Source organism: Oncorhynchus nerka, linkage group LG13 (genome assembly GCF_034236695.1).
Source record: "Oncorhynchus nerka isolate Pitt River linkage group LG13, Oner_Uvic_2.0, whole genome shotgun sequence".
NCBI lineage: Eukaryota > Metazoa > Chordata > Actinopteri > Salmoniformes > Salmonidae > Oncorhynchus > Oncorhynchus nerka.
In genome coordinates, this window is record NC_088408.1 from 62119014 (window position 1) to 62366282 (window position 247269).

Genomic DNA, 247269 nt, shown 5'->3' on the forward strand with positions numbered 1-247269 from the left:
CACTATCATTTGTTTTTCAACAAGCCGTGTAAGGGCTACACCTCCAGGCTGTGTTAGGGCTATTTGACCAATAAGGAGAGTGATGGAGTGCCTGCATCAAATGACCCGGCCTCCACAATCACCCGACCTCAACCCAATTGAGACGGTTTAGGATGAGTTGGACCGCAGAGTGAAGGAAAAGCAGCCAACGAAGGCTGGAGCCAGGGATTTAAAACCCAACCCATGTCTCCGCACTATCACTTAACCAAACGACAGCACGATAAAGAAGCCAGTTCTTTCCATCACAGAGAGATTGTTAGCACTCAAAGTCACCGGATGAATATCATTAGGAGTGGGAGACATTAAGCTTTGTGAAACATCGTTAATGTTACTATAGGACATCCCTGCCAAACTCAGACCTGACGCGTGAGACTCCGGGATGGAGTCTCATTGGACACGGAGAGGCGCGGGGAGAGACGAGGCTGTCGCTTCAGCTGTTTGTCTGTCCCTTGCGAGGGAAGCGAGAAGGGCGAGACTGGGTGCCCCTAACGAGCAGGTCCCTGAAGGCCCGCCGATTACCCTAATTAAGCCGTGTCTGATTCAGTTTACTAGGCCCACACTGACACGCCCACTGCACATCACATCACCCCCCCCCCCCCAACATAGATACCCCGCACCTTCACACATGTACATACACATTCCGCCACAGACACACACCCTAGTTCCATTGCAACCCCCACCCTCCAATAGATACAGAACATACACTCGCCCCCTCACCCCCGCCGCCTCCCTAAAGCTCACACAAACACGCCCAACCCTGTTACTCCTCCCATGAAGCAACCCAACTCATTAGAGGTATTGATTTAATGCACCAGGCCTGTCGTTTTGTCTGAAGGACATCGTCACACACATAGCCTATGCAGTAGCCGTGAGGACACACACATACACACACACACATACAGCGTGCTCCTCTAGTCCGTCCTGTCGTCTGGCTGTCACAACCCCATGGCTGGGCCTGCTGCTCAGTCAGACAAGCCCTCTCTGGGCAGATCAAGTTTAGCCAGATTAGAGAACCCACGTCCAGCTGTCTACATCAGCAAAACACTGCCTCTGTGATCTTTTAACCCAATACGACCCTTTCTCTCTGTCTCCCTCTCTTTCGCTCTCTGTCATCACATCCTGTCTTTATTTGTGTTGGCTTTACAATAAGAATGTAATTTGGTGCTGGATGTTTGTCGACTGCTGTCAGAGAGGATTTTGCTGCTGAATTAGATGAAGTTAAGGGACTCCCAGAGATCAGTAGGGTTTTCTGTGCACGGCTGTGTAAGCCTTTTTTCCTCTTTCAAAAAGCATTGAAGAACACATACCGTTTTTCATGTAAAGAGAGAGAGATTGATGATCTAAACCTATTTCCCTGTTATGGTAAATAACAACGTTTGTGCATCTGTGTGTGTGCGTGTGTGTGTGTGTGTGCTTATGCATGTACCTGAGCATGTTTGTGTCAGTATGTGTGTGTTGGTGTATGCCTCATGCTTCCATCGAGACCCTGGGTCTCGACCCTGCCCTGTGCAACTGGGTACTGGACTTCCTGACGGGCCGCCCCCAGGTGGTGAGGGTAGGCAACAACATCTCCTCCCCGCTGATCCTCAACACGGGGGCCCCACAAGGGTGCGTTCTGAGCCCTCTCCTGTACTCCCTGTTCACCCACGACTGCGTGGCCACGCACGCCTCCAACTCAATCATCAAGTTTGCGGACGACACAACAGTGGTAGGCTTGATTACCAACAACGACGAGACGGCCTACAGGGAGGAGGTGAGGGCCCTCGGAGTGTGGTGTCAGGAAAATAACCTCACACTCAACGTCAACAAAACTAAGGAGATGATTGTGGACTTCAGGAAACAGCAGAGGGAACACCCCCCTATCCACATCGATGGATCAGTAGTGGAGAGGGTAGCAAGTTTCAAGTTCCTCGGCATACACATCACAGACAAACTGAATTGGTCCACTCACACCGACAGCGTCGTGAAGAAGGCGCAGCAGCGCCTCTTCAACCTCAGGAGGCTTAAGAAATTCGGCTTGTCACCAAAAGCACTCACAAACTTCTACAGATGCACAATCGAGAGCATCCTGGCGGGCTGTATCACCGCCTGGTACGGCAACTGCTCCGCCCTCAACCGTAAGGCTCTCCAGAGGGTAGTGAGGTCTGCACAACGCATCACCGGGGGCAAACTACCTGCCCTCCAGGACACCTACACCACCCGATGTTACAGGAAGGCCATAAAGATCATCAAGGACATCAACCACCCGAACCACTGCCTGTTCACCCCGCTATCATCCAGAAGGCGAGGTCAGTACAGGTGCATCAAAGCTGGGACCGAGAGACTGAAAAACAGCTTCTATCTCAAGGCCATCAGACTGTTAAACAGCCACCACTAACATTGAGTGGCTGCTGCCAACACACTGTCATTGACACTGACCCAACTCCAGCCACTTTAATAATGGGAATTGATGGGAAATGATGTAAATATATCACTAGCCACTTTAAACAATGCTACCTTATATAATGTTACTTACCCTACATTATTCATCTCATATGCATACGTATATACTGTACTCTAGATCATCGACTGCATCCTTATGTCACTAGCCACTTTAACTATGCCACTTTGTTTACTTTGTCTACATACTCATCTCATATGTATATACTGTACTCGATACCATCTACTGTATGCTGCTCTGTACCATCACTCATTCATATATCCTTATGTACATATTCCTTATCCCCTTACACTGTGTATAAGACAGTAGTTTTGGAATTGTTAGTTAGATTACTTGTTGGTTATCACTGCATTGTCGGAACTAGAAGCACAAGCATTTCGCTACACTCGCATTAACATCTGCTAACCATGTGTGTGACAAATAAAATTTGATTTGATTTGCCTAAAATAAAACGTTTTTCCCAACCCACAAACTGTAAATGTACCATAAATATCTAATTATCTCTGCTTGTTTCTGTTTACATAAGACCACTTCCCTGTTGGAGCCAGAATTAAAGAAGATTTTACAGGTTACTATCCTCAGGGACTGCCGAATGGGAATGAGCCTCCTGTCAAAAGCCAAAAAGGCTGCCGTCTGTGCTGGTGAATGAAACAGATCCCCCCTGTCAGGGAAGTGTGTGATGGCTGAGGGCTATTCTAGTAAATGGAGCGAATCCCCCTTGCTTAAACCTTTGTCACAGTACCCCTCCTTCATAGAGTTCTAATGGCACAACAAGCGCTCTAAAGGGGGATTAGAGGTGCTTATAGTACATGGGCGCTCAATAGACCTCCACTTTGCACCCCACCCCCCCTGTCGTTATCTGCCTGTATGTATAGCAGGTGAAGAGATGGGGGAGGAGGGAAGCTTATAGGCCCCACGCTCCCTCCTCAGAGAGGAGTGCAGAGCGACAGGTCTGTGTAGGTTGAGCCCATTGAAAAGACGACGACATGAACAAAACACAGCCCTATGTAAGGCAGCATATGCATTTCTCTGCTGGAAATGTATTTTGGTAGTTTGTTTTCTCTCTTACTGTGTTGTTATTTACCTCACATGACTAGTAGGCGTATCCAAGATGACATAACTTACTTTTCATGAGGCAGAACACGGCAGGCACACACACACACACACACACACACACACACACACACACACACACACGCCTCCCAGGCTTTCTCAGAAAGAATGTTTTGATTTTCAGCCTGAAGTGAGAGGGAGGGAATGTGGTGAGAGAAGCAGAGGAGGGAAGGAGAGAAAAAAAAGGTATGGACGAGTGGTCTGCACCCTCCAGTGCTGTTGAGAGAGAGACCTCCCACTGCGGGCGCCAGATTGGCAGGATATTCCCTGCAGAGGGGAGTGCCTCTACGGAGAGACACTCCTGCCACGGTTACCATTGTTGTGACTAATGTATGGATCTATATCTCCTTGTCCTGACACACTTAGTCACACTTAAATACAGTGCATTCGGGAAGTATTCATACCCCTTCTCCACATTTTGTTACATTACAGCCTTATTCTAAAATTGATTTTTTTTTAAACAACTCATCAATCTACACACAATACCCCATAAAGACACTCCAGAGTTCCTCTGTGGAGATGGGGGAACCTTCCAGAAGGACAACCATCTCTGCAGCACTCCACCAATCAGGCCTTTATGGTGGTGGCCAGACGGAAACCACTCCTCAGTAAAAGGCATATGACAGCCCGCTTGGAGTTTGCCAAAAGGCACCTAAAGGACTCTCAGACCATGAGAAACATGACATCATGGTCTCCAGGTCACCCTGAGCCTCCACACACATACAGTACTTCAGATAGAGAACGGCATCATGGCCTCCAGGTCACCCTGAGCCCGCACACACATACAGTACTTCAGATAGAGAACGGTATCATGGCCTCCAGGTCACCCTGAGCCCGCACACACATACAGTACTTCAGATAGAGAACGGCATCATGGCCTCCAGGTCACCCTGAGCCCGCACACACATACAGTACTTCAGATAGAGAACGGTATCATGGCCTCCAGGTCACCCGGAGCCCGCACACACATACAGTACTTCAGATAGAGAACGGCATCATGGCCTCCAGGTCACCCTGAGCCTCTACACACATACAGTACTTCAGATAGAGAACGACATCATGGCCTCCAGGTCACCCTGAGCCTGCACACACATACAGTACTTCAGATAGAGAACGGCATCATGGCCTCCAGGTCACCCTCATCCTCTACACACATACAGTACTTGCTCACACACAAACACAAAGAAAATGTATCATACAGTCACATGGCCTCCACGTCATTGACTTCCTCAAGTCATTACCATCTCCTGCTAAGAGTTATTAAATAGTCCCCCGCCATCCCAGCTGAGCCTCCTTGACATAACCTTAACCAAGGCTGTCGCATAAATAATAGAGAAATGAACCGGCAATGCAATCCAAAGCGGAGTAACTCCTTTTAATATAAAGGACATGGATCGGCACCGACGTGTATGTCCTAACACCTTTCGTAGTTCCTAAAGGGAAACCTAAAGATAGAATGTTCCCTTTGGGAAAGTTTTTCCTTTATTAATCAGAAGAATACATCTCAGCTTGGGATAGGAGGAAGAAGATGATGGTGAGGATGAGGGGGAAGAGGAGTAAAACAAAGCAGAAGACAGAGTACAGGATACAGTAGTGCAGTAGCTATAGCGTGTGGAAGACGTATCAGATCGGGAGAGGTATCCATGTCTCTTATTATTCTACAAACAAACATAAAGTCATCACCGGGAGAGGAAACACTCCAACACCTGATGCTCCGGCTCGTCCCTTACCTCCCAGCTTAGGTTACCCAGCAGGCCATTCTGCTGTCCGCGAGACAATAGCCGCGCAAAAAGACGACACCTCTTCCCCCTCTGGGTGTTCCGAGGCGCCAAAAAAAGAAGAAGCAACACTATTGTTTGCGGAGATTAAAACATGTCGCAGTCTCTACCTCCCTGTTCTTTCCCCGGTGGTAACTGGATCTGGCGAGAGATGAAAAACAGTCGGTGAACTCGCTCTCTCTCTTTCTGTTCATGTTTTTTTATTTTTATGAATGTGATTTCTTTTTATTTGTCCCGTTGACTTTTGTTTTGGGGTGTTATTGTGTCCGTGTGTCTCGCGACGGTACGCTTAGCGGCTTAGTGCCTTAGTAGCTTGGCTCAGGCTGAATGGGGTAGCCTGTCCTTTCCCTGCATGTCTATGTAATACAGGTATAAGGTTGGTGTTATGACCACCTCTGTGTCCCATCTCGATTGTTACTGTGTGAAAAGAAATAGCTTCAAGTTATAAAAGAATCACGGGTGTCCCTTCCTTGTGAACCTACACTGGGAAACCTTATGTGGACGATATCATGCTGTGGGGATGTTTTTCAGCTGCAGGGACTGGGAGACTAGTCAGGTTTGAGGGAAAGATGAACGCAGCAAAGTACAGAGAGATCCTTGATGAAAACCTGCTCCAGAGAGCTCAGGACCTCAGACTGGTGTGAAGGTTCACCTTCCAACAGGACAATGATCCTAAGCACACAGCCAAAACAACACAGGATTGGCTTCGGGGAAAAGTCTCAGAATGTCCTTGAGTGGCCCAGCCAGAGCCCGGACTTGAACCCGATCTAATATCTCGATAGAGACCTGAAAATATTTGTGCTGCAACACTCTCCATCCAACCTGACAAAGCTTGAGAGGATCTGCAGAGAAGAATTAACGCTGCTACAACGTAGTATCCCCAAATACAGGTGTGCCAAACTTGTAGCATCATACCCAAGAAGACTCGAGGCTGCAATCGCTGCTAAAGGTGCTTCAACAAAGTACTGAGTAAAGGGTGAAAATACTTATGTAAATGTGATATTTCGGTTCTAAAAATGTTTTTGCTTTGTCATTCTGGGATATTGTGTGTATATTGATGAAGGAAAAAAACAATTTAAGCAATTTTAGAATAAGGCTGTAACGTAACAAAATGTGGAAAAACTGAAGGTGTCTGAATACTTTCTGAATGCACTGTATAATACTAAAAGCATAACAACTGGTTATAAAGTGGCAGAATTGTCCTTAAATCAGCCCATCTCTATTTCACATCAGTTTCATCTGGGTCCACTGGCCCTGACTGCTGTCTCCTACAGAATCTAGATGTACAGATTCAGGCCTAGATTCAATCAGATCAAGCGTTAACCTTCGATAGCCGACTCCCACATAGCTGATGTTTTGGCGATGTTGGATGTATAACTGAGTTGGAGCTGTCAAATTGGTGAGCAACTATTCTTGACCATTGTCACAAAGCCACACCCGTAAAACTTGCGTTAGAAGTCGATAAAAAGAAAGTGTAGGCTATATAGAAATAATGATGCTCAAATTTAAAATGATTGAATAAATGAATGAGGATTTCTATCAGCCTAATCGAGGTGTAGATTAAGTCTCACATTCCAGTCTTTGAACTTGTAAACAAGGCTGCATGGGATTTCTCTTAGGGCGCTATTCAGTCTGTAACGCTGAAGAGTTCCAGATTCCGTTATAGAATGTTTAAAGGTCATTTCTGATTGAGCCGACATATTACCGGAAATGCAGTCTACGCCAAAGCGGGAACATTGCCTTTAAATTTCAATCACACTGTAAACATGAACTTCCGCGATGCGGATTGAATAGGAACCTTAATGCAACTTCCAGGAGCCGCTTGTGGATTTGACAGCTCTAACCCAGTTCCCACCCGACACTGCGGCTAAAGAGGATCTGATTGAATAGAGCCCCTAAAAATCCACAGACAGGACTGTCACAGGTGTGACTTATTTTCATGTTTAACCTATCTAACAGTCCTATTGGTTCATTTTTGTCTTCTAGGCAGCCGCCCACAGGAAGTGAATGCAGTCCGGAGGCATGGTGGAACCCAGGTTGTGGTGGCGGTCCTCTGCTCGGACGTTGCATGCATCAACTAATGGTTGCGTGCCATGTCATCGACAGTGCCGCCGGATTGATAACATGTGATGTGCATAAATACCTATCCAGGCGTTGTAAGATCTGGCATGTGTCAGCAACGCCTGGGCACAGGAAGGCATCCTTTTTCTGAGCATGCAGCGGCTTCGCTTGGTGAGAGGCAAATGGCGTTTGTGCTAAATGGAGATCTTGAAAAAATGGAAGCCTGCCCCCTGGGCTGCACCACTTCCTGTGCCACGTTTCTTTCATTTGAACTATGATGGTTTTTAAAGTTACAAATGTACCCACCATAAATTCATGCCCTATTAAAATATGTTGTTTGTTGAAAGTGTTGTCTTCGTCTACTTCAGTAAGCCTTCTCAATCCAGATCACTTTTCCACCTCGTGACAGGTCCGCCACAAACTTGAGGTACAGCATACAGAGAATGTGAGCACACCAGGGCAGATGATGGCCAATTAGAACGCTGCAACCACTGGTTGTATTTGTTTCCCATTCATCATGAACAAGATCACGGCTACTGTACACATCATTACAATGAGTGGGGGCTTGAGGTGCCTGGATAAACCTTTTATATCCCTCAAATTCAAATCTGGACCTCGGCAGACCTGGGACACCAGGTGGGTGCAATTAATTATCAGGTCAAATAGAAAACCAGTACTCCGGACCTCATATTGTAAAAAGGGCGGCAGGTAGCATAGCGGTTAGAGTTGGGCCAATAACAGAAAGGTCTCTAGTTCAAATCCCTGAGCTGACTAGGTGAAAAATCTGTTGATGTGCCCTTGAGGAAAGCACTTAACCCTAATTGCTCCAGGGTTGCTGTTGATAATGGCTGGCAGTGACCCCACTCTCTCTTTTTACCTTTATTTTACTATTTAAGTCAGTTAAGAACGAATTCTTATTTTCAAGGACAGCCTAGGAACAGTGGGTTAACTGCCATGTTCGGGGACAGAATGACAGATTTTTACCTTGTCAGCTCAGGGATTCGATCTAGCAACCTTTCGGTTACTAGTCCAACGCTCTAACCACTGGGCTACCTGCCACCCCACAATTCCAATTCACACGTGTAGAAAACACACTTGTGAAATAGTCAAAATATAAGCACCCACCAAATCATTATAAGACTTAAATACCCCTGCTTTATATAACACATTTTATGGACCCTGCTGTTGACTTTCGAAAGCGAGAAAAGATTCACATTGACCTTTTATGGTGTATTCATTTGAAAAAGTTACACTAATATAGTTATACTGAAATGAAGAGGGACCTGGACAAAACAATGTCTGCAAAGTGAGTAACAATAACTTGTTACCACACTATTACCAAGTTAGTATCGTGCTGTAACGTAAAGTGCTACCATTTTAAGAATGCAGAATGCCACCGTGGCTGTTACCTTATCTTGACGAACAATCACTGCACTCCTATGCGCTAATCAGTGGAACCCATGCACTCAGGAAACCTTGACTGTGTATAGAGCTGAGACAGCAGATACTGTGACTGTGAGAACCAGAATCACAATGGCTGATCGGGATGTAATAGGGTTGGAGCCTGCCTTGCAGAACAGAGGCAGGAGCCACAGCAGGGCTCAGATTCTCATTAGCTAAGGCCTGAGGAGTAACCCTAGCCGTGGGGATGGATAAATACTGTAGCAGCAGTGGTGTCTTCCCTTCCCTCTGAGTTGGCTCTCTTACCATGTGGATGACAGTGCATACAGTATGCAGCACAGATCACATGACTGTAGCGCCGATCTCAACATCATGTACATTCCGTTACTAGCCTCTCCAGCTAGGGTGATATCTCTTCTGGTGAGAGACAAGTGGTCCATGGAGGTCATCGAAGACAGACATTTCAGAATTGGGAGCATCACAGGATGGTCTAGTCCTACTGTTCACTGCTCACCCTCATTTTGGTAGCGCAGGCCTAGCCAGCGCTTTCTTCTTATTATATCTGACCATGTTCCATTTAAACTCTGCTACTTTACTGGAGGAATTTAAAGAGATTGATGCACAAAGTAAACAGCAGAATCGGTCCGACTTCCGCAACAACTAAGGGATGGATTCAATCGGTATCGCAGAAATATTGCGGAAGATCTGGGTTATACCTCGATTGAAAAATAAAGGCAATGTCCCTGCGTTCCATGGAGACTGGATTCACGGCAAATGCTGCATATGTCGGCTCAATGGGAAATGGCCTTTACATTTGAATGCATTTCAGAGACACGGACTGAATCCAGCCCTAAGAGCACAAAACGAAACTTCTTGGCTTTTGTTGACTTGCAGTTATCACGTTGCAGCAGAGGTGAACCTGTGCACACGCGCAAATACTCTGTGTGAGTCAGTGGAGGCTGGTGGGAGGAGCTATAGGAGGACGGGCTCATTGTAGTGGCTGGAATGCAAGAAATGGAACGGAGTGAAACGTGGTTAGATATTGTTCCATGAATTCCATTCCAGCCACTGCAATGAGCCCGTCCTCCTATAGCTCCTCCCACCAGCCTCCACTAGTGTGAGGTGCTTCTACACCTGCATTGCTTGCTGTTTGGGGTTTTAGGCTGGGTTTCTGTACAGCACTTTGAGATATCAGCTGATGTACGAAGGGCTATATAAATACATTTGATTTGAGTGCATCGTCGTGCATCGCGCTCACCTGCAATATCTTCGGTTCCTCCTGATGATTGCAGCAACATCATCACGCTGAGTTTCAGTTTAATCTTCAATTCACAACTTGGAATTGACCCATATTGGTTTCAATGAGTTGAAATCAGATTGTATCTGTCCAGTGTGCAGTAAGAACAGCTGAACATATGCATTCAAGTAGAATCCTAAATTCCATAGCCATTCCACTTGAACAGTAGTAATTTTCATAAATAATCTGTACTCCCTGACAACATAATCAGTAAACTGTTATTAGAGGCTGACTCTAATCTGCATGAATATCCCATTGAGAGACAAAATATAGCAGTGTGTCGGCGATAGCACCATACCTTCAAGTGTGCGACTCGTGATTCCACCAATGCACTTACGAAACAATACAAAAGGGAGACATGCTTGGTCTATGGTGATGTGTTCAGTACTGGGAGCTAGTACGTATAGTGAAGTACTACTGTAAAAAGTGATGGAAGCTGGTCTGTAGGGACAAATCCAATAAAGAGGGGCCTATAGAGTCCTTTCTGATGGGTGGAGATGTGACAAGCTGCCAGCTCATATGCTGTTGTGGTTGAGTCACTTCACTGTGGGTCGCGGGTCCCTCTCGCCCCCATCCCTGGCCTCACCCCACTTCGCTCACAGCCTCGTTTGAGCCATTAGGGCCATGGCAGAAGACGCCCCATGTTTCAACCCACTGCTCCACTCTCCCAAACCCCCACCCGCCTCTTCCCTCTGCTACTCCATCCCTTCACCCTCTCTGCGTCTTATAGACAACCTGCCATGACACGTTGGCTGAGGGTTAACTGCACCACGCCACGGTGTTTAGGGTGTGTTGTGAAAAGCCCTCCCTGACAATGTCATGATTACATGTCTGTCCATCAGCCAGCGCGGTAGCAGCTCCACGGCTCTACGAAGACACACCAGGAATTTGAAGGGGTTAGCTGCATTTGCACGAGTGATTGAACTGAAGTGATTCATCAGGAAACTCAGCCTCACATTGATAAAGCTCAAGGGAGTCGAATGAATAAGCGTCTGTGAGTCGTGTCTTTGTGTTGTGCAACTTTGATGTATCCGTTTCAGTTTCAATACTTCCCAGAGAATCTAATATTTGATCGTGTTATGCCCTTTTAGCTGGCAAGGAAACAACATTTCTTGGCTGGTAGGACTGTTTTGTCTGGACTTTCTGCCTGCTTACCAACAATGCAGAGGCAGACAAGTGTTGGGTTCCCCCCCATATCTGGTAAATAACACCTGTAGGAAATACAAGGATTACAACTGGTTTGAAACAGCCAAATTAGGCATTGTAATGCTCCAACAGTGTGGTAATCCTGCAGGAAACCTGAACACGGCACATGTAGTGATACCATCGCTCAAAGTTGAGTTTGAATTTAAAAGGGTCTTTTGTTTAGATGGTCATTCGCTTAGTTCTTGTTCTCAACACCTGTGTTTTTTTTCTTCGACAGCGAGAGCCCAACAGAATCAATGTGGGTTGAGAATGTCTATACCACCTGTGCTTTCTGAGAAATATCAATGCTGTAGCTAGAATGTGATGAGTGTTTTTCATGAAACAAGGGGAGCGGTATAGGAGGAGAGAGATGCAGGTTGACTTGGCGGAGGATTCACCCTTAGGGCAGATGTGCTAATGGGAGACGATGGGGTCTCTCTCTCTCGGAACACACACACACACACCAGAGCTATGGTTATCAAGAGGGCCCAGATGTAATGAGATTGTGATCCAAAGTGATATAGGGTGGATATATGGGAGGCGTGTGTGAGGAATTCATAATTGTGTCCCAAGATTTGGCATGGTGAAATGGTTAGCCTAAATCCCATTCAGTCACTGGATATAAATGGGTATGATATACCGGCGTTACGTTGATATTAAAGCTAGACTCGGCGAGGCGACGCCGCACGCGCGAAGTAACAGTGTCAATTTCCCCAACAACTAAGAATGTTGAAGCAGAGCTAAGCGCCGCAGCTGTTTTGGCCCCACAGCTACGTTGTAGCAGCGTGAAGCACACCCATGCACATCGCGCTCATCTAAACGGCATAGTCTACCTTTAATGTTATGCTTCCATATTTACAGTTTACAGGCATTGACTGTGATTTATTTTTAGACTGATGCCAAAGTAATGGTATTAAAAATGGGTAGGTTCAGGTAGATTTTTTTTTTTAAAGGATATGACATTACTACAGTGACAAGCAGACATACACGGCGGCACGTAGACATTTGGGTAGCAGCTTTATTTTTGTGCAAGTCTCTCAGCACGTGTCAGAGACGGGGGTGTGCTTTGCAACAAATGCTTTACATTAGAGTGGGCTTGGCTGCATTGGTCACAGTGACCATCGCTATTCATGCCAATTCATAACATGGCTGCTCTGGTTCTATGTCCCCATGGCTGTCCCCATCTGAAACTGCCTAGGCCCCGTGTCACACCTCCCTGACCCCTCATCCCTGTGACTATCTGTTATTTATCATTCAGCCATCACAATGAGAGATATGTTCATCAAAAGACAGACGGCGATTCGATCGGTGTGAGGCATTGGCTGAGTATTTGCGTTGCTTTCCCAGTAGATGCCTCTCGCCAGTCCAATGAACCGTTCGTAAACAAAAAGCAGGCACCACAATGTAAGTTGCTTCAGCAGGTGTATGTTTCAAGCCCACTAAAAAGTGATTCGATAAGGTGTGTAATTTTTTATGACTTTACACATAACAGAAACAAGTACTATCAGCAGGTAGTTGAAAAACAAGCAGCAGTAGTCTATGTAACATAAAAAAATAAGTGTTTTTCCCCCCTCCAGAATCCATAAAAACAATACCTGAATCCATAAAAAAAAAAAAAAAAGAATCCATCCAATCCTTGATAACTTGCCACCATGCATTATGTAAGGCTTTAGTTCCCTAATTGCGCTAACAAACCTAGACTAGATGACGCTGTGTAATGGTTTAAGCTATCTCTAATCAAAATCGTACTCGAGCTAGCAAATGTTGTACTATACAGCTCACTAGGCTTCTGCATGTCTTACAGTGTTAAACAGAGGTAGTAGGGATTGGTAAACGTCGCCACAGAACTAGTGCAATGGCAAACTGATAAGACATATAGAACCTTCATCGCTGGTTCATCCCTGGATAAGTATTACTGCTGGCTTAAGTTTTATTGGTGGCTTGGCATATATGAAAATGGCTCAGATGGTATGTCCTCCAATAACCCCTGAACAGCTTTCCCCTATATTGTTCTCCCTATCCCTTATGCTACTGATCCAATCCTCCAACTCCATACAACTACTCATCGGTGTCCTGGAAAAATCTCCAACCCCACAACCACCTTGTTAAACGACTCAACTGATCATCGACACCTCGAATAGCTTGATCAGACATGTTAGCACTGGGCAATTAAAAACTGCATGCACACAGTATTACTCTCAAAGACCAGGGGGTTGGGGACCACTGAGTGAGAGGGATTGTGTTGGCATGGATCATCGCTGGTTTGGATGGGGGGGTGCTAAAGCAGTTACATAAGGGATGGTTGAGCTGTTGGGGAAGAGCTTGGGCTGTTATTTCAGCTGTTCCCTGAGGGCCCCGGTATCCGTGGCCCTCCAGACGTGGAGGGCTGTACCGGCCGAGAGAACCAGGAAGAGGAGGAAGGCGGTGGGATAACCCACCCAGTCCACCAGACCCCCCGCCAGGGCACTGAACATCAGCTTCCCCAGTACCTCCAGGGTGGACAAGAAACTGTAGTGGGTGGCCTGTAGGGAGAAGAGGAGAGGGGAGAGAGGAGAGGGTTAAGTAGGGACGAGGGCAGAGAGAGAGAGAGAAAAAAAAAAAAACTGGACTCGGGTGACATTTCTGTCTCGGGTATGTGGTCATCGCTTGTCTTTTAACTGGTGTTTGCAAGAAAAATCAGTGGGGAGACAAACTCCCACAAAAAAAAGGAGGAGGGACAGGAGACAGAGAAAATGAAGGAAATACTACAGAAGAAGAAAGGAACCAAAAGAAGAATTGAAGAGGGAGCCAGAATGATAAAGCTTGAGATTTGTGTCTCCAATGTGTGGATGGAGGCCAGCTGGTGAGGGGTATCTGGTCCAGGCCTGCAGGCTCTTAGAGGGAGAGAGGAGAAAGAGAGAGAAATAGTGAGAGAAAGAGCAAGAGAGAGAGACAAGACCAACACAGATAACCTAACATCCCAAACTCTACCTCTCAGGCCCACTAACGCAGATTCGTGGGTCTCCACCCTCTACTGACACCTACACACGGTGTTTACGCCAACAGACATACAGACTTCAAGTGTGCCAATGTTGGTATTTCAAACCATTATTAGTATTTTCAAAAAGTGTAAAAAAAAGAAAGAATTTTAACCACTTTAAAAGTGGACATACAGCAACAATTGCAAAGCTTACTACATTAAATTACACAATTTAAAAAGCCCATTTCATTGAGAATGTCAGAAACTGGACTATCTTTAGCAACTTACTTGGAGATGGTGGTGATTGGGTCTAAATAGCTGTATGGTGTTTGGTAGTCTAGAGTTTAAGAGCATTGGGCCAGTAACCAAAAGGTTGATGGTTCGAATACCTAGCAGACTAGGTGAAAAATCTTGAGCAAGGCACTTAAACCCTAATTACTCCTGTAAGTCGCTCTGGATAAGAGTGTGTACTACAATATAAATTCAGTAAATTCAGTGTAATTTCTCCCAAAAGTCAGACTCTTTTCGCATACAAAGACAATTTTCTCAGATACATCTGCATTCACCACATTTAGTGTGGTTATCCTTAGATATATTCTCAGTAATTGTTGATATTTGGTCCATTTTTTATTCTAGATAACATTTTCTTTGACAAAATGCACTTCAGCATTAAACAGATAGAAAGATGAAAAAAGTATTTATGGACAGGTCAGGTCCTGGAGTGTTAACAGAATGAAACAAAAATATTTAGGCATACTTCATCCAGTGTCCAGATGTTTTTGCGCGATATGCAAATATGTGCATATTTAATGAGACATTGCCTCATTTGCATATCTTAATAAAATATTTCAGAAAAAATGCAAATACAAAAAAAGTATTGGTGTTTGTACATTCAACCGGTAAAAGTTGATTGTGATATCATTAAGGGTAAACAAGTACCCTACGAGTGTGGTGCCTGGCCTTAAACCACCTCCACAAACAAAACTATGCAAACTACTAACCACTTAACAAAATTGATTTATTTCAGCACAAAACACTAAAGCATCTGCTGTGGCATGCAGTGCTGGCTACGCCTAAATCCACATGATCAAAGTAAAAGGAACCTAACTCAATAAGAGGAGTAGGTTCCCGTGGAAAACATTGTTGAATGATTACGGTGAGCAGATGACTTAGATTATTAAAACTTTGTGCGGTGAAAAGGCCTTAGTTCGTTGTGCCTTTGACGCTGTGTAATATAGCTCCTGTGTGGCTATGAGAAACTTAGCCAGTTACCCGACTCGGACAAATGTCACTGGTGGCAAAATGGGCGAGCTGTAAAGGAGACATTTCCCAGGCATCTTTGCTGGGTCTCAGTAGAGTCCAGTGCTGGGTTGAACCGGGTTCACACAGCCGGAGCGCCTGTAGACCCGAGTTAAGTGAAGTGCTTTTATTCGAGCGAACTTGTTTAAGGGATTCCGTTTCTCTCTCCTGGGCCCTTGACAAGCACTCATGGTATCAGCTTTCCGTCACTGGATATGACCTTAAAATAACAGGCAGCTATATGTGTCATGAGAACATTTCAAATTAACCCCGGAGGTTATCGCCTGCCTTTATCATCAAGGATTTGTGATGAGCTTTGTTTCATTAGCTTTTTCTTCCTTAATTGCTCAGACACAGCCCTGTATCCTCCTTGGTGTAGCTTTCCTAGTCGCCGACTCCTTGGTAGAACCGAGGCAACTCATCACCTTCAGAATTGATTGAGTGATGTTTGAGAGGCTGCAAACGGATCACCTCCAGGCAGCGATGGCCCAGTTTGAGTGGGACAAAAAAAAAGTTATGTCAAAGAAGAGGGGGAGAGAGAGAGATGGAAAAAGGAGAGAATGAGAAAGACAGAAAAAGGGAGAGAGGGAGTGAAAAAGAAAAGGGCTTGTCACTCCCAGATGACAGGTGGGTGTTGTTGCTTTGAGGAGGGCTACCTGTCCTGCCTGTTGACACCACAGGATGTGACCTAACTCCATAGAAGGAGCACTTTAAAAAAGAGAACAGTGGGGAAAGCAGAGAGGGAACAGAACAGAGCAGGTTAGCCTGGTCTCTTTGTTGCGTTTGTTCACAGCCAGGAGTTTGTTTCGATGGCTTACATAACAGAGCACCCCTGTGGCCGCGACGGGGTTCGGACAAACCCTCGTCTTCTTAGGTAGAAGCCTTTCCTCCAAGCTGAGGTAAATGGCTGAGAGCTCCACTCTGTAAATGTGTGCATGACCTTCAAAATGTGGGGCACTAACAAAAATGTAAACAATGGAGCAAATGCATCCCTACGACATTTAAAAATTCCATGAGAATATCTTTATGTATTAAAACATGATGTCAAGCTGAATATAATTTGTTTCTCACACCTAGGACCTGACTTGGCCATGGGAAATGATGTTCTAGGTGTTACTTTTCTTTACATCTGAACGGTGTAGCTGGGAACAAACGCGTTACATTCATTTCTGGAACTTTTATGTATTTTCTTTAAAGATTCCACCTACGCCTCTGTGAAAATGTCGCCTTTCATCTAGACCAGCTTTGGCAAGGACTAAAGCATGAATATTCTATTGTTGTCCAACACCAAACTCGTCCTTGTCGTTATGAAAAAGTATAAACACAAAAACGACAGTCTAAGTCTGCTTGACATCGCAGCAGCCTGGTCCAAATAGCATAGCTACCTGCTCCATCTTTTCACCCCCCCCCCCCCCCCAAAAAAACTTGAGTTTAAAAATAGCAATCTACCAAGCAAGGCAACTAAAAATAGGCAGAGCAAACCTGTTTTGGTTATTTCTGGTACACTATATGACCAAAAGCATGTAGACACTTGCTTGTCGAACATCTCATTGCAAAATCATTGGCATTAATATGGAGTTGGTCCCCCCTTTGTTGCTATAACAGCCTCCACTCGTCTGGGAAGGCTTTCCACTAGATGTTGGAAAACTGCTGCGGGGACTTGCTTCTATATAGCCACAAGAACATTATGCTTGGTTCGCAGTCGGCGTTCCAATTCATCCGAAAGGTGTTTGATGGGGTGGAGGTCAGGGCTCTGTGCAGGCCAGTCAAGTTCTTCCACACCGATCTCGACCAACCATTTCTGTATGAACCTTGCACATGGGAGTATTGTCATGCTGAAACAAGAAAGGTCCTTCCCCAAACTGTTGCCACAAAGTTGTAAGCACAGAATCTTCGAGAATGTCATTGTATGCTGTAGCGTTAAGATTTTCCTTCACTGGAACTAAGGGGCCTAGCCAGAATCATGAAAAGCAGTCCCAGAGCATTATTCCTCCTCCACCAAACTTTACAGTTGGCACTACGCATTGGGGCAGATCTTGTTCTGTGGCATCCACCAGAACCCAGATTAGTCCATCAGACTGCCAGATGGTGAAGCGTGATTCATCACAAGAGAACGCATTTCCACTGCTCCAGAGTCCAATGGCGGCAAGCTTTACACCACTCCAGCGTCGCTTGGCATTGCGCATGGTGATCTTAGGCTTGTGTGCGGCTGCTCGGCCATGGAAACCCATTTCATGAAGCTCCCGCCGAACAGTTCTTGTGCTGACGTTGCTTCTCGAGACAGTTTGGAACTCTGTAGTGAGTGTTGCAACCGAGGACAGACGATTGTTACACGTGTTTCAGTACTCGGTGGACCCGTTCTGTGAGCTTGTGTGGCATATCACTTCGCAGCTGTACGGTTGTTGCTCCTAGATGTTTCCACTTCACAATAACAGCACTTACATTTGACCGGGGCAGCTCTAGCAGGGCAGAAATTTGACAAACTGACCTGTTGGAAAGGTAGCATCCTATTACGGTGCCACATTGAAAGTCACTGAGCTCTTCAGTAAGGCCATTCTAATGCCAATGTTTGTCTATGGAGATTTGTATGGCTGTGTGTTCAATTTTATATACCTGTCAGCAACGGGTGTGGCTGAAATAGCCATAGGATATCACCAGTGTCAACGGTTGGCTCCTATTTAAGTGAGAGTTTAACTGTCAAGTCCGCTTATTGGTGTGTGGTCAGCGACTTTTATAGAGAGATCGTCCCAAATGACACGTACCGGGGGGCCTCCCGGGTGGCAGAGTGGTTAAGGGCGCTGTACTGCAGCGCCAGCTGTGCCATCAGAGTCCCTGGGTTCGCGCCCATGCTCTGTCGTAACCGGCCGCGACCGGGAGGTCCGTGGGGCGATGCACAATTGGCCTAGCGTCGCTCGGGTTAGGGAGGGCTTGGTCGGTAGGGGTGTCCTTGTCTCATCGCGCACCAGCGACTCCTGTGGCGGGCTGGGCGCAGTGTGCGCTAGCCAAGGTGGCCAGGTGCACGGTGTTTGCTCCGACACATTGGTGCAGCTGGCTTCCGGGTTGGATGCGCGCTGTGTTAAGAAGCAGTGCGGCTTGGTTGGGTTGTGTATCGGAGGAAGCATGACTATCAACCTTCGTCTCTCCCGAGCCCGTACTGGAGTTGTAGCGATGAGACAAGATAGTAGCTACTACAACAATTGGATACCACGAAATTGGGGAGAAAAAGGGGTAAAAAAAACCACACAAAAAACAAAACAAATTACACGTACCGTTTGTGAAAGAAAAGGAAAAGTCCTGCGACCCCCAGCTAATATGACAGAAATCAGCATTACAAAACCAAAGATCTGTCTGTTTTAAGCTACGGAACTTGTGTCATCGTGCTGACTATAAACTTTTATACTAACATTACCAATCTGAGGTAAAAAGGATGTGGTTAAGACGTCAGCTTGTGTAATGTAGTAACACATACTGTCCACATGGAAAGCAGCGTCATTTACATTAATTAGACATGGCAAAATATTTCAATGTCTTAATTTAAGATCGTAAATGAAGCAAATTCACATTTGTTCACTGATCAAATATTTCTCACTAGTTTAACAATTGAGAGAAAAAAAAATACTCACAACTAAACCAGGCGCTCTAGACTAGGGCATCCATAGGATCTGTGCAGCAGCCAGAACCTTTGACGTCCCTACTACATGTTAAGCAACTTTCTATCTAGACAATGTTTTGGTTCGGATTAAATGGATTACATTGCGATTTTGTGCCACTGGTCTACACACAATACCGGACAATGTCAAAGTGTTTAGGCATTTCTTACAAATATATATATATAAAAAAAGCTGAAATGTCTTGAGTCAAGAAGTATTCAAATCCTTTGTTATGGCAATCCTAAATACATTCAGGAGAAAATTACAGTGCATTCGGGAAAGCATTCAGACCCGTTTACTTTTTTCACATTTTGTTACGTGACAGCCTTATTCTAAAATGGATTATTTTTAAAATTCACCCTTATGAATCTACACACAATACTCCATAATGACAAAGCAAAACCTGTTTAAGAAATATTTGTAAATGTACAACAAATATTAAATTTACATAAGTATTCAGACCCTTTACTCAGTACTTTGTTGAAGCATCTTTGGCAGTGATTAGTGCCTTGAGTCTTCTTGGGTATGACGCTACAAACGTGGCACACGTGTATTTCGGGAGTTTCTCCCATTCTTCTCTGCAGATCCTTTCAAGCTCTCTCAGGTTGGATGGGGAGCGTCGCTGCACAGCTATTTTAAGTCTCTCCAGAGATGTTTGATCGCGTTCAAGTCCAGGCTTTGGCTGGGCCACTCAAGGACATTCAGAGACATGTCCCAAAGCCACTCCTGCATTGTCTTGGTTCGGTGCTTTGGGTCGTTGTCCTGTTGGAAGGTTAACCTTCGCCCCAGTATGAGATCCTGAGCGCTCTGGAGCAGGTTTTCATCAAGGACCTCTGTACTTTGCTCCGTTCATCATTCCCTTGATCCTGACTAGTCTCCCAGTCCATGCTTCACTGTAAGGACGGTATTGGCCAGGTGATGAGCAGTGCATGGTTTCCTCCAGACGTGACGCTTGGCATTCAGTCCAAAGAGTTCAATCTTGGTTTCATCAGACCAGAGAATCTTGTTTCTCATGGTCTGAGAATCCTTTAGGTGCTCTTTGGCTAAATCCAAGCGGGCTGTCATGTGCCTTTTATTGAGGAGTGGCTTCTGTCTGGCCACCATACCATAAAGGCCTGATTGGTGGACTGCTACAGAGATGGTTGTCCTTCTGGAAGGTTTCTGGTCACCTCCCTGACCAAGGCCCTTCTGCCACGATTGCTCAGTTTGGCTGGGCAGCCAGCTCTAGGAAAAGTCTTGGTGGTTCCAAACTTCTTCCATTTAAGGATTATGGAAGCCACTGTGTTCTTGGGGACTTTCAATGCTGCAGACATGTTTTGTACCCTTCCCTAGATCTGTGCCATGATACAATCCTGTCTCAGAGAATTTCTTCGACCTCACAGCTTGGTTTTCGCTCTGACATGCACTGTCCACTGTGGGGCCTTACATAGACAGGTAGATGTCTTTCGAAATCATGTCCAATCAATTGAATTGACCACAGGTGGACTCCAATCCAATTGTAGAAACATCAAGGATGTTCAATGTCTCAAAGCAAAGGGTCTGAATACTTTAAAAAATAAGGTATCTGTTTTTAATACATTTGCTAACATCTCTAAAAACCTGTTTTCGCTTTGTTATTATGGGGTATTGTGTGTAGATTGATGAGGATTTTTTTTTATGTATTCCATTTTAGAAAAAGGCTGTAACGTAACAAAATGTGGAAGTCAAGGGGTCTGAATACTTTCCGAATGCACTGTGTCTGCTATGTCCCTCAGTCGAGCAATGAATTTCAAACACCGATTCAACCACAAAGACCAGGAAGATTTCCAATGCCTCACAAAGAAAGGCACCTATTGGTAGATGGGTAAAAATAAAAAGCAGACATTGAATATCCCTTTGAGCATGGTGAAGTTATTACACTTTGGATGGTGTCTCAATACACCCAGTCTCTACAAAGATGCAGGCGTCCTTCCTAACTCAGTTGCCAGAGAGGAAGGAAACCACTCCGGGATTTCATCATGAGGCCAATGGTAACTTTAATACAATTACAGAGTTTAATGTCTGTGATAGGAGAAAACTGAGGCTGGATCAACAACATTGTTGTTACTCCACAATACTAACCTAAATAACAGTGTGAAAAGAAGGAAGCCTGTACAGAATAAAAATATTCCAAAATATGCATCCCGTTTGCAATAAGGCACTAAAGTAAAACTGCAGAAAATGTGGCAACAAAATAAATTTTATGTCCTGAATACAAAGCATTATGTTTGGGGCAAATCCAACAGAACTAATCACCGAGTACAACTCTTCATATTTTCAAGCATGGTGGGGGCTGCATCATGTTATGGGTATGGTTGTCATCGGCAAGGATAAAAGGAAACCGCCAAGCACAGGCAAAAATCCTAGAGGAAAACCTGGTTCAGTTGGCTTTCCAACAGACACTGGAAGACAAAATTACCTTTCAACAGGACAATAACCCAAAACACAAGGCCAAATATACACTGGAGTTGCTTACCAAGATGACATTGAATGTTCCGGAGTGGCCTAGTTATAGTTTTGACTTAAAAATTGTCTTGAAAATCTATGGCAAGATATGAAAATGGCTGTCTAGCAGTGATCAACAACTAACTTGATGTGAAATTACTGTATTGTACAATCCAGGTTAGAAAATCTCTTTTAAGAGATTTACCCAGAAAGACTCACAGCTGTAATCGCTGCCAAAGGTAATTCTAACATGTTTTGACTCAGGGATGTGAATACTTATGTAAATGAGATATTTCTGTATTACATTTTCAATAAATTTGCAAAAAAACAAATAAAAACTTGTTTATACTTTGTCATGGGTTATTGTGTGTAGATTGAATAGATTATATATATATTTTTACCTATCCATTTTGAATTCAATCTAACAACAAACTGTGGAATAAGTCAAGGGGTATGATGAATACTTTCTGAAGGCACTGTAGGTACTGTATTGACAGGTGTGTAGAGAGTGGCTCTTACCTGTACACTCTCCTCCGCTCTCTGTGTGCAGTGCATCATGGTCGTGAAGGTGAGTGTGGTGATGAGGCCGCCCAGGAAGTGCTGAACGCTCAAACTCAACACAGCCATACCTGAGGGGCACAAACACAGCCTGAGAAACTTGACACGTCTCAATGTGAACACCGTAGCACAATGCTGCGAGCCATTACGGCACATCCGGTTCTACGTTAGCGCCATTTAAATCTCCCTTTTCGCTCAGAAATTGCTACTGGATGGATGGTGTGAGGAGAGCTCTGTGGCACAACGTGCATCAGAGGAGACTGATTTGTTGCTGAACAAAGGTAGAAGTGGGGGGGGGGCGTCTCCTCGCGTTCCCCCAATCAAGTCGTTCCCTCTCAGGAGAAGAGAGCAGAACACAGGCAACACAGAGCATCTCTCAGCTCCCACTGACGGTGAATTATTCACCAGAGATGTCGAGTTTTGCTGAATAAGACTTCTCCATTTCATAAGATTCAGAGAGCGAGACACCAAACTCAGCTCATCAGAGTGAGAGAAGGGGGCACTCATGTAATATTAAGAATTTTGCGGCAAAGGCCTCCACTTCGAGGTTTCCAGAGTGAACAGCTCAACAAAGGTTCAAACAGGTCATACAGACAGCTTCTGTTCTTCATTCAGCTTTCCTTCATTTGCATGAGATTAAAACGGAGAGAGCAGAGAGGGGGGGGATCTGAGATTTGTAGATCTACAAAGATATTCTAGTGTATCCTAGCAGTGAATGCCTTTCATTCTTTTTTGACAACAATAATTATTTGAACCCCTTTCTGCTTGGCTGGGGAGCACGCATGGCTTATGCAACATACTGAATGGACTTTGGGATGGCAGGTGGCCTAGTGGTTACCTGCTGACAAGGTAAAAATCTGTTGTTCTGCCCCCCACCATTTAACACCATAGTGCCCTCCAAGCTCGTCATCAAGCTCGAGACCCTGGTTCTCGACCCCGCCCTGTGCAACTGGGTACTGGACTTCCTGACGGGCCGCCCCCAGGTGGTGAGGGTAGGCAACAACATCTCCACCCCGCTGATCCTCAACACTGGGGCCCCACAAGGGTGCGTTCTGAGCCCTCTCCTGTACTCCCTGTTCACCCACGACTGCGTGGCCACGCACGCCTCCAACTCAATCATCAAGTTTGCGGACGACACAACAGTGGTAGGCTTGATTACCAACAACGACGAGACGGCCTACAGGGAGGAGGTGAGGGCCCTCGGAGTGTGGTGTCAGGAAAATAACCTCACACTCAACGTCAACAAAACTAAGGAGATGATTGTGGACTTCAGGAAACAGCAGAGGGAACACCCCCCTATCCACATCGATGGAACAGTAGTTGAGAGGGTAGTAAGTTTTAAGTTCCTCGGCGTACACATCACAGACAAACTGAATTGGTCCACCCACACAGACAGCATCGTGAAGAAGGCGCAGCAGCGCCTCTTCAACCTCAGGAGGCTGAAGAAATTCGGCTTGTCACCAAAAGCACTCACAAACTTCTACAGATGCACAATCGAGAGCATCCTGTCGGGCTGTATCACCGCCTGGTACGGCAACTGCTCCGCCCACAACCGTAAGGCTCTTCAGAGGGTAGTGAGGTCTGCACAACGCATCACCGGGGGCAAACTACCTGCCCTCCAGGACACCTACACCACCCGATCTCACAGGAAGGCCATAAAGATCATCAAGGACAGCAACCACCCGAGCCACTGCCTGTTCACCCCACTATCATCCAGAAGGCGAGGTCAGTACAGGTGCATCAAAGCTGGGACCGAGAGACTGAAAAACAGCTTCTATCTCAAGGCCATCAGACTGTTAAACAGCCACCACTAACATTGAGTGGCTGCTGCCAACACACTGACTCAACTCCAGCCACTTTAATAATGGGAATTGATGGGAAAGGATGTAAAATATATCACTAGCCACTTTACTACCTAATATAAATGTTTACATACCCTACATTATTCATCTCATATGTATACGTATATACTGTACTCTATATCATCTACTGCATCCTTATGTAATACATGTATCACTAGCCACTTTAACTATGCCACTTTGTTTACATACTCATCTCATATGTATATACTGCACTCAATACCATCTACTGTATCTTGCCTATGCCGCTCTGTACCATCACTCATTCATATATCTTTATGTACATATTCTTTATCCCCTTACACTTGTGTCTATAAGGTAGTAGTTTGGTAATTGTTAGCTAGATTACTTGTTGGTTATTACTGCATTGTCGGAACTAGAAGCACAAGCATTTCGCTACACTCGCACTAACATCTGCTAACCATGTGTATGTGACAAATACATTTTTATTTGATTTGAGCTCTGGAACACCATGCTGTTCCCCAATAGTCCGGCATTGTAAATAATAATCTGTTCTTAACTGACTTGCCTAGTTATAGAAAAGGTTAAATAAAAAAGAATATATTAAAAAAATGGAGTATCAAATGTTATGTATAGACCTAAATGTGGATGGTCGCACATGACACAACGTGTTATTTGTTTCGACAGGGGGACAGGGGGCATGGTGGCGTTAGAGGATGCAACCTGGACATCCATGAATCGACATATGCGAACGTGAGTAGATTACCTTGAAAACAACGGTCAGACATCTTGGACGCAGTCCCCAGTTCTGTATACCCCAGTGGGTTAGAAGTGCCGCAGTTGTGGACGCATGTATGGGTATCCGGTAAAGTCCACCCAGTGCAGCTTTCATGTCCAAAAGCGGATCGATCTGGGAGCCCTGTGGGTCTGTATATTCTGTGGGTCTAATATCTAATATGTATATTCTGTGGGTCTAATATTCATAGCTACCTGTATGAGTCAGTGAGGCTACATCGAGGTGCCTGCCTTCATTCATCCGTCCCACAGTCACCTGCTCCCACATCATAAAAGGAAAAAAAGATATCGAGCTACGGATGGACAAATAGATGTGGCTAAAGGGGGACTAGGGACGCGCGTGTAAGTCGAGATTAGTGGCTAAGGACAGGCTAGTTAGAGTCAATGATGTACTTGTATGTCCATGGTTAAGTGGGTGAACTGATGCCTATGCTGCCTAGTCAAGAGTGCGGTCGGGTCTTCTCTCACCTTTCATGAGTGGGGAGGGTTCCAACACAGTCAGGAGGGAGCTCTGGAACACCATGCTGACCGTCCGCATTACAAACACCCGCCTCATCAGAGAGCCAATACTGTGGAGACACACAAGACAAACGAGTCACACTCTTAAAAATAAAAAAGGTTCCAAAAAGGTTATTTGGATGTCCCCAAAGAGGAAACCTTTTTGTTTCCTGGTAAAAAAAATCATTTTTGGCTTTGTGTGTGGAAAGGGTTGTACATGGAACCAACAAGGGGTCTCCCTATGGGGACAGCTGGAGAACCCTATTATATTCTAGATTTTAAAAATTGTGCTGAGAGGAGACAAATGCAATTTGACACACACACACACGGATAAAGAATACTGTGAAGTATGTGCATGCTAACAAAAACAAACACAATATTTCCCCTCTACAGTTGCTCACACGAGTGAGCGCATGCACACACACGACGTGTCGCCAGACGCTAATCAATTCCCTGATAGTCTAAGAGCTTTGTCTCCCGGTGGGCATGGCTCATGTGGTAATCAATAACCTAAGGACCTCTCCAGCGTGGAAGTGAATTAATGACCATCAGGACACTCCCCCTCTTAGAGCAGTGTGCGTTGTGTGTGTGTGTCACCTAGGGATTACCACTGTGGCAATCATTCTCCAAAAAGGTCCCTGTCAATCAGACGAACCTGGCCCGTGTCACTGTCTGATATCTGAAATCTATACAACCCATCTGACATTGACCTTACCACAGCTTAGTTTGAACTCAGGCTAATGTGAGCATACAGTCGGTTTCATAAGAATTCACCCCCCTTGGATTACAAAGTGGGATTAAAATGGATTTAAATGGTCTTTTTTTTTTGTCTACAAAAATACTTTGTAACCAACATGTTGTAAAAATGTAGGTAAAATGAAACACTAATATAGTTTGATTAGATAAGTATTCACACCCCTGCGTCAATACAAGTTAGAATCACCTTTGGCAGTGATTACAGCTGTGAGTCTTCTTGGGTAAAGCCTCTAAGAGCTGTCCACACCTGGACTGTGCAATATTAGCCTATTATTATTTACAAAACTCAAGCTCTGTCAAGGTGTTGGGTGTCACGGCTAGAAAGTCACTTTCACGTCAAGCCATGGATCTTCAAGCAGATTTACGTCAAAACTGTAACTTGGCCACTCAGGAACATTCGTTATGTTATAGGTTATTGTCCTGCTGAAAGGTGTAATTCCTCTACCAATGTCTGATTAAAAGTAGGTTTTCCTTGAGGATCTTGCCTGTGCTTAGCGCCATCTTGGATTATTTTTGTCAAGCATATTTTTGTCTAGCATCTACCAATCACTATCCTTCTTCATGAGGCTTCGATATGCTCCCTGGTTTTTTTGTTTGCTGAATCTGTCCTGTATGTATGGGGGACAGAGGAAGGGGTAGTCATTAAAAATCATGTTATTTCACACAAAGTGAGTCCATGTAACTTATGTGATTAGTTAGGCAAAATGTTACTCCTGAACTAGTTTAGGCTTGCCTAAACAAAGGGTATGAATAATTATACTATATTACAGTTATTTCATTTTTATTAAATTTGTAAACGTTTGTAGAATTTTCCTTTTCACTTTGACATCATGGAGTATTTTGTGTAGATCAACGGGGGGAATAAAGCACAATTAAATACATTTCTATACCACTTCGTAACGGAACAAAATGTTAAAAAAGAAAGAAAAAAAGGGACAGACCTACAAACTATCCCAAAATGGTATATCAAATAGAATCTGTCTCCTTCTGTCCATTCTCAGTCTGTAAGCCTACAGGACCTACAGGGTCCTTCCAACCTGAAAAACAATCTGCTATCATTCACATGCTAAAGACATTCTTTCCCTTCGTTCATTATTCCCTCCCTTCTCAATGACACTCTTTGAAATCTGGCTCTCTGGGGAGTTGCCGTAGTGATGGGGCGAGAGAGGAGAACCTGCCTCGCCACTGACACCTCACACTGGCTAGGCCCCGATACCATATAGGCTCTCAGGTTGCCGATGGCGATCTGTGTAAGGGGGTCAGTCTCTGGCCACTCAAGCGTTTCTGATGGGGCTCAGGATAAGCGTCCAAATGAGCTTTTAGAGCATTGAAACGGCCTGGTGGATAGGCTTTGTGTAATGTGTGTGCGTGTGTATGCGTGTTGGGACATGGGGGGAGAGGGATGGGAATCACTCTGTGGGAATCTGGACTGAGTGTACAGTGTCAGGTGAACGCACCTCCGTGTGTGTGTGTGTGTGCGCGTGTTGGGACATGGGGGGAGAGGGATGGGAATCACTCTGTGGGAATCTGGACTGAGTGTACAGTGTCAGGTGAACGCACCTCCATGTGTGTGTGTGTGTGTGCGTGTTGGGACATGGGGGGAGAGGGATGGGAATCACTCTGTGGGAATCTGGACTGAGTGTACAGTGTCAGGTGAACGCACCTCCATGTGTGTGTGCGTGTTGGGACATGGGGGGGAGAGGGATGGGAATCACTCTGTGGGAATCTGGAATGAGTGTACAGTGTCAGGTGAACGCACCTCCGTGTGTGTGTGTGTGCGTGTTGGGACATGGGGAGGGATAGGGATCTGGGAATCAGGTGAACTCCGTGTGGGACATGGGAATCACTGGGGAATCTGAGTGTACAGTGTCAGGTGAACGCACCTCCGTGTGTGAAAATGTGACAATTCTGCCGGAGTCCTTTACAAGAAAGAAAGACCGAGGGAGAAAGACAGACAGAAAAGAAGTACCCTCAAAAATATGAGAGAACTTTGGTGAAAGAGATTTCAAACAAAAAGTATTTGGATTTATTTTACAGGTAGTAAAAGGTTAAAAAAAACTCAGAGCAAGCTGTGCAGACTTCTTAATACAAAGACAATATATTGGTATTCTCTTCATATAGGGCATATTTCAGATCGACGCTAATGGTAGTATTAAGCAATAAGGCCAGAGGAGGTGTGGTATAGGGCCAATATACCACAGCCAAGGGCTGTTCTTAGGCACGACGCGACGCGGACACTAATAACGTAATTAAAGGAAATGTTTTGTCATACCCGTGGTATACGATCTGAAACACCATGGCCTACAGCCAATCAAAATTCAGGACTCAAACCACCCAGTTGATAATTATCATTAACCCATCTAGCTTTGTGAGTGCTATAGATGGACATGGTGCCGTGTGATCCACGCTAAAGCCTTGTGTGGGAAAATACATACGCAATGTTATTTATAGATGATTGCATTACATCTCATGGGCCGAGGGCGGAAGCTATAAAGTGAAGCTATGGGCAGATGTATGGTCTTATGCAACGCAGGAGGAGTTAGGGTACTGTATGCGCTGTAATTTTTTATTTATTTTTTATTTCACCTTTATTTAACCAGGTAGGCTAGTTGAGAACAGGTTCTCATTTGCAACTGCGACCTGGCCAAGATAAAGCATAGCAGTGTGAACAGACAACACAGAGTTACACATGGAGTAAACAATTAACAAGTCAATAACACAGTAGAGAAAAAAAGGGGAGTCTATATACAATGTGTGCAAAAGGAATGAGGAGGTAGGCGAATAATTACAATATTGCAGATTAACACTGGAGTGATAAATGATCAGATGATCATGTACAGGTAGAGATATTGGTGTGCAAAAGAGCAGAAAAGTAAATAAATAAAAACTGTGGGGATGAGGTAGGTGAAAATGGGTGGGCTATTTACCAATAGATTATGTACAGCTGCAGCAATCGGTTAGCTGCTCAGATAGCTGACGTTTAAAGTTGGTGAGGGAGATAAAATTCTCCAACTTCAGCGATTTTTGCAATTCGTTCCAGTCACAGGCAGCAGAGTACTGGAACGAAAGGCGGCCGAATGAGGTGTTGGCTTTAGGGATGATCAATGAGATACACCTGCTGGAGCACGTGCTACGGATGGGTGTTGCCATCGTGACCAGTGAGCTGAGATAAGGCGGAGCTTTGCCTAGCATGGCCTTGTAGATGACCTGGAGCCAGTGGGTCTGGCGACGAATATGTAGCGAGGGCCAGCCGACTAGAGCATACAAGTCGCAGTGGTGGGTAGTATAAGGTGCTTTAGTGACAAAACGGATGGCACTGTGATAAACTGCATCCAGTTTGCTGAGAAGAGTGTTGGAAGCAATTTTGTAGATGACATCGCCGAAGTCGAGGATCGGTAGGATAGTCAGTTTTACTAGGGTAAGCTTGGCAGCGTGAGTGAAGGAGGCTTTGTTGCGGAATAGAAAGCCGACTCTTGATTTGATTTTCGATTGGAGATGTTTGATATGGGTCTGGAAGGAGAGTTTGCAGTCTAGCCAGACACCTAGGTACTTATAGGTGTCCACATATTCAAGGTCGGAACCATCCAGTGTGGTGATGCTAGTCGGGCATGCGGGTGCAGGCAGCGATCGGTTGAAAAGCATGCATTTGGTTTTACTAGCGTTTAAGAGCAGTTGGAGGCCACGGAAGGAGTGTTTGTATGGCATTGAAGCTCGATTGGAGGTTAGATAGCAGTGTCCAATGACGGGCCGAAAGTGTATAGAATGGTGTCGTCTGCGTAGAGGTGGATCAGGGAATCGCCCGCAGCAAGAGCAACATCATTGATATATACAGAGAAAAGAGTCGGCCCGAGAATGGTAATTGCTAAAACTGTAAGGTTAAGTAGCAATTGAAAGGAGTACTCAAAGCGCTACAGCTGAGGCACGGTAGTGATATTGTGTGTACAGTGATAACTGCTTAATGACTTCAGTCCGGCTTTGATGTGCAGGTGCTTTATTTCAAAACGCACACCACATGGCCAAAAGTATGTGGACGACCCTTCAAATTAGTGGATTTGGCTATTTCTGCCCTGCTAGAGATGCCCCGGTCAACTGTAAGTGCTGTTATTGTGAAGTGGAAATGTCTAGGAGCAGTAACAGCTCAGTTGCGAAGTGATAGGCCAAACAAGCTTACAGAACAAGACCACAGAGTACTGAGGCACGTAAAAATAGTCAGTCCTGGGTTGCAAACACTCACTCCCGAGTTCCAAACTGAGCTTTATGAAATTGGTTTCCATGGCAAAGCAGCAGCACAAAAGCCTAAGATCACCATGCACAATGCCAATTGTCGGCTGGAGTGGTGTAAAGCTTACCGCCATTGGACTTTGGAGCAATGTTCACTGGAGTGATGAATCACGCTTCACCATCTGGCAGTCTGAAGGACGAATCTAGGTTTGGCAGATGCCAGGAGAACGCTATCTGCCCCAATGCAGTGCCAACTGTAAAGTTTGGTGGAGGAGGTATATTGGTCTGGGTCTGTTTTTCATAGTTCAGGGGAGGCCCTTTAGTTCCAATGAAGGAAAATCTTAAAAACTACAGCATACAATGACATTCTAGACGATTCTGTGCTTCCAACTTTGTGGCAACAGTTTTGGGAAATCCCTTTCTTTTTTCAGCATGACAATGCCCCCGTGCACAAAGTGAGGTCTGTATAGAAATAGTTTGTTGAGATCAGTGTGGAAGAACTCTGGCCTGCACAGAGTCCTGACCTCAACCCCATCGGACACCTTTGAGATGAATTGGAACACCGACTGCGACCCAAGCTCGCAACATCAGTGCCCGACCTCACTAATGCTGTTGCGGCTGAATGGAAACAAGTCCCAGCAGCAATGTTCCAACATCTAGTAGAAAGCCTTCCCAGATGTAGAATGATAGTGAAGACATCACAACGATGAAATAACACATATGGAATAATGTAGTAACCAAAAAAAAGTGCTAAACATTTCAAAATATATCTTATTTTAGAGATTTTTTGCCTTGATGACAGCTTTGCACACTCTTGGCATTCTCTCAACCAGCTTCACCTGGAATGCTTCTCCAATAGTCTTGAAGGAGTTCCCACATATGCTGAGCACTTGTTGGCTGCTTTTCCTTCACTCCGCGATCCAACTCATCCCAAACCATCTCAAATGGGTTGAGGTCGGGTGATTGTGGAGGCAAGGTCATCTGATGCAGCACTCCATCATTCTCCTTCTTGGTCAAATAGCCCTTACACAGCCTGGAGGTGTGTTGAGTCATCGTCCTCTTGAAAAACAAATGATAGTCCCACTAAGAGCAAACCAGATGGGGTGGCGTATCGCTGCAGAATAATGTGGTAGCCATGCTGGTTAAGTGTGCCTTGAATACTAAATAAATCACTGACAGTGTCAAAAGCAAAACACCTTTCCTCCATGCTTCACAGTGGGAACCACACATCTGGAACCAAAAATCTCACATTTGGACTCATCAGAACAAAGGACAGATTTCCACCGGTCTAATGTCCATTTGCTTGTGTTTCTTGACCTAAGCAAGTCTCTTCTTATTATTGGTGTCCTTTAGTAGTGGTTTCTTTGCAGGAATTTGATCAGAATCCTGGAAAGCTTTGTAGTCTAGTCAGATCTGCTTGTGTGGAATCAGAACCTTAGGTCCTGCGGTATGTGGACTGCTATACAGGGCATTCTGCCTGATTCATGCAGTCTTCTCTGAATAGTTCATGTTGAAATGTGTTTGTTACTTGAACTCTGTGAAGCATTTATTTGGGCTGCAATTTCTGAGGTGCAGTTAACTCAAGGCAAATGGTTGCTACTTTGAGGAATCTAAAATATATTTTTGATTTATTTCATAGTTTTGATGTCTTCACTATTATTCTACAATGTAGATAAAATAAAATAAATAAATAATAATAAATCCTTGAATGAGTAGGTGTGTCCAAACTTGTGACTGAACTTCAGGCTATTGGGAGAAAAAAAAGATGAGGTCAAAGAGAGTTCAACTTACACTGAGTGACATTTTGCACAGTATAAAAAACAAAAATCTATGAGTTTTTGATCTATGATCTCTTTAAATAAAAAAATAAAAAAGACTATTTCTATTGACCTAAACAGAAGTTGTTGATTATTGGTGGATGGTTTTGCATTATCAGATGTAGAAGTTACAGGGCCTAGTGTTTCTGTTGGGGCCTGTCTCCTTACCTCTCTAAGAAATATTGGAGGCTACACAGCATCTCCCCATGCTGCTATCATACCACACATCTCACACTGGGGGGGCCACACACAGAGACAGAGAGACAGAGAGAGAAAGAGAGAGAGAGGGGCTACACAGCTCTGAGGGCTGTGTTCACTTCCATTAAAACACACATATACATCCCAGTGTGTGAAGTGGAGGTGATGTGATATCTGTGCCACAGAAAGGGATGCTTCTGAGACATGTGAAGCTGAAATGGGCACTGTAGATAACAGACAGATGATTTGAAAACAGCTGGTGAGTATTTCAAATGAGTTACAAAACAAGTCATGGAAGCAAGTGAGTTAGGTAAAGCTGAAATCAGAGTGTTGCCTCTGAACGCTACCTGAACTGGGAGAGCAGCAGGCCGCCGAGGGAGGAGCCACAGATGGAGAAGCCCATGGCGATCACGCCGTTCCAGAACCCCAGCTCGCGTGCTGTCATGTGATTGTCTAACAGGAAAAGAGGGAACATGGTCACCGCTCCCTGCTCACCTATGGGTGGAGAGAGAGAAAGAGAGAGAGGGGACACCAGTTAGAGTTAAGGTTAGACAAGCGAGAGGCTTGTCGCAAATCAGTTCATCTGTAATTCTATCTACAACACAGTCCTGTGTCAACTACAATGGATTAGCCATTGTAGGGGGAAAAAAACACAAACAAACATCTACAATCCACCTTCCTGTGACAGAGCTATTCAAACGATAAGAGGAAGAAGACAATGGTGTATTCCTTCTATGTGAATGTAAGACAACTCCAATGTTCTTGAACACGGTGACAGTGCACAAAGTAGTTAACCTGCTTAATAGACTGACTGGACACTGTTATAGTAGTGCTAATGTCTTTTCTAAATGAAACAGCACACACTATTCCTAGATAGTGTCAATAATAGATGTTCAACAGGAAAAATAATATCCTCTGCCATTTTTCTAAGGGGGGGGGGGGGGGACGACAGAAAAATGCAAAACTTCCTCACACAACACAAGTCTCAGTCACAAGAGCTCTCGGTTGAAATAAAAGTTTTGCCAGGCAGACAATTGTCTTTCTGTCGCTGTGTGGCGTCAAAGACGGGATAATGTACTGCCGAGCGACAGAGTAAAATATTCAGCAACACCGCCATTATTAATGGAGAGTGACTTCACAGAGACAGGAAGACTGAGCGCTGAGTGACAGCTCAGAGACTACTGTCAAAGAGACGACACACACAGCCACAACTTGGCCAGGAGAAAAACAAAAATAGACAGAGAGAGAGAGAGAGAGAGAGAGAGAGAGAGAGAGAGAGAGAAAGCCCTTCACATGAAATGGAGAAGGAAATCAAAGAGTTCAGAGAAGCTGCTGAAAACCTCCCGGCGTGCGGGAACGCTGCGACGACGCACGCGTAAACGTTCTGACAATGCCGTGTGACAGCCCAGCTAAATGCGTGTCAGGAGAATGAGTGGGATAAACAGAGGTTGCGATGATGACATATTCATCACATTCAGCATCTACATCTCCTGTGTCTGTCTCTACGAGGCAGATCTAAGATCAACAGCTATTCATCTACATCTCCTGTGTCTGTCTCTACGAGGCAGATCTAACATCAACAGCTATTCATCTACATCTCCTGTGTGTCTCTACGAGGCAGATCTAACATCAACAGCTATTCATCTACATCTCCTGTGTGTCTCTACGAGGCAGATCTAACATCAACAGCTATTCATCTACATCTCCTGTGTCTGTCTCTACGAGGCAGATCTAACATCAACAGCTATTCATCTACATCTCCTGTGTGTCTCTACGAGGCAGATCTAACATCAACAGCTATTCACCTCCACGCAGACGACACCATTCTGTATACTTCTGGCCCTTCCTTGGACACTGTGCTATCTAACCTCCAAACGAGCTTCAATGCCATACAACACTCCTTCCGTGGCCTCCAACTGCTCTTAAACGCTAGTAAAACCAAATGCATGCTTTTCAACCGTTCGCTGCCTGCACCCGCACGCCCGACTAGCATCACCACCCTGGATGGTGCCGACCTAGAATATGTGGACATCTATAAGTACCTAGGTGTCTGGCTAGACTGCAAACTCTTCTTCCAGACTCATATCAAACATCTCCAATCTAAAATCAAATCTAGAGTCGGCTTTCTATTCCGCAACAAAGCCTCCTTCACTCACGCCGCCAAACTTACCCTAGTAAAACTGACTATCCTACCGATCCTCGACTTCGGCGATGTCATCTACAAAATAGCTTCCAATACTCTACTCAGCAAACTGGATGCAGTTTATCACAGTGCCATCCATTTTGTTACTAAAGCACCTTATACCACCCACCACTGATGACCTGTATGCTCTAGTCAGCTGGTCCTCGCTACATATTCGTCGCCAGACCCACTGGCTACAGGTCATCTACAAGTCCATGCTAGGTAAAGCTCCGCCTTATCTCAGTTCACTGGTCACGATGGCAACACCCACCCGTAGCACGCGCTCCAGCAGGTGTATCTCACTGACCATCCCTAAAGCCAACACCTCATTTGGCCGCCTTTCCTTCCAGTTCTCTGCTGCCTGTGACTGGAACGAATTGCAAAAATCTCTCAAGTTGGAGACTTTTATCTCCCTCACCAACTTTAAACATATGCTATCTGAGCAGCTAACCGATCGCTGCAGCTGTACATAGTCCATCGGTAAATAGCCCACCCAATTTACCTACCTCATCCCCATACTGTTTTTATTTATTTACTTTTCTGCACTTTTTCACACCAATATCTCTACCTGCACATGACCATTTGATCATTTCACTCCAGTGTTAATTTGCTAAATTGTAATTATTCGCCTACCTCCTCATGCCTTTTGCACACAACGTATATAGACTCTTTTTAAAATTTTTCTACTGTGTTATTGACTTGTTTATTGTTTACTCCATGTGTAACTCTGTGTTGTTGTCTGTTCACACTGCTATGCTTTATCTTGGCCAGGTCGCAGTTGTAAATGAGAACTTGTTCTCAACTAGCCTACCTGGTTAAATAAATAAATAAATACATTTTTAAAAAAAAAATCTACATCTCCTATGTCTGTCTCTACGAGGCAGCTCTAACAACAACAGCTATTCATCTACATCTCCTATGTCTGTCTCTACGAGGCAGCTCTAACAACAACAGCTATTCATCTACATCTCCTGTGTCGGTCTCTCTAACAACAACAGCTATTCATCTACATCTCCTATGTCTGTCTCTACGAGGCAGCTCTAACAACAACAGCTATTCATCTACATCTCCTGTGTCGGTCTCTACGAGGCAGCTCTAACAACAACAGCTATTCATCTACATCTCCTATGTCTGTCTCTACGAGGCAGCTATTCATCTAATCTCAAGGCTAACAGCTATTCATCTACATCTCCTGTGTCTGTTCACGAGGCAGCTCTAACATCAACAGCTATTCATCTACATCTCCTGTGTCGGTCTCTACGAGGCAGCTCTAACAACAACAGCTATTCATCTACATCTCCTGTGTCGGTCTCTACGAGGCAGCTCTAACAACAACAGCTATTCATCTACATCTCCTGTCCTCTATGTCAACAACAGCTATTCATCTACATCTCCTGTGTCGGTCTCTACGAGGCAGCTCTAACAACAACAGCTATTCATCTACATCTCCTATGTCTGTCTCTACGAGGCAGCTCTAACAACAACAGCTATTCATCTACATCTCCTGTGTCGGTCTCTACGAGGCAGCTCTAACAACAACAGCTATTCATCTACATCTCCTGTGTCGGTCTCTACGAGGCAGCTCTAACAACAACAGCTATTCATCTACATCTCCTGTGTCTGTCTCTACGAGGCAGCTCTAACAACAACAGCTATTCATCTACATCTCCTGTGTCTGTCTCTACGAGGCAGCTCTAACAACAACAGCTATTCATCTACATCTCCTGTGTCTGTCTAACAACAACAGCTATTCATCTACATCTCCTGTGTCGGTCTCTAGAGGCAGCTCTAACAACAACAGCTATTCATCTACATCTCCTGTGTCTGTCTCTACGAGGCAGCTCTAACAACAACAGCTATTCATCTACATCTCCTGTGTCGGTCTCTACGAGGCAGCTCTAACAACAACAGCTATTCATCTACATCTCCTATGTCTGTCTCTACGAGGCAGATCTAACATCAACAGCTATTCATCTACATCTCCTATGTCTGTCTCTACGAGGCAGATCTAACATCAACAGCTATTCATCTACATCTCCTATGTCTGTCTCTACGAGGCAGATCTAACATCAACAGCTATTCATCTACTCTACTACTCACCATCATCAGTTTAAACCTGGGAAACGTTTTAACATCCAACGGTGTAGGTAGTTTGACCATTTGTAATTACGGCAAGACTTTACATAAATGGTCAGTCTGTGATTTCCACATCCATTTTTTGACTTGTAAAATGATTGATATACACCCATTGATTCCTGAAGAATATAACTTAACTCATGGGCTTAGTTCAATTGTCGTACCCCATCAGATCCCAAAATATAAGCTTGATTGACTTCTTTGTTTGTAGGCAATGTAGGTCTTCAACACTGTTTAGCCTCAAAATATGGTTCTAATTATAAATGTGGAGCTCATGGATGGTCAGTCCTTGTAATTCTATACATTTGAGAGCGACTACATTTCTCCAACCCCATCGCTCAGCTATTTAACAAAACACTGACGGGGTGAACGCTTTACTGTTAAATGGAACTGCAGATTATACCTGCAGGCTCTTGAAGGGCAATGGTTTAAAAACCCATTATAAGCACTATAAGCCTTTATAATGTCTAATAAACCACAGACTACTGTTGCAGTTCATACTTCCTACACCCATGTCTTGATTCTGTGGTTCGGTCTTCACAGTGTTCGGTGCTGAAAATCCATGCAGACAAACACAACAAGGCTGATTATTCATTTATATAAATACTCTCAAAGCAACAATTGTCATTTTCAGAGGATATTTCATTAGGCATCCACAAAGAAGAAACTAGTTGAGAGGGGGACAGACAGACAGACGGACGGACGGACGAGACCAGACAGACAGAGAGAAAGGGGGTAAGGGAGAGAAACGGACAAACAGAGAGAAGGGGGTAAGGGAGAGAAACGGACAAACAGAGAGAAGGGGAAACGGACAAACAGGGAGAGAAACGGACAAACAGAGAGAAGGGGTAAGGAAACGGAGAGAAAGAGAAACGGACAAACAGAGAGAAGGGGTAAGGGAGAAACGGAAAACAGAGAGAAGGGGTAAGGAGAGAAACGGAAAACAGAGAGAAGGGGTAAGGGAGAGAAACGGACAAACAGAGAGAAGGGGGTAAGGGAGAGAAACGGACAAACAGAGAGAAGGGGTAAGGGAGAGAAACGGACAAACAGAGAGAAGGGGTAAGGGAGAGAAACGGACAAACAGAGAGAAGGGGTAAGGGAGAGAAACAGAGAGAAGGGGTAAGGGAGAGAAACAAAACAGAGAGAAGGGGTAAGGGAGAGAAACAGACAAACAGAGAGAAGGGGTAAGGGAGAGAAACAGACAAACAGAGAGAAGGGGTAAGGGAGAGAAACAGACAAACAGAGAGAAGGGGTAAGGGAGAGAAACAGACAAACAGAGAGAAGGGGTAAGGGAGAGAAACAGACAAACAGAGAGAAGGGGTAAGGGAGAGAAAACAGACAAAAACAGAGAGAAGGGGTAAGGGAGAGAAACAGACAAACAGAGAGAAGGGGTAAGGGAGAGAAACAGACAAACAGAGAGAAGGGGTAAGGGAGAGAAACAGACAGAGAAGGGGTAAGGGAGAGAAACAGACAAACAGAGAGAAGGGGTGGTTTGAGAAAACAGACAAACAGAGAAAGGGGTAGAAATAAAGAGAAAAAAGAGAGAGATTCAAGCGAGAGAGGGTGAGGAATTTGGTGCAGGGGGGCGGGCAGAGGAGGGCTGACAGGTTGCTGATGGAAAATGAGAGGTGTTTGTGTGTGTACGAGCGAGCGAGAGGAGAGGAAACTGAGCTGCACTTCCTAACCTCCTGCCCAATGTATGACCATAGAGAGACATATTTCCCTCAGATTACACAGATCCACAAATAATTCGAAAACAAATCCAATTTTGATAAACTCCCACATCTACTGGGTGAAATTCCAGTGTGCCATCACAGCAGCAAGATTTGTGACCTGTTGCCACAAGAAAAGAGCAACCAGTGAAGAACAAACACCATTGTAAATACAACCCATATTTATGCTTATTTATTTTCCCTTGTTTACTTGAACCATTTGTACATTGTTACAACACACATATATATATATATATGACATTTGTAATGTCTTTATTGTTTTGAAACTTCTGTATGTGTAATGTTTACTGTTCATTTTTATTGTTTATTTCACTTTTGTATATTATCTTCCTCACATGCTTTGGCAATGTTAACACATGTTTCCCATGCAAATAAAGCCCCTTGATTTGAATTGAGAGAAGAGGAGGGGGATCAGCATGAGAGGGGGGGGTTGAAGGGTCAATGAGGACACAGAAGGATCACAGAGTGGTCACATGAAGCTCAGACAGAAGAGGCCAGGATCAGAGGGGATCACAGACACTTAGGAGAAAACAACAAGACACAACCCACCCTGGGGACACGATACAGATAGAACCAGTAAAACACTAAATCTACAGTACATAAACCATCCATAGGGAATAGAGACCCCACACACTCACATGACCAGCCCTACTGACACACTAACAGCTATCCCTACAGGTGTGCAGGGTGTCACAGAGTTTGTTGACCCCCTAAAGGACTAGGGTGAAGCATGGGAAAAATACTGTGTGTGTGGCTATTGACCAAGGGCAAAAGCAAGGCAACTTGAACCCCAACCCCCAGATGGGTCACTTTGTTACAATGCTCTTATGTTACCAACTACGTTTTACTCCCATAACCACATGAACTATAACCAAATGTTCCCTTTCATTTTCTTCAGCACGGGGCAAATTTCAGGTCTGCTGAAAGCAAACTTGAACTTCATGAAAATGTTGTGCCACTTCCCGGCATTTACTGTGAACACTGAGGCTGTACCCGCTTTAAGTTATACGTTTTAACAGTGGCCAAGTAGGCTATTTGATCATAATGTAGGCCGACCAGAGAGGCCTACCATAAAAAACAATAGAGAAAATGCATCCCATAACATTTTAACCTGGAAATAGCTGTTCTATCATTCAGCCTACAGTAGCAGCCAATGTGTGTTGTTCAATGTAGGACTACAATCTACTTAGGGCTTGACAATTGCCAGGTCGCAGTTGTAAATGAGAACTTGTTCTCAACTAGCCTACCTGGTTAACTAGTTGCTCCTACCCTCTACTTTTTTGAACATTTTGTTAAAAATCGCGCAACATTTCAGCGCCCTGCTACTCATGCCAGGAATATAGTACGTTCATATGGTTAGAATGTGTGTATAGGAAACCCTCGGACGTTTTTAAAACTGGTTAATTCACGACTGTGGCTATTACATAACGTGCGTTACATCGGAAAGCGCAGGAAAACCTGATCACAGAAAATGGAAATAAATATCCTTGCGCCACTTCCAGCAATTGTTAACAGTGAGCCGAATTAGATAAGACCGAGCATTCAACTCCCACAGCATCCCCATGCAGTCGAGTATCTTGTGAATTTAATCCTCTTTGATTCTTGGTTGAACCGAAAGAGGGGCACGACGTACCTCCGGTCTCCGCCCAGATCATTCCGGAAGAGCTCTCTCCTGAAATTTTTTCCAAGACGACAGCTAATGAATGTACATCGCCTACGGATGATTTTTATCGCTTATTAACGTTTACTAATACCTAAAGTAGCATTACAAACGTATTTCGAAGTGTTTTGTGAAAGTTTATCGTCTACTTTTGAATTTTAAAAATGACGTTACGTTGTGAAATCGCTGTTTTTTTCGTTTATCACACAGTCTACATATAACGATATCTTGGCTTTATATGGCCCGATTTAATCGAAATAAAGACCCAATAGTGTTTATGGGACATCTAGGAGTGCCAACAAAGAAGATGGTGAAAGGTAATGACTGTTTTCTATTTTATTGTGCGGTTTGTGTAACGCCGAAATGCTAATTATTTTGTTTACGTCCCCTGCTGTGCTTTTCTGTTGTAGTGTATTGGTGCATGCTATCAGATAATAGCTTCTCATGCTGTCGCCGAAAAGCATTTTAAAAATCTGACTTGTTGCCTGGATTCACAACGAGTGTAGCTTTAATTTGATACCCTGCATGTGTATTTTAATGAACTTTTGAGTTTTAACTAATACTATTATCATTTAGCGTAGCGCATTTGCATTTCCAGAGCTCTAGTTGGGACGCAAGCGTCCCAGGTAGAGGTAAGAGGTTAAATAAAAGGTCAATTTTTTTTTTTTTTTTTAAACAACAACCTGTTTATCCACTTATGTTTCAGACAAGGTGACTGGAAATGTGTTTGATGCAAAACATCACTTTACAAAATAAAATGCATTATTATTCCCGTACCATTGTTACAGAGAATCAGACAAATGACAAAGAAAAAACAGGTTTTTAGCATTTTTGCAAATGTATTAAATAGAAAAATTAAATATCACATTTACATAAGTATTCAGACCCTTGACTCAGTACTTTATTGAAGCACATTTGGCAGTGATTAAAGCCTCGGGTCTTCTTGGGTATGACGCTACAAGCCTGGCACACCTGTATTTGGGGAGTTTCTCCCATTCTTCTCTGCAGATCCTCTCAAGCGCTGTCAGGTTGGATGGGGATTGTTGTTGCACAGCTATTTTCAGATTGGATTCAAGCCCGGGCTCTGGCTGGGCCACTCAAGGACATTCAGAGACTTGTCTCGAAGTCACTCCTGCATTGTTTTGGCTGTGTGCTTATGGTTGTTGTCCTGTTGAAAGTTGAACCTTCGCCCCAGTGTGAGGTCCTGAGCGCTCTGGAGCAGGTTTTCATCAAAGATCTCTGTACTTTGCTTCATTCATCTTTCCCTCAATCCTGACTAGTCTCCCAGTCCCTGCCGCTGAAAAACATCCCCACAGCATGATGCTGCCACCACCATGCTTCACCGTAGGGATGGTGCCAGGTTTCCTCCAGATGTGACGCTTGGCATTCAGGCCAAAGAGTTCAATCCTGACCAGAAAATATTTTTCTCCATGGTCGGAGTACTTTAGGTGGAGTTTGGCAAACTCCAAGTGGGCTGTCATGTGCATTTTACTGAGGAGTGGCTTCCGTCGGGCCACTCTACAATTAAAAGGCCTGATTGGTGGAGTGCTGCAGAAATGGTTGTCGTTCTGGAAGGTTCTCCCATCTCCACAGAGGAACTCTGGAACTCTGTCAAAGTGACCAACAGGTTGTCGTCACCTCCCTGACCAGGCCCTTCTCCCGATTGCTCAGTTTGGCCGGGCGGCCAGCTCTAGGAATAGTCTTGGTGGTTCCAAACTTCTTCCCTTTAAGAATGGAGGAGGGCACTGTGTTCTTGGGGACCTTCAATACTGCAGAAATATTTTGGTATAATTCCCCAGATCTTTGCCTCGACCCAATCCTGTCTCGGAACTCCGTGGACAATTCCGTCGATCACCATGGCTTGGTTTTTACTCTGACATGCACTGTCAACTGTGGGACCTTATATAGACAGGTGTGTGCCTTTCCAAATCATGTTCAATCAATTGAATTTACCACAGGTGAACTCCAATCAAGTTGTAGAAACATCTCAAGGATGATCAAAGGAAACAGGATGCACTAAATTTCGAGTCTCACAGCAAAGGGTCTGAATACTTATGCAAATAAGGTATTGGTTTTTAATACATTTGCAAACATTTCTAAAAACCTGTTTTTGCTTTGTCATTATGGGGTATTGTTTTTTATATTTTTTATAAATCCATCTACACACGTCAATTTTAGAGTAAGGCTGCACGCAACAAAATGTGGAAAAAGTGAAGGGGTCTGAATACTTTCCAAATGCACTGTATATATTGCAATGGTTATTTGCATATAGGCTTACTTGAGCTCTGATTGGTTATGGCGCACAGGTCTGTGTAGAGTACGGGTCTGTCATGCCTGTCGATGCAATAGAACCCTACTCCAATGTCAAATTGGGTGTCAAATGAAAGCTAAGAGACTATATTTTTGAGAAATGAAGGCATATAATATATACATTTTTCAACCATTTTCATACCCAGAAATTAGGAATAAGCAACGGCTTTGATTTATGGTAAAACAGATGGAAAAGGGGTCTTGGACAACATCTACCAGAAAAAGTCATAAAAGGTATTATAAATACATAATAATGTTTAGAACCCCTGAGAACTAATATCAACACTTAGATTTAGTTTTGTAGAAATTATTTGCTTTTGGTAAGTTTAGTTAACATTGCCATGTGCCTTGTAATTCTGTTTAAAGACGTTTTTCCTATTTCTCTCCCTCATGAGGAGGAAGTATAATGAAAGTTCACAGAAGTAAAAGGTAAACCTACCGATGAGTTGTGTTTTTACTGATAACAAGTTTGTTTTTATGAAGTGATTCAAAAGTAATAATTCTTAATAAAAAATAAAAAAAACAGTAACGGAATTACTGCAATTGAATTGGCTACAATGGGACAGAGTAGTCACAAACCACAGTTGGGTCACCTGCTTACAGTCCTCCCTTCCACTGGCATACTGTTATGTTCAGCTCATTACCGGTTTCTTTTCGCTTTTTGTCATCTGGTGGTCAAAGCATGTCACCTCTCCCGGCTCTTACTGATACCATGACACCTACCACCCATCCTCTTTCCATTTCTTGTAACAAGCATCCTCACCCACTGAGTAGCGACTGACACGGACGGCCATGGACGTTGAAAAGTAGTTGACATTTGGTCAGTCCACCCTGGGGGACCAATCATAGACGTCGGTGTTTCACAAGTTTGGACAGCACAGTAATGTACAGTATTATACAATGGGTGGTTCTAATCCTGAATGCCGATGGGTAAAAACCGCATTCCAGCCGGTGTCTATTCCACAAGTTAATACCAGCTAAATCGATGACATTAAAAAGCCTATTTACTCGGTTTCATCTGACTGCGCAATCCATTGTCTCATCAGGCCAGGCAGGCACTTTATAAAATTGGTCTCCACTATAAAAAGCATCTAGACATTATCTCATTTCTTTTAGACTAACATTTGGTTTTCAACAGTGGAGATTTGTATAAACGTTGCTGTCGGTCTGTCCGACGTTTGCAACATGGTTTCAAAATTCTAGATGGATCTCCAGGTGTCCCATAGTAATGAATGTGTCGGGAGTCGGGACGAGACAGGCAGGCAGCTTTTCTCAGCCAGTCGAAATCATGAATCAGCGCAGCTAGTTTGCGGTCTTTCCAGCTTCCGTTTGATGCGATTGTGTTCGTTGTGTTGTTAGCAAGCTCCTCTTAACAAAAGTGTCCTAACGAGTAAACACATTTTCTATGCCGGGTGAAATCGTGCCTAACTAGCTCATTATTATGAATGTATCCAAATAAATGTCACTAGAAAACAGCTTAAACAAATGCAAATGTTGTTATTCTGTCTGCACTGTTTGACGTAACTGTAAGTTAGCCGTAGTTGGCTAGCTAGCAACCAAGGGATAAGAACATTGCCAGCCAGTGTGGCAATGGAACATTTAGAACAAACGACTGGGTCGCGTCCACAGATACAGAACAAAAAGAAAACGACAGGGTCGCGTCTGTGGCAAACGGACAAATGACCAGTAGGCTTAGGAAGCAACCCTAGATGTGTCGGGACTATACCTTGTGGAAGGATGAAATATATTTATTCATACTACCAAATAAACGTTAATTAAAATGTCAAGTCATTATTTGAACATGTTGGTAACCCGTTGTATAAAAGTGATAATAGCCTCCAAGCCGGTGTTTGGAGGAGATATTGGCAAGGTTTGCCGACCCGAGACAACACCATTGCCAATATATCCTCCAAACACCAGTTTCTCGGGCATTATCACTTAAGCAGAGCACAGTCGAGAACAGTACAGTACTAACAGTACAGTACTGCGCTGCGCAGGGGGGTAGTAGAGCACAGTAAATAAAAGTACTGTACAGTAGAGATCAGTACTGTACAGTAAGGCATTGAGAATACAACAATGTAGGGAAGGGAGTTTGAAATAATTTCACTATTCGAATAGTATCATGAATTTTTGTTGGATATCCGAAACGCATGTAGTTTGAAACGTATATTTTAACCTATTAACCTAAGCACTGCTGCGCGAGGGCTAGAGGCTGGCGCTCTATTGCTGCAGCTGCGGTGTGTGAGAGATGGGAGTGAGCAGACGGGGAGAGACGCCAAGGTAACTTGGCTACAGCCGAGAAGAGCTAACTTTTAGCAGCCACAATGTTGTTTATCATCCCAGTGCCCGTCTTGACTGGAGTAGCCTAGAGAAGCTAATTGAGGCCACATGCTGCGCTTTCTCTCAAACCCCCTCATATAAAACAGTCATTTTATTCCATCTTGCATTGCATTTAGTGAACTCTCACTCCACTTCCTACACAATGAGCCCATTTATCCCTTTGATTGGCCAACATAAGCAACAAGCTACACACATCCACTGGTTGGCTACTGATTTTTTTTTAAATGGGGCGCACTGTGCACGTCATAAAAACTACAATGAAGTTTTTTTATTAAATCAAATCATTTGAAATGTCATGGTATATCTTTGTGTGTAACAATGTCACATGGATGTTTTGATTTAGAAAAAGCCTTCGCAGTGTTAACAATAGGCCTATAATTGTTTTTTCTTGCAAAAATTAACTCGTAAGTATTGGAACACAAATGCCTGTTTGATATTCGACTAACCGTGCCCATCCCGTAGTATAATGTACTGTATTGTACTGTAAAGTACACATCTACTTTACTGTACTGAACTCCACTGTGATGTCCAAACTTGTGAAACACAGTAGTCTATGATGGTTTCAGATTTGATCTGGTCCGGACCAACCAAAAAGCCAGTGAGTATAATAATAGTCAAATATGCTAAATAAGGATATTGCCGAATTCTACCTTTGTGTACCTATTCAGGATACATCACCATGAAGAGAATGATATTCATAATTATGCATTTCTATAAAGTACAGATCAGTAAATCCACTTCACCTACTGCAGTTCAATAACCAAAACAAAAAAAATTCAAATTCGAAGTGTCATAGCTTTCTTTCTGCAGGCATTTTTAAATCTTAATTCAGAGCAGATGGATAACAGTTTTCTGGAAACATGGTCGCATAAACGGAGGGAGGCATTACCGTAATTCTGTAATCAAACATTGCATCTGCAAAGTTCTTACAGTAAATGTGTAAATTGTTCAATGTAATCTTTGTGCATAGAGTTGTATGGTTTGTTCAACTTTGAAATCAATGGTTTTTGTTTGGCAGCCCTACTAATGTACTGACCAATGATGTACAGTACCAGTCAAGTTTATTTTATTTTTACTATTTTCTACATTGTAGAATAATAATGAACACATCAAAACTATGAAATAACACACATGGAATCTATGTCCCTAGAATTTCTAAGCAAACAGCTGGAGGCATTGCTTTCACCTAGAGCTCCATTTTTATGGAATGGTCTGCCTAACCATGTGAGAGACGCAGACTCGGTCTCAACCTTTAAGTCTTTACTGAAGACTCATCTCTTCAGTGGATCATATGATTGAGTGTAGTCTGGCCCAGGAGTGTGAAGGTGAACGGAATGGCTCTGGAGCAACAAACTGCCGTTGCTGTCTCTGCCTGGCCAGTTCCCCTCTCTCCACTGGGATTCTCTGCCTCTAACACTATTACAGGGGCTGAGTCACTGGCTTACTGGTGCTCTTCCATGCCGTCCCTATGAGGGGTGCATCACTTGAGTGGGTTGAGTCACTGACGTGATCTTCCTGTCTGGGTTGGCGCCCCCCCCTCTTACAATCTCCACCCGGCACAGCCAGAAGAGGACTGGCCACCCCTCATTGCCTGGTTCCTCTCTCGGTTCCTTTCTAGATTTTGGCCTTTCTAGGGAGTTTTTCCTAGCCACAGTGCTTCTACACCTGCATTGCTTGCTATATGGGGTTTTAGGCTGGGTTTCTGTAGAGCACTTTGAGATAGCAGCTGATGTAAGAAGGGCTATATAAATAAATTTGATTTGATGTAGTAACCGAAAAAAAAGTGTTAAACAAATCTAAATATATTTTATATTTGAGATTCTTCAAAGTAGCCACCCTTTGCCTTGATGACAGCTTTGCACACTCTTGGCATTCTCTCAACCAGCTTCATGAGGTTGTCACCTAGAATGAATTTCAATTAACAGGTGTGCCTTGTTAAAAGTTAATTTGTGGAATTTCTTTCCTTCTTAATGCGTTTGAGCCAATCAGTTGTGTTGTGACAAGTTAGCGGTGGTATACAGAAGTTAGCCTTCTTTGGTAAAAGACCAAGTCCATATTATGGCAAGAACAGGTAAAATAAGCAAAGGGAAATGACAGTCCATCATTACTTTAAAACATGAAGGTCAGTCAATGTGGAAAATCTCAAGAACTTTCTTCAGGTGCAGTCGCAAAAACCATCAAGCGCTATGACGAAACTGGCTCTCATGAGGACTGCCACAGGAAAGGAAGACCCAGAGTTACCTCTGCTGCAGAGGATAACTTCATTAGAGTTAAATGCACCTAAGAAATTGCAGCCCAAATAAATGCTTCACAGGGTTCAAGTAACAAACACGTCTCAACATCAACTGTTGAGAGGAGAATGTGTGAATCAGGCCTTCACGGTCTAATTCCTGCAAAGAAACCACTACTAAATGACACCAATAAGAAGAGACTTGCTTAGGCAAAGAAACACGAGCAATGGACATTAGAGCGGTGGAAATCTGTCCTTGGTCTGATGAGACCAAATTTGTGATTTTTGGTTCCAACCACCGTGTCTTTGTGAGACGCAAAGTAGGTGAACAGATTATCTCCACGTGTGGTTCACACAGTGAAGCATGGAGGAGGTGGTGTGGGGGTGCTTTGCTCGTGACACTGTCTATGATATATTTAGAATTCAAGCAATATTTAACCAGCATGGCTACCACATCATTCTGCAGCGATAAGCCATCCCATCTGGTTTGCTCGTAGTGGGACTATCATTTGTTTTTCAACAGGACAATGACCCAACACACCTTCAGGCTGTGTAAGGGCTATTTGACCAAGAAGGAGATTGATGGAGTGCTGCATCAGATGACCTGGCCTCCACAATTGGTTACTACATGATTCTATGTGTTATTTCATAGTTTTGATGTCTTCACTATTATTCTACAATGTAGAAAATAGTAACAAAGAAAAACCCTTGAATGAGTAGGTGTGTCCAAACTTTTGACTGGTATTGTCAACAAGATGGGTTGACAAAGCAAGCGAACACTGAAAAGGCAATCCAGGGGAGCAGTGTTATGGACAACCAAACATGGCCACTGGTGGGTTTGCTTTACAAATAAAACCTCTGGGGGAACCACACCCACAGTATTGGAAAAGTAATGTTATACCATCCTAATACTGTCCTCTCTCTTTAGGCCTCTTTGCCTTTATCCACCCCTTTCTATGTATCTCTGGGCACCATGTGGTGGTTCTTCATTAATTCATCGCCCCCTCCAGCCTCCCTGCAGTCCTCTTTCTCTCTGGAAATTAAACCCCACACCCTGCACTACTCTCTCCCCCCACTTACCAACCTCAAACCCTCCTCTTGCCCCCTCATCACGCTCTGCCATCATCTCTCCTGTGTCACACAGGCGATCCTCCTAATCCAACCTACGGCTGTGTATGGCGGGGAGAGGACAGGACGGGGGCAGTCTCATCTAATCCCACCCCCCATCCCATCCACCCGGTCACTTCCCAGAGGAATCGCCCATGCTGTCTTCTCACAGACACACGCAAAAGACTGATTCCCTGACCTATCAATATTTTTAATTTGCTGTTTTTAATTTTGTTATACTCTTGTGAATTCTATGGTTTTTACTAGATTACTTGTAGCTTTTCATGTTGTTTGTCTGTAATTTTTGTAATGACTTGGTGCTGCCTATCTTGCCCAGGACGCTCTTGAAAAATAGATTTTAAATCCCAATGAGCCCTTCCTGGTTAAATAAAGAAAATGAAAAAAACACTCTCACCATCACTCACATCTCCTCATGCCATCCCAGCACCAGTCCTGCCTCCACACTACAACATCCATCCACAGAAAACTCACTGTGTTCATTAAGAGTGCGTGGGAGAGAGGGGTCTGAGAGGTGTGTGTGTGTTGGGCGGGGGGGGGCTTTCACTCCCAAATCTCACACATGTAGTTAGACACACAAACACACCCTTGCACATACATAATAACATCACGTTCACACGCATTGTCGAGTCTCACCCGACAGTCGCACACAAACGCAAACAGTCTGACCTTTCAGTCTGAATAGAAGAGCGAACAACTAAACTAATATGATGATTACTAGGGCTGTGACGATACCAATATGACAATATTTTTTCCATGCCAAAAAAAATTGAAATACGAAGCAGACCAATTGAACCTGCGTGATTTAAAATATGTGCTACAGCTTGTAAAATAAATACATGTGACAACATGTTTGTTTCCAACATTAGAGCTGTTCTCCTAAAGAAGTTAAATACGCTTTGTGTTTTGTTTCCTTGACACGATACTAACGAGTATTGCGATGATGGTATCATCCTGGGGCTAATGATGATGTTGACGATAATGGCGATGATTGCGATGGAGAAGGTGACAGTGGTGATAACGATGATATGAAACTGATGCTGATGAACCCTCATATGGATTAGTGTCATGGAGGGGTCCTGTCTAGGGTCTGCCTGGGCACATCTGATTACCATGCCAACCCTACCCCACTCTCGCTCTCTCAAACACACACACAGGAAAAACTAAAATTGCACACACAAGCAAATGTAAGCAAATGTAAAATAGCATGTTTATCCACCACCCACACAAACACCAGTGTGATGCTGCGTCTTCCATTTCATTTTCTGTGAGAAAAAAAAAGAGCCACAGACACAAAGACACTCCAGGCCTAATCCTTACATAATCTCCTTCTGTTACCAAACACCAAACTCTGTTTACCATAAATATTTGTATCTTGCAAATATGAACTACAAAACAACTGGTTTAAAAAGGACAACATTTCTAACATCTCACTAGGTCTAATACATACCTGTTGATTTGTACATAAATGCTATTCACACAGCTCAAAGTGTCATACTTTCTAAGAACAGGACTTTTAGTAGGTTCTGGAAATCCCTGGTTATAACCCCATTCCCTTCATTCATCAACAAGATGAGCAGGGCTCTCTAGTCTATGGTATGGAAACAGAGACATCTGGTGGTAAGAAATGAGACCACAGCTGAATGGAGAAAAGGCCTGAAGTCTTCCTTACCTCACAAAAGCGGCTATGGGACTGCGTAGTGTTCATTTAGGAACCCAAACTGTAGAAAACTGACTGAAACAGCGAGGGGATTACTTGGATTGGACCAATGTAAAACGCATAATTGTGTTCACCATTGCAAACCGTCTAAAAATGTGTTCTGTTGCCTGCCTTAGTAAATACTACACAGGAAGGGATTATCAGAGCTTGTCCAATAAGAAATGCTTGTTCTGTTTTCTATTGCAAAAGGCTTTGCGACGTAGTGCACTAATGAATACAACCCGGAAGGTTGTCATGTTCTCTCATAGAACTCAAACAGATACTGCCCGATCAATACGCTCCAATCCCCACTTACCTAGAGAATGAGTTGAGAATGTATTAAGTCATTTAAATGAAAAATGTCATCCTTAAATGGTATGAAACTTTGACTACACTATAGTTGGTAAAGCTTTTCAAAGTGGAGATAGATTATGACGTGACAGGACTATTCAACATAGATATAGTAAAACAATAAATTCAACATATAAAGTGTTGGTCCCATGTTTCATGAGCTGAAATAAAAGATTACAGAAATGTTCCATATGCACAAAAAGTTTCTCTCAAATGCTGTGCACAAATTTGTTTACATCCTTGTTAGTGAGCATCTCAAGAAGTGAGCATCCCTGATTAAGCAGCATGATCATTACACATGTGCACCTTGCGCTTGGGACAATAAAAAGCCACTAAAATGTTGTCACACAACATAATGTCACAGATGACATTGAGGGAGTGTGCAATTGGCATGCTGACAGCAGGAATGTTCACTAGAGCTGTTGCCAGAGAATTGAATGTTCACTTCTCTACCATAAACCGCCTCCAACATCGTTTTAGAGAATTTGGCAGGACGCACAACTGGCCTCGCAACTGCAGACCATGTGTAACCATACCAGCCTAGGACCTCCACATCCGGCTTCTTCATCTGCGGGATCGTCTGAGACGAGCCACCCGGACAGCTGATGAAACTGGGGGTTTGCACAACTGAAGAATTTCTGCACAAACTGTCAGAAACCGTCTCAGGGAAGCTCATATGCATGCCCGTCGTCCTCACCAGGCTCTTGACCTGACTGAAGTTCAGCGTCGTACCAGACTTCAGTGGGCTCACCTTCGATGGCCACTGGCACCCTGGAGAAGTGTGCTCTTCACGGATGATTCCCGGTTTCAACTGTACCGGGCAGATGGCGTGTGGGCGAGCGGTGTGCAGATATCAATGTGGTGAACAGAGTGCCCCATGGTAGTGGTGGGGTTATGGTATGGGTAGGCTTAAGTTACGGACAACGAATAAATTTGCATTTTATCGATGGCAATTTTAATGCACAGATATACCGTGACCTGATCCTGAGGCTCATTGTCGTGTCATTCATCCACCGCCATCACCTCATGTTTCAACATGATAATGCATGGTCCCATGTTACACGGATCTGTACACAATTCCTGGGGGCTGAACATGTCCCAGTTCTTTCATGGCCTGCATACTCACCAGACGTGTCACCAATTGATCATGTTCGGGATGCTCTGGATCGACATGTAAAAGTGCGAGTTCCAGTTCCTGCCAACATGCAGCAAATTCACACAGCCATTGAAGAGGAGCAGGACAACATTCTACAGGCCACAATCAACAGCCTGATCAACTCCATGCGAAGGAGATGTGTTGCGCTGCATGAGGCAAATGGTGGTCACACCAGATACTGACGGGTTCTCTCTCATCCACGCCCCTGCCTTTTTAGGCATCTTTATTCCCAGTCATGTGAAATCCAAAGATCAGGGCCTAATGAATTTATTTCAATTGACTGATTTCCTTATATGAACCGTAACTCAGTAAAATCATAAACATTTTTGCATGATGCGTTTATATTTTTGTTCAATGTAGATTTATCTCTGTGCTTTTCAACTCGGGCACCGCACATAAATGAGATGGTAGCCTAGATCTCTTGGACTACTACGAGAAAACATGTTTTGGCATACGGTCTAGTCATTTATGACATAGTGGGTTCTTATGTATGTAGTATCCTCACAGTGGATTAGGTTTAGTCTGTAAGCTGAGAGTAGAGGTTTAGTGTTAGGACTTTTAGCTACTTCTCCAGTTGGTACAATAGGCAAGTGTGCATGGCTGTCAGACAGACTAGCAGACTTACCCAGTTTGTATGTGAGAACATAGATTATGGTCCAGGGCGTCCCAGGTACTGACAGCAGCTTCCGCCACACCCTCCAGGGATGCACGGCGTCCGACTGGACACCCCTCCTCCCCTCTGCCTGGCCCCTCAACAGCTCATCATCCAGCACGGGGGCCCCCCACACAAACAGCGCCACACCGAAGTACACGAAGGCCAACAGCATGAACATAGGGCCCCACCCGACCACATCGATCACAGCCAGGAGCCCGCCCCCGGCAAACACCGAGCCGGCCTTGTAGCCCACCACCTGGGCCGTGTTGCCCAGGCCCAGCTCGCTACGGCCCTTCAGCAGTCCCACAGCGGCCCCGTCCACCGCGATGTCCTGAACCGACGCCAGGGCATTCATGGCCAGTAGTGTCCCCGCCACGCCCCAGATGTGGGCCTCTGGGGACAGGGTGGCGCTGGAGAGGCAGGTGAACGCCAGGCCAGAGACAGTAGCCACAAGCCAGAGCCGCTTGGTGCCCACACGGTCCACCAGAGGCGCCCAGAGGACTTTGAGCACCCAGGGGAAGTAGAGGATTTTGGTCAGGCCGATGCGTGTGAGGGAATGGCCCGCCCCGCGGAGGTAGACGGGGAGCAGCGAGGACTGGAGCCCATAGGGGATTCCCTGGACAAAGTACAGGAGGCCCAGGAAAACCAGCTTGTCATTCATGATTCAATGGGAACAGGACAGTTCTTCAAGTCATGACGATGGTCCGGCAGGAGCTGATCGAATGGGTCGATCAGGCTAGGAGAGATGGGGAAGAGAGAGGGGATCATTTCACTGATAAAAAGTTCACAAACATAAGCAAATGGGTGCCGGAGTCTGGTGTAGTGGTAGAACTGCTGACTCCAGACCACACATGCCACCTGGAAATGGGGTTACAAATCCCACCTCATTCCCTACTCTCTGTATCTCCTTCTCTACCTGTCACTATCCTTAAAAGAATACAAAAAATACATATTTATTTTTAAACATGAGCAAACGTAATTGAACTCGCAAGAAACATAGTTTGGGGTTTTATTATGCAAAGTGAAATAAACACATTGATTATTGCAGACTGATGCATCAGACAGCTGTCGAACGTTTGCTTTTTCACCAGCAGGAATGAACTTTAACTAGTTAATTTTCCTTTTGCACTAAATGTATGACATAATGGGATAATGTCTAGATACAACTTTACAGCCCAAACATGACATTTAGATAGAGCAAGCTAAAGGTAGTAGCAAGCTAATCTAACAATGTCTCGGTAAATAGGCTAGACATACCACTTACAAACAATACGCATGCATGGCCAATAATCAAGCTAACGCTGTGATACCAAATCCAATTCAGAACAAGTATCAGCGCGTGCCAATAGCTAGCAATTTCGGTCGTAATTTTTCAAATATTATAAAACGTTTGTCTCACTGCAATCTGTTTTCAACGTTGTGTTGTTACATACTGGAATAGGTGAATCTGTTAGACGAAGCCGATCAGCTTCCGCCCTGCCCTTGAAAAACTACTTCCGGGGCGTTTGGCTCTGTTGACATAAAATAGCCGCTCATTTGACTCCCAAACGGCTAGTAGTGCTTAAAAACTATGCAAAATATAACATTTCTACCGTAAAACCGAAAAGGTTGCCTACCACTATGTCCACTAGATCTTTTACATTAATACTCTCTTCTCACTATCTATTGCCCATGCAGTGCGGAATTACCTTCTTCAGAGAATGTTTTTTTTAATAACTTTACTTATCTCCAGATAATCATTGTATTGAGCTCAAAAAGCAGTAGCTGCAGTATACAAATCTGGGAGCGAAATTAAAGTTTTTTTCACAGATTCTTCTTCTTTGTAATATTGACGATTGCACAATTTAGTGTGCATTCCGACACCTACTGTGTGGGATGGAAACAGGATTCCCCAATATATATATAGAAAAAACGACCAAGCTACCAAAAACTAAATAAATAAAGTAAATCAAACAACTTTTCTGTTATAAAAAACTATAATAAAACAGATCTGATCACTACACATGCTCAAGGGGAACCTGTGAGGGCGGGTCTTCCGGCGGCAGTACCCCTTGTAAGTATTCACATGTAAAATCCTTAAGTCACAAACACTTTTCTGCCGCAGCCACAATGATGTCAATTGTCTTAGATTTATTTGAGACCTGTGCCGTACAATTTATAACTGTGGCAATGAACGCCACAAATCCACAGGATATCTTTTGACTGGGAGCAAACATTTACTACAGGGTGAGTCCACTACCATAACTTCACTAGTTTTCTCAATTATTTGAATCGCCTCCGCATGGGAGATTCGATTGACCACTCTTAACTTTTGCCACCTGAATCTCCTTCACTCTTACAGGGCACTCCAGGAACTCGGGATCATGATCGGCACCACAAATGCAACACTGTCGTCCTTCTACACACCGTTCAATATACTCTGTCCATCTGTACACACTTGAAACATGGCCAAATTATTGTAAATTCTTACACTGCAATAGTTTCGGGACAAAAGCTCTTCCAGCATATATTACATAACCAAGCTTCACATGCGTTGGTATTTGCTCTTTACCAAAAAACAACAGGACCCGACAGACTTTCTTATTTTTGCCCATTCACACAGCGGGGCACCAACCACACCAGGAATTCTATTCAGGGGTTCCATCGTCACCCCTGAGAGAACTCCTTTGACGGGTGCTCTACTCCAAAGTTCAAAACACAAGACTTATGTTGTCCAGATTCTTTTTAGGCTCACTGAAATCTTCCTCTGTTCTTCAGAAATACAATTAATCAAAATAAGACCACACCTGGTCACTCTGATAGACTCCACTTTTCCCATCGCATACTTCACCATTTTCGACACATAAAACAGGTCTCCCACATATGCATCCCAATAAGAAGTGATTCATTATCATTCATACACGTATCCTCCACTCCAATTTTATACTATTTCCTTTTTGTTCCAGTTTTCAATTACTGCTGTTGCCCATTCTGAACATTCGTCCTCACCAACTTTTTTCGACGCGCTGCTGGATTCGAACTCATCAGCCACTTCCGCCATCTTTCCCAAGCACCACCACAGTTGCGATTCGGCCACAACGCTTCTTCTTATATATTATTACGGCGGTCCGCAAACATTCGTTAGAGGTGCATGCCGCCACCTATTGTGTGGGCTGTGTCTACCTACTGTTCTGTAGTGTGAATTCATTACATTTTGTGACACAAAGAGGGAAAAGAAAAGAGGAGAAAATGCCCTCCTGCTCCTCTGTATCCATTACAACTAACCCTATTCCACCCATTACAACCTCAGATCCTCCTCTCCACCCTCTCCGGACAGGACACTATCGTTCAACTGCAGCTGCCACCACAACATCTATTTTCTGTGGTACAATTAATAACCATTGCTATGAATGTTAAGAAGTCAACCTTACCAAATCACAAGATTTTCCAATCACTCTCCTCAGCATACTGGTCCTCGTCCCAGCCTAAGAACCTTACATCCTGGAACACCTCTTAGGATCTCTCATCAAGCCCTTCCTGTCTCATGGTCCATCTTCCTCCGCACTGCTAAAGCTACTGCCTCACACTCTCTTCCACTGCATCTCCCGTCTGGGCATACGACACCTTCTGGGCTCCTGCCTGTGCCACTACTCTCCAGAACGATCCTGTCAACCTCAACCTGCCATTCTCTCACCATACACTTCTGATCTCCAACACGATGGGTACCCTTACAGTTAACAAACACAGCTTTTTCCAGGGATACTGCACATTCCTTTGTCTCATGCCCTCCTGCACACTTCTCACATTTAGGAATCTCCTTCCTACACACTGCTGCAACATGACCATAAGAGCTTGCTAAATGACTTAAATGTAAATGTAATGTACCTAAAACACTGCTGCAATGAGTTCGAGTTCGGGACAAAAGCTCTCAGACTCTGCATCAAAACTCAGCAGGACATAGTGGGCGTGTTCGAGCTGATCACTTTTGTCAAGTCAGTGACCATCATTGGTCACCACCTTTCAAAGTGTGTTGCATCATGGTGATAAAAATGGTCAGACTTGCGCCTAAATTACTTTATAAAAATCATGTGATCAAAGTTAATGAAGTTTTGACTGCAGTCGATTGCCAGTTTCAGCAGTTCCTCTTCAACAATTTCATCCTGCGGCCATCGCCTGCTTGCATTGTGGGAGGCTTTATTGTCAACCAATCATTAGGGTGTTTTTGTGTCAAACAGGAACTAACTTTGCTGTAATTCACGTAGGCCTATACAGTGGATATGTAAAAATGAAGTGATATTTGAGGCTCTCTCACCAAATGATTGTAAAATGTACACACTTATTTTGGCCACCCCTCAGAGCCTGGTTCCTCTCTATGTTTCTTCCTAGGTTCCTGCCTTTCTAGGGAGTTTTCCTAGCCTGCGCACTTCTACATCTGCATTGCTTGCTGTTTGGTGTTTTAGGCTGGGTTTCTGTACAAGCACTTTGTGACATCTGCTGATGTAAAAAGGGCTTTATAAATCAATTTGATTGATAGATTTTCAGTTTTTGATATTGAGGTTGGAGACATTTTTATTTCAACATTATAAAGAACTTTTATAAACAATGGCAACACTGGCATGTTGCACTGAGCCTTGCTGTTGGAAAACCACAAGTTTTCGCAGATGCACCTCCCCCGACTTCACTCAACTTTTGTCTACAGTCGGTTGCATTCGCCTTACCACTCAAACGAGCCCAGTGTCTTCTCTATTTCAGCAGGCTCTCCACCAGGTCTGTGTGGCACCAAACCATGGGTGTCACAGACACTGGGAATCTTCAATTTCAGATGATCCCTCTTAACACATAGTTCCACCCCAGTTATCACTCCTTTCAATGGCGCCCTGCTCCGAAGAGCAAAGCAAGTCACGTCTTGTCCCGAGGCGTGTGGTACGGAGCGCCCTGCCCCTATGGGCAGAAGACACACCAAAAAATCATCACAAGTCCACTTCGAGTGACTTTTACCGATTCAACAGTCCCCAACCTCTTCTCCACCCAACCTGACACCACATTTGGATTAGCCAGAAGGCAAGGGTCCATTCTCAATACTTTGTTATATACCCTTTTTTGGGAATGACAGAGGTCAAATGTTTTCTGTAAGTCTTCACACACACCGTTGCTGGTATTTTGGCCCATTCCTCCATGCAGATCTCCTCTAGAGCAGTGATGTTTTGGGGCTGTTGCTGGGCAACACAGACTTTCAACTTGAAAGGAACAATGCTGAACTGTAGTTAATGAACAGCATACACACGTAGATGTTCCTCTTGTCCAGATGTGTTACGGCTGTGTGAAAATCAATGTAAACGGTATATTCCATGGATCTGTTGGAGTGGGTCCAATGTGCCTGGCCTGCTGGCCTTAGTGTGGGCCATGACCAGCCTTCAAAGAGCTTCCTGATGACAGAGGTGAGCGCGACAGTAAAGTTATTGAAATTAGGCCTGCCTTACATATTATTTTTTAGAAGTCTGTTTGTTCCTCTTCCGGTCTTCAAAAAAAAAATGGCCTTACTATAGAGGAAGCAGCTATAGGATGGTCTTATTTTAATGGATAGAATAAGTGGAACGGCGTCAAACATGTGGTTTCCGTATGCTTGATACTGTTTCCTTTACTCTATTACATTGAGCCCATCCTCCAAACCCCCCCCAGCCTCTTCTGCTTTACATGCACTAACATCACATGACCATCTTAGCTACTGTAGATTTAATACAATTAAAGCCATTTACAAATCGAGAGCGAGATCCTTCATTTGTATTAATCACACATACCATGTCTGCCTGTGTTTCACAATGTGGTGAATTGAGCTCACGGCATAGTCTTAAATTGTTGATTCTCAAATTAAACCTTAAGCTATATGCTGCATTTTGAAAATAAACATGCAATGTTGCAGAGATTTAAAAATAGACACACAGATCAAGGCAGACAATTTGGAGCCACAAAACACTTTATTTGCACAAAGGACCAGTTATCCAGGGCACAACACCACTGCATATTCTTGCCACACAAATGGTGTCTGGTATATTGCACTATAGATCCTCAAGTCTGCTGAAGCTTGGCTAAATATTTGTCAATGCTGCTTACCATGTTTACTGTGCTCATTGCTGTTAGCAGGTAGAGAACAATGCATCATGACTGCCATTTCAGTTTTCATGAACCATAATATTTTGCATTTGGGAGTGGAACATTTATGTACATTATTCTCCATTGGCACTCATGCACTGTGGTAATTGGCTCCAGGTGAGATCTGAGAGAAAGTTAGTTGTCACTTCCACACAGGGCCAGTAGGATCTTCTCATAGTCTCCCTTGGTGTCATCCTAAGGAGGTAAGAGAGAGCACAGAGTTACTCTGCAAAATGTAAAGGTCAATCATGTTTAGACATGTCACACTATTATACAATTTTAGTTAAATTATTTTCAGATGCCATATTTCCCAAATGGTTTGTCTTTTGTCCAGATGCCGATTGGACCTAGTAATCAGAATGCCTTATACAATGTGATGCATTACTTAACTCGGAGGGGGTGGTGTCAGTTCCCCAGACCCCGATTAAGTCTAGTCCTGGATATAAAACATTCTCAATGGAGGATCTGTTTAATTACATTTTTAGTCCAGTACTATGCTTAATCTGGGAAAACAGTAACTTGTATTTTATTGACACTAAAGAAAGTAGAGGTTTGCTCACCAGAATTTCCTGGGAGAGGGTTTTCCCAAACGTCTTCTTGTACTCCTGTTTAATCCGGGCCAGGTCTACTTCAGACCTGCTCACCATGACCCGGGTCAGAATATTGGTCCTGGTTCCTTTACCCTGGGGTATGGCACAGACACACAAACTGAAGATGTATAACCGGATAGTGGAAGCTCCTTAGCCTGAATCCAGATCTGTTTGTGCTGTCTTGTACAGTATGTGCATAACCAGTGTTCTTGTGTAGAATGTCACATCTTAAAACAAGGTAGTGTTCCTTAAGTAGAAAAATGTACTAAACAGGGAGAAACTACCAGGATTTTTCCAACAAGAAATGCAAATTTTTGTTTTTAATATATGCATTTCTGTTACGTACCATAATGATCAGGACCCAGAGCAACCTCTCATCTGGTACATAAAACCTAACAATGTTTAACAGTTAACACACCTTCATTGCCAAGTTGAGCTTCTCAGCAAAGAAAGCAGGCTTGCTTCCAGCACACTTCACTGAAAGACAAAGGAAAAACAGTCAAGTGACAGCATCGACAAGGGCATTCTCCAAAACTGTCTCAAGGTAGGAACTTGCTTAAGGCCCCCAAAAGGCCAAGGCTGGACAAGAGGGATAGGTAGAGGAGATTCAATCAAATGTTAATTACACATGCTTTGTAAACAGGTGTAGACATAGTGAAATGCTTACTTACAGGCCCTTCCCAACGATGCAGAGAAAAATAGACAAGGAATAAAAACAATGAGTAACAATAACTTGGCTATATACACGGGGTACAAGGACTGCGGCGATGTGCAGTGGTATGAGGTAGATATGTACATACAAGTATGGGTAAAGTGACTCGGCAACAGGATAGATATGCCTCTAATGTCTATGTGAGGAGTCAGAAGAGTTTGTGCAAAAAGGGTCAATGCAGTTAACCAAATAGCTACCCCGGACTAACTATTTAGCAGTCTTGTGGCTTCGGGGTAGAAGCTGCAGAGGATCCGGTTGGTTCCAGACTTTGTGCATCAGTAACGCTTTCTGTGTGGTAGCAGAGAGAACAGTCTATGACTTGGGTGTCTGATGTCTTTAACAATTTGTAGAGCCTTCCTCTGACACAGCCTGGCATAGAGGTCCTGGATGGCAGGGACCTCTGCCTCAGTGATGTACTGGGCCGTACACACTACTCTGTGGCGCCTTGCGGTCAGATGCCAAGCAGTTGCCATACCAAGTCGTGATGCAGCCAGTCAAGACAGTCGATGGTACAGCTGTAGAACTTTGAGGATCTGAGGGCCCATGCCAAATCTTTTCAGCCTCCTAAGGGGGAAGAAGCGTTGTTGTGCCTTTTGACAACTGTTGGTGTGTGTGGACAATGACAATTCCTTAGCGACGTGGACATAACTTGAAGCTCTCAATCCGCTAAACTACAGCCCCGTTGATGTAGCTGGAGGCGTGCTCCGCCCTCTGTTTCCTGTAGTCCACAATCCGTTCCTTTGCCTTGCTGACGTTGAGGAGAGGTTGTCCTGGCATCACACTGCCAGGCCTCTAACCTCCCTATATGCTGTCTCATCATCGTAGGTGATCAGGCCTACCACAGTTGAGTTGTCAGCAAAGTTAACAATGGTGTTGGAGTCGTGAGCAGCCACGTAGTCGTGGGTGAACAGGGAGTACAGGAGGGAACTAAGCATGCATCCCTGAGGGGCCCCCGTGTTGAGGGTCAGTGTGGCGGATGTATCGTCTACCCTCACCACCTGGAGGCGGCCCTTCCGGAAGTCCAGGACCCAGTTGCAGAGGGAGGTGTTTAGTCCCAAGGTCCTGAGATTAGTGATGACCGTTGAGGGCACTATGGTGTTGAACACTGAGCTGTAGTCAATGAATAGCATTCTCACATAGGTGTTCCTTTTGTCCATGTGGGAAAGGGCAGTGTTAAGTTAAAAAAAGAAGGCATCATCTGTGGATCCTTTGGGGTGGTATGCAAATTGGAGTGGGTCCCAGGTGATGTGAGCCATGACCAGCCTTGCAAAGCATTTCATGGCTACAGATGCCATTTAGACAGGTTACCTTGGCATTCTTGGGCACAGTGACTATGTTGATCTGCTTGAAACATGTAGGCATTATAGACTGGGTCAGGGAGAGGTTGAAAATGTCAGCTAAGATACTTTCCAGCTGTTCCTATGGTCTTTTCTTAAGTCAGACATAGAGCTCCATTGTCCTCACAAAACAGAAGAGGAATGAAATGACAGGCATTTGCCATCAGTAATTGGATAATATGAATATGCCACTACATTTATATATATATATAAAAAAAAAGACGATTGTTTTAGTCTCAAGACTTATTTTGCTCAGTGGGGCCTTATTTGAATGAAGAAAATGGAGCCATGGTGTAATGTTACAGGACTAAGGCCTAGTGAAGGGTGTGATGCAGCAGAAGACATGGATTGAGGGTGATGTCCTCAAATAATCTGTGTATTGGAATATTACTAGGCTTGGACCTGGCTGTGTTCGCTCACCTACGGCAGTCAGACAGTTCTCAATGTCTCCCTTCAGTTCCAGGTCAATAGCCTTTGCCACATCCACCTTACTGTACTTGGTGTACCTCTCAAACGCTGAGAGAAAGAGAGTGGGAAAGGATTATGTACTTGAAATTATTATACAGTATCAACCATGTGTGTTTGTACATGCAGTGTATGAAAAAGGAAAAAAAACACATCTAGATTCTATTAGTATTTGTGATGTGTTAAAAAAAAAAAAAATGTTAATTTTGGTTATCATTGAAGTCCACACTCAGGTATTTGCAGTGAAAAGAATGAAGTGTCTAAAATAAATTCTGGACAAATGTGGTGCCTGACTTCAACGGAAGGGTGTCAGACTAATTTTGCGGGCTGCATTCGGTCTTCACTGAGGTTCGGAGGGCCACACTTAAAATGTACTATACATCTTCGCAGTAAAAATAAGGTCCTATGTCACTTCCAATGCTCCCTGACTGTTAAGCTTTCGTTTCAATGACTGTTAGTCCCGTTACTCTGGCCAGCTTACTATGAATGTAGGTCCATTATCATTTGTAGTTTTGATTTCGTTTGTCATTTAAAATGTTGACTGAATATATAAAATAACCCCCCCCACCCCTACCAAAGCACCCGCAGGCCGGATTGAATGTGCTCGTGGGCCACATGTTTGACACCCCTGGTCTAACTGATGACAGAAACAAATCACACTATAGGGCTACGACATAATGAACAGGTGGTGAGAAAATAAATAGTGTAAGCTTATTGGGCAATGTCTTCTTTACCAAATGTGTGTATACATGTGCAGTTTGTGTGTATATTCACCTTGGCGGAGCTGAGGAGCACTTCTGGTGGTCAGAATGTCAATGAAGACAGAGCAGTCTGTTCCCTTCCTCTTCTCTCCAGCCTCATACAGGGCCTAGACAGATACAGTAGGCACGGGCATCACACACACAGGGTTCGCATTACACATCGACTCTTTGCGGTGCCCAAACTTGATTCTGACACACATTCACTCTCTTCCTCTCCTCCATACCCTGGCATCACTGTCAGCAAGTTCCTGGTTCACCATGGTGTCCTCATTCCTAGTAGCCTACAGTAAGCGAGTGAGAGAGGGTGAGTGATGTTAATTGTGCCAAACTATTTAGCTTTAAACAAACTATAAACACACAAAGAATAAAACACCTTGCAGAGCGAGAGCAGAGCATTCCTGAAGTCTGCGCCTGTGTCAGATTTGATGTCATCCTCTAGCTCCTTTTTGTATTCTAGCAATGAAAATGCCATGATTGGTTAATTGTAAATATCACATACAGGACATTTACATAGACATATTTACATATTGCGGACACACCTCCCTTATAGACTTTCTTTATCTCTCTGATCTCCTTATTGGTCCTGGAGGCCAGAATCTCAACCAGAGTATCCTCGTCTGTGCCCAATCCCTGAGAGAGAAGTCGAGAGGGGAGGGGTGTGAACAGTCAACAAGGACAAAAGGGTCAGGTCACATCAGTCGTAAAGCTAAGAAAAGTTCAGGATCGGATAACACAAACAGAAAGTGCAGGGCAGTGTTAATTATGCCCCAAACACAACAAAACATGGAGGGACTACCTGCACTTGATCAATAATAGCTCATTTTCAGGTCTACCGCTATACCAGACACCTCACACACACTGCACATCATGAAATCTAAAGTACAGTAGATACTCGTCAGCACCGTCTCCTCACATATTAAAACAGTCCCACCAGTTGTAAAAGTCCCATCTTTTTGCCTCACAACAGTGTAATAATACATCAGAATGAGTCACTCTGGGCTGAATGTGAGGAAGTGGGTGGGTGTGTGTGACTAAGCAACAGACCAAGAATACTGAATGACGACATAGCATCTCCCTCTTTAGAACGGATTCATTACTCAGTGGTGTAAAGTACTTAAGTATTACTTTGAAGTACTTTTACTGAAGTCATTTTTTTGGGTATTTATATTTGACAACTTGAACTATTACTTCCCTAAATTCCTAAAGAAAAATATATTATTTTTCTAATCCATACATTTTCCCCTGACACCCAAAAGTACTCGTTACATTTTGAATGCTTAGCAGGGCAGGAAAATGGTCCAATTCACACACTTATCAACAGAACACTTGACCCTGGTCATCCCTACTGCCTTTGATCTGGCGGACTCACTAAACACAGGCTTCGTTTGTAAATTATGTCTGAATGTTGGAGTGTGCCCCTGGCTATCTGTAAATAAAAAAAGTGCCATCTGGTTTGATTAATAAAATTATTTATACTTAAATATATTTTAAACCAAATACTTTCACTCAAGTAGAATTTCACTGGGTGTCTTACTTGAGTCCTTTTCTATTGAGGTATCTTTACGGTTACTCAAGTTGAAAATTGGGTACTTTTCCCCACCACTGATTACTCTTTAAATATTTGTATTCTGTTACCGTCTCTAGGCTTACCCAAACAAGAGGGAATCTGCACAGTTGTTTGTAATCTAAGTAGTAGTATATTTAGAGTTAGTGAGTGACTAGCTGCGTGCACGTTTACCTTCATGGCCAGTTTGAGCTGTTGGGCGTCATATTGGGCTGGGGTCTTGAGCAGAGCCAGAACCACATCCTCCAGGTCTCCCTTTAGGGCCGACTTCAGGGCAGTCTCCAGAGGCTGCAGAGAGAGGGGTGACACTCTTCCACAGTCATACACAAGTGTGAGTGCTAGGCTGGAGTTTGCACAATTTTTATCATTCCATCGGTTCTAAAGTGCAAACTCCACCCACCCGCTGCATATCCTAAACCAAACTACTGTGTTGGTAAGTGTGTCACAGCTTACCTTGCCACTAGCCTTCTCATAGGTAGCTTTGATCTGCTGTCTCTGGGCGTTGCTCCTCCTCACCAGCACATCAATGATGGTGTTCTCATCCACACCTACATCACAAGATGGAGGACCTTGTTCAATAAGAAAGGCTGTTGCGCATGTTGCCTAATCCATGAGCCCTTTTTTTACTAACACAAAATCTCTGAATGGCCCCGGCCAAATGGTGAAGCAACCCTGACTACTCACCAGCAAGAAACAATGAAAACTGACCCGGACATGCTCACACTAGTGTTGTCATGAGTCAATTTTGTACTTTGCTACCAGGGTTAGTATCACGATATTCAATACAGAAACGATACTCATATGGCTCAGTTGGTAGAGCATGGCGCTTGTAACGCCAGGGTTGTGGGTTTGAAAACGTATGTCACTACTGTAAGTTCTTAGTTACAGAGGGCATGGCATACACATTTGTTAAGGCACATGAAAGTTCACATGTTCCAGAAGGCATTTCTGCCAAAAAAAAAAGATTGTTTTTGTTCAAATGGCTCTCCTGTAAGTAGGTACACGAGACATACACTTAGTGTCCTAACACGAGTCACATATTTCCAACTTAACAGAGTGAATGGGGTGATTAAGGAAATGTGTGTGATTGATATATATCAATGTGTAAGGTGCTGTTAAACAAATTCTGTGTTCATCTCAGCCAAAGCTGGAAATATCTAACAATGAATGATAGTGCTGCTGGAAATGTGTTTTTTAATTATAGTATTTATGTCTGCCACATGTGAATTGTTTTGTTTGTTGACTGAAAAACAAAAAAGGTAATAAAACTTTAAATTGAAAACAAAAAGTGCATGGAGAGACATTTTGTGGTACGGGGCCTAGCTAGGGGTGAAAGTAGATATGTAACACAGACATATAGAGTATGTCAATCTCACCTTTGGCCTTGATGGCCTTATCCAAGATGCCTACATCCCCATCGACACTGAAATGCGGGTCAGGAGTCACAGTGCCCTGATTGGGTAAGGTCTGAGAAATTCGAGAGAGAACACTTAGTTTCCATGCAGTGAATTAATGTACATCTTCACACAATACAGAACAATGATATAGAAGCAAAGAAATGAACAGCACATACCACATAGAGTATGTTAACAATCATACAAAGAATATGTTACTAACGGGGAAAGGCGCAGGAATTGTGCATTTTTCCCCCGGTTTCAACTGTTTCTGAAGGGAAGGGCTCCTAAATTCCTTTTATGAGTCACAAGTATGCTCCTCCCATTATTTTGCATCTCAGACTCTGACCCCCTTTCTTTATCTTTAACAGCCATCCCTTGGTCTCACTTCTCTGTCCTACCTCCCCGGTCCCCCTCCTTTCTATCCAGCTACAAATGTACAAACACTGCCTGGTAACTTTCCACACATGCATACCACAAGGGGGAAAGCTGATTTGGGAAGTTCCTTCTAGAAAGTGGAGCAGAACCTTACCGAGTCGTCGGGCAGGCCCAGATAGACTGTCTGCTGCAAGAAGGCTGCGATGAAGGACATGGTGGTACGAGTCTGAAGAAGGGACTAGGGGGATTCAATAATAACCACAGTATTTAATAACATCCTTTGTATTGAACACCAAGGCCTTTTGCATTTCTGAGTGTTAAATGGAGGGATGAAAGGCTCGGTTTCCAGAATATGCTACAGTACAAGACCAATTTGGTCAAATTAAATTTCAGTGGACTCATCCAACAACCTCGTACACTTTATGCCTCATTGAATCTGGTACAAAATAAAATATTTGGCTATGACTGCCACTTAGATAGGATAATCATTACATAGAGTAAAATTAAACATGTCTATAACATGTGGATATAATTCGTGTTTATGCACAAATTATGAATTTGTCACCGCAGAACAAATTGCCCCCATCTATTTCACAATGGTATGGCAAAAATCGTGTTATGACCACGCCTAGAATTAGAATCATGTAGAACTCGCCCAAAACTTTAACCGTTTCGTCATTTTTACTCAATTAGTTCAATGGTTTTCAAGACATAACAGGATCCCCTATATAAAAGTATTCTTCAAAAATAATGAAAAAGTCACTACTACGCCAGCCACGCACACACGCCTACCTAAACGACAAACAAACAAGGATGTAGGCTAAGTACAGTAAAGTTCCTTGACAACGTAGCCGTATTTAGAATGTAGGCTAGCGGGGAAGTTACTTTCCCAGTTTAACACGGTTCAAACAAATTACTGTTACCTGGGCTCGATGTCGCGGTGTTCAAGTTCCTGGAGTAGGTTAATCGAATCAAAAAATAGGATATTTTACCGGCTGCCCAAAGATAGGGACTGGAAAACTTTCTCAGACTGAGCTTGCAGAGGCGTTGTGAAGTTGCGCTCATGTATTTATACAGCCACACGATAAACCCCACCTAGCAATGTGCATCCCACAATTGCGCTTCACTGCCATGACTGGTACTATGGAAAAGTTTCCATGCAGTCCAATAAGGAAAATTGAAAATCCTGACACAATTTGGTTAAATGAAAACAGATGTGGAATGTTCAATTGCCCTCTTGAGTTGACGTTAACAAATTACATATTTAATATATACACTACAAATTGAGAGGTAAAAATAGATTTCTTAAACCACGTTTCCATTCCAGTTTTGTATGTGAGTAAATCAAAACAGCTCTGATGGAAACAGGAACTTAAGGTAAAATGTTAGAAATGTCGATAAATCATTTGTTTGTTCAACATGGTGGGATCTGTTTGTGTCAGTAAAATGAATTATGCGAGAAATGTCGGTGGAAAGTACTTGATGCGCAACTATAAATAATATCAAAATAAACTTGGAGTCACGAGATGATATGGTGTGTGGTCCTTCCACGAGGACTCGAGAAACTATGAAGTTTATTAGGCTACAAATGAAACAAGTTATGATGAACATTGGAGACTGCTGGTGGGAGGATAATAAATGGCTTGAATGCAGCAAATTGAATGGCATCCAACACGTGGAAATAATGTGTTTGATGTGTGTGATACCATTCCACTTATTCCGCTCAAGTCGTTACCATGAGCCCGTCATCCCCAATTAAGGTGCCACCAACCTCCTGGTGAAAGTGCAGAGTGATATTGATTCGCCTTTCTAATAAACATCAAGGATCTTATTCTGGTGACATGATGCTTGACTGCTGTTTGAGAAATACAAGTATTATCGCTCTTATCAATAATAATCCCATCATCTAGACTAGTCTACCCCATATGCACTACACAGGACGCACTGCAACTGCCTCTGCAATGCAGCAAGGCAAACCCAGCGTTCTATTGGAAATGTATGTACTTCGGGGCCCAGATTCACAAAACACTTCTTACGCAAAAATGTAAGAAGCTTCTTAAGAAAAAAATTAAGAAGTTCATAAAATGCTTCGTAAATCCAATTACTCAACAATATCTCAAGATGTAATGATTTTCTTCTCAAAAATCTTATTACAAATATTATTAAGATGTTTGTTGCCAGGCAAACGTTTTTGCTAGCTATCTAGCTAAACATGTTCAATTGCTTTCAATTGCTTTTTCTCTCACTGACCTGAGTTTAAAGACAACGGTTTAGCTGTCTTGGAATTAAGAACATTTCCAATAACTTTATTTTCAAGAATCTAATTTCTTCTTAATTTTTTGCTTAAGAAGAAACACAAGACATTTGCTTAACTTTCTTCTTTAGGAAAAATGGCAGTTAAGAAGACATTTCTTCTTAAAGAAGGTTTTGTGAATCTGGTCCCAGGTGTACTAAAATGAAATAACTACAAAGATTTTTTATAACTAAACCAAGATAGACCACAACCTGTCGTTTCCAATGGGAATAAATGAGTCATAGTGGGCAGAACAAGCAAGGAAGTGGGCATAGCCAAGCACGAACTAGCAAGATCCAATTGACGCGTTCTAGCGTGCATCCGCATATTTCCGTCAGGGAACGCCACCTCTGTGAAGTGCACGTGTGCAATAACTCCATTCGCCTTTGTACTCCTTCTAAACAACGTGCTTTTTAAAAGATTTTGCAACGGGTAAAGTCTACAAAACGTAGTCCAGTTTGTTGATAACTGTATTGAGATCAAATGTGTCATCAGTGAGAAAATCTGCAGAATGTCTGCCCAAATCCACTCCCACAGCTGGCCAGTAGGCTTCCTCTCACTACCATATTTGGTATATTTGGTAGTGAGTGGAAACGCAAAGTGGATGCTTCAAATTTATACATCCGGTGAAATAACTGTCTCATTGTTCTATCTGCGAAGCCAATGTTGGTGTGATCGAGGCGTTAGGCTATGAAAGTTTTGCCTCTGGGAGTGTAATTGAGCCAAAATGGGTTCCCTTAAAAGTGCAATATGCAGAAATCACTACACCATTTCCTGGTTGCTAACATAGTTTGTCTACTTTCCGTTTATTTGACAAAACAAGCAATATATAGTGTAAGTAATCATTGTCCCATCCAAACCACTGTGAAATATATTTTCAATAACCCAAAATATTGTATTTTCAGCTATTTAAAGCTGGTGTACAAAACTGAAAGTAAAAGACCCAAAAAACGAAACATAAGAATGGGAAGCATAGAAATTACACACATACAGTTGAACATATCTACTGCTTCTTAGACTTGCTTTCAATGAAAATGACATATCTATAACACACATTTCTATGTGAATTTGGTCAGATCGCCCAAAAAGATACATATTGCAGCTTTCAGAGGTCGAAACAGCAGCTGCCATAGAGAGAGAGAGAGAGACAAAAACAAAAACAGCAGGTTAGCACAAACTCCCCCTGACCTGTGGGAGCTGTTTCCGGATAGGTTGCTAGGAAGGTTGTTAGGGGGCCGGACATCTGCTCATCCTCTTGACCATACAGGTCACACAATACTTGCAGTCTCCCTCAAGCAGTGGTAGAAAGCAACATCTTTGTCTCTGCCCATCAACAACTGGACTCACTCATATCGTTGGACTTCTAGGATGGTGTGCGTGCCCAAAGTGAGTTGTGTGAAGTGTAGATTGTTCTTAACAGTTAGTTGTTACTAATGTTTTATGCTGCCTTGGTGTATAGCTGTATTGCAATATGTGCAGGTAGAAGAAGCGGGGGTCCTGGGCTACATGGTTACACGTGGTCTGCGGTTGTGAGGCCAGTTGGGCATACTGCCAAATTCTCTAGAACGACATTGCCTTATGGTAGAGAATTAAACATTCAATTCTATGGTAACAGCTCTGGTGGACATTCCTTCAGTCAGCATGTCAATTGCACGCTCCCTCAAATCTTGAGACATCTGCGGCATTGTGTTGTGTGACAAAACTGCACATTTTAGAGTTGCCTTTTATTGTCCTCAGCACAAGGTGTACCTGTGTAATGATAATGCTGTTTAATCAGCTAATTGATATGACACACCTGTCAAGTGGATGGATTATCTTGACAAAGGAGAAATGCTCACTAACAAAGATGTAAACAAATTTGTGCCCAACATTTGAGAGAAATAAGCTTTTTGTGCATATAGAACATTTCTGGGATCTTTTACTTCAGCTCATGAAACATGGGACCAACTGTCATGTCTAATCCCACTCCTCCCCTCCGACATTCGACGTCGCCGGTCAACTAACCACTGGTCCTGGCAACCCATATTTACACACACCTGGCAACCACCATTACGCATACCTGCGTCTCATCATCACTCACACCTGGACCTCATTACTCCCTGATTACTTACCCTTCTTATATCACTCTTTTATCATTAGTTTTCAGGTAGTATTGCACACTGTTTTCATGTCAGGTGCTGCTCTTGGTTTGGTCCATGTTATTGAACTCACTAACTGCGTCCTGATTACCTGTGTCTACGTTACAAAATACTACCTCACCAAATGGAATCAGCGGTTAAGTTACGCAGGACATCTCCCAGATGGTCAGCAAATAGAGACACTTACTTCTCCAACACCACGACCAGCTGGCACAACTGGGGATGGCTATGGAAGAGGTCCTCCGGGTTCTTTGACATTTCCAGAGGGGTGTCACCTCCAACCACCGGAGGATTCTCCACCACGGGTCGAGCCAGCACCCCAGCCTGTCCAATAGTCCGCCCATGTCAACGATGCCCGTTTGTCCCTCCCAAATATGACGGGTCTCCATCCAAATCACGTTGCTTCCTACTCCAGTGCTCCCTCTTTCACTCATCAGATGAGAGCCCACACCACTGAGAGGTCTAAGGTTGCCACGGTTATTTCCCTGCAGACCAGGTGAGTGTTGGAGTGGGCTACGGTTGTCTGGCGGATCTTGGTTCCTATGAGGGGTTCAGCGGGGTCTTCGACCATCCACCAGAGGGGGGTGAGCGCCTACGGCAGGAAGGCCAGACCACGGTGGCATAAGCACTCACCTTTCAGACAGTAGCAGCATGCAGCGGATGGAATGAACCGGCGCTCTGCACCCTATTCAGAAGAGGGTTGCGCGAAGAGGTCAAGCTGCAGTTGGCATGCTGAGATGACACTTTAACCTTCGACTCACTCAATCCAATGGTCATCCGTCTGGATAACCTTTGGGAGCCTCTCTCCCTCCTTGTTGACCATTCTGAATCCGAACCTGAACCCCATGGAGGTAGGGGCAACACCTCTCCGTGGCATCGCCAGAGACAGCTGGGGCTCTGTCCCTATTGCGGCCAGGAGGGTTACCGGTGTCAGTGGTGTCCGGTACGCCCTAACCTCCATGGTTAGGGCATCCACCGGTATGTTCCACTAGTGCAGAGGGGCGGCCACGTGACCTTCCATATCCCAGGGTTGGCATGAGTATTCCATTTTCATTGTTTTCTGCCAAACCCTTTACGGTTCCTATTTCGCTGGCTGTTGTATCTAGCTCTAGTGGAACTTCATCGACCAGGTCCTCGCCTCCTCCCTGAACTTAACCTCATACCCGTTCTCCTCTCCTTTTCCTATCCAAGCTCTGGACACAGAACCTTTGGGATTCAGCTCAGTGATACACATCACAGCACCCTCACGGTGGGACCTATGCACCAGAAAAGCCTTCCCTCCGCACCTGTACACAAGGTAATCCTTGATCTCCCGTGGCTCCAACATCACATGGTCAAGTAGGAAAATTACCGCTTGGTGATCAGGATGTCGGAGGACCTGCTTTTCCGTATCCTGTGGTTCCATGCCGGTTGAGAGCCCTGTGAGTGTCCACCAGCCAATCAATTGGTCCATATTTTTGGCCCTGTGTTGGGATGTGGACATCCGCCAGGCGCTGGCGTGAAACCCACTCCTGCCACCTGCCCTCCAGAGCGCAGCTATGTTCCCACAGGGGTGAGCGTTTGGCTGTTGGCCTGGGCACACACATCCCTCACCACTGGAGACACTATCATCCACACTATCAATCCCTTTCTGATAAATACTAGTGGCCCACTTTGGCGCAGGACGTAGCCCACTGGGCACAATCTGAACCTGAATTGACAATCCAAATCCCCCCGCAACAGTACAACTCCTTCCTGTACCTCAGCGTCCGTGGTCTCGTCAGTCCATTGACTTTGGTACTGATCTCCCCTCTTTTGATGGTTTTGCCATAATTTTGCTGATAGTGGACAGATTCTCTAAATCATGCTGTTTCATCCCTGTCTGGGCTCCCTACCGCTCTCCAGGTCACTGAGGCACTGTTCCAGCAGGTCTTCTGGCACTATGGCCTTCTGGAGGCCCACAATTCACATCACGGGTATGGAAAGGCTTCATGGAAAAGCTGGGGGTCACAGTCAGCCTCACCTCCAGGTACTGTCCTCAGTCGAACAGGCAGGTGGAGAGAGAACCTGGAGCTGGGGAGGTTCCTGAGGAGTCACTGCCAGGACCAGCAGGTGGAGTGGGCCTGTCATGCCAAATAGTGTCCCCTCTGCGCCACAATGGGATTCGATGAGTTCTAGCTTCTGTTGCTAGGGCTGTTGCGAGAACATTCTGACCGGATTACAAAATGAACCAAAGCGTCCATTGCTATGCTGGTTGCTTGGCTCTATTTCACTTCATAGCGCTCGTGAATGAAGGAGATTGCAGGCAGTTCTATTTCACCGCATAAACACTCGCGCAGTCCACGCAAAATTATTTCCTCAGACTTGCTCTCCATGGATGGTGTTTTTGATGGTGACAACCTGACTACCTGCTGCTTCAGAGGACTGGAAAGAGAACACACTTTCTTTACCATGTCTTTATATAATAATTTCATCTGTTTTTAGATTGACGTTACTAGCTACTGTACTTATTTACCTCAGCCTGCCTAGCCATTTACAGTGGCTGTTTTATTTATCTAACTCTAGCTAACTACTGTTATTGTAGCTTGCACTTCAATGGCATCCCTCAGATTTTTCTTGTATCTTTCCAAACAGGCGAAGTACTATGAAGAAACCACTGATCTCGACAACCATTCAGGGTAACGTTAAGCTTCTATTAGATAACTGGACGTATGTAGCTATGTACAACTATTTTCCATCTTGCTAGCTATACCTATTGTTCAGTGGAGGCTGCTGAGGGGAGGATGGCTCATAATAATGTCTGGAATGGTGTGAATGGTATCCAACACGTGGTTTCCATGTGGTTGATATCATTCAATTGACTCCATTCGAATCATTATTATAAGCCGTCCTCCCCCTCAGCAGCCTCGACTGATGTAGTTATGTCTGTCATATTGAGGTGTCTAGCTATAAGGTAAACCTGATTAATCAAATGGATGGGTGTAAACAATTATGGTAACTCCAAATTACCTTAACTAGGTGTCTTCGCTAGACAGACAGAGGGGAGGGGAGGTATCCCATCCACCGGAACCAGTGAGTTCAGATCACTCTGATTCTTTGTGCTCTGAGTCAGAGGGGGACCAGCTTGAGGTAAGCTACACCTTCCAAAAGTGTTAAAGTACATATCTCCCATTTCTAACACTGCACTAATCATCACATTTTCTCACAGTAAAGTGTAACCTGTGTGTTTGTTTGTCTCGGTCTCCTACCTGTTCCCTCTAAATTCTGCTCCTGTTCTCCAGGAGCTAGGGGTTCTGCCTAACACCCAGACCTGGATACACCTGATGTCCTCCATTACCAACTACATAACATCAGATACTGTTGTCATTATCTGTTAAGTTTTCTTGCTTGATCATAATGTGAGACCCAGATAAAAAAATAAAACGGATTTGCATATGAATGGAGTGGAGACTTACTTACTTCGTAGAGTAAGTGACTTTAATGTGTCACGCAGATTACACTTTTGTTTGCCAGTAACGTAGCGATGTTTAAGACATGGATTTCATGTTGTAATGTTAACAAGGTACCCAAAAGTAGTTTGAATTAATGTTTTCATTTGATTAGTTAAGCAACTTGTTCAAACAGTGAAATTGTGGTCGGAACTCTGCCTTGTTTGCATAGCGACGATGAAAAGGTCATTTAGGCGGTAATCTCAAACTCTAATCATTGGGTCATCACACCGTTGATACAGCCACGGACGCTAATAGTTTATAGAATCCCATTGTGACGCAGAGGACACTATTTGTCATGACAGGCCCGATTCCTTCCTTGGGTGGAGTATGCCCAGAATTAGTTGTGTCATTTCATCCACCGGGCTGACTACCTTCCAGTGTCTTCTGGGTTACCAGCCAGCCCTGGCCCCATGGACTCCAAGCCAGACCGAAGCGCCATCCGCCTCAGAAGGAGCAGGCGGTTCATCACAGCAGTGAGGTGTGTCGTGGATATTCTAATTCATAATGAGAGACATGAACCATTAACAATCAGATTCTTTATTCAAAAAGTATTAATAAGGGAGCAAGTCACCATACACACAGCAAGCTCAGAGATTCTGATTTGGAGCTTGCTTTATAAAGCCCAACCTTGTTACTTCTTAATCCACCACAACTGTCTCAATGTGTCGAACGAACTGATCTCTACTGGATGAGGTGGCCAAATATTCTGAGTCCTCTGTGTTCTCTTGTGAGTTAAGAATGGGTTGGTCTTAGAATAAAAGATTTTAAAATTTTATTTCACCTTTATTTAACCAGGTAGACAAGTTGAGAACAAGTTCTCATTTACAATTGCGACCTGGCAATAAGGATAAGGAGAGACTTTGTTCAGAACGGAGATGCCTCATTTCGAACATGCAAGTTTCAGAGTAGAGGGTGGGGTTAAGAACACGAGCTGTGCACAGCCGTAGTGGATTCGGTACAGAGTTCGGTGAAAACAGCAATTTACACAACCAGTGTACATAACTATCATTTAAAGTAATACCCCCCCCCACACACACACACACACACACACACACAGGCAGGCACCATGTTTGATCCTGGTGATCGCATCTGGCTCTCCACCAGGAACCTCCCACTCAGTCTTCCCTGTAAGAGGCGGATTCCTCTGTTTATGGGGCCATTCGGGGTCCTCCGGAGGGTCAACAACTAAACATACAGATTACAACTCCCCTCCAACTACCAGAGTTCACCCTCTTTTCACGTTTCCCTCTTAAGGCCAGTGGTTCCTGGTCTCCTGGCTGATGTCAGGGGGGGGGGTGGGGGGGTTGTTGTACACTATCACGTCTCCTCCCCTTTGACATCACCGGTCTACTAACTACTGATCCTGGCAACCCATCTTCACGCACACCTGCATCTCATCAGTCACAACTGGACCTCATTGCTCCCTGCTTATTTACCCTTCTAATAGCACTCTTTTGTTACTAGTTTTCAGGTAGTGTTGTTTGTTTCTGTGTCAGATGCTTCTCTTGTTTTGCATCATTCCAGGTTTATTGATATTAAACTCACTAACTGCACCTGCTTCCTGCGTCTACATTACACCTTATGTTGCGTTTTATATTTTTGTTCAGTATACATTCCCATACTCATCTTCCTTGTGTGTTTAAATAAAGTTCCTTTGTAACACTAAGGCTGCTTTATTCCCCTCTAACTGGGGGCGGTGTCAATTGGGCACAAACCAGTCAAATGCGTAGAGCATTTTACTTCACTCAGAAGTGTTTCCATACTTGAGGGGTGTGTCTATACACTACCGTTCAAAAGTTTGGGGTCGCTTAAATGTCCTTGTTTTCTTGGCCATTAAAATAACATCAATTTGATCAGAAATACAGTGTAGACATTGTTAATGTTGTGAATGACTAATGTCGCTGGAAACGGAAGATTTGATTTATTTATGGAATATCTAGAGGCCCATTATCAGCAACCATCCCTCCAGTGTTCCAATGGCACGTTGTGTTAGCTAATCCAAGTTTATCATGTTAAAAGGCTAATTGATCATTAGAAAACCCTTTTGCAATTATGTTAGCACAGCTGAAAACTGTTGTGGTTAATAAGCAATAAAACTGGCTGCCTTTAGACTAGTTGAGTATCTGGAGAATCAGCATTTGTAGGTTCGATTACAGGCTCAAAATGGCCAGAAACAAAGAACTTTCTTCTGAAACTCGTCAGTCTATTCTTGTTCTGAGAAATGAAGGCTATTCCATGCGAGAAATTGCCAAGAAACTGAAGATCTCGTACAACGCTGTGTACTACTCCCTTCACAGGACAGCGCAAACTGTCTCTATCCAGAATAGAAAGGAGAGGGAGGCCCTGGTGCACAACTGAGAAAGAGGACAAGTACATTAGTGTGTCTAATTTGAGAAACAGACGCCTCACAAGTCCTCAACTGGCAACTCCATTAAATAGTACACGCAAAACACCAGTCTCAATGTCAACAGTGAAGAGGTGACTCCGGGATGCTGGCCTTTTGTACTTTTTTTGTAACACTTTTGTAACTGCAGTGGCCTAGTGCAGGGCCACCGTGTCCCCCCCTGCCACCCCACAGTTTGGGAACCACTGGCCTAGTGCAGTCATTTTGTAGTTCAACTGTAGTTTATTTTGCAATTACTGCGCCCAAATTAACACTATTCATTTTTGTAAGGATAGGCAGATAACAAGGATTGCCCATGGTAATGTTATTTTTGAGTGTAGCATATTTGTTTGCTTTATAGATCAGTGAGATAGAACCTCCCTTTACACTGCTCTTGGCAGACCATAATTGAAAACACCTCACATTCTTGCGCATGATGAATGATGGGATTGCATTCGTTTATTAGGGCTGTCACAATTACGTATAACTGTGTAACAGACTGTTATGGATGAAAATAACCTTCATAACTGTTTATATTTTTAGCAAAAATATTTTGTGGAATGAACAGCTGACTTTTTGGGATGGTAGGGCAATCATGTGGTTGAGTCCTTTTCAGCAGTAACATGGACTCTTAATAACAACGTGATGAAACCACATAGTTTTTAAACCCAAAGGCGCAACATCGCGAGACTTCCGGGAACGCTTGCGAAACAGACTAAACCGTTTGAGAAGTCAATGAGAGAAGTGAAAGATTCTTCCTTAGTTGTTAATTTCCTCAAAATCTAGTCAATGTCTTAAGAGGCTGAACATGTTATTACTCACATCTTGTGAAAGTGACAAACAGTCACGTTTTCATTTTCGTCAAAAACAACTTCATATCAAAGGACTGCCTTTGATTTGAAGGCCTGCATACGCACAGTTCGCCACGAGATGACAGTTAGACCCGATAATGTGTTTCTACACGAGTTTAGCTAGCCATTGGTTCCCAAACTGTGGGGTCTAAGGGGAACTCAGTCCAGCTTTCAACTTACTCTTGAAAGCTGCAACAGTAGAATGCACAAGGTGCAATTTTGAAATGAGGTAGTGCATGATCAGTTTTCCTCTAGTCATGTCACTCATTGCAAACCTTAGAGCTATTTATAACTTGTCAGAAATGTCCAGATTAACTAGCCCATGCCAGCTAAGAATTTTTATCCCATATATTTTGTTGCAATGTTTGAGTCGCTCAAATAACACATGAATACACATTAGACATGGCAAAATGTATAGAATTGCAATAAAATTAGCTCAAAAACGGCAAAATGTTCTCTGCACCCCATGACAAAATGTGGAGAATTGCATGAAATAAGCTTTAAACCTACAACATTTTCTCTCCGCCAACAAGAGGGGTGTGAACAGTTGGTGTTACAGTGCTTGTGCCCATTGAAATAGATGTGCCACGCATGCAGGGAGGGCACGGGATGTTCCCCAATGCTGGAAGGGGGCCTGAGTGAAAAAGTTTGGGAACCCCTGAGCTAGCCAACATCGCCATGACATCGCCTATAAGTGCGATTAGGGATTTCTATTGGAGAAGCAATCTTCTGAACCTATCTTCATACTGTACTGTCTTTGATGAAACTGTTGCTCCCTGCTGAAACAAGCAAAAGAGTCTATGGTTCCCTAGGCAACGTCCCTCAAAATGCAGCAGCATCACACAAATAAATAGTATATTACATTTTTTATATAATTATTAACCTTTATTTAACTAGGCAAGTCAGCTAAGAACACATTTTTATTTACAATGACGACCTAGCAAAAGGCAAAAGGCCTTCTGCGGGGAGGAAAAAACACACATCAGGACAAGAGATATACCACAACACTACATAAAGAGAGCCCTAAGACAACAACATAGCATGGCAGCCACACATGACAACACAGCAGGGTAGCAACACAACATGACAACAACAAGATAGCAACACAACATGGTAGCAGCACAACATTGTAGCAGCACAAAACATGGCACAAACATTATTGGGCACAGACAACACAAAGGGCAAGAAGGTAGAGACAACAATACATGATGCGAAGCAGCCAAAACTGTCAGTTAGAGTGTCCATGATTGAGTCTTTGAATGAAGAGATGGAGATACAACTGTCCAGTTTGAGTGTTTGTTGCAGCTCGTTACAGTCACTAGCTGCAGAGACGAGCGACCCAGGGATGTGTATGCTTTGGGGACCTTTAACAGAATGTGACTGTCAGAACGGGTGTTGTATGTGGAGGATGAGGGCTGCAGTATATATCTCAAATAGAGGGGAGTGAGGCCTAAGAGGGTTTTGTAAATAAGCATCAACCAGTGGGTCTTGCGACGGGTATACAGAGATGACCAGTTTACAGAGGAGTATAGAGTGCAGTGACGTGTCCTATTGATAAGGGAATTATATGCTTAACTTCTTTGTGACTAGGGGGCAGTATTGAGTAGCTTGGATTAATAAGGTGCCCAGAGTAAACTGCCTGCTACTCAGCCATAAAAGCTAGAATATGCATATATAGATATATAAAACACTCTGAAGTTTCTAAAACTGTTTGAATGATGTCTGTGAGTATAACAGAACGAACACAGCGTGTTCTGACACAGCGGTTGTATTAAGGAGAAGTTTATCTAAAGTTCAATGTATAGTAGTTGTATCTTTTATCAATGTTTATTATGAGTATTTCTGTAAATTGATTGCCACCACCCAAGATTCTGTAACAAGATTGCCACCACCCAAGATTGCCACCAGCTTTAGAATAGGATGGGAGGCCAATAGTCTGTGTAACCAATAGAGAGTCAGAGTCCCGAGTGTGGGAACAAACATAGTCTGTCCCACGGTTGGGTGAACAAGAAAGTTCATAGTCAACAAAGCATGCAGGAGTCATGAGGCAAATAGCATAACGCTCAATAACGACTTGTGTGTGTGCTGGAGGCGAGCGAAAGCTCGGGAGAGAGGGGGGAGTGTGGCGAGGGTATCTGTACCAGACAGGGGGAGACAGGCCAGGGAAGACGACGAACAGATCACCAGGTTCAATCCAAGCAGCAGTGCAGCAGGCAACGGGAGTAGGTGTCACACCCACTTGGAAGAAACATTTTTCTGGAGGCAGACATATTGTAGAAAATGCCAGTGGATGGTCTCTGAACAGCCTTAGGGGGCTTCAAGGGCATCTGGATTTGTGTGGGGTATGCTGTGAAATTTTCCTGCCATTGTTGGGCTCAAAGTAGATTTGAACCTACTAACAACCTATTCATTTAGGCTGTGGAGCAAATCTACTATTTCCTTGTTGTGTAGTGCAAACTATTTTGTTTTGCTGGTGTTAAGATCGCGGGTCTCCCTCAACTCGGATACATTTTTCTTTCTCGCTATTTTCACTTCTTTACTTGAAGTATACCAAAGTAACCCTCTCTCTGGCTGGCCTGGGTTCTATCCTCAGCTTTCCCTCCGTGGAGTGTCTCGTCCAAGCTGCATCGACCCCCACACCGAATCTACTCACATGCGCACACACTCACATACAGACATACATACACATAGTCCCTCTCTCCCCTTACCTTTCCTTGGCCTCTATTTCTTACATCTCTCAGAGAAGATGACACTTTTTGTTGTATTGCTTTGTGCACTGACTTTACTGAACTCTGGAGAAAACTAACATTGTAGCTGGGTGAGTACATCTGACACTGTGCTCTCCCTGCGGGAATTCGCTCTTTTTCACTCGGTCCACTCTTACAAGGGCTGATGCATTTGTGGCATGATGTGAACAGTACGAACTTGTGTCACTACCAAAGTCTGTTGTCAGAAATGTATGGGGTTAGGATTTGGGCTAAATCAACTGATGCTGATGTACTTGTGTTTTCTGAAACCTGGCTCAGCAAGTCTGTTCTTGATAAGGATATTTGTATAAATGTGTATCGCACTGAATGAGTTAAGAAAGGTGGGGGTGTGGCTATATATGTAAAGTCTAAATTCCTTGTAAATGTGGCAAAGTCTGAAACTATTTGTAAACAGAATTTTTTGCTTTGAATCTTGAGGTTTCAAAGGGCCTCTCTATAACTGTGATTGGCTGTTATAGACCCCCCTCTGCTCTCTATAACTGTGATTGGCTGTTATAGACCCCCCTCTGCTCTCTATAACTGTGATTGGCTGTTATAGACCCCCCCCCCCCTCTCTGCATTTTCTTCTCTGATGCACCTTATGTCTAAACTTCTTTACGGTGAAATGGTCTTGATTCGTGATCTCAACTGGTGTTGGTTAAAGCCGGTGTCTGATGATTTTCAAATGTTTTGTCATTCTATGAATCTTACCCAGTTGATTAACTCACCCACTCGCCCAAATCTCAAATGTCCAGAGAAATGTACCCTGATTGATTTGATATTGACAAATGTTCCACATAAATACTCTGCGGTTGGTGTTGTTTGTAATGATTTAAGTGACCATTGTGCTGTTGTTGCTGTTAGAAATACTGAATTTCCTAAAACAAAACCACGCTTTATTCGTAAGAGAAACGTTAGGAGTTTTAATGAGCAGGCTTTCTTTCTTTCTTTTGTTGTTTTTATTTTATTTTGACTGCAGCAAGATTGAGTTTATTCCTGATGTGGAAACGGCCTGTAAGTTTTTTCATTATGTTGTTTTCCAAATAGTAAACAAACATGCCCCATTCCACAGGTTCAGCGTTAAAGGGCGGGATAATCTATGGATTTCTTCTGAGCTGTCTTGTATTATTCACAAACGTAATCTAGCCTGGGCTAAAGCAAAGAAAACATGTTCTGATGCTGATTGGCTACGAAACAAGTGTTCTTTTCTTCTCAGGAAGGCCAAGTCTGAATATTTTATGTCTGTTACCACTGATAACCTGAATGACCCTAGAACGTTTTGGAAGGCTATTAAGTCTATGTCTGGTAACAGTAATGTTAATGAATTATCATTGTGTATTGAAGGACTCAATATGACTGTATATGACAAAACTGAAACGCTGAATTGTTTCAATGAGCACTTGAAAAACTTGAAACTCTTGTTAGTGAACAGCTAAAAGAGTTTTTATATACTAACTTTAGTTTATCAATGTACCAATCGGGCTTCAGGAAGAAGCATAGCACAATTACAGCAGCCATGAAGGCTTTAAATGATATCACTGAAGCCCTTGACAGAAAACAGCACTGTGTCTCACTTTTTATTGATCTCTCTATGGCTTTTGATACAGTTGATCATGCTATACTGAGGCAGAGATTGTTAAGCGTAGGTCTTTCGGAGCATGCAGTTGCATGGTTTGCTAACTATCTGTCTATCTGTCTGCACTCAATTTGATGTGCTCATGTCTGTTAAATTGTCTGTCTGTAATGATGTGCCCCATGGCTCTGTACTTGGTCCCCTCTTATTCACTATTTATATAAATCATTTAGACAAAAATGTGCAAAATGCGCAACTTCATTTTTATTCCGATGATACTGTTATTTATTGTTGTGCCTCGTCTCTCACAAAAGCTTTACAGAACTGGCAAACTGCTGTTCAACATACCTTGTGTCAATTGAAGCTTATCCTCAATATTGACAAAACTAATGGTGTTTTCTAAAGCAAGAAAGAGACCTCTTTACCTTTCACCGATTACAACCTGTCAGGGCAATGAGATTTCAATCTCATATAAATATCTTGGAATTTTAATTGATGACAGCCTCTCTTTTAAACTGCATATTCAACAACTTACAACATTTTTTAAGCTGAAGTTGTTTTTCTTTTGAAGACAGAAAGAGGCTAGTATCAACTACATTTTTCTTTTTTACTAGACTATGGAGATATTTTATATATGAACATATATGTTTGAGATCAATTGACACCCTTTACCATGGAGCATTGAGATTTATTTTAAACTGCAAAACCCTTACGCACCACTGCACTTTATATACAAGGGTTGGCTGGCCTTCTCTAGGCTCAGTCACCGGTATACTTTTATTTACAAAGCCATTTTGGGTTTACTAGCATTTTTATTTGTGCATTTTTATTGTTCAGAAATGTGGTGGGTACTCTCTTCGTTCACAGGACTTTATCTTGCTAACTGTTCCACATGTCCAAACTGAATTTGGTAAAAGGGCTTTTATGTGCTCTGCGCCATCAGCTCTGAACACCTTACAAAATACTTTTAAACTGGAAGAACTTGATCTACCCCAGCCTACCTGGCCACAACTGTTATGTCATCTCAGGTCTATGGTGTATAGAAAACCAAACACGCCAGGTTATCTTTTCTGTATTATCCTTGACTATGTGAGTGTGGCAGAGTCAGGTTGGAGACCTGAGCCCACTCCCCGTGCTTACCGGGGCGAGCATGTGACTGAGCAGGCCCCCGTGCTATGGGGTGATGCGCACTGTGTCTCGGCCGAGCATTCACAGACCAGTGTGCCTGGTGCCAGCATCCCGCATTTGCCAGGTGGAAGCTGGCATCCAGCCAGAAAGGGTGGGGCCAGCTATGCGGTCGAGACCGCCAGTGCGCCTCCACGGCCCTGTGTATCCGGTGCCTCGTCCAAGGAAGAGGCTGCCTGTATGTCTCCCCAGCCTGGTGACTCCTGTGCCTGTTCCCAGAACCAGGTCTCTTGTGTCTCCCTCCAGCCCGGAGCTGCCGGAGTCTCCCGCCTGTCCGGCATCCGCTGCGAGGGTCCCAAGTCGTGAAGGCCCACCCGGACCCTCCCCTTTAAAGTCAGGTTTTGCAGCCGGAGTCTGCACCTTTGGGGGGGGGGGGGTACTGTCATGCCCTGGCCATAGAGGTTTTTACTCTCTATTTTGGTTAGGCCAGGGTGTGACTAGGGTGGGCATTCTATGTTCATTTTCTATGTCTTTGTTGTTTGGCCGGGTGTGGTCGTCAATCAGAGGCAACTGTCTATCGTTGTCTCTGAGAACAATACTTAGGTAGCCTTTTCCCACCTGAGTCTTGTGGGTAGTTAATTCCTGTTTTGTGTTTTGCACCTGACGGAGCTGTTTCGGTTGTTCTTTTGTTACTTGTTGTAGTTAGTGTTCAGTTTAATAAATAACATGAACACGTACCATGCTTTGGTCCTCACCTTCTTCCACTAACGGCCATTACAATGAGAGAGTGTCTACTCTGCCCAAAATCTATCTGCATGAAAATAAGCATTAAGCAGACCAAGAAGTTTATTTTATTGGGGACAATAAGATAAAACTTAATTGCTATTTTGATACGTAAGGCTTATTTTATCAAATATAAGTTTTATAATGCTTAGGTTTTATGAGTGTACTGATTTAGTTGTATGTACGGGATATCCATGGTATACTGTACATCGTCCAACGAAATGCTTACTTGCAGGTTCCTTCACAATGCAACAACAAGAAATAATTAAAGATAAGAATACAAAGAACGGCTGTAGAATAGTATAATACATTTTAGCATAGGCATAATACAGGAAGGCACAATTTATAGTCCAGTCTTTACACTTGTATTGGGGGCAAGTATGTAAATTGAGCAGTATAGAAGTCTGGTGGCAGCAGTGGTGGACAAAGTACTCAATTCTCATACTTGAATAAAAGTAAAGATACCATAATAGAAAATGACTCAAGTGAAAGTCATCCAATAAAATACTACTTGAGTAGAAGTCTAAAAGTTTGGTTTTAAAGACTTAAGTATTAAAAGTATAAATAGTTTCAAAATCCTTAGATGAAGCAAACCAGACGGCACAATTTTCTTATTTATTTACAAAATGTATGGTTAGGCAGGGTTAGACATTTAGACATGATGTTTAATGAGTCCGCCAGATCCGAGGCAGTAGGGATGACCAGGGTCAAGCGTTCTGTTGATAAGTGCATGAATTGGACCATTTTCCTGTGTTGCTAAGCATTATTTATTTAATTTAACTAGGCAAGTCAGTTAAGAACAAATTCTTATTTACAATGATGGCCTACCCCGGACAAACCTTAACCTGGACGAGGCTAGGCTAATTGTGCGCCGCGCTAAGGGACTCCCAATCATGGCCGGTTGTGATACAGCCTGGAATCGAACGAGGGTCTGTAGTGGCGCCTCTAGCACTGAGATGAAAGGAATACTTTTGGTGTCAGGGAAAATGTATGGAGTAAAAATTAAAACGAATGTAGTTCAGTAAAAGTCAAAAATATAAATAGTAAAGTTAAGTACAGATAGCCCCAAAAACGACTTAAGTACTTTTACTTAAGTAGTTCACACTACTGGGTAGCAGCAGTTGTGATGTGTGTGTAGCATGTATGTATGTCTGTGTGGGTGGGTGTGTGCATGATTGAGTGCATGTGCGCTAAGGTACGGAGAATCAGAGCAGGTGGTCAGTCCAGTTCAAGTGTTCAGCAGTCTGATGGCGTGTATAGACTGTTGGTTTCAGACCTCATGCTCCAATACTGTCTGCCCAAAGGTAAGGGAAAGAACAGCTTGTGTGTGGGGTCCTTGATGATGCTGTGTGCCTCCCTCAGGCACTGCTTCGAGTAGATGTACTGGATTGGTGGGAGTGTGGTCCCAGTGACGTACCTATGGCCGTGTGAATAGCGATGTAAATGGCATCTTCCGTGGATCTGTTGGAGCAGTAGGTAAATTGGAGTGGGACCAGTGTGCCTGGCATGCTGGCCTTGATGTGTGCCATGACCGGCCTTTTGAAGCACTTCATAATGACCAAGGTGAGCGCGACGGGCCGATAGACAAGTTTTGTTGAAATTTAAAGAAGGACAGAAGGACAGCTTTGTACCTTGTTAGCTCGAGGATTTGAACTTGCAACCTTTCGGTAACTAGTCCAATGCTCTAACCACCAGGCTACCCTGGACAGGTGCATTATTATGGATGGAATGGGATTAATGGAACGAAGTCAAACGTGGTTTCCATATGTTTGATACCATTTCCTTTATTCTATTACAGCCTTAACAATGAGCCCATCCTCCAATAGCTCCTGCCACCAGCCTCCTCTGCCTTATATGTAGCATAGCTGAAGTCTCACATGACCATCCTTCCAAATCCCGTCTAGCTACTGTAGATTTAACACAATGAAGTCCATTTAAAATTGAGGGCGAGATCCTTCATTTGTATTAATTACACATACCATGTCTGTCTGTGTTTTACAACTGAGTCTTTTGTGAATATATTTCATGACAGGTCTTAAGGGGTTCATTGTTGGAGGGTCATTCTCAAATTAGACCTCATGGGCTATAGGCAAACATGCAAACATGCAAACATGCAATGTTGGATAGAATAAAAAATGTACACACAGATCAATAAAGACAATTTGAAGCAACATAAAAAGCTTTATTTGCACGAAGGACCAGTTATCCAGGGCACAACACCACTGCATATTCTTGCCACACAAATGGTGTCTGGTATATTCCACTATAGATCCTCAAGTCTGCTGTAGCTTGGCTAAATATATGTCAATGTTGCTTACCATAATGAACATTTATGTACATTATTCTCCATTGGCACTCATGCACTGTGGTAATTGGCTCCAGGTGAGATCTGAGAGAAAGTTAGTTGTCACTTCCACACAGGGCTAGTAGGATCTTCTCATAGTCTCCCTTGGTGTCATCCTAAGGAGGTAAGAGAGAGCACAGAGTTACTCTGCAAAATGTAAAGGTCAATCATGTTTAGACATGTCACACCATTATACAATTTTAGTTAAATTATTTTCAGATGCCATATTTCCCAAATGGTTTGTCTTTTGTCCAGATGCCGATTGGACCTAGTAATCAGAATGCCTTCTACAATGTGATGCATTACTTAACTCGGAGGGGGTGGTGTCAGTTCCCCAGACCCCGATTAAGTCTAGTCCTGGATATAAAACATTCTCAATGGAGGATCTGTTTAATTACATTTTTAGTCCAGTACTATGCTTAATCTGGGAAAACAGTAACTTGTCTTTTATTGCCACTAAAGGCAGTGGAGATGTTTGCTCACCAGAATTTCCTGGGAGAGGGTTTTCCCAAACGTCTTCTTGTACTCCTGTTTAATCTGGGCCAGGTCGACTTCAGACCTGCTCACCATGACCCGGGTCAGAATATTGGTCCTGGTTCCTTTACCCTGGGGTATGGCACAGACACACAAACTGAAGATGTATAACCGGATAGTGGAAGCTCCTTAGCCTGAATCCAGATCTGTTTGTGCTGTCTTGTACAGTATGTGCATAACCAGTGTTCTTGTGTAGATTGTCACATCTTATAACAGGGTCATATTCATTAAGTAGAAAATGGACTGAAACAGGGAAGAACTACCAGGATTTGTCCAATAAGAAATGCAAATGTTCTTTTTTAAAATATCTTTGTTGTGTACCCTAATGATCAGGACCCAGAGCAACCTCTCATCTGGTACATAACATGTAACAATGTTTAACAGTTAACACACCTTCATTGCCAAGTTTAGCTTCTCAGCAAAGAAAACCGGCTTGCTTCCAGCACACTTCACTGAAAGACGGAAAAGAAAAACAGTCAGGTGACAGCATCGACAAGAAGGGGGGGGGGGGGGGAAGAGGGGATTCAATCAAATGTTATTTGTCACATGCTTTGTAAACAACATGTGTAGAACTAATAGTGAAATGCTTACTAACGGCTCTTCCCAATAACGCAGAGAGAGAAATTTAATGAAAAAGAACAGGAATAAATACATAATGAGTAACAATAACTTGGGTATATACACGGGGTACCAATACCAAGTCGATGTGCAGGGGTACTAGGTAGTCGAGGTAAATATGTACATATAGGCAACAGGATAGGTAATAAACAATAGCAGTGTAGGTGATGAGTCAAAAGAGTTAGTTCAAAAAGGGTCAATGCAGATAGTCCGGGTAGCTATTTCGCAGTTTTATGGCTTGAGGTTAGAAGCTGTAGAGGCTCCTGTTGGTTCCAGACTTGGCGCATTGGTACCGCTTTCCGTGTGAAACCAGAGAGAACAGTCTATGACTTGGGTGTCTGAAGTCTTTGACAATTTGTAGAGCCTTCCTCTGACAACTCTTTGTAAAGAGGTCCTGGATGGCAGGGACCTCGGGGCCCCAGTGATGTACTGGGCCGTACGAACTACTCTTTGTAGCTCCTGGAGGTTGGATGCCAAGCAGTTGCCACACCAAGTGGTGATGCAGCCAGTCAAGATATGGTGCAGCTTTAGAACTTTTTGAGGATCTGAGGGCCCATGCCAAATCTTTTCAGCCTTGTGAGGGGGAAGAGGTGTTGTCGTGCCTTCTTCACGATTGTGTTCATCTGTGTGGACCATTTGAATTCCTTAGTGATGTGGACACTGAGGAATTTAAGCTCTCAACCTGCCCCACTACAGCCCTGTTGATTTAGATGGGGGGCGTGCTCGGTCCTCCTGTCTCCTGTTGTCCACGATCAGTTCCTTTGTCTTGCTGATGTTAAGGGAGAGGTTGTTGTTCTGGCACCATACTGCCAGGTCCCTGACCTCCTCCCTATAGGCTGTTTCTTCATGTAGGTTATCGGGCCTACCAACGTCGTAAAGTCTGCAAAGTTAATGATGGTGTTGGAGTCGTGTGCGGTCATGTAGTCGTGGGTGAACAGGGAGTACATGAGGGAACTATGCATGCCCCCACGATGAGGGTGTGTTGCTGCCTACCCTCTCCACCTGGAGGTGGCCGGTCCGGAAGTTCAGGATCCAGGGTACTGAGCTTAGTGATGAGCTTGGTGTTGAATGCTGAGCTATAGCTGCTGAACAGCATTCTTGCATAGGTATTCCTCTTGTCCAGATGGGAGAGGGCAGTGTGGAGAGCAGTAGAGATTGAGTCATCTGTGGATCTGTTGGGGTGGTATGAGGATTTGAGTGGGTCTTGGGTGTCTGGGATGGTGGTGATGTGAGCCATGACCAGCCTTGCAAAGCATTTCATGGCTACAGATGCCGTTTAGACAGGTTACCTTGGTGTTCTTGGGCAGAGGGACTATGTTGGTCTGCTTGAAACATGCAGGTTTTACAGACTGGGTCAGGGAGAGGTTGAAAATGTCAGATAAGACACTTGCCAGCTGGTACCATGGTATTTTCTTAAATCAGACATAGTGCTCCATTGTCCTCACACAAAACAAAACGGCCATGAAATGATGAACAGGCATTTGCAATCAATAATTGGATAATATGAATATGCCTTGGGTAATGTGCCATCACATCTATTTATAAAAAAAAATGATGATTGTTTTAGTCTCGAGAGACTAATGTTATTTTGCTCAGTGTGGCCTTATTTGAATGAAGAAAATGGAGCCCATGATGTAATGTTACAGGACTAAGGCCTAGTGAAGGGTGTGATGCAGCAGAAGACATGGATTGAGGGTGATGCACAGATTATTTGAGGACATTGGAACATGTGTGCAACGTTACTAAGCTTGGTCCTGGCTGTGTTCGCTCACCTACGGCAGTCAGACAGTTCTCAATGTCTCCCTTCAGTTCCAGGTCAATAGCCTTTGCCACATCCACCTTACTGTACTTGGAGTACCTCTCAAACGCTGAGAGAAAGAGAGAGTGGGAAAGGATTATGTACTTAAAATGATTATACAGTATCAACAATGTGTATTTGCACATGCAGTGTATGAAAAAGGAAAAAGCCCCACACACACATCTAGATTCTATTAGTATTTGTGGTGCGTTGACCAAAAGTAACATTATATGATTAAAAAAGAAGGTCCACACTCAGGTATTTGCAGTGAAAAAATGTATGAAGTGTCTAAAATAAATTCTGGACAAATGTTGCTTCATTTTACATTACATTTAAGTCATTTAGCAGACGCTCTTAACCAGAGCGACTTACAAATTTGTGCATTCACCTTATGACATCCAGTGGAACAGTAGTGCATCTAAATCTTTTGAGGGGGGTGAGAGGGATTACTTTATCCTATCCTAGGTATTCCTTAAAGAGGTGGGGTTTCAGGTGTCTCCGGAAGGTGGTGATTGACTCCGCTGTCCTGGCGTCGTGAGGGAGTTTGTTCCACCATTGGGGGGCCAGAGCAGCGAACAGTTTTGACTGGGCTGAGCGGGAACTGTACTTCCTCAGTGGTAGGGAGGCGAGCAGGCCAGAGGTGGATGAACGCAGTGCCCTTGTTTGGGTGTAGGGCCTGATCAGAGCCTGGAGGTACTGAGGTGCCGTTCCCCTCACAGCTCCGTAGGCAAGCACCATGGTCTTGTAGCGGATGCGAGCTTCAACTGGAAGCCAGTGGAGAGAGCGGAGGAGCGGGGTGACGTGAGAGAACTTGGGAAGGTTGAACACCAGACGGGCTGCGGCGTTCTGGATGAGTTGTAGGGGTTTAATGGCACAGGCAGGAGCCCAGCCAACAGCGAGTTGCAGTAATCCAGACGGGAGATGACAAGTGCCTGGATTAGGACCTGCGCCGCTTCCTGTGTGAGGCAGGGTCGTACTCTGCGGATGTTGTAGAGTATGAACCTACAGGAACGGGCCACCGCCTTGATGTTATTTGAGAACGACAGGGTGTTGTCCAGGATCACGCCAAGGTTCTTAGCGCTCTGGGACGAGGACACAATGGAGTTGTCAACCGTGATGGCGAGATCATGGAACGGGCAGTCCTTCCCGGGAGGAAGAGCAGCTCCGTCTTGCCGAGGTTCAGCTTGAGGTGGTGATCCGTCATCCACACTGATATGTCTGCCAGACATGCAGAGATGCGATTCGCCACCTGGTCATCAGAAGGGGGAAAGGAGAAGATTAATTGTGTGTCATCTGCATAGCAATGATAGGAGAGACCATGTGAGGTTATGACAGAGCCAAGTGACTTGGTGTATAGCGAGAATAGGAGAGGGCCTAGAACAGAGCCCTGGGGGACACCAGTGGTGAGAGCACGTGGTGAGGAGACGGATTCTCGCCACGCCACCTGGTAGGAGCGACCTGTCAGGTAGGACGCAATCCAAGCGTGGGCCGCGCCGGAGATGCCCAACTCGGAGAGGGTGGAGAGGAGGATCTGATGGTTCACAGTATCGAAGGCAGCCGATAGGTCTAGAAGGATGAGAGCAGAGGAGAGAGAGTTAGCTTTAGCAGTGCGGAGCGCCTCCGTGATACAGAGAAGAGCAGTCTCAGTTGAATGACTAGTCTTGAAACCTGACTGATTTGGATCAAGAAGGTCATTCTGAGAGAGATAGCGGGAGAGCTGGCCAAGGACGGCACGTTCAAGGGTTTTGGAGAGAAAAGAAAGAAGGGATACTGGTCTGTAGTTGTTGACATCGGAGGGATCGAGTGTAGGTTTTTTCAGAAGGGGTGCAACTCTCGCTCTCTTGAAGACGGAAGGGACGTAGCCAGCGGTCAGGGATGAGTTGATGAGCGAGGTGAGGTAAGGAGAAGGTCTCCGGAAATGGTCTGGAGAAGAGAGGAGGGGATAGGGTCAAGCGGGCAGGTTGTTGGGCGGCCGGCCGTCACAAGACGCGAGATTTCATCTGGAGAGAGAGGGGAGAAAGAGGTCAGAGCACAGGGTAGGGCAGTGTGAGCAGAACCAGCGGTGTCGTTTGACTTCGCAAACGGATGTCGTCAACCTTCTTTTCAAAATGGTTGACGAAGTCATCTGCAGAGAGGGAGGAGGGGGGAGGGGGAGGGGGATTCAGGAGGGAGGAGAAGGTGGCAAAGAGCTTCCTAGGGTTAGAGGCAGATGCTTGGAATTTAGAGTGGTAGAAAGTGGCTTTAGCAGCAGCGACAGAAGAGGAAAATGTAGAGAGGAGGGAGTGAAAGGATGTCAGGTCCGCAGGGAGGCGAGTTTTCCTCCATTTCCGCTCGGCTGCCCGGAGCCCTGTTCTTCGACCGACTTCATCAAAATGTGCGGTCTTCAAATTTAATAAATGTCCTCGCAGTCCCCCAAAATATGGTCCTATCTATCACGTTTAGAATTTTCGATGCTCCCTGACTGTTATGCTTTTGTTTCAATGACTGTTAGTAAGCTGGACAGAGTGAAGGGACTATGAATGTAGGTCCATTATCATTGGTACACAGTTTCGAGTTGGTTTTAGTCATTTAAAATGTTGACTAAATATGTAAAATAACGCCCCCACCACCAAAGCACCCGCAGGCCGGATTGAATGTGCTCGTGGGCCGCATGTTTGACACCCCTGGTATAACTGATGACAAAAACAAATAGTGTAAGCTTATTGGGCAATGTCTTCTTTATCAAATGTGTGTATACATGTGCAGTTTGTGTGTATATTCACTTTGGCGGAGCTGAGGAGCACTTCTGGAGGTCAGAATGTCAATGAAGACAGAGCAGTCTGTTCCCTTCCTCTTCTCTCCAGCCTCATACAGGGCCTAGACAGATACAGTAGGCACGGGCATCACACACACTGGGTTCGCATTACACATCGACTCTTTGCGGTGCCCAACCTTGATTCTGACACACATTCAGTCTCTTCCTCCCCTCCATACCCTGGCATCACTGTCAGCAAGTTCCTGGTTCACCATGGTGTCCTCATTCCTAGTAGCCTACAGTATGCGAGTGAGAGAGAGGGGGAGTGTTAATTGTGCCAAACTATGTATCTTTAAACATGTTTAAACAAACTATAAATAAACACACCTTGCAGAGTGAGAGCAGAGCATTCCTGAAGTCTGCGCTTGTGTCAGATTTGATGTCATCCTCTAGCTCCTTTTTGTTTTCTAGCAAAGAAAATGCCATGATTATTGTTATGTTGGAAATATCACATACAGGACATTTGCATACATATTTACATATTGCTGACACACCTCCCTTATAGACTTTCTTTAACTCTCTGATCTCCGTATTGGTCCTGGAGGCCAGAATCTCAACCAGAGTATCCTCATCTGTGTCCAATCCCTGAGAGAGAAGTTGAGAGGGGAGGGGTGTGAACAGTCAACAAGGACAAAAGGGTCAGGTCACATCAGTCGTAAAGCTAAGAAAAGTCCAGGATCGGATAACGCAAACAGAAAGTGCAGGGCAATGTTAATTATGCCCCAAACACAACAAAACATGGAGGGACTACCTGCACTTGTTCAATAATAGCTCATTTTCAGGTCTACCGCTATACCAGACACCTCACACACACTGCACATCATGAAATCGAAAGTATAGTAGATACTCGTCAGCACCGTCTCCTCACATATTAAAACAGTCCCACCAGTTGTAAAAGTCCCACCTTTTGCCTCTATTCTGAGTTATAGTGAGTGACTAGCTGCGTGCACGTTTACATTCATGGCCTGTTTGAGCTGTTGGGCGTCATATTGGGCTGGGGTCTTGAGCAGAGCCAGAACCACATCCTCCAGGTCTCCCTTTAGGGCCGACTTCAGGGCAGTCTCCAGAGGCTGCAGAGAGAGGGGTGACACACTCTTCCACAGTCATACACAAGTGTGTGTGTGTGTGTGTTTGCACGTGTTGCATCATTCCATCGGTCCTAAAGTGCAAACTCCACCCACCCGCCGCCAGCCGCACATGCTAAACCAAACACAACTAGTGTGTTGGTAAGTGTGCATGTGTCACATCTTACCTTGCCTTTAGCCTTCTCATAGGTAGCTTTGATCTGCTGTCTCTGGGCGTTGCTCCTCCTCACCAGCACATCAATGATGGTGTTCTCATCCACACCTACATCACAAGATGGAGGGACTTGTTCAATAAGAAACACTGTTGCGTATTTTGCCTAATCCATGAGCCCTCATCCGTTTTTTTACTAATACGTGTGACCCCGGCCTTACGGTGAAGCAACCCTGACTACTCACCAGCAACAAACAATGAAAAAACTGACATGTTCACACGTGTTGTTAAACCAATACCAGGTTTAATATCATGATACTTGATACCGAAATGATACTCAATACCAAAACGATACTCAATACCACAGATAACCGTGTGGCTCCGTTGGAAGAGCATAGCAGTCGCTACGCCAGGGATGTGTGTTCTATTCCCACAGAAGACCAGAAAGGGGGAATAAAGTTTGAAAATGTGTGCAACGTTGAATAATAAATGGTAAAACTAAAATAACAGATAGAATATCTTCTGTATGCAACTTATTAAAGTAAATAACAGAAGAATATCTACAATGGTCTTTATTTTTTGATACACAGTGTTAATTTGCTCATCTAGTCCCATAATATTGGGTCAAATGACATTCGTGAGGCATATGATTCATTATAGCATAATCAATTAATGTATTAAACTAATAGTTTAGTTTAAAAATAGACATAAAAACACCGAAGCTCATTTCGAAAGCTTCTATATTGCAATAGTCTATTACACACCACAGAAATATAATGAATTTTACACAGCAAACTACGATTCCCAGAGTGCATTTCACCTCCCATGGTGCAATGCTCCGCCCAGGGCTGCTGGCTGTAGTAGTCTAAATATATTGCTGTCAAGTTATGAGTGCATTTCACATTACTTTTGGGTTGTAATCATATATTACAATGCTCACATGAATGCCATGCTGAATATATGTTTATGTTATTGTTACTCAAATGATTCCAATTTAGTTGCTAGTAGACTAACGTTACAATGTAAAAGTCATGTTTAATATAGTTTTTTTTATGTTGTTTTGGAACTAAACCTCCCTTGCACTGCAATGCTTTGTAAGACCTTTTTCTTAGTTGTTTCAGTAGGCTGGCCCTCATCTGCTCTATAAGCAAAGTCTTCCAATAGTTTGCTTCTGCAGACAGTTTTGTCAACAAACAGCAGGCGTGGAGGTATGATGTTTCTGTTATAAGTAGCCATGCTGTCAGCATTTTCTCTTTCCCCCTTGTTTTCTTCTCAAAAGTGGCTCACACTCTGTCAGCTGCATGCGCAAGTAGCCTGGTTAGCTACTGCCCCCTTGAGAAGTTTCAGACAAATTACAAGATGGACAATCCGTATATAACGTGAGACACATTTGACAGTACTGAAAGAAACAAACATTCTAGTACCAAACTAGTATCGAAAAAGTTGAGTGGTTTAAGGGGAAACATTTAAATGTCTTGGAATGGCCTAGTCAAAGCCCAGACCTCAATCCAATTGAGAATCTGTGGTATGACTTAAGGATTGCTGTACACCAGCGGAACCCATCCAAAATGAAGGAGCTGGAGCAGTTTTGCCTTGAAGAATGGGCATAAATCCCAGTGGCTAGAGGTGCCAAGCTTATAGAGACATACCCCAAGAGACTTGCAACTGTAATTGCTACAAAAGGTGTCTCTACAAAGTATTGACTTTGGGGGGTGAATAGTTATGCACGCTCAAGTTTTCTGTTTTTTTTTGTCTTATTTCTTGTTAGTTTCACAATATTTTATTTTATTTTGCATCATCAAAGTGGTAGGCATGTTGTGTAAATCAAATGACACAACCCCCCCCCTCCAATCAATTTTAATTCCAGGTTGTAATGCAACAAAATAGCAAAAATGCCAAGTGGGGTGAATACTTTCGCAAGCCACTGTAGTACGCAACCCAGACTTGCCAAAAGCCCTGAGTGATGTCAACTTTCATGTAGGAATCAGGTCCTTTTCAAACCTGTTTCATCAGAACACAACTACACTGAAATCCTTTCAAGAGGCTCTGCAGTGAATTCAATGTGACAAGATCAATTGCATATTGAAATTAGACACGTCATTTCCTCATTCACTTCCAAGGGGAGGTTTATAGTTCAGCTCAATGAAGTTGAGATCCTTCTTGCAACAGCACAGTCCATCAAAGGCTAAATCTCCCATATCTATAGGCTCTTATCTGAGAATGTGGGCTCCTCCTTTAATCCTTTGAAAATAATCTGGGAAAGGACCTTTGTCTGACTAACAGTGATGAATTATGGGTGGATGTTTGCGACAGGGTATACTGCTCCTCTCTAACATGAAAATTAAATAATCAAATTACACATTTTTGTACATATTATATTATACTCCAGTGAGACTCCATAGAATTAATACTTTAAAATACTTTAAATTTAAGAAAAAAAGTTTCCTGGTACGGGGACCTCCTGTCTACTTTCACCCGTAGCTATGTATCACACACATGTACTTTGTTGAGTACATGTGTGTGTGTGTATGTCAATCTCACCCTTGGCCTTGATGGCCTTATCCAAGATGAGTACATCCCTATCGACATTGAAATCTGGGTCAGGAGTCACAGTCCCCTGACTGGGTAAGGTCTGAGGAAGAGACAGAGAGAGAGAGAACACTTAGCTGCCATGCAGTTAATTCATGAATACCTTCACAAAATCCAGAACAATAGTATAGAAGCAAAGGAAGGAACAGCACATACAAAGAATATGATAACAGGAAGAAAGCAGGTTTCAACAGTTTCTGAAGGGAAGGGCTCCTACTCCTGAATTCCTTCTATGAGTCACAAGACTACCATTATTTTGTATCTCTTTCTTTATCCTCAACAGCCATCACTCTTCTCTGTCCTCCCTCCCCGTCCTGTCTATCCGGCTACGAATGTACAAACACCACCTGGTAAGTTTTTACACACATTTCAATATTTTTTTACATTTTGTATTTAACCTTTATTTAACTAGGCAAGTCAGTTAAGAACAAATTCTTATTTACGATTACGGCCTACACCAGCCAAACCCGGACGACAGCCTACACCAGCCAAACCCGGACGACAGCCTACACCAGCCAAACCCGGACGACAGTCTACACCAGCCAAACCCGGACGTCGCTGGGCCAATTGTGCCCTGCCCTATGGGACTCCCAATCACAGCCATTTCTGATACAGCCTGGATTCTAACAAGGGTGTCTGTAGTGACACCTCTAGCACTGAGATGCAGTGCCTTAGACCTCTGCACTACTCGGGAGCCCATGAAATACCACAAGAATGGAAAAAAAGAGCAGATTTGAGGCGTTCCCTCTAGAAAGTGGAACAGAACCCTACCGAGTCACCGGGCAGGCCCAGATAGAAGATCTGCTTGAAGAAGTCTGCGATGAAGGACATGGTGGCACGGGTCTGAAGAGAGAGGACAAGGGGGATTCAATAATAACCACAGTATTAATAACATCCTTTGTATTGAACACCAAGGCCTTTTGCATTTCTGAGTGTTAAATGGAGGGATGAAAGGCCCATTCTTTGTTTCCAGAATATGCTACAGTACAAGACCAGGGCACCATATTTGGTCAAATGACATTTTAGTAGACTCACCCCCAACACAACCTCATTCAATGTGGTTCAAAAATGTTGTTATTTTCCTATCACTGCCACTTACACAGGATAATCATCATTACATAGAGTACAATTAAACATGTCTAGAACAAGGGGATATGATTCCTGTTTTATGATGCTGCACAGATTATTTATTTATTTATTTAACTTGAACCGTTTCATCACTTTTGCTCAACTAGTTCACAACGGTTCTCAAGGCATGACAGGATCAGCTACATAAAAGAATTGATCAAAATAATAATGAAATGTCACTACCACGCCCAGTCACACACACATATGCTAAAGTTCCTTGGTAACTGGGCTGTATTTAGAATGTAGGCTATTCATACAGGGGGAAGTTTAGTTTCCCAGTTTAACAAGGTTCAAACTCCCGAAAAATAGAGAAATGAACAAATGACTGTTACCTAGGTTCGCCGGTGCTCAATTTCCAGGAGTAGGTTCAATGAAGGGAAACTTCTTCAGACTGAGTTTACAGGGGCATTGTGAAGTTGCGCTCATGTATTATATAGCTACCCAATAAATCCCACCTAGCAACCGTGCATCCCACACTTGCTCTATGCTACCATTTGATTGGCACTTGCCATTTGATTGGCACCCAGGGTGGTGAAAGTGCATGGTGATCTTGATGCTCGTTTCTAATAAATATCAAGGGTCTTATTCTGGTGACATGATGATCGATGCTTGACTGCCATTTGACAAATACAAATATTCTCGCTCTTATCAATAATAGTCTCATCATGTAGACTAGCCTACAGGCACAGCCTACCCCGTATGCACCACACAGAACGCACTGCAACTGCCTCTGCAATGCAATGCTATGAAAGCCAAGCAGTGTTGAAACTGCAGTAAAGTGCAGTAACTGCAATCGACTGTGAAATGTTGGAAACATGAATTGCAGGTTAACTGCAGCGTACTGCAGTTGAGCTGCAGTTATACTGCACTGTCACTGCAGTAACACTGAAAAAAGTTTTTGAAAAGTATTCCGACCCTTTCACTTTTTCAACATTTTGTTACCTTACAGCCTTATTCTAACATGGATTAAATTGTTTTCCCTCCAGATAATTCTACTAACAAAACACTATAATGACAAAGCAAAAACAGGTTTTTAGACATTTTAGTAAATGTATATAAAAAAAAAGAAGATATCACATTTACATTCATTAATATTCAGACCCTTTACTCAGTACTTTGTTGAAGCACCTTTGGCAGCGTTTACAGCCTCGAGTCTTCTTCGGTATGACGCTACAAGCTTGGCACACCTGTATTTGTGGATTTTCTCCCATTTTTCTCTGCAGATCCTCTCAAGCTCTGTCAGGTTGGATGGGGAGTGTCGCTGCATAGCTATTTTCAGGTCTCTTCAGAGATGTTCTGTAAGGGTTCAAGTCTAGGCTCTGGCTGGGTCACTCAAGGACATTCAGAGACTTGTCCCGAAGCCACTCCAGCGTTGTCTTGGCTGTGTGCCATTGCCCTGTTGGAAGGTGAACCATCGCCCTCGCTCTAGAGCAGGTTTTCATCAAGGATCTCTCTGTACTTTGCTCTGTTCATCTTTCCCTCGATCATGACTAGTCTCCTAGTCCCTGCCGCTAAAAAACATCCCCACAGCATGATGCTGCCACCACCATGCTTCACAGTAGGGATGGTGTCAGGTTTACTTCAGACATTTAAATAACGTTCCTGTGTGTTAACTCTTGGGCTGCTTTATTCCCCTCTAACCGGGGGCAATGTCGGTTGGTCATAAAACCAGTAAAATACGTAGAGCCAGGTCACTCTCTTTCAGAAATGTAGCCATTGTTACTTGAAGAATATAACCTAGAAATACTTCATGAGCTTAGTTCAACTGTCTTGCCTTTCAACAAACACTGTAAAGCTTTAGAACATGGTTAAACTATCATTTTGATTGATTTCATGGATGGTCAGGTCTTGCATTCATAGCTCTGTCTATGAATTTGAAAGTGGATACATTTATCCAGCCCCATCCTTCAGCTGTTTCCCAAAGAAGTGGCGGGGTGCCAGTTTTATTGTTGTTTGAATCCCAGATTCAAATCTTTTTAGATTGCCCCTTTAACGGAAAGAGATATTTTCAAAAAATGTCATTGGACAGAATATGGGGCACACCACCCCATGCCCATAAGCAAAAATTAACATTGTATTATTACTGCATCCTCACTTTTGTAACTGCAGTAGCCTAGTGCAGGGCCACCACGCCCCACCGAACAACGCATGCAAGCACCCACATATAAAGGGGGTTCTACAGTAACTAGTCATAAGTATAGTGATGATCCTTCTTGTAATTTGTAGTTGTTTGGATCCTTGGTGAGGAGTGTTGTGGAAATTCTATACATTAAAGGGAAAGCAAGAGAGACTGCAAGTTTCCTCAAACAACAAATTTCTTTATTAGTAAGATTTGCAAAAATGGAGCTGGTTAGCGGAGACCCAAAATGTTGCACAGCTAAGAGCCCCCGAACGAACACATTCAGACTCTGTCATTTATAGCCATCCTCAGTGTCTGTCTGATACATATGTCCTTATATGGTCACTTATGTTAGAGTTTCGCTAAGCATGTCATAGTCATCTCATACCTTGAGAAAACAGGAACTGTATCCCAGATAGGAACACTTGAAACGGGTCAGACAAGTCTGCAGAAACCAGTCGTCCCCCGCTATCTCACAGCTAAGATTAACAACAGAATCAGATTTATTCTCATATAAATCTTTAAGCATGCTATGTCAAAGTAATTTAGTATGCACAACATTTCTCCCATAGGAGGTACGTTAATATCGTAATAGACTAGAATAACTTTATTTTTCCACGCAAGGGAATTTCTTTTTGGAGATAGTGAGGTCATGACTGATGTTCACAAGATGGCGCTGACAGAGATGATCTCCTCGCTTCAGGACCTTAGGAAATATGCAGTTATTATTTTTTTTAAATGTATTATTTTATGTGTTATTTCTTACATGTTAGCACAGGATATCTCAAGTGTTATTACATACAGCCAGGAAGAACTTTTGGATATAAAAGCGATGACAACTTACCAACATTACGACCAGGAATACGTCTTTCCCGAAGTGGATCCTTTGTTCGGACCTCCACCCTGGACATGGGATCTTATCCCAGAGGCCGACCCAAAACAACACAGTTGCCACAGGAGAGACAGACAGAGCGGCCTACTGGTCAAACTCAGAAGGCGAGCACACCATCCACATATAGCATATTACTCTCCAATGTCCGATCTCTAGATAACAATGTGGACGAAATCAGAGCTTGAGTTGCCTTCCAGAGAGACATCAGAGATTGCAACATTCTCTGTTTCACGGTAACATGGCTCACTTGGGATACGTTGTCAAAGTCGGTACAGCCACCCGGTTTCTTCATGCATCGCGCCAACAGAAACAAACATCTCTCTCGTAAGAAGAAGGGCGGGGGTGTATGCCTTATGATTAACGACTCATGGTGTAATCACAACAATATACAGGAACTTAAGTCGTTTTGTTCACCTGACCTAGATGCCGACCGCAATATCTTCCAAGAGAATTCTCTTCGATTATAGTCACAGCCGTGTATATCCCCCCAAGCAGATACCTCTTCAGCCCTGAAAGCGTTTCACTGGACTCTATATAAACTGGAAACCATACATCCTGAGGCTGCATTTATTGTAGGCAGGGATTTTAACAAAGCTAATCTGAGAACGAGACTTCCTAAATTCTATCAGTATATTGAATGCGTGACACGGGCTGCTAGCATTCTGGATCATTGCTACTCTAACTTCCGCGATGCATACAAAGCCCTCCCCCGCCCTGCCTTCGGCAAATCTGACCACTCCATTTTGTTGCTCCCTGCCTATGGACAGAAACTAATACAGGAAACGCCCATGCTAAGGTTTGTCCAACACTGGTCGACCAATCGGATTCCATGCTTCAGGATTGTTTCAATCACGTGGACTGGGATATGTTCCGGATAGCCTCAGACAACAACATTGATGTATACGCTGACTCGGTGAGCGAGTTTATTAGCAAGTGCATCGGAGATGTCGTACCCACTGTGACTATTAAAACATTTTCTAACCATGGATTGATGGCAGCATTCACACAAAACTGAAAGCGTGAACCACCGCTTTCAATCATGGCAAGGTGACTGGAAACATGACCAAATGCAAACAGTGCAGCTATTCCCTCCGCAAGGCAATCAAACAAGCAAAGCATCAGTATAGAGACAAAGTAGAGTCGCAATTCAACGGCTCAAACACGAGACGTTTCTGGCATTGTCTACAGTCAATCATGGATTACAAAATGAAAACCAGCCCCGTCGCGGACATCGACGTCTTGCTTCCAGACAAATTAAACAACTTCTTTGCTCGCTTTGACGACAATACAGTGCCATTGACACTGCCCGGTACCAAAGCCTGTGGGCTCTCCTTCTCTGCGGCCAAAGTGAGTAAAACATTTAAACGTGTTAACCCTCGCAGGGCTACCGGCCCAGACGGCATCCCTAGCCACGTCCTCAGAGCATGCTCAGACCAGCTGGCTGGTATGTTTACGGATATATTCAATAAATCCCTATCCAAGTCTGTTGTCCCCACATGCTTCAAGATGGCCAGCATTGTTCCTGTTCCCAAGAAAGCTAAGGTAACTGAACTAAATGACTATCGCTCCATTGCACTCACTTCTATCATCATGAAGTGCTTTGAGAGACTAGTCAAGGAGCAAATCACCTGCACCCTACCTGATACCCTAGACCAGGGGTGTCAAACTCAAATACCCAGTGGGCCAAAATGTAAAACCTGAACAAAGTCACGGGCCAACATTGAACAAATTAACCTTTTAATATGGACCCAAACAAGTTTTGCTTTAACATTGAATATGGAACAAGCATCGCTTATTACCATACAATATATAATTTAATAGTGGAGACATGCAAAATCGAATTTCAAATGAAAAAACACATCAATGGCATTCATTTATTAAATAAATAAATAAATAAATAATAAATAAATAAACATTTAAATAAAAATTGTATGCCTCTTTTCTATTTGCAGCCTTCTGATTTAAATACCAAAATAAACTTTTTCCACTGGCTAATAATTTGACAAATAAAATGATAATAAATCAATCAACCATTCAAGCCCATGCCTTGTAGCAAGAAAAAGTGCATAAAGAAAACGTTAATTATTGCACACTGGTCTAATCTGATGTGCCCAAGCCAGATACCTGGCATCTCTTCTTGGATGCTAGTTCATCAATGTCTGGGCTCAAGCTCTGAGCTGAAGAAATCCTCAGTATCGAGCGAAGATGTTCATCAGTCAGACGTCTCCTGTGAGTTGTTTTGGTCATCTTAATCGAGGAGAAAAGTTGCTCGCATAGATAAGTGCTGCCGAACATGGAGAGCATCTGAGCAGCTTGGGTGCGGAGCTGAGGCATTGTGTCAGGGATGAACCGTGGAAACTGTGCGGCGCCCACAGCATCATACTTTGACTTCAGCGTGTCGTTGCACTGGAGTTCAATCAGCTCCATTTGGATGTTGGTTGGTGCATTTTCCACATCAACTGCGAAGGGATTACTAAGCAGTTCAAACTTGCATTTCTGGGCATCGAAGTCGGCAAATCGCCGGCTAAACTCAGCGGCGAGAACACTGAGTTTTTCAGCAAACTGTGCGCATGGGAACACGGCGGTAGAGATCTGCGCTTTTATGGATTGGCAGCAGGGAAAATGGCAAGGGTTTCCTTGCAGCATCTGATTCTCCCACAGGCACAGTTTAGTTTTGAAGGCCCTCACTGCAGCGTACATGTCTGTGATGATGCGCCCCCGCCCCCGCCCCTGAAGCTGCAGGTTCAGCGCATCGAGATGGCTCGAGATGTCACAGAGAAAGGCCAGCTCACACACTTTTGCTCCCGGAGCTCTGCTGTATCCTTCCCTTTGGTTTCCAGGAATTGACATATTTCCTCACGCAGCTCGAAACATCCGATCAGTACTTTTCCTCTGCTTAGCCATCTCACCTCTGTGTGATACGGCACGTCTGCGTATTCCGAACCACACTCCTCCAGAAAAGATTTAAACTGGCGGTGATTTAGACCTTTGGCTCTTATAAAGTTAACTACCTGTGTTACTGTGGTCATAACATGTTCCATCTTTAGGGCTTTGGCACACAGTGCTTCCTGATATATGATGCAGTGGTAAACAGTTAGCTCACCTGCACAGTTCTCTTCCCGCATCTTCTCCCGAACCATGCCCACCAGTCCACTCTTTTTACCGCACATCGCTGGCGCACCATCTGTCGTTAACCCAACGAGTTTATCCCACGGCAGCTTTATTTCAGTTACACATTTGGAAACCTCCTCAAAGATTTCCTTTCCTGTGGTTGTGCCATGCATTGATTTGAATCCTAATAGCTCCTCCGTAACACACAGATTTGAGTCCACTCCACGGATGAAGACTGACAGCTGAGCAGTATCAGATGCGTCGCAGCTCTCATCCACAGCGAGGAGAACGCAACAAAATCTTTTCCCTTTTCCATCAGCTGGTCATACAGATTGGTGGCAAGATCACATGTGCGATCAGCTACTGTGTTCCTGCTCAGGCTCACGTTTGAAAATGCTTGTTTTTTCTCTGGGCATACGAGGTCACAAACCTTCATCATGCACTTTTTCATGAACTCTCCCTCATTAAAGGGCCGGGCTGATTTTGCGATCTCTGCTGCCACTATATAACTAGCCTTTACAGCAGCCTCGCTTTGTGATGTGGCGTTTTTAAACATATTCTGTTGTGAAACCAAACTTCTTTTCATCTCCTCTACTTTCTGGCTCCTTTGAGTCATGTCCAGGTCCTTGTATTTGTCATGGTGTTTCGTTTCATAGTGTCGTCTAATGTTGTACTCCTTACTTACAGCCACGTTGACTCCACAAACAAGACAAACAGGTTTGTCTTTTACATATGTAAACAGATATTCTGCCTCCCACTTGTCCAGAAAGCTCCTGTTTTCTGCCTTTCTTTTCGCCATTTTTGGGAAGGGTTAGCTCGCTGACAGTTGTAGCGTCTATGTTGCTATGACTACTGTCACAGAGGAGAGAGCGTTTCTGGGTCCTGTCCTGATTGGCGCGCGAAAACAGCAGAGCATTATGGGATTCGTAGTATTAGTGGTGAATGCGCTGTATAATACCGGCGGGCCAGCTCTAGTAGTAATTTGGTATTGTCTCGCGGGCCAAATATAATTACCCCGCGGGCCAAATTTGGCCCACGGGCCAGAGTTTGACACCCATGCCCTAGACCCATTCCAATTTGCTTAATGCCCCAATAGGCAAACTACCTGCCCTCCAGGACACCTACAACCCCCGATGTCACAGGAAGGCCAAAAATATATTTTTTCATTTTATTTACCTTTATTCAACTAGGCAAGTCAGTTAAGAACAAATTCTTACTTTCCATTTTTATTTTCAAAGACGGATACAGCTCAGCCTTTTCTCAGTTTACTGGTCACGAAAACAACACCCACAAGTAGCACGCGCTCCAGCAGGAATATCTAACTGGTCATCCCCAAACACCTCCTTTGGCCGCCTTTCCTTCCAGTTCTCCGCTGCCAGTGACTAGAACGAATTGCAAAAATCGCTGAAGCTGGAGACTCATATTTCCCTCACTAACTTTAAACATCAGCTATCTGAGCAGCTAACCGATCGCTGCAGCTGTACATAGCACAGCTGTAAATAGCACACCCAATCTACCTACCTCATCCCCATATTGTTTTTATTTACTTTTTTTATTTACTTTTTTGCTCTTTTGCACACCAGTATTTCTACCTGCACATCACCATCTGCTCATCTATCACTCCAGTTTTACTTTGCTACTATGGCCTATTTATTGCCTTACCTCCTCACGCCATTTGCACACACTGTATATCGACTTTCTTTTTTTCCTATTGTGTTATTGACCTTACGCTTGTTTATTCCAAGTGTAATTCTGTGTTGTTTGTATCGCACTGCTTTGCTTTATCTTGGCCAGGTCGCAGTTGTGAATGAGAACTTGTTCTCAACTAGCCTACCTGGTTAAATAAAGGTGAAATAAAACAAAACAGCCTAGGAACTGTGGGTTAACCGCCTTGTTCAGGTGCTGAACAACAGATTGTTGCCTTGTCAGCTCAGGGATTCAATCTTGCAACCTTTCAGTTACTATTCCAATGCTCTAACCACTAGGCTACCTATCATCAAGAAAAACAACCACCCGAGCCACTGCCTGTTCACCCCGCTATCATCCAGAAGGTGAGGTCAGTACAGGTGCATCAAAGCTGTGACTGAGAGACTGAAAAACAGATTATTTCTCAAGGCCATCAGACTGTTAAATGCCATCACTAACATAGAGATGCTGCTGCCAACATACAGACTCAAATCTCTGGCCACTTTAATAGATGGACTGAATAAAGGTATCACTAGTCACTTTAAATATCCCCATTTTAACCATGTTTACATATCCTACATTACTCATCTCATATGTTTATACTGTTCTATACCATCTACTGGATCTTACCTATGCCGCATGGCCATCGCTCATCTATATATTTATATGTACATATTCTTATTCATCCCTTTACATTTGTGTGTATAAGGTAGTTGTTGTGAATTTGTTAGATTACTTGTGAGATATTACTGCATTGTCGGAACTACAAGCACAAGCACTTCCCTACACTCACATTAACATCTGCTAAACAAGTGACCAATACAACTTCGTAGACAGCAGGTGTAGATTAACAGGGAAAACTACTTACGGGTTATTTTCCAATAATGCAGAGTTAAAGCTAAGACACACAAAAAAAATGAAATAGTGAATAACAGGGAAAAATAACATGGGTACACTCGTGTTGTCTTTATGAGGACATTACTTTTGTACTAAACCTTGTGCTAAATCTTACTTTTGTACTAAAATATATATATTTTTCTCCCCAATTTTGTGATATCCAATTGAGTCTTCTCTCATCGCTGCAACTCCCGTACGGACTCAGGAGACGCAAAGGTCTAGAGCCATGCATCCCCAGAAACACAACCCAACCACACTGCTTCTTGACACAACACACATCCAACCCAGAAGCCAGCAGCACCAATGTGTCAGAGGAAACACCGTACACCTGGCAACCTGGTCAGCATGCACTGCACCTGGCCCACCACAGGATTCACTAGTGCGTGAGGAGACAAGGATATCCCTGCCGGCCAAACCCTCCCTATCCCGGACGACACTTGGCCAAATGTGCGTTGCCACATTGACCTCCCGGGTGCAGCCAGCTGCGACAGAGCCTGGGATCAAACCCAGAATCTCTGGTGGCACAGCTAGCACTGCGAAGCAGTGCCTTAGACCACTGCGCCACCCGGGAGGCCGAATAGCCATCTTTAAACCTGGGCATTGGGCTTGAGTTATCTTCTTTAACAAACTCATATAATATAGAAAAGTTTGTGCGCCTTAACTAGAGGCCTGTCCTGTTTTGTGTGTGTAGAATGACCCCATGATGTCTGGGCACTCAGCCAAGAATATGACAGAAACTGACTGGTTCCTCTTGATCCTAGACAGGGCAAAGTGTTATATTCTGCACACCGGAGATAGAGCTATTGTTCTGTTTTGGAGCCTTTTTCTGTGCGAAAGGTTCATGTTTTTATGTGTGTATGTGACCAGTACAACCATACATCATATGGGCTGACAGTCAGAGGCGCTTGCTTGCCCAACTTGGGGGAACTGTGGAGCTACGGTTAGAGGAAGTATGTCTGGTTCCTGTCATTCAGGCCCCTGTGGTCCTCACTCAGTTGCGACAGACTCACACACACAGACACATACATTGGGTCAAGTGTTTTGCAGATGCTTGCATGGGGTAGCTTGACTATATAAATGTTCCTGTACGTTCTGTACAGGAGGCTCTCACTCTATCTCACCTGCGGGAGTGGGGCGACACACCTCCTTCTTATAATTTTTTAATTTTTTAAATGACACCTTGATTGATTATTGATTTTGCCTCTCCTCATTATTAGTTAATGGTAGAATTTCCACCACACGTTCAACATGGGCAATAGTTAGCCAACGTTGGCTAATGTCAGCTAACATTTTTCCATTTGTTTTATGTTTGCCGCGACCGTTCACTAACGTTAGCTAACAGTTTGAGAAGATAGTGTGGGGTGAACGTACGTGTCTGTTTCGGGTCTAAACTGACGCTAAAAATAATCAAGTGGCCATGTAGAATTTCTACTATATTTAGTAGGAATTGCTAAGTCATTTTCAGTTCGAATATTGTCGCTAAAAAGCCACCGTAATCCTTACAAAAGTAGCTGTTTGACGATTCACCAATGTTCATTCAAATAGTTCAGCTGAAATTGTTACTCTGGCAACATGTCCGCTGCAGACCGAAGAAGCTTGTTGAACTCGCCACTGGTATTGTGATGCAATCATTTCCATGGTAATGAAGAATGAGAATTCAAATGATGTTAACTTACGGGGCTCATGCAATGGAATGTATTTTTTGTAATGTCATTTGAGCTGAATCAACAAATCACAGCACATATTTTAGTTCCTGCTTTGCTCCTATGGGTACACTCACAATGGCCACCTGTCCTCCCATTATGCCATCATTAACTTGAATGGGGATCCATGTTCTATTAATTATAGTTCTATGGCAGCACAAGCAGTCAGGAGAAAAGGAGGGCAGTACATGTACGGCATGTGCAGATTGAACATGTTGCTATTCAAACGGCTATTAAGGTGACCCCGGTCATTTTTCTGGTGGGTGATGTGGGTTAAGCACGTGGAGTAAAGAGTAGGATTCTGTGTTTTCACATGCAAAAGTGATTGATTTTGATACAAACGCTTTATCTGTCTTCCCAATGAATGTTCATTAAAAGGCCTCAAGATGGATGTACGGGTTATAACACATGCTTTGCTGGTGCAAACCCTTTGTGCCTTCTAATTCAGATTAGTCGGAGCATGGGTGGTTTCATAAATGTTTCCTGACCATGTGACCTGACCAGAAACACTTTGGGCCCTAGGTATAGCATGTACACTTGATTAATGGACATCTTACAGATGATGGCTTTAAAGTGATTCACTACCGATCATCTAACCTTCCTGTTAGTCTGGTTTCACTCTGTTTGTTTCTGCTCTGGACATATTCTGTTGTTTGGCATGACGACCACCACAACAACAACGACAAAGCTGGCTAAAGCAGAAAGCAAATGGCATCCAGGCTAGCTGAACATACTGCACAGCAGTTACTACGATCACTCTGTGTAAGGTCCCCCAATTATCCCACCACTACCTTTCTCATGCATCCTTGAATACGGGTGACCTACTGTACAATACACCCTCACCTCCACCTGAGAAGAGAAGGGTCACATTGGACAACGCTGATCATAGACCTTGGCCCGTGTTCATAAAGCATCTCAGACTGAGTAAGCTCTAGGATCAGTTTAGCCTTTTAGAGTACAATGAATAAGAATAGATGGACATGGGGGACCTGATCCTAGATCAGAACTCACTACTCTGAGGCACTTGTGAATACAAGCCCTGATCCAATCTAGACAATGGTGGTGATGTATGGGGTCTCATGGACTAGAGAGACAGCATCTAGTTGCAATCTCTATCTCACACACTGGAAACCCGATGAGTGTTTGGAGCTCTTCCTCCACAGCTAACAGGGCAAACTAATACCCAAGTGGCGAAACCCCATCTCTGAAGTTTAATATTTAAAGAGTGTTGAGAGTTTGGTTACCCTGAAAAGCAAGCAGCAATCCAGCTATTCCCTATCCGTACCTGGACAGCAGCAGGTCTCCGACATCGCTTTGCCACAGCAGGGATCGGATCTGAAAAAAGGTGCTCATTTATAATCAATCCAATATTTGATTTGATTGTTCTTTTTTTGGGGTGTGGGGAACATGTCATTGATAAGCTACACGTGTGAACGAATCTCATCCTGTAGTTGAGTGAGAGTGCAAGTTCAGATCAAAAAGGTTACTGTGTGTAGGTTATTGATAATAATGTTTGAAAATGTTCAATTCATAGTGTTACAAAGTGAATCAGTTCAAGGTCTAGACCAACCTCTGTGGAAAGTAGCTTAGGATAGCTGGTGAGATAGACGTGCACCTTCCAGAATGCTCTTTGTTTGATAAAGATGAGATGCTATTTCCGTTTTTTTTCTGCATAGACAAACAGTTAGTGTGAAATCCTGTTTTGCAAAGCACACACACACACACACACTTGGACAGCTGCAATGGTTATGAAGGCATGAGTGTCTCATGTGCCATCAAATGAGAAAGTCTTTATTTAAGAGTTCTGTGGTTTTGTCACTACTCTACTCTTGTCACCACTCTACATGTATCCCTGTTTTGCAGCTTTATGACCCGGTCCAAGCAGTCATACATGCACAAACACAAACACTCATCTCAGACATCATGTACGTGAGTTCCTCGGGAACTGAGAATGTGTCCCTGTCTCTTTCATTTCTGGGGAAGACGGTAGGGAGGCACTGCTCTGTTGCCCCTTCATCAAAACAACGTGAGTATGGCACCAACTCCCAAACACTGGTGCACGCACGCATGCACGAACAACGCATGCAAGCACGGACATACAACTAGATGCTGTCACCCTGGTAACTCTACTTGCAAATCATCATCTGCACATACATCACTCCAGTATTAATGCTAAATTGTAATTATTTCTCCTCTATGGCCTATTTATTCCGTACCTCCCTACTCTTCTACATTTGCACACTGCACATTGATTTTTCTTTTCTATTGTGTTATTGACTGTACGTTTGTTTATGTGTAACTCTGTGTTGTTGTTTTTGTCGCGCTGCTTTGCTTTATCTTGGCCAGGTCACTGTTGTAAATGAGAACTTGTTCTCAACTGGCCTACCTGGTTAAATAAATGTGAAATAAAATAAAATAAAAATATAGAGGAGGTTCTAACTAGTCATAAGTATAGTGAGGATCCTTCTTGTAATTTCTAGTTATTTGGATCCTTGGTGAGGAGTGTCGTGCAAATTCTACACATGAAAGGGAAAGCAAGAGAGGCTGCAAGTTTCCTCAAACAACAAAGTTCTTTATGAGTAAGATTTGCAAAAATTGAGCTGGTTAGCGGAGACCCAAACGGGTGCACAGCTAAGAGCCCCCGAACGAACACATTCAGACTCTGTCATTTATAGCCATCCTCAGTGTCTGTCTTTGCCAGATAACCTACAGCTGACAACGAGCCATATGTCCTTATATGGTCCCTTATGTTGGAGTTTCGCTAAGCGTGTCATAGTCATCTCATACCTTTAGAAAACAAGAACCGTATCCCAGATAGGAACACTTGAAGTCAACAGAAACCAGTTGTTTCGTGCTTTCTCAGGGCATAGCATACAGCTAAGATTAACAACAGAAAAAGATGTATGCCTATATAAATCTTTCAGCGTTCAATGTCAAAGTAATAGAGTATTCACAACATTTCTCCCATAGGAGGTACGTTAATACCTTAATAGAATAGAATAACTTTATTGTTCCCGTTTGGAGATAGTGAGGTCATGAGGAAGGATTCTAGGTATGACCCAAACTGTGAGGTGCTGGTTCGTGTGTGTCTGGGAAGCTCCTGGGTTCTTCTCAGAGGAATGTGTTGGGTGTAGACATGTGAAGACAGAAGAGGTTTAAATATTTCAGCTGCTTGGTTGGGTCCATTTACAGGCAGCAGAGCAATCAAATCAAATTGTATTTGTCACATGCTTCGTAGACAACAAGGTCTAGATTAACAGTGAAAAAATTACTTACGGGTCCTTTTCCAACAATGCAGTTAAAGTTAAAGTGAAGAGTACATTTTTTGTGTGCATGTTATTTGTATGTGGGCTTATGAGGTGTATGTGTGTGTGTGTTTAGGTCTGTGTTGGGTACCTGTGAAATTGCCTAAGTTTCAACAGCAAATGTTATTTTTCTGGAAAATAATATTCAAGCACAATTTTTCCCCCAACAAAACATTGATTTGGAATAATAGAGTTATTAAAACTTCTTAGGGCTAGGCCCCCTTTTTTTCTCCACTTCCTGCCTGATTGATGTGCCAAAGTAAACTACCTGTTGCTCAGGCCTTGAAGCCATGATATGCATATAATTGGTACAATTGGAAAGAAAACACTTTGACATTTGTAGAAATGTTAAAATAAGGTAGGAGAATATAACACAATAGATATGGAAGGAGGAAATCCAAAGATAAACCAACCAGATTTTTTTTGAGAGAGAGACCATCCTCTTAGAAATGCAAGAGAAAAGTCATTTGGAAATTAGCTCCCTGGATGCAATTCCTACGGCTTCCACAGGGTGTCAGCAGTCTATGTTCAAGGTTTCAGGCGTGTAACTTCAAAAACTAATAAGAAATAACAGTTTTAGTAAAAGGACAAAGTCTTGTAAATTTGTGTTTGCGCGCGCCATGAAGACATTACGCACCTGGTAAAATCGGTTTCGTATTGAACATAATTTCTTTCCGAAAGAAATATTATAGTTTGATGACATTTTAGTGTGTCGGAGGAGTAAACAGGAACTGATTCCTTTCTCTGCAAGTTGAACGAGTGGTTTACTCAAATCGATGGTGCCAACTCAACAGACTTTTTGGGATATAAAGAAGGATTTTATCTAACAAAACAACACTACAGGTTAAAGCTGGGACCCTTTGGATGACAAATCAAAGGAAGATTTAAGGGAATATTTATTAAGTAAGTGGATATTTAATCTGTATGTGTGAATGTATGAAACCTGTGCCGATTGGAAAATATTTTGATGTGGGGCGCCGTCCTCAAACAATCGCAGGGCATGTTTTTGCTGTAATAGCTACTGTAAAGCAGACAGGGCAGTTAGATTTACATGAATTTAAACCTTCAGCTGATATAAGACCCTTATATGTACCTAAATGTTTAAATTCCATAATATGTATGATTATTTATTTGAATTGCGCACCCTCCAGTTTCACTGGAAGTCGTCCCGCTAGCGGGACACCGATCCTTAATGAATAGGAAACCCACTTTCAAAGGCCTTTGGTTTAACAAGGGTATTCATTTTGTATTTGATTTGGTAGATAACACTGGGGAGTTTTTGCCGTTTGAGTTCATTAGTAAATTTCAGGTTAATATTACTCAGAGAATACATGAAGATTTGTAATGCAATTCCACATTCTTTATTTTAACTTATTAATAACACTTTGTTATATTATGAGGTTGTTCTCTCTTTTCTAAGTTTACAAAATAATGACTTGAAGCTTTTGGATAAAAAATGCAACAATAAGTGGATACGATTGGCAGTTAATGAAGTCATTTTTTGTGATTATAATTCAATATATTGCTATGGAAGTGACCAACCCATGCAATGGTCAAAAGCAACTACGTTTTTACCTTACTTGTCCAGTTATCCCAAAAGGTAAATAAACTAATTTTAAAATATGTTATTTGATCTACCCTGTTAATGATTTCTTGCACAAAAGATTACATTTTGACCAAATTCCTCGTGTTTTTTTCTCCTCCGATTCAGAATCAATAGAGCATTTTTTTTTTCATGCCGCCATTCTAGTGAACTATGGATTGAAATTCATGAATGGTTGTGTATAAAATCTCCAGAATTACCTATGTTTACTTTTGATGATGTTAAATGGCATTATAAGCTTATCCTTCTAATTCCGATCATAACTATTTCATTAACATTATTATTCTCTTGGCCAAATATTATATTCACAAATGTAAATGGGGTGGAAAAATTCCTTATTTTGTAGTTTTTTTCATTGAATTGTTACAATTTTATAAATTCCTCAAACTTGTCAAACTTAAAAAGGCGGAAAAATTATTAGAAGTCATGTCTCGGAATGTCTGTTAATGTCTCATTTCCTTGTCACATATTAATGTCCTGAATTATTATATATATATTTTTTTTTTTGGGGGGGGGATTCTATTATTATAATCCTTTTCTTGATGTGTAATATTCTTTATTATTGTTGCAATTAAAAAATGTCTGTGTCAGTGTAAGTATGTGTGAGTGTGTGCGTAGAGTCCAGTCTGTGTGAAAAGAGTCTGTCCAAGAGAGTTAGTGCAAAAAAAGTGTCACTGCAGGTAGTCCATTTAGTAATTTGATTAGCGACTGCAGTCTTGCCGGGAGCCGGGCCCGCAGTGATGTATTGGGCCGTAGGCACTACCCTCTCTAGTGCCTTGCGGTCGGATGCCAAGTAGTTGACATACCAAGCAGTGATGCAGCCAGTCAAGATGCTCTCGATGGTGCAGCTGTCAAACCTTTTGAGGAACTGAGGGCCAATGCAACATCTTTTCAGCCTCCTGAGGGGAAAGAGGCATTGTCGTGCCCTCTTCATGACTGTGTTGGTGTGTTTGGACCATGATCCTTTGTGATATGGACATAGAGGAACTTGAAGCTCTCGACCCGCTTCACTACAGCCCCATCCATTTCCTGTAGTCCACAATCAACTCCTTTGTCTTACTGACATTGAATCTGTCCGTCAGTGGCATTCCTCTGTTTGGACCAGAGCCATTGAGAGCCTGTGTGTGTAGTGTGTGTGCGTGCATGTGCGTGTGCTTGCAAGCGTGTGTTAGCCCGTGTGCATCTATTCCTATTCTCTAGTTTAGAAAACCTGTAGGCTGTCCTCACTGCCAGACAGGCTGATGTGCTCCAGCTGCCAGCTCCACCGTCTTCTGTCCTGATGTCCTGTTTAAATCAACTACCTTCTCTGTCTGCTTCATCCCAGTCATTAGGCATCTCTCTGTCCTCACATATCTTCTTCTTCCAGTCTCTATTCTCATAGTGACGTATATCCTGTGTTTTATTTTGCTCAGGCGCTTGGGAGACGACCACCCGGTCGCCATATCCTGAGGTGACAGTGAGGTCCTCGCGGGTGGACAACGCCCCCTTGGCAGTGTCAGTTCTGGAGGAGTTACCTGGGAGTGTCCCTGACCTGAGGGAGGAGGCCAAGCACCACCAGCCATGCCCGGTAGTACACAGCACACACCTGGACCAAGAGCTGGACACAGGTCAGCACAAGCAGAAACCCTGTCATGACACCATAAACCGGAAAACTTTAGCCATAACTGTGTCAGGAGAGTAAATATTGTTCCATATCCATTATAACGCTAAAGCCTAAATAACTTTAAACTTGAACAACAGTCTCCAACAATAACCATGAATCCTACCTAACCACAGGCCCTAAGACATGTAGGCCAAATGGACTATGATTAATCACAGAATGTAGCAAGCTTGTATACTGACTCTTAACCTTTCAGATAAATAATTATTTACCCTGATTCATAACATAATTTCTCTCCACAAAAAGGTGTTTCTGGGAAGAGAGTTACCGGTCATAACCATTCTTCTTCGGTGTAAAAGAGGCAGGAAGAGAGAAGGGGCGGGGATGAAAGACAGAATGAAGAAAGTATTCAAAGGCGACCATCTCAAGCAATGAACTGTGTTGCTGGTTCTTTAGCCATGTTGCTGATATCGTTTCCTAAATCATGATAATAACGAACTAACCTTTACATAAATACTGCATAGAAATAGAAAAAATATTGTGGAAAACATACACCGTTAAACATATATGTTCTGTAGAATACACCTTTAAACATATATGTTCTGTAATAACAAAACATAAGTGCATCTGTGTAACTATACAAAGTGTTAAACTATTATTATGAGAGCAACGTGGTCTCAGAGCATTTCATATTATTCTGTACGTAAATCCGAGACACTCCATTTAGTATGATATTTAAAGTATTTAAAGTATCTTATGGTGTTAATTTGTGGATGTCCATAATCCATTTCGTACAATATGTTACAAATTGCAATTTGTACATTTACATTTACATTTAAGTCATTTAGCAGACGCTCTTATCCAGAGCGACTTACAAATTGGTGCATTCACCTTATGACCTCCAGTGGAACAGTAGTGCATCTAAATCTTTTCAGGGGAGGGGGTGAGAGGGATTACTTTATCCTATCCTAGGTATTCCTTAAAGAGGTGGGGTTTCAGGTGTCTCCGGAAGGTGGTGATTGACTCCGCTGTCCTGGCGTCGTGAGGGAGTTTGTTCCACCATTGGGGGGCCAGAGCAGCGAACAGTTTTGACTGGGCTGAGCGGGAACTGTACTTCCTCAGTGGTAGGGAGGCGAGCAGGCCAGAGGTGGATGAACGCAGTGCCCTTGTTTGGGTGTAGGGCCTGATCAGAGCCTGGAGGTACTGAGGTGCCGTTCCCCTCAATTTGTACAATATGTTACGAATTTGCAATTGTATTACAAATTCCAATTTGTTGTGGCTAATGTTAGCTAGGTGGCTAGGTTGCTAACGCTAACTTTAAGGTTAGGGTTAAGGTTAGAAGTTAGGTTAAAGGGTTAAGGCTTGGGTTAGGGTTAGGAGAAGGGGAGTATTTGGGGTTAGTATTTGGGGAAGGGTTAGCCAACATGTTAAGTAGTTGCATAGTAGCTAAAAAGTAGTAAGTAGTTACAAAGCTGCTAATTAGCTAAAATGTTAAAGTTGTTTGTGATGACATTCGAACATACAACCTTTGGGCTGCTAGATGTTTGCGTTATCTGCCCACCCATCCACCCCGTGTTATACACCCACACATCCACCCTGACCAACCACCCTTCTTTAGTTTCTGCCCTAAGTAACCTTCTATCTTATGTAACAATACCAAACGTAACATATCATACTAATTTGAATGTCTCTGATTTACATTTAATATGTTACACCTAGTCTATGAGACCAGTCTGATCAGAAACATGTAAACCGTGTTTTAAACTAAATGAATAAAAGATAAACTTGACTTAAAACAATGTGTGTGTGTGTGTGTGTGTGTGTGTGTGTGTGTGTGTGTGTGTGTGTGTGTGTGTGTGTGTGTGTGTGTGTGTGTGTGTGTGTGTAAAAATATCCAGGCCAGCACAGTACAAATCAGTTCGGCCCTATGTTTGTTCGACCATGATAAAATTGCAGTTCTCAACAGACAAATATTGGCCATATATCTCTAACCTTCAGCCATGACCTCAATCTGAACCGCAACCATTTTTTACTTTTTAAGTGGTGGTTGAACACAAAGCATTGTGGTTGAAGAGGTGGGCTGCATTTCGACGCTGGATTGGAGCTGACCACAGAAAAGAGCCTGGAGGCGGGTCCGTGGAGCAAGGTGCTGTATACAGACAGGAGAGAAAGATGGGAGATTCAGATTTTTGTCTGGATGGCAGATAGTTCAAGCAGGGTGGTTGGTAAATAAATCAGATTGCCGAAAACATCGGACGCCGATTCGGGTCACGAAGCCTCAGCCTAAATAAAATGACTGAAACAGAAATTGTTTAATTGTTAAGCACAATATTTGCTGCTGAACTTCCTGCTTTTCCTTCCTTGCATGGGTACACTCAATATGGCAGCAGGTTCACCCATCACAGAATATGACTTGAATGGAAATGTCCATTGGAGTCACTCTATGTGGGAGTGGCAAAGGGAGCGTGTTAGTATTGGACAGAAGAGAGAGATTGGTATGTTTGGGCGATTCAGTGCAAAGATAATTAGGGAGCGTGTGGGTGGAACTTAAACTATGACATTATCTAGAATTGTTAGGAAAGGCTTGACTTAGGGTCAGGAAGAGGAAGAGAATGGGTACCCACTGGGCACAAACTGGTTAAATCAACGTTGTTTCCACATCATTTCAACAAAAAAATCAATGTGATGATGTTGAATCAATTTGGGAAACTGATTGGATTTGCAAAAAGTCATCAACTTAAAGGAATTCCGTGAATATTTGACTTTTTTCCACCCAGCTTTGAACCTAAATCTAATTAAATGGTTGTTTTGGCACTACTCCAACACTTTGGGTTTGAAATGATACAATGACTATAAGGTTTAAGTGCAGACTGCGAGCTTAAATTTGAGGGTATTTTCATCCATATCAGTTTAAAATGACAGCACTTTTTGTACATAGTCCCTACATTTTAAGGGACCAAAAGTATTGGGACAAATTCACTTGAATGTTTATTAAAGTAGTAGAAAGTTAAGTATTTGGTCCCATATTCATAGCACGCAATGATTACATTAAGCTTCTGACAACACAAATTTGTTGGATGCATTTTCTGTTTGTTTTTGTTTATTTTTCAAATTATTTTGTGCCCAATAGAAATGAATGGTAAATAATGTATTGTGTCACTTGGAGTCAGTTTTGTTGTAAATAAGAATAGAATATGTTTCTAAACACTTATAAATATATGTAGATGCTACCACGGTTACAGATAATCCTGAATGGATCGTGAATAATGATGAGTGAGAAAAATATATATTGTTATTGTAATAGCAATGTAATGGTGAGAGGTTAGCATGTCTTGGGGGTATGATATTTGTGTGTAACTTTTTCACGACTCATTATTCACGATTCATTCAGGTTTATCCGTAATCATGGTAGCATCTACATTCATGTGGAAATGTTTAGAAACGTCTTCTATTCTTAGTTACAATAAAAGTGACTCCAAAATGTAACAATACATTATTTACCAATCATTTGAATTTTTGTTAGATTGTGTGTGTTATCCTTACCTCCCGTAGGCATCTCTGAATCTCTGCCCTCAAATGAGAGAGGGAAGCACCAGGAGTTGAAAGTAGAGGGGGCCATCAAGCTCTACATCCCCTACGAGTCAGCTGAACTCTACATTACGCAGGTACACATCCATAAGTCCTACAAGATCTGGGAAAAATTCCAATTTCAAAGAGTATTTTAGCATAGTATACCGTGTCTTTAGAAAGTATTTTATACATTTTGTTGTGTTCCAGCCTGAATTTAAATGGATTCAATTAAGAATTTGGTTCACTGGCCTACACACAATACCCCATAATGTCGAAGGGGAATTATATTTTTACAAATGAATGAAAACTTAAAAGATTACATTTCTTGAGTCAATAAGAATTCAACCCCTGCCTCTTGTTATGGCAAGCCTAAATAAGTTCAGGAGTAAAAATGTGCAATAATAGTGTTTAACATGATTTTTGAAGGACTACTTCATCTGTAATAACAATGTACCTCACACATACAATCAATTATCTGCAAGATCCCTCGGTAGAGCAGTGAATTTCAAACACAGATTCAACCACAAAGACCAGGGAGGTTTTCCAATGACTCGCAAAGAAGGGCACCTACTGGTAGATGGGTAAAAAAAGAAGCAACATTTTAATATCCCGTTGAGCACGGGGAAGTTATTAATGACATTTTGAATGGTGTAACAATACACCCAGTCACTACAAACTTAGGTACCGGAGGGGAAGGAAACTGCTCAGGGATTTCACCATGAGGCCAATGGTGACTTTAAAACAGTTACATAGTTTAATGGCTGTGATAAGAGAACTGAAGATTGCAGTTACTCCACAATACTAACCTAAATGACAGAGTGAAAAGCTGGAAGCTTGCACAGAAAAAAGAATATGGAAAATAAATAAATATATATATATTTGCAACAAGGTGTACTGAGTACCATCCTTCATATTTTCAAGCATGGAGGCTGCATCATGTTATGGGTATGCTTGTCATTGGTAAGGATTAAATAGTTTTTTTTATAAAAAGAAAGGAAAATCCTGGAGGAAAACCTGGTTCAGTCTTCTTTCCAACAGACACTCAGCAGGACAATAACCTAAAACACATGGCCAAATATACACTGGATTTGCTTACCAAGACGACATTGAATGTTCCTGAGTGGCCTAGTTACAGTTTTCACTTAAATCTACTTGACAATCTATGGCAAGACTTGAAAATGGCTGGCTAGCAAGGATCAACGACCAACCTGACAGAGCTTGAATCATTTTTTGAAGACTAATGTGCAAATATTCTACAATCGGTGTGAGCAAAATTCTTAGAGACTTACCCAGAAAGACTCACAGCTGTAATCGCTGCCAAAGGTGATTCTAACATGTATTGACTCAGGAGTGTGAATACTTATGTCAATTAGTTATTTCTGTATTTCATTTTCAATACATTTGCAAAAATGTATAAAAACATGTTTTTCATTATGGGGTATTGTGTGCAGATGGGTGAGAGAAAAAACTATATTTAAGCCATTTTGAATTCAGTCTGTAAGACAGCAAAACGTGGAATAAGTCAAGAGGTATGAATGCTTTCTGAAGTGACTGTACGTTTATAATTTCTGTGAAGTCACATAGTACTCAATATGAAATGTACAGAGAAGGAATGGGTTAAGATAGTCAGACGTGTGACTAAGGGACAAACCCGATGTTGATCGTTGTGAAAAGAAGCACACAGTGAGCTCATTGTTAGAGATAATGTTGTGTTTTCCTCTTTACTCACATGTCTGCCGCTCCTTCTGCCTGGAATAGGCTTTATTGTGTGTGTCTGTGTGTGTGTGTGCGCATGCCTGTGCGTGTGTGTCTGTGCAGGATCAGAAGACCAGAGGCCTTTGATTTTTCAGTCTTGATCTCTATTTAATTGTTAGGCTATCACGCTGCTGTGCATTCTGTGTGTGTATAGTATATGAGACATTAACCTCTGTCATGGCATGTTATCAGCTGACTGACTGATGATCTTTTTAAGCAGTCACTGTGAATTTATTGTGTCAATATTAAGACGCCATTGCATCATTTCCTGTGGCAACAGATAGCTGAGGACATGCAGACTATGAAAAGTAGACATCTGGAGATGGTGCAAGAGCTAGAGGAAAACTTTCAGATCGCATCACGAGAGAACCAGGTGATCTGTGTGTGCGTGCGTGTGTGTATTGATCAGGTGTCACTACAAGTTAAATTCAACACTTATCTGTGCTAGTAGGAGAGGACAATACAGAAGATCCGATCTCACTACCAGAACAAGCTGAATGCACTGAAGAGAATCTTAGACCTTTACCAAGAGAAGGTAGAAAAGAAGAACACACACTGGGAGGAGAGAATCACAGTGAGTTCCCTCTTACCGACCAACCATCACCACCCCTCATCGGGGGACAACTTTGTCACTATGCTATATTCTATTTAGTTCAGTAGACCTTTATTGTCCCCAGAGGCCTTGTTGAGTGTAACATAACAATAAGTAAAAACATTTTTTTAAACATACAAAACATGAAACCATACCGTATGATACATTGGGTTTGCCTCTTCATCAACAAGAAATGGTGTGTTGACTCTAGCGTAGTGGAAGTCTCGCCCTTCTTGGAATGCCTGATGGTCAAATGCTGACACTTATACCCCCCGAGAGAGTTGTCAGCTGTTATCGTGACTGCTGTATACATTACAACTCAGGAAAAGAAAAATAAGAAGCTGGAACTTAATGATAGAGGAATTTTAGATTCCTCTATGCTTTAATAGCCAAAACCAATTTCACACTCGTTTCTATTCATTAATGAGGTGTAAGTTCATTAATTATGCATGAAGTAGATCGAGACCAGTCTTAAAAGCCAGGTAAAGAGCATTTAATTCCAGAGAGTACTGAATGCTTACACACATTTCCACAGGTTATAAACTGAAAATGACGTCAGCGCTTTCCAAACGTTCCGTTTCACACACAGAGGGCCCCTCTAACTTTCAAGCCTCCGCGTTATCAGCACGAAGTCAAGGCCAGTCAGCATAAATCAACATTCCCGACCATTTGGAGATGGCCCGTTCCCACCACCTGGAGATTTGTACAACTGAATGAACTAAGGAACAGACCTATTATTGTTACTAACTCCTGACTACATTATATACAATTGTGAAAGGGAGCAAGAGGGATAACTCACATGTACCGTACATTATAGCATTTGGACTAGTCAGTTTCTGATTGGAATGTATACATAATTAGTCATTTCAACCATATTTTCCTCTATCAGTCCTCCCTTTGATCAAATATTATACATTCAAATCTACAAAGTAAAAATATTATTATAAATGTTTACCCGACTTTTCACCCATCATTAATCAAATCTAACCTTAACTCCAACTGTTTTTAAACCTACATCAGAATCATAACTCCTCTTTCAGGATTTTTTTTTCTTTTTACAATCTTTATTAAAAAACAGTTTAATCATTGAAACAAATTACAATCTAATTCCCCTTCATCTCAACACTATTCTCATCAAACATAAATTCCCCACAAATGACAGATCCGGATTCGTCCACTTCCTCTGTAGACATGCCTTCAGTCCTCCACGGGTCAGAACCTGGAATCGGTAGTGTCATTGATCTCTCCAGAGTCCTGGAAACAATAACTTTCATACATACACGCAATCAACCACGTACGTACAAGACTAACACAGTCACACCGGTTAAGGTGGCCCATAACACCACATTTTTCCATAAATACTGTCTACCCAATTTAGTTCAGAGAAGTATCCACCCCAGAGTTTCTGCCAACCCGTGAGCCAGGGTGGTCAAACCAGCTGAGGCTTCGGGCACTGATTCGTCCGGAGCTGTGCTACCTGGGATGTAAGACATGGTCCTGATTACCACGCCCACTTCCTCCTTTTATCCTATGCAATTCTATTCTGTCAGGTCTTCCAGCTGGTTGCTTCAGTCTGTTCTACAAAACCTTTAATAACACCTTTGGTATTCCTGCTAAAGCGCTGTTGATTACCATAACTATAATTACACACCTCGTGGAACCCCAATGTTATCAATATATACTCTGTCGTCAAAAGACCCAGATGGAGCATCTCTTCTCTCTCGTTTTGGCTAACTTCATGTCTTGGTGTTGTATGAGTGTAAAAGGCATTCCTAACCCGTCCAATCAGTCAAACTCATTCCCCCGCACAACCACCAGATGGCGACACTGGCCCATTTTATTTAATTGAAATCCCCAGAGTTCAACCAGCCTGTCAATTCAGACATGGTCTCGTCAGTGGTCATTTTCTCTGTACCAACTTGGTTCCTGGGGATATAAATAGTGACAACTGTCATTATCTGGCATTCCTGCTTTCATGAACAGCTTTACCATACATGCCATTCCCTTAGGGGAATTAATTCGTTCAGTGGAAAAGGGATAGTTGTTAACTGGGGTTTAGCGTTCGCACAGACATAACATTCTTCTTTAGCCACTGATCTGGCCGTATTGAATCCATTCCAACCATAAGTTGGACTCCCAAACCCAGTCTCCACTTCTATAACTTCTTTGAGGTCTTTGGTCTGAACTATTCGTACCTTTATACAATACTTCCTCTGTTCAGGAACACAGTCCAAAACGCCAACCCTTACTATACTCCACCTGGTCCCAAATTGAGTGTATGGGTTTACGTAGCCATCCCTTTCAGTGTGAGCTATGACCTGTCCACGATCAATATGGTGATTTACACAAATACTTCCCATAGAGTCCCATGGTTCTAGACTGCCAAGGGGTGAATGACCCCAATTGATCTACACAAAATTCTACTGAGAGATCCTTGCCCAATTCCACCCTCACTTCCTTACTATTTTGTTTCAGTGACCTTCTGAGAATCTTAGGTAACATCCCATTTCCCTCATCTAGCACATGAGTCAAATTATCCTCTTTGGCACTTTCCGGGGGATCATGGTGAATCAGGAATATGGCCCCCACAATAAAACAGCTCAGGACGGTCAGTGCGCACGTGAAGCCCCACCCTCTCCCCGAGAACATATCAACAGCCAGAGGCCAAGTCATCACCTCACTTCTATGAACGCTCACAGCTGGGGAAAGGTCGGGTATAGGGAATCTTCAGAAGGAGTTTGACCCCCGTTCCATATGGGTCACGGTTCCTCTCCTAATCCTGTGATCGTCCGATAGTGCTAGTGTGACTTACCCTCCTACAATGTGTGACATGTACCCAGGTAGCTCTTTCGGCTAATCTCACAGCGAAGGCAGTCACCAGTAGTACTTGGAATGGTCCCTCCCACCGAGGCTGCTTCCAGTTTTTTTTTTTTCTTTAGTGATTGGATCCAGATCCAGTCTCCTGGTTGAATCTCGTGTGCCACCTCCCTCTGTAGTTCTCCTGCTGGGCATAAAACTTTTGACCATACAGGTTTGGTTAACCTCTTAAGTCGACCCTCTACTTTTTTGAACATTCTGTTAAAAATCGCGCAACATTTCAGCGCCCTGCTACTCATGCCAGGAATATAGTATATGCATTTGCTTAGTCTGTGTGGATAGAAAACACTCAGACGTTTAAAAAACTGGTTAAATCACTGCTGTGGCTTTACCAGAACAGTATTTACATCGAAAAGCACAGGAAAAACTGATCACTGAAAATGGGAAAATATATCCATGCGCTACTTGATCCCATTGATAAAGGTGAACCACAATTAATTGACTGAGGTTGCAGTACCTACAGCTTCCACACGGTGTCTAGAGTCTTGTCATTTCCCTTCGAGTTTTTTCTTGGTCAAACACATGCAGGACACCGTATCTCCTCCGGTCTAGGACCGGATATTTTCGTTGAGTTTCTAGCCGGACATTTTTCCAGACGGACAGCTAATGATCTTTACATCGCCTCCTGATGAATTTTATCGCTTATTAACGTTTACTAATACCTAAAATTGCATTACAAACGTATTTCGAAGTGTTTTGTGAAAGTTTATCGTCGACTTTTTGAATTTAAAAAAATGACGTTACGTTTTGAAACGATGTTTTTTTCGTTTATCACACAGTCTACATATAACGATATCTAGGCTTTATATGGACCGATTTAATCTAAATAAAGACCCAAATAGTGTTTATGGGACATCTAGGAGTGCCAACAAAGAAGATGGTGAAAGGTAATGAATGTTTTCTATTTTATTGTGCGGTTTGTGTAACGCCGAAATGCTAATTATTTTGTTTACGTCCCCTGTGGGTCTTTTGGGGTGTTGCATGCTATCAGATAATAGCTTCTCATGCTTTCGCCGAAAAGCATTTTAAAAATCTGACTTGTTGCCTGGATTCACAACGAGTGTAGCTTTAATTCGATACCCTGCATGTGTATTTTAATGAACTTTTGAGTTTTAACTAATACTATTAGCATTTAGCGTAGCGCATTTGCATTTCCAGAGCTCTAGTTGGGACGCAAGCGTCCCGAGTAGAAGCAACAGGTTAATAAAACAGTTTCTTATTCGTCAAACCAATTAACAAAAATGTGTTTTTATTAGTTAATTATCCCGTAGGTCACATCCTATTCTAGAACACTATTTACCCATCCGCCTTTTGTTACCTGGCTCTGCCCAGGTAACAACCTTGCCTTATTCTTATACAATGACTTAGATAAGATTTAGTGAATTATCCTTATGTCTGAAATTCCATTTAGGAGTGTCCCTTTCATTTTCCACATGTCCAACTCTCCCCTTCCAAAACTCTCCTCTCTTCTCTCCAACCTTCAAGGTCTCTGCAGTGCGGGGGAGGGCCCCTCTGCCTGCCTTTTCTCATGTTTTCCAAATTTGAACTACATGGGAACTACAAACCCATGGACCCTCTTTTAGAAAAAAAATTGTGTCTATGAGCGGCTTTTCTCCAAATTCCTTAATCAATCTATCTTAATCCTAACAATAATCCTAACTCCTCATAGATGTCCTATATTCCTGTTAAATATAATACTATTTAAAAACTTATAATCTAATAAATGCTAACCATATTAAAAATCCTTCCTACACTAACAAGCCCTCTCCTTGGGGACCCTCAGTATTCTATCTGACAATAACATGGATTTAATGTGTTGCCAAGTGTGGAATAAAACTTTAGTCCTGTAAAACAGAGTAAAGCAGAACAAAGCATTCTTATAACCCATCTGGTCCTCTCAGCTATTCTTATCCAGCACCAGGTGGGCACCATGCCACCCTTCACGACAGGGAGAACAAACATACATGGGTCATCCTCAGTCAGTCTTATCCTCCCCTCAAAGCATGCTTCACCTCAGCCTCTCCAACTGGAGCATCAAGCAAAGGCATCATGCCTGAAGCCTTCACCACATCTGTAACAGACTTCTTAAAACACGGTATGATGCAAGCAGCACATCACATCAATAACAAATAATACAAGAATTAGGGTCAGAAATCCAGTAACCACCATACCAGTATACTTACCAAACCAGTCTCCCAACCAGGTGGACAGTCAGACTCCTCTACCCCCGCCATGGTCCTCATCTCAGCAGATAGTGCATCAAGCCCATTTAAGGCCCTTAGATATACTACCATCTGGACTGGTGTTATAAGGGATATACGTACAACATTGTTCACTGAACATTTTGCAGACTCCCCCCTGACTAGCAAGAAGCATATTCTAAGCAAGTCCATTCTGTATAAGACAGCCACAAATTGTCCCTACCATCAAAACCAGTCTCCGTGCCTAATTGATCAATAGCTGAATAGTCTAACATTAATTACCTGAATGGGATTTTTAGCATAGTGGTGACAGGTTCGGTCCAGGGGTGATAGAGGAGTGTGTCTGGCCCCGGTCCGTCTGAGACCTCCGGTTTTGGCAGTACCTTAATAGAAAACACACCCACCGTGTCTGTCCCGGTCCTTTGTAGTCCGGGGGTGTAAGTGCCTGCATCAGAGAGCTTAATAGTTTTGATGGTTAGTAGGATTTCATCACCTTTACAAAGTTCAACAGTACTCCCAGGTTTCCCCCATATCATGGAAAACCTATCCACCTTTGTGGGATTCCCTATGCCATAAGGATATCCTCTTCTCCAGTCCCAGAACTGTCCCAAGTTGGTTATCATGTAATCCCCATACGGACACCCTCCCCCATTACACAGGTAATGTCCCCCGTCTTTTGACACTCCTGTACACGGGTGTTAAAATCAAACAAAAATACCTCAATTTCTTCCCTGCCCTGTTGGCTCAAAATATGTTATCTTCCCCTATTTATTCTCAATGATGAATATGACTTTCTCTCTGTTACAATACAAACTTCCTAATAGCCCATTCAAAAAAACCTCACAGCTAATGTTATAAGACAGAATCCTGAACCACTTTCTCATTTGCGGTTCAAACAGTAATTCTAAACCCTCAACCAAAACTGCTTCATTTCTAATGAATTTACCTTAACACTAGTAACTCAATATGACCCCATTCATTATACAAATGACTCTCTCCTGGGGCTGATCAGACCTCAGAAGCCAGTCATGATAAGGTCAAAAGGTCATACCATATTAGACATAAAGATCCCTTTTATCCTTACAATAGAAATAGTCACCTGTATAATTCAAACCCATAAAAAAACATCTCATAAGGTTCCATATGTGAGCGTGCCTCTTTAAAATCTCCTTGCACTAAAACAAATCGTTCTAACAGTTGTTTTATATATATATATAATGTGCAGACCTTTTTCAATTTGGTCGTTTAAAGCTGCTCTCTTCCCCAAAATTATAATCCCAGGAGGCCTCTAAAAGTGACACCACATCCCTAACTATCATTCACTAATGCTACCTCGAATCAGAAACTCAATAAGTGAACTATAACTAAAACCTAATGATAATTCCCCTTTGACTCAAATCAATAATCATAAGTTTTAAACATCGTCTACGGATATGTTTACTCAAATGACCATGCTACCTTTAGATACAATTCACCCGATAACATTATTATCCAATGCATTACTTTTTCTCTCTGCCGCAATGTCGTACATTTCACAGTGTAAGGAATCCGTAATTTAATCCCCGATATTTAATAAATATGCATTTGCATTCCCTCATGGCTCTTTTAATTTACTTACTTATGGGTAACTTTCATCCGTTCCGGAACAAAGAGTTCTACCTAAACCCGCCAGAACACACTGTTCAACTAAGTTAAATCAAACCCAAAAATTGACTATAACCAATAAACAAATAAACAAAACACTTTTATCTCAACTTCTGAAAGGTTACTCGAAGCCTCGATACACACACTAATAGCCATACAGTTTGCTCCGTTATTCCCAGTCTTCTGGTGACAAAAGTGTCGCGCTAGTGACGTCATCATCAAGCGCTCAATCTGCCAATTCGTAGCGACTTCAAATGAATTGTAAATAATTCATGTTCGATTAACCAAACCTAATTTTTCACATCTGTTCAAATCCTGAATTATAATTTACCACCCCAACCAACATCTCTAAATTCGCCAATTTTATAAAAGCTTTTCGATGGGCATAAATCATAATTGTCTCTTTGTTATCATTTAGAATCCATTTTGCTCTAAATACCTGTCTCGTCTTTGACTTAGTATTTTAATTACAACTCTATTCCCAATACGTTATTCACTTGTCTAATTACAACTCAGACCAGCATTAGCGAGTGCTCGCCTTAAAAATGCCTTGTCTCTGGGAACAGGGAAATCCCCTTAACCCAAACATTTACTCCTACAACGACACCCAATAATTCTTATGATCCCTTCACGTCATTCGTTTTAAATCTCTTGATGTTTCATGTAACTTATTTTTCTCTCTTTGAATTGTCGTCCCACAATATTTTTTCCCACTGTCATACACTCAAACCACTGTGATTAACGTGCACTGTCCCTTTAAGATAAGACTTTTCATTTGTTCCCCGCAACGAGAACGGAAATCAGATCATTTTATAATACGTTACTTTTTGTTCAAATTCACTGGTGTTACCTTAACCAAAGATCAATAATCAGAAAAACAATCACAACTTCTTACGATTAAACTATTCTTACCTAATTTATAGTCCAAAGCGTTGCACTATATAGCCCCATATATATAGACACAAATCTGCCCGCCTTTGTAAAATATATATTCCCTATTCAGATTGAGTTCCCCCCATTTAACTTTAGGTAACTCTCTCTCTTCTATGATACATCTATTTAATTAAGACTCCTATCTCAATACATTATTCCACCAGATCATTTTGGGCGAAATAGCGTTTTACATCGAAACTGTTTCGCCGTTATTTTTAATGACTTCTTTTATCAATTCTATCTAGAACACATAATATCCGTTCAGTTATATCTTTTGCAAACACCGGCGACCGTATTTTTCAGGCAAAACATGCAAATAGGTCAATTACGATCTAAAATCAATTTTAGTTAAACCCTCGGCCGGGAACCGAACCATGGATTCCCGTTGGCGAGACTGGTGCTCTCGCCACTATACTACCAGCGCTCTGAATTTGACCGAGACTCTCCGCAAATATACCCATTTTTACAGTTATCTGTTACTCCGACATCTAGACAACAGAAAATAACCCAAATTTAAACGCCCATATCTCTTTTATTGGAATCCTCATCTACTAAAGTCTGACATTAAGTCTCACCCGTATACAATACATTACTGTTCCTTTAAAAATAATCAGTATGTATTTTCCATCTCGGTCGGGTGCGTTTCTCATGATTTAAGTTTAGCTCTTTTATGGAAATCTTACCAATAGCTTTGACTTTTGAAACAAACATTAGGTCTAACCTTACAACCATAAGCCCAGGGTTTGTAAAGCCCTAGTATTTTCCGGTTGTGTCAGAGGGCTTTTAAAGAACGCTAATAATCGTTATCTCACGCCACTATTTGTTAAACTTCCCTCTCGCCTGGAACTGTCATGTCTAAAGAATGGCTTTTATCTAATTTCTTTAGATTTAAGTTTCCCTCTCCTCCTCATTTGGATATTTTCCGTAGTATTAGTTGAATCGGGACGGTGATCAATACTGCCACTATTCACATGACCAATCCAGTTATCTTGCGCTTGCCGTCTCTCTACGCCCAGTATTTGTACAAAATCACCATCCTCCCAGTACCTATTTAATATCCCTTCTTAATCTCGGGCTGGTGTGCCACTCATGACTAAGTTTTAGTTTATTTTCGGTAGTGCACATTACCACAGGTTATTTTCGAACCTGCTTCAGTGTATATCGGTTATACAAAACCCAGTGTATGATGGTCATACATACCCTGTGGGAATAGCAAGGCCCCCATTATTGATGATTTCTGAAAATTTCAGAACATCAATTAAAGAGCTCAAATCCCCCCAGAATCGAGAATAAAGGCTACTTTACCTGCTGCCGGCTTGGAAAACATTGTTCGTTTGAATCTAGTCACCCTCTCTGTCCTCTGTGATAATACGCAGGCCTGTTTCAATTTTAACCTCAATTCAGAGGTCAGGTCTTTAGTAAAACGAGTCAAAACTCGTCCGTGGACGATTTTCCAGCGTACTACCTACAGGCACAGAGAGAGATTTTTTAGATCCGGCTCTTCGAAGGACCAAATTGATAGAGGAATTTTAGATTCCTCTATGCTTTAATAGCCAAAACCAATTTCACACTCGTTTCTATTCATTAATGAGGTGTAAGTTCATTAATTATGCATGAAGTAGATCGAGACCAGTCTTAAAAGCCAGGTAAAGAGCATTTAATTCCAGAGAGTACTGAATGCTTACACACATTTCCACAGGTTATAAACTGAAAATGATGTCAGCGCTTTCCAAACGTTCCGTTTCACACACAGAGGGCCCCTCTAACTTTCAAGCCTCCGCGTTATCAGCACGAAGTCAAGGCCAGTCAGCATAAATCAACATTCCCGACCATTTGGAGATGGCCCGTTCCCACCACCTGGAGATTTGTACAACTGAATGAACTAAGGAACAGACCTATTATTGTTACTAACTCCTGACTACATTATATACAATTGTGAAAGGGAGCAAGAGGGATAACTCACATGTACCGTACATTATAGCATTTGGACTAGTCAGTTTCTGATTGGAATGTATACATAATTAGTCATTTCAACCATATTTTCCTCTATCACTTAACAAACTGTACGAGGCTATAAACAAACAGGAAAACTTGCACCCGGAGGCTGCTTTCCTTGTTGCCTTGCTAGTGATGATGGTAATATGTTCCGAGACTCCGCCGATAACATCAATGAGCTAACCACCTCCGCCGGCTTCCTTATGAAATGCATCGGCGACGTTGTCCCCACAGTGAAGGTTCACTGCTTCTCCAATCAAAAGCCCTGGATTAACACCGAAGTTGGCGCTAAGCTAAAGGACAGGGCTACCGCACACAGTGCTATCGCAGGTAACCCTTAGGCTACGGCTGAAGACAGGAACAAGTACAAGAAGTCCCGCAAAAGGACAATATAGGAATTAGGTGGAATCATATTACACAGGCTCTGACGCCTGCCACATGTGGCAGGGGCTGTTGTCCATTACGCGTTACAAAGAAAGACCCGGCCGTGATCTGCCCAACAATGCCTCTCTACCAGACCATCTCAATGTATTATATGCAAAACTTCGAACACCGCGAGGGCCCCCACTGACCCAGAGGACTGGTTGATCTCGTGCCGACGCGAGTAAGGTCTTTAATCAGATCAACACTCTCAAGGCCGCGGGGCCTAACGTTATTCCAGTGCTCGTTCTCAGACCATGCGCAGAACAGCTGGCAGGCAAATTCATGGTCATTTTCAACCTCTCCTTGTCCCAGTATGTAATCCCCACGTCTTAAGCTGACCACCATCATTCCTGTTCCAAAGAACTCTAAGGCTTCATGCCACCCTGGAGCACTCGCATCTGTAATCATGAAGTGCTTTGAAAGGCCAGTTATGGCACATGTTAACTCCATCTTCCCAGACACCCTACATTAGACCCACTCCAATTTGCATACCTCCCCAACAGATCCATAGACAACGTAATCTCAATTGCACTCCACTCTTGCCTCGCCCACCTAGATAAGAAGAATATCTATGTGAGAATGCTGTTCATTGACTACAGCTTAGCGTTCAACACCATTGTTCCCTCCAAGCTTTTCACCTAGCTTTGGACCCTGGGATTGAACACTTCCCTCTCCAACTCGATCCACGACCCCAGGAGGTGAGGGTAGGCAACATCACCTCTGCTACTCTGCCACTCAACACAGGGGCCTCACAGGGGTGTGTTCTTAGCCCCTCCTGTACTCCCTGTTCACCCACAACTTTGTGGCCCCACACGACTCCAACACCATCTTCAAGTTTGCTGACGACATGACTGTGGTAGGCCTGATCACCAGTGGTGATAAGACAGCCTACAGGGAGGAGGTCAGTGACCTGGCAGTGTGGTGCCAGGACAACAACCTCTCCCTCAACGTCAGTAAGACCAAGGAGAGCTTCAAATTGCTTGTTGTCCAAATCACTAAGGACTTGAAATGGTCCACGCACACAGTTGTGAAGAAGGCGCGACAGCCCATCACTGGGCCCGAACTCCCTGCCACCCAGGACCTTTATATCAGGTGGTGTGAAAGGAAGGCCCAGAAAATCATTAAAGACTCCAACCACCCAAGCCATAGAGTTTTCTCTCTGCTTCCGCATGGCAAGCGGTACTGGTGCATCAAGTCTGACACCAACAGGCTCCTGAACAGATTCTATCCCCAAGCCAATCAGACTGATATATAGCTAACAAAATGGCTACACAGACTATCTGCGTTGACCATTTAATTTGTGAATGTGATATTACCATATTACACTCAGTGGCGGTCGGTGAGGGAGGATTTTTTTTTCTTCATGATCATGGCCTTATTTCTATCACAGCATAACACCGAACAAAAACAACAAAATACCAAATGAAACGTGATGCTAAATAATAGTGCTAACAGGCAACTATCCATAGTCATGATCCCACAAAGCACAAAAGGGGAAATGGCTGCCTAATTATGATCCCCAATCAGAGACAACGATAAACAGCTGCCTGTGATTGGGAATCATACCAGGCCAACATAGATATATAATTTCCTAGATGACCCACCCTAGTCACACCCCGACCTAACCAGCATAGAGAATAACAGGCTCTCTATGGTCAGGGCGTGACAATATTGGATGACTGTCATTCACATTCCATTCACCCAGTTCAATGTAACAGTGATAGGTTTAGGCTACTACACTACAGGTCAAAAGTTTTAGAACGCCTACTCATTCAAGGGTTTTTCTTTATTTTTACACTTTTCAAAACTATGAAGTAACACACATGGAATCATGTAGTAACCAAAAAAGTGTTGGACAAATGAAAATATCATTTATATTTGAGATGTTTCAAAGTAGCCACCCATTGCCTTGATGACAGCTTTGCACTCTCTTGGCATTCTCTCAACCAGCTTCATGAAGTAGTCACCTGGAATGCATCTCAATAAACAGGTGTGCCTTCTTAAAAGTTAATTTGTGGAATTTATTTTCTTCTTAATGTGTTTGAGCCAATCAGTTATGTTGTGACAAGGTAGGGAGGTATACAGAGGATAGCCTTACTTGGTAAAAGACAAAGTCCATATTATGGCAAGAACAGCTCAAATAAGCAAAGAGAAACGACAGTCCATCATTTCTTGAAGACGTGAAGGTCAGTCAATAAGGAAAATGTCAAGAACTTTGAAGGTTTCTTCAAGTACAGTCGCAAAATCCAGTTCTGGATCCTTGCTTGACAACCATTTTCAAGTCGTGGCATAGATTTTCAAGTCGATATAAGTCAAAGCTGTAACTCGGCCACCCAGGAACATTCACAGTCTTCTTGGTAAGCAACTCCAGTGTACTGTAGATTTGGCCTTGTGTTTAAGGTTATTGTCCTGTGTCTGACGATGGATCAACAACATTGTAGTTACTCCACAATACTAACCTAATTGACAGAGTGAAAAGAAGGAAGCCTGTACAATATACAAAATGTGGGAAGAGCCCAAATTAAATGCACAGCCTGTTCATGTTGCAAATACGAAAAGGTAGTGCAACTAGGCAGAGTTGTTATGCATAATACAAGTAAAATAGATATCAAGAGAGCAGCAAAAGGTTAACCCAACGTAGCATTCACTCCATTTTTGGCCTTGGGGTTACATGACCCTTGTGCCCAAGAAGTACTCTGTACCGATGCCCCGAAGAGGGCAAGAGTTCAAATTCATACGTACAGTGGGTCAGATACATTTCCTTATCAAATATGGAGTAAATGTAAACGTTATGACATGATCCTCGTACAGTACAGAAAGGTGATCCTAGAGCAGTACCATGAACCTACACATCATAGTCAGAGGTTTTCCTCATCTCAGTTGTCTCACTAACCATCCCATGTATTCATTTGACATAAGTTCAAATCACAATGTCCATCGGGGTCGCAATTTCTGTCTCATATGTTTGTCCTCTTCCATTCAGAGTGTGAGCCGGCAGAATGAGAGGCTGCAGGGAGAGCAGATCGCGGAGAGGAGGAGGAGTAGAGAGGAGGCCCTGCACTGGCAGAGAGAGAAGGTCTGACCATACAGAGGCTAAAAGAGGTTCTGATTCTCTGCTTTGTTTGTGAGTCTCGTAGTGTGAGCCATGGTCACCCTCTTATGGCCACAGCGGCAACAGAGGCTCTGCTACAGCAGCATTAGCTATGCTACTTATTGTACAGTAATACACTGTTTCTGAACTGACATTGAATTGCATAGTGAAGACACATGACTTTTGTGACATGAAACAACATGAGAGGGCAGGGATTTTTCCTCTCTCGAAATGATAGTGGAGCTCAGACTGATGATACTTGTCTCTGCTTAGATAACCTCAACATGGTTCTTCTTCCCAACAGAATAAAATGATGGAGCTTTTCTCCACCAGACTAGACCTCCTCCACAGCCACCAGGCATCCAGTGAGTTGGTGTGCTTATGTTTGTGTACATGTGTGTGTTTCTGACTGTTATAAATGGTGTACAATGGTGAATAGCACTACAGGAGCTGCAGATGGCCAGGCAGGAGGTGGGGAAAGTCCAGGAGATTCTCAGGACATCCCCACAGGAGAAGGGGCATCAGGACGCCCCTCCTACTGATGCTGGTGACATATTAGAGAATGACAACGGTCCCGTCCAGCAAACTGAGGTGGGTGTAGGTGTGTTTTTGCCCCAAATCACTGAGACTGGGTCAGACTGCTTTCATTGCCATAATTGCTAAGGTAAAGATTGGGGGTTAGAGTAATCTTATCCTCGTTCTGTAATTAATGGCATTTTCAGCCATGAACATTGGTCAGTGTTGTGGGGTTGTGACAGTGAGCACTGAGCAGGGCTTTGCTGTCCATAGGGGTGCAGTGGCACAGAGCTGCCACTGGAGGGGGCCCAAGCTCGCCTGGAGGAGTTGAAGGAGAGTCTGTATAAAAGGGAGAGAGAGATTACTGAGCTCCTGGAGGCAGAGCAGACACCCATCCCACCTATCCCGGTGGCACAGCCCCCCTGTGCTGTCCTGCTCCGCATTGTCGTTGAGAAGGTGAGGTGTTTAAGTGTCTAATTGAAACACATTGGAACACTTTGGAACTAAATGCTGAGACACCTAAACGATGCCTCACTGCAGGGCCGGCCCTTGCCTTTTGGGAGCCCTAAGCGAAATTTGGTTATGTGGCCCCCCCACCTCGCGGGCAAAACATTTTAGAGTCAGAGAGAACATTTTAAAGTTTTAACGTAAATTTCCTGCAATTCTACACATTTTGCCATGGGGCAGAGAGAATATTTTCATACCAGGTCGGTCATTTGGCCATGATTAATACAAGTTTAGATAGCTGGCTAGACTAATTTACCAATCTGGACTAATTGAGTAACTGTCAGTGGCTGACATAGGAAAACTGCTGATGCAGAACCACATTTCGAAATTGCACTTTGTGTATTCTACTATTCTCACTCTTGACTGAGTAAAAAATGTGCTTATGCCCAGGGCCGGCCCTGCCTAACTGAAATTGTTCTATTATTACACAGCTATGACTCTAATGGTCAGTGAATCACACCGTTCAAACAGTAAAACAGACACATTATTGAAATAATTTGTCTTAGGCCCATGATATCTGTAGCGAAGTGATTGAGGCGAGGCTCCTTGTTGACCACATGTTCGAGGAGAACCATGTGGCCTTGGCCCAAGCAAGAGAAAAACTTGAACATATGTCACAGATGACCGCAGATGATAACAACAGCAAAGACGAGGTCAACTCTGCCCCAGAATGGTCAGTATACGAACTACAAAGCCAATTTCTTTCCCTTACTGTAGCTTCCTTTTCTGCCATATAACTGGAGGGTCCCTTCCTTCAGCTTTAGGTGGAATTTTACTTATTGAATCTTGGTCTGAGGGCATCTCTGCCTCGAATCCTAATTGATTAGGGAAAGGGTTGAGGCAAGGATTAGGGTTTAACCAAATATATAGACATGAAGGTAGGGTTAGGGGTTAGGTTTAGGTTTGAGGCTAGGGTTAGAGTTGAACCAGGATATGGACATGAAGCCAGGGGTTAGGGTTAGGTTTGAGGCTAGGGTTAGAGTTGAACCAGGATATGGACATGAAGCCAGGGGTTAGGGTTAGAGTTGAACCAGGATATGGACATGAAGCTAGGGGTTAGGGTTAGGTTTGAGGCTAGGGTTAGAGTTGAACCAGGATATGGGCTTGAAGCTAAGGGTTAGGGTAAGGAGTTAAATGTAGAAAATGTATGGGATTGGTTAGGTTCAGGATTGGGCTAAGGGTTGGGGTGAGTTTCGAACCAGCTGGCTTTTGTATGGAAGCACTGAAGAGACCATAGAGACCCTATTTTACATAGTGTCCTTTTGATATGGGTCAAACAAAATGATCACCCCTCTTGTTATTGAGTGAATAATGTTATGTACCACAGGTTGGACTCTTCCGATGAGTATGCTTCTAATGTGCTGTTGCTACAAGAGACACTGAGGGAATGTGAGATTACCCAGATGGCTCTGGACTGTATCAGAGTCGGGGCCAGGCCTTCTCTCTCTGGTAATGTAATGTTGTGTGTGTGTGTGCGGGCATGCGCGTTGCTGCTACTACGTATGTTTACCCATGTGTGTCTGTTTCTATTTGTGTGACTGAACATTGTAGTGGGATTGAGGGTCTAAATTGCATTAAATGTTGTATTTTCCTGGATATGTGTTGTGTAATCACGTGACATGTACAGTGGGTATCATGAGTATCCACCACCTTGGATTTCTTCACATTTTATTGTGTTCCAAAGTGTGATTAAAATGGATTACATTTAGCCTTGCCTAAACAAAGGGAGTGAATATGCAACAACTATATTATATTTATTGCATAAACAAATATAGGGAATTTTCTTTTCACTTTGACATTGAGTATTTCCAGTGTTATTGTCTATCAGTGGTTCCCTAACTTTTTATAGTCCCGTACCCCTTCAAACATTCAACCTCCAGCTGCGTACCCCTCTAGCACCAGGGTCAGCGCACTCTCAAATGTTGTTTTTGGCCATCATTGTTAGCCTGCTACACACACACACTATACGATACATTTATTAAACATAAAAATGAGTGTGAGTTTTTGTCACAACCCAGCTTGTGGTAAGTGACAAAGAGCTCTTATAAGACCAGGGCACAAATAATAATATAATAATAATCAATAATTTTGCTCTTTATTTAACCATCTTACATATAAAACCTTATTTGTTCATCAAAAATGGTGAATAACTCACCACAGGTTAATGAGAAGGGTGTGCTTGAAAGGATGCACATAACTCTGCAACGTTGGGTTGTATTGGAGAGAGTCTGAGTCTTAAATCATTTTCCACACACAGTCTGTGCCTGTATTTAGTTATCATGCTAGTGAGGGCCGAGAATCCACTCTCACATAGGTACGTGGTTGCAAAGGGAATCAGTGACTTAACAGCGCGATTTGCCAAGGCAGGATACTCTGAGGGCAGCACAATCCAGAAATCTGGCAGTGGCTTCTGATTAAATTCAATTTTCACAGAACCGCTTGTTGCAATTTCGATGAAGCTATCTTGTTCAGATATCGGTAAGTGGACTGGAGGCAGTTGTTTGTCATCCATTTTGGGAAATTTCGCACCCAACTCACTCATGTGCTTCGCTATATCACATTTGACATTATCTATAAGCTTGAGTTCATTTGCACACACAAAAATATACAATGATGGCAAGATCTGTGTGTTGTCCTTGTTAATGCAGACAGAGGAGAGCTCGAACTTCTTAATCATAGCCTCAATTGAACATAGTTGCCGAGAGTCATTCAGCCGAGAAAAAACATCACCCAGATAAGCCAGTCGTGTGAGAAACTCGTCATCATGTAAGCTGTTAGACAAGTGAAAATTATGGTCAGTAAAGAAAACTTTAAGTTCGTCTCACAATTTTTAAAAAGTGTCAATACTTTGCCCCTTGATAACCAGCGCACTTCTGTATGTTGTAAAAGCGTTACATGGTCTCTGCACATATCATTGCATAGTGTAGAAAATACACAAGAGTTCAGGGGCCTTGCTTTAACAAAGTTAACCATTTTCACTGTAGTGTCCAAAACATCTTTCAAGCTATCAGGCATTCCCTTGGCAGCAAGAGCCTCTCAGTGGATGCTGCAGTGTACCCAAGTGGCTACGGGAGCAACTGTTTGCATGCGCTTTACCACTCAAATATGTCTCCCTGTCGTGGCTTTTGCACCATCAGTACAGAGATACCAACATGAGCAGCAGTTACGTTTGGCTAGTGGAATTCCTGCGAGAGAGTAACAGTTAATGTGATTGGATGTTAGTTATTTGACTAGGCTACCTGTATTTGACATTGTGTTGTTATTTCCCTGAACACTAGATGGTTTAGTTTTATTTTTGGCAGTGAAACGAGGCAACTCAGGCGAGGAAATAACCTCACTCAAATTTATAGCCCCATTGGAAAATATAAATGGACTGTTTGAAAAAGAAGAAAAAAAATGTTTTGAAAATAAATGTTGAAAAAACAAATACATTTTTATTTGGCGTACCCTCGACGGCATCGCGTGTACCGTACCACAGTTTGGGAATACCTGGTCCAAATTAATGACAAAAAAATAATAAAAAATAAATAAATCCCACTTTACAATGCTTTTTTTTTTTTACTCAACGGGAGGGGAATACTTATGATACCCACTGTTAACTGCATATCTTTCATTAGTTTGATGCACTACAGCAGGGTTGGGGTCAATTTGAATAGAAGTCTGTCAATTCAGGAAGTAATCTGAAATTCCAACTCAATAAATAAAATAAAAAAGCCTTTTATTCTCAGTAGCTATGTTTCCATTAACTTGTCCAGTGATTTTTTTTGTTGACATTTAGAAAGTTTGCATCGAAAATATATTTGACAATTGCCTGCTATGGTGCGTTTCCATTTAACTATCTTGTGTCAATAAAAACAGCTGGATGTAATGACATCACACCTTAAAACCCACATTTTCCCACAAGTTTATAATATTTAGGCAAATTGCACATTAAATAATTGGCGACCGCCTGTATGCCCTCCCACCTATCTGTTTCATGTCTCAGGTAGCCTGTATGCCCTCCCACCTATCTGTTTCATGTCTCAGGTAGCCTGTATGCCCTCCCACCTATCTGCTTCATGTCTCAGGTAGCCTGTATGCCCTCCCACCTATCTGTTTCATGTCTCAGGTAGCCTGTATGCCCTCCCACCTATCTGTTTCATATCTCAGGTAGCCTGTATGCCCTCCCACCTATCTGTTTCATGTCTCAGGTAGCCTGTATGCCCTCCCACCTATCTGTTTCATGTCTCAGGTAGCCTGTATGCCCTCCCACCTATCTGTTTTATGTCTCAGGTAGCCTGTATGCCCTCCCACCTATCTGTTTCATGTCTCAGGTAGCCTGTATGCCCTCCCACCTATCTGTTTCATGTCTCAGGTAGCCTGTATGCCCTCCCACCTATCTGTTTCATGTCTCAGGTAGCCTGTATGCCCTCCCACCTATCTGTTTCATGTCTCAGGTAGCCTGTATGCCCTCCCACCTATCTGTTTCATGTCTCAGGTAGCCTGTATGCCCTCACACCTATATGTTTCATGTCTCAGGTAGCCTGTATGCCCTCCCACCTATATGTTTCATGTCTCAGGTAGCCTGTATGCCCTCCCACCTATATGTTTCATGTCTCAGGTAGCCTGTATGCCCTCCCACATATCTGTTTCATGTCTCAGGTAGCCTGTATGCCCTCCCACCTATCTGTTTCATGTCTCAGGTAGCATGTATGCCCTCCCACCTATCTGTTTCATGTCTCAGGTAGCCTGTATGCCCTCCCACCTATCTGTTTCATGTCTCAGGTAGCCCGCAAAAGCCAGCATGGATAGAATGCAGGAATTGACTCATATATGCCATATTCTAATAATTCTCATGTGCCAACATATCTTCACGGTCTGTGCCATGACAAAACTTGTAATTGGAGGGTGAAACTTGCATCCAGCCAAACTGAAAAGCAAGTCGAAGCAATTCAGCCATTCTTGAAAGTCAGGATGAGAATCCTGCAAAGAAACATTATAGTTGGAAAATAGATTTAGCAGGCAGTTGGCATTTAGAGTTAAATCTATATTTGCCACTTCCAGTACACGTCACAAAGAGTTTTGGGGTGACATTGCTTTTGTCGAATAAACCTGGATTAATGGAAACCTGCCTATAGACTTCTTCAAATCGACTTGACCCCAACCCTGCACCACAGTACCCATACTGTGCTTTCCTCTCCACTCTCTCAGACTGTGACACAACTCCAGAGCTGGATGAGATTTTGAGGAAAGGTGAGGGAGGGAAAAGTGTTGGCCAGCAACTTTTATTGCTGCAAGACCAGGTGAGATGTCCAAACAGGGACCTGGATGTGATGTGACTAACTAGCCTATAGCTAGCCAGCTAAGACATGAAGTATAATCTTCAGTGCGCACAATCAGCATTTCTCAATGCTAAGGGCCTTGACGGGACAACCATGTTTGTAGTTGATGTTTTCAGAGGGGTTCTCACCCACTCTACTCTTGGTTGTCTTACTGTTCATAGTCTCAGTTGTACTGTCTCTTCTATCCCCTGTTGGCAGCTGAAACAAGTGAGAGAGGAGAATAGGAAGGTCGTAGAGAACTACACTTCAGAGAGGACCATGAGAAAGAAGTACTACAACATGGTCGAGGACATGAAAGGTAGTTATCTATCTATGTAATTGACTAGGTTTGAATGCGGGTCTTCTGCATGCCACAAGACTATTTTAGCTGAGCTAGCATAGGTGCAAGTTCAGTACTGTACAGTTTGGGGTCAGTGGCGTCGCTTGACCTTTGCAGTGGTTTTGTCGTGTGGTGCAGGTAAAATTCGGGTGTTCTGCCGGATACGGCCCATGAGCCGCACCGAGGCAGCTCAGGGAGGGGCCATCGCCGTGGGGCGTCTGGACGATTACTCTGTTACCGTGGAAACCTCAAGGGGGCCGAGAGAGTTCCAGTTCGACCGGGTATTCAGTGGCGAGAGCTCCCAGGAAGATGTGTTCCAAGACACCAACAGGTGATGCTGCCAATCTTAACATCCTTTTATTGGCTCAAATGGTTCATTTCGATTTGATTTAGGAAGCCGAAATGTTCATGTCTAAACCAAAGGAAACAGGAAAGGAGGTATCTTCCCCTTTCAAAACTTCTGCCAAAGCCCATCCTTAGACCCTATTACCCCTATGTCAGATTCAATAGGTCTGTCACGAAATACAGTACAGAGCACTGTGATTGGTTTGGTGGAGGTGGGGGGGGACTGGAAATGTACTCAAAGGTCTTTTGTAAATGTAGAGTTTTGTGCTTATTGTACGCAACATTGTAACTAAACTAGGGTTGCAAAGGGAGGCTATATTACTGGAAACTTTCAAAGTTTACCAGTAAACTACCAGAATTTTTGCGAACAATTATTTATTCATTTTTCTTGCACGTCTTAGACAATTACAGTTTCAAGATATTAATATGTACAGTTCAATAGGGGGTAAATCGATCATAAATGATCTAGTAGCCCTTTTGAGTACTTACAGGTGTCTGTAATTATCTCTGGCACTCTCTCTGGCCTTTTTGCCTTTGTGCAGATTGCCATTTCTCATTTTCGATTAATTGAAAATGATACTTTGAAAAAGTATCTGTCTTTTTCAAGCAAGCATTGCAGAGCTGGCTACAATTTCAAATTCATCCCCCTGAAAATATAGAACACATATTATGGCTGAGCTCAAATGTGCTGGTTGATAAAATACCTGTATTTATGGGAAAGATTTTTGAAAAGGGTATTTTGTTCTTAAATTATTTTGTAAATTGTAATGGTAGAGTTATGTCCTTCATGGAGTTGAAGGACATAACTTGTACGGGAAGGTCTGCTCAATCCAAGAGTACAACGAATTGATTACAGCATTGCCCCAAAAATGGAGGAGGCGGGTGGCAGTGGGAGGAGGCAGGGAACTGGTCTGTCTGCCTAATATAAAGGATCAAAACTGGAGGAGGCAGGTGGCAGTGGGAGGAGGCAGGGAACTGGTCTGTCTGCCCAATATAAAGGATCAAAACTGGCGGAGGAATAAACATAGCATAAATAGGAAAGTTTACCAGTTTCATTTGAGGACCAGGATGTTGACAACTGTGCCATACAGATTGCAAAATAGTTGGGAAGAGATTTTTGATTTACCGATTGCATGGTACAGGGTGTATGAGTTGATATATAAAACAACCCAAGATTCAAGACTTCGTGCTTTTCAGCTAAAATTATTATATATAATTCTTGCCACCAACAAAATGTTGAATATTTGGGGTATAAAATCATCTAAGCTCTGCAGATTTTGTTGTGAGGATACAGAATCAATAGACCATTTATTTTGGTATTGCCCTCAGGTAGCCTGTTTCTGGTCTCAGGTTCAGGAATGGCTGAAAATGCATAGCATTGATCTAAAATTGACCCTCGAAATAGTACTGTTAGGAGATCTGGAGAGACCGGGTCAGTCAATTACTAATATAGTATAAAAGTATTTATCTTCAACACGCAATCTGTAGATTCTATTCGATTAGATAGATTCAAATTGTATGTTAAACATCATAGCATAGTGAAAGATATGCATTGCATAGAAACAGGAAGTGGGTGGCCAGCGGAGATAGATGGGATGGGCTGAGGGAAGCTGAGGGTTGGTATGTGGAATTGGAGACAAGCGGGTGTGGAGTTGCTGTGTGAGAGAGAGAATGATGGTCAAAAGATAAAATGAAAAAAGTCAAAATAAAACATAATAAAAGTACATTTGAATGACACTAACTGGCAGTGTTTTTACAACTAACACCAGTTTGCCTGAGGTTGATGCCGTGCAGGTGTTTGGACACATGCATATACACACACTCTCATTCCAATAAACACATACAAGAACACACACATACATGTAATAGTGCCAGACATGCACACAAACATATACAGTTGGCATTGCTGTTATGATTTCAGTTGTCCTTGATGTCCTTTGTTTTAAATGTATTTTAAAAAATGTTTGCATTGTTGTTTGCTGTTTTCTTTTGTCTTTTCCTTTTTGCTCTTTAGTGTCTTGATGCTGTATTGTTTGTCCTTCATGTTCTAATTCTTTAATGTTACCCCTTCCCCTTGTGTAATTTGTAATAAAAAATACATAAAATAAAAAATAAAAAATATTTTAAATGGTCAAGACGTTGGTTTCACCCTCGTTAGACCCAGGATCATATACCATGTGTTACAATGACATGCCTCAGGTTCCTGTAAAAACATTTCTGACCTCACAGTGTCTTTCAGAATCCCTGTTTGAACCAGTCTCTTTTCCAGGCTGATCCAGTCAGCCATCGACGGCTTCAACGTGTGTATCTTCGCGTACGGTCAGACAGGCTCCGGAAAGACCTTCACCATGGTGGGTGACAGAGACCAGAGAAGCCCAGGCATCATGCCTAGAGCGTTCAATGCCGTATTTGACATCCTCCAGGAGAATGCCACCAAGTTTGACTTCAAGGTGAGGGATGCAAAGACTTTCTGAGCGATGAGAAACAATTTCCTATTGTATACAGTGAGGGGGGAAAGTATTTGATCCCCTGCTGATTTTTGTACATTTGCCCACTGACAAAGAAATGATCAGTCTATAATTTTAATGGTAGGTTTATTTGAACAATGAGAGACAGAATAACAACAACAAAAATCCTGAAAAACGCATGTCAAAAATGTTATAAATTGATGTGCATTTTAATGAGGGAAATAAGTATTTGACCCCTCTGCAAAACATGACTTAGTACTTGGTGGCAAAACCCATGTTGGCAATCACAGAGGTCAGACGTTTCTTGTAGTTGGCCACCAGGTTTGCACACATCTCAGGAGGGATTTTGTCCCACTCCTCTTTGCAGATCTTCTCCAAGTCATTAAGGTTTCGAGGCTGACGTTTGGCAACTCGAACCTTCAGCTCCCTCCACAGATTTTCTATGGGATTAAGGTCTGGAGACTGCCTAGGCCACTCCAGGACCTTAATGTGCTTCTTCTTGAGCCAGACTTTGTTGCCTTGGCCATGTGTTTTGGATCATTGTCATGCTGGAATACCCATCCATTACCCATTTTCAATGCACTGGCTGAGGGAATGAGGTTCTCACCCAAGATCTGACGGTACATGGCCCTGTCCATCGTCCCTTTGATGCGGTGAAGTTGTCCTGTCCCCTTAACAGAAAAACACCCCCAAAGCATAATGTTTCCACCTCCATGTTTGACGGTGGGGATGGTTTTCTTGGGGTCATAGGCAGCATTCCTCCTCCTCCAAACACAGCGAGTTGAGTTGATGCCAAAGAGCTCCATTTTGGTCTCATCTGACGACAACACTTTCACCCAGTTGTCCTGAATCATTCAGATGTTCATTGGCAAACTTCAGACGGGCATGTATATGTGCTTTCTTGAGCAGGGGGACCTTACGGGCACTGCAGGATTTCAGTCCTTCACGGCGTAGTGTGTTACCAATTGTTCTCTTGGTGACTATGATCCCAGCTGCCTTGAGATCATTGACAAGATCCTCCCGTGTATTTCTGGGCTGATTCCTCACCGTTCTCATGATCATTGCAACTCCAAGAGGTGAGATCTTGCATGGAGCCCCAGGCTGAGGGAGATTGACAGTTCTTTTGTGTTTCTTCCATTTGCGAATAATCGCACCAACTGTTGTCACCTTCTCACCAAGCTGCTTGGCGATGGTCTTGTAGCCCATTCCAGCCTTGTGTAGGTCTACAATCTTGTACCTGACATCCTTGGAGAGCTCTTTGGTCTTGGCCATGGTGGATTGGAGTGTGCAATCTGATTGATGGACAGGTGTCTTTTATACAGGTAACAAACTGAGATTAGGAGCACTACCTTTAAGAGTGTGCCCCTAATCTCAGCTCATTACCTGTATAAAAGACAACTGGGATCCAGAAATCTTTCTGATTGAGAGGGGGGTCAAATACTTATTTCCCTCATTAAAATGCAAATCAATTTATAACATTTTTGACAAGCATTTTTCTGTTGTTGTTGTTATTCTGTCTCTCACTGTTCAAATAAATAAAAAAATAAATTATAGACTGATCATTTCTTTGTCCGTGGGCAAACGTACAAAATCAGCAGTGGATCAAATACTTTTTTCCCTCACTGTATCAGCAACAAGAAGCAAATATACTTCACAGTAAACATAAAATGACTCTCCTCCCCTCCATCCTGTCCTTTTTGCTCCTCTCATCTCTCCTTTCCTCTCATCTCTTCTCTGTGTTACTCTCTTTCTAGGTCTCGGTCTATATGTTGGAACTGTATAATGACCGGCTCCAGGACCTCTTTGTGAGCGGGGCCGAGGCCCAGAGCAGGCGGGTGGAGATTAAAAGGAACAGAAAGGGGCTTGTGTTTGCCCAGGGAGCAGAGACAAAGGAGGCCTCCAGCGCCGGGGAGCTCTTCGCCATGTTTCAGCAGGCTTGCGCCAACCGCCATAACGCAGCCACCAGTATGCCCAAACGCCCGCTCCCCATTTCAAAAGCACCCTGTTAAATGGTTTTGATTTATTGGTTTAGTCACAGTCAGATTGAGTGGATGGTAGGTACATCATTACAGAACTGGGCTCAGAGAGAGAGAGCTGCTAAGCAAGGCACATGTAAAGAGGAGATATTGAGGTCTTAACTGAATCACTGGCTCTTTCATTTACTTCAGGGGTTAACGTGACAACCATGATACCATACTTCACAATTCTACCTCATGTCATAATGCTGTTTCTCTGACAAAATATGATACAATCAGAAAATAGGAATAAAGTAAACCGGAAATAAATCTATATACAGACATTGAAAACAATTTTAGGTGTTGATTTAAAAAGGCTTACTACTTTTCCTCTGTGTGGTTGATGCAGAGATGAACTTGGAGAGCTCTCGTTCCCACCTGATCATTGGGATCATGGTGGAGAGCAGGAATCTGACCAATGGGAGTGTGAGCTTTGGGAAGTTGAGTCTGGTGGATCTGGCAGGGAGCGAGAGAGCAGCCAAGACTGGGGCAAAAGACGACCAGCTCAAGGTTATTAGGTTACCCTGTTAGAATTCAGGCATAAAGCTTTATATATTACAGTCATTTATGTGGGCGGGCTGTTTTACAACTAACAGTTAGCATTTTTTCCCATGGATATCATTGTTGAATAATCCTCCCTCTCGTTCTCTCTCTCTGTCAATTCAATTTGCTTTACTGGCATGACGTAACAATGTACATATTGCCAAAGCTTACTTTGGATATTTACAATATGAAAATAATAAGAATCAAAATTGTCAACGGGACAATAACCAAGGCTCTCCTGTCTCTTTCTCTAACCCTTCGTCTTTCTATAGGAGGCTAACTCCATTAACAAGTCTCTGAGTGCTCTGGGAGATGTGATCTCTGCCCTGTCCTCGGACTTGCCACATATCCCCTACAGGAACAGCAAGCTCACCCAGATCATGCAGGACTCGCTGGGCGGCAATGCCAAGACGCTCATGGTCGTTAACGTCTCGCCTTCTGACTGCAACCTGGATGAGACGCTCACCTCTCTTATGTGAGAGAGTTTTCCCATCAAACGTACCCCATAAAACACACAACTCAAACACCTAAACACCCGGCCCCCCCACCGACAAACACTTCTAACAAACTCTGCTATAAGAAGAGAAACTCATGTCCAATTGACCCATGCCTATAGTAAAAAGAAATGCTGAAATCACATCCCTACATCCTTACCAGGCTGGAGCTCCAGGAAATGGTTAAAACTGTAGTACTAAGCCCCCAAGATGCACCCTTGTGCCATTTCAGTTGCCCTTGCTTGGGTTGTTCTTGTTTGTGTGTAACGTACCATCTCTGTAACACGTATGTAAATCGTACCATATTTTAACACACACCATCTCTGTAACACGTATGTAAATCGTAGCATAATTTAACACACACCATCTCTGTAACACATACCATCTCTCCGTTTCATATTATTTATCCTCTAGTTATGCCACTCGAGTGAAGACCATAACCAACATTGCACAAAGAAACCTGGAGAGTAAAGAGATAGCCCAGCTCAAAGAGGTAAGGTTAATTTTCTTCACACTACCCGGCCTTTTTTGCAGAATGTAGATAAAACTCCTCTTCTTGAGGACGTGATGTCTGGGATATAAATTGACTAATGGCCCAAGACGACTAACATACAGAGCAATATATTGGCAAACTGAGGAACCTGAGGCATGCCATTGTAACACATGGGATATGATCCTGAGTCTAACGAGGGGGAAGCCAACGTCGACCATTAGACCAAGAGGAAATTCCCTCTTGGCCCAAGGGCCGACACGGATTTTGTGACCATGAGCAACCATGGCCGACTCATGTCCACTACACCATCACGCATGCACACACACACATCAGTTTTAATCTGACAATGAGGAATTCTCTGTCAAAACAAATGTACGGAGTACAAGCCCCACTCATGACCCTTCTCTCTCGTTTACTCCTTTCTTTCTCTATTTCTGGCAGGTGATCATGAAGTTGAGGTCAGGACAGTCAGTGGAGGATGAGGAGGTCTAATTCCAGGCTGTGGGAATTGGATCTACAGTGCTTTCAGAAAGTATTCATACCCCTTGACTTATTCCACATTTTGTTGTTACAGCCTGAGTTCAAAATTGATTAAATAGATTTTATTTTATCTCAGACATCTAGACACAATACCACATAATGACAAGGTAAAAACATGTTTTAAGAAATGTTTTGAAATGTATTGAAAATGAAATACAGAAATATCTCATTTCCATGAGTATTCACACTCCTGAGTCAATACATGCTCAAATCACCTTTGGCAGTGATTACAGCTGTGAGTCTTTCTGGGTAAGTCTCTAAGAGCTTTGCACATCTGGGTTGTACAATATTTGAACATTATTCTGTCAAGTTGGTTGTTGATCATTACTAGACAGCCATTTCAAATCAAATCAAAGATTATTTGTCACGTGCGCTGAATACATGTGTAGGTAGACCTTACAGTGAAATGCTTATTTACAGGCTCTAACGAATAGTGCGAAAAAGGTATGTGTGTGTGTTTAGGTAAGTAAAGAAATAAAACAACAGTAAAAAGACATTTGAAAATAAGAGTAGCAAGGCTATATACAGACACCGGTTAGTCAGGCTTATTGAGGTAGTATGTACATGTAGGTATAGTTAAAGTGGCTATGCATATATGATGAACAGAGAGTAGCAGTAGCATAAAAAGAGGGGTTGGCGGGTGGTGGGACACAATGCAGATAGCCCGGGTAGCCAATGTGCGGGAGCACTGGTTGGTCGGGCCAATTGAGGTAGTATGTACATTAATGTATAGTTAAAGTGACTATGCATATAAGATAAACAGAGAGTATCAGCAGCGTAAAAGAGGTGTTGGGTTGGGGGACACACACAGTGCAAATAGTCAGAGTAACCATTTGGTTACCTGTTCAGGAGTCTTATGGCTTGGGTGTAAAAACTGTTGAGAAGCCTTTTTGTCCTAGACTTGGCACTCCGGTACCGCTTGCCATGCGGTAGTAGAGAAAACAGTCTATGACTGGGGTGGCTGGGGCCTTTGACAATTTTTAGGGCCTTCCTCTGACATCGCCTGGTGTAGAGGTCCTTAATGGCAGGCAGCTTTGCCCCAGTGATGTACTGGGCCGTATGCACTACCCTCTGAAGGGCCTTGCGGTCGGAGACCGAGCAATTGCTGTACCAGGCAGTGATGCAACCGGTCAGGATGCTCTCGATGGTGCAGCTGTAGAACCTTTTGAGGATCTCAGGACCCATGCCAAATCTTTTTAGTTTCCTGAGGGGGAATAGGCTTTGTCGTGCCCTCTTCACGACTGTCTTGTTGATGTGGACACCAAAGAATTTGAAGCTCTCAACCTGCTCCACTACAGCCCTGTCGATGAGAATGGGGACGTGCTCGGTGCTCCTTTTCCTGTAGTCCACAATCATCTCCTCAGTCTTGGTTACATTGAGGGATAGGTTGTTTTTCTGGCACCACCCGGCCAGGTCTCTGACCTCCTCCCTACAGGCTGTCTCGTCGTTGTCGGTGATCAGGCCGAACACTGTTGTGTCGTCTGCAAACTTAATGATGGTGTTGGAGTCGTGCCTGGCCATGCAGTCGTGGGTGAACAGGGAGTACAGGAGGGGACTAAGCACGCACCCCTGGGGAGCTCCAGTGTTGAGGATCAGCGTGGCAGATGTGTTGCTACCTACCCTCACCACCTGGGGGCGGCCCGTCAGGAAGTCCAGGATCCAGTTGCAGAGGGGGGTGTTTAGTCCCAGGTTCCTTAGCTTAGTGATGAGCTTTGAGGGTACTATGGTTTTGAACGCTGAGCTGTAGTCAATGAATAGCATTCTCACATAGGTGTTCCTTTTGTCCAGGTGGGAAAGGGCAGTGTGGAGAGCAATAGAGATTGCATCATCTGTGGATCTGTTTGGGCGGTATGCAAATTGGAGTGGGTCTAGGGTTTCTGGGATAATGGTGTTGATGTGAGCCATTACCAGCCTTTCAAAGCACTTCATGGCTACGGACGTGAGTGCTACGGGTCTGTAATCATTAAGGCATGTTGCCTTTGCTTTCTTGGGCACAGGGACTATGGTGGTCTGCTTGAAGCATGTTGTTATTACAGACTCAGTCAGGGACATGATGAAAATGTCAGTGAAGACACCTGCCAGTTGGTCAGCACATGCCCGGAGCACACGTCCTGGTAATCCGTCTGGCCCCCACAGCCTTGTGTATGTTGACCTGTTTAAAGGTCTTACTCACATCGGCTACGGAGAGCGTGATCACAGTCGTTCAGAACTGCTCATGCATGCCTCAGTGTTGCTTGCCTCGTAAGCGAGCATAGAAGTGGTTTAGCTCATCTGGTAGGCTTGTGTCACTGGGCAGCTCGCGGCTGTGCTTCCCTTTGTAGTCTGTAATAGTTTGCAAGCCCTGCCACATCCAACGAGTGTCAGAGCGGGTGTAGTATGATTCAATCTTAGTCCTGTATCGATGCTTTGCCTGTTTGATGGTTCGTCGCAGGGCATAGCGTGATTTCTTGTAAGCTTCCGGGTTAGAGTCCTGCACCTTGAAAGCAGCAGCTCTACCCTTTAGCTCAGTGCGAATGTTGCCTGTAATCCATGGCTTCTGGTTGGGGTATGTACGTATAGTCACTGTGGGAACGAAATCCTCAATGCACTTATTGATAAAGCCAGTGATTGATGTGGTCTATTCCTCAATGTCATTGGAAGAATTCCAGAACATGTTCCAGTCTGTGATAGCAAAACAGTCCTGTAGTTCAGCATCTGCTTCATCTGACCATTTTTTAAATAAACCGAGTCACTGGTGTTTCCTGCTTTAATTTTTGCTTGTAAGCAGGAATCAGGAGGACAGAGTTGTGGTCGGATTTACCAAATGGAGGGCGAGGGAGAGCTTTGAACATGTCTCTGTGTGTGGAGTACAGGTGATCTAGAATTTTTTTCCCTCTGGTTACACATTTAACATGTTGATAGAGATTTGGTAGAACTGATTTAAGTTTCCCTGCATTAAGGTCTCTGGCCACTTTGCTCGCCACCTCTGGGTGAGTGGTTTCCTGTTTGCTTATTTCCTTATACAGCTGACTGAGTGTGGTCATAGTGCCAGCATCTGTTTGTGTTGGTAAATAAACAGCCATGAAAAGTATAGCTGAGAACTCTCTAGGCAAGTAGTGTGGCCTGTAATTTATCACAATATATTCTACTTCAGAGGAGCAAAATCTAGAGACTTCCTTAGATTTCGTGCACCAGCTGTTGTTTACAAATATGCACAGACCGACCCCCCTTGTCTTACCGGACGGGGTGTGCTGTTCTGTCCTGCCGGTGCAGCGTGCAGCTAGCTGAATATCCATGTCGTCATTCAGCCACGATTCCATGAAACATAGGATATTACAGTTTTTGATGTCCCGTTGGTAGGATATTCGTGATCGTACCTCGTCTAGTTTAACGTATTGACGTAACGGCAGCTTTCCCACTCGCCTTCCGCGGGTCCGGACGAGGCATCCGGCTCTTCATCCTCTGCGTCACTTCCTTCTGCTTATAATTGGGATGTCTGCCCTGTGGGGTGTTTGGAGAATATCGTGTGTCCCCTGCTTGTTTTTGTTGTTGTTGAAAAAATTGTTGTCTAATCCGAGGTGAGTGATCGCTGTCCTGATATCCAGAAGCTCTTTTCTGCCGTAAGATACGGTTGCAGAAACATTATGTACAAAATAATTTACAAATATCGTGAAAAACCCCCACCGAATATCACAATTGGTTAGGAGACCGTAAAACGGCGGCCATCTCCTCCGGCGACATCTTGATATTTTCAAGTCTTGCCATAGATTTTCAAGACGATTTAAGTCAAAACTGTAACTAGACCACTCAATAACATACAATGTCATCTTGGTAAGCAACTCCAGTGTATATTTGGTCTTGTGTTTTAGGTTATTGCCCTGCTGAAAGGTGTATTTGTTTCCCAGTGTCTGTTGGAAAGCAGACTGAACCAGGTTTTCCTCTAGGATTTTGCCTGTGCTTAGCTCTATTCGGTACATTTTTATCCTAAAACAACTTTCTTGCCAATGACAAGCAAACCTATAACATAATGCAGCCACCACCATACTTGAAAATATGAAGAGTGGTATATGAAGAGTGATGTGTTCTCTTGGATTTGCCCCAAACATAACCCTTTGTATTGAGGACATGCGGTTAATTTCTTTACCACCTTATTTTGCAGTTTTACTTTAGTGACTTATTGCAAACAAGATGTATGTTTTGGAATATTTGTTATTATGTACAGGTTTCATTCTTTTCACTCTGTTATTTAGGTTAGTATTGTGGAGTAATTACAATGTTGTTGATACATCCTCAATTTTCCCTATCACAGACATGAACCATTTTAAAGTCACCATTTGCCTCATAGTGAAATCCCTGAGCGGTTTCCTTCCTCTCCGGCAACTGAGTTAGGAAGGACAACTGTATCTTTGTAGTGACTGGGTGGATTGATACACCATCCACAGTGTAATTAATAACTTCACCATGTTTTTACATCCATCTATCAATAGGTGCCCTTCTTTGTGAGGCATTGGAAAACATCCCTGGTCTTTATGGTTGAATCTATGTTTGAAATTCACTGCTCGACTGAGGGACCTTACAGATATTTGTATATGTGGGGTACAGAGGTGAGGTTGTCATTAAAAAAACATATTAAACACTATTATTGCAAATCGAGGGAGTCCATGCAAATTATCATGTGACTTCTTAAGCAAATGTTTAGTCCCAAACTTATTTTGGCTTACCATAACAAAGGGGTTGAATACGTATTGACTCAAGACATTTCAGCTTTTCATATTTAATTCATTTGTTGAAAAACTGGCACCTTAACTGGCACTTTCTAAAAACTGTGTCATTACTGGTGAGGTTGATTCCACTTGTTTCCTTTTCAGCAATGTCTTACTTTTTCTGGTGTTAAATGTGTTGAATATACAGTACAGTGTGTCCCAGCAGGTGTCAATACAAAAAATATTTTAAATACAAATTCAGATCCAAAATGTGCTTCTCTGCTGTTGAGTGTGAGAAGGTAATTTTGTTCCCCTAGGTTATGAACAATTTTTATGCTTGTATTCTATCTTGATACAGTGTGATCTTAGAGTGGACTGGTCACTTTAGAGGTTATTCTATTTCTAAATTAATATTCTACTGGTGTTGTTGGTTTATTATTTTACCACTTTTTTATTTTATCACTATTATTTTATCATCATTTTTGGTTATTATTGGTCTTATTTTATTTCTCAAATAAATATAAATCTGTCGTGTCATCTGAGTTTAGCAGAGCTGGTACAAGAAAATATGACGATCAAGACTATGAGCCCGTTGGTGCTACGTGTTCTGTTTTCTTCTCCATTCTTCTCAGTCCTCTATATGTTGTTCTGCTCCGCTAATTATTTTAGAAGTGTTTAAAATATCACCATAGTTGTAAAGTATGTTCTCTGTTTCAAACTTTATTAATTGAGTCGGAGTTCTGGTAGTTTTAGAATGTTATCTGTACAACCTCAGTGAAATGTTCACTGTAATGTTGAGCACGAGCTACTAGTTCTCAGTGTCGTTTTTTTGCATTGTGCTAGGGTCAGTGCTATCCGGGATGTCCCTACCCTAAACCCTAACCTTAACCCCTACGTCCCAAGGATCCCAGATAGCACGGACCATTATGCTAGCTTTGTATCCTAGCTAGCATGTTAGTATTTCAACAATCGCTATTCTGTTATTTTATGTAAAAATAACTATGCATTGTGCTCTCACAAAGCGCTATTGCTTTACTCAGTCCCTTCAGGATTTTGCAACATTTTTTTATGATAGTTTCAGGCCATGATTGATTTTGCTGCAGCATAATTAAATTTTGCATGGCAATTTGCAATGATATTGTCCAATTTGTCGCGATAATTCACTGACGAGGAAAAAGGTTTGTTGACATGTTGCATGATTGAACCATTTTTGTGGTTAAAGCGCGGTTAAAATGTGCATTCCCTCACATTATGTGTGAGTTTGTTAATTTTGCTAAAAATGTTGCTATTCAGAATAGTGAAATCCTGGGGGGACTGTTTACTGTCCAACAGGCATGGATGCAGGTAGATAGACATTGAACTGAATACCTCTGTTCCTATAGCTAACTCTCTATGCATGTATGGTATCTTATTATGTGAGAATGAAACAAGTTTTTATAATTGTGTTTTTATTAGAATTATAATATGCTACTGTATGGTGTATCTAAATTGTGGAGCCATGTGCATTGTATATGCGTGTGATTCTGCTACACTCTTAGAAAAAAAGGTGCTATCTAGAACCTAAAACAGTTCTTCAGCTGCCCCCATAGGAGAACTCTTTCAAAAACCTTTTTTGGTTCCAGGTAGAACCCCTTTGGTTCCACGTAGCACCCTTTCTAGCATCCCGGATGCTTCATTGATGACGTTGATACGGGTGTTTTGCGGGTACTATTTAATGAAGCTGCCAGTTGAGGACTTGTGAGGCATCTGTTTCTCAAACGAGACACTCTAATGTACTTGTTCTCTTGCTCAGTTGTGCACCGGGGCCTCCCACTCCTTTCTATTCTGGTTAGAGAGTTTTCTCTGTTCTGTGAAGGGAGTAGGACACAGCGTTGTACGAGATCTTCAGTTTCTTGGCAATGTCTCGCATGGAATAGCCTTCATTTCTCAGAACAAGGGTAGACTAACAAGTTGAGGAAAGTTCTTTGTTTCTGGCCATTTTGAGCCTGTAATCAAACCCACAAATGCTGATGCTCCAGATACTCAACTAGTCTAAAGGCCCGTTTTATTGCTTATTTAATCAGACAACAGTTTTCAGCTGTGCTAACATAATTGTAAAAGTGGTTTCTAATGATCAAATGATTAGCCTTTTAAAATGATAAACTTGGCTTAGCTAACACAATGTGCCATTGGAACACAGGAGTGATGGTTGCTGATAATGGGCCTCTGTACGCCTATGTAGATATTCCATAAAATAATGTGTCTGTTCCCAGCTACAATAGTCATTTACAACATTAACAATGTCTACACTATATTTCTGATCAATTTGATGTTATTTTAATGGACACATTTATTTTATTATTTTCAAAAACAAGGACATTTCTAAGTGACCCAAAACTTTTGAATGGTAGTGTATGTATATATAATCATGAAACAAAACCCTCTGCCTTTCATTTTCCCAGAGACTTCTTTCTCCCTGTCTGCTTGAAAGACGGGGAACCCCGCTGGCTGAATGGATGAAGACAATATATCCGGAGAGGGCCATGATTCCGTAAAATAGAGTATGTTACATGGTATGCACGCCACCTGAGTCTGACTTGGACCCAATTTCTTCTTCCTCTTCTCCGGCGTCGGTGTTTTGGTGGAACACCCGGGATGAATAAAGCTGCCTCGGGAAGTTCAAAACAAAGTTTCTGTTCTTATTTCTGGTGAGTGAGCGCCGATCTAATGTCCAAAAGGTATTTTCGGCTATATGGCTCTAGTTTAGCACAGGGTTATCTTTAACATAACTGAATCTCACAGATACCTTTATAGCTATGGCTCCTCCCTATTATGTATTAGGGCTGGGCAGTATACTGTATTTGATGATATACCGGTATTGAGACACAGACTGGTTTGGGTTTTTACTTTACCTTCTATAACTGTATTTGAATGTTTGGTTTGTTAAATGTGATATGCCGTGTGTACCGTCCATTTTTATTGTTTACTCTGCTACTTGAGTCATCTCTCTCTCTCTCCATAACGCTTTCCACACAGACATAGCCCAGCCCCCTGTCACTCAAGGAGTGCATTTGTTATTGCTTGACCACTTTCAGCATTCAGTCCTCAAGGTCAATGCAACACAAGCAACAATCTTGATGACAACGATGCTGTTTTCACTGCTTCTTAATATAAATCAACTAGCGTTCTTTAATTACACTGTAATTCTGTGTTTCTTACATCTGTAAACCGCTAGTTTGTTTTTTCTTAGTAAGTTGGACATAAATCGTGACAAATGCTAAACCTAATAAATGTACTGAGTCAGAGCAAACGTAACTAGCTATACAGCCTGGTAATACCAGTGATGGTGTAGACCTAAATCAGCATGTTGTTTGTGCAACAGTAACTTCTACATAAAATAGGAATACACAAAGCATGAATAACACTTATCAACACTTTGGTTCCTACCCTGTCATAATAACTCCTCAATGGTATTTTAATTCATTGCCATGTCATGCCCACCATTATATTCTAACTATATAATTAGAAAAATCATTATATTTTCATGATTCCGTGTAACGTCCAGGGCACGTTCACAGAGCACGCGCAAAACAGCTAGCAGGCATACTCACGGTAATTGATCAAATCTCCTTGTCCCAGTCTGTAATTTCCACGTTTTAAAATGACTACCATCATTCCTGTCCCCAATATCTCCAAGGCTTCATGCCACAATGACTACCGCCTTGTAGCCCTCACTTCTGTAATCATGAAGTGCTTTGAGAGGCTGGTTATGGCGTCCAGTGCACGTTCACAGAGCACGCGCAAAACAGCTAGCAGGCATACTCACGGTAAATGATAAAATCTCCTTGTCCCAGTCTGTAATTTCCACGTTTTAAAATGACTACCATCATTCCTGTCCCCAATAACTCCAAGGCTTCATGCCACAATGACTACCGCCCTGTAGCCCTCACTTCTGTAATCATGAAGTGCTTTGAGAGGCTGGTTATGGCGCACATTAACTCCGCCATCCCAGCCCCCCTACACCCACCACAATTTGCCTACTGCCCTAACAGATCCATAGATGACGCAATCTCAATTGTTCTCCACACTGCCCTCACCCTCCTAGATAAGAGGAACACCTATGTGAGAATGCTGTTCAATGACTACAGCTCAGCGTTCAACACCATTGTCCCCTCCAAACTCGTCACCAAGCTTAGGACTCTGTGTCTGAACACCTCCCTCTGCAACTGGATCGTGGACTTCCTGATAGGCCAACCCCAGGTAGTGAGGGTAGGCAACATCACCTCTGCCACGATGACCCTCAACACAAGGGCCCCACAGTCCCCTCCTTGTACTCCCTGTTCATCCATGACTGCGTGGCCACGCATGACTCCATCACCATCGTCAAGTTTGCTGACGACACTAGGCCTGATGGTAGGCCTGATCACCGGTGACGATGAGTCAGCCTACAGGGAGTACTGGTTAGTAGTGGTTTCTTTGCAGCAATTCGACCATGAAGGCCTGATTCAAGCAGCCTCCTCTGAACAGTTGATGTTGAGATGTGTCTGTTACTTGAACTCTGTGATGCATTTATTTGAGCTGCAATTTCTGAGGCTGGTAACTCTAATGAACTTATCCTCTGCAGCAGAGGTAACTTTTCCTGTGGTAGTCCTCATGAGAACCAGTTTCATCATAACGCTTGAAGGTTTTTGCGACTGCACTTGAAGTTCTTGAAATGTTCATGTCTTAAAGTAATGATGGACTGTCATTTCTCTTTGCTTATTTGAGCTGTTCTTGCCATAATATGGACTTGGTCTTTTACCAAATAGGGATATCTTCTGTATACCACCCCTACCTTGTCAAAACACAACTGATTGGCTCAAATGCATTAAGGAAAGAAATTCACACACCTGTTAATTGAAATACATTCCATGTTACTACCTCATGAAGATAGTTTGAGAGAATTCCAAGAGTGTGCAAAGCTGTCATCAAGGCAAAGTGTGGCTACTTTGAATAATTTCAAATATAAAATATATTTTGATTTGTTTAAACTTTTTTGGTTACTACACGATTTCATGTGTTATTTCATAGTATTGATGTATTCACTATTATTCTACAAGAAAACAAGAAAAAATAAAGAAAAACCCTTGAATGAGTAGGTGTGTCCAAACTTTTAACTGGTACTGTACACTGAACAAAAATAGAAACAACATGTAAAGTGTTGGTCCCATGATTTTTATGAGCTGAAATAAAAGATCCCAGACATTTTACATACTCACAAAAACTGTATTTCTATCAAATGTTGTGCAGAAATTACTTGACATCCCAGGAGTATTTCTTCTTTGCTAAAATAATCCATCTGCAATCTCCATAGACAAACATTGGCAGTGGAATGGCCTTACTGAAGAGCTCAGTGACTTTCAACGTGGCACCGTCATAGGATGCCACCTTTCCAACAAGTCAGTTCATCAAATTTCAGCCCTGCTAGAGCTTCCCCGGTCAACTATAAGTGCTGTTATTGTGAAGTGGAAACGTCTAGGTAAGTGGTAGGCCACACAAGCTCATATAATGGGACCGCCGAGTGCTAATGCGCGTAGTGCGTAAAAATAGTCTGTCCTCGGTTGCAACTCTCACTAGCCAATTCCAAACGGCCTCTGGAAGCAACTTCAGCAAAATAACTGTTTGTCGGAAGCTTCATTAAATGGGTTTCCATGACTGAGCAGCCGCACACAAGCCTAAGATCACCATGCGCAATTCCAAGCATCGGCTGGAGTGGTGTAAAGCTCACTGCCATTGGACTGCCAGTGAAAACGCGTTCTCTGGAGTGATGAATCGCACTTCACCATCTGGCAGTCGGACGGACAAATCTGGGTTTGGCAGAAGCCAGGAGAACACTAGCTGCCCGAATGCATAGTGCCAAATGTAAAGTTTGATGGAGGAGGAATAATGGTCTGGGGCTGTTTTTCAGGGTTTGTGCCAGGCCCATTCCAATGAAGGGAAATCTTAACGCTATAGCATACAATGCCATTCTATACTATTCTGTGCTTCCAACTTTGTGGCAACAGTTTGAGGAAGGCGCTTTCTTGTTTCAGCATGACAATGCCCCGTGCACAAAGCATGGTCCATACAGAAATGGTTTGTCGAGATCAGTGTGGAAGAACTTAACTGGCCTGCGCAGAGCCCTGACCTCAACCCCATCGAACACCTTTGGGATGAATTGGAACTCCGACTGCGAGCAAGGCCTAATCAACCAACATCAGTGCACGACCTCACTAATGCTCTTGTGGCTGAATGGAAGGAAGTCCCTGCAGCAATGTTCCAACATCTAGTGGAAAGCCTACCCAGAGGAGGGGAGGCTGTTGTAGCAGGAAAGGGGGGACCAACTCCATATTAATGCCCATGATTTTGGAATGAGATGTTCGACAAGCAGGTGTCCAAATAATTTTGGCCATGTAGTGAAAATTGCAGATTATTACTATAGGTTCATGATGTTGTAAAAGTACTTTGTCTATTTCTACCTCGGCACCTACCTCCCCACTCACAGAATTACAGAAGATCCTGAGATAAATAACAATTACTGTTCAGATGGTAATACTCACCTGGATCAGACCGTCTGGAATAGACAGTATTGAAAGGAATGTGAGCTGGCCACTCCAGTCAATAGAACACAAATCAACTCACCATAGAATAGGTGGAGATAACAAAGTTGATCGGGTTGATAAATTATCGTCTGATTAGGTCAGGAAGTGTTTCTCATTAGAATGTTCAGCTAAATGACTCTTGCAGTATTGAAAAAGGACAGCTAGCTATTACACTTCCAATAAGTTGCAGTCTGCAATATTACTCTTGCATGTATGATGTATTGTTAGTCCAAGGTATGTACTGTATCTATCCAATAGACAGATACACATTATGTAGCTAAATAGATATGTTGTACTACCACACACAGCATACTGAACAAGTAATACCATATTGCAGGACTGCACCTTATTGCATAGTTGTTCTCATCCATTAATACGTTTTTAACAATTCACAAAGACAGCTAGCTAAACAGATACACATACAGTGCATTCGGAAAGTATTCAGATCTTGACTGCCAGCTTGCTGTAGATTTCCAAGCCGATTTAAGTCAAAACTGTAACTAGAACAAAATAAAACAAATACAAATAAAACTGAAATATTAAATTGACATGCGTTTTCAGACCCTTTAGGGGCAGCAGGTAGCCTGGCGGGTAGGAGCATTGGGCAAGTAACCGAAAGGTTGCTGGATCGAATCTCGAGCTGACAATGTAAAAATCTCTTGTTCTGCCCCTGAGCAAGGCACCTGCTGTACTTTGCTACTTTCATCTTTGCCTCGATCCTGACTAGTCTCCCAGTCCCTGCCGCTGAAAAACATCCCCACAGCATGATGCTGCCACCACCATGCTTCACCATAGGGATGGTGCCAGGCCAAAGACTTCAATATTGGTTTCATCAGACCAGAGAATCTTGTTTTTTTTTGTAAACTCTTAACATGCGCGTGCGCCATCGTGTATAAATGTATTTTGCCCCCCCACACCAAACGCGATCACGACACGCAGGTTAAAATATCTAAATAAACTCTGAACCAATGACATTAATTTGGGGACAGGTCAAAAAGCATTAAACATGTATGGTAATTTAGCTAGCTAGCTTGCACTTGCTAGCTAACATTAATTTGTCCTATTTAGCTAGCTTGCTGTTGCTAGCTAATTTGTCCTGGGATATAAACATTGAGTTGTTATTTTACCTGAAACGCACAAGGACCTCCACACATAAAACGGCCAAGCGAATCGTTTCTAGTCATTTCTCCTCCTTCCAGGCCTTTTCATCTTTGAACTTATATGGTGATCGCATCTAAACTTTCATTGTAATTACCACGGCAACCGGCAACAAAGTTCGTCTTTCAATCACCCACGTGGGTATAACCAATGAGGAGATGGTACGTGGTTATCTGCTTCTATAAACCAATGAGGAGATGACTTTCAGCGCGATCTGCGTCAGAAATAGGAACGACTTCTATTTTAGCCCTTGGCATCGCAGACGCTCGTTGGCGCGCGCGAGCAGTGTGGGTGCAATAATTGAATAACATGGATTTCTACATTTATTTTGCGACGCTCGTGCACGTGACGTGTCCGGTCTGGTCAGCATGTAAGAAGGCTGCCATGTGCTTTTTACTGAGGAGTGGCTTCCGTCTGGCCACTCTACCATAAATGCATGATTGGTGGAGTGCTGCAGAGATGGTTGTCCTTCTGGAAGTTTCTCCCATCTCCACAGAGAAACTCTAGAGCTCAGTCAGAGTGATCATCAAGTTCTTGGTCACCTCCCTGACCAAGGCCTTTCTCCCCTGATTGCTCAGTCTGGCCGAGCAACCAGCTCTAGGAAGATTCTTGGTGGTTCCAAACTTCTTCCATTTAAGAATGATGGAGGCAACTGTGTTCTTGGGGACCTTAAATGCTGCAGACATTTTCTGGTACCCTTCCCCAGATCTTTGCCTCAACACAATCCTGTCTCGGAGCTCTACGGACTATTCCTTCGACCTCATGGCTTTGTTTTTTGCTCTGACATGCACTGTCAACTGTGGGACCTTATATAGACAGGTTTGTGCCTTTCCAAATAATGTTTAATCAATTGAATTTACCACAGGTGGACTCCAATCAATTTGTATAAACATCTCAAGGATGATCAATGGAAACAGGTCACACGGTTCATTGGATCAGTCTAAAACTGTGCACATACACTGCTGCCATCTAGTGGCAAAAATCTAAATTGCAGCTAGGCTGGAATAGTACATTATGGCCTTTCTCTTGCATTTCAAAGATGATGGTACAAAAAAGTACATAAGAACGGTTGTTTTTTCCTTTGTATTATATTTGACCAGATCTATTGTGTTATATTCTTCTACATTCCTTTCACATTTCCACAAACTTCAATTTAATCCATTTTAAAATAAGGTTGTAACTTACCGTGTGGAAAAAGTTAAGGGGTCTGAACACTTTCCGAAGGCACTGTAAAAACATTTTTGACTGCACAGGGCCTTTAAGCATCCCTGTTCGAACCATTCTCTTTTCCAGGCTGATCCAGTCAGCCATTGACGGCTTCAAATCAAACCAAATCAAATGTTATTTGTCACATGCACCGAATACAATAGGTGTAGACCTTACAGTGAAATGCTTACTTACGAGCCCCTAAACGTGTGTATCTTTGCGTACGGTCAGACGGGCTCCGGAAAGACCTAAGGCTGTAACGTAACAAAATGTTGGAAAAAGTCAAGGGGTCTGAATACTTTCTGAATGCACTGTACCTCTCGAGCGTTTCTTTCTACACATCTTTTAACCGGCTGAAGCAATCCTCTCCTCGCATGACGATACGTTGTGTATTTCTCCATCTCTTTCTTTGCTCTTTTCTGTTCAGCCTCCATTGCTGCCACAAACAAAAATGAAAAGGACGGCACAAAATAGCCTAACTCTACCAGCACGTCTCCCTCCTCCATACTTAAAAATGCCAGTCACCAAAAATCACAACAATGTCACTGTCGAAACATTTGCAGTTTTTCCCACATATTAAACATAGTCTTGTCACCAGTTCCACGGCAAATTAAAAAACAACCAAGAACAAACAAGTCTAGTTCGTGCTGGTTGCAGTTCGGCCCAGCACGGTTTGGTTCCTCTCGTAGAAATGCACAAGTGAACAAAAACAGTCATATAAATAAAAGCTCAATGAAATAACTTCACCAATTTAAAAATGGGCAATGTTTTAAAAATAGTTACATAGCCTATATCTATATGGATATAACATGTTTACCTGTAGAATGGAATAGGTTGTAAGACGTGATTCATTTCATTTTGACAGTTCTACCACCTCAACATTGCCCATTTTTTAAACACAGTTAATATCAAGTTGTAGTAAAGTTCCGTTTCAGTCCACATGGGGGCCCTGTGTCACTGTCAGAAGAAGGTGCTTCAGTCAGAAAAACTTTCTCTCAACTCAGCAAGCTAGCCAGCCAATAGCTACCGAAGTGGCTACCAACCAAGCTAGCTACAGAAATGAAACCCATCAAAAACCCACACTCCCTGGAAATAAACACTTTTCCAAATATCATGACTTATATCAACATCCTTACCTTGCCCATTCAATAAATATACTATTAAATAACTCTGACTGACACCGAGTAGCATAAGGATGCTGAGCACTACCACTAGCTAGTTAGCTACCACCAACCCTGCACAAACCTGTGGCTAACTTTGCTATTGCTGCTGCACCTCGACTTTCTGGCTGTTCTGCCTTCTCCACCTCATTCACTGCGGACCGCTCATGCTCAGCTCAACCTGTTCACTTTCTTCCCTCTTTTTTCGGAAGATGTTCCAAATATCCATATTTGCTCTGTGCTATACTGAGCAGAGCGACAGGCGTTTTGCTGAATGATGATATTGACATCTAACCGTTGCTGTAGGGGTGGGGGGGCGTTCAAGGTACGTGAGCAGCCCACAGAGTTGTGATATCTTGACCAATTACAGCAGCTACTGCTTCACTCCAGGGGCTTCTTGCAGTGTCTTCTATTGGGTTTCTACTAGATAACACGGCCACAAAGTCAGATTGCACAGCCACAAAGGCTACAAGAATGAGCCTTTTGGTCTTAATTCAAGGTTAGGATTAGGCATAAGGTTAGCAGTGTGGTTAAGGTTAGGGTTAGGTTTAAAATCATACATTAAGAAGAGAAAGTGTAGAAATGGGTGGGTTTTAACCAGAATAATGACTTTATGGCTGTGTTAACTAGTGGCAACCCTATACTGGCTAGCGCAGTATATTGTATCAAATCAAATACAATTGTACTAGTCGCACACATATTTAGCAGATGTTATTGCAGATGTAGAGAAATTATTGTGTTCCTGGCTCCAACAGTGTAGTAGTATCTAACAATACAGAAATATACACACAAATCTAAACCTTAGAATGGAATTAATAAATATATAAATATATAAATGTGTGTGTGTGAGGGGATGTATAGACATTATGGACAGCATGTGGTTAGAATATGTAGCATATCTGAAGAATACGTGGATAGAATAGTGTATGTGCAAGAATAGTTGAATAGGATGGCCTTGACTAGAATACAGTATAAACATATGAAATGAATTAAACAGTATCTAAGTGTAGCCGATGTGAAATGGCTAGCTAGTTGGCAGTGGTGCGCGCTAGTGGCGTTTCAATTGGTGACGTCACTTGCTCTGAGACCTTGAAGTAGTGGTTCCCCTTGCCCTGCAAGGGCCGCAGCTTTTGTGGAGCGATGGGTAATGATGCTTCGAGGAAGTGTGCAGAGCGTCCCTGGTTCGCGCCCATGTCGGGCGAGGGGACGGACGTAAAGTCTATACTGTTACATAAACATTGGACGTAAAGTCTATACTGTTACATAAACATTATTAAAGTGACCAGTGTTCCATTTCTATGTACAGTACATAGGGCAGCAGCCTCTAAGGTGCAGGGATGAGTAGCCAGGTGGTAGCCGGCTAGTGACAGTGACTAAGTACAGGGCAGGGTACCGGGTGGAGGCCGGCTAGTGATGGCTATTTAACAGTCTGATGGCCTTGAGATAGAAGCTGTTTTTCAGTCTCTCAGTCCCAGCTTTGATGCACCTTGCCTTCTGGATGATAGCGGGGTGAACAGGCCATGGCTCGGGTGGCTGAGGTCCTTGATTATCTTCTTGGCCTCACTTTGACACCAGGTGCTGTAGATGTCCTGAATGGCAGGCAGTGTGCTCCCGGTGATCTGTTGAGCTGACCGCAACACCCTCTGGAGAGCTTTGCGGTTGCGGACGATGCAGTTGCTGTACCATGCGGTGATACAGCCCGACAGGATGCTCTCAATGGGGCATCTGTAAAAGTTTGTGAGGGTCTTATATTTTATTGTTTATTTTTGTCATAAAAATATGTCTGTAAAATATGTATTTTCTATTCTGCATAGCACAAGTGAATTGTGGTTATGGAAACTCAAATCAAAAAAAAAAAAAAAGTATTTTTATTATAATTATTTTACCATCTAAAGGTTCAGGGCTGGATCAAAAACATCCGGGGCTGAAGCCCCAGAAGCCCAGGCCTAACGATGCCACTGCCTGGGCTTGCTTTAAGGTTATGTCCTGGGCAGAGCCAAAACAGCCTTATGGCTAGCGGAACCCCTCGACAACATTCCGCTGAAAAGGCAGTGCGCGAAATTCAAAAAATATATTTTTTAAATATGTAACTTTCATACATTAACAAGTGCAATACACCAAATGAAAGATATACTTCTTGTTAATCTACCCATCGTGTCCGATTTCAAAAAGGCTTTACAGCGAAAGCACAACATATGATTATATTAGGTCAGAGCCTAGTCACAAAAACACACACAGCCATTTATCAGCCAAAGAGAGGAGTCACAAAAAGCAGAAATAGGGATAAAATGAATCACAAACCTTTGATGATCTTCATCAGATGACACTCATAGGACTTCATGTTACACAATACATGTATGTTTTGTTCGAAAAAGTGCATATTTATATCCAAAAATCTCAGTTTACATTGGCGTGTTACGTTCAGTAATGTTTTGCTTCCAAAACATCCGGTGATTTTGCAGAGAGCCACATCAATTTACAGAAATAGTGATCATAAACCTTAAAATAAGATACAAGTGTTATTCACAGAATTAGAAATATACTTATCCTTAATGCAACCGCTGTGTCAGATTTCAAAAAAACTTTACGGAAAAAAGCAAACCATGCAATAATCTGAGTATGGCGCTCAGACAACAAATCAAGCCATACAGATATCCGCCATGTTGGAGTCAACAGAAGTCAGAAATAGCATTATAAATATTCACTTACCTTTGATGATCTTCATCAGAATGCACTCCCAGGAATCCCAGTTCCACAATAAAAGTTTGATTTGTTCGATAAAGTTCATCTTTATGTCCAAATACCTCTTTTTGTTTGCGCGTTTAGCCCAGTAATCCAAATACTCAATGCGCTTAGTTCAGACGAAAAGTCAAACATTTCCGTTACAGTCCATAGAAACATGTCAAACGAAGTATAGAATCAATCTTTAGGATGTTTTTATCATAAATCTTCAATAATGTTCCAACCGGAGAATTCCTTTGTCTTCAGAAATTAAATGGAACTCAAGCTAACTCTCATGTGAACGCGCGTGACCAGCTCGTGGCACTTTGACAGACCACTGACTCAATCCCCTCTCAATCGCCCATCCTTTACAGTAGAAGCATCAAACGAGGCTCTAAATACTGTTAACATCTGGTGGAAGCCTTAGGAAGTGCAATATGACCCCATAGACACTGTATATTCGATAGGCCAAGAGTTGAAAAACTACACACCTCAGATTTCCCACCTCCTGGTTGGATTTTTCTCAGGTTTTCGCCTGCTATTTCTCCTGTTATACTCACAGACATCATTAAAACAGTTTTAGAAACGTCAGAGTGTTTTCTATCTAAATCTACTAACAATATGCATATATTAGCAGGCTGTTTACTCTGGGGATGCTTTTCATCCAAACATGAAAATGCTGCCCCCTATCCCAAACAGGTTTTAAGCTAGTGCTACAGTGCTTTAGGAGGAGAGCACTAGTGCTAACACAGCCTCTATCATTACAGTGTTTATCCCTGGTCAAAACATTGCCTGAAACAGTATAGTGTAAGAAGAACATGTGGCGACCTGTCATTCAAATGGTACCAAGAATATGCATATCCTTGCTTCAGGGCAGTTAGATTTGGGTATGTCATTTTAGGCAAAAAATTGAGAGGTTTTTAAGGATTAATTTTCCCTTGCCAAAGATAATTGTTTTAAGGGTGAGTCATAGAGCCCCTCAAACATTTCCATAGAGACAACCTGATTCACATCTCGTCAAAGAGATCGCATTTATTTTGGAGGATCACAAAATAGAACTTCTACATTCAAGAGAGGAAAAACAAATTGATTCAGAAAATAATAAAACACGTTTCTTTCAGTTACTTTTTTCTCAACTTGTTTCTATTACTTTCAAGCACGTCAAGCTAATTTACAGAGTAGGTAGCTTGTTAGCCAGCTAGCTTTGTAACCATGAATTATGCACCTTCCATTGTTTAGCTAAGTAGCTAGCTAGCTACTAGCTAGTTGGTGGATATTTTTGAATCCAGGGCAGAGGAAAGCAACAGTCACCTCCACAAATGCTGTTTACATTGATATCCATACTGAATGAAGCACTTAAGGGACTTCATGGGCACCCTTAACTTTTTCCACTTAATTTAAGGGGGAAATTTGCCCTAAAATGTTTTTTGCAACTTACTTAAGGGAAAGATAAGGCTCAAATAAACTTCAGATGTTTTATGCAACTGGGCCCTGGTACTCAGCACTCTCTTGTCCCTCTAATCACACTGACATCAATGCAAATGTAATCAAATCAAACACTTCATGAGAGCCCATGAGCTCATGTTGCACTACATTTCTATAGGCTATGCTATTAAAAATAGGAGGATCCCATCAGCTTACTATAGGCTAGGCCTACTATATTTATTTCTCAACTTTCCTAATATTAAGCACATTGCTTTGCTTTAAAACAGGATTATAGCCTACGTGTCTGGCATGAAAAATAACCGTGGGAAAAGCTTCCTCTATTCGCTATTTACTGTAAGTGGATAGACATGTATTTTGTTTCCCCTGCCCCTGTTCCGAGACAGGTGCATGATCATGGTCAATTCTAAATCAAAACAAATTTCACACATATATGATTTAGTATATGTAAAAACAAGATTAAATTAAGAATAGTCTAATGGGTGACAATATTAGTATTAGCCACTTGTGAATGATGCCCAGCTTGTGTGCAGTAAGGCAAGAAACAGTACATGCCTTTTTTAACCTGTTATGGCGAAAACACAACATATGTTTATGTTAGACCACCACCAAATCAAAGGAAAAACGCAGCCATTTTTTCCAGCCAAAGATAAAATCACAAAAGCGGGATTAGAGATAAAATGAATCACTAACCTTTTGAAAATCATATGTCATATGACATGTTACACAGTACAATTATGTTTTGTTCGATAACATGCATTTTTATATCCACAAATCTCGGTTTACATTGACGCCATGTTCAGAAATTCCTCCAAAATATCCGGAGGAATTATAGAAAGCTACGCCAGATAACAGAAATACTCATCATAAACTTTGACTAAAGATACATGTTCTACCTAAAATTAAAGATACACTGGTTCTTAATGCAACCGCTGTGTCAGATTTTTTTAAAACGTTACGGAAAAAGCCTAACATTGCAATAATCTGAGACGGCGCTCAGACGTAACAGTATTTCTCCGCCATGTTGGAGTCAACAGAAATACGAAATTACAACATAAATATTCCCTTACCTTTGATGATATTTCATCAGAATGTAGTGCAAGGAGTCCTAGTTCCAAAATAAATCGTTGTTTTGTTCCATAATGTCCAATACTCGTGTCCAAGTAGCTGCATTTGCTATCCCTTTCAGTTCACGTGCCCAGAAACTGACTGCTGGTCCAAGATAACTCGCACGAAAACTTCCAAAAGATATATTCCAGGTCGAATAAACTGGTCAAACTAAGTAGAGAATCAATCTTCAGGATGTTATTATCATATATATCCAATAACGTTCCAACCGGATCATACGTTTTCATCTGGAGCCAAATGGAACAGCGGTAGCACCCACAGAGAAATACGCCACAGGAAAATGGTATTCTGTAGGGACACTGACTATTTCCCCTCCCATTAGGTCAAAGTTCACAGCAAATGCTCCATTCCACTTTCTACTGAATGAGGACATCTAATGGAAGGCGTATGAAGTGCTTCCAGATCCATATCTTGTTGGGAAAGGAGGGGGCGATGACGTCAAAGTTGTCCCAACTTTCAGAATTTCACTTCTTGTTTGGAAGATTGCCTGCCCTATACTCACAAACATAATTCAAACAGTTTTAGAAACTTGTGTTGTGTTTTCTATCCAATAGTAATAATAATATGCATATATTAGCAATCTAGGACAGAGTTTGATGCAGTTCACTATGGGCACGCAATTCATCCAAAGTGAAAATACTGCCCCCTATCCTCAACAAGTTTTAATACTTTTTGAAATCATAGTCGCAAACCTCATGTAGCCTAGGCCTTAGGTCTATATGTTTTGATAAGGTTTGTATCACAACTAAAGTGGCCAAATAACTTCTCAAAATTAAGCACATTAATCCACTTTACAACCTGTGTAGAGCCTAACTGACATACGCGGCTCATGAGTTTCAAGTTTGGGGAAGATCATATTCACCACAAATGCACCTTTATAGTAAAGCATTACATGCATAACTGCATTCCCACTAATTGATTGCAATTTGGAACATTCACGCTTATAGCCTGCTAGCGTGTGCGCGTTTCCGCGCTTATAATGTGAAGAAATACCCTAATGGTTTTTCAGCATTTAAGCTAAACATTCTGATCTGTTGCATCAGCCTTATTGCTTTTAAAAGGTTATTTGATGCGAGTGGTTATTTGATGCGAGTGGCATCCCACAACTGTCCCAGAGTGTGTTTGGAATATTTATTTCTCGCACAGAAGGACAAGTTCACCAATAGAATAGGTCAACTTTTGTACTATGGGGGATAGTAGATTGACATAGGCTAGTGCTTCTGCTGTTTGTTAGTAATCATCTTGTTGACTGACGAAAAGTAAATGTGGACAGTTCTTTTAACATCTTGCTATGCGCAGTAGCATCCTCAATGTGGCTGTCTTCACTTGGCTGTCTTCACTCGTACTCTACTTCGGGGCTGAGAAGGACCCAATCACGTGACTGCATTGGCTAATAAGAATTGAGATATCTGAGAGAGCCATGTGAGTAAGAGGTGCTTCGGTGCACGGCTGCAGGGAGAGGGGAATTATAATTATTATACTTTGGCTGCAAAAGGCCTGGATTTTTAAGGGGATATTATGGCCACACAAGGGGGATGCCGCAGGAAATTCGAGGCCTGGTGAGAAATGTATGAAGTGCTTGTCAAATTGTGAATGAGAGGCTGATGAAGTGTGTGTAGTCTTCACAATAAAACAAAGCAGAGCTCATGCCTTTCATGCGGCTTAGAATGTATTAAAAATCAAAACACAGACCAACGTTTCTATCACAACTAAAGTTGCATAAATAACTCTAAATTAAGCATATAGGAGGACCTGTTTCTTTGTTAACACAGAAAAGCTGCATTCCCTCAGGAATTGTTCTATTTTATTCAGTTAGGTTCTGTTGTATTCTTAATACTATAAAATAATTTAAGAGAATGCTATGGAATTCTAAGCAAATCTTGTCAGCTTAATGAACTAGTTTAGCCCACAGCCATAATGGCATAGCCAGATCAGGGCCTAACATAAGGACAACTCAGAATATACTATTCTGTTCTTCTGAAAATAGACTACTTTTTCTTCATATCATGTTTCTTTAGACCTGTGTAAAATAACTAATGGATTTATTGTGATAGTGTGGGCTATATTAAATGGATTTATTAGACTTTTTCAAATGTAGATGTTCCAAAGTGGCTTGTAGACTATGCACGGAAATCAGGAGATGCTAAATGTGTTTATGTTAATAAGTTGTTCCGATGATTAAAAATCAGAGGGTGAACATATCTTGAAAGACTTTGGTTACAAGCAGGACTAATGCCGCGTTCACATGCTAGTTCACATGCTAGGAACTCTGAAACTCTGAGAATCTGACATTTCAGAGTTTCCTAGTTCCGATTAGCATGTGAGTGAGGCATAACGTAATGCCGACGTAATCTTTTAGGGAGAGGTAACCAATCATGTTTGCAATTGAGATCAACTGTGCAGGTGAATTTATTGCGTATTGATGGTTTAATATGACATCATATGGCGATAATCCAGTGCCATCTATGGTTGCAATAGGCCAATTGTTATTTGATTATATTCCAATGTAAACTGTAGGCTGTAAAGTCCATGGAGAACAAGAGCACCTCCTCCCAGCTGCCCACTGCACTGAGGCTAGGTAACACGGTCACCACTGATAAATCCATGATAATCGAACATTTCAATAAGCATTTCTCAACGGCTGGCCATGCCTTCCTTCTGGCTACTCCAATCCCGGGCCAACAGCGCCCCCCTCAAGCGGTCATACACCACGTTCAAAGGGGTGACACCCTACACCCAAACTGTTACAGACCTGCCTTGCCTATCTAAAGTCTTCGAAAGCCAAGTTAATAAACAGATCACTGACCATTTCGAATCCCACCGTACCTTCTCCGCTGTGCAATCCGGCTTCCGAGCCGGTCACAGGTGCACCTCAGCCACGTTCAAGGTACTAAACGATATCATAACCGCCATCAACAAAAGACAGTACTGTGCAGCCGTCTTCATCGACCTAGCCAAGTCTTTCAACTCTGTCAATCACCGTATTCTTATCGGCAGACTCAATTACTTTGCAGACAGAGTTCAGTGTGTCAAATCAGAGGGCATGTTGTCCGGACCTCTGGCAGTCTCTATGGGGGTACCACAGGGTTCAATTCTCGGGCCGACTCTTTTCTCTGTATATATCAAAGATTTCACTCTTGCTGCGGGCGATTCCCTGATCCACCTCTACGCAGGCGACACCATTCTGTATACTTCCGGCCCTTCCTTGGACACGGTGCTAACTAACCTCCAAACGAGCTTCAATGCCATACAACACTCATTCCGTGGCCTCCAACTGCTCTTAAACGCTAGTAAAACCAAATGCATGCTTTTCAACCATTTGCTGCCCGCACCCGCCCGCCTGCCTAGCATCACCACCCTGGACAGTTACGACCTAGGATATGTGGACAACTATAAATAGCTAGGTGTCTGGCTAGACTGTAAACTCTCCTTCCAGACTCATATTAAACATCTCCAATCAAAAATCTAATCTAGAATCGGCTTTCTATTTCGCAACAAAGCCTCCTTCACTCACGCCACCAAACTTACCCTAGTAAAAGTGACTATCCTACCGATCCTCGACTTCAGCGATGTCATCTGCAAATAGCTTCCAACACTCTACTCAGCAAACTGGATGCAGTCTATCAGAGTACCATCCGTTTTGTTACCAAATCACCTTATTCCACCCACCACTGCGACCTGTATGCTCTAGTCGGCTGGCACCTCGCTACATATTCGTCGCCAGACCCACTGACTCCAGGTCATCTATAAGTCTATGCTAGGTAAAGCTCCGCCTTATCTCAGTTCACTGGTCACGATAACAACACCCACCCGTAGCACACGTTCCAGCAGGTATATCTCACTGATCATCCCCAAAACCAACACCTCATTTGGCCGCCTTTCCTTCCAGTTCTCTGCTGCCAGTGACTGGAACGTATTGCAAAAATCGCTGAATAATTTTATTTCCCTCACCAACTTTAAACATCAACTATCTGAGCAGCTAACCGATCGCTGCAGCTGTACATGGTCCATCTGTAAATAGCCCACCCAATCTATCTACCTCATCCCCATACTGTTTTTATTTTCTTTACTTTTCTTCTCTTGTGCACACCAGTATCTCTACTTGTACATCATCATCTGTTCATTTATCACTCCAGTGTTAATCTGCTAAATTGTAATTATTCGCTCCTATGGCCTATTTATTGCCTACCTCCTCATGCCTTTTGCACACACTGCATATAGACTTTCTTTTTTCTACTGTGTCATTGACTTGTTTATTGTGTTATTGGCTCGTTTATTGTTTACTCCATGTGTAACTCTGTGTTGTTGTCTGTGTCACACTGTTTTGCTTTATCTTGGCCAGGTCGCAGTTGCAAATGAGAACTTGTTCTCAACTAGCCTACCTGGTTAAATAAAGGTGAAATTAAATAAATAAATAAAAGGCTACCCGTTAGCCTATCCATTGTCAGATAATAAAAGTTGTGAAAACCAGTAACAGGCTACTGTTTGTTTCCCTAGCTGAGTTGATGAGCTGATTTGGGCCATCAGTTGATTGACAGCTGATTGAACAGCTGATTTCACCATCCCCACTCCAGCAGTGCACGCCATCCCTGTCTCTTTAATCAGGCGACAATGACTGGATATTATCATTCAAGAATCTGACACTTTTCCGTACCCATGTGTTGTTACAATCCTCCCACTGCTAAATGGCATATTATTAGACATAGCCTATATCGTCATTATATTATACAAGCCTATTATTATTATTAAAATTATTTAGTGGGAAAGAGAGTGGAAAGAAGAGGAAGGTAAGTGGGCCTGATTCAAACCCATAACTACGCTGTTATATGTGTGCTGGGGTCAGCAGCTGTAACCGCTGTAGCACACAGGCAATGAGGCCAGCAATAATGAATTCTGCTTATTGCTTTCTTGAACATATAACAGGGTCCCCCTCCTTTTATTTAAATAAGATGTGTAGTGCTAAAGCAAAAACAAAAATGTGCACCACTTTGGGTCCCTACAGGACAAATTAATGAGTGTGGTGCCATGACTACAATGGTTCATGCCCAGGACGACACAAAACTGGGTATGGAACTGAACTGGCAGCTGGAAGGCTCCCATGTACCATCTCCTGACATTGTGTCCTTGAGCAAGGCACTTAAGCCCCTCAGAATTGCTCTCCACCTAGGGTTGCTGCACTGCAGGGTGTTGGGAAAAGCAGAAGACACATTTCCTTTCTAACCCATGAACAAAAAAGTATCTATTCTCTCCATGTTCTTGTCACAAGAGGACTCTTTCCATATCTCTACACCGACACCGCTGTTAACTATATTGCACCACTGTACAAGTATTCCTGGTATTCTACTACACTGCCATTACTGTATGTAGGGCTACTATTTAATTGTGCAATGTAAACTATCCTGTACTATGCCTATTTAAATATTCCACACTGTGAAAGACTTACTGTGCCTACTTTGAATATTATTGTGAATGACTTGTTTATGGTGAAATATCCTGATATTGTGAGATACTAATACGTCACATTATAACATGTTTACTTTGCCATCAAATGAGAGAGCTGAAATGAGAAGGCTAAAACAATACCTTTGAACTTGAGATGGGTTAAATGGAATTATAACTGAAATATGAACACTGACAGGCCTGTAACATCTCTCATGTAACCTTATATGAAATTAACTTCTGCAGAATTAAGTATTTCTTGCAGTACAATGATACACCAAATGTTATTTATTTGTCTCAGAAAAAGGAGTGGAGCAATATGGTAAGATGTATTTCTTTCAGTATGTCGGGCAAATGCAAATACTTCAGAGGACGTGGGCTACTTGGCCTGGAAGGTGGTGAAAAGCAGCAGGCTGTTGTAATGCGATATATTCGTTTCTCACAATATCACAATCTTTCACAATAAACAAGTAATTCACAATATACTAAAAGTATGCATTGTAATAGAGACATTGTTCTTCACAGTGTGAAATATTTAAGTAGGCATATGTGAGTGTCTTATTCAGTGATTAATCATTTTACATAACAGCTGACAGTATTTCAACCACGTAAAATATGCATCAGAAACATGGATTTTCACTGGTTTTAATCTGAAAATGATTGCAAGGGAAGAATATGTAGGCTACCCTGTTAGAGCCCATTTGTTTTCTCCCCGGGCCCATTGAGAGGAGTAACATTGAAAGAGAAAGCTTTACAGGTGTCAGCTAGATGATTGACACGTTAATTCTAGTATTATCATTCATTTGTCTTCTAAGTCAAGAAGTGATAGAGGAAAATATAGTTTAGATGATCAATTATGTATACATTAATGATTAGAACCCTTCTATGCTAATACTTATGTTATGATTTGAAAAGTATGGGTTCTTAATTGTACTGTTACTGAAAATGTAAGCAGAAATGAATTGTGTCTGTGTCTCCTGGGAAAGTTTGAGAAAAAGGGATAAGATCGTTTTTCAAACAGATAAGAATGTTTTGGTTGGATTCCATTAGGGGAGAGAAGTATATCCTTTAGACAGGTTGGAATGTAGATTTATGAGGGGAGTGAAACTATCTCCAAGACTGAATACTAAGCCATTGTAAGGCTGGGAGAGGGTGTGAAACTGATGACGTCATTTTATGTTCACTTTCTTTAAAATGTCATGTTCTTTGTATTTTGGGTCAGTACTCTCTCGTAATAAACGCTGTTACCTTTGGCTTTTAAGACTGGTCTCATTCTACTTCATGCATAATTAATGAACTTATAATTCATTAATGAATTAGAAATTAGTGCTAATTGATTTTGGCAATTAAAGAATAAAAGGAATTTAGAATTCCTCTATCAAGAAGTTATGAGGGAAGAGAAGCTGCAGGCCTAGTGTAGGCATATTTGACTAGACAAGATGACTAAAATAGCCTGTCAAATTTTGGAATTTATAAGCAGATAAATATAAAAATGTGGCTTCGGAGTACATTTTTTCCCTACGGCCCTGTGAAAACAAATTGTACTTTGCTGCTTGTAACATGCACTTGGCAGCTAGCTAGCCGGAGGTAGAGTGGGGCCATGCATTCTAAATTAGTTTGTTATTTTTGACCTTCCCAAAAAGGTCTATAGCTTAACTCAGCTGCCCCCTGGCGGCGATTCTAAATATGAAATATTTATTAAAATCCTTCTGCTAAAGGATAATTTTCCTCCGGTGGTGAAATGGGTCAAATTTAGATCCGACATCTGTAGACCTCCCTTTTTCTTCAATGGGGCGATCCTAATGGCTCAGTATTTTTTTTAACCACACTGTACCCCTCAAGTGTTTTCTGCCGCATTAGCCTTCTGATTCGCTTTGTGCCTTCCTGCTGTATTGGCCCAATCAGATCAGAGCTGCTTCTACACATGCTCACCCTAGTTTGTTATTCTTAATAACTCCAGAGTTTAATAGATACTATGAGCTCTGCTGACTAGAACTAAGTGAGAGACAAATGGGTTGATCAGAGAGCAGAGGGAACAGGCAGAGAAATTGGGTGAGCGTAGGGGGGTCGCGTTCCCTGGAGAGTATGGCAGCTATTTTGCTGATTAACAACCCTTATTTCACCCGCCCAAACGATCTCTCTGCTGTAACAGACATATTTGGAGTCTCCTATGACAGCACAGAGGCAAATTAATTATCCTATGGCTTTAACATTTAACAGGATTTATCATGGAGAAGATAGCATGGAGCCTGAACATGAAACCAGTTCAACTTTGAGTTGTTTCTTGAAGAATATTATTTATAGATGATACAGCTGTATTAAAGCTACAGTCTGGGTTTTGAAAAACAACAAAACGGCCACCCTGCCACTTGTTTTGGTAAACCAGGAACTGTAGTGATGCCTCTTGCACTGAGCTGCAGTGCCACTGCGCCACTCGTGAGCCCCAAAATGGCTTCACTGCTGTGACATCCGTGAATTATTCTCTAAACATATACTGGAAATCAGATACTCATCTTATTCAAACGTATTGTCATGGCTTTTCAGTTCTAGTTTTATCTAAAATATATATATATATTAAAATAGAACATCACATGATCCAAATTTTAATTTCTCAGACGTGTGTCTTCTGTCCTCTTAACCTCCCTGGAATAAGTCTGATAGATCCAAAGACTGTGTCTAATCGGTCTGTTGGAGAGACGGGAGAGCATTTGGTAAAAAGGCGATTCTACTCTATCTATGAGTAGCTCCGGAAACTACTTCAGATGGGGATTGGGGAGAGAAAGGGAGATAGAGAGATCTCTTTAAACCCCGGAGTTACAGATGAAGAGGAGGGGAAGAGTGAGACGGGTAGGAATGAACCCTGAGTGAACGCTGCGTGGTGCCTAAGGCTCTTATCTAAAACAACACTCCCCGTCTTCCTAAGCATTTAGTTGTGATTAATAACCAGATAGGGGTTTAAATAAAAGGCATTTCTAAACTCATTCCACTTGATGAAGGTAGAAGGACCAATCACCATCCCTAATAGTGAAAATAATACTGGGGATGACCCTGTACAATACTCTTTTCCAAATCTTGGAATGCATAGATATTCTTTCATTGTATTCAGATATCATGAAAGTACTTAAAGTTATATATAGAATAGGCTGATCTTAAACCACTAAAATAGCACATAACATGCTTCTAGGTAAATCTGGACAAATCCTTGGATATGGCTACTTACTGTGTATGGCTACTCACTGTGTATTGGCTCAACTCTGTCTTGACTCTGACAGCTTTGCATTACAGGGATAATGACGCCACTGCCACTGACGGTCAAAACCAGTTGGAGTAAAACGACAACCAACCAGTGATGACCACCATAAGAGAGTTGTGTTCATTAGGGCACACAATGGAAAATGTTTTGCAACTTGGAAACAGAAATTCGCATTTCTTATATTTTTATTTACTCCTTTTTCTCCCCAATTTCTTGGTATCAATTGGTAGTTACAGTCTTGTCTCATCGCTGCAAGTGAGACGCATACAGATAACACTCACGTGTCATGATCAACTTGATACGGATTGACGAAGACAAGTGTCCTTAGGAATGAAGTATGCATTGAGTGTGACATTTTCTGTGGTACTAAAGGGAGGAAAAGGAGGACAAAAGAGACCAACTGAGTGAACATTCCATTCCCAGAGCTAACACTTTGATCTGCACATACTTGCAGACAGGCACCATGCAGAAATATACATTACAAGTTGTTACTGTGAGTGTTATCAGAGCCTCACCCGTGTGGTATGGTGAAGAGGACGCAGGATACGTGATGGAACACCTTGTATATGAAGGCGTCGGGTAAAAGGCATCTTGGTCTTGTCCACAAACCGTGGGAGTCTGGCAGGGCCAATGTGGTCGCCTAAACCATACAAAGGCAACATACTAAATGTCTCGGGTGAAGACAACAAGATACTGTACCTGAAAGTGAAAATGCAGAGAAAAGGATCAGATACATTGCCAAGTCGATCAGAAAAAGTGAGACCCAAGAAGAAAGAAAGACTGTTGGATTATTGCCATCTATTCTGGAGTTCCCATCTTCAAATAAAGGGATGATTTGTGTGATTGTGATTCACGTACGGTGCAATACCCCTGTGTGTGATCCCCTTTGTGTCTGTCTGAGTAGACTGTCCAAATATCCAAAATCTCTCTCTCTCTCTCTCTCTCTCTCTCTCTCTCTCTCTCTCAATTCAATTCAATTCAAGGGCTTTATTGGCATGGGAAACATGTGTTAACATTGCCAAAGCAAGTGAGGTAGACAACATACAAAGTGAATATATAAGGTGAAAAACAACAAAAATGAACAGTAAACATTACACATACAGAAGTTTCAAAACAGTAAAGACATTACAAATGTCATATTATATATATATATATATATATATACAATGTACAAATAGTTAAAGGACACAAGATAAAATAAATAAGCATAAATATGGGTTGTATTTACAATGGTGTTTGTTCTTCACTGGTTGCCCTTTTCTCGTGGCAACAGGTCACAAATCTTGCTGCTGTGATGGCACACTGTGGAATTTCACCCAGTAGATATGGGAGTTTTTCAAAATTGGATTTGTTTTCGAATTCTTTGTGGATCTGTGTGATCTGGGGGAAATATGTATCTCTAATATGGTCATACATTGGGCAGGAGGTTAGGAAGTGCAGCTCAGTTTCCACCTCATTTTGTGGGCAGTGAGCACATAGCCTGTCTTCTCTTGAGAGCCATGTCTGCCTACGGCGGCCTTTCTCAATAGCAAGGCTATGCTCACTGAGTCTGTACATAGTCAAAGCTTTCCTTAATTTTGGGTCAGTCACAGTGGTCAGGTATTCTGCCGCTGTGTACTCTCTGTTTAGGGCCAAATAGCATTCTAGTTTGCTCTGTTTTTTTGTTAATTCTTTCCAATGTGTTAAGTAATTATCTTTTTGTTTTCTCATGATTTGGTTGGGTCTAATTGTGCTGTTGTCCTGGGGCTCTGTAGGGTGTGTTTGTGTTTGTGAACAGAGCCCCAGGACCAGCTTGCTTAGGGACTCTTCTCCAGGTTCATCTCTCTGTAGGTGATGGCTTTGTTATGGAAGGTTTGTGAATCGCTTCCTTTTAGGTGGTTGTAGAATTTAATGGCTCTTTTCTGGATTTTGATAATTAGTGGGTATCGGCCTAATTCTGCTCTGCATGCATTATTTGGTGTTTTACGTTGTACACAGAGGATATTTTTGCAGAATTCTGCGTGCAGAGTCTCAATTTGGTGTTTGTCCCATTTTGTGAAGTCTTGGTTGGTGAGCGGACCCCAGACCTCACAACCATAAAGGGCAATGGGCTCTATGACTGATTCAAGTATTTTTAGCCAAATCCTAATTGGTATGTTGAAATTTATGTTTCTTTTGATGGCATAGAATGCCCTTCTTGCCTTGTCTCTCAGATCGTTCACAGCTTTGTGGAAGTTACCTGTGGCACTGATGTTTAGGCCAAGGTATGTATAGTTTTTTGTGTGCTCTAGGGCAACAGTGTCTAGATGGAATTTGTATTTGTGGTCCTGGTGACTGGACCTTTTTTGGAACACCATTATTATGGTCTTACTGAGATTTACTGTCAAGGCCCAGGTCTGACAGAATCTGTGCATAAGATCTAGGTGCTGCTGTAGGCCCTCCTTGGTTGGTGACAGAAGCACCAGATCATCAGCAAACAGCAGACATTTGACTTCGGATTCTAGCAGGGGGAGGCCGGGTGCTGCAGACTTTTCTAGTGCCCGCGCCAATTCGTTGATATATATGTTGAAGAGGGTGGGGCTTAAGCTGCATCCCTGTCTAACCCCATGACCCTGTGTGAAGAAATGTGTGTGTTTTTTGCCAATTTTAATCTCTCTCTCTCTCTCTCTCTCTCTCTCTCTCTCTCTCTCTCTCTCTCTTCCTAGAACAGCTGAACTCCCATCCATTTTTTATAAAACAAAGGAATGATTCTTAGCAGGTAAAGTAGCAGGTAAAGCAGACACCCAAGCAGACGTACAAAGAGACAAGGTATGAGGAGACAATAAGACCATATAGCGCTATAAGGGCATAAGGTATTCAAGTTTTCTAGAAAGAGTGTTGTTCAGTCAGGGGGAGTGAGGAGGTGTTGTTCCTATACAGGAGGATCTCCTGGTGTGTTGCAAACCTGGATGTCAGGAAACTTGATGTGGTAAAAGAGGCTCCACTGCAAACCAGCTATGACGCTATCGAGTCCTGAAATGTAAAAGTGTACTAAAAACTGTAACATCAGTTACAATCCTCTTTATTACCATCCTCGTATCCATGGTATGATGAGCGCCAACTTAACGAGATTTCCGCAGTGCTGGTCTGTTCAAAGGCATTCTTTAACCAATCCCTGCCAGGCATAGAGATCCTCCAGAAGAAAAAATGAACTCATCTGGATTTGAGGGAGTTGGACAGCACTGCTGTGTCCTCATCCTCCTGCCTGCCGCTCCTCACAGAGTGCAACCAGAGCATCTGTGATGTCACGGATACAGTCCTGGAAACACACATATCATCAAAACGTTACTTAAAACACTTTACTTTACACTCTGCTTAATACCTGCAGCTATTAAGATTCAGATGAAATGCACAGGACGAGTCCTAACCTTGCCACGCCAGGTTATATCCGGGTCCTATATATTACATATATACATCCATTACATTTCCATATACACTCACAATCAAATGGAATCCTTTCAAAACTTTGGCACACGACCCACTAATCAAATGTACCTTCAAATTGTGAGAATGAGACTGTAAGTGAGAAATCTTCCAGAAAACATGTGAGCTTCCACCAGATTAATAATTCCTAATTAAAGAGTATGCGCGGGTGTTTTAGACACTGTGCACAAGAACAAACCCTCGTTCGTTATATATTAGTCTGGTCTGTCCTGTCCTAGAGTATAGGTCTCTTATACTGTAGCTTCGATTTCAGCTTCCAACTATTTCCATTTTTCACATATACAACCCGAAGAGGCAAAATCACAAGCAAAAATATGCTTTCCAAAAAGTAACCTTGCTTTTTCCACATGTACCTCTCCTCAAACTATCTCTCCCTCCCATCTCTTCCTTTCTTTTACCCCTGCGTTAAGTCCTTTACTCTCTGTGTATCCCCCCCAGCAAAATCTATCCCTCTGAAAAAAATCCCTCAATGGCTGACTGGTTTTCTGTGCCTCTGTACCAGCCTCTGATAGCACTGATCATATCTAATCTAACGGTTTACTAATCTACCAAGTTCAGCCTCAAAGTCACACATGTAAGCTGAGATGTCTCTCCAGGTTGAGATGTCTGCAAAAACTATCCTCGTCAATTAGTTTTTTTCACTGTATACACATGATAGATTATACACCTCTAGCCCATAGTTTCAATAGCATATCTATCAACTTTTCCAACCCCTGCCTCCAGCTGTAACAGTAGAATGGCTAAATCCCGTTGGATATGTTACCATACATAAATATTGCGATATATCATACTGTCTGTGTTCAGGGTCTGTTCATCCCCAAAAAGTTTATTTTAATATATAACAAGTATACTTAAATATACAAAATATTAAAATAATATACTTTAAATACGAGAGGTATTTTTGTAGTATATCATAAGTATACTATACATTTCATATCTTTACACTTCAACACACTTATTAAAGTTAACTTTATATTGATAGTTGTTTCAGTCTTTTAGTATACTATAAATATACTATCATCTACCTTTACTACACTTATTAAAAGTGTACTTTAAATTAATTGTTTTTCAGGCTTTAAGTTCACTATCATTAAATTATTGGGAGAAAACTGAGGATGGATCAACAACATTGTTGTGATAAAGTAATACTGCAAAAAAAAACTTTTGGGGCCTAAATACAAAGCTACAGTGCCTTGCGAAAGTATTCGGCCCTCTTGAACTTTGCGACCTTTTGCCACATTTCAGGCTTCAAACATAAAGATATAAAACTGTATTTTTTTGTGAAGAATCAACAACAAGTTGGACACAATCATGAAGTGGAACGACATTTATTGGATTTTTCAAACTTTTTTAACAAATCAAAAACTGAATAATTGGGCGTGCAAAATTATTCAGCCCCCTTAAGTTAATACTTTGTAGAGCCACCTTTTGCTGCGGTTACAGCTGTAAGTCGCTTGGGGTATGTCTCTATCAGTTTTGCACATCGAGAGACTGACATTTTTTCACATTCCTCCTTGCAAAACAGCTCGAGCTCAGTGAGGTTGGATGGAGTGCATTTGTGAACAGCAGTTTTCAGTTCTTTCCACCGATTCTCGATTGGATTCAGGTCTGGACTTTGACTTGGCCATTCTAACACATGGATATGTTTATTTTTGAACCATTCCATTGTAGATTTTGCTTTATGTTTAGGATCATTGTCTTGTTGGAAGACAAATCTCCGTCCCAGTCTCAGGTCTTTTGCAGACTCCATCAGGTTTTCTTCCAGAATGGTCCTGTATTTGGCTCCATCCATCTTCCCATCAATTTTAACCATCTTCCCTGTCCCTGCTGAAGAAAAGCAGGCCCAAACCATGATGCTGCCACCACCATGTTTGACAGTGGGGATGTTGTGTTCAGGGTGATGAGCTGTGTTGCTTTTACGCCAAACATAACGTTTTGCATTGTTGCCAAAAAGTTCAATTTTGGTTTCATCTGACCAGAGCACCTTCTTCCACATGTTTGGTGTGTCTCCCAGGTGGCTTGTGGCAAACTTTAAACAACACTTTTTATAGATATCTTTAAGAAATGGCTTTCTTCTTGCCACTCTTCCATAAAGGACAGATTTGTGCAATATACGACTGATTGTTGTCCTATGGACAGAGTCTCCCACCTCAGCTGTAGATCTCTGCAGTTCATTCAGAGTGATCATGGGCCTCTTGGCTGCATCTCTGATCAGTCTTCTCCTTGTATGAGCTGAAAGTTTAGAGGGACGGCCAGGTCTTGGTAGATTTGCAGTGGTCTGATACTCCTTCCATTTCAATATTATCGCTTGCACAGTGCTCCTTGGGATGTTTAAAGCTTGGGAAATCTTTTTGTATCCAAATCCGGCTTTAAACTTCTTCACAACAGTATCTCGGACCTGCCTGGTGTGTTCCTTGTTCTTCATGATGCTCTCTGCGCTTTTAACGGACCTCTGAGACTATCACAGTGCAGGTGCATTTATACGGAGACTTGATTACACACAGGTGGATTGTATTTATCATTAGTCATTTAGGTCAACATTGGATCATCCAGTGATCCTCACTGAACTTCTGGAGAGTTTGCTGCACTGAAAGTAAAGGGGCTGAATAATTTTGCACGCCCAATTTTTCAGTTTTTGATTTGTTAAAAAAGTTTGAAATATCCAATAAATGTCGTTCCACTTCATGATTGTGTCCCACTTGTTGTTGATTCTTCACAAAAAATACAGTTTTATATCTTTATGTTTGAAGCCTGAAATGTGGCAAAAGGTCACAAAGTTCAAGGGGGCCGAATCCTTTCGCAAGGCACTGTATATGTTTGGGGCAAATCCAACACAACACATCACTGAGTAACCGCCTCCTTATTTCAAGCATAGTGGTGGCTGCATTATGGTATGGGTATGCTTTTTTTCTGGGATAAAACGAAACTGGATGGAGTTAAGCACAGGCGAAATTCTAGAGGAAACCCTGCTTCAGACACTGGGAGAGGAATTCACCTTTCAGCAGGACAATAACCTAAAACACAAGGCCAAATCTACACTGGAGTTGCTTACCAAGAAGACAGACTGTTCCTGAGTGGCCAAGTTACAGTTTTGACTTAAATTTGCATGAAAATCTATGGTAAGATTTGAAAATTGATGTATAGCCATGAACACCAACATATTGACAGAGCTTGAATCATTAGGAAAAGAATAAAGGGATAATGTTTCATCATCCAGGTGTGTAAAACTCTTAGAGACTGTAAAGGTTTTCCTCCTCTTCGTCTGAAGAGGAGGTGTAGCAAGGATCGGACCAAGATGCGGCGTGGTAAGTGTCCATGGTTGTTTATTTAAAAACATGAACTGAACACTCAATGAATACAAAACAATAAACGTGAACAAAACCGAAACAGTACCGTGTGGCGAACAAACACAGACACGGAAACAATCACCCACAAACACACAGTGAAACCCAGGCTACCTAAGTATGATTCTCAATCAGAGACAACTAATGACACCTGCCTCTGATTGAGAACCATACTAGGCCGAAACATAGAAATTCCCAAAACCTAGAAAAACAAACATAGACAACCCACCCAACTCACGCCCTGACCATACTAAATAAATACAAAACAAAGGAAATTAAGGTCAGAACGTGACAGAGACTTTCCCAAAAAGACGCTGTAATTGCTGCCAACGGTGTTTCTAGCATATTGACTCATGGAGCTGAAAACTTATGCAACGACTATATTTTAGTTATTTCATTTCTATCAATCTTTTGAAAACAAATAAATATAAATCTTCCACTTTGACATGATAGCATTTTGTGTAGATTGTTGTCAAAAAATGACCAATTACAATTACAAATCCATTTTAATCTCACTTTGTAACAACAAAATGTGAATAAATCCAAGGGGTATGAGTACTTTTACAAGGCACTGTAGTTTCAGTGCCAATAATGAGTTTTGAAGTACTTTCTGAAATTCTGTTCAGAAAAGTGCAAAGTTGACAATGATAACGATTGTTTATTGCACAGTGGAGGAACATGCTTCCTGAGAGTATAGTTTTTCATATTACAAAAAAATATACTTAAGTATACTTTCAAAAAGTATATTTAGCTTAAATGTCCACAAAATATATTTCAAGTATACTTTCAAAAACGCATTAACACAGAAATGTGCATATCCCCCAGCATCCTTTTCTGTTGAAGTTTAGATTTATAATATGATATTGTTCCTCATATTTATCTCATTCAAATGTAACACATTACACATTTTATTTAAATGTTCATTTATTACCATTATGCGAACAACTAAAGTGTGAAATGGGAATGGTGCACAGTTCTCAAATGGGTTACAAAGCAGTTGTGTGCTCCAGCCACAGAGAGAAGATGCCTTGGTCAATCAAGGTAACCTTTACATGGCTAATTACAATAGCTAATGTGGTTAATGAGTAGCAGTGTATTTGTAAAAGTAAATTATAAATACAGTTTTTTGTAAAGAAAATACAGGAATTCTAATTCAAATACCATTTTGGTATATTTATAATTTATGAGAAATATAAATAAAATATCCTTAAGGTGTATTCAACGTATATTTGTTTTGCTCTTTATCTAATATACTAAAAATATACTTAAGTACAAAAAAGTGTCCCAATTTAGATATCTTTACATTTATATAATATACTTAAATGCCAATAAAAAAATAAATAAACTGGACATTAAATGTATTCAAAAGGGTCCAATTTAGATAATTTAAATATACTCATGAAGTGTGATTTAAGCATATTTACATTTTAAAAATTCCCCGCTTGGGATTAGGCATCAAACAGAAGAAAACTGACCGGAACAGGGAGTGACTATAGGGAGTGACCCAAAATGAAGCACTCGTGTTTTTTTTCTGTTTTAAACTATTTCTGTGGCGTGCTCTAATTTGTATGACCCAGGTGTGGTCCATACCTTTTCAAATGTCTACAGGTGCTCCTCGATGTTGTGTTCCACATTCTCTTGATGTGCTCGACCATCTTCCCTAGAGACGGGCTCGGCAGGTAGCGGAACATAGGAAAGAAGTCGGCCAGGATTCCTGCAGCGAAGATCCGCAACACCTCGTTGTTGATGTGCACAATAGTGAGGAACTCTGTGTCATTGTAGTCATTCCTCTTCCCGAAACACAGGGCACACACCACATTTGCCACCGACGTGACCAGCGGGACCACAGGGTCCAGAACTAACCCCTCGCTCCCCTCTGAGCGCTCCCAAATGACCTCCACCATACCAGCCTACTCGGCACACGTGCTCCTTTAGCAGACAGATGGTGCCAGGGTCCCGCGGCTCTGCCTGCAAGAAGGAGCGCAGGGTGTTCTTGCACAGCTTCCTGTGGAGCGCACAAGCAGCGCCGTACTCACTGAAGGTCATGCTGGTGCCATTGGCCCACGGCGGAGAAGGTGAAGAGGTCAGGGTGTCTGGCAAAAGCCTCCCCATGCCGTACCAGCGCCTGTTTAATGGTGGCATAGCCCTGCAGCACCACCACCACAAGGGAGCCCACATGCATTTGGAAGACATCTCCGTACTGCAGACGGAGACACGTCAGTGACAGGTGGATCTGGAACAGGTTACCCACCTTGGCAACGGGGTCGGCTCTGAAGGGCAGAGTGCCTTTTGGGGCCGCTCCCGCCTTCTCGCTTTCAGCCGCTGAGAGCCACTAGGAGCAGGGTGAGGGTACAGAGAGCCAAGGTGATTCCAGAGAAGGTTATACAGGAGCCATACTTTGGGAATATCCCAAACGTCAGCCTCATATTGCAGTCTCAGAGCGCCCCAAGCCAGGATACTGTATGTTACTCACCGGATTCCAGGAGTGGAAGTTCTCTAAAGTTGGAGACTGGTCTAATGAGTGCAGTTTGACCTCCAGCTAAGCAAATTGCCTCAGGGTCTGATGACTGGATACACTCTGCGAGAAGACAGGGACTAGGCAGGTCCAAGTACCATGAGAGGCAGTGACATATCATCCTGTTTTTAGCATAGACTGCAAACCTGCGGGCGGTCGATTGAACAGCTTCATAGAGCTTGATCTAGCATTCCATTTTCTTCTTGTTCTTTGCGTTGTTTTAACAGGTTGAGACATTATTGTGCGTGCTCAATATGCCTATCAGGTGCTAACTGTGTGGTCCACGGTAGCTTAATTCTCTCATCATTTTGTGTACAAGCCGCTGCAGACCGCACACATTTGGCAGTGGCCAAACATACACAATCATTGTAAATTCGTGTTTGGATTTCCTCACTCTAAAAATGTATGGACTGTCTGACAAACTGCAATCTAGCCTGCCCAACATGAAGAGAGAAAATAACATGATTAATCTAAACATCAAACTTTTGATATTTCATTTCATAACAATTTAATTCCAGAAAACAAAAAATGAATGTAATTTGACAAACTAATGAATATTTTATAGCACACCATGGAACAGAGGCCCCCCAGGTGTTAATGAAATTCATTAAGTCACATACTATACTACTGTACATGCCACAAGATGGCAGACTCAAAGTACGTATTGACCAGCACTTGCATTTCACCACTCCACACTAGCTTTCCCCTCGTTTGGCTGCTTGCAAGCTAGCAAGCATGTTAGGTACTGCTAGGTATCCCCAATCAATCCAGTAGGGTCTGGAAGCTATAGTGAGCTTTGATTGGTCAATAGCGCAGCAATGTCACAGTGTATTTGCATAAAGTTCTGCTTTCCCCAACTTTGGTCACGCCCTGTTCACGTCCCTCGCCCGTGCTCACGTCCCTCGCCAGTGCTCACGTCCCTCGCCTGTGCTCACATTGCCCAACAGTCCCCCTGCCCACTTCACTTCTTCCATTGTAAATGAATGCTTTCCCAAGTTTCATCGCCCATGTCGTCTTCAGTTAATATGGTCTGTAAGTCAGTGAGATTCAGCTGTGTAGTAGTAGGCAATGACAGAGCCAGTAGTTTCAACCACTGGTTGGTTTCGAGCCTACATGGCCCTAAGAGCTGGTCCAGCTCATGGTACTGATATGTACTTACTGACAACATGTAACTAATCCCGTGACACTGAGCAAGTGTGCAAAGTGAGTGTTGAAATCCATCGTTTTGGATTCAAAAAAAGATTTACACGCGATCTCTGCCAAAATTGCGTCAAGGGAGCCGCAGAACAACCCAGGAAGTTGAGCTTACATAGCTACCTGCTCCACTGGGGGTGTAGCAAAAGAGGAGATACTATAATGGCATTGCTGACCTGCAAAAAAAGACGGATCCTTACCTTAATCCTAACCTTAACCAAACCCTTAACCCTATCCCTATCCCTGACCCTTACCCGACACCCCTAACTGTGGAAAAGGTCCCTGTTGATTGACAATGTTCTGTGTGTTGTGTAATGCACAGGCACAGACACATGCATACAAACACATGATAACATACGCACGATACACACAGGTACACGTGGATTTTGTGTTGTAGATATGTGGCAGTAGAGTAGTGGCCTGGGGGCACACACTTAATCTGTTGTGAAATCTGTTGTAATGTGTAACTGCCTTAATTTGCTGAACCACAGGGAGAGTAGATGCTACCTTGGCAAATACAAATATCTATGCTATGCGTTTTGTTTATCATACCTGCTTTTCATTGCTCTTGTAAACGGTTGTTTCCTCCTTCAGAAGTAAAACAAGAGAAATTAAATATTAACTTAGCTGACGGATCTGTATAATGTCAACCTAAACAACAAGCTGAAAGACTAAATGGGTTCAAATGTCAAGAGTTACCATGAAAAGAGTGGGTCTGGGATCAAATGATTCAGTGACAGCAGCATATATGACCCTGGACTGAGTCTTGCAGCATAGAAACAACTTTACATTTTTGTAGGGGTCAATACATTTTTAGTTAGGGCAAATCAAGCCTTAAATGTTTGTGGAAAGTATAAACCTTAGAAGCCTTTTTAAACCTTGAATACACTCCGTTTCTATGTCCAGCTGTACAGGACATTTCCTGCAACAACAGGGTGATCAAATTAAGATCCTACATCTGTATGTTCCTCTGGTAAGTCTCAGGATCCTTGGAGTTGAAATATAATGTGTTGACCTTGAACCAAAGTTGTTGGTTAAGAAACAATAAGGAATTATCTTAGACGAACATACACTACCTTTCCAAAGATAAGGGTCAATTAGAAATGCCATTGTTTTGAAAGAAAAACACATTTTTTGTCCATTCAAATAACCTGAAATTGATCAGAAATACAGTGTAGACATTGTTAGTGTTGTAAATGACTATTGTAGCTGGAAACTGCTGATTTGTAATGGTATATCTACATACATATATCTAAGGACAGTTTTATTGCTTCTTTAATCAGACAACAGTTTTCAGCTGTGCTAACATAATTGCAAAAGGGTTTTTTAATGATCAATAACACAACGTGCCATTGGAACACAGGAGTGATGGTTGCTGATAATGGGCCTCTGTTCGCCTATGTAGATATTCCATTAAAAATCAGCCGTTTCCAGCTACAATAGTCATTTACAACATTAACAATGTCTACACTGTATTTCTGATCAATTTGATGTTATTTTAATGGACAAAAAAAATAGCTTTTCTTTCAAAAACAAGGACATTTATAAGTGACCCCAAACGGTAGTGTATATAATATCATACAAGGAAGCCAGCCTACACAAGATAATGCAAAGAGGAAGACTTGTACAGGATTGACTCTTTTCTATTTCTCTATGCTGCATGTTTACTTTATTTGTAACTCTGATTTGCCCTGCTTTCTCTATGTTTCTGGCGTCTGTGCAAATCCTCTCTCTCCATATCCCTCCATATCCCTCTCTTCCTCTCTCCAATGGGTCGTCGGTTCCACTCAGGCTCAATTGTGGGACACCCGGTGCTGTCAGGCTGCGACGCCTCCTTTGACCGACCTAGGCCCAGTCCCAGTCCCAGTCCAGGCTGAGTGATCCGGCAGTCCCGCCACTCCTCCTCCCTCCCGTCATTAGCACAGCCACTGGGGCAACACGTGTCATGGAACCATGGCGACAACCAACACAGACTAGACTCACTGGAGACACCACCAAGGAACCTCCCAGGACATTTACATTTACATTTAAGTCATTTAGCAGACGCTCTTATCCAGAGCGACTTACAAATTGGGACCTACCATACACACAGGCACGCACACACAAACACATACATTACAACACACAGCAAATACAGATGCACACATACTCACACACACATGCATGCCCGCATCACATACGTAGAGCTGATTAAATGTCTATTGGGTTGGGATGCGGTCATTAGTTGCAAATAGCACTGATGGGGCTTTTGTTCCTTCTTTCTGGCATACAGATGTTCAGTTTTATAAGACACCGTCGAGCCTAATTTCCTTGACAAGGATATCATCCTCATCCTCATCCTCATCGCCACTGCAATTGGCTCAAAGAATCAGCCTTCTAAGTGAGTCCAAAATGTGCTCTGAGTTTGCGACAAAGAGAAAAATGCATCAGCGTATGGCTCTTTTTCACGGCACATTACAACACTCCAAAACGCAGCTCCGCTGTGCTTTTCATTATTTAACTAGGGTTAATTACGAAGGTTATGTTGTCTAAGCCCAGGGGTCATTTTCAAAGGACTTTGCGTCTTTCCAGACAGGCTACACCAAAATAGAGCCGCACCAGACACAGTTATGCGATGGTATTGTTCCTGGGAGACAGCGGGCCAGCAGGGGGCCCTTATCAAAGCTAAAATCTTCCCAATTATTACGTTCACCGCCTCCAAATCGGGCGTGCAATATCCCAAAGTGGTGTAAAACTAGTCCCTTTTTTAAATTTCCCTTTCAGCAGAGATAAGTGGTTTGGACCAATGCAAAGGTGACGGGGAAAGACAAGAGGTGGCTCTCACATCAAAAAATGACATGCTGCATTTCACGGTCATGGAAGCTGAGCGGTATGCGTGCTTGCCTCGCAGCCAGTGTACAACAAGCGTGGTGTGTAAAGTGGAAAATAGGGATTGGTTCTGTTTGAACAGTGATTAAGCGTATGGGCCCAAAGGCGTGGGTCCCTGGTGGGTGCGACAGCTACGTGATTCTCTGTTGGTCCCAGTAAGAAGTGGGTATTTTTTTTTTTTTACCAGTGAGTGCAACTATATAAGAAGGGTGGTGGGTCTGCGTTGGGTACTTTTGCCTTTCTCAAATTTGGGGCTGCAGTGAAGAGAGTTGAAGACATGCCGGTGATTGGAGTTGAGAACGTTCAATCTGCAGGTGTACCATCTGCATGCACAGGTAAGATAGCCAAACTCAGGTCCATTGCGTCCAGTCATTTATTTGTTTCTCACAGTCTGCTAATGCCATACGTCACAAGTCAAGGTTAATTAAGTTATAATAACTGTACATTATTCTTGTGTAAATAACCTGTTTTTCTTGACATACCATAATTATGTTTGGTATAAAGTTTGGATTTAGAAACTATTTGGATTTCATTTTCAAATTAAACTAAAAATACTTTTCACATCAAGTGAAGACAGTAAAATAACTTTAACTTTTTTCTTCAGGAGTACATGAAAATGTTTACATTTTCTGTAAATGTGACTTTGATTTTATAAGAATGTCAGCTGATTACGAAAACGACTGCTGTGAAATATTATCCATGAAATATAATAGGCTAATACATTTTGAATTCTGTGTCTTTCTCAAGTAGTTACAATCAGTCACAATCAGAGTAATGTTCATGTAAACACAATGTCAATATGATGCATTGTTTCTAAAGTATTTTTTCCCATGTAAACTTTATGTTAAATGTAACTTAATTGTTAAATTGAACATGTTACACACATGACTAGCAATGAAATCCTGGGTCACTAAAATAGTCCAGTTTTATTGTCATAAAAAAATGTGGGTCACAAAAAAAACAGCTCTATCAACATATTTGCCAACTACTGTCCGACAAGAAACATTTGTCATTCGTGTCCAATAACTAAACAGTTCTGTGTTCATTAGGAGACACAACAGGTAGTCCCTCCCTGTTTCAGTCCATGTGATGCCAAAAGTGACACGATAATGATGGTTGAAAAAGTGGACCGAAAACCTTTTGCAATGGAAAACAAAAATCAGCATTTTATCCAGGTAGTTCCTCCATGTTTCATTCTGTTTTGCTTAATTTAGTGCCTAATAAACATGACCCTGCTGTCCTCAGGTTCCCTCTGTAGCCTAATGAGATGAGATCAGGGCTCTGGAGCCAGCACCGCCAGCCCCGACTTTATGGTGCCAGTCGCGACCTCTGACCCCTTAGTGTGAGGCAGTAGCAGATGCCAATATCTCATTTGGCACAATTTTCATATGGTATATTCTGTAGGAAAGACAATTATATAGGGATGACAACGTTTGCACACTTGCTCTTGCGAGTACTATGCGCGCTCACACGGGCACACACATTGCTTGTATTGCTTTTAGTAGATTTTACTGTGTTATTTTTACTTTCGTGTGTTGTGTTTCTCTTTTCGTAGTTTGGAAACTTGATTGGTCGGTTTGATTTACTTAAATGTCCACCAACCACATCTCTTTGATAGAACCCGTCACTGTGAAGTTCTCACAGGTTCTCACCATCCCTCCAATCAGGTTGAACAATGCAAATCACCCCCTTCCACAGGTTTGCCTATTGTCCAATCAGTGCCTCTCAATGAGAGGAAGGGGCAGGAGACGGTAGGTGGGATGGGAGAGGGGCATGTGTTCAGCCCAGTGTCATACAATTTCACCTTTCGCTGTCCCAGTAGGAAAACAGGGCAACATGAGCTCCGAGCCAGGAAACTGCCAGAACCACCAGGACCATGATCCGGACCACGGAGACGCCGGGCCAGACAAACAGACCATGCCCATGCCTGTCCCTAACCTGGAGGTCCAGTACACTAAGGTCAGCTGGAACAATCTTTATAGCTAATGTAGTATGTCATTATGTTTGTGTAGGTTATGTATTCTCTTTTGCTTTTTGTTTTAAGTGTTGAATTTTGTGGAGTACTAAAATCATCTATGCGTCATTAGTTTTAGGAGTATTTTGTAGTATATTGGGTGGTGAAAAAGTTTCCTACAGTGAATATCACACAGTATGTTGTGAAGTCCAGTCTTTTTCCAGATGTCCCCTCTCTAAATCTTCAGCTACAAAATGCCGTCTAAACATCTCCATGCGCTGATGCATTTTATTCATAATGGCATATTTCATTAATAGTTCTTCATGAATACTGTGTGTGTGCGTGTGTGCGTGTGTGCGTGCGTGCGTGCGTGCGTGTGTGTGTGTGTGTCTGTCTGTCTATTGGAGATGTAGTAGAATAAGTGTGGTATTTACATCCCTTTGGCAAGACGGTTCCCAGGAGCAGAGGAAGTCAGTAAACTGTTTACTGTGATCTTATCAGAAAGTTTATTACAGTAGAGTTACCACGATTTATTATTTTAATATATTGACTTACCAACAACACTCAGATGCATCTAATCAAGTGAAAGGATTTAATCAAAGGTTAATCTTCCTTATACATTAAACAGAGATCTGGTCAGGACAAAGCTATAAAACATGCTCTACTGAGGATAAAAATCTAACTCATTGTTATGGAGTCTGTTCCCTGAAATGGAAAACTATGCTCTCTGCCAGAGGCCCGTGGTCATGGATGACAGGAGGGAGGGCGTTCATTAGCCTGGTCCCAGATCTGTTTTCTCTATATAGCCAACTCCCATGGTCACTGTTTTGTTATGTTTTGGCATGTCAATTCCCATAGTTGGCAAGACAACGCAAACAGATATAGGATCAGGTTAGGAGTTCATTGACACAGGAGTGTTTGTGTGTAGTGTACAGTATACACTGAGTGTACAAAACATTAAGGACACCTGCTCTTTCCGTGACATTGGCTGACCAGGTGACTCCAGGTGAAAGCTATGAGCACTTACTTATGTCACTTGTTAAATCCACTTCAATCAGTGTAGATGACGGGGAGGAGAACAGCATAAAGAATGATTTTTAAGTGTGACATGGGTCGTGTATGCGTGCCATTCAGAGGGTGAAAGGGCAAAGGGGAGGTGCAACTCAATATTAGGAAGGTGTCCTTAATGTTTTGTACACTCAGTGTACAGCACCAGCTTGGGGTTTGTTGGGTCTGTGTGCAAAGCCTTTTCATTAGTGAGGTTTTTACTAACGTCATCTGTTTTGCTGTTGTGTCTTTCTGTGATTTGGGGAGATCAGATATTCATTGATAACGAGTGGCATGAGTCCTGCAGCGGACGGAAGATGCCAGTTCACAACCCTGCCACTGGAGAGCTGCTGTGTGAGGTAGAGGAGGCAGACACCGTGAGTGACATTGTCAATTAGTCAAACAATCAATCAATACATTTTTTTTGTGTGTGTGGTTCTTTGAGTTCGGTTGAGAAAGAGAGAGAGAGAGAGTAAGAGGGTGTGTGTTCGTGCGCTTGTGTCTGTTTGCGTGCCTGTGTGACTTTCGTAAGTGTGCCTGTCTGTGTGAATGTGTGTGCCTAACTTTCCTTTCGTACCCAGGAGGATGTGGACAAGGCGGTCCAGAGTGCTAGGGCAGCCTTCCAGCTGGGGTCTCCATGGCGATGCATGGATGCGTCCGACAGAGGGCTGCTGCTCAACAGGCTGGCTGACCTGGTGGAGAGGGATCGCCTCCGGCTGGCTGTGAGGAACACACACACACACAGTCTAACACTGCAAGTGCTCAACAACCATATGTCCCACATGTCCCATACCTGGGCTCAATATTTGTTATGCATTTGCTAGATGTTGCTGAGAAGTTCTGTTTAATGTATATGTACTCAGACGTTGGAGGCTCTTGACTCAGGGAAGATCTTCCTCATGGCGTACTTTGTGGATCTAATGGCCACTGTTAAAACCCTGCGTTATTATGGAGGATGGGCCGACAAGATACAAGGCAAAACCATTCCTGTAGGTGAGTTAATCCGCAATTTGACCATCTCCCAAATATGAGATCATATCCACCCGATTGACATGAATTTACTGTATATATATATATTGTATTAAATGATGTGTATCAACAATTGTATTTACATACCATACCAGTCAAAAGTTTGGACACACCAACTCATTCAAGGGTGTTTCTTTATTTTGACTATTTTCTACATTGTAGAATAATAGTGAAGACATCAAAACTATGAAATAACACATATGGAGTCATGTAATAACCAAACAAGTGTTAAACAAATCAAACTATATATTTTAGATTTTAGTTTCTTCAAAGTAGCCACCCTTTGCATTGATGACAGCTTTGCACACTTTTTTTGTTACTACATGATTCCATATGTGTTATTTCATGGTTTTAATGTTTTCACTATTATTCTACAGTGTACAAAATAGTAAAAATAAAGAAAAATCCTTTGAGTAGGTGTGTCCAAACCTTTGACTGGTACTGTAACAATTATGAAATAGTTTCAAAGGAATGAACAGCAGACTTACTGCCCAGATTCCTTTACATGTCATTGTCTTCAGATGGAGAGTATTTTACCTACACACGACACGAGCCCATAGGGGTGTGTGGACAAATCATTCCAGTAAGTAAATCCCCTTTGTGTGTGTGTGTGTGTGCGTGCGCGTGTGCGTGTGTGTGCGTGCGCGTGTGTGTGTGTGTGCATGCGTGTGTGCGTGCGTGCGTGTGTGCGCATGCACGTGTGTCCTCAGCTCTCATATAACCCATACCTTTACTCCTCTGAACGCAGTGGAATTTCCCTGTGATGATGTTTGCCTGGAAGATCGCTCCAGCTCTGTGCTGTGGGAACACTGTAATCATCAAACCAGCTGAACAGACACCACTAACAGCCCTGCACATGGCCTGCCTTATCAAAGAGGTAGACAACACACATGTGAACACGCACATCCACCTCTAATACTTGAGGTATTCTCACAACACATTAGCCGCACCCTCAAGATATGTTGTGCTCTACTCAACGACTATTACTCACCCTCAACCTCAAGGACGAAGTGTGTTTTTTCCCCCCGTTTTAATCTGGCCCCGCTCTTTACCCTTATGTGAAACCTTTGAAGTTACGCCTAACCCTAGAGGCTCCTGCGGTCATTGCAGTCATTGCCTGGACGAGCTCAGCCAGGTCCCCCATTATGTAAGTCCGTATTCGACGTCCATCCATGTCTGAGGACGTCGGGAGTTGACGTGGAAACAGGCCACTAGGGGCAACAGTGAGCTCTGTTATCTTCGAGTAGTTTTCGCCGTTATTGACGGGGATGGCGGATGGACATAAGCATCTGCCTCTGTTTCCAAAGGTTGCACGTTTCAATCAAATGATAGAAAGTTGTTTTTGATATCCCAAACCAAACCTTAAACCTCACCTTAACCATTCTGAGTTAATGCCTAACCTAAAACATTTCCAGTTCATGTCTGAACTTAACCCTAACCTTCAAAATAATGCCTAAACTTAACCTTAAACACTTTGAAATGTGACATTTGGAAGAACTTTGGAATTTGACGATTGAGAAACATGGATGAACATCTAATTCTGAAGTGAGACTATGAGAGCTGGTAGAACTAGCTAATGGCATAATGTTGTTGAGGCACGTCCATAATTAATGATTCCTAAATCAGACATTTAAAAAAATATAGACCTGAGTTAATAAAATCATGTTGTGTTTGTCTCTTTCATTCTGTGTGTGTGTGTGTGTGTGTGTGTGTGTGTGTGTGTGTGTGTGTGTGTGTGTGTGTGTGTGTGTGTGTGTGTGTGTGTGTGTGTGTGTGTGTGTGTGTGTGTGTGTGTGTGTGTGTGTGTGTCCAGGCTGGTTTTCCCCCGGGCGTGGTGAACGTGCTGCCAGGATACGGTCCAACAGCAGGCAGTGCCATTGCTCATCATATGGACATTGACAAAATAGCATTCACTGGATCAACTGCTGTACGTATTCACAGAATGACCCATTCACTTTCAATCATGACACACGTCACTGATCACCCAAACCTTAGTTCACAATATCCTTTCTGTTTGGTCCAGATTCTGACGTAATCTGCTATTTCCTAAACCAATAGCCCAGTGCCCTCCCCATTTGGTGTGAATGGTTGCCAGATAGGATGGGGGGTTTGGTATTAGTTATGTTGTAAATGTTTTCCTGTGGTGGTTTCCAGGTAGGGAAACTCATCCAGAAGGCTGCTGGTGACAGCAACCTGAAACGTGTCACTCTGGAGCTGGGTGGCAAGAACCCCAATATTGTCTTCGCAGACTGTGACTGTAAGTGTGAGTGTGTGCGTGTGTGTGTGTGTTTGTGCATACGTATGTTTGTCTGTGTGTGTTTATGTGTATATGTTTTTGGGATGCGTTGAGTTTGTGTCTGTGTATACAAGCAAGTGTTCATGAACATAACATGAGTGTGTATGTGTGTTGTAGTGGAGTATGCGGTGGAGCAGGCCCACAGTGGTCTCTTCTTCAACCAGGGTCAGTGCTGTCTGGCTGGCTCCAGGGTGTTTGTGGAGGACTCTATCTATGAGGAGTTTGTTTGTCGTAGCGCGGAAAAGGCCCGTAACAAGGTCCTGGGAAACCCACTGGTACCAGGAGTGGACCAGGGACCACAGGTAAGGTATTGTGGTAGAACACACTGTTATTCCTCAAATGGATAACAATAGCAGTACAGTCGAGTGAGTTCAGGACAGTCGAGTGAGTTTTAATATCAAAGTCGCAAGATGTGAGGCTTTCATATTAACACTTTTAGAATGACAGTCAAAGCTTGTGTGGTGAGGATTTGTCGGATGTTCTCATTGTTGGTGCAGATAGATCAGAAGCAGTTTGATAAGATCCTTGAGCTAATCGAGAGTGGGAAGAAGGAAGGGGCCACACTGGAGTGTGGGGGTGGGCCCTGGAACCGGAACAGCCTCTTCATCCAGCCCACTGTCTTCTCTAACGTCACTGACGACATGCGTATTGCCAGAGAAGAGGTAAACGCACACACAACATACTCTTTCTCGCACACACACACATACATACGTGCACGCATGAGAATGCACAAATGATCTGTCTCACTCTCTTTCTCTCCCCCTCCTCTCTTTCTCTCTCTTCTCTCGCTCAGATCTTTGGACCGGTGCAGCAGATCATGCGTTTCCGCACCGTGAATGAGGTCATTCAGAGGGCCAACGCCACCCATTACGGCCTGGCTGCCGGAGTTTTCACCAATGACATCGACAAAGCCCTCACCGTGTCCTCAGCTTTACAGGCCGGCATGGTGTGGTATGTATGGACACCTCCAAAAGCTTTTGACCATTTTGGGCAACATTTTCATCTGACAAAAGAGCACAGATCTGTGCAGATTCTGTAAACCTCATTATAATCTGGCAGCGTGATTTCATATGAAACACCTCTTCAACACTGTAGATTATAAAGACGTGATTAGTTACGGATTATTCAGTTTACTCAAATCTAGTTCAATAATCACATCCGTATAACGCACATTGTTGAAGGAATGTTTCGAATTAATTTACGCTGACAGATTTTGTATTTCAAAGGTATTTGAACTGGGCCTTTGATTTCCTCTTTATCATAGGGTGAACTGCTACAATGCCATGAGTACCCAATGTCCCTTCGGAGGGTTTAAGATGTCCGGGAATGGGAGAGAACTGTGAGTGATTCCAGATTTCCAGATTTCTAGAGTAAGACCAACATTCATTTATTCAATTAGTTTATCTTAGTTTCCTTATTGTTTGTACCATGTGTCTGGGTTTCAGAGGGGAGTATGCCCTCCAGAGTACACAGAGGTCAAGGCTGTAACTATCAAAATCTCCCAGAAGAACTCCTAAGATTTGCTGTACGGTACCATTCAAGTATTTCAGTAGGACTTCCACCGAAATTCTCTATGGACCGACTGGGAATTCTCAGCAACGACCCACAGACTATTGCATGCTATTAGACAAAACAGGGAGTCACTTCCTGTTTAAAACAGCTCTCACAGTGCTCAAGGTTGCCCAAAATTATCATCACCATTTAGACGGGACAGCACCTAATCCGAAACAAGTTTGCATGCACAATCGGTTAACTTTGTCATCAATTGGAATCATTGATTTATCATATAAACTGCACCCCACTGGTTAGTCTGGTCCAATTCGACAGAAAGACAATGTTGTTGGTATAATCTATCATTTGTACACTGTATGTGATCTATTTGAACAGTCCAGTAGTTTGAGATCCGTTGAAATGCTAATTGTGTGGTTTATAGTACATACTGTCTTGTCGTTGTCATTGCCAATGGATAGTGACGGTGTATTTCTGTAAATGTGTGTGTGTTTGCTTTTGTAAATCTCCCATAGGTAAGCATATAAAACCTGATTTATCTGGCATAGAGATTCGTAGACATATGTTGTAACTCTTGTATTTTATTGGTTGTAATAGCAAAAAGGTAGCTCTTTATACCTTCCAGGTTGGTGAAAACAGCCCAATAACACGGCATCCAACCCTTTTCTAACTAGCTAATGGTTTTGTATCTGGAAACAGAGATGGTAGTTTCTATGTAATAACGCTGAATCCGTGCAAGGAAAATGCCACATCACCCATTTCTCTTTAGTTCTACTATTATATACATTCAGCGTAAACGTGTCATGTGGCCTTATTTTGTGTAAAGTGACACCAAATTGCCGACCAATAGCTCAATAACTCGGTCTTTCAGCCGTCTTTTTCCTTTTTAGTTAAGTTAGAGCACGTCACCGAATGTCACTTGTCAAATCTTGTGCATATATTTTTTATCAATAAAAGAAACCTCTGATTATGAACTGGATTTGTTTTGTCACTTGAACACTTTAAGACACTTTACACTAAATAAGGCTACGTGACAATTTCATGGGGAATGGATTCAACAGTACAGAACTAAAGACGAACAGGTAATGTGGCATTTTCCAGCACTGATTCGGCGTTCTTACATAGAAGGTTCCATCTTCCGATTAACAAACCATGGGCTAATTGGGATGACAGGAAAGGATTGGGGGGGGAAACTACATTGGTAACTACTACTGTAGTTAAAACATAGTTATTAACCCGTTATTACCGAGTGTGAGTGTAAAGTGCTGGAACAAAAAAAAGTACTACAAATGCATATCTTACAAACTATTAACATACGATTTCAGACTGAAATGAGTAGAAGTTTAGATCTCTGCTGAGACAAATATAAATAAATAAACATTCCCTAAATTGGTCACAGAAAATCTCCTCATGTTGGGATTTTGCATGCTGTTATGTCATGATTGTGAGGGTGTTACAAATACTACCTACAGGCTTTAGATCTTTGGCCAGATTCCCAAACTTTTTCAGATGGAAAACAAGGAACTTTTCTTATTGGAGTTTTGGTCTGTTTTCTTACGTTTGGTACATAATGAACACAACCCTGCTCTTCCCCTGCTTGTCTACAGCCTGATTTGTCAGGGTGGTATTGACATCCTAACACCCTGGTTTTCACCTGTTTAGCGTCTAGAGGGAGGTGTCCCCCTCCCTCTGCCCCTCGCCGGCCCTGGGGGTGGTCCTCTGGCGTTTCCAGACGGCCCCCTTGGGCCTGGGGGATGGGTCACAGCTGCTTTGGGGTTTGGTGCAGCCAACGAAACATCCTTCTGAATATTAACCCCCTTGCCATTGGCTGCTGCTCCTGGACGTTTTGCCACTTTGGGAGATTTGCTTCCCTTCTCGCTCACTATTTCTGAAAAGGCGAAAAACGAAAAACAAAGTGGACGTGCATGTACACCTATATACATGTAGCTCTGCTGAGGGGTGATATTATGATACAATTCACTCCAAACAAACTGTTTCTTAAATTATGTTCATTAAGTGGGTCCACCGTTTTTGTGAATTCCCAAAAAACATCCAGCCACTAGGTGGCACTGAGTGGAGACGGTAGGTAGGTAGGTAGGTAGAGTAGGCTATGTGAACTGACCTGGTGGGGGCTTCTCCTCCGCAGCAGCAGGTGGGAGCAGAGAGCGGTTGGGCAGGAGGTCCTCCAGGTCCTGCATCACCTGGTTGGTGTTCTCCTTGTTGTTCCTCCTGTTCTTCTCCTCATCTCTAGCCTAACCACAACGCAGATAATACTGTTGCTGTTTCTGCAATCCCCATATCAGCATTGTGTGCATGCATTGACCAACACGTACTTAGTAGCATTACATTGTTTACAGTAAATCGTTTAAGGATTGAGAGACAGCAGTTTAGGTGATCATGCTCATTTACCATTTGCATCTTCTTCTTCAGTTCCAGGTTGGCATTTTGATAGTTTTTAGAGGTCGCATTCAGATAGTAGATGGCCAACCTGCCACAGGATCACAGAAAACTATTTAACCTGTTTTAAACATGGCATGTATTATGATGATTATGATATTTTACTATGACCATATCTGTGTTGCTGTAATGTGTGTGTGTGTGTGTGTGTGTGTGTGTGTGTGTGTGTGTGTGTGTGTGTGTGTGTGTGTGTGTGTGTGTGTGTGTGTGTGTGTGTGTGTGTGTGTGTGTGCATACACCATCAGCAGCACTGCTGGTAAGATCAGCCCAGGATTAGTTGCGTAGGTGAAGATATTCCCAATGAATGCTGGTAGGTCGTTCTCTATAGTCTCCATGACGACATGATACATTTGCTCCCTTCCGCTGGTAGACAAGAGATCAGCATTAGATGTGTGCCTAGTGTGTGTGTGTATGTGTGTCTGTGCGTGTGTATGAGAGACACCTGAAGGGGCCACAGTCGAAGGAGGGCGGCAGGGTCATTATGGTGTAAACCACAGGCAGAAGGCTGAGGAAGAGCACCAGGAGGAGGAGGCCCATGTAGAAGTTGTTAGATTTAGAGGCCTTGAAGACCCTCTCATGGGGAACGTTACAGCTCATCACTGCCCAGCACTGGTAATACATGGATGTGAGGAGACGCAGGACGTTCAACCCTACCAGGCCAGGGGCGTAGAATGCACCCATCCTGAAACAAACACAAATACAGAAATGTGACTCTTATCAACACAACTTACAGGGTTTGTGGAAATGTGTTGATGGTTTATGTGGTGTCTCATATTTACTCACCAAATCATTCCTTGATTGAATATTAATCCAAGCACGTTGCCGCTGATGTCAAATTCTCCATACGACGGCTAGAATCACATACAAAAAATATTGCAAATCGTGTTAAATAATGTAAACGTAATTCTATTCTCTCTCCCTCTTTCTCTCCCATAGTAATTAACTTAACAGGGAAGTGTCCTGTGTCACTACGTGAAGGATCACCTATCTTGCCGGATGTCACTGTGTGGTATCACTGTTAATTTTGTCAGCATTTTTTTTGTTTTAGTCTTAGTCATTTGACTAAAATAGCTTTTATTCTTAGTCCCATTTTAGCCCTTACATGCTTCGTAGTTTTAGTTTATCAGTCAATTAAAACTCTGGACTATTTTAGTCTTGTTTAAGTAAAATCTTACTTACTTTTTTTCCGTTAAATAATTCATATTTACCTCTAATTTCCTTCACGTGCACAAGGCCTTGTCCAACTAGGCATAATATCCCCTCATTTGCTGGCATTGCTGTTGTGGCAGATTTTAAACAACGCCAGCCATGATTTACTATACTGTATAGGCTACAAAGCCTTGGCTACAGGTTAAACAATTTAGGCCTACAGCTCTGATTTTCTCCCCATCATAACCTTGTGATGGGGGGGTAAATAACAGTGATTCCCTTAAAATGGGGAATCTAAGCTTTCCAACAATGCCAGAATTATTACTGTACTCCTCATATTCAGCAAATAACAGTAGCATTTCCTATAGCCGACCACGAGAGCGGCAACACAGATGAACACAAGCGCACATAGTAATTGAGCTTCTGATGTGATCAAAGCAAAAATAGCCTATATGAAAGTAAGAAAGAGTAAACATCATTTTTTTCTAGTTGAGGTTAGTTACAATCTGCATCCGTTCAAAAGCGAGACGAGTGACTGCCTGGTAGCTTTGTGTGTGGAGGAGAGCCAGGCAGATCAGCTCATGCAGCCCGCGCAACTGAAAGACCAATGAGAGGATTGTATTATATTCTGCAAAGGCATGGTTATGATTGGACAAAACAGATCAAAAGGAGCTTCACGTGCAATTGAATGTCCATTAGTCTCACATGGAAGTCCCGTCTCGTTACATTGTCATCAACTAAAATGAAAAGTCATTTGTAATAGTTGTATTTTTTTTCAGGGCATCTTGTCTCGTTATCGTCATTCGTTTTCATTATTTTCAGTTTTCAGGAAAAATAGGTTGTTGCTGAATATTTTCTGTCATAAGGTATCAAGTTTACTTGGAGGTATCAAGTTTACTTGGAACAAACACATAATGTACTCCCACTTGCAATAAGCAAAGAAAAACACTAGTATTGAGTATTTACATATGTGGTGTATAACCTTGAAACAAGGATATAATTACACACAAATGAAGGGGCCAACTGTGAAGAATGATGTATTGATATTGAGTAACTCTACCTTGTTACCATACTATTACCATGTTATTACCACTTTATCCCATATTGTAATGTAAAAGGAGGCAGGTAGCCTAGCTGGTTCAAATCCCCAAGCCAACTAGTTGAAAAATCGGTCGATATGCCCTTGAGCAAGGCACTGAACCCTAATTAAGTGTCTGCTAAATGACTAAAATGTAAAAAATGTAATGCTACTGTGGGATTCTGTGTTTTACATTATAGCCATTACCATATATATGATTAAATATTATCTGATGTTGGCTGTTTGAAGTATCTGCATTTGTGCACTTGAGCATCATCATGAGATTAAACAACTGCTTGCTACATCTACTTGCCTGTTTGTGTGTGTGACAAGAACTGAGTAACATGGTGTGACCTGCATGTTGCAAAACTGTAGATAACAGGCCAGCAGATGCTTTGTCCTTGTGTTTGTATGTGACAATATTGAGCACATGGTGTGACTTGCTGTATCTTACAAAGTTGTGGTTAATCAGGTACAGGGAGGGATGGTCATCACGAGGTTTAACTGAGATGGAAAAATACTGAACAACACAATAGCAGGAACTGAGCAACTGTTATAACTAGGGGGTGATACCAGAACAGTGAGAATCTATACATCGACAGAGGGTGGACTCCAAGAAGCGCCAAGAGGCGGGACCAGCCTGAGCGCCTGCGATAGGCTGAGCAAGTCTAAACCACGCTCAGCCTCTACTGTGATAGACATAGTTCCAACCCGTCTGTTGGCCTATCACAGTATATGAACAGCTGTTTTCTTACATCCTGTCAGTTCCCTGTTCTGCCCTGCGTGGTATTACAGTGAGCTCGTATATACGAAAGTTGTATTTGCCATTTATTGCTTAGCTAATACAATTACATAGAGTACAATCAGTGACTCAGTGTTATAACTTGTTCTGATACCAGATTCGAATTGACGCAACCCTAACACTACCAAAAACGATTACAATAAAATGGGAACACACACACACATACAGTGGTCTGTAATGCTTTGATAGCCTAGCACGTACAAATCCAGCCTCCAGGTCCCAGCACCAGCAGTAGTTGAGGAAACGCACGATCATGGCTCGCAGGAAGTCACCAATCAGGATGGTCATATACGTCACCTGGATGTCAGAGACGGTGAGCTTCACAAACTCCTAGAGATACAGCACAGAAAGAAGACTAAACAGGAAACACCCGGCAAGTCACAGACAGCCTCAGTCATATCACTGATGCACAATGAAGGGAACTTTTTCCTGCTCAGGCAGGTGGAGGAAAAACCAGGATAAAAAACTCAGTGACGAAGGGAAAACGGAGGAAGAACGCATGGAAGCCTCACTATGCCAACGGCGGTCTCCCAGCACGGCCCTCTGATGACATCAGCAGGGTGGATGTCTGGAGGGGGGATGTCAGTAGTGTTGTGGTAGGAGCTATAGTTGGAATAGTACTCATTCAGTCCCCAGATAGTGGCATTCCTAATAGACTTCTCCTTTTCCAACTGTACACATGTTAACACACAAAGACAGGTTCAGGTGAGTAAGTCAAATACACATGCATACAATATGTACTGAACACACCATCACACACACAGTGGCAGTTCTAGCTTGTATGGCTAGAACCGCCTGCCTAGCTCACAAACTAGAATCAGGGAGCCCACTCCGACAAGGTTAATTGACCCACAGTCCCACACGGTGACATGATATCATTGACGTGACGTGCAAATGAGCGCTAGAAAACCAATTGCGCAAGATGCCGCCCTGGGTGGGAGCCCATGTTGCCTATTCCTAAATCCGCCACTGCACACACACACATACATACATACAGGTGAATAAACACACACATATGCATTTGCAGGTACATGCCACTGACATACTGTCTGGTACCTTTGCGTTGACTTCGTCAAAAAGGGCGAACAGAAAGGTGTAGAGGTTCCCGAGGAACAGGGCGAAGATGCGGCCCAGTTGCCACTTGAGGGCGATACGAGGGTGGTACTCCTCCAGCTCAGCGATGGTCTCAAAGAGAGGGGGGCACACCAGCCCCAGCAGTGACATCACAAACTCCACCTGGAAGGTAACACACAACCAATCACCGGGATGAAGGCTAGAAAAACAATTTATTTGTAAAGAGATATTTGCATTCATTATCATTTTAAGCTTTAAATTCATTAACATTTATAACATAGCCTATATCATTTAATTTATAAAGTATGTATAACATTTATATAAACATGTATAATCATTTCAATGGCTTATTCATTAAAGTTATTAAGTGAAACCGAAGTGTGGTAATACTTTACAGGGTAAAACTTCATTTTAAGTGGTCCAGTGCTGGGAGCTAACCATCCATGTTCAGTGTTAACTAGCTAACATTAGGCTCTAACTAGAACAGCACACGGCTCTTACTACTTCCGGGTTGGAGCGAGCCGGTCGCATCCGCGCTTCGGTCTGCAGGTTGTATAACTTTTTCATTACATTTCATTACATTTCATTATAGTACAACGGTCTGATTTGTCTAATCTTAGCAATTTCTTCTTAGCTAGCTACATAGTCGTCGTTGTATCAAAGATAATTGCGTAATTATCGTATTTCGTCGTCTCCTATCTGCCCAACACGTTCACCGTCTACCGTAGCACTGTAGTAACTATCACACTCAACTGAAAGACTTGATTAGTGTAGTGTTAGCTAGCTACATAGTTGTCTTTGCTGTCTTCGTATCCAAGATAATTGTGTAGTTTAGAGTGTGGAGTCTTAGAGTGATAATTGCGTTATTATCGTATTTCGTCGTCCTCCTATCTGCCTAGCAGCTAGCCAGCTAGCATACGTTCACCGGCTACCGTAGCACTGTAGTAACTATCACACTCAACTGAACGACTTGATTAGTGTAGTATTAGCTAGCTACATAGTTGTCTTTGCTGTCTTCGTATCCAAGATAATTGTGTAGTTTAGAGTGTGTAGTCTTAGAGTGATTATCTTAATTCACCGAGGTTAGCTAGCCAGCTATTTTGTCGTCCTTAACGTAGGAGACACTCCTAGCTAGCCAATAGCCAGCCAACGTCTACTGAATAGAACTTTCGCATTCGGTCGCATTCCGCTTCGCTCCACAGGTAGTATCACATTTTCATTTCATTTCATTACAGTCCCAACGGTGTGATTTGTTTGATCGTAGCTAGCTACATAGCCGTCTTTGTTTCAAAGATAATTGTGTAGTCTAGAGCGATTTTCTAGGTTAGCTAGCCAGCTATTGTCGTTCTCCTAACGCAACGTAACGTAACCAACACTGCTAGCTAGCCAGCTAGCTACCGAAAAGCAGCATTGTAGAAACTTCACACTCAACGGTACGACTTGATTAGGGTAGTGTCAACAACGCAGCTAGCCTACCCCAGCAGTACTGTATCATTTTAATCATTTTAGTCAATTAGATTCTTGCTACGTAAGCTTAACTTTCGAGACGTGTAGTCCACTTGTCATTCCAATCTCCTCTGCATTAGCGTAGCCTCTTCTCTAGCCTGTCAACTATGTGTCTGTCTATCCCTGTTCTCTCCTCTCTGCACAGACCATACAAACGCTCCACACCGCATGGCCGCGGCCACCCTAATCTGGTGGTCCCAGCGCGCACGACCCACGTGGAGTTCCAGGTCTCCGGTAGCCTCTGGAACTGCCGATCTGCGGCCAACAAGGCAGAGTTCATCTCAGCCTATGCCTCCCTCCAGTCCCTCGACTTCTTGGCTCTGACGGAAACATGGATCACCACAGACAACACCGCTACTCCTACTGCTCTCTCTTCGTCCGCCCACGTGCTCTCGCACACCCCGAGAGCTTCTGGTCAGCGGGGTGGTGGCACCGGGATCCTCATCTCTCCCAAGTGGTCATTCTCTCTTTCTCCCCTTACCCATCTGTCTATCGCCTCCTTTGAATTCCATGCTGTCACAGTTACCAGCCCTTTCAAGCTTAACATCCTTATCATTTATCGCCCTCCAGGTTCCTCGGAGAGTTCATCAATGAGCTTGATGCCTTGATAAGCTCCTTTCCTGAGGACGGCTCACCTCTCACAGTTCTGGGCGACTTTAACCTCCCCATGTCTACCTTTGACTCATTCCTCTCTGCCTCCTTCTTTCCACTCCTCTCCTCTTTTGACCTCACCCTCCCACCTTCCCCCTACTCACAAGGCAGGCAATACGCTCGACCTCATCTTTACTAGATGCTGTTCCTCCACTAACCTCATTGCAACTCCCCTCCAAGTCTCCGACCACTACCTTGTATCCTTTTCCCTCTCGCTCTCATCCAACACTTCCCACACTGCCCCTACTCGGATGGTATCGCGCCGTCCCAACCTTCGCTCTCTCTCCCCCGCTACTCTCTCCTCTTCCATCCTATCATCTCTTCCCTCTGCTCAAACCTTCTCCAACCTATCTCCTGATTCTGCCTCCTCAACCCTCCTCTCCTCCCTTTCTGCATCCTTTGACTCTCTATGTCCCCTATCCTCCAGGCCGGCTCGGTCCTCCCCTCCCGCTCCGTGGCTCGACGACTCATTGCGAGCTCACAGAACAGGGCTCCGGGCAGCCGAGCGGAAATGGAGGAAAACTCGCCTCCCTGCGGACCTGGCATCCTTTCACTCCCTCCTCTCTACATTTTCCTCCTCTGTCTCTGCTGCTAAAGCCACTTTCTACCACTCTAAATTCCAAGCATCTGCCTCTAACCCTAGGAAGCTCTTTGCCACCTTCTCCTCCCTCTTGAATCCTCCTCCCCTCCCCCCTCCTCCCTCTCTGCAGATGACTTCGTCAACCATTTTGAAAAGAAGGTCGACGACATCCGATCCTCGTTTGCTAAGTCAAACGACACCGCTGGTTCTGCTCACACTGCCCTACCCTGTGCTCTGACCTCTTTCTCCCCTCTCTCTCCAGATGACATCTCGCGTCTTGTGACGGCCGGCCGCCCAACAACCTGCCCGCTTGACCCTATCCCCTCCTCTCTTCTCCAGACCATCTCCGGTGACCTTCTCCCTTACCTCACCTCGCTCATCAACTCATCCCTGACCGCTGGCTACGTCCCTCCCGTCTTCAAGAGAGCGAGAGTTGCACCCTTCTGAAAAAACCTACACTCGATCCCTCCGATGTCAACAACTACAGACCAGTATCCCTTCTTTCTTTTCTCTCCAAAACTCTTGAACGTGCCGTCCTTGGCCAGCTCTCCCGCTATCTCTCTCAGAATGACCTTCTTGATCCAAATCAGTCAGGTTTCAAGACTAGTCATTCAACTGAGACTGCTCTTCTCTGTATCACGGAGGCGCTCCGCACTGCTAAAGCTAACTCTCTCTCCTCTGCTCTCATCCTTCTAGACCTATCGGCTGCCTTCGATACTGTGAACCATCAGATCCTCCTCTCCGCCCTCTCCGAGTTGGGCATCTCCGGCGCGCCCACGCTTGGATTGCGTCCTACCTGACAGGTCGCTCCTACCAGGTGGCGTGGCGAGAATCCGTCTCCTCACCACGTGCTCTCACCACTGGTGTCCCCCAGGGCTCTGCTCTAGGCCCTCTCCTATTCTCGCTATACACCAAGTCACTTGGCTCTGTCATAACCTCACATGGTCTCTCCTATCATTGCTATGCAGACGACACACAATTAATCTTCTCCTTTCCCCCTTCTGACGACCAGGTGGCGAATCGCATCTCTGCATGTCTGGCAGACATATCAGTGTGGATGACGGATCATCACCTCAAGCTGAACCTCGGCAAGACGGAGCTGCTCTTCCTCCCGGGAAGGACTGCCCGTTCCATGATCTCGCCATCACGGTTGACAACTCCATTGTGTCCTCGTCCCAGAGCGCTAAGAACCTTGGCGTGATCCTGGACAACACCCTGTCGTTCTCAAATAACATCAAGGCGGTGGCCCGTTCCTGTAGGTTCATGCTCTACAACATCCGCAGAGTACGACCCTGCCTCACACAGGAAGCGGCGCAGGTCCTAATCCAGGCACTTGTCATCTCCCGTCTGGATTACTGCAACTCGCTGTTGGCTGGGCTCCCTGCCTGTGCCATTAAACCCCTACAACTCATCCAGAACGCCGCAGCCCGTCTGGTGTTCAACCTTCCCAAGTTCTCTCACGTCACCCCGCTCCTCCGCTCTCTCCACTGGCTTCCAGTTGAAGCTCGCATCCCCTACAAGACCATGGTGCTTGCCTACGGAGCTGTGAGGGGAACGGCACCTCAGTACCTCCAGGCTCTGATCAGGCCCTACACCCAAACAAGGGCACTGCGTTCATCCACCTCTGGCCTGCTCGCCTCCCTACCACTGAGGAAGTACAGTTCCCGCTCAGCCCAGTCAAAACTGTTCGCTGCTCTGGCCCCCCAATGGTGGAACAAACTCCCTCACGACGCCAGGACAGCGGAGTCAATCACCACCTTCCGGAGACACCTGAAACCCCACCTCTTTAAGGAATACCTAGGATAGGATAAAGTAATCCTTCTCACCCCCCCCCCCTTAAAAGACCTAGATGCACTATTGTAAAGTGGCTGTTCCACTGGATGTCATAAGGTGAAAGCACCAATTTGTAAGTCGCTCTGGATAAGAGCGTCTGCTAAATGACTTAAATGTAAATGTAATGTAAATGTCCTTATTTCAGTGTAATTACATATGTAATTTGAAATGCAATGACCCTTCACTAATCCCCGCCCAGAGTGCACTCACAGATAGGTAATTAGAGTCTATTGAGCCTCCAACTTTAGTAATCTCGATCATCTAGTACATCTGTCCACGAGAGATGTACAACCTTGTGACAGTTGTTACTGAATCGGATGCAGCTGAGAAGAAGCGAAACATTGAATTGGTAAATGTAGTGGAAACTTGCACATATGTAACAAGCACAGTAACAAGCATTTGTTGTTACAGGTCTGTAATTACAGACTCCATTTACCACCAGTTAAATGTTTTTATTAGAGTGTAACTTATTTATTACCATTTACTACAATACTTGTTATTGTAATTACACAAATTAAATCTAGAATCGGCTTCCTATTTCGCAACAAAGCATCCTTCACTCATGCTGCCAAACATACCCTCGTAAAACTGACTATCCTACCGATCCTTGACTTTGGCGATGTCATTTACAAAATAGCCTCCAGCACTCTATTCAGCAAATTGGATGCAGTCTATCACAGTGCCATGCGTTTTGTCACCAAAGCCCCATATACTTCCCACCACTGTGACCTGTATGCTCTCGTTGGCTGGCCCTCGCTTCATATTCGTCGCCAGACCCACTGGATCCAAGACATCTATAAGTCTTTGCTAGGTAAAGTCCCGCCATATCTCAGCTCACTGGTCACCATAGCAGCACCCACCTGTAGCACACGCACCAGCAGGTATATTTCAATGGTCACCCCCAAAGTCAATTCCTCCTTTGGCCGCCTTTCCTTCCAGTTCTCTGCTGCCAATGACTGGAACGAATTGCAAAAATCACTGAAGCTTGAGACGCATATCACCCTCTCTAACTTTAAGCACCAGCTTTCAGAGCAGCTCACAGATCACTGCACCTGTACATAGCCCATCTGTAAATAGCCCATCCGTAAATAGCCCATCCAACTACTTCCTCCCCATACTGTTCTTTTTTTTTCTCTTTTGCACCCCAGTATCTCTACTTGCACATTCATCTTCTGCACATCTATCACTCCGGTGTTTAATTGCTCAATTGTAATTATTTCGCCACTATGGCCTATTTATTGCCTTACCTCCCTTATCTTACCTCAATAGCACACACTGTATATATACTTTTCTATTGTGTTATTGACTGTATGTTAGTTTATTCCATGTGGAACTCTGTGTTGTTGTTTGTGCCGCACTGCTTTGCTTTATCTTGGCCAGGTTGCAGTTGTAAATGAGAACTTGTTCTCAACTGGCCTACCTGGTTAAATAAAGGCGAAATTAAAAATGTTAAAATAAAAATTACACTGTAATAAGGACCACATAAAATGAAGCGTTACCCTTTACGGTACGATATATTTTGAATCTTGTGTTCTGAAAAGTTTTTCATCTGTTCCCATAGTTGAACCCTTTTTGGTTCCAGGTAGAACCCTGGGGTTATTCAAAGGTTTCACATATGTGTTCTAAATAGCACTTTTTTTCTAATACTGAAGAAAACAGGACAAACACAAATGTACATTTCCAGCTCGCTGCATTTGATGAGATGAACCATAACACAGCATGTACAGTGCTTGCAAATGTATTCAGACAACTTGGATTTCTTCACATTTTACAGTGTTACAAAGTGGTATAAAAATGGATTGGAATTGTTTTGTCAACAATCTACACTAAATACACTAATGTCAGAGTGGAAGAAAAATTCCTGTGCTTAGCTCCACCGCGTTTTCTGAAAAACTCCTTTGTGTTTGCCAATGTCAAGTACACCCATACCATAATGCAGCCACCACCATACTTGAAAATAAGGAGGCAGTTACTCAGTGATGTGTTGTGTTGGATTTGCATTTATGCCAAAAAGTGTATTCCTTTGCTTTGATATTTTGCAGTATTACTTGAGTGCCTTTTGGAATATTTGTATTCTTCTTTTCACTCATTTAGGTCATTGTTGTGGAGTCACTACAATGTTGTTGATCCCATCCTCAGTTTTCTCCGATCACAGCCATTGAGCTCTGTATCTGTTTTAAAATCATCAATGTCCTCATGGTAGCATCCTTGAGCAATTTCATTCCTGTCCTGTCCTGCAGCTCAGTTCAGAAGAACGGCTGTATCTATGTTGTGTCTGGGTGGTTTAATACATCATCCACAGCATAATTATTCAATTGACCATGCTTAAAGAGATATTCAAGGTCTGATTTGTTATCGTTACCCATGGGGGCGACAGGGTAGCCTAGTGGTTAAATCTACCAATCACTGCCCTTCTTTATGAGGGTTTCAAAAAGCTCCCTGGTCTTTGTAGTTGAATCTGTGATTGAAATGCAATACTTGACTGAGGGACCTTACAGATGTTGTATGTATGGGGGACAGAGGAAAGGTTAGTCATTAAAAATCATGTCAACCACTATTATGTCACACAGAGTGAGTCCACGTAACTATCTGGATTTCTGCAAAAATTGGTCTTTAAAGTCACAACAAGAGACGAACACAGTCTGCTTAAACTAATAACACAGAAATGATTGTATTTTTTCAGGTCTATATTGAATGCATCATTTAAAGATTCGCAGTGTAGGTTGGAAAAAGTATGTGAACCCCTAGGCTAATGACTTCTCCAAAAGATAATTGGAGTCAAGAGCCAGTTAACCTGGAGTACAGTCATTGAGACGAGATTGGAGATGTTGGTTAGAGCTGCCCTGCCCTATAAAAAACACTCACAAAATGTGGGTTTGCTATTCAAAAGAAGCATTGCCGGATGTGAACCATGCCTCAAACAAAAGAGATCTCAGACGTGTTGACTTGCATAAAGCTGGAAAGGGTTACAAAAGTATCTCTAAAAGCCTTGATGTTCATCAGTTCACGGTAAGACAAATAGTCAATAAATGGAGAAAGTTCAATACTGCTGCTACTCTCCCTAGGAGTTGCTCTCCTGCAAAGATGACTGCAAGAGCACAGCGCAGAATGCTCAATGAGCTTAAGAAGAATCCTAGAGTGTCAGATAAAGACGTACAGAAATCTCTAGAACTTGCTAACATCTGTTGACGAGTCTACGATACATACAACGCTAAACAAGAATGGTGTTCATGGGAGGACACCACGGAACAAGCCACTGTTGTCCAAAAACTGAAGTTCGCCAAAGTGCATCTGGATGTTCCACAGCGATACTGGCAAAATATTCTGTGGACAGATGAAGCTACAGTTGAGTTGTTAGGAAGGAACACACAACACTATGTGTGGAGAAAAAAAGGCCCAGCACACCAACATCAAAACCTTATCCCAACTGTAAAGTATGGTGGAGGGATCATCATGGTTTGGAGCTGCTTTGCTGCCTCATGGCCTGGATAGCTTGCTTTCATTGACGGAAAAATGAATTCCCAAGTCTATCAAGATATTTTGCAGGAGTTTGTTAGGCTACCTGTCCGCCAATTGAAACGCAACAAAAGTTGGGTGATCCAACAGGACAACGACCCAAAACACAGAAGTAAATCAACACCGAATGGCTTCAACAGAAGAAAATACACCTTCTGGAGTGGTCCAGTCAGAGGCCTGACCTCAACCCGATTGAGATGCTGTGGCATGACCTCAAGAGAGTGGTTCACACCAGACATCCCAAGAATATTGAACTGAAACAGTTTTGTAAAGAATTGGAATGGTCCAAAATTCCTCCTGACCGTTGTGCAGGTCTGATCCACAACTACAGAAAACATTTGGTTGAGGTTCTTGCTGCCAAAGGAGTGTCAACCAGCTATTAAATCCAAGGGTTCACATACTTTTCCCACCCTGCAATGTGAATGTTTACACGGTGTATTCAATAAAGACATGATAATGTATAATTGTTTGTGTGTAATTAGTTTAATCAGACTGTGTTTGTCTATTGTTGTGACTTCGATGAAGATCAGATAAAATGTTATGTCCAATTTATGCAGAAGTCCAAGTAATTCCAAAGGGTTCACATACTTTTTCTTGCCACTGTATGTGATTTGTTAAGCCACATTTTGCTTCTGATTAATTTAGACTTGCCTAAACAAACAGGCTGAATACTTTTATACTTTTGCAAAGCACTGTATCTGATCAAAACAACTGTACCTGCCTCATTCTTTTCAAACCAGGAAAGCTCATCCTGATCTAGGTTGGCAAACTCCTGAGACCTCTTGACCACAAAATAGATGAGGAAGCCGCTGCCCCCCAGGCTGCAGAGGATTAAAAAGTTGGCTAGAACCCGCAGGAACCTTCGCAAGTGGATGTTCTCATCCTTCTGGTTCTCCTGTTCGTCTACTATGGATTCCTACCAAGAACAGTTCGGTCAGTGAGAAACACAGAGAATACTTTGGTTTGAAGATAGTAAGTGTGTAGGCTCATACGTGTAGTACCTTTTTACGTGCATATGATTCTTGGGAGATTGAAGATAAGAGCAGGAGAACGGATTTTTGCAGAACAATGTTATGGGGAGATTCCATGCCGGGACAGCCCAAAAATATTTTAGGTACCTCAGATTGTTCTGGCATTTTCACATATAAACTTCAATGCAGGAAGATGTTTGACAGAATTTTTACATTTGTATCAAGAGTCATATTTCAGAAAATAATGATAAAAGTATCCATTTTAGGCCCTTTTCAGACCTATACATGCCTCCTGTAAGACCCTATGATCTGTGATCCGTACATGATACAGACAACTTCGTGGTGCCATTGTTCTCCTTATAGTGTGCTCTAACATATGGAGTATGTCTAGATTCTGAAATACAATTATTCACATTCTAAAAAGGGCTTAAAATGCACACTTTCATCATGACCCCCCCCCCCCCCAAAAGAAGTGTGATAACAATGTAAAAAACATATCTAAGAACCTTCCTCCCAATGAAGTTTCTATGTGAGAATTCTAACAATGTGAGATAGCCAAAATATTTCCAGGCTGTCCTGGTGTAGAATCGTCCTATGTCATAAACAACAGGGCCTACTAGCTATGGATAAGAATTAGCTTCTGCTGTGATTACCTTAAAGCTGGTGGTGATTGAGGCGTACTTGTTGTCGGCTGTCTCTGGGTTGCCAATGAGGTAATCCCAGCTGGTGAACATCTTAAATGCAAAGGTGAACTGTCCGTCATCCCCACCGTCTCCTCCCTCGTCCGAGTTACGGGCCATCCTGAGGGACACAGAAGATGGATGTGACATACAGTACACTGTACTGGGGGGGTTGATTTTAGAGATGTGGGCAAGTAACTGGAGGGTTGCTGTTCGAATCCAAGTGCTGACAGGAAAAATGTGGAGGGAGTGAGCTGGCAATGGGAGGGTTGCTAGCATCAATATTTTAGATACGGGGTGTGAATGTGGATTATAATTTACTGTGTGTGTGTGTGTGTGTGTGTTTTACCCACGTTCTAATGACCACTATCAGGCTGTAGCCGAAGATGCCTACACCAACTAGTAGGTAGGAGAGAGGCAGTCTGAACTGGAGGACTCCGATGGTGCGCTCGTCATTATAGAAACCATAGAACAGAATAGAGTACTTGCAGTAACCCTGTTGGAATTAACCAAAATAATCATGGATGTGTGAAAGCAATCCATCTCAAAGAAAGCGGATGTAGATGCAAAATGATAGTGACAGGTTCTTATGCCTAGGGTCAGCCCTGCCGAACACATTACACACCAGCAAACCAAGCACATTGGCATGTGACAAACCCAATCAAAAAATGGCAGGATCAGATGGCGATACAGTGGTCTATGTATAGTTATCAGGACCCCGCTATTGTGTGGTGGATATGACTGGATTCCTTTCATCAACTGCAGGGCATAACATTGTGTTTAATATTCGAATCAGCAAAACCTCTGTCATTACCAGCCGACAGAGATCTGAAATACAGGGAGAACACAAGCAACCATATTGCCTGCAAAACCCATCCCGCTGAATAACTTATCAAGGGTCCATCAGAAAAGAGTCAAATACAGAGTTGCGTTCATTTGGACAACTTCCTCGACTTACTTTTCACTGCTGCCTGTTGTCAGTCAATGTTACCGGCACTAAGATAAGTTAGCAATTAACATTAAGACTGGGCAGGGTCTTGGTAGTTACACTGGCATGGTCCATTGTAGCTCAGTTAGTATAACATGGTGCTTGTTACGCCAGGTTAGTGGGTTTGATTCCCAGGACCACCACTATGTAAATGTATGCCGCATGACTGCAAGTTGCTTTAGATAATAGTGTCTGCGAAATGGCATACATTCTTACTGAAAATGTGTAACACTTCACTTAAAGCCTGCAAGTACAATGCATTATCATGCAGTTATTCATGAACATGTATGACAGCTTATGTCTTAAAATCACATTTTTACCTGTATTTTAAAAGTACTGTATGACATCACATTGTATGTATGTTTTTTCATAGGTATAATCATATCAAGTAAACCTGAACCTGAAGTAGTTTAAGTCTAAACAAGGTTTCTACATGTGACATCACAAGGCAATTGCTTGGAAGGAAGTGTGTCACTCCAAAGGAAGTAGTAAGTCACTCCAAGATCCTCACACCAAAATCAAGGAGGACGGAGATGTCCATGGCTCTGTCCTGCTCTGCTCTGGGAACAGTTTTTCTGGGAATAGACCCATACGGAAGACCCATCATCACCTCCGTACAGTAGGAAAAGAGGAACAAAAAGAGAGGGAAGTGGGGATTGGGAGAATGAGACAGTGAGTCCTCCTTCAATATCTCTCCATATACTGACCAAATGTACTACAACAGTATTGCAAAACAATGGACTCTGCGCTGAAGGTAAAAAGCTGCTCACCTCTGGGAGAACCACAAGACCAAACATGAACGCAAACAGGACCAAGTTTAAACCGTACATCCACCGCAAGAAGATGAAGTAGGAAGCCACAGATGACCCAAAGTGACCTGAGGGTTAGAGGTCAAAATCCAAAAGTTACATGATGAATAGATAAAACTACAATGACATGAACAAGATAGTAACTCAAATAGCTTTAAATGACGGTACCCACTTTCAACCTCTTTTATCTTTCTTTCCCACGGAATACAGGCTGTTTTGAAATTGTCAAAGTCACGGTTGAACTTGATCATTTTCTGAAGAAAAAAAAAGGTTACGAGAGAATATTTGAAAAGACAAGTTAATCACAGAAGTATAGTTCCTGACTAACATATCAGGTTGTAACTGATGTGGGCAACAAACATTCTGCTAATGATATTATGGTCATGACAAATCATGAAGCTAATGATGAACTTATGATTAAAAGTTGTATTGTACGCACGTTATAACTTCAGTCTTAAAGTATATAAATGCATAATTGCATGAAGTATGTGTGGACTGAGAAAAGTTACCTTAGCCATCATGACTTTGTAGGCATAGAGCTTCCTCCCTTTGCCCTTTCCCAGAGCCCCCTCGAACTCCTCCACAAACGACTGGCATTCTCTACAATTTCAACCCATAAAAAAGGATGACCCGTCAACCAACAAAAAAAACATATCAATCACTGGCTTGAAGAACCGCCAACCAATGAATCAACTTTTCAAATTTATAACAGGTGAATTTTATTTACCTTTATTTAACTAGGCAAGTCAGTTTAGAACAAGTTCTTATTTTCAATGATGGCCTAGGAACAGTGGGTTAACTGCCTTGTTCAGGGGCAGAACAACAGATTTTTACCTTGTCAGCTCAGGGATTCAATCTTGCAACCTTTCGATTACTAGTCCAACGCTCTAACCACTTGGCTACCTGCCGCCCCAATCATGAATTAGTCATGATTAAATGAAGTAGATGAGAAAACAACCAATGCATCAATCATCACTGTAAATTACTAGTCAGGGAAATTTGGAGGAGGCCATGTGATGAAAGATTATCAACCTGGAAAGACCAGTGATGAGAGGGAATTGGCAAGCTACAGGCAGCTACAACTGCATGCATATTAGACAGTGTTGAGCTCATGAAAAAGTCAAGGCGTCTCATCTGTCTTAATACTGTACAGTGCTTGTGTCCTGACCTGTAAGTGACTGTCAGCTCACAACCCTGGCTGGAATTCAGTGTTTTTTCAACACAGGTCCCAGAATGCACAAGTCCAGCAGGCCTTGTTGATTTTTTAAAATGTAACCCAACACTGTTAGAAACAAAAAAAGTTCTAAAATGGTTTTATGTTAAGTTAAAAGGATCTACCTGGAACCATAAAAGGGATCTTCTACTGGGACAAACTGAATAACTTTAAATGGTTCTGGGTAGAACCCTTTTAAGAGTGAATGATAGGTGAATACTGGTCAGTGGAGATACACTCAAGTTGTGGAGATACAAGTGAGAAACTGTCTAAAAAAAAAATCAATTCAAAGAACATCAATCAGCAAAGCCAATTCACGAAACTCCTAAATAGTTCAAAAGTAGTACATATATAGTATATCACAAATAAGATGATAAATAACACACAGGTTGAATCAATGTTGTTTCCACGTCATTTCAATAAAATTAAGTTGAAACAACGTGAAATAATGGCGGTAGTGATAATGGTGCAGGAGGAGATGGCTGCCATTTTACGATGCCCTAACCAGTTGTGCTACTGTGTGTGTTTTATTGCGTTATTTGAAATGTATTTTGTACGTAATGTTTCTGCCATCATCTCTTATGATAGAAAGGAGCTTCTAGATATCAGGACAATGATTACTCACCCCATACTAGAAGATTTTTTTTTCCTTAACGAGTCTGACGCAAAAGATTTACTCCAGACACCCGACAAGGCCCTCATCCCCGTCATTAGCAGGAGAAAGAGACTGAGATATCGGGGAGGTAGGTCTCTGTGCCTTGTAAGGATCTGACGACGAGTGGGTAATCTGCATTTACCATCGATCCTATTAGCCAACGTACAGTCATTGGATTATAAAATGGACGAGCTACAAGCACGTATATCCTACCAACGGGACATTAAAAACTGTAATATCTTATGCTTCACCGAGTCATGGCTGAACGACGACATAAATAACATACAGTTGGCAGCTTTATTAAAGCATTTTCGACAGGATAGAACAAGACAAGTTGTGGCGGTCTATGTATATTTGTAAACAACAGCTGGTGCACGAAATCTAAGGAAGTCTCAAGGTTTGGCTTGCCTGAGGTAGAGTATCTCAAGATAAGCTGTAGACCACACTATTTACCAAGAGAGTTTTCATCTATATTCTTATTAGCTGTCTATTTACCACCACAAACCAATGCTGACACTAAGACAAGACTCAGTGAGCTGTATACGGCCATAAGCAAACAGGAAAACGCTCATCCAGAGGCGGAGCTCCTAGTGGCCGAGGACTTTAATCCAGGGAAACTAACATCCATTTTACCTCATTTCTACCAGCATGTTAAATGTGCAACCAGAGGGGGAAAAAACTCTAGACCACCTTTACTCCGCACACAGAGACGCAAACAAAGCTCTCGCTCACCGGGCAAATCTGACCATAATTCTTTCCTCCTGATTCCTGCTTACAAGCAAAAACTAAAGCACCAGTGTCCGGTCAATAAAAAAGTGGTCAGATGAAGCAGATGCTAAGCTACAGGACTGTTTTGCTAACACAGAATGGAATATGTTCCGCGATTCTTCCGATAGAATTGAGGAGTACACCTCATCAGTCACTGGCCTCATCAATAAGTGCTTTGATGACGTCCTCCCCACAGTGACTGTATGTACCTATACCAACTAGAAGCCATGGATTACAGGCAACATCCGCACTGAGCTAAAGGGTAGAGCTGCCACTCAAGGAGCGGGACTCTAATCCGGAAGTTTATAAGAAATCCTGCTGTGCCGTCCGACGAACCATCAAACAGGCAAAGTGTCAATACAGTACTAAGATTGAATCGTACCACACTGGCTCCGACGCTCGACGGATGTGGAAGAGCTTACAAACTGTTACAGGCTACAAATGGAAGCACAGCCGCGAGCTTCCCATTGACACGAACCTACCAGATGAGCTAAATTACTTGCTTCGAGGGAAGTAATACTGAAACATGCATAAGAGCATCAGCTGTTCCGTACGACTGTGTGATCACGCTCTCCGTAGCCAATGTGAGTAAGTTCTTTAAACAGGTCAACATTCAGAAGGCCGCAGGGCCAGACGGTTTTACCAGGACGTGTACTTCGAGCATGCGCTGACCAACTGGCAAGTATCTTCACTGACATTTTCAACCTGTCCCTGACTAAGTCTGTAATACCAACATGTTTCAAGCAGACCACCATAGTCCCTGTGCCCAAGAACACTAAGGTCACCTGCCTAAATGACTACCGACCTGTAGCACTCACGTCTGTAGCCATGAAGTGCTTTGAAAGGCTGGTCATGGCTCACATCAACACCATTATCCCAGAAATCCTAGACCCACTCCAATTTGCATACCGCCCCAACAGATCCACAGATGATGCAATTGTTATTGCACTCCACACTGCCCTTTCCCACCTGGACAAAAGGAACACCTGTGTGAGAATGCTATTCATTGACTACAGCTCAGTGTTCAACACCATAGTGCCCTCGAAGCTCATCACTAAGCTAAGGACCTTGGGACTAAACACCTCCCTCTGCAACTGGATCCTGGACTACCTGACAGGCCGCCCCAGGTGGTAAGGGTAGGTAACAACACATCCGTCATGCTGATCCTCAACACGGGGGCCCCTCAGTGGTGCGTGCTCAGTCCTCTGCTGTTCTCCCTGTTCACTCAGGACTGCATGGCCAGGCACGACTCCAACACCATCATTAAGTTTGCCGATGACACAACAGTGGTAGGCCTGATCACTGACAACGATAAGACAGCCTATAGGGAGGAGGTCAGAGACCTGGCCGTGTGGTACCAGGACAGCAACCTCTCCCTCAACGTGATCAAGACAAAGGAGATGATGGTGGACTACAGGAAAAGGAGGACTGAGCACGCCCCCATTCTCATCGAAGGGGCTGTAGTAGAGTAGGTTGAGAGCTTCAAGTTCCTTGGTGTCCACATCACCAACAAACTATCATGGTCCAAACACACCAAGACAGTTGTGAAGACGGCACGAATAAGCATATTCCCCCTCAGTAAACTGAGAAGATTTGGCATGGGTCCTGAGATCCTCAAAAAGTTCTACAGCTGCACCATCAAGAGTATCCTGACTGGTTGCATCACTGCCTGGTATGGCAACTGCTCTGCCTCTGACTGCAAGGCACTACAGAGGGTATTGCATCCGGCCCAGAACATCACTGGGGCCAAGCTTCCTGCCATCCAGGACCTCTATACCAGGCAGTGTCAGAGAAAGACCCTGAAATTTGTCAAAGACTCCAGCCACCCTAGTTACAGACTGTTCTCTCTGCTAACACACTGCAAGCGGTACCGGAGTGCCAAGTCTAGGTCCAAAAGACTTCTTAACACTTATTTTCATAAGCATTTCACAACTGTTGTATTCGGCACATGTGACAAATACAATTGGATTTGTTTTGATTTGAATTGACATGTGTGCCAAGTGACAGTATAAACCTTCAGGAATGTGTAAAGTATTATAGGAAAGAGAAAAACAGCACAGCAAGAGCAAGTCCCTATGAGTCACTGAAGGCAATTAGCCAATGGGAAATTGGCAGAGGAATGCACATATCATGTGAAATGCGTCCATTTTGTTTACTTGAGGAGTTTGAGCCTCCTCTTCATGCGCCACGGTTTGTTCCTGAGCGTGGCTATCAGCTTCTTCTTCTCCTCCACCTCCTCCTTCAGAGAAGCCATCTCCCCCTCCGACAGAGAATCCTCGTCCCCTGACTCGCCTGAAGAAGAGCTGTCAGAAGAAAGAGCTGTCACCAAGTGCCAGGGGTCAAGTCAGGGTCAATCATGTGTCAACCAGAGTAGAGTTCTAGTTGAGGTGGCCAGTGGCTTTACACAGTGCCGCATTATCATGGTACAAACTCAGAAGGATTTTGGACTTGTCACATAATGTTGAAAAGCATCTGGAAGACCAACAGAAAATGCAAAAAGAGAACAGGGCGAGAAATTAGGCGACAAGAGGGGGTAAACAGTATGCAAGTCAAATGACAGACATCCTAGAATTATCCAGTAAGCATGTCCATCCATTGAAACTACCAGGCTAGAATCCTTAGTTGCTACATCTATTTTTGGACTTATAAATAAATGATGTTAACCCACTGATTCTTGAAGAATATAACTTATATACAGTGCATTCCGAAAGTATTCAGACCCCTTGACTTTTTCCAAATGTTGTTACGTTACAGCTTTATTCTAAAATGGATTAAATCGTTTTCCACCCTCATCAATCTATATACAATACCCCATAATGACAAAGCAAAAACAGGTTTTTAGAAATGTTTGCAATCGGAAATATTACATTTACATAAGTATTCCGGCCCCTTCTCAGAACTTTGTTGAAACACCTTTGGCAGTGATTACAGAGTCTTCTTGAGTTTGACGCTACAAGCTTGGAACACCTGTATTTGAGGAGTTTCTCACATTCTTCTCTGCAGATCCTCTCAAGCTCTGTCAGGTTGGATGCGGAGCGTCGCTGCACAGCTATTTTCAGGTCTCTCCAGAGATGTCCGATCGAGTTCAAGTCCGGGTGCTGGCTGGGCCACTCGCCGACATAGAGAGACTTGTCCCGAAGGAACTCCCGCGTTGTCTTGGCTGTGTGCTTAGGGTCGTTGTCCTGTTGGAAGGTGAACCTTCGCCCCAGTCTGAGGTCCTGGGCACTCTGGAGCAGGTTTTAAATCAAGGAATCTCCCTGTACTTTGCTCCGTTCATCTTTCCCTCGATCCTGACAGTCTCCCAGTCCCCGCCGCTGAAGGACATTCTCACAGCATGATGCTGCCACCACCATGTTTCACCATAGGGATAGTGCCATGTTTCCTTCAGACTTGACTCTTGGCACTCAGGCCAAAGAGTTTAATCTTGGATTCATCAGATCAGAGAATCTTGTTTCTCATGGTCTTAGAGTCTTTAGGTGCCTTTTGGCAAACTCCAAGCGGGCTGTCATGCGCCTTTTACTGAGGAGTAGCTTCCATCTGGCCACCCTACCATGAAGGCCTGATTGGTGGAGTGCTGCAGAGATGGTTATCCTTCTGGAAGGTTCTCTTATCGCCACAGAGGAACTCTGGAGCCCTACCAAGGCCCTTCTCCCCCGATTGCTCAGTTTGGCTGGGCGGCCAGCTCTAGGAAGAACCTTGGTGGTTCAAAACTTCTTCCATTTTTGAATGATGGAGGCCACTGTGTTTTTGGGAGCCTCCAATGATGCGGTACCCTTCCCCAGAACTGTGCCTCAACACAATCCTGTCTCGGAGCTCTACGGATAATTCGTTCGACCTCATGGCTTGGCTTTTTGCTCTGACATGTACTCTCAACTGTGGGGCGTTATACAGACAGGTGTGTGCCTTTCCAAATCATGTCCAATCAATTGAATTTACCACAGGTGGACTCCAATCAAAAGGTGTAGAAACATCTGAAGGATGGTCAATGGAAACAGGACGCACCTGAGCTCAATTTCAAGTCTCATAGCAAAGGGTCTGAATACTTTTATAAATAAGGTATTTCTGCTATTCATTTTTTATACATTTGCAAACATTTCTAAAAACCTGTGTTCACTTTGTCGTTGTGCGATATTGTGTGTCGAGTGATGAAGATTTTCTAAATACATTTTAGAATAAGGCTGTAATGTAACAAAATGTGTCAAATACTTTCAGAATGCACTGTAAATGCCCCATGAGCTTAGGTCAACTGTCAAACCCCATCAGAACACAACATATACCCTTGTTTTTACCACTACAACCTAACTCTATTCTGGTAACAAATTCTGGTTGCCTGTCCCTTTCCAAAACTTTAGTTGTGACATTTTGATAATGTTGACACGTTTTTAACCAAGGATCCCATGGATATCCCTAGGGATGTTCCCATCAGATGGCTATAACGATTTCTCCATAAAAGTTTAGTTAACACATTCTAGAAATGTAAAAAAACAAGTATTATTGGGTAATTTTCCCAAATGTTCTTATAACCATTACAGCATGTCCTACTAATGTTTATCAAATACTGTTTTCCGGGGACATTTAAAAAATATGTCAGGGACGTTGTCATGCTAATGTTAGCGGCAAAAACATTGGACTCAATCAGGACTCAATTGAAACGTTACTTGATGTTATAGGATCGTTCACTGTGTGAAATGTTGTTGTTTTTTGCCGAGTGCCAAATAGTGAGCTTGGGTCATTGTCGTAGTATTTTGGAACACTTTAGCGCAACCCCATAGCCCAAATTCATAACTCAACTCCCTGAAGCAATAACTCAATACAATGAAGGGGCATATACCAACAGAGTCTGTCAGAGTCCTCCCTCATACATGAGGGTGCGTGGAGTGTGGAGATACGTGAGAGAGATGGCCCTCTCAAAGGATACTGCACCTGCTGTACTTTCCATTCTTCTTTTTCTTGTCTTTCCCGTTCCCTTTCTCCTTCCCTCCTTTGCCTTTGGCATCGCCCTTCTTTTCCTTGTTCTGCTCGTCTTTCTGCTTCTTGCCAGTCACTTTTCCGCCTTTCTTTTTCTTCCCTCGTTCCTCCTCCTCCTCCTCCTCCTCCTCACTCTCCTCCTTGACTGCCTTTTTCTTTCTGCCCGCAGCCTTTGCGCCCTTCCGCTTGACGCTTCTGTCGTCTTCCTCCTCCTCTTCCTCGCTGTCCTGGGCACTGGCTTTCTTCTTACGAGCCCTCTTCCTCGGTGCCTCGTCCTGATCCTCCTCTTCCTCTTCGTCCTCAGTGGTGGCCGGTTTGCCGTTCCGTCCCCCGGCTCGTGGAGAGGCTTTGGCTTTCCTGTTTCTGTCCCTCCACCTGGCCTCATCTGATACACACACACTCACGTATATATCTCACACAGATATTAACAGACAGACAAAGGCTTCATAGATCCATAGATTGCATTCAAACCTGAACAATTAAACAAACATATAAATCATGCAGGTTGGTAGCCTCCCACTTCCTTTTTTGATGTTTGTTCCATAATTTTGACAACTAAATGTCATAATTATGACGAGGTGTGTCTCCCCTTTTGGAATGTCATATTTTTCAAAATAATATTTTTTTTAAATATCCACAACCAATCAAAGTGAGCTTGACTGTTTCTTCACCTACTCGCAGGAAGTAAGCAAACTCACAGAAACACGCACATCAAACACTTTCTCCATCTTATGACTTACCCTCACTCCCACTGTCTAACTCTCCATCGATTTCGATTCCCACTATAAAATAAAAAACAACATTGTGATGCAACACCACAGGCATCCAGAATATCCACAAATATTGTATTTTGTCTTTGAACCAACAAAAATACCATAATCTTACTGTTCCTTTGTGGTTTAACAGTATGGATTATGTTGCATGTCATAGAACACCTAGTAGTACATCTATGTACTACCTCCATATTTACCACGAGCACCTCAAAGAAAGTGAAGAGCTGAATATTCTTCAGCATTCAAGAGAAATCCAAAATAAGAAAGAGGAACAGAATAAATCCAACCCACCATCTTCCATTCTAATTGCAATGTCATTTTTCTTCTGAGAAGGCATTTTGGCTGAGTGTTGTCCTCTTGCTATCTTCTTTGGGTCAGCCTGCTCTCTCACTCTCAGGCCATGGAGACCTCAGCTAAGCAGATAGCCATCACACCTGTGCAGGCACTCACATACTCTGACAGTTACACCTGTGTTTGGGCTACTAGACTGGCTGTTTCCCTGACAACCACCAATGATATTGCCCAAGAGATGATAATCTTTAAACCTGAAGGAGAAAGACCAAATCTAAAGGGACAATAAAGGTGTACAAAGGAGATGTCAATTTTTTAAAAACATCAGTTGATATGACTTACAGCATGCGTGTAGACACACAGATACAGTACACACACCCACACACACCCACACACACACCCACACACATCAATTCCAACTGAATGCCTTCATGGGTGCATTATAACCATTATTCACCTGTTTTGCAGCTATCATTTGTTTTGAACAACAGTTGGAAAACTCACACCAATATATTCCATCATGTACTGTACGTAACCCTGATCCTGAAATCCGAAACCATTGCACAAATGCTGAAATAAAGGACAGTTCTCATTAAAATTCAATGAACTCTTAAGTACTGTAAGCTTGAGGGGAAAGTGAGACAACAAGCAGCCTCCATGACATGATCGTGCTATACAAATACTATCATGGGCTCTTGACATGGTAATATCGATGGAAGATGGAATTGGGCTGAAAAGAATGAGGGTTGCAACATAACCATTAGTGATACATCTTGGACATCTTGGTCAGAACTAGTTCATGCCATTGTAAGATTAGTGTAACATGTCTCAAAATGCATTTCTGCTCTTGTTGCCAATAAGTCCATTCAGAACATCTACTCGAAACGGTGCCTGAGGAAGGCAGGCAGCATCATCATGGACCCCACACACCCCAGCCACGAACTGTTCTCCCACTTACCGTCAGACAGACATTGCAGAGCATGAGGTCTGATACCAACAGGCTCAGAGTCCGTCTCTGTCTACAATCCATCAGACTGCTGAACACTTGAACTGGACTGACCACCTGCACTGATTCTCCACACCTTAGCACACATGCACTCACTCATGCCCCCCCCCCCCCCCCATACACACACACGCACACACACACTGTATATACATTCATGCTACACACACATCACAACTGCTGCACCAGACTGCTATTATACTGCTCAATTTATACACTTGCCCCATCCCCCAATACACGTGTATATATTGGACTATAAATAGTGCCTTCCTGTATTATACCTACACTAAAATGTTTATTCTATTCTACTGAGCCATTTACTTTATCTTTATATTGTTATATTTTATTATTTATTATTGTTGTTGCATTGTCAAGAAGGAAGTAAGCAAGTAAGCATTTCGTTGGATAATGTATACCATGCATATCCCATACATACGACTAAAAAACTTGAAATTGAAAAATTGAAACTAAACAAAGAATACACAATGCATTAAGCTTCATCCTTCACTGTTAATAAGAATAGCTTGTGTGCTTATGGTGACATGTCAGGGATGACCTGGTGAATAATGCATGGCAACCGGAGACATGTAGCGAAAGCAGCTAACGCAACTCTTCCTGTGATTATGTGGGAATTAATAGGGCATGATGCTGAAACCTAAGCCCCGCTGTATCCCTCCTTCTCTGGGTAACTCTTCTTCTCCCATCCCCATCCTCCTTCTCAAGTTCCCTGTAGATGGACAGTACAAACCATACAGTGAGCCCTTTAAGATCAAAAGAGGAATGTAAGGCTGCTGCATAAATGACGTAATATGCCAGGGAGATATGTATACTGTGGCTAAGAAAGTAATACTAATGTAACGTCTGCTTCCAACTCACACCCTCAACCACAGAGATCCCCTGAACGCAGCTCACTTTCCAGCCCACTTTCCATCTCACACTCTCAAACACCTCGATCCCCTGAACGCAGTTCACTCTCCAGATCCCAATCACCTGAATTCTAATCACCTGTTCACACACCTGTATGTCATTATCACACACTATTTAGTTCAGTTCTTTGCACCCCATCACTGTGAGGTATTGGTTGTTTTGTGATACACGTCTTGCTGGGCTCTGTTTTTCCTGTGATTTACTCCTCCCGTGTATGATAGTTTTTGCCTGCCTCGCTAATGATGCCTTTTGCCTATTCCCTGCCTGTACTTTAGCCTAAAGGATTTCCTGTTATCTACCTATTGCCTGATCTCCTGGACTACGTTACTAGCCTTTTCCCTGCCTGTACTGTTTCCCCTTTGGACCCCTGTGTATGACCTTCTGCCTGCCCCTAGACCCAGCTACCTGCCTCCTCCTGTGGTCCTTTTCAATAAACACCTGCTGCGCCCTGCACTTGAAACCAGCTCTCCGTCTCCCCTCGTGTTCATTACAACTAAGTGTATTTTGTGCAGTAAGCTGTTAGTAGCCCCATTTGCATCACCCTAATAATTTGGTTCCTTTCCCCATAATTTAGCCTACTGTCTTACTTGGTGGTGTACATGTAGCCTATAGCCTGTTTTAGAGAAATGTCATCATCAAATATTGTAAGAGCTTTCATTGTCTGCATATATGCCCCCTATATTTATCCTACGGTTCTGACTTGGTGTACAGGGAGAAAATGGTAAGAACGGCGCATGTTCTGAATTCTGTCGCTGTACATTTCAAAAGTGCTGAACAAATAGTTATATTGACTACGTCAGTCCTAGCTCGCTCATTAACGTCTTAATCGAAATTACGGTTTGCCTCTTATCCTCTTCTCCGCTCGTCGTCACCTTATGCCAGAGTTTGTACATCTCAATTGTCAGTAGAAACCACAAAGTTAGCCATATCAGCTATGGGTTTTTTTAAGGCAGTAAATGAGGCTGAATGAACTGTTTCACTGCCAGACAAGGCTCCACTGATAGCCAGGTGTAGCAGTGGTAAGGATTCCCTACATAGTTCTGAAAATAAAGCTCTGCTGTTGGGACAGATTTATGAAGGCCCTAACAGTTTGTGGGCACCGTTTGGCACCATTATAGTGCAAGTAATGTATTGTTTAGTGTTGTGTAGTGTAGTGGCTTTGCTGGCATGGATCAAAAAAATTGGGGAAGTTTCCCCTACCAAGATTAACATGCTAAAATCGCCACTGGCCTAAAGTTACTACATAGGACACAATAAAGGAAATCAATTACTGGTCAAAATCTAAATACTGCTCCTAGCATTGATCAAAGCTCAGAACACTTATATTCTTGATCTGACTGAGTTCTAATCACGTTTGCCTCTTTGTGAACCAGTTGAATCATGAACAATGGTTTGTTAGTTATGTTCGCCAAAGTTTCCTCCTGGATTTGCCTTTTTAGCAGCACATTCACCACTCTCTCAAACGGCTAACTCCGACCGCTCGTGGCTCAGGGCCTACGTGAAACAAACTACCCCAGCTCGAAGTTGGTTCAAAAAGGCAACTAAAGATCCTGCTGACAGTGTGTCTACAGACATGACCAAAACAAACAAAAAACGTCTCGGAGAATGACTGCACAACTGGTAAACAGTCACTTATAGATAATATGTCAGTCAGTCAGGTTGCTAGTTGCCTGCAGAGACTTCTATTGCGAGTAAAGTTCAGGAGTACTTCTGTCTGTAATAAAGAAATGTTGTGTGGGAAAACTCATTCTGATTGGCTGGGCCTGGCTCCCCAGTGGGTCGGTCTATGCCCCCCAAAGCCCACCCACGACCACACCCCTGCCCAGTCATGTGAAATCCATAGAGGAAGCAGAGGAGAAAGAGAGCGAGAAAGAGGTTAGTACAGTGGTTCCCAAACTTGTGGCCCATGTAGCATCCCCTGAGAAAATCTGTACTTATCTTATGAAAAAGGTTAGGGGGGAAAAAAACAATGTTTCAATATGAACATCTCCATGTGGCCTATCTTCCCTATAGGCCGACATTAAAATGCAATCAACATGCAAACAATACAGTTCTAAAAATGCCATAGGTTTTTGTTAAGCCGCTGGTGCTACTGTACGTGTCAGTGAATCATTTCTCATATTTCCCGCCTTTCAGGAGTATAACATCACAATTGTATAGCTAATAGGCTAAGTGTTTATAGATGGACTGAGGGGAATGAACCTACAGCAGCCAAGGTGATAATGGCTGGGGACACTTCTGGACCTCACTAAAACTCAAACCCTGGTTACAGCCCTGTAAGGACCGTATCTATCAAGTAAGGAGGAGGAGGATGATGAGCACGTGTTTGCCAGTGTTTATCGAAATCCGAGGATTAAGTGGTTCAGTATAAGTGGTGTAAAAAACCTTGCATAGGTAGGCTTGTTACAATTACCCCCTTAACCCTTATTGGAGCAGTAGTTAGCAGGTCTGGAGAAGATTAGGTGGCCATGATGGTATGAGCAGCAGATTGGGAATTTAGCCAGGACCACGGGGTTAACACCCCTACTCTTACGATAAGTGCCATGGGATCTTTATTGACCACAGAGAGTCAGGACACCCATTTTAACGTCCCATCCGAAAGACGGCACCCTTTGAAGGGCAATGTCCCCCTCACTACCCTAGGGCATAGGGATCTCAGACCAGAGGGACGAGTTCCCCCTACGGGACCTACAACACCCCTTCCAGTAACATCTGGTATCCCATCCAGGGACCGACCAGGACCGACCCGGCTAACTTCAAAGGCAAGCCAGCAATTGGATGCAGGGTGATTCCTGTTCAACATGTTTTCCTGGACCAGTTGATCTGGGGATCATGGTTCCATTTACTAAAAGTTCTTAACTACTGTTTATAGACCTGTTGAGTTATGCACCTTTTGAGAATGGATGAAATTCTGCACACAACCTCTGATATCTAATTGGACAAGAAAAGAAAAATAGACAGGAGGCCAGGTGGGAGAGAGAAATCAGTGCCTGTGATGCTCTGACGTTTCACTCTGCCCTTCATTACCGGTTGTACTATAACATTGAGATATCCGGTAATCTAGAACCATGCGGTCACGGTTCAGATATCCTGCCCATTGTACAAACATGGCGGGAGACTGGGAGGTAGCCAAAAAGAGCAAGGTTGGGTTGAGACAGCGGGCACAATGGTAGCTGATTACCCATATTGGGGTAACTGTGCCTTTGGATGATCCAGAATATACTATACTAACCTTGCGAATGAGCTCAAGAAATGCATGAACCACGCTTGTGTCTTCTGTTGGGACGGAAGACAAAATGTTTCTTCACCAAAGAAACCAACCGGACCACCAATCATTTAAACGTTTGTGTGGGAAAAATGGAGCATAAAGGCCCTGCGCTTTCTTAAGATCTCAAATAACTCAAATGAATACTTAATGATAACTGTCTATGAATTGAACATGAGCATTTGCAATGTTAATGGATTGTATTATGCGCCAGTTCTGGAATGAATAAATGTTAATGACATTATAGGATTGATTTCTCATGGTTCCTTTGAATTGGTTGAGTTGGGGATGATACTAAAATAAGTCGGAGAAGCAATGCACAATAGGTTTGTGTTTGACGACTGTTTGGGATAGAGATCAACAGCTTCAAATGAAGGTTTTATTAAAGCCATGCAAGCTACAGTAATTAGATGTTGGTAGCTATATTACCCCAGATCTCACAGAGGAGGAATGACAGGATGATTAACAGATTAAAAAAACAGTGTCCAATCAGTGCACCAGAGTTAAGATATTGGGACACTCAGTATGTGGATCTGAGGACAGGGACACTCAATGAGTATGTGAAGCTTGGATTACTACAGAGATACTTGTTCAGGCCAAGGATCTTTGGTAAAGTTAACTGCGGTGCATGTCCAACGCGTCAATTTGTGGGAATTGTGTCCTTGTTTCCTTAATAGGTTTGCTTGATGGGAGCTGTCTCTCATTACCAAGTCACTGAAAACAGTCAGCATTTCAAGTTGATCATTTTATCCTGTTTTGAATATAAATGTACAAAGGGACATACATTGAATGATATTCCCCCTATGATGTAACCCTGCAGAGGGGGAATTATTCCTATAATCTGCTCACAGATGACTTCTAAAACTGCTGGCCAACCAAGAACATTCCCTGAATTGATGGTCTTTCAGTGTTTAGTGCAGATCTTCCCAAACTGAGTCCTGGGGACCCCAAGGAGTGGACGTTTAGTTTTTTGCCCTAACAGCTCACAGCTGATTCAAATGATCCAAGCTTGATGATTAATTGATCATTTAGATCAGCTGTGTAGTGCTAAGCCAAAAACCAAGATGTGCACCCTTGGGGTTCCGAGGACAGAGTTGGGGAAACCCTAGTTTAGTGCTTTAATAACTCTCCACAATGTCAGGTCCTTGTAAAACCGGATAATGTAATAACACAGGATATTATGTATGAACTCATCAGGTCCTGTCAATGCCAAATACATGTTATGTTGCTTGGTGTGCAGAATAGTTAGTACAAATTCATAAGAAATTAGATAGTATACATTAATCTATCACCAATTCAAAAAGTTAAATTTTTACAGTCACAATTCACATAACACTGTTTGAATAAAGGTCCATTAGAACTGTAATGTACAACGTGGTAATAAGGAATCAACTATTACCGGTCATGATACCTCTGGTGTTAAAGTCACTTCAGCAGTATTTTACTTTCAGTCTGCCTCTGAAATCAGAGTGACGTTTGTATATTCAGGGAGGTCTGTGTCTGTCTATAAAGTGCTTGCCATTTCCACATCTGTGACAGCAGTCATACTCAGTGTCTCTGGGAGTTTGGGACCCTCTGAACACCGGGTGCTGGTTGCCACTGGTTACCTGGTAGGGGCCCAGGGATTCTGTGGCCCCTCGGGGCCGGAGGGCTGGTGGCAGAAGGGGGAATTTGATGGTCGCTCTTTCCTTGATGTGCTCTGTGTTCCCCACCCTTCTTTTCTCTATCTTCTTAGAAAGGGACAAGGGGAGAGGAGAGGTATGATCACATAACTTGGTGCGAATCCAATTTTCAGATACTAAACAAAAACAAAACTGCTAACTAAATGTCCTGTCACAGTATTCTTCTCACCCGTATAAGATTGCTGAGAGGCGTTGTTGTTTCTCTGTTGCCGCGGTGCTTCTGACCGAGCTTTTTGAGCCTCCTCTAAATCCATGGCAGCTTTCAGTGCTGCCATTTTAGTCTTCTTCTTGTTCTCTTCATTTTGCTGGAAGTAAAGAAGCAGCTACTATACAGGAACGGCCCCAAACTTTCTGATCGAGATTACAGGGAACACGGATTGTTTAGTTTAAGCAGTGTGGATGTGGATCCATAACTGCCTCTAATTCCCCACCTGAAAATATATATGACTGGCTTCTCTGTCTCCTGCTGATATGTGTGATATTTTAAATATTGTAGCTTAAAATATACTCTCATATCCTAAATAACTGACACTTCCCTGTAACATTTTGAAATATATATTGAAATCGCAGCAAAATGGGCTGTCCATCAGAGGATGTAACCTCATCTGCATGCAGGTAGGCTGTGGGACCCTTGTTATTGACAAGTGAGTGTGTAGATTTGATCAGTTTAGAGAAATGATATACTCTGGCAATTGCTGCTCTCTGGTGGACAGACTATGTCAGTGCAAGTACCACACAGGGAATATAATAGATACTGTATCAGCGTCAGAACCTTATTGATGGTACGACTTACTGTTTGAAGTTTCTTCTTTAACTCCAGGTTGGCTTGCTTGTAGCTTTTGGATGTAGACTGCAAGTAATAAATGGCCAAACTGTGTGGGGGGACAAATACCAAATCTTTTATTTTACATTGTTATCTTGTATATAGTCTGGGGACTGCCCTGTGGATCATTAGCCCTGACTACTCACACCATCAGCAGTAGGAAAGGCAGCACCAGGCCAGGGTTGGAGGCGTAGCTGAACACCTTCCCAAACCAGGCAGGGAAATCAGATTCCAGCGTCTCCTGGATCACATCAAACATGCGGCTCTTCCCACTGCAGTGGAGCAATCAGAGATGAGAAACTGTCATCACGCAACAAACAACTGGAGTGTGTGTGTGTTTACATGCATGTCTTGTCATATACAGAATGCAGGTGTTTCTCTGTTACCTGAAGGGGCCACAGTCGAAGGAGGGGGGGATAGTGACTATGGTGTAGATGGCAGGCAGTGTTGAGAGGAAAAGGATGACCAGTAGCATAGCCATGTAGAAGTTGTTGGAGCCTGAGGCCTTGAACACCCTCTCCTGAGGAACATTACAGCACATGACGGCCCAGCACTGCAGGTACATTGACACATGCAGTCTCAGCACGTTCAGAGCAGGCAGGCAGGGGGCATAGAACGCACCCATCCTAGCAGAGAGAGAAAGGAGGGAGTTCATCCTTAAAGGGGAGGGGTGGGGTTCTGCTAAACATATGGAGTTGTTTTAAGATGGTCACACCAAGGATCATTTTAGCTATTTGATTGTGAACTTTAGGATTCTTTAAGTATCCACCAAAAAAAAGATTTGATGAAACACTGAATTTGGCCTTACTGCTATTAGCCCATAGAAACACATTTTATTACAGATTCAGAAATGGAAAAACAGATAATAACATTTTTATCAAAAGGAAGTTTGTTTTAAAGATACAAGACGTGTATTGTTATCACTATTAAGATCATGATCCAAATGATTCATTTTTAATCATATAAAAATAGATTCCATACCAGATGCCATTCCACTTCCATACTTCCATTCATTTGTTCAACTGGCACCGGACTAACTAGACGAGTTATTCGTTTGTAGGCCAACGCGTTCGGACGCTGCAGACGATTCTGTGAGAAGATCGATTATCGGGATGTCTCATTGTCTGACAAACATCGCTGTAGCTCCGCCACCTTCCACCGAAGGTCGGCATTGGCGGATGCGGTAGATTGAGATGCGGGCAAAACTAGATATCTCTAGCTTAAACAGACAGATTTTTATGGGGATTTTTGTATTATGCTTATTAGATATATGCGGGGCACATCGACTCTAGGGGGTTTAAACAAGCATATGATAGCGATGGACTGTCACGTAGAGCAGGTGTGTTGGAATGTGATATCGCACACTGCTTACTTGCAAGTTTCATTTATTTATTTAAAATGCCAACATTTTGGACCACTGCTCTGACCAGCACCGGCCAAAAAGTTCATTCCCCTGAAATATCTAGTCTATCATGGGCTACTGTTACAAGTTAGAGCACACACATTATAACTAATAGAATGGACAGTCCCCTTTAAACAAACACAAAATGTATGGCTTACATTAAACCTTCATAAGCAGCTTCACAAATCATCTATACACTTGCTTCTCAACCCCAGCGGGGGGCAGACTTTGAGTATGTGACCGCAGAGCGCAGAAGCTAGAAGGCATAAGCGTATGACGCTTTGCCGTCACACGGCAAAACTGCTGCCAAATGTCCTATAATGCCTTCAAATGCATGACCAGGTTGCCTAAATGTAAGGCACATTTGCAGCCCCTAAGTTGTTGCTGAGAAGCTCTTGCCTTGTTTTTAAATGGATAAATATATGCCTATTTTTGTACATCCGCCCCTGTATCTGATCATTTAATTCTACATACCAGTGGGACACCTAGCCTTCCTTTACTATCAGAAGGCCTCTCATACTTGGAGGTGCCACAATAAGATTACAGCAGCTACCGCCTACCATATCATGCCTTGGTTGAAGATCAGGCCCAGGACATTCCCACTGACATCGAACTCTGAGTAGGAGGGCTTACACAAAGGAAAAAAAGAATAGTCAATGTCGGTGCAATTCATCAAATCAATGACCAAATCAGTAACACTTGAAGGGGCTATACATAAAGGCATTATAAACTGGGTGGTTCGAGCCCTGAATGCTGATTGGCTGAAAGCCGTGGAAAATCAGACTGTATACCACGATGTATGACAAAACATTTATTTTTACGGTTCTAATTAAGTTTATAATAGCAATAAGGCACCTCAGGGGTTTGTAGTATATGGCCAATATACCACAGCTAAGGGCTGTATCCAGGCACACTGCGTTGTGTCATGCTTAAGAACAGCCCTTAGCCGTGGTATATTGGCCATATACCACACCCCCTCTGGCCTTATTGCTTAATTATAACACATCTCTGAAACCAGTCATGGCACCTTTATGTGTTTTGCAGTATCATTCATAACAACCTTCATCCCACATTTATTCAACATCATTCAACAGACCAGACTTGAAGTAAAGTCTTACCCCAAAAGCAATATCAATGCAATGACAAAACGGACTTGAAGTGTGGCTGAAACAGATTTCAAGCCTAAATACAGAGTAGAGCAAAGTAGTCAATCCAGAGACTCACAAATCCAGCCTCCAAATCCCAACACCAGCAGTAGTTGAGGAAACGCACCAGCACAGCACGCAGGAAGTCCCCGATCAGGAGCGTGATGTAGGTTGTCATAGTATCCGACACAATGAGTCGGACAAATTCCTACATATATACCAAAGTATATTAAATGGCAAATAATACACACGTCATCCCAGTACATTTACGCTGTAAAAACGATACTAAACATACACACAAGAATCATGAATGCATGCCCCCCCCCCTTCCAATTCACCCAAACAATAAGCGATTTATCATTACCAGACCTGGATTCAAATAGTATTTAACCATTCATTACCTGTCCCACCATGGTTTCCCAGCAGGGTCCTCGTGGGATGTCGGCAGGGTGGACGGTGATGGGAGGAGCTGTGCTATTCGTTCCCAGGGTCCCATTATACAGACTGGCCTCCCATATAGTCATATTAAGCTTCAGCACCTCCTCCTCCTCCCGCTTAAATCAACAAAAAACAAAACATTTAGTGCTCAATTTAAAGACAGGTGTCGTATCAGCCTGTTTCCCCATCTACAGTAATAGTGGGTCGATACTTGCATATGGAAACCTCAGGTTTAAACCAGATGTTTAACCCAGCTGCAGGTTAAGACTAGTAACTCATTTGTTTCCTTTGTGGGGGAAAAAACAAAGGAACATGAGAGGGTTACACTTGTTCTCATAAAAGTGAAAACTAGATGATGATTAAACGGTGTAAAATAACCATAGAATACGTTTTGGGGTCATTCGTATTCCTATTGTTAAAAACCCTTTACAAAGTGTTCAAGGAACCCTAGAGGGTTGTTGGTAGAACCATTAGAATATAAAAGGATTTTAGGTAGAACCCTTCATGGGGGTACGTGGTATAACTAGCCACAGGCTTCCAGATTTACTTTGAGGTTGATCTCATCCATGAGTGCGATGATGAAGGTGTAGAGGTTCCCCAGGAATAGGGCGAAGATGCGTCCCAGCTGCCACTGTAGAGCAATGCGGGGGTGATAGTTCTCTAGTGCACTGATCACATCAAACAGCATGGGACAGAACATCCCCAGGAGGGACATCACCATGTTCACCTGACAGACAATAACACGCATACAATACAGTATACTGTTATTCACACCTATGAATAAATGAATATAAACTCAATCACACAGACACGCAAGAGCATACAGATCGCACAAATACACATCATTAATCAAGGTACTGATTGCAAACACATGTAAATCAGAAAAGGCTGGTGGGAGGAGCTATATGAGGACTGGAGCTATATGAGGACAGGAGCTATATGAGGACTGGAGCTATATGAGGACTGGAGCTATATGAGGACAGGAGCTATATGAGGACTGGAACTATATGAGGACAGGAGCTATATGAGGACAGGAGCTATATCAGGACTGGAGCTATATGAGGACTGGAGCTATATGAGGACAGGAGCTATATGAGGACTGGAGCTATATGAGGACTGGAGCTATATGAGGACAGGAGCTATATCAGGACTGGAGCTATATGAGGACTGGAGCTATATGAGGACTGGAGCTATATGAGGACTGGAGCTATATGAGGACTGGAGCTATATGAGGACAGCAGCTATATGAGGACTGGAGCTATATGAGGACAGGAGCTATATGAGGACTGGAGCTATATGATGACTGGAGCTATATGAGGACAGGAGCTATATCAGGACTGGAGCTATATGAGGACTGGAGCTATATGAGGACAGGAGCTATATGAGGACTGGAGCTATATGAGGACTGGAGCTATATGAGGACTGGAGCTATATGAGGACTGGAGCTATATGAGGACAGGAGCTATATGAGGACTGGAGCTATATGAGGACTGGAGCTATATGAGGACTGGAGCTATATGAGGACAGGAGCTATATGAGGACTGGAGCTATATGAGGACAGGAGCTATATGAGGACAGCAGCTATATGAGGACAGGAGCTATATGAGGACAGGAGCTATATGAGGACAGGAGCTATATGAGGACTGGAGCTATATGAGGACTGGAGCTATATCAGGACTAGAGCTATATGAGGACTGGAGCTATATGAGGACTGGAGCTATATGAGGACTGGAGCTATATGAGGACTGGAGCTATATCAGGACTGGAGCTACATGAGGACTGGAGCTATATGAGGACTGGAGCTATATGAGGACTGGAGCTATATGAGGACAGGAGCTATATGAGGACAGCAGCTATATGAGGACAGCAGCTATATGAGGACAGGAGCTATATGAGGACAGGAGCTATATGAGGACTGGAGCTATATCAGGACTGGAGCTATATGAGGACAGGAGCTATATGAGGACAGGAGCTATATGAGGACAGGAGCTATATGAGGACATGAGCTATATGAGGACAGGAGCTATATGAGGACTGGAGCTATATGAGGACTGGAGCTATATGAGGACAGGAGCTATATGAGGACTAGAACTATATGAGGACAGGAGCTATATGAGGACAGGAGCTATATCAGGACTGGAGCTATATGAGGACTGGAGCTATATGAGGACAGGAGCTATATGAGGACTGGAGCTATATGAGGACTGGAGCTATATGAGGACAGGAGCTATATGAGGACTGGAGCTATATGAGGACTGGAGCTATATGAGGACAGGAGCTATATCAGGACTGGAGCTATATGAGGACTGGAGCTATATGAGGACAGGAGCTATATGAGGACTGGAGCTATATGAGGACTGGAGCTATATGAGGACAGGAGCTATATGAGGACTGGAGCTATATGAGGACTGGAGCTATATGAGGACTGGAGCTATATGAGGACAGGAGCTATATGAGGACTGGAGCTATATGAGGACTGGAGCTATATGAGGACTGGAGCTATATGAGGACAGGAGCTATATGAGGACTGGAGCTATATGAGGACAGGAGCTATATGAGGACAGCAGCTATATGAGGACAGGAGCTATATGAGGACAGGAGCTATATGAGGACAGGAGCTATATGAGGACTGGAGCTATATGAGGACTGGAGCTATATCAGGACTGGAGCTATATGAGGACTGGAGCTATATGAGGACTGGAGCTATATGAGGACTGGAGCTATATGAGGACTGGAGCTATATCAGGACTGGAGCTGGAGCTATATGAGGACTGGAGCTATATGAGGACTGGAGCTATATGAGGACTGGAGCTATATGAGGACAGGAGCTATATGAGGACAGCAGCTATATGAGGACAGCAGCTATATGAGGACAGGAGCTATATGAGGACAGGAGCTATATGAGGACTGGAGCTATATCAGGACTGGAGCTATATGAGGACAGGAGCTATATGAGGACAGGAGCTATATGAGGACAGGAGCTATATGAGGACATGAGCTATATGAGGACAGGAGCTATATGAGGACATGAGCTATATGAGGACAGGAGCTATATGAGGACAGGAGCTATATGAGGACTGGAGCTATATGAGGACAGGAGCTATATGAGGACTGGAGCTATATGAGGACTGGAGCTATATGAGGACAGGAGCTATATGAGGACAGGAGCTATATGAGGACAGGAGCTATATGAGGACTGGAGCTATATGAGGACAGGAGCTATATGAGGACAGGAGCTATATGAGGACAGGAGCTATATGAGGACTGGAGCTATATGAGGACAGGAGCTATATGAGGACTGGAGCTATATCAGGACTGGAGCTATATGAGGACAGGAGCTATATGAGGACTGGAGCTATATGAGGACTGGAGCTATATCAGGACTGGAGCTATATGAGGACAGGAGCTATATGAGGACAGGAGCTATATGAGGACTGGAGCTATATGAGGACTGGAGCTATATGAGGACGGGCTCATTGTAATGGCTGGAATGGAATTGATGAAACGGAACAAAACAGGTGGTTTCCATATCTTTGATGTGCATGATACTGTTCCATTTATACCATTCCAGCCTTTAAAATGAGCCCATCCTCCTATACACCCTCCCACCAGCCTCCTCTAAGTCAAACACACACACACACACACTTGTACCTCATTCCTCTCCCACCAGCTATGGCTCTCCAGTCCCTCTAAAGCAAACTTCTGGGAGCGACGCACCACAAAGTAGATGAGATATCCACTTCCTGCTAGACAGCACAGCACCAGGAAGTTGGCCAGAACCCGCAGAAAACGAGTCAAGTGGATGTTGTCATCCTTCCTGCTCTCCTGTTCCTCCAGAATGGCCTCCTAGGAAGTTGGCATCACAAGGGCAGAGAACACACACACACATATACACAGACACACATGCACAAACACACACAGACACACACACAGAGAGACAACCAATCAAACATTACCATACATAAACTAATGTAAAACAGGGTGGAGGTGCCTTTATTAAAGTATACAGAGTTGTCATGTGAAATGTGTATGCTTTCCTATTGGTCCGTTTGAATTAATTGCTTGTGTGCTCTGATTTGTGGCAGGAGTGGCTCTGGAGAATGCACATCTACCTGTTCCTACAAAATGGTACTGCCTTTCCTGAAAAGGATAGAACTGCTGTGGTCTCCGAGTCCCACACCAGGTAGCTGCAAACTGACATTCATTCACAGTTGACAAATCTTCTGTCCAGTCTCTGTGTTGTGTGCGTGTTCATTGTAAAAGGGTCTATCAGAGTACCAAACGTGTACACCTACGCAGCAGTGTTCTAGAACATTGGATGGCTCCTACCTTCGAATTATCAGCGCAGCTCAAGAGATGTCTGTCAACACATTCAAATGAATAGAGGATGCGTACTGGGAGACTCAGATGTGGGACTCTTACTAGATGAAGTTTGCTGTACTTAGACTTGTTATCCTGATATGTGCTGCACCTGAGCTACACTACTTGAGAATTGCACATTGCAGGTTACACTGAAATGATTATATCTGCCTTTTGATTGCCACTTTAAGCCCGTCAGCCTGTACAGCTTAGAAAACGATTTTAACCTCAGTTGTTTGTAATAAACAACATTTTTGATAATCCTGTGTTGTGTGAATTCCATACCGGTACCCAGTTCAGAGGGGTATCCTATGAAGCAAGCTAGATCTACTCAGGGAAGGGCCAGACTACCACATTTGGGGTGTGTTTATTAATGTACAAGCACATTTGTCCCACGCCTATCACTATTTGTATTTTATTAAGTCATTCAAAAGTTACATTGCGTGAAGTTTAAAGTGCATTATTTCATTACTTAAACGTGTCATGTGATATTTTAGCATGACTATTTTTAACACACACAAAAAAACATTTAATAAAATATTTAATCAGTCGTCTTCCTCAAACGAAGGGGATGATGACACAATCTTCGCGAGAGGGACTGAGAGAGGGAATCTGATTTCATTGGTCCTCTACTCGCAGCTCCGTCATTTCATTCAGGGTAAGTGGAGTCAGCTGTGAGTTAGCCTGCTGTGAGCAGTTAGTTCTGAGGGATTCGTTACCATAGAAATGTACTTGGCTAAAAGGTGAGCCACTCTTGTATGACTGGTTATCCCGAGTTGAACTCAAAAGTTGACCAAAGTTACCTCGCTAACTCCTCAACCCTGTTTCGTATGATACCCCCCTAGGTCTCTGTTGACCCTATCATAGTCCCTGTGGTTCTTACACTAACATGTGTTTACCTTAAAGCTGGTGGTGATGGAGGCAAACTTGTTGTCAGCTGTCTCAGGGTTGCCGATGAGGTAATCCCAGCTGGTGAACATCTTCCAGCTGAAATTGAAGCTGTTGTTGTCACCGCCCCCGTCCTCATTAGCATTCCGGGCCATACTTTAACACGTTTCATAATAAATAGAAGAAGTGTCAAACAATAACATCATCAGAAATCATCAGATTTGACCGGGACTCTATCTGTTTCTCACTGGAAATGTGATCAATGTTTACATTTTTTTTTGTCACAATTGGCAGAAAGTGCACACACCAGGGTCATTTTGATTAGGCACCAAATGGAATACAACAGACTAAAACAGAGAAGGACCTGGACTTGTCCAATACGAAACGAAACGCTCATTTTAATTTCCTGTTTTTGCACAACCTTGTCAAACTCCCCTGGTGTGTGGGGGAGGGGGGGACCAGTAAACATACAGGTACTCACGTCCTTATCACCACCATATAGCTATAGGCCACAGTTCCCACGCCAACCAGGAAGTAGGAGAGGGGCATGCGGAACTTGAGCCAGCCAATGGCGCGCTGGCTGTTGTAGTAGCCATAAAAGAGGACAGAATACTGGGCGTAGCCCTGGGACACACACATGATTCAGATTTCATTCAGTATTAACAACTTCTTGACAACTTTAAAAACACCACGCACGCTGTGCGGCGCACACGCACATAAAGAGTCATGTTAGTGGTAACATTACACACTGGTCACATTACACAAATAAACAATTAGTAATGACCCCAAAGTCCCATAGGACAGCAAAGTCCATGGCGTTGGCTTCGTCAGTTCTAGGGACAGTCTTTCTGGGCATGCTACCATACGGCCTGCCCATCAGAGCCTAGACAGAGATAAAGAGTTAAAGCATCTGTAGGTCCTTGAGATGCTACTAGAGCCTGCCCACTAAGACATAATTTCAACGTTTAGTTTTGATTTACATTTGGTTGAGTTGTCAACTAACATGAATACAACCTGAAATCAACAACAAAAATGTCACCATGTCATTAGGTTTAGGTGAAAAGTTGGGAGAAAATCACATGAAATGTCCTTGCGTTGATTACTTTTTGCAAATCCAATCAGTTTTCTGCATTGATTCAATGTCATCTCATTGAATTGTTTTATTGAAATGATGTGGAAACAACGTTGATTCAACCAGTTTTTGCTCAGTGAGTGGGGCCTCCTTTATAAATAAATACAAATTCTTCACTTTTCATATAAAATTACTGTATATGAGGAAATGTGAATTATACCATGTCTACACCGAAGTCACAAAATGCAGGCCTTAAATTCTGGCCCCAATTCTGATTTGAAGATCAAATGGCCCCCTACCTCTGGCACCATGACCAGACCAAACGTCAGCCCAAAGAGGATCATGTTGATGCCATACATCCACCTCAGGAATATGAAGTAGGAGGCAACCGAGGAGCCAAAATGGCCTGTAGGAGGCACAAAGCACAGTCATATATGGTACTGTGTTTCATCACACTGAGGAGAATTACATAAATCAGTCGATCACAGAGTGACTTCCAAGGACTCCAAGGGGGTAGACAAGAGGGCCCCCAGGGGTCCTCAAAAAAGTGATACACAAATTAGAGAAACAGCAAAGTCCATGGCAAAGTCCATGGTAAGGAACAGAGGTAGCTAGCTGTGTGCTAACCCAGGTTGAAAAATAAAAGACAACCAGGAAGCACCAACAAAACCGTGCAGGGATACAAAAGGAAGAGGTAAGAGACATACTTACTCTCAATCTCTTTGATTTTCATCTCCCATGGAACGCAAGCAGTTTTGAAGTTTTCAAAGTCCCTCTGAAACTTCATCCATTTCTAACAGCAAAACCAGCAGTGTCATGGAATAGAGATCCCACATGGGCTTGCTGACTATACTTGTGTTGTAAAGGATCATAGATAACTGGTAGCATAAACATGACACAATAAAGAACACATAAAAACACTGGTCCAAGTATCGACAAATCAATGCCTTTGTCACCTATAACAGATGACTGTCCTCACCTTCAACATCATGACTTTATATGCATACAGTTTTCTGCTCTTTCCTTTCCCAAGAGCTCCCTCATATTTCTCCACAAACTCATGGGACTCCCTGTGAAATATGAGGCAGGATTAGTTACTGGTACCGGTACTGGTAAAATAAATATAATCATATTGCACCATACTCCATGCTATGGCTACTCGGTGCTCCTCCAACGTGCTAAACAAGCTTCCTGGTTCCATTACATACCAACAGCTACATTTATACCCTTTTCACACTACTGAGCCGAGCCAAACAAAGCCGGGCTGTAATGTGCAGGCCTGGCTATGCATCGACTGTAATTGCAGGGACCATGCTGGAAAGGACAATGTGACAGGGAAATATCTGAGACCACAAAATATGTTTTCGGGAATCGAGACATATTGTAGAGATGGATGGACTTGCCACAAAGCCTGTTTTAGCATGGACAGTGCCATGGAAGGCTTTCAACATTCTACATTAGTCAACTGGGTGAGACTTTCCATGGGTTAAGGAAGGATCACTCAATTCCATCCAGGTCAGCGGGAGAGATCAGCCAATGAATCATACACCTGGGCAACCATCCCAGCATTGCAGGTGGCAGTAAATTACTAAACCAGGCTTTATGCCTGTTCAGACTATGGCCTTTTCTCAATTGCATGCTCCTCGCATCCTCTCTCCTCACCTCTTTCTCAAAGTCCATTGGATGAGAAAGACAGATGTCCCTTTCAGTTTGTTTATTAACCGCCAATTAATCCACAGAAGTAGAAGAAATGGACAACATTAAAAAGGCGATACCTCGGTGGGCAGTGCCATTGAGTGCTGTCTAATGGCAAAGATAGGTGTACCCTCTCTCCATTTTCATGGGTCAACTCGACACAATAGTGTGAAAGGGGTAATAGTTTAGGGGCGGGGGAAATGCATTTGCTTTAGAGTTGGGGTTATCTCAGCACCGTAGAGTTAGCAGTTTCTTCCTCATGGGCCAAGGCTTTCCTCTTAGGGTCGAGATAAGTTTCTTCCTCTCATCCACTTCCTCCTTCAGCTTCTCCAACTCCTCGGGAGACAAGACCTCTGGTTTCTCCTCTCCCACTTTCTCTTCCTCATCCTCCTCTTCCTCTGATGACTCATGCTCCGCACTGAGACAGCAAGAAAAGTCGTTTTGTTTTTGTTTGTAAGGTTGGTGAAGGTAGAGGGCAACATTTTTGTCACACAAAAGATAATTATAGAGATTCTTATCTGCAATCCGCAATTTAATGTGAAACTTCTTTAAACAATGTGCATCATGATGAGCCGATTATTTAACCATGAAGAGTTTAGTACCCTGCACAAGGAATGTCATGATTCACATGTGATGATGGGTTGTGTGCTGTATATAAACGTTCAATGGATAACTCCAGAGTGGCTCAATGGTCTAAGGCACTGCATCTCAGTGCTAGAGGAGTCACTACAGACCGTTTCGATTCCAGGCTGTACCGCAACCAGCCCTGATTGGGAGTCCCATAGGCGGGGCACAATTGGCCCAGCGTCGTCCGGGTTAGGGTTTGGCCGGGGTAGGCCGCCATTGTAAATAAGAATTTGTTCTTAACTGAATTGCCTGGTTAAATTTTTTTAAACTTCACTGCCCTTTGCTCATACAAAATGTTAGCCACAATGTTTTGAAATGTAAAATGCCATGCAGGATTGTACACACAGGACCTTACCTTGTCTCAACCCTTTTTTTCTTTTGTTTCTTCTCAACTGTCTCTCCTCTTCCATTGTCCTCCTTTTTCCCGCCTTTTTCTGAGCGTCCATTTTTCCTCTTCTCCTCGGTATCCCCATCCTCCTCTCCTACAACCTCTATCTCTTTTTGCTCCAGTTTTCTGGTGTTTTCATTGCTGAAATTCTTTTGAGTTTTAGCAACCGTGTCATTCTTCACTTCTTCCTGCCTCTCATCCTCTCCCCCTTTCCCTTTCCCTTTCCCCTCTTTATCCCTCTTTTTTTGTCCTCTCCTTTCCTCTCTTCCTGGTCTGTCCTCCAATTCCTTTCCTTCTTTTCTTGCACTGGAAGCTCTTCTTGCTACATTTCTTCTTCTCTTTCTGTCCCTCTCTTTCTTTCTCTCCTTCTCTTTTGCCCTCTCCTGCCTCCCATCAGAGTCAATAACTGTGTCCTCTTCATCTGCGGTAAAAAAACAAAAAACAGAGACATGGCAGTCGTCATACTAATATTTTAACCAAACAATAATATTAGAATGAAACAACAGGAAACGAATTAAGGGGTATCTCCTGCCTCCTAAAGTTTCTTTGAAAACACATTCACTGCTAGAATAAGGTGAAAGAGAGGGAAAGGAGATAGACATGCCAGTAGGTGACAGATAACCAACCCCAAAAATGACCCCTAGCCCTGTGAGATCTGAGTGGAATTTAGATGTTCATTTTATATTAGCTCCACCTTGCCCTCTGATAGGCTAGGTGTAATTTTCACCATATGGCTTTTACCTGTCAATTCCTCTCAGATCTCCACAATTTCATAGAGGTAGGGTCTTCACTTCTGAAATGGAAGATTGTTTTGTGATTTGTTGAGGGACAGGCACAGGCAGCATTTCAGTTTAGTAGGTATTCGCACTCAATCAAACCATAAAAAGGAAAAAAAAACGGCTCATTTTTTATGTTCAGCCTTTTTAGCACTTTGCACTGTCACCTTTTGTATTATTTCGGGCAGGGAATTCAATTTAAGTATATTTTCGCATCTCGGCCTCCTTGTTTTTTTTCTTCCTTTGTATGGTTTGAGTGCAAGTACCTACAGAACTCCACAGATATTTTTTCCCTCACACACCAGCCCCCATTCAGTCCTAGCCTGAGCACAGACCTTCATACTGGCTTTCCAGAGGTAGCATTTCAGCCACGTTTCATACACAGGATACTGTATATTATCAACCGTGACTCCTGTCCATGTTGGTCACTTTACTCTATTCCTTAACATACCATCCACTCTGCTCTCTTCCATCCTTTTTTCCCTCCCTCCCTCCGATGCAGGCTGTTGCCAGAGAGCACTATTAATACGGTGGTAATTGGGGGGACAGGCCGTGAGAGGGGGGACTGAGGAGTGCACAGGGTCGTGTGACAAGGATTTAGACCGTAAGAGTGGGGAGCAGAGAAGAAGAGTGTTTCCTGACTTGGACACAATGCCACATGTCAACACCTCCAGCAGGTCCTCTCTAGTATTCTTCAGCCAACACAGCCCCTGATAAAATACTGTGAGAGCTTGTATACTTGACATAGAAATAGAATGACTAGAAGTTTGTGTAAACCAGAGGGATTGACATGTCTTGCCAAATCAGGTGACCTTCACTGGGGCAGAAGAGGAGAGACTGGGTGGAATTCAACCGTAAAGCATTTCCATTAAGGCCAACAAATCTCTGTGCACACTGCTTCGTATTGCATCCCTGTCCGTGACATCTCGCCAATCTTTTTCAATTTGTCAATCGAATTCAACAGTTGTACAGGGCAGGTATGCCAAGTTTACATTTTGTAGGCTTGAAAATGCCATTTGTTTATTCTCCTCCAGCCTTAGTGACGTGAAAGCTATGACATCATTTTACTGGCCTTGCTGAAGCAGAGAGTAAAGGCATGCTGCTGCATGTGATTGACAGTTGAAAGAAGGTATCAACAAGCGCCCAGCCCAAGGATCTACTCGCCTGCATCCTCCAAGCCAATGCTGACTGTGGGTTGAAGAGAAACAGTCATTCAAAACAGTTGTGTATCTCATATGTTATATTAATGGACATGGTGGAGATGATAAAGACGAGGATATCTAAACAACTGAATCCCTTGCAAACATTTACAGTTCAGTGCTCCCACTGTATCATTTTACCTACCACTTATTGATGACCTCAATAAGGGACAGATGAAGTGATGTCAACTGGAGGAGAGGGCTCAAGCCTGTATTCATAAAGCGTCTCGGGGTATAGGAGTGCTTATCTAGGATCAGTTGTAAGATTGTAAGAACAGGGAGGACCTGATCCTCAATCAGCACTCTTACTCTGAAACATGTTGTGAATATGGGCCCAGGAGAATCTGGGTCAGACGAGAAAGCTGCTGATGTTCGACAGGATTCAGGCTGCCTGTCCCCCTCCAGGCGGAGGTGTGTCTTTGCAGAAAAGAGGACCTAGACCAGACTGCCTGTCACCCTCCAGGCTGAGGTGTGTTACTGCAGAGTGCCTGTCCCCCTCCAGGCTGAGGTGTGTTACTGCAGAGTGCCTGTCCCCCTCCAGGTTGAGGTGTGTTACTGCAGAGTGCCTGTCCCCCTCCAGGCTGAGGTGTCTTACTGCAGAGTGCCTGTCACCCTCCAGGCTGAGGTGTGTTACTGCAGAGTGCCTGTCACCCTCCAGGCTGAGGTGTGTTACTGCAGAGACTGCCTGTAAACCTTCCAGGCTGAGGTGTGTTACTGCAGAGTGCCTGTCACCCTCCAGGCTGAGGTGTGTTACTGCAGAGTGCCTGTCACCCCCCAGGCTGAGGTGTGTTACTGCAGAGACTGCCTGTAACCTTCCAGGCTGAGGTGTGTTACTGCAGAGTGACTGTCACCCCCCAGGCTGAGGTGTGTTACTGCAGAGTGCCTGTCACCCTCCAGGCTGAGGTGTGTTACTGCAGAGTGCCTGTCCCCCTCCAGGCTGAGGTGTGTTACTGCAGAGTGCCTGTCACCCCCCAGGCTGAGGTGTGTTACTGCAGAGTGCCTGTCACCCTCCAGGCTGAGGTGTGTTACTGCAGAGTGCCTGTCACCCCCCAGGCTGAGGTGTGTTACTGCAGAGTGCCTGTCACCCTCCAGGCTGAGGTGTGTTACTGCAGAGTGCCTGTCACCCTCCAGGCTGAGGTGTGTTACTGCAGAGTGCCTGTCACCCCCCAGGCTGAGGTGTGTTACTGCAGAGAGTGCCTGTCACCCTCCAGGCTGAGGTGTGTTACTGCAGAGAGTGCCTGTCACCCTCCAGGCTGAGATGTGTTACCTCAGAGTGCCTGTCCCCCTGCAGAGAGACCCTCCAGGATCCTCATGACTGACTTAAAAGAGGAGCTAAATATCTGACTTAAAAGCCCGCTGAGTCGATCATGGGCAGAGAGGTGTATGGTCTTCCACCCCTGAAGATAGCTTCCCACCTTACCAGAGGAGGGGGCACTGCCCAGCTAAGGAAGCCAATACGTAATGTTAGAATAATTGACTGAAGGGGTGGGCAACATCGAGGCTCGAGAGCCACATTGGGATTTCAAAATTCATATCATATGTCTGTATTCATATAAGCTGTTAATGTTCAACGTTCCTTTGGTCGAAGGTATACAAAATAAAACATAGTCAAGCATCAAAGCTAGAATCCTTAGTTGCTACATTCTTTTTTGGACTTATAAATGTATTAGATTTACCCATTGATTCTTAAAGAATATAACTTATGTCTCATGAGCTTAGTTCAACGGTCTTAACCTGTCAGAACCCAGAATATAAGCTTGTTTTACTCCAATGTTCGTAAAACAAAGTAAATGTAAACAAACACTGTTTTCGCATCAAAACATGGTTAAAACTATAGTTATGATATCATGGATAATCAGTCCCTGCATCCATAGTGGTACATTCATTTGAGAGTGGTTACATTTCTTCAGGCCCATCCCTCAGCTTTTAACCAAAACAGTTATGGATTTTAGCATGAAATGTGGATTGTTCGCATGGTCATTGTCCTGTACTGTATTGTTCTGGGGGATAGATAAAGGAGGACCTCTGACAGGGTGAACAGATGTCACTGGACAGCCTTTATTTCATGTGTATGTGTGTCCGCGGAGTAACCGGAGTGGCGAGCGATACAGGGGTCATTACAGACATACAGAGCACATAAACACAAAGGACCCAATGAAGCATAATGATGCATGGCCTGCGGCAAAAGCAGTCCAGTAGAGAAGGGGAGCAACTAGGGGTCAGGGGGCATTACGCCACCTGCCCTAAATTCAGCCTCATCACCTCTGTGTGTGTGTGTGTGTGTGTGTGTGTGTGTGTGTGTGTGTGTGTGTGTGTGTGTGTGTGTGTGTGTGTGTGTGTGTGTGTGTGTGTGTGTGTGTGTGTGTGTGTGTGTGTGTGTAAGGATAAGCCTCTGATCCTCTTCTAGTCTTCAGCTTACTGCAAAAGGTGATCACATTCTGAGGACTGAATGAATTGTTTTTTTTATTGCTCATGACTCGATGTGATCGTGCAAATTATCATAAAACGGGATCTTATAATATGAGCTGGTTTTCATTGTAAAATCGAAGTTTAAAAAAACTGACACAATAACATGATACTGACATTCAACAATATAGGGCCATAGGCATCATTATAGACAACTAATTCCACAAACGCAAATGGACCCACGTTTTTAAGCATATATATCTCCTTAATGTTTTACCATTTGAGTAAGCTCAGAAATAGTACATATCATTACAAATGTCCCCTGGTTCCAGGTGACACGCAGTCTGAAAAATATGAACAGAAACAAAAATCGGGAAATCTTACTGTCACTCTCTGAGGTGATTAGACTCTCCCGTGGCATCCTCTTTTTGCTCCTCTTCCGCCTCCTCCTCCTTAGTGGTCTAGTACGACTGTAGCTCTGTGTGTGTCCCACATGTACCTCTCTACACCTGCCTTGGTTCCTTAGAGGGGGAGAAGAGCAGCCACCCCATCCCGGCCCACCCTGACCCAACCCAAACTGGGAGGGGAGTGAGGAAGAGGAGGGGGGGGGGAGGGGGAGAGCGGGGGGAGAGGGGGCATGATAAGGCATCTCGCATGAGGAGTTCACTTTTCCCCCGCCACTCAGCAACCCAAGGCGGGGACAATACAAGGCCCGAAACCCTAGAGCCACGCAATTTCACTACCTGTGAATAATTCATACATGAGTTATGACTGCCTTTATACAGGGAAGGAGAAGGGAGATGCTTTAAAAAGGGTTGCCGATGGAACACTGTGGGACGTGTTGATGGGAGTCACAGATTCCATTATGCATTGCTCTGCTCCATTCTCAAACGCAGCCAAATTCATAGATCTGTCCGAATATCCATGTGACAGTATTTTCCCTATTTTTGTTCCCTCTGAACATTTCCACCTGCAACTCACACCAGATGTCAAATACATACTTTACCAGTAGTAGCAAAGGAATAGAAAGCCAAAGTGAAACATACTTTTTTAGAACAGCGCAACCTGCTAATTACCGTTTTGACCTCTAACTGGCCATTTTATGCTTTTCTAAGCAGTGTCCATAAAAAAACATGAAGAAATCAAATGTATGAGTTTCATGTTGCTCTTTAGTATATCAATTCACAA

General features: G+C 43.0%; 7 protein-coding genes, 1 long non-coding RNA gene and 1 pseudogene across 11 annotated transcripts; 3 read left to right on the forward strand and 6 right to left on the reverse strand.

The window, feature by feature from the left end:
- Positions 1-12314: 12314 nt before the first annotated feature.
- On the reverse strand, positions 12315-53411 carry mfsd3 (major facilitator superfamily domain containing 3). Its single transcript, XM_029677600.2, has 6 exons — positions 53325-53411; positions 51896-52661; positions 32696-32843; positions 25327-25427; positions 22205-22314; positions 12315-13836 (listed from the first exon to the last, which is right to left on the reverse strand). Exons 2-6 carry the CDS (start codon positions 52584-52586, stop codon positions 13645-13647), a joined length of 1242 nt encoding a protein of 413 aa, XP_029533460.1. The 5' UTR covers positions 52587-52661; positions 53325-53411; the 3' UTR covers positions 12315-13644.
- Positions 53412-57860: 4449 nt separating this feature from the next.
- LOC115139803 (annexin A1-like) lies at positions 57861-66315 on the reverse strand. 2 transcript variants are annotated; one of them, XM_029677604.2, is made up of 13 exons: positions 66179-66315; positions 65410-65493; positions 64860-64950; positions 63937-64031; positions 63658-63771; positions 62459-62549; positions 62293-62372; positions 62144-62200; positions 61933-62026; positions 61114-61209; positions 59063-59121; positions 58615-58737; positions 57861-58249 (listed from the first exon to the last, which is right to left on the reverse strand). In XM_029677604.2, the coding sequence occupies exons 2-13, from the start codon at positions 65467-65469 to the stop codon at positions 58190-58192; spliced, it is 1020 nt and encodes a 339-aa protein (XP_029533464.1). In that variant the 5' UTR covers positions 65470-65493; positions 66179-66315; the 3' UTR covers positions 57861-58189. The 2 variants fall into 2 exon arrangements, with proteins under 2 accessions (XP_029533464.1, XP_029533465.1); XM_029677605.2 differs by having other exon boundaries at positions 65410-65481; positions 66179-66262.
- Positions 66316-68605: 2290 nt separating this feature from the next.
- Positions 68606-73098, forward strand: LOC115139806 (uncharacterized). 2 transcript variants are annotated; one of them, XR_003865160.2, is made up of 4 exons: positions 68606-68934; positions 72300-72343; positions 72684-72794; positions 72947-73098. It is a non-coding gene; the product is annotated as an uncharacterized LOC115139806 (long non-coding RNA). The 2 variants fall into 2 exon arrangements; XR_003865161.2 differs by lacking the exon at positions 68606-68934 and adding an exon at positions 69683-70182.
- An 11676-nt stretch (positions 73099-84774) lies between these two features.
- Positions 84775-96068, reverse strand: LOC115139805 (annexin A1-like). Its single transcript, XM_029677606.2, has 13 exons — positions 95992-96068; positions 95303-95374; positions 94484-94574; positions 91959-92053; positions 91663-91776; positions 91201-91291; positions 91034-91113; positions 90886-90942; positions 90675-90768; positions 87887-87982; positions 85890-85948; positions 85446-85568; positions 84775-85078 (listed from the first exon to the last, which is right to left on the reverse strand). Exons 2-13 carry the CDS (start codon positions 95360-95362, stop codon positions 85019-85021), a joined length of 1020 nt encoding a protein of 339 aa, XP_029533466.2. The 5' UTR covers positions 95363-95374; positions 95992-96068; the 3' UTR covers positions 84775-85018.
- A 19964-nt stretch (positions 96069-116032) lies between these two features.
- Positions 116033-153071, forward strand: si:dkey-96l17.6 (uncharacterized). Its single transcript, XM_029677607.2, has 19 exons — positions 116033-116240; positions 118181-118273; positions 118352-118474; positions 131549-131641; positions 131961-132021; positions 132096-132247; positions 132446-132628; positions 133186-133352; positions 134007-134128; positions 137870-137961; positions 138199-138298; positions 138458-138650; positions 140934-141114; positions 142887-143097; positions 143497-143657; positions 143963-144165; positions 144599-144677; positions 145119-145209; positions 152341-153071. Exons 2-18 carry the CDS (start codon positions 118193-118195, stop codon positions 145167-145169), a joined length of 2253 nt encoding a protein of 750 aa, XP_029533467.2. The 5' UTR covers positions 116033-116240; positions 118181-118192; the 3' UTR covers positions 145170-145209; positions 152341-153071.
- Positions 153072-153949: 878 nt separating this feature from the next.
- Positions 153950-184301, reverse strand: LOC115140658 (cytochrome P450 1A1-like; annotated as a pseudogene).
- A 3294-nt stretch (positions 184302-187595) lies between these two features.
- On the forward strand, positions 187596-196198 carry LOC115139809 (aldehyde dehydrogenase 1A1-like). The gene is given in 15 exon segments (XM_029677611.2): positions 187596-187724; positions 189212-189348; positions 190663-190767; positions 190972-191112; positions 191254-191383; positions 191941-192002; positions 192168-192296; positions 193233-193346; positions 193574-193676; positions 193833-194017; positions 194213-194377; positions 194509-194666; positions 194980-195054; positions 195161-195174; positions 195177-196198. Coding segments are annotated over 15 exon segments (1632 nt in total). The 5' UTR covers positions 187596-187666; the 3' UTR covers positions 195233-196198.
- Positions 195790-222230, reverse strand: LOC115139810 (transmembrane channel-like protein 2-B). Its single transcript, XM_029677612.2, has 20 exons — positions 221987-222230; positions 221663-221704; positions 220878-221307; positions 218111-218257; positions 213828-213918; positions 213491-213572; positions 213280-213386; positions 213021-213119; positions 211875-212017; positions 211495-211642; positions 210592-210786; positions 201767-201946; positions 201223-201381; positions 200912-201040; positions 198465-198532; positions 198124-198363; positions 197919-198044; positions 197634-197712; positions 197347-197476; positions 195790-197112 (listed from the first exon to the last, which is right to left on the reverse strand). The coding sequence occupies exons 1-20, from the start codon at positions 222030-222032 to the stop codon at positions 196883-196885; spliced, it is 2871 nt and encodes a 956-aa protein (XP_029533472.1). The 5' UTR covers positions 222033-222230; the 3' UTR covers positions 195790-196882.
- A 6093-nt stretch (positions 222231-228323) lies between these two features.
- tmc1 (transmembrane channel-like 1) lies at positions 228324-242119 on the reverse strand. 2 transcript variants are annotated; one of them, XM_029678993.2, is made up of 18 exons: positions 241668-242119; positions 240921-241103; positions 239970-240060; positions 239702-239783; positions 239290-239396; positions 238703-238801; positions 238400-238542; positions 237930-238074; positions 236323-236517; positions 233219-233398; positions 232635-232787; positions 232313-232441; positions 231649-231716; positions 230073-230312; positions 229833-229958; positions 229657-229735; positions 229033-229168; positions 228324-228911 (listed from the first exon to the last, which is right to left on the reverse strand). In XM_029678993.2, exons 2-18 carry the CDS (start codon positions 240944-240946, stop codon positions 228730-228732), a joined length of 2181 nt encoding a protein of 726 aa, XP_029534853.2. In that variant the 5' UTR covers positions 240947-241103; positions 241668-242119; the 3' UTR covers positions 228324-228729. The 2 variants fall into 2 exon arrangements, with proteins under 2 accessions (XP_029534853.2, XP_064882614.1); XM_065026542.1 differs by lacking the exons at positions 239290-239396; positions 239702-239783; positions 239970-240060; positions 240921-241103; positions 241668-242119 and having other exon boundaries at positions 228324-228908; positions 238703-239230.
- Between the last annotated feature and the right edge of the window lie 5150 nt (positions 242120-247269).

Bases quoted from the DNA above. Each gene is read 5' to 3' on its own strand.
- LOC115139810 (XM_029677612.2), bottom strand. From the start codon at position 222,032: ATGCCTTCTCAGAAGAAAAATGACATTGCAATTAGAATGGAAGATG. The intron at 213,919-218,110 runs GTAAACAAAATG...TTGAAATTGTAG, and splicing joins AGGAGGCTCAAACTCCTCAA to AGAATGCCAGTCGTTTGTGG. The intron at 197,477-197,633 runs GTAAATGAGCAT...CGTTGTGGTTAG, and splicing joins TGAAGAAGAAGATGCAAATG to GCTAGAGATGAGGAGAAGAA.
- si:dkey-96l17.6 (XM_029677607.2), top strand. From the start codon at position 118,193: ATGCAGACTATGAAAAGTAGACATCTGGAGATGGTGCAAGAGCTAGAG. The intron at 132,248-132,445 runs GTGGGTGTAGGT...TGCTGTCCATAG, and splicing joins GTCCCGTCCAGCAAACTGAG to GGGTGCAGTGGCACAGAGCT. The intron at 143,098-143,496 runs GTATGCCCAAAC...TGGTTGATGCAG, and splicing joins CCGCCATAACGCAGCCACCA to AGATGAACTTGGAGAGCTCT.
- LOC115139803 (XM_029677604.2), bottom strand. From the start codon at position 65,469: ATGTCCTTCATCGCAGCCTTCTTGCAGCAGACAGTCTATCTGGGCCTG. The intron at 62,201-62,292 runs GTGTTTTATTCT...CGCTTACTGTAG, and splicing joins CTCTGCTCTCGCTCTGCAAG to GCTACTAGGAATGAGGACAC. The intron at 59,122-61,113 runs GTGAGCGAACAC...TTTGTCTTTCAG, and splicing joins GAACTGTCTGACTGCCGTAG to TGAAGTGTGCTGGAAGCAAG.
- LOC115139805 (XM_029677606.2), bottom strand. From the start codon at position 95,362: ATGTCCTTCATCGCAGACTTCTTCAAGCAGATCTTCTATCTGGGCCTG. The intron at 91,292-91,662 runs GTAAACGTGCAC...CTTCTCTCTCAG, and splicing joins AGCTCAAACAGGCCATGAAT to GGATTGGACACAGATGAGGA. The intron at 85,079-85,445 runs GTGAGCAAACAT...TTACCTCCTTAG, and splicing joins CCCTCTCCCAGGAAATTCTG to GATGACACCAAGGGAGACTA.
- mfsd3 (XM_029677600.2), bottom strand. From the start codon at position 52,586: ATGAATGACAAGCTGGTTTTCCTGGGCCTCCTGTACTTTGTCCAGGGA. The intron at 25,428-32,695 runs GTAGCGTTCAGA...GTGTCTCCACAG, and splicing joins CTGCTGCTCTCCCAGTTCAG to TATTGGCTCTCTGATGAGGC. The intron at 13,837-22,204 runs GTAAGAGCCACT...TTCTCCCTACAG, and splicing joins GAGCGGAGGAGAGTGTACAG to GCCACCCACTACAGTTTCTT.
- tmc1 (XM_029678993.2), bottom strand. From the start codon at position 240,946: ATGAGGAAGAAACTGCTAACTCTACG. The intron at 233,399-236,322 runs GTACAAGTGTGT...ATTGTCTGTCAG, and splicing joins GCTGGTGGGAGAGGAATGAG to GTGAACATGGTGATGTCCCT. The intron at 232,788-233,218 runs GTAAATCTGGAA...TGTTGATTTAAG, and splicing joins TGGATGAGATCAACCTCAAA to CGGGAGGAGGAGGAGGTGCT.